The sequence below is a fragment of the Oryctolagus cuniculus genome, chromosome 3, assembly GCF_964237555.1.
Source record: "Oryctolagus cuniculus chromosome 3, mOryCun1.1, whole genome shotgun sequence".
In the NCBI taxonomy this organism is placed as follows: domain Eukaryota; kingdom Metazoa; phylum Chordata; class Mammalia; order Lagomorpha; family Leporidae; genus Oryctolagus; species Oryctolagus cuniculus.
The window spans coordinates 76,252,608-76,540,965 of record NC_091434.1 but is presented as its reverse complement, the minus strand read 5'-3'; the positions used below and the strand labels follow the sequence as shown (position 1 = coordinate 76,540,965).

The 288,358-nt window shown below is 38.3% G+C and overlaps 2 protein-coding genes and 1 non-coding gene across 10 annotated transcripts; all 3 read right to left on the bottom strand.

Moving 5' to 3' along the window:
* Positions 1 to 3,083: 3,083 nt before the first annotated feature.
* Positions 3,084 to 62,770, bottom strand: SLC38A11 (solute carrier family 38 member 11). 4 transcript variants are annotated; one of them, XR_517064.4, is made up of 14 exons: positions 62,215 to 62,770; positions 61,614 to 61,728; positions 59,416 to 59,490; positions 55,802 to 55,936; positions 54,819 to 54,884; positions 50,401 to 50,507; positions 47,589 to 47,668; positions 22,213 to 22,283; positions 21,436 to 21,597; positions 20,524 to 20,571; positions 18,438 to 18,550; positions 15,444 to 15,575; positions 14,772 to 14,880; positions 3,551 to 3,677 (listed from the first exon to the last, which is right to left on the bottom strand). XR_517064.4 is itself a non-coding variant. In XM_008258684.4 (14 exons), exons 1-13 carry the CDS (start codon positions 62,251 to 62,253, stop codon positions 14,839 to 14,841), a joined length of 1,185 nt encoding a protein of 394 aa, XP_008256906.2. In that variant the 5' UTR covers positions 62,254 to 62,770; the 3' UTR covers positions 3,551 to 3,677; positions 14,804 to 14,838. The 4 variants fall into 4 exon arrangements, 3 of the variants coding, with proteins under 3 accessions (XP_008256903.2, XP_008256904.2, XP_008256906.2); XM_008258684.4 differs by having other exon boundaries at positions 14,804 to 14,880; XM_008258681.4 differs by lacking the exon at positions 14,772 to 14,880 and having other exon boundaries at positions 3,084 to 3,677; positions 62,215 to 62,763.
* Positions 27,343 to 27,473, bottom strand: LOC127491906 (small nucleolar RNA SNORA16B/SNORA16A family). Its single transcript, XR_007920834.2, has one exon. It is a non-coding gene; the product is annotated as a small nucleolar RNA SNORA16B/SNORA16A family (small nucleolar RNA).
* A 106,659-nt stretch (positions 62,771 to 169,429) lies between the features above and the next one.
* SCN3A (sodium voltage-gated channel alpha subunit 3) lies at positions 169,430 to 287,125 on the bottom strand. 5 transcript variants are annotated; one of them, XM_070070740.1, is made up of 28 exons: positions 286,852 to 287,125; positions 269,293 to 269,490; positions 257,536 to 257,849; positions 249,135 to 249,253; positions 247,081 to 247,170; positions 242,841 to 242,969; positions 242,078 to 242,169; positions 240,984 to 241,256; positions 240,711 to 240,774; positions 239,385 to 239,526; positions 238,373 to 238,579; positions 231,463 to 231,753; positions 227,805 to 228,152; positions 226,653 to 226,785; positions 225,302 to 225,540; positions 213,742 to 213,915; positions 212,425 to 212,781; positions 210,225 to 210,695; positions 198,339 to 198,459; positions 196,925 to 197,079; positions 196,013 to 196,186; positions 184,446 to 184,568; positions 181,294 to 181,566; positions 180,489 to 180,542; positions 179,526 to 179,663; positions 178,408 to 178,512; positions 173,533 to 173,803; positions 169,430 to 172,652 (listed from the first exon to the last, which is right to left on the bottom strand). In XM_070070740.1, exons 3-28 carry the CDS (start codon positions 257,797 to 257,799, stop codon positions 171,457 to 171,459), a joined length of 6,003 nt encoding a protein of 2,000 aa, XP_069926841.1. In that variant the 5' UTR covers positions 257,800 to 257,849; positions 269,293 to 269,490; positions 286,852 to 287,125; the 3' UTR covers positions 169,430 to 171,456. The 5 variants fall into 5 exon arrangements, with proteins under 5 accessions (XP_069926841.1, XP_051704517.1, XP_051704519.1 ...); XM_051848557.2 differs by lacking the exon at positions 242,078 to 242,169 and adding an exon at positions 242,263 to 242,354 and having other exon boundaries at positions 247,081 to 247,171; positions 249,136 to 249,253; positions 286,852 to 287,091; XM_051848559.2 differs by having other exon boundaries at positions 227,856 to 228,152; positions 247,081 to 247,171; positions 249,136 to 249,253; positions 286,852 to 287,091.
* Positions 287,126 to 288,358: the final 1,233 nt, after the last annotated feature.

The following is a 288,358-nucleotide window of genomic DNA, read 5'->3' as shown; positions in this document are numbered from 1 at the left end:
TCACTGTTCCAAAGGGTGACCACTCATTTTTCTGTTTAGCTCTGTCATCATGATGTCTCTGGTCCACTCTGCATATACTGGAAAATCCGTTATACGCTTTTCATAGTAAGTATAAATTCTTGAAATATGTTAATCCAACTGCTGTAACTAATTATTATGCTGGCAAAGTCAATAAAACATTTATGAATACCCTCTCCCTCAAGGTCACAAGCTGGCTCATGCTTGAGCTACCTTAGGTAAACATGGCAACACGTGGACAAGGAGTGCCATTCCTTGTTAAGAAACTTCCTAACAACTGCTTTTCTGGGCAGGGAGGCAGCAGATAAACCAGAGGGACATCTGTGCCTGTCCAATATATCTTTAATTAAGTAGGTGTGTAGAGTGTGAGACGAGCAGAGGATTAGTTGGAACTGTCTTAGCTACATAACCTGGATTCAGACTCCTTTTAGGAAAGACAAGAGGCAGTAATTGTTGCTTAGCATCATTGTAAACAGTCCAGGCAAGGCAGTGAATCTTTGCTGATATTTGAAGATATTGCAATTTAGGGTTGAGATTAAAGATTCTAAGTGAAGTAGACAAGGGCCCAATTCCTGAATTACACAGAGATACATCCAATTTATATTCTTAAAGAAATATATTTGGCCAGCGCTGTGATGTAGTGGGTTAAGCCACCGCTTGCAGAGCCAGCATCCCATATGGATGCCAATCCGAGTCCCAGTTGTTCACTTCCTATCCAGCTCTCTGCTAATGTGGCTAAGAAAGCAGTAGAAGATGGTCTAAGTGCCTGGGCCCGTGCACTCATGTTGGGGACCAGAAGTTCTTGGCTCTTGGCTTCAGCCTGGCCCAGCCCTGATTATTGGAGCCATCTGGGGAGTGAACCAGTGTATAGAAGGCTTTTCTCTCTCTCTCTCTCTCTCTCTCTCTCTCTCTCTCTATCTCTATCTCTCCCCTAACGCTGCCTTTCAAAAACATAAATCTTAAAAAAAGAAATATATTACCAGATATTTGCATTTATATATAAAGATACTTTTGCTCCCTCACCAACTTTTTTTTTTAAATTTAGAGGACTTAATAAATTTAAATGTAGTAACATCTTCAAAAACTGCTTCTAAATCTTTAAGTTACTTTGTTGGGAGCAACACGTATCAGGGAAGGAGTGAGTTTCAGTGGAAATCTTAAACTGAGGCAGAAAACAGGAGAGGGCGGGTGGTTATTTCTGTTTCATATGGTGGCAAATAAAGAAATAGGTAAGTATTCTTGCAAAACATATGTAAGTTCATGGGATTTATTCAACTACAATTTTGAAGATGTTGGTAATTAATGCAGTCAACAATTGGTTAAAGGCTAGCATGTCTGAAACAACACTAAAAGGACAAGGCAGTAGCTGATTAGGCCTAAATTACATCATCCTTGAAGTACTATGCACTCTTGGAAATCTCATCTCTCGTGACTTTATCTAGTAACTATGTAGGTCACTGTTTCTCAGGCTTGAGTAATGCGGGAATGGACATTTTCTTAATATGGAATGAAAATATTCTTCTTTTAATTTTACCTAATCATGTGCCAGTCTAAAAATAGGCTTAATTGTTTAGCCCTATGAGTCTTAATCAACTATAAAAAAATTTGCAAGTTAAATAAAGAAAAGCTATGCAATCAACAAAACTTAAATTAATTTAGTGCCTTGAATGATGTTTTATGGAAACAAAAGTCACCACTCAAGCCTGGAACATGGCTCTGCCTGCTAAGACGCATGCAGGTTTGTGTGTGTTCAGCAGGCCTTGCTGTGTGAGTCATGCAATGACTCAGCTCTCATCACTTCTTTCAAAGTACTGTGAAACTATCCTTTATATGCATTTCCAGTGGGATTTGTTTTCCTGTGATTTGCACAAACATATCATGTATGTATTCACTCTGCTTGTGATAGTTCCTCATTATTCAGCAACAATTAATACAGTACTGTGGATGATTAATCTGAACTACAAATAAAATGGTGAGAAATAAACCCATGGGAGATATTTGATACAAGGAAGCCATCTAGACAGTTCCAAATTTTCTTTCATCGCTTTTTTAAAGACTGTCATGGACACAAAGACCTGAAATCCTCATTAAAAACAGAGGGCATTTGTGGTGGACACAGCTGTGCTTCCCAGCCCCCCTGCAAGGAAGCATGTGTAGCCCCACCTCTCAGTGAACAGTCTCAACTCACAGTTCCTCTAGGGCTTGCTTAGTTGCAAGGAGCTGCCCATTTTAAGAGCTTATCCTTGCCCAGGTGCCCACATTCAGTGGCTGATTGCAGCAGCAGTATTAAAACCTGGTTCTCTCAATAAGCACAACTCTGATGTACCCAAAGTGCTCCAGACTCCCTGCATGGGCTGCAGACTGAGACCTCATCTCAGTTGCTTACATTGCAACTCAACCCCTCCCTCCTGGGCCTCTTTCCCTCCTTCTCTTCCTAATAAATATCCTGCATGACAAACTCTGAGAGTTTGCCTCCAAAGAACCCAGTCAACAAGAACTTCCAACAATCCCTCTGAGGACCCCCAGGGGAAAGAGAATGCCTCTCTGTGGCCCTGATCCTCCTTGAAGCTTCTATATTCACAAAAGTTCACTTCTGACTGTAAATTCCTGCCAACACTTCAAATTCAACAGGTCCAAATCTGACGCATAACCGATCTCTTAGGCTCATGTCTGAAAACAATTTGTGTGTTTTTTTTTCCCTGTGTTATCTTTTATTTAACGGCGCTACCCATTACAGTCCCATGGTGTGCAGAGCTGGGAGGCAATTCTGATTCCTCACACACCTTGCTCTGTGCAGCTAGTCTATTATTCATACTTCTTAACTTGGAGGAGACTGCTCATTTCTCCAGGGATCTACTTCCTGCTGAACAAGGAACCTTATGGAAATTATAATAGACAGCTTCTCTTCGCTCTTGGGATATCTATTCTTTTTAATAGCTTTAGTTTCCCTTCCATTCAATTCTAAGAAATAAAAGGCGAAAAAATAAAAAAAAAAAAACCCTAAATGACACATACACAAAATCACAAGTCACTGTCACCTACTTATTTTGAAACACAATAGGCTGGTTCATATATTAAATAAAAGTGATGCTTTGAGGGGATAGTAGCAGATGCTAAAAGCTAAGCTCTTGCCTCTTCAATTAGCTTTAGTGTAGAACAGTCCTTAGAACAAAACATTTATTTTGTCCTAGTTTAATAGGAATACATTCAATTGCATTTTTCTCTTTACCTTTTATATTGCACTAAAGAATAAAGAAACCAAGTCTTGATATATGCCAAAGTGATAATTTTATAATATAAATAAAAACATATGAATATTATGATAGTTTAGAAGTCTGTGAAAAATGTTTTTTAAAGCAGTCAACTCACTGAAAGATACTGATATTTAAAACTGGAAGCCGTGTTGTCAGTTGCAAATGAGAATCTGAGAGATTTGTGAGGGAGAAATTGTCAGGAAAGCAGTAGAACATTTCATGCCCGTGGGTGCAGTCTTGCGAATTTGTGACAGCCATTGTGAATCCGAAAACCATGACCACAGCACCAAGGGGAAGCATGACACAGGCCATAATCTTATCGGAGTGTGTCCTTGGTTCTTCAGACAGCTTCAGATAACAGGCTGATGGAATGATAAAAATTAGGGGAGCTGCACAGAGCACACCCTGTATGTTGGAAACAAGAAACAAGGTCATATTACTGGGTGGAAGCATTCTTTGGACAGTTTTACAAACATTTACAAAATATTTTTTATTGCATATGTTACAAATCTGATAGGTCCCATTCAAACACAGGACATAAAAGAATTCCAAGAAAGTCTTAGAAATAGGCTTTCCTTCACCAATAGACTATTTTCAAATGATGAGTTAAACAGTATAAATGTATATCAGACTTAAGAAAAGGATAATTACAAAATAATATTAAAAATAGAGCAGCAAGATTGACTTCTGGCAAACTACTGAAATTTCCCATATTTTTAGTTACATCTTTTACCTTATATTCTTCATGTAAAATTACTGTGTAGCTACTATGTCCTTCAACCCCCGAGTGGTCTCATTTGCCATTTGTGTACAGTGGAGACTTTTGGAATATTGTATAAGGAATATTGTTTTTCCTCTTTACCTGAGCTTGCATGGAAGGAATGTCTGTCTGTGAGAAAGGAAAACTATAACCCTAAGGGCACTTCACATGAAATAGTATTTCTAAATCCTCTTTCAAGTAAAACTAAACACAATAATTGCCCTAGAAAATTAACAGCAGAGCTAAGGGATTGTAACTTTTCCATCCTCCCCCACATTAGCCAGGGATAAATCCAGCCTAAGGGGGAATGTCAAATTGAAAATAATGGGTAGTAGAATTATCTATAACGAAAATACAATAGTTACTGGCTTCAAAAGAAAAGAGAACTTGCCCTTGAATAGGCCTAATTTGCACTAGAAACTTTGTAAGTGATGCATGAAAAGTGGATGCACTCTAAGTAACACATTTTTCTAATTATGTTAAATTTTAATTATATTGAAAATGAAACAAGATAAAGCATAGTAATAAAATAATTTAAAATTTTGACATTCTCTTAATAAAATGTATTAAAATAAATTGTGTATATTAAAAGTTTATGTCATGATACTACAGTATACAAATACAGTAAAACAGTCACAACAATGAACTAAATATGTCATTTCACAGTTACTTTTTTAATAAGAGCAGTGAAAATCTACTTACTTAACAGAAACCCCAGATACAATTGTATTAGTATTAGACTAATGCCATGTAGTCCTCATGTTGTGCATCAGAGCTCTGGACCTGTTCATCCTGCATATCTGCTCTCTGTAGTTGTGATTTTCATTTGTCTGTTTCCTCCCGACCCCACTTCATCTTCCCATTGCTCTGAAAGCTGGAATCTCAGTTTTAGTTATTTTGGAAATTTGATTTTTAAAATAGATTCCGCATATAAGACCATACAACATAATTTTTCTGTGTTTGGCTTATTTCACTTAGATTAATGTCCTCCATATCCATCCATGTTGGAGCAAATGGCAAGATCTTCTATTATAAGGCTGAATAATATTCTATTACATTTGAGGGTACTTTAAAAATGGAATGAAATTGAATGAACATGTTCATATTTTTGAAATGTATATGTATATATATGTATATGCATATATGTACATATATATGTATATGTATACATATATATGGATATATGGATATTTTCTTTATCCACTTGTCTGTCAATGAGCACTTCAGTTGTTTCCATGTCTTGGCTATTGTGAATAATGCTGTAATGAACATGAGAGTGAAGATATTTTTACAACATGGTGATTTCGTTTCCTTTGGGTATATACCCAGGATAGGGATTTCTGGGTCATCTGGTAGTTTTACTTTAATTTTATTAGGACTCTCCATATGGTTTGCCATAATGCTTGTACCCATTTGCATTCCCACCAGCAGTGTCTTTGGGTTCCCTTTTTTCCAGATTCTCGTCAACATTTGTCACCTCTCATTTTTTTATAATAGCCAGGAATAGATATGAAATGATGTTTCCTAATGATGATGATTAGTGATATGGAGAATCTTCCCAAATATATCCCTGCTGGCCACTTTTATGTATTCTTTGAACAACTGTATGTTCAGGTCCACAGCCCATTTTTTTAAAAAATATTTATTTATTTGAAAGGCAGAGTTAGAAAGAAAGAGGGAGAGACAAGGAGAGATTTTCATCACTTGTTCACTCCCCAAGTGGCTGCAATGGCCTGGGTTTGGCCAGGCCAAAGCCAGGAGGTAGGAATTTCATCTAGGTTTCTCACATAGGTTCAGGGTTTCAAACGCATTTGGGCCATCTGCTGCTGCTTTTTTAGGAGCATTAGCAGGGTGCTGGATTGGAAGTGGAGCAGCTGGGATTCAAACCAATGCCCATGTGGGATGCCAGCATTGCAGTTGAGAGCTTAACCTACTATGCCATAACGCTGGTCCCCACAGCCCATTTCAAAATTGGGTTACTTTTCTGCAATTGAGTTGTAACAGTTCTTTATAAATTTTGGATATTAAGTCATAGTCAGATGTGTGATTCACAAATCTTTTTTTGTAGTAGGTAGGTTGCCTTTTCATTTTGTTGATTGTTTCCTTGACTGTGCAGAGGGGTTTTCATTTATAGTCCAATTTATTAATATTTGCGTTTGTAGCCTGAGATTTTGGTGTGATATAAAAAAATTGCCAAGGCTTTATCAAGGAAATTTACCTTTATATTCTTTTCTAGGAGTTTCATGGTTTCAGATCTTACATTTAGATCATTTATCTATTTTGAAACTTTTTTTTGAGCATGGTGTAACAAAAGGGTTCCATTTCATTATTTTCAATGTGGAAACACATACTTTCCAGCAATATTTACTAAAATTTCTATCCTTTTGTGTCCTTTTAGTTGACCCTATGTGCTTGGGACTTATTTCTGCACTCTGCACTGTGTTTCATTAGTTTATGCTTCTTTTATGCCTGTACTGTGCTATTTTGATTACTATAGCTTTGTAATATAATTTTAAAGCAGGAAGTGTGATGCCTCCAACTTTGTTTTGTTTCTCAGTATTCACTTGGATTTTCACTTTTTTTGGTTCCATACCAATTTTAGGATTCTTTTTCATATTTCTGTGAAGACTGTGACTGAAATTTTGATAGGGATTGGGTTGAATCTGTGTTTGCTTTAGATAGTGTGGCCATCTTCACAATATTAAGCCTTCTGATCTGCAAACACAGGATATCTTTCCATTTGTGTCTTCAATTTTATTCCTCAGTGTTTCATAATTTTAAGTGAACAGAACTTTCAGTTCATTGGTTACATTTATATCTAAGTATTTTATTTTCTTATGCTATTGTTAATGGGATTGTTTTCTTGATTTACTTTTCAGCTAGCTTGATATTTATTCATGGAAATTCTATAGGATTTTGTATGTTGATTTTGACACATTACTGAATTCATTTATTCAAGCAGTGTCCTTTTTTGCAGAATCTTGGGGGTTATCTACATGTAGGATTATTTCATTTGCCAGTAGAGAGAATTCTACTTCTTCCTTTCTGATTTAGATGCTTCGCTTCGCTTCGCTTCTCTTCTCTTCTCTTCTTTTTTTCTTTCCTCCCTTCTCTCTCTCTCTCTCTCTCTCTCTCTCATTCACACACACACACACACACACATCAAGTTACTTTAGCTAGCAATTCTAGTACTCTGTTGAATAGAAGTGGCTGTAGTGGAGTGGCTTTGGTGGGTATCACTACCTTGTATTTTATCTCAGTGGAAAGCTTTCAGTTGTCCGCTGATTATGATGTTAGCTATGTATTTTTTATGAATGTTGAGGAACATCCTTCTGTGAAAAAAATGTAAGTTTTTTTGTTTTTGTTTTCCTATTTGAGAAGCAGAAAGAGAGAGAGAGGACTCTTATCTACTGGTTCACTTCTCAGATGCCCACATCTTCCCCTGGCTGGGGTAGAAACCAAGAACCAGGAACCAAATCCAAGTTTCCCATGTGGGTAGCAGGAACGCAGTTAGTTGAGCCGTCACTGCTGCCTCCCAGGGTCTGCATTAGCAAGGAAGTAGAGGACCCAAATACTTCGATTTAGGATGAAGATGTCTTACCTGGAGTCTCAACTGCCAGGCTAAATATCCACTCCATTAACTGTTTTCATTAAGAAAGAATGCTGAACTTTGATATATGTTTTCTGGATTAATTGAGATGACCATGTGCTCTTTATCTTGTACTCCGTTAATGTGATGTATCACAAGTTTTATGCTCTTAAACCATATACAAAAGCTTTTTAAACATAGAGTTAGAGGGCATTTGGCACAGCAGTTAAGATGTGAGTTGGGACATCCACATCCCATATCAGGGTGCCTAGGTTTCAGTCCTAACTCATCTCCATTGCAGCTGACTTTTCCTCTTTTCCTCCCTCCCTTCCTCCCTCCCTCCCTCCCTCCCTCCCTCCCTCCCTCCCTCCCTCCCTCCCTCCCTCCCTCCCTCCCTTCCTTCCTTCCTTCCTTCCTTCCTTCCTTCCTTCCTTCCTTCTTCAGGTTCATTCCTCAAATGGCCATAACAACCAGAACTGGCCTAGGTTGAAGCCAGGAGCCTGGAACTCCATCCTGAGTGGCAGAGGCCCAAGTGCTTGGAAGTCTTCTGTTGCCTTTCCAGGTGCATTAGCAGGAAGCTGGATCAGAAGCAGAGCAGCCAGGACTCAAACTTATATATGGGATACCGGCATTGCAGGTAAAACCACTGCATCAGAATGCCAGCCCCTGCTGCCTTCTGTTAACATGCACCCTGGGAGGCAGCAGGTGATGGTTCAAGTAACTGGGTCTCTGCCCCCAGTTTGGTAGATCAAGACTGAGTTCCTGACTTCTAGCTTGATCCTGGCCTATCCTTAGCTGTTGTGGGCATTTAGAGAGTGAACCAGCTGTTGGGAGATTCACCTCTCTTTTTCTCACACACTCTCTCTCTGCCTTTCAAATAAACAAAAACTTAAAAAATAAACATAATCATTAGTAATTGTGACATAGGTTTATAACTAAATGCAAGTTTTCCATAAAATATGCTTTCTATGCTTTAAAGCTATTATTATGTGAATTTTTAAATGTACATGAAAGCAGAAATAACTGTATAATGAAATCCTACATGCTGATCTCCTATGGCTTAGAAATTTTTTGACACATTACTTTGGTAGATTTTCCCTGGGAAAAATTATAGACAACTGAATTTGTATTACATAAGATAAAAGATTATGCTTGTAAAATAATTATTTTTTTCTTTTTCTTTTCTTTTTTTTTTTTTTTGACAGGCAGAGTGGACAGTGAGAGAGAGAGAGAGAGACAAAGGTCTTCCTTTTCCGTTGGTTCACCCCCCAGTGGCCGCTGCGGCCACGCACTGCGGTGATCCGAAGCCAGGAGCCAGGTGCTTCACCTGGTCTCCCACGCGGGTGCAGGGCCCAAGGACTTGGGCCATCCTCCACTGCCCTCCCAGGCCACAGCAGAGAGCTGGACTGGAAGAGGGGCAACTGGGACAGAATCCGGCGCCCCAACCATGACTAGAACCCAGGATGCCAGCACTGCAGGCGGAGGATTAGCCTATTGAGCTGCGGAGCCAGCAAATAATCATTTTTTTCAATATTACTATTTAATAAATTTCAAGTACCATCTCCATAACCAAAATATTACAACTAAATTCCCATAATATAACTTCTTCATGTTTTAAAAAAGTAAAAAATCCATAGAAATGGCAATTAAGGGTCACCTACTCTGAAATCAGATGACCAGGTGCTATCCAAAAGTTTGGGGAAGAATGGTAGGGAACACACTGAGTGGTAAGATTTTCCACAGTAAGAAATATAAGAAAGAGAAAATTCTAAGACAAACCAGAATATATTGCCAGTCATAGCACCTGAATACAAATGAATACCTATAAAAGTACACACAAACAAGAAAATATTACTTACCATATAGCTGAAACTGAATGTATTATGGATAAGACTCTATTAGACTCTCTCATGATACTTGGAATTAACAATGTATTTTATGTTACAGAAAATACTGTAGAACTCAGTCCATGTTTATAAGAAAAAAATAATCCTCTGATTGCTTTGAAATAAGAATTTATGAAAAAAAAAACAAAAAAGGAATTCAGAGACAAATATATATATTTGTTTGAGCTTGTACTTTCTTCTCTGTGCAGGAATAAATATATGAGGCTCATTCATCTGGAGCTGCAGAATGTGAAGGTGCTGTCGGGATGACAGCTGCTGGGCAGTGCGAAGCAATGGGTGTTCTCTTTATGTTCTAATTCTTGAGCTGAGACACTAGCAGTGAGAATAACAGCATAGCTGACAGCTGTACTGGAAGCGGTCTCGTCGATTATCTTGTCTAGATAGAGGATACTTTCTTGATGTTTGAAAGCTCTGCTTTATCTGCAGCTGTTGCTAGGACTCAAGAGCATCAGCAAAAGGACAGTGATGTTTCATCTGATGTATTCTCTATAAATGTGTGCAGCTTTTTTTTTTTTTTTTTGACAGGCAGAGTGGACAGTGAGAGAAAGAGACAGAGAGAAAGGTCTTCCTTTGCCGTTGGTTCACCCTCCAATGGCCGCCGCGGCTGGTGCGCTGCGGCCGGCGCACCGCGCTGATCCGATGGCAGGAGCCAGGAGCCAGGTGCTCTTCCTGGTCTCCCATGGGGTGCAGGGCCCAAGCACTTGGGCCATCCTCCACTGCACTCCCTGGCCACAGCAGAGAGCTGGCCTGGAAGAGGGGCAACTGGGACAGAATCCGGCGCCCCGACCTGGACTAGAACCCGGTGTGCCGGTGCCGCTAGGCGGAGGATTAGCCTAGTGAGCCGCGGCGCCGGCTGTGCAGCTTATTTGATCTACCTAATGTAGACCTGCTTGAGGGCAAACCGCTGGTTTTGAAGTAATTTTTGAAATTGCTTGACGGGACACGAAACTGTAACTACTTGTTAAGGAAACAATAAAAGAAGCTTCCTTTATAAAGGCAGGACAGCACTACCCATTGACAACAACAGTTTTGGTGCCAGGGTGTTTTGCTGCTTGCAGTATGGGAAGAATAGAGGGTGTTGAAGATTTGAATAGAAATCTTTTAAATTATCCAAGGAAGTTGAAAACTAGCAAAATAATGCTTATATATCCTTTAAACTTTTACTCCATAAACAACTTGGATTAATAAAAATTATTCCTATCCCTTAAATGAAACTCTCCCTAGCTCATTACGTCTCTGTCTACTTGGACTATGGAGCGCTCAAGTCCTTGCTTCCTGTCACCCACCCTGGGGACCTGAAAGCAGTTCCTAGCTCCAGGCTTCAGCCTGGCTCAGTCCAGTCTGTTGAGGGTGGTGAACCATCTGAGGAGTGAACCAATGGAGTGAAGATCTCTCTGTGTCTCTGTCTCTGTCTCTCTCTCTGCCTGTCAAATAAACAAACTTTAAAAATAAAATTGAGGGTGTATTTACTTTGGGAAAATATTGCATTGTTGTCTACTGACATGAAACCACAAATAAATAAGGAAGCAAAGTTCTAAATGGGTTTTGTTTCTATTGAATTGCTACTATAGCACTAAATAATTTATCCTATATTATTTAATTATACAAAATAACATAATTTCCTTAATTTTCCAAGATCTGACTCTAATACACATCCATTGTTCTACTTAGTTATGATTCAGAAGCTATAACAAAAGAGTTCCTAAACTAATAATATGATGAAATATAACAAATGAAAACTGTTAACTGAATTCCTAAAGTACTATAATTATTGACTAAGATAAAAGCTATTAACTAAAAATTATTAAGAAAAAAAGCCTTTAGTTCAAATTTATCTTCTGGTATTTATTTTAATCCATTATTAAAGTTTATTAGTAAATATTGTGGGTTACTCTTCGCCCTACTCATAAAGCCAATCATAGATTTTAACATAAAACATTGGCAGACAAATGAGCATAATTATTTTACATAATTTAATACTTAGGAAATCTAAGACTAATGCAGTGTTTAAAAATGTAGGCAACTGCAGGGCCAGTACTGTGGCATAGTGGGTAAAGCTGCTGCCTGCAGTGCCGGCATCCCCTATGCGTGCAAGTTCAAGTCCCTGCTGCTCCACTTCCGATCCAGCTCTCTGCTATGACTTGGGAAAGCAGTGGAAGATGACCCAAGTCCTTGAGCCCCTCACCTGTGTGCAAGACCTGGAAGAAGCTCCTGGCTCCTTGCTCCTTGCTCCTGGCTTTGGATAGCCCAGCTCTGGCCATTGTGACCTTTTGGGGAGTAAACCAGTGGATGGAAGACTTCTCTTTCCCTATCTTCCTCTGCCTATCTATAACCCTGTCTTTCAAATAAATAGATAAATATGTTTTCTGAAAAAATGTAGACAATTGGGTTTAAGTCTCCATATTGAAATCTTGATTCTGCCATTTACATCTAATGTGTCCTCAGACTATTTAATTGCTCTATGCTTATTTCTCTATAAAGTTAATACAGATCAAGGAAGATAATGCATACAAAACACAGTTGGCACAGTGTAAGAAACACTTGTTAACTCACATTAGGGCCATTAAGTGAACCATAGCATGCAATAGTTACTGTTAATGTATTGCAGGTTCCAGGATAAGTTATTGACAGAAATGACACTTGATTCTGGTGTATTGAGTATGGTTAAGTATCTACACAAAGTGAAGTGAAGAATGACCTGACCATGCTACTATATGCCCCAAGCAACATTTGTTGATGGGAAAAACACATATTCTTAGGTGGTCTGGCAGAAAATGTAAATTCTGGATTTCATTAATTCCTACAGTATGCTTTAAAACTAGTGTGATTGTCTTGGATAAATTAGATCAACAATAAAATTTAGCACTCTTCTTTGTTTTTATGTATGTCTATATAAGCAAGTTCTTAAAAATCCAAGGATCTATAATCACACTTTGCTTTTTAAAAATATTGCACATCTGAGCCGGCGCCGCGGCTCACTAGGCTAATCCTCCGCCTTGCGGCGCTGGCACACCGGGTTCTAGTCCTGGTCGGGGCACCGGATTCTGTCCCGGTTGCCCCTCTTCCAGGCCAGCCCTCTGCTGTGGCCAGGGAATGCAGTGGAGGATGGCCCAAGTCCTTGGGCCCTGCACCCCATGGGAGACCAGGAGAAGCACCTGGCTCCTGCCATCAGATCAGCGTGGTGCGCTGGCCGCAGCGTGCCGGCCGCAGCGGCCATTGGAGGGTGAACCAACGGCAAAAGGAAGACCTTTCTCTCTCTCTCTCTCTCACTGTCCACTCTGCCTGTCAAAAAAATAAAAAGTAAAAAAAAAAAATATTGCACATCTGGCCCAGATCTTGCCTTTATAATAACTACTCACAGATTTTTTTCTCTGACTACTGTATAATACCAAGATTATGTCTTAACCACAAACAATTTTAATGTAAGTACAGCAGAGAATATTTCATATGATTAAGTATTTATAATTTTTCTGTGTATGCATCAAAGAGATTAGCAGTTAAATTTATGGAAAATAATGGTTAAATTTACAAAAATATATCATATGACATATATGTGTATGCTTACTTAACTGAAATTATGTTAGTCTACTAAGACATAATAAATGCTCAGGCAATTGATAATTCTATTTTTCCTTTTAACAGAATCCTACAACATTAAAAAACAAACAAGCAAATAAATAAACTTGTGACCTAAAAAGAGAAATTTCATAAGAAGAAACACATTGAGAGTCAATATGTTGATCAACTTCGCAGCATAGCTGACAGATTACTACTAGCCATGCAATAAATTGAGCCATTTGTTCTTGGTCCTGTCAAAACACCATGGAGGATAGAGATGGTGATTAAATATTCCTATCTGCAAAGAGCTTACAATTTGGTAAGGTCAGTTTGTGAACAGTTCAAACAGCACATGATGTGAGATAATAAATAAGTCAAAGTGCATTAAAGTAGCAGCAATCAATTTATACAAATCAAAGTTGGTAGAGGAAATGACTCTGGACTGACCTACTAGCGTTGGACTATGCAAAGAGAAGTAGGTAGAAGTTACCTTTGACATTTGTCTGCCTCTCCTGTGAGCTTGCTTTCTACTATTTGTGGAAAAGACATTTCCCCAGCCCACTGAGATTTTGGAAAGCAGCCCATTCCTCATTTACCATTTATTCCCAGTAGTATGTTCCTGACTAGATCTCCAACTGCTTTTGTCTGCAACTTCAGATCAGAAGGGTATCTGCAATTGATAATGACTAAGGCACTGGCAATAATACTTTCAGCTATGATTCAACACTCAGTGGAATAAGTAAATGATGACTTTGGGTACTATCTGTAAAAATTCTTTCCTGTCTGTAGTATAAGAGTCAGAAATGATAAATGGTGTGTGATTCTAATTGGAAATTCTATAACGATTGTAGAAGGGCAAAATTAATGACTTTACTGTGATAAATCCACTACCATTTCTATCTCACCAAATGGCATCATCATCCTAGTTTGACAAACAGAATGAAGGAGTCATTAATGTGTCCCTCTAACTCTTTGTCCTTCCAATTGAATGTTACCAATTGTCATTTTTTTCTTAACATATCATTTGGAAGTCCATCTACTTTCCTCTGTCTCCTTCATTGCCTACTGGTAGTTGAACTTAAAGTTCATTTGCAAAAAAAGCACAGATCTTTAATATTTCTTTTGATCATTATATTTCTATTGTGCACACATAGTGATTATTCAGTAAATATATAATCAACGAATGTATGAAGACTTTGAAGTCTTTTTAAGATCTGGACAGTATCAAAGGGAAAATAATCATCAGAGGAAAGAAAAGCAGATAAAAGATACAAGAAACAATTGATAGGAATTATTCACAGGCCCCCCCGCCCAAAAAAAAAAAAAAAAAAAACTGACTTGACCTGAAGGTACACTTAAACAAGTAAATGGGAAATAACTTTCCATAGAAGGCATGGGGTCAGATTATAAATGCAAGAGCATTTATAGTTGCTCTGGCAGGAAACTGGATTCTTTTGAACAGGGTGCTGACAAATTGAATGCAGAACAGAAATATTTGCTAAATAAAGCAAAAGATCCTGGATTAATTCATCTATGTGATGATAAGGACCCAAATTGTGGTAGTAGTAGCAGAAACTACAAAAGAAAGGTCTAGCAGGGGTACAGAACTTTTTTCTTCCAAGGGCCATTTGTACATTTATAACATCATTCACAGGCCATACAAAACTATGAACTTAAAAGCTAACCTGCTATAGATGTACTGAATTTTAAGTTGTACCTCCAGTTGCCTTGGCAGGGTCAGACCAAATGATTCTATAGGCCATAGATGGCCCATGGTCCAGACATTCCCCATCGCTAAGAGAAAGAAATATTGTTAAAGAAGAGACTGGGCTATGGTAAGTGAATGTGTAATAGCTATATAATGCTTTCCTTCCATTTTTGATGACTCAGCAAAGAAAACTCCAGTTATATTCGATTTGTAATTATTTCTTAAAATATCTATTATAGCAATGAGATATGCAAGTGTTCTAACCAAGGTTTCTCAACCTCAGCACTATTGACACTGTAGTTCAGATACTACTTTATTGTGCAGGGACTATCCTGTGCACTGTGGGATATTTGGTAGTAGCCTTGGCTTCTACACACAGGAGGCAAATAGAACTACCTACTTGGTTGAAACAACCCAAAAAGTCTTCAGACATTGCTGAACTCCCCTGGGGGAGGAAGAATAAAACTGTCTCCATTTGAGAACCACTGCTTTAAAACTACAAAAGCCTACAAAGGGCATAGCATCAACACTAAATATTTACCATTATATGAATATTTTTACTCTACTTCAGAAAGTTGTACTTTTGTAATGCACAATTTTTAAAGGGATTTTCAGAATTGAGGGAGTAAATCTTTAAATATATACTTACATTGAGTTCTAAAACGATTCCAAGGCAGTCAATCAGCAATGACACCAGCATGGCTACCATAATGATGACCACTGTTACAGCAATGTGGAAAGCTGATGAGAGAGTCCCACCAAAAAACACATTGGCAATTACCTGCCAAAACAAAAGATTATTTTGAGAGGGGCTCTCAGAGACATGCAGGAGTTACTGAGAAAGTATTTCATAATAGCGTTTAGGATTGTGTGAAATACTACCAAAAAGACTATTACTCAAATCTCATCACTATGAATGTTCTTTTTCCTAAGTATTTACAATAGATACACATATCAACAGACAGATATGCTTTGCTGAGTTATCAGATACCTTGGATCATGTTACATTCTGACTGTATGGCATCCCAGGTCTGAATGCATACATTTCTCAAGTATTAGAAAGCTCTCGGGAAGTCACCACAGCCTTTTTCTTTGCACCCAACAAACTGCAGATGCTATTAAAATTATTTGAAAGGCTTTTAGGGAAGCAGTTACCACCTTTCTTTTAATCATACTAGATGTGTAATATCCTTTACTAACACAAAATTAATTCTATACAAACAAAATCCATTTTTTTACCATTTAAATACATTTTTTTCTTGTGTTTCTGCAATAAAAATGCAGGAAGGTTTATCACCATTTGCCATTAGTACTCAGATCAGGAAATCACTGAACAGTTAACTGTTTCATGTATCTCACACTGTGATATGATTTGCAAATAGAAAATGTCTAGGAGGAGAAGATTTCTATTCTCAGGAATTGACACCCTAATCAGAGAAACACAATCAACTCAAAGAGACAGAGATCAGCTTATGACAGGACAAAAAGGGACCAGATAGAATGTAGAACTAGAAGGATCTTTAATTATTTAGGTCTGCCTCCCTTACAGTAATCTTCTTTACAGCATTCCTGAAATGCGTTTGACCAATCTTGCCTTGGGGTGGGACTTAAAAAACAGATAAGATCTGGATCAGAATTACAGCATGAGGCAATAGTGGGAAAAAGAACTAAGAAGGAAAAACAGGAATGGTATCTATGGAAGGAAAAGGAGACAGTCTGGATAGTGTGGTAACGTTATGTGAAAGAGCAGTCAGGCAGGAGCTAGAAATAGTAGGATTGGGATAGATGCTGGGACATGCTAAAGAAGCTAGCTTTCTAAGCTGTGTTACCCAGGTAGACAACACTCCCCATATATCAGATACTGCTATGATCCACTAACAATTTAATGAGGATACTAATAATGGTAAGTAATTATAACTTATTTAAAATTATTTCTAATAGATATCTCCAATAGGTATGATTATGAGAGCGAAAAGTCACTTCATGAAGCAGGCTAGTGAGGGATATTTGTTAGTGGTAGATAGCCTTTCGACACCCTTGTATGTGACTCGCTACTTTATCTTTGAATAGAAACAGTATTGACTAGTTTATGTCAACTGCATATTTGTGTGTGTGTATGTATGTGTGTGTAGAAAGAAGAAAAAGAGCAGAGAAGTGAATGGGTGAGGCAGATACAACACTGCTCCACTCAGTATTGCTACCGTGGTAGAGCTCTTGATGAGTTCCGTCTTCCTGTAGCGGCAGACACAAAGGAAACTCTAGTTCCAAGTACTGCAGACAGAAGTTGGCGCAGGTGAAGTGACTCAGATGGCCCATAGGCAATGTACCAGAAACCACATGAGAATGCACCATCTGTTCTTGCTGATCTAGAGATCCGTTTTGAACCTAAAGTACTAGGCAGGAGTTAAAACCATTTCCTGCCTCTGAAGGATTCTTAAATTAAAAAAAAAATAATCTTCCTACAACACTCTTAGTTCAGTCTACATCTCCCTACAGTCAGGGCAAAGTCTTGTACATCCGTTAAGCCAGTGGCTCTCATACGTTTGTGAGCCAGCAGAAGTGCTGATTGTAAAGGACTCACATGGATCTGAACATCTCCCTGTGCAGTTCCTTTTCCCCCATGCTGGCAGAGGGTAAGCATGGGCCTGCCTTGAAGAGCCCACGGTTTCCCACTGCATTTCAAGCTCACTAGATGTTTCACTTCACACATTAGCCTCATTCACTTGGTGCACTGTGTAAACAGCCCGAGGAATAGATCCTGAGACTAAGCCCTTTTCAGCATGTTTCCTGAAAGAACCACTGTGAAGCAGGATCCTGTTTTACTGCTAACTGGTATGGAGGATTTTCAGCTGATGGTATAAGAGAATCTTGACAAGCCATGTTATCCAATTTTATACAGAAAGAAGGTGACTCACTTTCAGCTAATCTTTCTCCACAAATCCAGCTGGACTATATAACACAATTTGAAACTGACCTTATAAAGAAAATATATCTACACATATAATAAACTATAGATTTATATCATTATTTGTATTATTTTTATATACAAGTATTAATGTAATTTTAAAATATATTTATGTAAATTAGATAAATGAAATAGAGAAATGAATAAATTATATAAATGAAATATATATAAATTATATAAATGAAATAGAACAAAAATAAAGGTGTAAATTTTATTTTGATTCTTGATGGAATACAACATATTTTCACTTTAAAAAAATAAAAAAAATCAATTATAGTCTGATCTTTAATGAATATTGACTTACAAAACAGCAAAAAGGCAATTTTTCAAAACAGATCTTAAGCCCAGATTCTTAATTTCTTTTTAAGAATATTTAAAATATTCAGCATTCTTAGTTTGGCTCTGTTGATGGCTTACATTCACTCAGGAATGCAGTTGTATAAATATGTGTGCTTATGCTAGTATAAGCCACAAAATATAATTTCCAAATCCAACTTTTGAGAAATAATCTTGTAACATGAATATAAACTCATCTTTAAACTGACATTTTATAGTTAAAAGGAAAATTTCATCAACTGTATTACTTTTAATGTATTTGCACACTTGCAGAATTCAATTTTTGTAAATCTTGCTATGTTAAACTTAGTAGAGCAAATACTTACGTAAAGTATGGCTTACCTCTCTAGTCACAAAGCATTCGATTGGGTATGTCAAAATGACAGTGACACCATAACAAAACCTTCCAAATGTTACCAGGTCATCACTTCTGCAATAATTTTCAAATAAGTCTCCTAGAGAACAACATAAAATAAATTTCTTTACTAGATATTGGATGCTTGGGATACCTGTCTAATTATTGAGCTGTTATATATTTATCATACAAGGGAAGCACCACAAACTTCCTTTCATGTAATTTAGAAAACAGATACCAGATTCAAATATAAATTCTTATATTCAATAACTATGTAGCTATTCACTGGTACTAAAACTAATGCATGTTCCACTTGAAGATAAATTCATAATTAATCATTTTTTATGTTTTCATTGTTTGTGCTTGGTAGGTTTGTTTCAAATTTGTGCCAGCTTCTGAAAAATACTGCACCCACTATCTTCTTACATCAGAATCAACTCCTTACGTTATTGTATACTGGCTGTGTAAATTTGCTTCTGGTCTTTGTTTCTGTGACTTCATTAGTAGAAAAAAAAAGTCTGTTAAAATAAACAGATTTCCTTTTGAAATACTATTCTTAGATCAAGAACAATCTGGAAAGGAAGAGTTGACCAGTACATCTGGGAGCTAGATTTCCTGTATATCATGCTATAGGGGCTAATTCATGGACCACACCAAGGAATTCTAAACATACGTTGTCTTTCATGTCATCTGGGCGTGCAAGTGTAGAGGCACTGTTTGAGAACTGTGAATATTCTGCTAATTCCCAGAAAGAATGTTAACCAATTAAATAATGGACTATGTAAATTGGACAATTCTTATCTAGATATTGTATTTTCTGATGTCTATGAAAAAACACAGGAATCTAATGAGGGCACAGAGTTCAAATAAGTAAAAACACCATGGATGAAACAGTATCTGAGCCTGTTTATTTCCTGAATATAACATGCTTAAATTTTAAAACTGCAGTCACTGTTTTTCAATAAAACTGAATAGAAAATTAGATCAAAGGCACACTACTACAGTTTATGAAGAAAGAAACAAAACAATATCTTTGTACTTTTCTTCATTAAAAAGTTAAATAGTCATTTCCCTTCCTCCAATCAATGAGAACAAATTTACACTACATTTTTGGCATGAAGAGATTAAACTTCAAAGCAGTAGAGGCAGAGAGCTGCCTCAAAGTTGGTTGGAAAGCTTCTATCCTGAGAGAAAAAAAGGACAGAAGAGCCCCATTCATGAACCTCCGCTAAAATGAACCTTGCATATTTTCAAAAATCACTGGCATTGTGTAGAAGAATCTAGAATTCCTACTGCCTTGTAAACTGGAATTTACTGTAACAGAAGAAAACAAACGCCTGGCTTGCACAACCAGGATCAGATCTGCGTAACGAGAAATGACCTGCAGACACAATGTCAGCTTATTCCATCTTGAATCTGAGTGTTTATTAGGAATGATGAACGAGGGAAAAACACCACCATGAAACACCTACCTGTCGGCTTCGCTATATAAAGCTTTAATTATATCTGAGCAATTACCACTGATAGAAACACCAAGAAGGTGCAACAGGCAAAAAGCATGGTTTATATCTACAGAAAAAGCATTTAAAACCATGATCTTCACGGACTAGATCCTGTAGGACATTCATCTTGGCAAGCTATGTTGCAATAGTGACACGTGGCAAAGTTTTCAAACACAATTCTTATCGTACCACTCAGGGTCACTTTGTTACTGTCCTCTCACGGCACATAGTTGTATTATCTTTTTGACTGCCGTGGGTTTATGTTAACCATTATTTTGTGAAGTCATCTTTCTTCATTTTTGCAGAAATAGCTGGCTACAATCACAATGAGCTGTAAACTACTCAAAACAAGGCAGGCATCCTCCCAAGAGCACCCCAGTGTCACAGAAAACTAAGCCAAGAGGAGCTGAAGGCTAAGCGATGGCTTTCCGTGGACTGTGGTTAAACAAATAGAAAAAGCAGGACCAGGAGGGAAAGGAAATTTGTTTTCTAATTTGTTGCCAGCCAGCGTGGGCCAGTTACTTTACCTCTTCAAGTTTTGAACAGGCGGAAAACTAGTTATTCCACTTACTTTCAGAGGGTTGTTTGAAGGTCAAGTAGGGTACTAGGTTTGCAAACCCTGTGAAATATATGAATCATAGCATTTACACAGCTGTCAGACTACCCTGACTATGACCCTATACAGATGACTGAATGCAATGTTAAAGGAAGTAGAAGAGGGGACTCCCGGTCCCTGAACCCAGGAGGGTACAAGGAAAGATGTTACGTTTGAGGGAGAGACCCATAGGGCTGGTTTTGCGGGACAGATGTTTTGTGATTGAGGCAAGAATGAGGCAGGTAAGTGGAAATGAAATGATTTACAAGTAACAGGCTGGAAATCAGAAGAAAGGTATGGCCTAGAATCAAAATAATGAAAGCGTCCAGATAATTTGCTGAGAACATGGGCAGGCAACTTGTCTGAGCTAATTATCCAGGTGGGCTGGGGAGTTAGAGTCTCCAGAGATAAAAGAAAGAAAAAAATAGTTTTAATGGAGAGAAAGAATAATAATGATAATGTAGTAGGGGTCTTTCCTGTAAGGGCAGAAAGTTAGAGAAAAAAAAGTACAACCTGTACTCTGAGTGACTCAGAGCCTCTTGGGAGAATCAGAACCAAGCAGGTTGTTAGCCTCGAAGATGGGGAGGCGATTGGCACCTTTGAAAGTGAAGCTGAATGGAAGAAAAGGGAGCAAAGCTAGAATTTGCATGCTCAGATGTGGAAGCATAGGAGAGAATATGGACCATGTAACTGATGTTAGCAGTTTAAGATGGAAAAAATGAGTGCACACAGCAGAAAGGCAGGAGCGTAGAGGAGAGAATGGGTGGGCATGTGATCCTTTGAAATAAAATACTGGGCACACTTGTAGCAAAAATTAGCAGAATACTGAATATACTTGTACCAATTAGCATGAACACCAAAATATGATGCGATTGAGTCCCCCATTACCTTGAGTGAAGCCAGTAAATGTCAAGTATCCACATGTAGCAAAGAGCATACAGATAAATACAGAAACCAAGACAGACACATGGATGATGCGGGACCACTTAGCTACTGTGGGTTCTTCCAAAGAACCATAGACTAAGAAACAGTTATGATGGCAAATAAATGCTGTAAGAACAAAAAAAAAAAGAGGAGCAAACAATCATTGTTAAAGCAAGTACCGACATTTTCTTTTATAGTCCTGAAAATTAAGTATGCTACTTTAGAATGTCAATGAACTTGAGTTTGAACATATTAATTTACTAATGTATCAGAAAACATTTTTTCTAGAAGTTTTAGGGATGAGAACATTAATCATATCTTTATGTCACTCTTGATATAAGTCAGATCTATCCAATCTTCTCTCGCAATTTCTTCTTCCGAATGACACTTCCCATCATAAGGGAAATAAAAGCAACACCATAACTTTTGGTGCACAACTTCTTTTGCCATCTGAGACACAGAGTAGCTTTAGACATCTGGTCAATCCATAATACTTTGTGCGCAAGGCTTTTAAAAAGACTAAAACACTTGCAAGGCTTCCAAGTTAAGAAATAAGATGCATGTAATGAGTTCTCTACATGAGAAACAGATTTCTCCAAATCAAAGCAAATTTCAGTGATGAGTGAGAAAACTTTTGAGCCTAATTTTATACTGTACAGACTAGTTCATATGCTGCTAATAGAAAGTCTAAAACTTAGGACATCTGCTACCCAACCATAAATTTTCAAACTCTGTACTCACCAAAAGACATAACCCCAATGGCTTGAATGGCATTGGGCTTTGCAAACACCCAGGCATCTTCTGTTTTGGGTCTAGAAGAGAATTCATTTATTTGATAAATTATTAAACAAATATAAGCAAAACAGAATATGACATAGCATTACAAATATAAATTGAGTACCTTTAAGCTAGGAATTAATAAGGGTCCCCTTAATCTTATTTAATCATAAAACTACTTCCTGAGAAAATATATGCTATTCCTTAACCCCAGTCCTCTGAAATGCATATCTAATACTTATTCAGGTTCTAATTTTGCATATGTAAAATAGCCATTGACTATGCAATTTTGTGAACTTATTTATTTGCTAATTAATTTCACAGGAAACATTTATTACCTATTCACCAGGTGAGGTACTCAATGGAGGTGCAACAACTAATAATGCCCAAATGCTGCCCATTACTCCCCTCGTCCGTGTTTTTCCACATTCAACCTTCCCGAGGAAAGTTTAGTTGGCACTGCAGTTCACCTGGCGGAGGAAGACGTGAACTCACGTGGAAGAGGTCCTGACTATGTTGTGGGAACTCTGTTGCATCACCTCACTCAATTTTCACAACATCTAAGTGTTATCACCATTTAATGCATGAGGAAAGCCCAACTCTGAGTAATAATATAATGTACTAAGCCTCCACTGATAAAGTTGAGATTTATCATCTTGGTCTTTTCATTCCAATAACCTTTCCATGCTTGACTGTCATTGGCCTCGAATTCCCATATGGTACACACTTCTCAGAGTTTTGGAAAATACACACTTTAATTGGCTTTAAAGAATCCAATCCTAATAAAATTAAAATATTCAGTATTGGCAGGGATTAGAATACCCCCCTAACACACCCATGAGTAAGGATGAACAGCACAGGCTCCAAGATCAGGTAGCCTGTCTTTTTTTCTGGCCTCTTGTCAGTTACATGATCTTAGGCAATTTATTTGCCCTGAGTTTCAACTTCTACATCTAAAAATGAAGATAATAGTAGAATCTAATCCACTGAGTTATTATGCAGATTAAATAAGAAAAATATGTAAACTTTCTGGAAGAGAGTCTATCACAGAGCACATGTTCAATAAACAGCTTTTATTTTAGCAGTATTATTAATCTTATTATTATAATCTGCTGTTATTTAATAAAAGGAAGCAAAAGGTTTAGAAGTATTTTCAACAGCCGTATAAAAGAAAGGCATGAGTGAATACAGAAAGAATGCATGAAGACAGAAGAAGGAGCAGTAGGGTCTTAGAAAAGCATGAGCATATTGCCATGTTCTAAATAGAAGGGATGGGGGGGGGGGTTTGGAAGATGAAAACCAATCCATTTCATCATGTTTGTTTCTCAGCCTCTTTGTAAAAAATATATGTATCCCCACAAACACATAGAGCCATTACGTCATCTTTCTTTCCATATATGAAATGAACAGTTACAGACACAAAGGAACTTTACAGACAGGCTGGCCTGCAAGGAAGGCCTCTTGTGTGATTTATTCCTATTCCCAGGGTTTTGAGTGGGAACTGCTGCCACCTGCTGCCTCCACTACTCTTACTGCAGTTGATGTTAAAAGCTACAACAAACCTTTTTTATTCCAATGGGAATGTGAAAACATACATATTTTGTCTATGATCCCTAGAAAATTATTTAGATCAAGCAGCACTGGCAGTTGGGGAAACTTGAAGACTGCCTTCCTTTCTAATGTGTTTTAAATTATATGCGTTTTTGCACATGAGAAATACTCATTTCTTCCCCTCAGTTCAGATTGTGACAGTGTCTTACTTTTTAAATCATTTCTCAATTATTAAATGTTAGGATTTTTATTTTATTTTTCTTCTTCTATATGAGTTGTTCTCTGGTCCACATGGTTTCTCGAGTGTATTCCTGGAGTGTGAAAAAATACCTAGAGATGATTTTGGATTTTCTCTGTTCATCTTAATGATTGTAATTTTATAAGGTAGAAAACACCAGAAAAGATGGTAAACATAGGAAACACATGTGTCCAATTCTACAGAAAGCGAAGGGAAGAGATACTGAAACTTATTTTCTTTTTGTAAAATAGCCTAGGAAGAACTTCCAGAAAAGACCCGTTCCACAGAGAAAAAAAAGAAAATTTGGTGGTGTATTTTGAGATTACTGAAACCTTGACAATGAACTTGCATGATAAAAAATGAAGATACAGACCCTTCTGACGTTAGACAATAAGTGTGCAAATATAAAATGAAACACTATCAACTGCAGCGAAGTAATTTAAAAGATGGAAAGTCATGACCAAAGGATATTTCCAATAAATGCTAAAGTTGTTTAATGACAAAATCTATTAATATTGACATAATTTAACACATTAACAGGTTAGTGGAGAAAAATGCTTGACTATTATAAAAGATTGGAAACTACATGATAAACATACTAAGCAAGCTACTCATAAAAGGGAATTGCCCTACCCTGAAAAGGAATATCTATTAGAACCTACAGAAAATGACATATTAATGAGTGAAGTTGGAAACACTATAATTAAAGGCTGAAATCAGGTAAAGATGTTCTATACTTCTGTTTCCAAAGTATAAAAGAAGGGTACTTCAAAAATTTTGTGGAAAAATGAGTTAAAAGATGTTAATCTCGGTCCAAAAAGTGTTGAATATCTGCACATTTTTTTTCATAATACATACTTTCCTGAACTTTTTGAAAATCCCCTGCATGAAGGGATTTCAATTTTTTTCACAACAAATTTAATTCTAATTTTTCAGGAACTTTGAGGTACTCACATATCTTTGACATTCTTATTTAATTCAATAAAGCATATAAGATGTATTATCACTAGAAAGAGCTAAATTATTTGTATACAATTCAGTACAAAGATAATTCAGACAAACCTATTGATAAGTTTGTGGAAATAGTAAGTACATTCATCCAGTTAGCTTACTGGACACAAGTTTGATACCCAATAAATTAAAGGGATTTACTTACACAAGTGACAGGCAATTAAAATGTTTTTAAAATGGCATGAAGACAAAAACACTAAATATCATAAAAGATATATATGATCTTAATGTTGTCATATTATTAAAAGACACAAAGGGAGAGACATTCCCTGTCTATACACATGAATGAGAAGATTCTATATTATGTAATGTCTGCTATCCCCACTTAAAATTTAAATTCAAAGCATAAAATATTATATTTGACGAGGAATGATCTGAAACATTCAAGAAAAGAAAACCATAAAGGTAAAAATTGATAAATTATAAAAAACAATGAAAGGTAAATAGAAAATATCTATATAATAAAATCAAAATCAAAAATAAGATAGAATTGGGATATGAGATTGAGCATGCATATAATCAACAAAGGGTTATTATCATTATTATCCAGTGAATATTAAATGATCTTGCACAATAAGAAAAATAAAATTTAATGAACAATAGAAAATGGATGACAACAATAGATAGAAGAGGAATAGCTAATCAATAAGTACCAAACTACTCATGCTTTTTAGTAATTTGAGAGATTTAAACGAAATGAAAAACACAAAATTATTTCACACTTAATTCAACAAAATCAATAAAGATAAATTGCTAGAAAAGGACAATAGGAAATCATTCACAGGGGAATTATAGGTAGTAAAACACTTTGGAGAAGAATTTGATAGTAACTAGTAAAGATCAAGTTCAATAGGCTTGTTAGCAAATGAGTACATCTGTAGATACTTAGGCTAGAGAAATGCACATGGTAGAATGTATCTAAGGTATTCACTACTGCATTGTTTATATTAATCATATGTTGAAAACAACCTCATTGTCAGGCCACAGAGTTGATACATAAATCAAAAGGAAAAATATGCTATAATAATACAGTTGTAAGCCATAGAACAATTAACTGTTAAATATTAATGTGTTAGAATAAAAATACATGAATAAAATACTGATGGAGAACAGCAAGTTACAGAAGAAAATAACTTTTTTGACATAGCAATAATTTACAACAGTTTATAAACATTGCTCAATACTACATTTTGCTGTCAACACAAAAATGCTTAGTAAAAGTATAAAAGCGTGAACAGGATGATTCAAGCTGACTTAAACATAATAATTTCCTTTGGGATAATAAAAATAAAACAATTTTTGAATATTATAGTTATTAATCAAATTGGAAGTAAACATAAAAAATTTTCAAAAAAATGAAGTCAAATTTTCTTCTTTGTGATTTTTATATAATTATGCAATGTTTTCTATATAAAACCTCTCTCATATCTGAGCTTAATTTTTAGCCTTGAATTTTCCTAAAGTCTACAACTGAAACTGGATATTTCTTGCTTTCTAATCACTTAATTTATTCAGTTTTTAATAAATATTTGTTGTCCACAATGTAACTCACCGTAATATTCACTGAACATACAGCATAGAAAAAGACAGAGGTCAACGATGTTAATGTATATTCCATATCATAATCTAGAACAGCCTATGTAACAGTATTCCTGTGACAGAAATGTTCTTTATCTATGCTGTTCCATTTGACTGCCACTAGCCAGTTGATGACTGCTGAGCATTTGAAATCATGACTAGTGTGACTGAGGAATTAATTTCTAATTTTGTCCAATTTTAATTTAAACAATCAACAGTGGCTAGTATTGGGTAAAACTGATATAAGAAGAAGTATGTAGGTAATTCTTGTTTCAGGAAAGCCTAATTATCTTCTACTGGCTTAAAAGTGTTTAAGAAATTGACTAAAGAGGTTTCATATTTCCTATAGCGCAGTTTATACTGTAAGTTTCAGCTTACTATTTACCACTTGGACTTTCTTATTTATTATTTCTTTTTTACTTTTCTAAGATTAGAACACAACTGTCCACAGCTGTTCCCTTTATCTGGTCTGCCTAGCTTTTGGTCCTGACCCTAATGCCTCAGCATTCCAAGGCTGTGACCTAAAAAATTGCCTTGGTCTATGCCACAGTACAGATGGTCCCAGGACAAATGTCCACTCCTCTACCACCTCCCCCCACACAGCTGCTCCCTGACTGGGCAGCTATTCTCCAAAGCCTATTCTGATCATACCCCGGCGTTTCTGGCAGCCTGTGGAATCACACTGATTTTAACTGCAGTCTCCAGCTGTACCTGAGGACTGTCTTTTCCTGACATGTTGCAGATCAGTTATAGCAGAAAGGCAGCCATCAAGGAAAATCGTCACTCTCGGCTCCCTTTTGACCAGAGCTGCTATGTGGAAGTGGCTGCAGCTTTGATAAGGGCCACCACACCTTGAACTTTCAAAAGAAACAGCCAAATACAAATTACTTCCCAATTTTTTGTTTTAGATCTCCTGTTGAAGTCTTTTTTCCTGAAGAACTGAAACTAATAGCATCTATTGGCATGTGTGTCTGGAGGGTGTACTTGGGAGCTATGCACCTGATTTTAGCCCACTGAAATCAGTCTCGTCTCTTCTGTGAGTACTGATGTCACGTGCTGATGAACAGAGCACCTACTTAGCCCCATTTCTCCTCCACTCTCTTCTTTCATTCAACGTATTTGCTAATAACGATTAACATCATCAACAAGTGACAAGTAGAACAATAACGGAATTAATTTTTTAATATCAAGGACAATCCATCTCATGATTATGAAATCCCATATGGAATATAGCATGCTAGAATGGAGAGAAGAATATGGGCTTGGCATCAGATAGACTTGGATTTAAACCTTAACTTTATGATTTACTAGCTGGATGACTTTGACAGATTAATCAATGATACCAGCCCTTTTGTCTTCTGTAGACCAGAGACAACATTTATAATTCTGTTTTACATATCTGTCACAGATGAAAAGGTATATAGTGGATAGACAAAATAGATGAGACCTCCTTCCAGTCTTTCTCCATTTCCCATGTTATCATAAAAGTAACAAGACATGTTTTAATCTGGTGTGAGGATCTACAAGGTCACAAAATGAAAACTTCATGTTATTCATAATATTTTTCTGAGGAATAAAGGGCCATGAACAAGGCAAGATAATATATCTAAAGTAAATAAATGAAAGAATCTGCGCAGGTGGTAGAGTAGAATGCACTAGGAATTTGTCTTCCCACCTAGACAACAATTGTATTGGCAGAAATCTGTCTGATGTAACTATATATCACTCTGAAGCCTACTGAAGGTTGCAACTCCCAGAGAAAGAAATAGATGGTAAACTGATGTTAATTTTTGTCTGTTTCAGCTCTTGGTGCAGTTCTGCAGCCTGGCCCACCACCCCCACCACATGGCAGATAACCATGCACGTGTTTCAGGAGGAGCATAGATAGCACTTGTGAGAGCCAGGTTGGGTGAAAAGTGTCATGTTCTCCAGCTCTCAGAGACCTATGCTCATGTTGCTGCTTCTGATCCCACAGTTGCAGACATCAAGGTGAGCACCAGTATTTGTTGTACCACCCTCCGTTGCTATAACCTGCTATCCTTCTGACTTCAAAGGGATTTAAAAAGCCAGCAATGCTCCCTTCTGGTCATATTTCTCTTTTTCCCTTTTGAGAGACAGAATTAAAGACTATGAATTCAGGGTAGGACATTGTGGCTCAGTGGCTTAAGCAGCCTTTTTCAGATAACCACATCCCATAACAGAGTGCCTGGGATGGAGTCTTGCCTCTGCTTCTAATCGAGTTACTTGCTAATACATACCCTGGAAATTAATAGATGATGTACTAAGTGCTTGGTCTCTTGCAACTCAAATAGAAGACAAGGATGGAGTTCCAGGCTTCTGGCTTCAGCCTGGTCCAACACTGGCTATTGTGGGTATTTGGGGAGTGGGGAGTGATCTAGTGGATGGAAGATGGATGGCTCTCTCTCTCTCTCTCTCTTTCTCTCTCTCTCTTCCACTTTGCCTTTCAAATAAATAAATAAATAAAAATAAAAACTTTAAAAAAGAATATGGCATTCAAACATTAACTGTATATGTAAGAAAATTTAGAAAGTCATCATATATGTCCATAGAGAAGGATGAGGTCAGAAAACTCCTAAAGAGACCCTAAGTTTACCTCTTGGGCTGATCCTTGACACAGAGACTGCCTACTACAATATAAATAAATAAATAAGCAAAAGCAATAATAAGAAGCAATCCCCAGAAAATAGTGATAAATTGATTTCCAGCATTACTACATTATTAGATTCAAATATCGAGTCTTCAAGAGAAAAACAAAATAATACAGCATACAAAGAACAAGACAGTATGGCCCATTCAAAAGGAAAAATAAATCAACCATCCTTGAAAAAGCTCTGATGGCAGGCAAAGACTTTTAAAGCAACATGGAAAGAAAATTTAGGAACAAATTACACTTAAAGTAATATCAAAGGATTTTAAGATAACTATCTTAAAGATGCTTGATGAACTGAAGGAAGATATGGAGAAAGTCAAGAAAATGATATATGAACAAAATGGAAATACCAGTGAAGGAGTAAAAATAAAAACCTAAAAAGAAATTCTATATAATAGAAATGACTGATGTCAGAAAAAACATTGAAGAAAAGTGAACAGTCAAAGAGATCCATGAAACACCATCGAGTGGACCAACAAATGCATCATGGGAGTCCCAGAGAAGAGAGACAGAACAAAAAGGGACAGGGAGAAAGTCTAAAGACATAACAGCTGATAACTTCCCAAATTTGATAAAAGACAGGAATGTAAATTTCCAAGAAACTAAAAAAACTCCCAGTAAGAACTCAAAGACACCTATTTCAAGAAACATTATAATTGAATTGTTAAAAGCCAAGAACAATGAAATGATCTTCATAGTAGCAAAAGAGAACTGACTGATCCAACATAATGGACCTTCAGTAAGATTGACAGATTTCTCATCAGAAACACAGGAGGCCAGAAATTGTTGTGCTGATATGCTCCATCTACTAGCTCACTCCGTAAATGACCACGACAATCAGGATGGGAGCCCAGAAACAATTTGGTTTCCCATGTGAGTGGCAGAGAGCCAAATAAGGACATGAGCATCACCTGCTGCTTCCCAGGGTTACAATAGCAGAAAGCTGGAATTGGAAGCAAAGCTGGGACTTGAACCCAGACACTTGAATATGGAATGCAGGAATCCCAAGCACTATCATAACCACTGCACCAAACACTTACTCATATGAATGTTTTTAATACTACTGAATTGTACATTTAAAGCTGATTGATATAGTCTATTTAATGTTAGGTATATTTTACCACAATGAAAATGAAAAAGGAATGAATGACTAATTTTGATAACAGACATACAGGCAACTTAGTTGATAAAGATGAAAAAGAAGAAATTGTTTATTTCTGCTTTTTATATTCACAGCAAATCTTTGGCATTTAACTTTCTACAAAACTAAGTCTGCCAATTTGGTGTAACTTTCAGCACAATAAAACCATTTTACAGGGTGAGTGCTTAGCCAAGCTGATGCTGGTTAGTGTCGCTCCCCCTCTTCATGGAGGAACGACACCAAACCCTGCCTAGGCTTCATATCCGAGTCACGGCACCATTATGTTGCTCCCCCTCTTCGTGGAGGAACGACACAGGACCCTGCGCTGTTCTTTCGTCTGCTCGGCCCTCCCCGGGTTTGCTGCTGGTTCTTCCCGGGTTGGCTACTATCCCTTCCACCTCCGTGGAAGGGCAGTTCCCCCTGGCCGCATTCCCCACTTCCGCAGGGGAGCGGCACACCGCCGGCCGGCTTTCTCGGGGGCTGCACGGGTTCCCTTAGATGTTCCCCATAGATGTTCCTGGTGCATGCCGTCTCTCTCCTCCTTTATAGTCCTCCTCCGCCAATCCTAACTCGGCTGCCCACACGCCGAGTACGCTGCTCTCCAATCAGGAGCAAGTCCTACAGTTTATTAGCTGAACTGGAGGCAGCTGTGCGGAAGCTGTTTACTTCTCTCCCAGCACCATATTGTGGGAGAGCAGATGCATAGAATAAGTCTTAATTTCAGTAACTTAGTCCAGTCCGGATTGCTCCCCACAGATCCCCCTTTCTTTTTATTTTTTGGCGTTGATACGCGCCTGTCTTCGGTGTCCCGCGGCACACACTCTGCTCTACTTGCTAGAGTTGCCACAGGCTCTTACAAGTCCTATCAATCAGGAAAACCGAATCCGGGTCCTCTCTTCGCCATTGTGAGGAGGTTTTTAGGCGCTGATGCGTGCCTGTGTTCGGTGCCCTGCAGCGCATGCTCTGCTCTGCCCGCAGGGGCTTACAAAACCTATCAGGCAAACCGAATCCAAGCCTTCTCATTGCCTTTTTGTGGGGAGGCCTTACTGATGTTAATTCGTGCCTGTCTTCGGTGACCTGCGGCGCATAAGCTGCTAGCCGCCCAGGTGCTCATCGCCTCACTTAATCAGGCAGACCGAATCCAAGCTCTCACATTGCAGTGTTGTAGGGAGGCCTTTCTATTTTTCTATTTCTCTATCTCCGGGCATTCCTATTTCTCCCATTTTACTTCTATCTTCCAGCATTCCTATTTCTCTTTTACTTCCAAACTTCTGTTTCTCTTATCCCTGCGGCTTTCCGGCACCTCGCCCCGCCGGCGGGTTCCCGGCTCTGCGCCGCTTCAGCCCGCGCGCCTCTCTCATCTGCTCAGCTTCCCGGCTTTGCGCGGCTCGGCTTCGCGCGCTCCGCGGTCTCCACGCTTAACCCTTTCGCGTCTGAACCACAGCCTCGCGCCAGCCCCGTTCCCTATCTATTCACGCCCCGTGCTCTCTGCACGCGGCGGCTTCCGCGAGTAACACAGCGTAGCTTACGTGTCCGCCACTAGCATTCAATCTAAGTTCCCCGGGCTAGCCTGGCGAATTCAACCCAGCGTACGTCTCCGCCCCACGGTTTGGCTTCCCGTCCTTTGCTCCCCGGGCTAATCAGACGGATCCCAATCTGGCTTACGTTTCAGCTTCTGGTTTTAACTTTTCGCCCCCTATTCCCGGGCTAACTTGAGAATCCCAAAGTGGCTTCCGTTTCCGCCTCGGCCTGCCCCCCGCGGCTTCAATTTCCCTAACACTTTTCTCTACCCGGTATGTTTCCCCAAGCTTTCCTCCAACGATATTCCTCCCTCATTTCTCCTGGCCTCTCCCCACAGTCCGCATCCGAGTCTGTTTGTTCTAGCTTTCACTTTCGCTTTTGACCTTAGAGATTTCTCCCAGCTTCCCCCCGTAGTCCGTATCTGATTAGTCTATGCCTGGGCTTTCAATAGCTTCTTCCGGCACCTTTTTCGTCCGGCTTTTCCCTAGGCTGTTTGCTAGTCTCTCTCTCCGATATTTTCCACTTCTTCCCGTTTCTTCCCTCCTAAGTTTCCTGTCCGTCCTAGGTTTCCTATCCGAGTCAGGTTTCCTATCCGAGTCACGGCACCATTATGTCGCTCCCCCTCTTCATGGAGGAACGACACCAAACCCTGCCTAGGCTTCATATCCGAGTCACGGCACCATTATGTCGCTCCCCCTCTTCGTGGAGGAACGACACAGGACCCTGCGCTGTTCTTTCGTCTGCTCGGCCCTCCCCGGGTTTGCTGCTGGTTCTTCCCGGGTTGGCTACTATCCCTTCCACCTCCGTGGAAGGGCAGTTCCCCCTGGCCGCATTCCCCACTTCCGCAGGGGAGCGGCACACCGCCGGCCGGCTTTCTCGGGGGCTGCACGGGTTCCCTTAGATGTTCCCCATAGATGTTCCTGGTGCATGCCGTCTCTCTCCTCCTTTATAGTCCTCCTCCGCCAATCCTAACTCGGCTGCCCACACGCCGAGTACGCTGCTCTCCAATCAGGAGCAAGTCCTACAGTTTATTAGCTGAACTGGAGGCAGCTGTGCGGAAGCTGTTTACTTCTCTCCCAGCGCCATATTGTGGGAGAGCAGATGCATAGAATAAGTCTTAATTTCAGTAACTTAGTCCAGTCCGGATTGCTCCCCACAGTTAGTATGTCCCAAATCAGAGTGTCTGGGTTAATTCCCAGTGGTAGCTCTGGATTCCAGCTTCTTAGTGATGCAGAATCTTTGAGCAGTGGTGGCTCAGGTGGTTGGATCCCTGCCATCCAAATGGGAGGACTTCATCCCAGACCCACCCATTATGGGCATTTAGGGAGTGAACAAGCAAACAGGAGCTCAATCTGTGGGCCTGTCTCTGCACTGCAAATAAATAAATGAAATCATTTTTATACAATCTCAAGAAATTTGAATTTGCTCACCTCACTGCAGGGTTTATGTTTTTGCCTAGTCATCAGACTCTGTAACTGAGCTGTAGCTCTGTGTTGATGCCCTAAGTGTTGCCATTGTTGTGTGATTACCAAGGCAAGATAATTAACATAGTTTTCTTCTTCTTTTTTTTCCTTAGAAAAATAAAGCTCTCATTAAACCATGAGATATTTGACATCTCAAATGGAGGGAGAAGCAAATTACTTGGTTATTGAATTGCCAGACAACACCCTAGACAAATCACTTGAAAGAAAAAAAAATTAACCTTTTACATTTAAATTTCTACCTACACACACACATTCACTACTGAAGGATCATTCTTGTTTGTTACAGAAATTTCCAATGATAGAAGAGGCTTTATTCAGTTAGTATATAAAGGATAAAATGTCTTCATTTTGTATTTAACTACCAGGAAAGATTGTTAAAGAATATTTTATCACCGACATAAGATGCTAAGTGTACTGACATTTAGGTTCCTTTCTTGAGCGCTTAGAAACACCTTCTTATAAAGAGCCAGAAGTTTCCTACTTGAGCAGGAAAGAGTTTCACTTTCAGACATTACTTGTAAGTGCTGCATTTTCTTTTTGTAAGGCTAAGCAACCTCACTTGTATAAAATCTTGAGGCTGTTGTGTGTGTGTGTGAGAGTGTGCGTGTGATTAATATTCTTTGGAAGCAATGGAAAATTGATCTCTCATAATTTTTACCAGAGTGAATTTTCATTGATTACACAATCAGGGACAAATACTCAACTGTCAACTTTGGGTGCTAAGAAAAGTAAGGTCAGCAAAACAAGAAGAAATGTTATTTTAGCTATTTCCTTCTGCAGACATCCCATCTGAAAGTGCTCAGTTAGGTACTAGTACAGATATATCTGATCTTCCTCTTTTTTCTGAATTTCTGGCACCACTATAAAATAGTAGTGGTTGTGATCTAACAGAGAAAGAACTAGGCAAATCAGGAACTCGATAATTTTTAAGAAGGAATTATCTAAACATCTATACTTCATAACATAGTATAAGCCACCCACATAAAAATTCAATGACTTCCCTAATGAGGAAAATATATTTTAAATAAAATGCTCTAATTTGTCATTAAACTCTCACGCAAATAATAAGCAAAAGTTAAATGTGGGCATTCAGCTAAACATGGCCATCTATAGGCTACATACATTCATCTCTCTCTGCTGAGACCCCATTAAAATACTTAGGGGAACTCAAGAGAAAGGAAATCCACGAGGGAGAAGGCAATGGCAAGAGACATCAGTGAAGAAGACATTCTGTGAAAAGCACAGCAGACGCCTCCCCTCCCAGGGTAGACGTTACAACCATGTGGAGGCAGCTCATGATGAGAAAGAGCTGATCCACTTTGCAAAATCCCCTGTGTGTGCAGGACTCAGAGACACCAGAAAGCTACTGAATGAAGGTGTTCCAGCCAAAGGAGAGAGTGCGAATTAGGCACAGTTGGCACACCTGCATTTCATATGGGAACACCTGTGTTCGAATCCTAACACTGCTTCCAATTTCAGCTTCCTGCTACTTGTGCACCCTAGGAGGCAGCAGAGATGGCTCAATGGTTGGATCCCTGCCAGTCATAGGAGAGACCACAATTAAGTACCAGGCTCCTAGCTTCAGTCTGGCTCAGCCTCTCCTGTTGTGAGCATTTGGGGAATGAATCAGTGGATGAGATGTCTGTCCAACTCTGTCTCTGACACTGTGTGTTTTCTGCTTCTCAAATAAATAAAATAAAAAAAATTTAGAATGGAGAAATTTAAGAAAAATGAAAACTCTGTGATCCTGGGTAAAGTATTGGACATGAGAATGAGGTAAGAGAAGTCCTAGGATGACGGTGGTAGAGCAGGAAGTTCTAGGACGATGGTGGAAGAGCAAACTAAGAAATCAATCAAAAGGCTCAGGAGGAGGTCTGTAGCAAAAATGATAAAATTGATTCATCATTCTATACATTTGAGTGTTTGAAAGAGGAGTAACAAACACGATCAAATTAAAGAGCACATCCAGAATGAACAACTACAAGCATGTTACCTAGAAATAAAGATGTGAATGTCAAAATATAAGGTTAAAGATTGAAATTGAGAAGGATTTTGGTAGGACACTGCTCTATTTATTAGAAGGTATTTTAATATTTAATTTCATAAAATTATTTGGAAGTATTATCTTGACAAAACACATTGAATAAATGCAAATAAAAGCAATATTGAAAAGAAGTAGTATTTTTTGTGATACCTAACAAAGCTTCAGAAAGATCAGGGCACCATAATTAAGGTTACTATAAAATTCAGATCATTTTTAGCAACAGTGGTTTAGTGTTTTGAAATATTTTAATGCTACCAAAAAAAGAGAACAGATTTGTAGACACTGCAGCCTTAGCAAAATACTAGCAAATACTTTCAAAATGACAACTGTTTTGTTTTCATTATCCTGATAAATCCAAATAGATGCTCATTCATAAACTTTTAATAAAATTTTGTTGGGGAGGAGCCAGAGGCAGGGAGGTTTGGGGAAATTAATTAATTTTGTAAAACTGTCTCAGTTTAGGTCTTAGATTCAGGTATTTCATTCCTCCTATATTCACAACAGCCAAGTGCCAAGAGAAAGTAGTAGGAACTAAGCCGTATCAAATGTACCTCTGGTCTTCACAGATGTGAAAATAAAGATCCAGGTGATTACTTCTGAATCTAGCAACACTGGACCTCTGAATCAGGAAGATCAGACATCATCATGCCTCTCCAGGTACCTCTCCAAACTCTGTTGAGCTAAACACAGGCACCTTCAAAACAAGCCAAGCCAGGCAGAGCTTACATTTTTGTTTTGCGAGTCTTACATATTAATCTCTGAGACCAGACACATCTGGGATTAAGTGCTCTGGATGGCACATCAAAGCTCCTCATTTCCGGTCACACAATGCACCAGCTATTAATGACAGGCAGATCTGATCACGTCCCCTCTGCGCCCCAGGATCTGCTGACATCTCTCTGCCACTTCCTCCTCCTCCAGCTTAGCTGTATTCAACTCTGTTCTTTGGACAGTTGTGTCTTAAATGAATACATAAAGTTGCTCAGAAAAATTCTTCTTGGGAATCACTCTATCAAAACTAATCTATTTTTTAAAACACAGAGTTTTGTTTCTAAAAGCTAATTCTGATTTTAAATTAGCATAAAACTTATGCTGATTTTTTTTACCAATTTACAATTATTTATATGAATCATGTAAAAAGCTAGCACAACTTAACACCATAAAATACTGCAAGTACTTCTCTTTTGCCGCTTGGAACACCAAACTTTTTGTTCTTCCTTTCATGTCCTTTTTTCACTGCTGTCTTCAATTCCTCTCTCAACTCTTTAACAACTGGTGTTAACCATACTTTTGTTGGAGTGAACATGCACAAAATGTGTGGGAGCAGGCAGGATCTCACCTTTGTATTACAATGAATTTGTCAGAATTATGGGTGTTATGGCAGGTGTATTGGCTAAAGTTAAAAACATAGTTTGGGATGCCCATATCCCATACTTGAGTGTGTGGGTATAAGTCTTGCTGTACTCCAAATTTCAGCTACCTGCTAATGTGCACACTGTGGGGCATCATTAATGGTTCAAGTGACTTGGTTCCTGGCACCCACAGAGGAGACATGAATTGAGTTCCCAGCTCTAGGCTTCAGCTAGACCCAGCCCTAGTTGTTGCAGATATTTGAGGCATGCACCAATGGGTGCAAGATCTCTGTCGGTTTGTGTTTTTCTCTCTCAAATAAAAATAACCAAATAATAATTATGGAAATTTTCAGATTCTCTGTTGTGTTTTCCATCAAAACAGAATTAAGATACAATATGGGTTTATATTGAGCATAAATGAAATTTCAGATGTGGTTTCCAGATAATTATTTTCTACTGGAGTTCTATGTGGTTGCACTTGTCTTCGCCTTATCTACTGTTGCTATACTAACTTATCCATACACACAACTGTGCCCAAAAGCTGGAGTTGCATTTCCAAATCTCTGGGTGACTATTTTTCTCTCACTCTCCCTGAAGGTCTATATAAAATCAACATATCAAAATATTTAAATCTTACTATGGTTTTCCACATCTGCTTATTTGCCTATCCTGGTAAATAACTTTAATGGAGGCAAGGCCCTTCTCTCTAATTAAATAGCACTCTGTTCTACTTCTGTTGTTCTATTGATGTTAACTCTTATTTGCCCTGTCTTACCTTCAATAAGCTGGAAGAGAGCTGCATAAAGGCATGTGCTATTGGTCTTTATGGCCCCAGAACCTAGAAGAGCAACTGACCCTGTAGGCATTTAATGAATGCTAATTATTCGGACATACTCTTTCATTTTTGCCCTTTGGAAGTGAATTCTAGGCTGTCTGGGAGTCTAGTTATCCAAGCTGAAAGCCTTGCCATCATCATCTGTCACCTGAGAGACTCCTACTCCCACAGTGCCTCATTCAAGTCACCAAATTCTTTGGATTTATCGAGTTAAAATGACTTCAATTTTCCCTTTTCTTCATTTCTACCAGTCTTGTCCTTATACCATTCCAGTTATTTTTTGCCTCGATGCTTGCTCTAGATAAATTCCTTCCAGGTCTTTGCATCCCTATCTGTTCTCACCTCTGCTGCTCGAGTAGTCAAATTAAAATTGAGATTTGGGGGCCACTGTTGTTGCTCAGCAGATTAGGCCACCAGTTGTTAACACTGGTGTCCCATATCAGAGTGCCAGTTCAAGTCCCTGCTGCTCTGCCTCTGATCCAGTTCCCTGAACATGCCTGGGAAAGGGGTAGAAGATGGGCCCCTGCCACCTATGTGGAAGACCCTGGTGGGGTTCCTGCGTCCTGGATTTGGCCTGGCCTGGCCCTGGCCTTTGCCATTTGGAGAGTGAACCAGTATATGAACCATTGGAGAGTGAACTTTCTATCTCTCCCTCTCCGTCATTCTGCCTTTGAAATAAATAAAATAAATCTTTGAAAAATAAAAAAATACTTAAAACAGAGGCTTGATCTGGCAGCTCTTCTGCTTAAGGCCATTCAATCTTGCATGTCTGAAGAACAATCTCAAGTTACTTACCACTTCACATAAATGTTGACTTTCATTTTAGTCTCTGCCAAATGCTCCTATAATATTGTATCCAAACTTCCAGCTGAAAATCACCAAAACTCTAGCTCCTTCCCAAATACAGAAGCTATAAAGCTGGTGGTGATGGGGATGTGGGAGTTAGTGGGTGCTGTGGCCTGAATGCTTGTATCTCCTCCAAAATTCATAATGAAACTTAATCTCCAGTGCAACCGGATTAAGAGGTGGTGCCTTTAGCAGGTGATGAGGCCACGAGGCAGAGCTCTCATGCATGGGAGTACTCCCCTACGAAGGGTCTGGAGGGAGTGTGTTTGACTCCTTTTTGCCCTTCAACCCCCTCCATGTGAGGATACTGCATTGGCCCTTCCAGAGGAGGCAGAATTCAAGGCACCACTGTGGAAGCAGAGAGCAGCCCTCACCAGACGCCAAATGCCAGGACCTTGTTCTTGAGCTTCCCTACCTCCAGAACTGTGAGAAATAAATTTCTGTTTCTTATAAATTACACAGCTTGCAGCATTTTTTATAGTGGTAAAACACTCATCAGTGAGTATGGACAGTACTGTCTTCAGCAGTTTCTCAAAATAGGTAATATGAGATAGGATAGCTGTTACAACTATGATAAAAGTATATTTGAAGAGTACCATGAAAGCAAGGTAGAGTTTTTGAGAACATTATCAAGGGAAGAACTTTCCTTTTATATGCTAGCTCCCCCCATCAATGGCATTGCATCCCTCCTCTTCAAGTTCTTCCTAATGCTAGAACCTTGAACTCTGCCTTTGTAGTCACCACCTGTCTGGGCCTCACACATTTCTGCCAACAGTACCTTCCAGCCTTTTCTATCACCACCCTTCCTTTTTGACCCAACTAATGACTGTGCATTTTTTTCAAGCAGCAAATCATTGTATTATTCTGAAATATTACCTGCCTACACAGTCTGGGCTAGGGTTGGTTAATGTGTTCCATGGCACTTGCCCATTATTCTATTATATGTTGTATTAAGACCTTATTTCACATGTCTACTCCACAAACACGAGGGATCTGAGGTCAGGAACTGTGCCTTCTTCATCTTTGCAGAGCCGACACTTAAAGAGTGCTGGCGTCAGTTAGACATTTAGTAAATGTTTACTGGCTCAAAGAACAGGCTATGCTACTTATGCTTACTGGTTGTGAATGTGCACCTAGAGCAGTCTGGCTTCTGACTGGAATAAGAGAGAGATGGCAAACCTCAGGAAGGCAACTGTTTGTAAAGCGAAGTGATGATGGGTAAAATGAGTACTTAACATTTCCCAGCTCCATTAATGCAACGAAGACAATCCTCTCAGAGCATGTATTGTCTTGCAGATGGTTTTCCCATTTCATGTCGTCTCTACTCAAACAACAGTCCCATGGGTTGTTTCAAGCTGGCAAACTCTGGCGAAACATACCATAAGCTCTGCAGTCATGTGATGTTTTAATAAATGAGTTAGCAAAGTTTGTTCCCTTGGAAATAGCCTTAATGAAAGTTTCTTTGACAATGACTATTTTTGTATAAAATTTTCATTGTCTCAAGGCAATTTTTGTTGTCTCATTACTTCAAAATTTTGGCCAGACAATCCCCAAGTTAAATAAACTAACACCAAATGGCACATGGATTCATACATGTATTCCACTCCAGAATGCTTTCATACCCATAACCATATTCTGATCCTCTTGTTTAAAGAGGAAAGAATATACCATCTCCTCTATAAGGATCAGCCTTAAGTATACTCTAAATTCCCCTTTTCACAATATTATGGAGAACACTTGGTTCCAGCTTCTGACTAGGTCTACAACATAATCAATATTTCTCATGGAAGAAGTATTTTTAGAGCTCTTACTCTCTCAGATCGCTATTTTGTCATATTATTTTGATTCAATGATGTCTTTTCACAGAGGAGGAATAAAAGATAATGATTTGTCAAATTCGCTTTCCTATTATTCACTTACAGTTTATTCTCTCCAATTTGGCTTTCAGCACTACCATTTAATTGCAACTCCCATCACCTGATACGGACATTTGCAGTTTGTAAGCTACTACTTCTCTTGGCTTCAGCACTACCCTCTTCCCTACCCTCAGCTCAGGTGCTTTAGTTGGGTTGACCCTTTCCATAGCTTCAAGGGTGATCACGTAGCCTGAAGACAAGAAAATGAACATAAGCCTTGATGATACAGGGTCTAGGATCCTCATGGATTCTTACTACAGCCAATCAAAACCTCTATCTTGGCACAGTGAGGAGAAAGCCTTTCAGAAACTAGAGCCAAAACAGAAAAGGAGCCAAGAGATGAAAGAAGAAAAGAAGAGCTGTCTAATTACATCAATTCAACTCCTAAATCCAGCCACACTTCAAAATGGAAATAATCTTGAACTTTACAGTTGAGTCAGTAAATTCTCTTTTGCTTCAATCAGTGCAGTTTTGTGGTTGCTATCATTTGTGACAAAAAAAGCAATAATTTATATATAATCAAAAAATTCAGTGGCTTATATTTGTCAGTTTAATCATTCCTTTCCTCAAATATGAACTCTTTGCCTTTACCATTTTTTTCCTGATCCCTTCTTGATCCTCTCTTGTCCTTCTTTACATGTAGCATTAAATTGTAGAATTTCAGGGTTAGAATGGATAAGTGATAAGAGCCTTAATATGTATTGAGATTCTTGGGGAAGGCACATTGTACATGCATAAATGCATGTTGAAAGAACACCATACTGTTGACGAATGTGCTGCAAAAGAGATGACTGTGAAGGGGGAAAGAGCTGTAAATTTGGACTTCACGTTATTGTTTTTATTCTGAAGGTTAACACATGAATTTTAATGAGATACTGAATAAAGGTTTTCATAGAGATAAAATCTCTGATTCAAGTTAGGGAAAAAAATTGGAAAACGGAAGAACTGTGTTATTGCATTTTTATTCTTGCACACTTTCTGGAAAGCAATTAAATTGCCTTGCTACCTCAGTTTTTAGAAAGCAAAAGGTTAGAAAATACAATAAAACTGAATGCAATTTCCAAAAGGACTGAGAGTCACTGGACTGTGAGATATTTGAAATCATATCAAAAAGCAGAATGTATGGCCCTATGACTTATGAAAAGGAAATTGAATTGTGCTTTATTTTTAAAACACAACCACTAAAAAGGTGTTTCCATAGTAACAAGGTCAATACCAGTAGCCATTACAGCCCTTCCTCTTTTCTGACAGTGAGTTTAAAGATCTTTTTCAAATACCACTTTAAAAGCCTTGTGAAAAAAAATCATAGCTTTTCTGATCATTTATTTGAACCAGAAATGAAGAAAATCACACATGAAGTATTGAATTTCTCATGTTTTATGGATTATAATCATTTGTGGTTGCTGTATTTTCAGAAAGAAGACTGACTAGCTACTATGCCAACCCCTGAGCATTGGACTTGATTAGCCTGGTTGTAATTCAGTACAAACAGAAGTTGTCTGCAGTATTCAAACAGAAATAAAAGGTGGCATAATATTAGAAAAACATACTTCTTTAACATCCAAATATTGGAAGAGTTAAGTAAATAATCTTTTATTAGCAAAATCTCAAAGGCTCAGGTAAAATATTTTATCATCACTAGAGGAAGGTCAGGCAGGTATAAAAGCAACACTTTGTTTACAACAGAAATAAATAGCACTTGGGCCATAAAATCAGTTAATGCAGTTCCACCAGGAAGCTGGACTCCCCTTTCTCTTTCCTTTGTACCAAGACACACACCCTATATGATAGTCATCGGTAAGTTTTATCTCTTCTATTAAACTCTGAGCCCCTGGAGCACAGAGATGTTTTATTTCTCTTTGTATTCATGATAGTGGCGTAGCATGTAGAGCCACACCTGTGACTCCAGTATCCCATTCTGGTGCTGGTTCTTATCCTGGCAGCTCCACTTCTGACCAATCTCCCTGCTAAAGGTTTAGAAAAAGCAGCAGAAGATTTCTCAAGTGTTTGGGCCCCTGCCACCCAAGTGAGAGACCCAGATGAAGCTCCTGGCTTTGGCCTGGCTCAACCCTGAGTGATATGGCCATCTGGGAAATGAACTAGCAGATGGAAGATATCTCTTGGTTTATTGCTCTCTTTATCTTTCAAATAAATAAATAAATCTCAAAAAATTGTTTTTTTCTGATACACAAAATATTAGCAAAAACTGTTTCTTGGTTTGATATAATTATTATTTTTTTGTCACTGTTAATTCAGCTTTTGAAAACCAGAACTGAATACAGTACCAACACAACAGACATTCAATAAATACCACTAGAATTGAATAGATGTTTTTGCGCTTTTATGTGTTTCTCCCGGGACTCTAAGTTCTTTGACCATTTTATCATTCTGGAAAAATTCCAATTCATCTTTCAAACTACCCAGATCATAGTTTTCCCTCAAGGAAGCCCTTGCTGATCTGGACAGACGGTTGAGCACTCTTTTCTTTGGCATTGCCTCTGTTCTCCTCTCAAGCTTCTACTTGGCAGTTATCACAGCGCACTGTCATTTATTTTTCAAAAGATTTTTTGAGACATAATTGGCATACAAAAAATTGCCCACATGCGATAGAACATCTTGATGAATTTGGACATACGCATATACCCTTCATACTATCACCACACCTGGCAAACCATCATATATTATCATACTTAATAGTCACAACACAATTCTATGAGATAAGGTTGTTACCAAGAACCTTAGCACATAAAAACAACTTGTCCACAGCCATATTCTTGCTAAAAGTAGTGTTAGGATTTTAAACTGCTGGTGGGATTTCACAACTACATTGAATTCCAAATATTTTTTTCTGTACTATAGACTTACTTTTCATAACCCTTTTCTATCTCTGTTATTTTTACCCATTAGCACTAAAATCATCTATACGTGCCAATGGTTGTATAATTCTTTACATGTAGCTTCTCTGTTTCATTTTCACTCCTTTCTAAAATAATTTTTTACATTTTGTGTCCCGGCTGTTCCACTGCCGATCTAGTGGCCTGAAAATGGCCCGGGAAAAGTAGTGGAAAATAGTCCAAGTGTTTGGGCCCCTGCCACCCACATGGGATAGCCAGAAGAAGTTCCTGGCTCCTGGCTTCAGCCTGGCCACCCACAAGCATTGCAGTCATTTGTGGAATGAACCAGCAGATGGAAGATCTCTCTGTGTCTCTCCCTCTTTCTCTGTAACTCTATCCTTCAAATAAATAAGTAAATCTTAAAAATTTAACTGACAAAATGGAGGAATCTGGAACACATCATGCTGAGTGAAATAAGCCAGTCCCAAAGGGACAAATACCATATGTTCTCCCTGATCGGTGACAACTGACTGAACACCAAAAAGGAAACCTGTTGAAGTGAAATGGACACTATGAGAAACGGTGACTTGATCAGCATAGCCCTGACTGTTAATGAACAACTTAATACATTATCCCTCTTAGTATTTCTTTTTGTCTGTTCTACTTAATATGACTGGGTTAATTCTGTAATTAATACACAGTTATTCTTAAGTGTTGAAATTTAACTGAAATGTGATCCCTGTAAAACATAAGAGTGGGAATAAGAGAGGGAAGAGATGTACAATTTGGGACATGCTCAAGCTGACTTGCCCCAAATGGTAGAGTTAGAAACATACCAGGGGACTCCAATTTAATCCCATCAAGGTGGCATGTACCAATGCCATCTCACTAGTCCAAGTGATCAATTTCAGTTCACAATTGATCATAATGAAAGGACTAAGAGTCAAAGGGATCGCATAAACAAGTCTAGTACCTGCTAATACTAACTGATAGAATAAATAAAGGGGAGAGTGATCCAACATGGGAAGCGAGATACACAGCAGACTCATAGAATGGCAGATGTCCTAAACAGCACTCTGGCCTCAGAATCAGCCCTAAAGGCATTCGGATCTGGCTGAAAAGCCCATGAGAGTATTTCAGGCATGGAAAGCCAAGACACTCTGGAAAACAAACAAACAAACAAACAAACCACCTAAATGAAAGATCTCTGTGAGTGAGATCCCAGTGGAAAGAACAGGTCTTCAAAGAAGGAGGTACCTTTCTCTGAAGGGAGGAGAGAACCTCCACTTTGACTATGACCTTGTCTAAGCAAGATAAGAGTCGGAGAACTCAAAAGGCTTCCATAGCCTTGGAAACTCATGACTGGAGCATAGGGAGATTACTGATGCCATAAATAGGAGTGTCAGTTTGTAAAGTCAACAACAGGAGTCACAGTGTGTCGTTTCCTGTCTTCGTGGAGGAACGACACAGGACCCTGTGCAGTTGTTTCGTCTGCTCGGCCCTCCCTGGGTTTGCTGCTGCTTCTTCCCGGGTTGGCTACCAACCCTTCCACCTCCGTGGAAGGGTGGTTCCCCCTGCCACTTTCCCCACTTCCGCGGGGGAGCGGTACACCGCCGGCCGGCTCTCTCGGGGGCTGCTCAGGTGTTCCTTCAGATAGATGTTCCCTGGTGCATGTTGTCTCTCTCCTCCTTTATAGTCCTCTTCCACCAATCCCAACTCTGCTACTACCCACATGCCAAGTACGCTGCTCTCCTCCAATCAGGAGCAGGATCAGCTCCTGCAGGTCATCACTCAAGTTGGCGAGAGGCAGCTGCGTAGAAGTTGTTACTCCCTTCTCAGCGCCATATTGTGGGAGAGCAGATGCATAGAATAAGTCTTAATTCCAGTAACAGTCTAGTCCGAGTTGCTCCCCACAACTGTGCATTTACTCCTCATGTAGGATCTCTGTCCTTAATGTGCTGTACATTGAGATTTAATGCTATAACGAGTACTCAAACAGTATATTTCACTTTGTGTTTCTATGGGGGTGCAAACTGTTGAAATCTTTACTTAATGTATACTAAACTGAACTTCTGTAAAAAAAAAAAAAAAAAAGAAATTATCAATTCCCAACTTGACTCTCACTGGGATTAAACATGACAATAGGTCTGATCTGGTTTCATCATCATTTAAAAAATCATCTATTATTTTTCACTTTATGTTTCTGTGTGGGAGCAAACTGTTGAAATCTTTATTTAATGTATGCTAAACTTATCTTCTGTATATAAAGAGAATCGAAAATGAATCTTGATGTGAATGGAAGGGGAGAGGGAGTAGGAAAGGGGAGGGTTGCGGGTGGGAGGGACGTTATGGGGGGAAGCCATTGTAATCCATAAGCTGTACTTTGGAAATTTATATTCATTAAATAAAAGTTAAAAAAAATTTAACTGACATAGAAAATAATACATATATATGTGGTGCTAACGTGACATTTCAATACATATACACATTCTGCAGTATGCGATCGTAATCCCCTTTTCCATATGATCATGAACAACCTGCAGAAGGTACTGTTTTATGCCTCTCCTTCCCATTTTTTCTCAGGATGCAGCACGATACCTGGACATTGTAGGCACACAATAAATGTCTACTAACTGAAAGAACAAATGGACATGTTGAAGTGACGCAGGTGCATTTCAAAGCCAGTAATGATATGGACTGAATTGTTTTCCCTCTAATTTCATATGGTGAAGCCCTCACTCTCACAATGATCATATTGGGAGGTGAGGTCTTTGGGAGATAATTAGAGTTGAATGAGATCCAAGGGGTGATGTCCTTGTGATGGCATCAGTGCCCTTAAATGAAGAGACACTAAGGAGCTTGTGTTCTCTCTTTGCCACATGAGGGCACAGTAGGAACACTGAAAGCTGTCCCCAAAAAGAACACAACCATGCTGGCACCCTGATCGCTGACTCCCAGTCTCCCGAACTATGAGCACAGAAACTTCTGTCGTTTAATCCACTCAGTTTATGATCTTTTATAATGGCAACCTGACCTGACTAATGCAACCATGAATCAAGATTGAGTTATTTTAAGAGAAAAAATTATTATAAACATTGTAGATAGTTATGCTTTTACTTAAATCCTCTAAAAATAGCTGTTTGCTTCTTCAAGGAAAAGACATCACATGCAATTAGACTAGGAATTTCATACTTCCAAATAAAACTGGAGAATGCTTATATATTTTTTTTCTATCTTCCTGGTGAACTAAGAAGTTTACCATAAGCTGCAACAGTAGAAAATGAAGTAATATTGCAGAGCAGTCACCATTCAACAAGAAAACATAAATTACCCCGAAGACTACATTAACAACTAGAGCCAGTCACTAGGGCTCCTTTTTGTTTTCATTCACAGGCAGCATTCATTGAAGACCTAGTATTACTTGTTTGTGCTAATGACAAATTAATTTTATTTGATCTAGTTTAGTATTGAGAAAATACTTAAAATGTCATTAAGCTCACTAATGTACTATTTATTTATTCAGCAAATATTTATTTTGCATTGCAGAAATATAATTCTGCATTTAAAGCTGTGGCTGATATGACTGCAATATTTTCTTGGGACTATTAGTGTAAGTTACCCAGCACTTACATGGTGAATTTATTCAATAAACAAAGCATAAACAGTGTGTAGTTTACATCAGCAGTACATACAGTTGTAAATTTCAAGGAGGAATTGTATTTTCAAAATTTGGGGAACCAATACCAAGTTGTCAACATTTTACTTGTCCAAATAATAACAGAAATAAATAAATATCACAATTAATTATGAGCACTAGCTAACACATGATGGATTATTTAAACACAAGAAAGTTTAATATGGGGTAGTTTTCAATGTGACAGCATTTAGTTTAAAAAAGAAAAATACCATATTCGTTGTCCTCTTTTCCGCCAAAATTGGTGAAACTTTATAAAAAATAATTCCATCTTTGGGGTACATATCTCTACTATGTTCCTGTTTCTCTCTATTCAAAATCCTTTGCTTATTCTAATTCTTAGGGCTGCTTACTAAAAAATATAATCAAATCAGCATTTCAGTATGGTCTTATCAGCTTTGCAGGCTCTGACTGAAGACTACTTATCTACAATCGTCTGCGTTTATTTTCACTCATTTTGTCAAATACTAAAGATAAACGGTGTTTCTGAACTACTACTCTTCATTTTAACCTTTATACTATGCCATATAAATACTTCTGAGAAGGCTGTAAATCAAAGATTGACAAATGTGACAACAAAAGCTACATGTGTAAAGTTTAAAAACAGCATCAGCAGAAACTTACATGTGTGGACCCAATGAAACGACCCTTGTCATCACTATTCCAACAATCAACGTTGTTAAAACTGTAGAAATAAAGGAGATCTGCAAAAGAATATGTAAAAATATTATCAATTTCAGAGCAATGATTTTATTTAAAATACTAGGACGTTTTCCTTTTTACTTGGGTAAACTTATGCATAGATTTCCTTTAGCCAATTCTTCAGTTGTTTGTCCTTAATAGATTAGTGTTGATGATCTCAGGCATGTAACTTCTTATCAGATCATAGTCTGGTTCCCTTCTTCTCCCCAATAGGTGAGCAAATGTCAAATATGACAACTGGAATCCTGAAACATGGCTTTAAACATTTTTAGTGGCTCTCTTCATAGAATACAAAACTAAGACTTTCAGTTTACAAAACTAAAAGTGAAATTGAGTTTTCTTTTTCCTTCAGGCCCTGTTTTAGTGTTAACCTGCATTATTTTTGCTGTCTACAACCGCTGCTGCTGCTCCCGTCTTTAGCTTACCCTCTCCCTTGCAACACAACACATTTCTGTCCCCCCACACACTTCTGGGGGGTGTGTGCCTCTGCTTTTCCTCTTGCTCTCTAGCTCCATTAGTCTGATTTATTTTTCTACTTGGTTTTGTCCTTTGGACTGTGTAGGTTTGTTTTGCTTTTCCTTTTTCTTCTGTCACTATCAACTGGTTAAAATATAAACCAAGAATATGTGCTCTGTGCACTGATCATATTAGTCACTGTTTGTATGCTTAATTTTCTAATGGATAAGTACATTTTAGATTTTTTCCTCTGATAAGACAAAAAACAATATAAAATTATAGTATTACAGCATGTGATTATCATCAGCACTGTTTTCTAGGTTGTTAATTTTTAACCAAAAAGAAGTTTTTACTATGATTTCATAGAATTTCTAAGGAACAGAAACATTAAATAGCATGCCTAAGGCCACACAGCTCCAGAGCAACAGAGACGGAACCCACACCTAAGCAGCTTGACTTCAGGTCAAGGTTCCCAATTATTCTGCTGGCTTGTTGGGAGACTTCTTTAGGCATCTGAGTATGACATTTTCAAGGGCTTCTTTGTAAAAATATATATTAAGATTAGTGGATTTTGCTTCATAAATACCTCATTTCTGTTCTCAGAACTTACAAGTGACATATATGTCGACATTTAATATGCAAATTAAAAACAGTTCAGTCATTCAGATAATTCACAAAATGTTCCTTTTAATATACTCCTCTTGGTCATCTCGGGATGACTGTTAGGGATGGAAGGTTGTAGAATATTGTCTCTGTTGGGAGTTCTACCTGGAAGAAGGGACTTCAGAACTGGATAAACACAGCAAACATCACAGAGAAAAGAAAAATTCATCTTGTTGCAACTTTCAAAATAGAATATTGAAGTAGAAGATAAGAAACTTTAGAATTTTTTCATCAGAATGCTTGGCATCCTGTAGACACAGCACCAATAATGATTTGGGTAAAAAACAAGTATCCCTTGAGAGAAAGGGAATAAAATACAGGCATATAAAGGTTATTTTATGCAAGTGAATTTATGAGTTGAATAATTCTTTGGTTCATTTCTTCTTCTTTCTTTTTTTTTTTTTTTTTTTTGACAGGCAGAGTGGACAGTGAGAAGAGAGACAGAGAGAAAGGTCTTCCTTTGCCGATGGTTCACCCTCCAATGGCTGCCGCGGCCGGCGCACCACGCTGATCCGATGGCAGGAACCAGGTGCTTCTCCTGGTCTCCCATGGGGTGCAGGGCCCAAGCACCTGGGCCATCCTCCACTGCACTCCCTGGCCACAGCAGAGAGCTGGCCTGGAAGAGGGGCAACCGGGACAGAATCCGGCGCCCCGACCGGGACTAGAACCCGGTGTGCCGGCGCCGCAAGGCGGAGGATTAGCCTAGTGAGCCAAGGTGCCGGCCCTTTGGTTCCTTTCATTATGAAGAATTCATTATTTACCTTTAGTAGTAAGAATCAGGTACTGAACAAACTCTAAACAATTTATGTCAATACCCTGACCTTTAACATGATTGAGGTAAAAACTGATCCAGTAGCCATTCCAACTGACAAATAAAAAATATTTAAGCTTTGAAATGATTCATCCTTAGCTAATTTTAAATTGTTTAAACTATCTGCAAAAATAATGTTTTCCCAATAACTTAGATTTGCTTTCAGTTTAAATATTTATATATTTTAAATTTAAGTTGTGCTGTTTGACATCAGTAAGGGTATCCACCTTAAAAAGTAAAAAAAAAAGGAAGGACATGTTGGGGCCGGTGCTGTGGTGCGGTGGGTTGACACCCTGGCCTGAAGTGCAGGCATCCCATATGGCCACGGGTTCGAGACCTGGCTGCTCCACTTCTGATTCAGCTCTGCTCTATGGCCTGGGAAAGCAGTGGAAGATGGCCCAAGTCCCTGGGCCCCTGCACCTGCGTGGGAGACTTGGAAGAAGCTCCTCGTTCCTGGCTCCGGATCGGCACAGCTCCAGTCACTGAGGCCAGTTGGGGAGTGAACCATCAGATGGAGGACCTCTCTCTCTGTCTCTCCCTGCCTCTCCTCTCTCTGTGTAACTCTGACTTTCAAATAAATAAATTGAAAAAAAAAAAAGAACATGTGTAGTTTACATTTATTAACTATTTAACTATCAGCTCCTCCAAACAAGCTAATGATTTAATCAGTTTACTCTGGCATAATGATAAGTAAACTAAAGAAGAATGCTCTTGTTAAGAACTTTGCCAAATATATGGAAGATCAACAAAATTAATACACATAGTAACATGCATTTCTATCCCTATTTAAAAGTGTAAACTTACCTTTCCAAGTTTTGCTATATCTCGGTACAAGGACAAAGGCAGAATAAACATAACTGTGGAAAGTGTAATAATGAAGTGGCGACCAATAAACCAGCTTTGAGGATCAACTAAAACAAAGTAAATGTCATTAAGTGCTTATAGGTATAAGTAATATATAGTGACACAACTACATATTCAAGCATTTATTTGAATAATATAAATATTACCTAGATGACAATGATTTTGAGTTAAACTACATAAAACCATGAAAAAATATAAATTAATCACAAAAATGTAACAAAAAAGTAACTTATGGGTGCACTTCTACTTCGAATGCTATTGTGATATTTTACAGTCACACTGTTGTAATGGTCCATGTGATATTACGATAAGTATATCTTAGTTTTCAACCACAGTTTCTACCTTGTAACTGCCTTCCCAAGCTGGCTCATAGCTGCTCTAATCTTCCCCTTCCTCTAAGTGACCATAACAAAATTCTCTGACCTACCTTATCTGACCTTTCTCATTACAGAGCGGGCCTGCCTCATTCCCTGGAGAAAGGAAAGCCGCACGGAGAGGCTATGAAGAAACTGAATAGACAGGCCATGATGGGCTTGCCCGCTCACTCTATTATCAATTATACCTATGCAATGAAGTCTCCATAAAAAAAAAAAAAAAAAAAAAAAAAAAAGTGAGAGGGAGGATTAGGGAAATGGTTGACCAATGAATGTTAAGTTACAGTTAGGCAGGAGAAAAAAAAGTTCTGGTATTTTATTGCACAGTAGGGTAGACACATAATGCTAATATATTGCATACTTTTCTTAAAAATTGATTGTAGAATAGATTTTTTTTTTTTGACAGGCCGAGTTAGTGAGAGAGAGAGACAGAGAGAAAGGTCTTCCCTCCGTTGGTTCACCCCCCAAACGGCCGCTACGGCCAGCGTGCCGCGCCGATCTGAAGCCAGGAGCCAGGTGCTTCCTCCTGGTCTCCCATGCGGGTGCAGGGCCCAAGCACTTGGGCCACAGCAGAGAGCTGGACTGGAAGAGGAGCAACTGGGACAGAACTGGCGCCCCAACCGGGACTAGAACATGGAGTGCCGGTGCTGCAGGTGGAGGATTAGCCCAGTGAGCCAGGCGCTGGCCTGCAGAATAGATTTTGAATGCTTTCTTCATAAAGAAATGATAAATGCTTTTGGAGATAGACATGTTCACCGTGACTGAAGTTTATACAACATACACACATATCTAAGCATCGCATAGCACCTTATTGATATATACATTTTTATGTATCAGCTAAAAATTAAAATTTTAAAAATATCCAAAAGGATAGAGTTCAGAGAGCTTCTGACTAGCTGAGTACGATTTTCCTGGAGGGTGACGTGCCCAGACACGACATGGAAGCCCTGTGCCCCTCCTCTCTTCACTATGCTTCGTAATGCCTCTTGCGATAAACTCACATGAGTAACAAGAGTTTCCCTGAGTTCTGTGAGCTGCTCAAGGAAATGAATGTAACTCAGGCAGGGATGTTTGGGAACCATGATTTATAGGTGGGGTCCAAAGCACAGATGACGTGATTTGGGGCTTTTGACAGGCATCTGAAGTGAGAGTGGAGGGGGAAGGTTTGGGGCTCAATCCCTTGACCTGTGTTACCTGCGGCTTTCTACAGGCAGATGATGTCAGAATTGAATTAGACTAGAGGACACCCAGTTGGTGTACCCTGCAGATCTCATGTTTGCTTGCTGGGGAAGACAGATCCCTGTGTGGATGATGGAGTGGGAGCAGAGGAAACACAGTATGTTTTCCAAACACACAGCCTCCTAATCGGTTGCTCTACTTCTGCCTTCCTCTGTTCCCTTAAAATACAATCTGAACCCAGACATGGCAGAGATCTTTATCAAAGGTAAAAAAACTTATCACTCCCTGTCCATCCCCTGCACCCCTGAAATGGCAAATCCTTTTATGCAGAAGTAAGCTACACAAGGACAGAGCATTTTCTGAGATTTTTTTAACTTCTGTGTTTGAAGAGACTTGAACAACAACACTTTAACAAATTTCCAAAGTCAATTTAGATAAAAATACTTCATATATTTCTACCCTCTTGTCAAGAAGGAAGTGTTTTCCTTGTAGGAAAGTAGGCAGAATCAACTTTTTTTGATAGGGCAGAAGTGACAGAGAGGCTGCCCCAAATGGTATACATTACAGATTCTTGGCTATCATAATGAGTAAATACAAACAATAAATAAGTGACAAAATAGAAACCTACTTCAGAAAGTTCATGGAAAATCAGAACTAAAGATGTTTATTTAGAGGCAGGAAAAATTGAAAGGGTGTGAATCTATGGTTTGATAACAAAGTCGCCTTGATTTCAGGTTCCACTGTGAAAAGTACAGATGCAATTTCTAGCCTTCAGTCTCATTTTGTTTTGTTTGGAATGTCTCTGAAATGAGAGTTTCAAACACTGAGAGGAAAGGTATTGTTGCATCAACATTCTCAACTGTGACGGCAACTACAGAGTTAGGTCACAAGGAGATGGAGATTATCTACTTGGACAAGAAGCTCTTCAAAGCAAAATGGAGGGGCAGTGTTATGATGCCGTGATTTAAGCTGCCACATGGGACATAACAGATTGCCTGGTTTGAGTCCTGGATGCTCTGCACGATGTTCCCACGAGTGCAAAGGGGATCCTACTGACAGAGACAGTGGGTGACAGTGGGAGATGGTCCAAGTGTTTGGGTTCCTGTTACCCACATGGGAAACTTGGATGGAGTTTCTGGCTCCTGGCTTGGCCTGCCCTTACATTGGCTATCGCCAATGGCATTTGGGAGAGTGAACAAGTTGATGAAAAATTCTCTCTCTCTCTCTCCATTTCCCTCTGTCATTCTGCCTTTAAAAGAGTTTCAAAATCTTTTTTAAAAAAGCAAAATGATGCACAATCTCTGAAGTCTTCTAATAGCTACGATACAGGGAAAGCTGAACAGGAGTGAGGGTGCAGTGCATCTGAAAACAGCAACTTGAGAATGTTTATAGCAGCTTTTGTCCCTCAACTGGAATACAGATACACTGTTGTACATCCACAAGATGTGAAACTTCTCAGCAATAAAAAAAGAGCAAACTCTGAATACACCCACAGACACCAATGAGTCTCAAATACATCTGCTAAGTGAAAGAAGCCAGATTCAAAAAGCTACACACTATATGATGCCACTTACACAGCATTCTGGAAATAGCACGACTATAAGGGAAGAAATCAGATTAGTGGTTCCCACAGGCTGTAGATGAGGGAGGGTTTGACTACAAAGGGAAATGGGGAAAATTTGAGGGAATAATGGGATTGTTCTGTATTTTGATTGTGGCTGTGGTTATACTACTACATGCATTTTTAAAACTCATAGGATACATATTTGAAAAGATAACTTTTACCGTGTTAAATGATACCACAATAAAGTAACACAGAAAGTAGTTTGCTTATGTAAGAAATGATGTAGTATAAATAGTACATGAAAAAAAAATGTGACTACAGAGAGCTAGTGATATGAACCATAGGGAATTTGAAACAAAATTGCTATGTGTTTGAAGAGTATTAACATTTTTTTCAACAGCTGAGCTATAGTTAATTCATATATAAAAGTAGATAATTACTTTGTATTGAGGTATTGCAAGAGATGTGAAGCAACCCAATTCTTTTACTTTAAAATATTCTTTATTTGTAAATTATTATGAACCACATTTGTTATAGATAACCAAGGGCTAGTGTTGTGGTGCAGCAGGTTAAGCTGCAGTTTGGGACACCAGCATCCCATATTAGAGTGCTGGTTCAAATGATCCAGCTTCCTGCTAATGTGCCTGGGAAGGCAGAGGAAGATGGCCCAAGTGCCTGGGCCCCTGCTGCTCATGTGGTTTAGCCCCAGTCATTGCACCCATTTGCAACAAGTGGATGGAAGGGCTCTCTCTCTTTCTCTTTCTCTGATTCTCTCTCTCTCTCTGTCACTCTATCTTTCAAATAATTAAATAAGCAGTTTTAAAAACTATAATTATATAAAATAAATATATTTAGGGACCAGTGCTGTGTAGTGGGTAAAGCCACCATCTGCAGTGCTAGCATCCCATATGGGCTCCGGTTCAAGTCTAGTTGCTCCACTTCCCATCCAGTTCTGTGCTATGGCCTGGGAAAGCAGTGGAAAATGGCCCTAGTGCTGGGTCCCTGCACCCGCATGGGAGACCCGAAGAAGCTCCACTCTCCTGGCTTTGGATCGATCTACATCCAGCCATTGCGGCCAATTGGGGATTGAACCATCGGATGGTAGACCTCTCTCTCTCTCTCTCTCTCTCTGACTCTCCTTCTCTCTCTGTGTATTTCTGACTTTCAAATAAATAAATAAATCTTTAAAACATATATATATATATATATATTTAATTACTCAAAATTTCTATTTGACTTACCTCCTGGGATTCTTTGAAAAACTTTGCCCAAAGTATCTCCAGCTATTATGTTGTAGCTTATCATTGCTAAAAACATAATTAAAATAGTAGTTACATCAAACCATTACATTTCATCCTGAATATTCTCAAAGCAATGTTATTATTTCCCAAATATTAATATAATCATACTATTTCAAATATACATTATGATTACCAATATGAATAGCCTTAAAATAACTAGACAACAGATTATGATATAGTATCAATTTATATTATAATATTTCAACACTACAAATGATTTTATTCCACAAAATTTTGAATAGTGAGTTTGGGTAAGCATTTAAAACATAATTGATTTTGTTGGTAAAGTTCAGCTTCCAGTCACTTTTTCAGGAACACATGTAGTGCTTTTTAAAAAAACATTATTTATTTATTTGAAAAAATTACAGAGAGAGAGAGAGAAAGACAGAGAGAGGGAGATCTTCCATCTGTTGGTTCACTCCTGAAATGGCCACAGAGGCCAGGTGGGTCAGGCTGAAGCCAGGAGCCAGGAGCTTCATCCAGGTCTCCCATGTGGGTGCAAGGCCCAAGAACTTGGGCCATCTGCTGCTGCTTTTCCAGGATCATTAGCAAGAAGCTGGATCAGAAGTAGGGGATGCTGGCACTGCAGGTGGAGGCTTAACCTTCTACAGCACAGCATTGGCCCCCTTTCATATACTTTTAATCCCAGCTCATTCTATTTTCTTTCTTTCTTTTTTTTACCAAATAAACACCAAAACTAACCCAATGAAAATCACTTTCATTTTTATTTCAAAAAATACTTAGAAAATAAAATCAAAGGTAAAGAAAAGTAGGAAGAAAAAGTTTTTAAAGAAGCAAACATTTGACTTGAAAAATGTTTCAACTGCTGATAGCCTTTCATGACCAATGACTATTACAACTATTTCATTCACAAATGACTAGGTTTATGAGTATAACTGCTGGATGCATCTTTAAGAACTTACCAATGAAAGGATACATAAACTGCAGGGCAGAGAGGAGGAGATATCCTGGAAAGCCAAAGGTCTTGTTAACCAAAGACTGGTAGCTGTCTGTTCCAGAGAGGGTGCCCCCTTTTATCAACAGAACGAGGGAAAAGTCTGTGGCAAGCAAAACAATTAAGCAGATGTCAGATGTCACGTTTGATTTAATTACTATTCAGAAAAAAGGGAGATTTAAAGAGCTAAATTTAATTATTATGTTTACCACAATGCCTGGCATGCTATAGAGGCCAAAGAGACCAGAACTTGTGATTTAACTTATTTTTTACTATGGTTGTGGAAAAATGTATTTGGAATCAGATAATAATAACTATGAAACACCCACAAATGTTTTCAGAATGTTCCAAATGCACTTCCAAATGCACTACACAAATTAACTCTTGGCAACAACCCTAGATGGGTACTATTATCACCCCCATTTAATAGATAAGAAAAGTGAGGCACAAATGACAAAATAAATTGCTGATCTCCACAGAGTTAGTAACAGAAGTATCAGGTTCCCAGAAGAGCTCCCCAGAATCCATGCACTCGATCAAAATTCTGCTTTTGTTGCAAGCAACTGCAGACCTTGGGTAAGTCATTTTAACCTAATGAGTTGTTAATTTCCTCTAAATAAAAGTAGAACCCGAATACCTACCTCATGGGTCAGTAGGACATAGTGCTATGGCTACACTATGCTCAGTGCCTAGCCAACCTGAGGAAATGGTCATGGTTGTCATTACATGAGAGCTTTCCTGTTTGCTTCAGCAGCCTTGTCTAATTTCCCTCTTTCTACTGATGATTATCAACCCAATACTGGAGTTGGCCTCAATCCCTTGCATATTTTCCTTTTGCATTTCTAAATTTCCATCTGCTTAGAGTACTGTTGCATTTTCTCTGCTAACTCACATTTTTTTTCCATCTGATAAACACTCAGTAGGGACATCTCCTCCTCCCCCAGAATGTTCCTTTTCTTTTGAGGCTGGGTTCATTGCTGTGTGACCATAATCATGCACAAATTCTTATATGGTACTTTCCATGAGGTATTACAATTACATGCTTTTTATCTGTCTGACACATTACATTATGAGTTTCAGAAAGGCACAGATAACATTCTTTGGTCCAGTAGGCCAATGTTTGGCACAAATTGAGGGGACCTCAAAATATTCAAGAAAATGAGATTTAAAGATGTTTATGTTTGTGCAAAACTTTTGAAATACATGAATTATTTTTTTAAATATGCATTTCCATGAGCTCTCTGAAGACTCTTGCTATGTATTTGTTGAATGAATCCATGTCAACATCACATTGCTAGATGTCATCTTAAATGATCTAATAGACTTTTAGAAATAATCTCCAAGGAAAAAAAGATGCTGCATTCTATTTTCTTTGCTTAAAACTCTCAGAAGAGTTGGAGAGTTGAATGTTGCAGGCGAGGATGAACAGGACTTCACGAGACAGGCAAAAGGATCGTGAGGCAGAAGAACCGCCATTGGAAACTCAGCCTCTTTGTGGGGAATGAAACAGTTCAGAGTGGCCAAACTCGGTCTTCATGAAAGGATTGGTGATGGGGTGTGAAAGATGTGAGCAACTGGGAATGAGACTAAAATGCAGAAGATGGCCAAACTATGAAGGAATTTGGATGCAATGATTTTGTTGTAGTTGTTGCCTTCATTATAGAGTGTTGGGCTGTTTTGATTGGAGGAGTCACAGGATAACAACTCTTACAGAAGCATGACAGACTGATAAGAAAATACATAGATGCTGGTGGCAGGACAGCTAAGTTGTAACTTCTTGACTAAGGAAGAGGACCACAGAGGTGTGAGCGAGAGGAGGCAACCAGTTCCACGGGTGTTGGGAACTGTTTATTTGTATTTTGTAATAATTCCAAATGTATTGCACTTAATAATTTGATATTAATTTAGTCAATACTAATTATGAATGTTTTCATCTGGTTAAGAAATATGGGTCTCAAATATCAATCACTATAATCTTTTTATCTTCCCTTAAATATACTGTAGTAAATTATAAAATAATCTGTGAATCAAATGATGTTCTTTAACAGGGGAGTTTTCTTTTAAATCCTCATATATACTTGGACAAAATTATTTTAATCATTAATACAAAAATCATAAAGCAAATTTAAAAATTATTTGTTGCAAATATTTATAAATCTTTCTCATTCTTAAACATTTCACAAACATGAAAACAGCACTTTTAAAACAAAACTATCTGTTGAAATGAACATATCTCATAAGAGGTCTTACAAAGATAAAAGAGGGGCCAGCATTGCAGCACAGATGGTTAAGCCACTGCTTGAGACACCCACATCCCATATCAGAGTGTCAATTCAGGTCTCCATTACTCTGATCCACCTCCTTACCAATGCACTGGGGAAGGCAGCAGATGATGGTCCAAATGTTTGTATCCTTGCCACCAATATGGGGGACCAAGATGGAGTTCCTAGCTCCTGGCTTCAGCCTGGAGCTATTCGGGGCTATTTGGAGAGTGAACCAGCTGATGGGAGGACTCATTTTCTCTTTCTCTGTCACTCTGCCTTTCATATAAATAAATAAATAAATAAATTTTTTTTAAAGTGCAAAAGAAGGGGCCAGCACTGTGGCAGAGTACAGCCGCCAACTGCAGTGCTGGCATCCCATATGGGTGCCAGTTCCAGTCCCAGCTGCTCCTCTTTCGATCCAGCTCTCTGCTATGGCTTGGAAAAGCAGTGGAATATGGTCCAAGTCCTTGAACCAGGGGAGGGAGCATCCTAACTCACTGATCCCTCCTGAGGAGGGACAGCTGTTGTGTTTTGTGCTGGGCTGTACAGGCATCTATGTGATCACAGACAGTGGTCACCACAGCAGCAACACTGTAGGTGGTGTCTACTTATGATCACTGCCTATTCTTTGGTGATCCCAAGGTAGAAGAAAGATGCTGCATTAGGCATAAGGTGAACTGATAGGATAACAGCGCAAGGATGAGGATGGCAGGAAAAGAAATCACTGTGAGATTAAAAAGCCGCATTTAGATAAAGGAGTGACAAAACATGGGCATAAGTGAACATGTGCCATGAAAAGTGGGGAGCAGAAGAGAAGCCATGAAATACAAGCACCTTATGGCGGCATAGAAAGACAATGGTAGGCTGGGAGTGTGGGCAGGCAGGGGGCCAGGTTGGGAGGGGTGAAACCTGCTGGGTGAGCAGCAGGATTTCAGCTCCACCTGCACAAACACGGCTGAAAATTTGCTCATTCACATGCACCTGCTCACGAAGCCCTGCCACCTGTACTATCACAGCACAATCTTCATTTAGCCTTAATCAACCCTTGCTGTGACTCTCCCATCTACCACTTTCTGCATAAAGCATAAAGGCGCATGAAAAGGATTTAGTTTTGGTAACATATGATGCTCTTCAACTTTTCTAATCTGTTTAAAGGATTAGTAAAACAAGTAAATCTCCTTGACATAAATGCTTAAATTCTTTAGGTTTCTTTGATGCACTTTTTAATTAACTTGGAAATTCTATTGCGGAGTGTGTGTATGTAAGTAGTCATGATACAATTGAAATCACAGAAATAAGTAATCATATAGTATTTTACCTGTAACATATGAAACCCAGAGTAAAAGCAGTATTCCCAAAGGAAACCCAGCCTGCTTCATTGAATAAGGCAGTCCTGGAAAAAAAAAAAAAAAACACACATAAAATTCCCCATTCCTCACATTAGTAACAAATCAAAATACAGTAATTCTTCCCAAGTTATGTATGTAACAGGTTATGTAAATTACATATTTACATGGCAGAGTTACAAGCAACACATAGCACAATGTTAAAAGGTTAGCATATTGATATGTATTTCAGCATATAAAGTTATTCATGCAGTGACTCGTCAGGAGAGCAAGTTGAGGGTGTGATGGAATGAGAATTAGAAAGCAGCAAATGAAAAATAGACACCAGTTCACAGAAATGTTTCCTTCTGGGTGAAGGTGCCATGTGCTCTAGAACGTATAGAGAGCAGATGTGTCCCCGCTCTTCCTTATGTGCTGACAGAAAAGCAGAGGAGAAATTCAGGAGCAGAGAAGGGTCCTGGGAATTGGCTCTAGAACACTGCCAGGTGGAGCTGAGCATAGTCTGACGTCTTTGCCTCCACTTGCTGCCTTTTTTTTTTTTTTTTTTTTTTTGACAGGTAGAGTTATAGACAGAGAGACAGAGAGAAAGGTCTTCCGTTTGTTGGTTCACCCACTAAATGGCCGCTACGGCCGGCGCCGCGCTGATCCGAAACCAGAAGCCAGGTGCCTCTTCCTGATCTCCCATGCGGGTGTAAGGCCCAAGCACTTGGGCCATCCTCCACTGCCCTCCTGGGCCACAGCAGAGCTGGACTGGAAGAGGAGCAACTGGGACTAGAATCCAGCGTCCATATGGGATGCTGGCGTCACAGGCGGAGGATTAACCAAATGAGGCATGGCACCAGCCCCAACTTTTTTTTTTTTTAAGATTTTATTTATTTATTTGATAGGTAGAGTTACAGACCCTGAGAGGGAGAGACAGAAAGAAAGGTCTTCCTTCCATCAGTTCACCCCCGAAATGACCGCAATGGCCAGAACTGAGCTGATCTGAAGCCAGGAGCTTCTTTTGGTCTCCTATGCGGGTGCAGGGGACCATCTTCTACTGCTTTCCCAGGCCATAGCGGAGAACTGGATCAGAAGAGGAGCAGCTGGGACTAGAACCAGCACCCATATGGGATGCCAGCCCCGCAGGCAGAGGATCAGCCTACTGCAACAAGGCCCCGCACCTCCCCCTCTCCCTCGCTTCTACTTCACCTCAAGACCCATCATTTTATTCATCATTGAAAACTAAGGTCTACATATGGAAAAACTCAAAATCCAGCAGTACATCAGCTGGTGAAAGTGAACTCAGCAGTCCATTTTCCAGTGGGTGATGACTGAGACTAAAATGTCAAGACTTTGTAATAAAATGTTATTTCTCAATGAGTCTTGTAGTTTGCAGGATTTTGCTTTGTCCCTGCCTTTTTAAAAAGTGAATGTTCTCAAATAGTAAAAAACAAAACAAAACAAAACAAAACAAAAAAACTGAAACATACTTGGTTTTATTACTGTCATGCAATGCACTTTTAATTCTTTTTTTTTCAGAATTTTTCCATTGTTTCTAATACATAGGAAAAATTCGAGCTGTTCATTTCTTTTTCCTTCTGAATGTTCAGCTCCTTTGTTTAAGCAATAATGTGTATTTTCAATCACATCAGTGTTACTGAATCAATGATATTTAAATTTACGGTGTCACAGTAAGTTTGTAGTAAATAATTCAGCATTGTAGGAATAGGGAAGGAAATGCTGTATGCACTTAATTTTTCACAAGACTGATAAATTTTTGCATTCAACTTTTGTACCTGCAATATTTACAAATATCTGGAGGTCTGATACTTCCATAAGGCCCTATTAATGTATTTCAAGTAACGGTGGATACTTTGGCAAAAAGAAAAACACAAAATTAAGTAACTATCAATTGACACACAGCCTAAAAACCTCAGCATCTCCCAGGTGCAGCTCCACCTTAATCTCTCTATGCGATGAATGCCCAGCTGTGCCGTGTGAGGCACAACCCCCTCTTCACCATAATAGGCAGAGGTATGCTACAACTAGAGGGGAAATGAAAGCCGCTCAGGGAGAAAGTTACCAACATTCTCACTACCATTTTTTTTTCCTTAAACATAATGAATGCAAGCTGCACATTTATTCTAAATTTGGAGTATTCACTTTAAATTAAAAACAAAACACTCACCTATTATACCGGATCCTATAATGGAGTTGACAACATTGAAAACAGCAGCAGACTGGTAGGTTTTGCCTTTGTTCTCCTGATTGGAAACCAGGGTTTCTCTATCATCTACATCTCCCTAGTTTAATAGATGAAATGGAGATTGAACAGACATTACTCAATCAAAAGTTAGAAAATGTCAGACAAATATGCAACACCGGATACCAACACGCTATTTGCAGTAATAAGTATTCTCAATAAGGGTAATAAAATTAGGAGGAGGAAAATAGCAAAGAACAGCAGTAACAGCTCTTCGTTCAACAGAACTTTCGAAGCAAACTCTGTCCTAGAATGGCCACATTACACTCGCTCAAATACTGCATGGAGCCCCAGACACAGGATCTGTTAGGGAAGTCGACGATGTGATTTAGTGAAATTAAAGAAGTTATAGTGAAAAGTGCCTGCCAATTAAAAAAAAAAAAAATCAAAGCAAAACTTTCTTCCCTCCCGGAGAACCTTCCGCGGTGCTAAACCCAGACGCCACGTGAAGACAGCTGAGCTCTTCGCTAAGGGGAAGAAAACCTGAGAGGAACGGGCCTCAGAGACGGCCCCCGTGGCGTTTTACCTGCGGCAGGATGACGGGCTGCAGCCCCTGGTAGCCCATGGCTGCGTGTCGGTCCAGGGCAGGTGGAAGTTTCTGGGGCTGCGCGCCCCGCTCTGCCTGGGCAGCCTCCGCCACCCCCTCGCCCGCGCTGGACGCCAGCGGCCAGAGAGCTGGCGGGACCGATTCCTCCCGCAGCCCCCCGACCCCTCCCTGGGCTGCACAGGCTGCAGCCCGGGGATCACTGAGCTGTCGAAGCCCAGGGCTCCTGCCCACCCGAGTTTGCCCAGCGAGATGCACTCTCCTCCGGATGCCGACCTGGGCAGCCCTCCCTCTCCTTCCCCGGCTTTTTTGCCCCCGCCCCCACTTCCCTTCCCCCAGAACAGGGAGAGCGATGGTTTCCGAAGCTGCCAAGTACAACTTGTTCCATCCACAGTGCGCTGTCCAAGCTGTTCAAAGTTACGAGGGCCTCGCCGCAGCGCATTGCTAAGCTGGCTGCTCTTTGCCCGGGTCAGAGCCCAAGGAAGAACGCGGTAGCCCCTCCGCGCATCTGCCCTAATAGCGCATCTTTCCTCTTATACTTTTGCTATGGCAGAGATGACCAGCGAGAAGTTAGGGCTTTTCTGTTAAACGGAATTTGGAGGAGTCGTAAGAAAATAAACAGAATAAGACCCTCAAATAATCTCCCTGGGATTTTAGCAAATTTGGTTACGGAGCATGCTCCGGTCAAAGTTTCGTGGTAACGTTTCAGAATTGGATTGTTGGATTCGGGTCATCAGTGTTGAAAGGAAGACAGATGCGAGGGGCTGGGAAATGGAAAGCCCCGAAGTATGCGAAGACTGTGAAACAGCCATCCGCTCCCTTTCTTAGATTGCGGTCATGAAAACTGAGGCCCAGGGTGAATGCAGAGAGAAAGTAACAGGTGAAATAGTTTCAGGGTCAGTGAGAGTGGTGGAGTGACCGCGGTACTTACCCGCTGATCAATACGTTCTTTTTCATTGGCATTTCTTTTAAAACATGGAAAAACTGGAGAGTTATAAAATAATTACCGCATAACGCTCTACTATCAAATTAATGTTAACCTTTTGTTGTATTTTCTTTAAATTGTGAAAATTGGGGCTGGTACTGTGGCGCAGCGGGTTAATGCCCTGGCCTGAGGTGCCAGCATCCCATATGGGCAATGGTTTGAGACCTGGCTGCTCCACTTCCAATCCAGCTCTCTGCTATAGCCCGTGAAAGCAGTAGAAGATGGCCCAAGTCCTTGGGCCCCTGCACCTGCGTCCTTGGGCCCCTGCACCTGCGTGGGAGACCCGAAAGAAGCTCCTGGCTTCTGGCTCTGGATCGGCGCAGCTTGGGCCGTTGCGGCCATCTGGGGAGTGAACCAGCGGATGGAAGACTCTCTCTCTACTTCTCTCTGTAACTCTGTCTTTCAAATAAAAAATAAATATTTAAAAAATAAATAAATTGTGAAAATTAATATTTAATTTCATAATAGAAACTCTATTTCTCTGCCGTGTTCCTTCCCCCCTCCTATCACCTCTGGAGTCACTCAATTCATGAACTTAGGGTGTATGATGTAGAGAACAGGGTATTTCATGTTCACCAACAATGTATATTATGAAGAAAGTATGCCTAGGTTTCAAAAATTGTTTGCACCAAGATAAGCTTATCTTTTAATGCCATTTCCCCATGAACGTTTAAAAAAAAAAACACCCTTTTTATTTATTTGTAAGGCAGAGACAGGTAGACAGAGAGGGACAAAGACAGCTCCCATCCACCAGCTGGGATTGGTTGGGGACAGAGCTGGGAGCTGGGGACTCAATGTATGTCCTCTACTTGGACAGAAGGAGCCAGCCCAATTACTTGAGCCATTACCAGTGCCTCCCAGGGTCCGTTTAACAGGAAACTGGAATCAGGAGCTGGAACTCACATCCAGGAGCTCCAATAAGGGCCATGGGTGACCTATCTGGAGTCACAACTGCTCGGCTGAACTCCCTCCCAACCATGAACTGATTGAAGCATGCTTATATAACAATGTGATCTTGTTTTCAAGATTTACAAAGATGATTCCATGTTGTACATTTTATTTTCCCACTAACATTTTTGGTTATTCATTACACACTGTTATCAAGATGCATGATTATATGCAGATACAGTTCATTAATTTTATCTGCCTCACAATTCAGTTAGCTACCCACTCACTAAAAGACATTAAAATATAAAACTAAAAGACATTATATTCTTCTACTAGCACTGTTGGGTGGTTGGTTGTGAGCAACCTCAATGCCACTAAATATTACTAAATTGCTCTACAAATTGACAGTACTAGTTACACTGGCACCAGCAGTGACAGAATTCCTGTTTTCTTTATTGTCAACAACACCAGGATTTAGTTTCCTTTTTAAAATTTTGTTGTTCTTGTGGGTTTAAATGTGTACGATTATAATACAAATTTGCCTTTTCCTAATTTATATTGATGCGAACATCTTGTATATATTAATTAAATATTTGCGCTGTATTTTTTGGGAATTGGATTTTACAGCCTTTACACTTTTTTTTTTTTTTTTTACTTTTTGTGTCAATTATTAGTCCTTGTTGAAAAATTTATAAATTAGGGCCGGCGCTGAGGCTCACTAGGCTAATCCTCTGCCTGCAGCGCCGGCACCCCGGGTTCTAGTCCTGGTTGGGGCATGGGATTCTGTCCCGGTTGCTCCTCTTCCAGTCCAACTCTCTTCTGTGGCCCAGGAGTGCAGTGGAGGATGGCCCAGGTCCTTGGGCCCTGCACCCGCATGGGAGACCAGGAGGAAGCACCTGGCTCCTGGCTTCAGATCAGCGCAGCGCACCGGCCGCAATGCGCCGGCTATAGCGGCCATTGAAGGGTGAACCAACGGAAAAAGGAAGACCTTCCTCTCTGTCTTTCTCTCTCACTAACTCTGCCTGTAAAAAAAATTAATAAATTACTTGTATATTTGGGGAATCTACCCTATATGAGTCAAATTTTTTTATACACATCTTCTAACTTCTTGTGAATCGTGGAGCTCCTTTTTTTATTTATTTTTTTATTTAGTAAATATAAATTTCCAAAGTACAGTTTATGGATTACAATGGCTTCCCCCCCCATAACTTCCCTCCCACTCGCACCCCTCCCATCTCCCGCTCTCTCTCCCATTCCATTCACATCAAGATTCATTTTCAATTATCTTTATATACAGAAGATCAATTTAGTATATATTAAGTAAAGATTTCATCAGTTTGCACCCACACAGAAACACAAAGTGTAAAATACTGTTTCAGTACTAGTTATAGCATTACTTCACATTGGACAACACATTAAGGACAGATCCCACATGAGAAGTAAATACACAATGACTCCTGTTGTTGACTTAACAATTTGACACTCTTGTTTATGGCGTCAGTAATCTCCCTAGGCTCTAGTCATGGATTGCCAAGGCTATGGAAGCCTTTTGAGTTCGCCGACTTTGATCTTATTCCGACAGGGTCATAGTCACAAAGTGGAAGTTCTCTCCTCCCTTCTTTGATGGCCCCGTTCTTTCGTGGAGCTCCTTTTTAATGCTATGTCATTCAGAACCTTGAATCAGAAAAGTAGAAATAAAATTTTCATTATTTTCAGGGACTGGCGTTGTGGCATAACTGGTAAATCCACCACGTGTGATGCCTGCATTCCATATGGAGGCTGGTCCAAGTCCTGGCTGCTCTACTTCCCCTCCAGCTCTCTGCAGATGGCCTGGGAAAGCAGTAGAAAGTGGCCCAAGTGTTTGGGCCTCCGTGACCCATGTGGGAGACCCGGAAGAAGCTCCTGGCTCCTGGCTTTGGCCTGATCCTGGCCTGGCCATTGCAGCCACTTGGGAGTGAACCAGAGGACTGAAGACCTCTCTTTCCCTCTCTGTCTCTCCCTCTCTCTCTCTGTCTGTCTCTCTCTCTCTCTGTGTAGCTCTGGATTTAAATAAATAAATCTTTAAAAAAATCACTTTCATTATTTCAGATGATAAAATAGTTTAACAAGGAAATCCAAAAGAATAAAAGAGAAAATAATACAAGATATAATATAAAGTTTAGGAATCTGACTATATTTATAAGATCTGAATAAAATGCATTAATTTCTTTGCAGCAACAACAAACAACTAGATATTACAGTTTAATATAGTAATGTCAGAAAATATTAAATACTTGTGAATAAATTCAACCAAATATAAAAATGCATATCTCTTCTGAGAAAATTATGACCATCAAGAGACTTTAAATACTATCTAAGTAAATGGTGGAGATATACCATATTTATGAAGAAGAGAAATAAATGTTCTAAAGATCTCCATTCTGCCCAGGTTAATCTATTGAGTAGATACAATTACCTTCACCTATTGACCCCAATACATTGGGATTGTGTTTTGACAAAACTTGTGAAACTTCCCTTTATAGATGACAAAAAAGGAAAGTGAAAAGGGGACAGATTTATGTTATTATATTTCTACTCTCATGGTAACTTTAACATTTCTTTCTATATATTATGTGTATGTATAGATGTTGTTTTATTTTGATGTGTGTAGTTTGTGGTGATTTTAAAATATGTCCACAAATTCTTAGATACTCCTTTTAAGAGGTGAGGTTTAATTTTCCTTCCCGTGAGTGTGGGCTACACTTAGTGATTGTCTTCTAATGAATAGCACATTATGGAACAGTAATGTCTGATAATAAGCCATATGGATCATTGTGGTTTCTGCCTTCCTTTCAAATCACTGACTCTGGAAGGAGCCAGCTGCCATGTAGTGGCCAAATTCAACCTCCTCATGCAGAGGCCGGCATGGTGATGTGCCAAGGCCTCCTGATAATGCCATGTGAGTGAGATGACTGCAGCCCTGCCAGCACCCTAATGGCAGCCTCCTGAGAGATCCTGAGGTTCAGCCACCCACCCAAATTGCTCCTGAATTCTTGATACACCAGAAATGTGAGATAATAAATGTTGACTATTTTTTCTAAGACACTAAGTTGAAGTTAGTTGTTACACAGTGAAAGCTACCTAAGATAGGATCTTATGTACACATTTTTAATGCTTTTTTTTATAGCTACTTTTTGTGGTAATTTAAGGACATTTTTCCCACTGTAAAAAATAATTGTAGGGGCCGGTGCTGTGGCATAGTGGGCTAAGCCTCTTCTTGTGGCGCCAGCTTCCTATATGGGCACTTGTTCATGTCCTGGCTGCTCCTCTTCCAATCCAGCTCTCTGCTTATGGCCTGGAAAAGCAGTAGAAGATGGCCCAAGTCCTTTGGCCCCTGTACCATGTGGGAGACCTGGATGAGGCTCCTGGCTCCTGACTACAGCCTGGCCTAGCCTCAGCCATTGCAGTCATTTGGGGAGTGAACCAGTAGATGGAAGACCTTTCTCTCTCTCTTTCCCCCTCTCTGTCTGTTAACTCTACCTCTCAAATAAATAAATAAAATCTTAAAATAATACACCATTTTAAAAAATTGTTATTTAATATAACTTCAGAAGTACAATATTCTCAATGAAAAAGCTCAAAGAAGAAAGAAACACATGGAATCACTACCAACCCTCCCATGCAGGGCTAAACACAGTTAACATCTTAGAACCCTACAGTTTAGTCAGATTATACAGTGTTTTGTTTGTTGGGTAAGTGCATATTTACATGAACAAAAACAATTTTATTGAGTCTGTCTTAGACTCAGACAGGGGCCCCAGGAACCAGGGGCCAGTAATATAGAGAGCTTTAATCTGAGCTTTTTATAGGACTGTACAATTATGTAGATAACATACCATACATGTAGGAATATTACTTTTAGTCACTAGGGGGTTATGGTTTGGGGTAGTGGACTTCGAAGAGCATTTAGCTCTCTTAGAAATAATCAGAGGCTCTCTCCTGGCAGACATCTGAATTTAGGAAGTTCTTCCTTTCTAACATATTTTATGTTCAAGTTGGGATGAGAACAGAGATAGAAACTTTCAACCCACGTCCCTGAGAGTCCCTTATTCCTCCGTCTTGGGAAGCAGTCTTTAGAGGGAGCCACTGGTGATTTTTATTTAAAAAAGAAATAGGTGCTTTATATTCTCCACAGTGCCGAGGTGTTGGTTTAGTTGTCATAACAAATAGATCAGTAATATGCAGTCTTACACATGATAGACCTTTGTTTCTTTTTAAGGCTTTATTTGTAAAATCACTTTTTGGGATTGACTTATATGAACCATATGTTGTTCCTCAATTCATATTTTATTCTCTTGGTGCCATAATTATTATTTTGATGTTTTCTTCTTGTAATTATTTGTAGAGTCACCACAGTGACATTTCTGGTTAGAAGTCAGGGTGAATGCGGCACTGAGGCACGAGCTAAAAATTGACTGGCATAAATCTAAACTCTGTTTTACCTTAGGTAGTCTTTGTTTCTGCTTCATTTTCCCCTGCAATAATGAGTAACATCTTTTTCATTCTCAAAAGCATCCCTGTTTTAATGATAGGTTATAATATTATGCAATAAAGAGACCTATTAGATAAAACCATCACCTAATATAGGGCATACTACCTCACAGTTTTCTCTCATGGTATCCAAGCAAAAAATGATGATAGATCTAAAAATCCTGTGGTTTTTGGTTAATTATTTAGTTAGTATAGCAGATTTTGAGTTTAGGCTCTGGAGTCAGAAAAAGAAATCAAAGCTCAAATCCCTATTTCCTCACATTCTGAAGTGTTAGTGGTTAAGACTTTAACAAACCTTTTTGGGGAACACAGCTCAACTCAATACACTATTTTAAAATGATTTAGTTAGCTTTTGGCACTAATGAGCTCTCAATAAATGTTTGATAATGCTATACCCAAACAGAAAAGAATACTTTGTCAGGCCAAAATTGCATATGGTAGAGGGACTTTTGGTTACTGTAGCAGAGACTGATTTTTGTGCTATTTTCCCTTGTCCCACCATGAGACTGCTTTTGTCTAGACCTTGGCCACCTAGAAAGATGACTGAAATTCACATTCTCACATGCAAACCGGTAATGATCATGTTGCTAAGTTGGCCCATTAGGATCCAGATGTACTGTGTGCTCTTAACGCAAAGGATAGCAGTACTCTTACCTCTGTTTCACTTCTTCTGACTGGGTGAAGTGCAGAGACCTGATGGCTTAAGCTGGAGCTTTATCCTGAATCACTGGAAACTTCATCTTGAAGATGGCTGAGTGACAAGAGACGGGTGTGAGTCCTTGGCAGAGAGGCTGGGTCTGGGTGGTTCATGGAAATATAAGAAGGAAGTACATTTCAATCTTGCTTAAACTACTATTATTTTGGAATTCTCTGTAATTCACACAGAAATTTAACCCTTAATCATCACCTTCTCTGGTGCCAAGATGCTGATTCTAATACTCAAGTAGGAGTCACCCACTCTGGATATTTCCCCATAACAGCAACTGAAGAAATTCACTGACTGCATTCCTCATGGAAGTAGCAGGTAGGTTCATTGTATTTTATTAGACTTCATATTAGTAAAGATACATGATTTACCACCATATGCATATATAGTACATTGTAAGTCCTTGAGGTTTGGTCTTTTCAGTCTTGCCTCACATATGAACTAGTCAGAAATCCTGCTAGCTTAGCTACCAGAACACCCTCTCTGTCAGTATGGCATGGGCCCTCCTCTGTGTGTCTTGTCCTTAAATTTTAAGTGTTTGGTCAGCACGGCTCAGCCCAGGTCTGTCTTCTTAGTCTTTGGTTGTTCACCGAGGACAGGTCCAGCAGAGCAGCAGCTCTGACTTGGTCTTGGTGTGAACTCTCAGCATCTTTCTCTCCACTGCCTGTACTCTCAGCATATGTGAAAATGTGATTTTAAAGTCTGTGTGGAAAGAAGTTTTCCATGCATAATCCAAACTGAAATCTGATCCTTCTTGCTTTCAGCTCATAATATGCTCTTTGTAAGTTCATGAGCTGTTTTCTAGGCTGCAGGGCTGGAGGTGTGTGCTGGTTATGGCTTAGTCATTTTGTGCCCAGTATAATTTGAATAAAGAGATACAAGAAAATAGATAAGCAAACAGATTTATTTTCCAATATTGCCAAGTTTTATTAATCATTAGTAGACATGCTTAAGACACACCTTCAATTGTAGAGTTGAAGAATTGAAATTATGTACTTGTTAACATTTCTTAGCCAAAGTGAACTACGAAAGTTACACTAGAATAAATAAGAGCTCATTTATCCGTTTTGATCTTTTTACTCCTCTGTTTCAATAAATTTCCATTTGCAATGTTTCAGCTTTAGTTAGTATCAGTTTAGTTAGTCTAGGGTAAATGATACTACATACCCATAATATGATCTGGCTAGGGCATCAATCTTGTTTAAAAAGTACTATTGACAATATCAGCCAGAGAAATTGAAAACTGGAGCAGATAGTGGAGTGAAATCTTGGCTGTGGAAGTATTAGAGGAATTGTGACTGTGTACCCTTTTCCACTGGGCAATGCCTTCTTGTACATGATTTTCCAGAAATACTTTAGAAACCCTCCCTGTCTCAAAGAATGGCAAGGGGGCTAAAATTAGGAAGTGGGAGGAAGGGGGCCAACAAGGATTTTATGACTAGAGCCATAAGATTGTCCATAGTATAGAAATATGAGCCTAAAAAATTCCCCAAATCTCTGAATTTGTTATATTTTTCTGGTCTTGGGTCATTTTGTTTGCTCCTTCAGTACAATATTCAACCCTTTACTGTGTGTTTTAGATTAAGTGCAGTTGTGTCTGTGGGAATGGGAAGCTCCGTGCGGGGATGGGCTGCATTATGTTATTATGTTATAGTTGACAATGATGTTTCATCTGAATCTGGCATCATAATTCATAGAATTACTACTCTTCATTAAAAGTGTACCAAATGGAAGATACAATATCAATAAGTATTTACAACTAAAAAGCTTTATTGGGACAAGAAGTTTCATGTGAATAGCAAGAAGAGCCATCAAGAGGACATACAAAAATGGAATTATAGTGCCCATTTGCCTCTAGGGACTGAGAAACAGAGGAAGGCCTGAATCATTTCCATTTATTATTATAGCCAGAGCACTAAAAAATAAATTTTAGAAAAGGGTGGCATACTATTTTGATACATTTAAGATATTCTTATTTCACAAATCAATGTTTTGTTTTTAACCCCCAAATACAGAGCAATGTGATTCTGTTATTTATACAATAAGGAGAGGATGTGTTAAAATGTATTTGCTTCTAATGCATAAAAATGATGTAGCACTGGGGCCAGCATTGTGGCATACACATAAAGATTCTGCCAGTGATGCCCACATCCTGTGTGGGTGCCAGTTCATGTCCCTACTGCTCTGCTTCTGATGCAACTCCCTGCTAATGGCCTTGGAAAAGCAGGGGAAAATAGTCCAAGCGCTTGGCCCCTGACACTCACGTGGGAGATCTAGATGAAGCTCCTGGCTTCTGGCGTTGCTGTGGCCTGGTCTGGCCATTTTGGCCGACTGGAGAGTGAACCAGTAGATGGAAGATCTCTCTCTCTGTGTGTCTCTCTCTCTTTTTGTAACTCTGATTTTCAAATTAATTTTTTTTTTCTTTTTTGACAGGCAGAGTGGACAGTGAGAGAGACAGAGAAAAAGGTCTTCCTTTGCCATTGGTTCACCCTCCAATGGCCGCCGTGGCCTGTGCGCTGCGGCCAGCGCACCGCACTGATCCGAAGGAGGAGCCAGGTGCTTATCCTGGTCTCCCATGGGGTGCAGGGCCCAAGTACTTGGGCCATCCTCCACTGCACTCCCGGGCCACAGCAGAGAGCTGGCCTGGAAGAGGGGCAAACAGGACAGAATCCGGTGCCCTGACAGGGACTAGAACCTGGTGTGCCGGTGACGCAAGGCGGAGGATTAGCCTGTTGAGCTGCGGCGCTGGCCCAAATAAATGAATCTTTTTAAAAAATGAGATAGCATCAGAGTAGCATGTGAGCTTAAACTTGATTATGATTTATGTATCTTAATTTTACCTCATTTATATAGCTGTATATGTAATTTCCTTTAGAGTTAAGGGTTGTTCAAGTGTTGCATTTCAAGTAAAATGACCCTTATTGAGTGACTGTGACAGGTACTATCATAGAAATGTTTAAGAGAAAAATACTAAAAAGACTCTAAGGACACTCAGACTAAAGTTGAAATTATCTGCTCATGTTTCAAGAGAATTCTCACTCATCTTGTAGAAAAAGAGGAAAGAACATACCAGACACCCTTAATCAACCTGACTAGCATAACAGATCTGGAAGCTTATGATATTGACTACAAAAACAGCATGGGATCCATTGGATATATTTAATTTTTTCATTTTTGATCATTGATAGCTACTAGTAAAGATTTTGTGTATGGCTATCTAGAAGTTCTGAAAATAAGATATGTTAGCTCTGCACTTTGGAGCCAACCTTCACTAAAGGAAGACTAACTTGATTAGAAAGCATTAAGTGATAGATCATACGAGTGAAATAGGTATATTTACTAGAGAAATATTGATCATAAGAAACTGAGGTGGATGGTCAGATATATTGAATTCAATATAGGAATTGTAAAATTTAGCCTCGCAAAGATGGAGTTTAACTTGCAAATATAATACTGATTCTGGATCTGAAAAACCTACTACTGGGGCAGTTGCTTGGCACAGTAGTTAAGCACCACTTGGGATTCCCACTATTGGCACTATGCTCTGGCTCCAGATTCCAACTTCTTGCTGATGCAGACCATTGGAGGCAGCAGCCAGTGATGGCTCAAATATTTGGGTTTCTGCCGTCAATGTGGTAGAGCTGGGTTGAGTTCCTGGCTCCAAGCTTTAGACTGGCTCAGTCCTGACCATTGTAGGCATTTGAGGATTGAACCAGGAGATGGGAGACTCACCCTCAATTCAGTCTCCCTGTTTCATAAATAAAAAAACCAGCTACTATATTTAAACCCAAGGTAGAAAAGTGTGGGTTACCTGAAACTTATTTTAAAAGGTTAATACCTTTATTAACAAGTTTTAATTGATTCAACTATGTAACTAATCTGAGAAAAAAGTCTAACACAGTCAGGCAAAAATTGCACAGAACTCGGAATGTGATGATCCAAGCCAATTGTGTTGATTACATTATGCAGGGCCTTTTGTTTTCAGCTTTGGAAGCCATAATTTAATAATGTTACAGATAAACTGGGACATTTTTAATGGAGCATTATCACAGTGATAAAAAAGATGCCATACCTCATAACACTTTAAGTAGGTGTAGAATGTAAGACAACGGAAAGAGGGGTTACTCGGTATAAGGAATGGGTTTATAACTTAGTTACTTACAGATGTACTGGGATTACTTGAGTGGTCAATTCCTACTGTAGACACAGAAACCTAGGCATGGCCACAGGACAAGGATATTTTATTAAAGAATATTGTAGAGTATCACAAATTGCTACCCATATACCAAAATAAGATCCAATGCCCTACAGGATACTAAGGGTGCTAAAGGTTCCGCTTTGCTTTCAGGTAACAGAAACTTCCTGAGCTTTCTTAAAAATAAACAGTTTCAGGGTTAGACGAGTTTATGTGTTGAATCTAGAACTAGAAAGCTTGCGCAGTTTCTAGGTAGCCCTAGAGGCGTCCTCTCTCACTGCATAATGATTTTTTTTTCTCATGAAATCTTGATATTTCTCTGAAGGTCTACTTTATTATTTTCTTGCAGCTGAATAGCTGGTCATGCAATTCTCCCAGACAAATTCCGGAGAAAGTGAATTTCACAGGCTTAAATAGCTAAATACACTGACTTCATTGAACCAGCCTTTTGAATCACACTTCCTCTTAAGAGGCTGCCAGCTATTAAAAAGAGAAATTTAAGCACATTATAATTTCAAAGAGTTTGGGCAGATAGTGATTTATGAATCTGAAGATACAGACTACATTTTATTGGTTAAAGTGAAACAATGGCCTTAAAAATCCCTAGTTATAAGTTTGTTGGCATTTTCTTACTGGTGAAGCTTAACTTTCCATTTTTCTAGTCTACTTGGGTTTTGATTTGCCTCAGTAGGCAATCAGGGTACTAAGAGCTGCCTTAGTCTAACTGCCTCCTAATTAGAGATTTTAGCACGGTCGTGGATGAGTACTTCAAGGCTAGTTACCAATCCCTCATGAAGTCGGTGGCCAGACCATTGGACCAGTGAAAAACCACTTGCAACGGGGATGAAGAAAACAGCTTATGTTAAAAGTAGGCCAGGAAACCTGCACCCTAACTGGTATAAACAAGAAGTCTAAATGGCTTAGTTTCCTATCTACTTTGTCATTCCTCCATTCCATCATATAATTTGATTTGACCTTGGTCACCAAAATAAGATAAGGGAAATATTATATGGGAAATAAGGCAGAAACATGTATTATTTGCGTAAATAAAGTATTAAATTGGAAGAAATATTTGGAACTAGATAAAGACAAGTTCTAATTATTTTTATTATTATTCCTCATTATTTTTGAGCATATAATATTGTATTTTATTACAAACTTTTCTTCTGTTAACCATGAAAACACCATGGATATATTACTAGACATGAGATAGGAAAGTGCTCAATTTGAAAATATACAATAAAAAAGATATGAAGTATCATGAGTGTTTCATGAATTAAAAATACCGGGTTGGAACAAGTGGCTTAATTCTTAGTGGCTGGTTTCTCTATACTGAAAACCATGTGGGAAAATGAAATGGAATTGCGAATGAGAAAAGATACTTTCCTCTTTTATTCTTTTGGTATTTCTATTTTTTAAGGTATTTTGTTTTTCATTTCAGTTCATTTTTACTTTAATTTTCTCTTCCTTAGCTGTGTTCCTTTCTAACAACAATCACACAGCTAATCTCTACCAATATGAGTCTCTAATGTTTTCTAAAAAATGTCAGTGTGACCAAAGGGAGCACTTGCCACGGAACCAGTCAGGAACTCAGCCTAATTTCAGAGAGACATTTTACAACAGTATGAGCAAGAATGATAGGAATCCATTTAGATTTGTTGTAAATACTACTACCTTCTTCAACTCAAAGTCCAAAAGGACCTCTTAATTCTTTTATGATAAGCAACCACTAACATCTTCCTTGTGTGACGTGTTATGATATGAATCAAAGGTAGCAACTTAATTTCCATGATTTCAATGAAAAGAAAAATACTCAGGGCCAGGGAAACATGATCGTGACTAGTTCAGGGATTCACAATGCTTTGTAAGATCCCATGCTCTGGTCCCTCCAGAAGCAAGAATTCCTGGTCCTAGCATCAACACTGTGGTGAACTCAGATCTGGGCAGTTGCACAGTATCCCTAGAGAGTTGTATTTGGGGTCCAGAGGATGGTGCAAACATTTAAAAAGATTTTTATCATGTCCCCAGCCAGCCAAATGGTAGGGACTCAAAGAACCTAGGAATTCCTTTCTCTTTTTTACTTTTCTTCTTTTTAATCTTTGCCTCTACCAATTTCCTCAGTCTCTCCTTCCTTCCTCTTTCTTCCCAGAGACGAGGCTCCATTTTGCACTGATCAAATGTTCTCTGTGTCCTGTCAGGAGAATTAAGTCCTTCTCATTGTGCACAGTAGAACAAGAAAGCACTAACTCTTCCTAATACTATTAACCACTACTTACAGCCAACCGTGTACACACTTTTTACTTGCTCTTCTTAAGCCTCTTTCCTCACCATTTAAATTTTTAACACCTACCCTTATCTACACACAGACTTGGAGATGGAAAACAGCATTTGCATTCTTGCAGTCACTCTGGGAAGATTCCAGTTACAACTGACTGATGGATAGGGTGGAAGCTTCAACGTGTTTTAGGAAATCTGACTGGATCTGGAGAGGAGTTGTGTAGGGGAAGTTGATGGTGTTACCTGTTTGTCCAGAAGTTGCATTGGCATAGCAGATATTCTGTAATTAAAACACAACTTTATTTTCCTCTCTACCGTCTCCTCTTAAAGTATATTCAATGAGAGCATGTTCCCCTGCCCCGAATGACATTTCCAACACCCCTTGTGACAACTTGGGGATTAGACTTGCAGGGTCTCAGGTCAGTAATTTAAGCTTTCCAGGGAAGCTGGTGGAAACCTGTGTCAGCTCTTGTTGGCTTCCTCTCTCCTTCACCCCTCTGTTCCCCTCATTTTCCCCAGACTCAGATTTTTGGCAGCTCTGGCATTGGAGAGTCTGGGACAGTTTTCTCTTTCAAGTTCATATGTGACTGGTATACGTTGCTGCGAACAAGCTTCTTCTGCAAACAGAAATTTCTCCTTCCCTTCAGAGTTTTTTCCCATGGATTCTGAAAAACCCTCTGACATCACTGTGGTCCAAATTCCAGAACCCATCATTTTACCCCAACAGTTGTTTAATCCCCCAGAAGCTCCTGGAAAGCTGGCAATGCACATTGGAAGTGTGCTTTTTGTGAACTTTGGAAAAGGTGTACGTGCTTACAATCATCTTGTCAATTGAAATAGGGACTATTCTCATCTCCTAAGGAGTTCCCTTCTGTACTTTTCAGTAAATTCTTTTCTAACTACTTAGCCTAGGAGATCACTAATCTGCTTTCTGTCATTTCAAATTACATTTTTACTGTTGGGAATTTTCACACACAAGAAATCATGTAGTAAATACTTTTATGTAGTTTCATTAATTAAAGATGATGATTTCGAGGTTCATCCACGTCAATGAGTAGATCATTAGTACATTAATTTTCATTGTGGAATAGTGTTTCATTAAATTGCTATACTATTTGCATTACAATTTATTATATATTTGAGCTATTTCCAGTTATGATGAATAAAGCAGCTATGAACATTGATGCAAAAGTTTTTGTGTGGACAATTGTTTTCTCTTGATAAATCATTGTATTATTGAGTAATATGGCAAATGAGTGATTATATTTATAAATTGCTGCACCATATCACTCTCCCACCAGCAACACATGAGCATTCCTGTTGTTTCACATCCTTCTGGGCATTTGATGTAGACAGCTTTAAACTAACAGAAAATCTAGTGGATGCATAATTAGATCTCATTTTTATCTTACTTTTCATTTCATTGATAACTTAAAGATTGTCACTGATCTTATTTTATTAAGTGTCTTTTTAAATAATTTGCTCCTAGTCAGCATATAGAAGCCTCTCAATAAATCACTTGTTGAACTTATAGAAATTGAATACAGAAAATGCAGCTCATCAAAGGATTTGATTAGAGTTTAAATTACTTCCTTGCATTTATGAGGTACTGAGTAACTTCTCAAAGGACAGAGCCAAAGCTAATTCTCACGAATCGAAAAAAAAAATGTACATTCTCCCCCATCCACCAATATGGCCCAAGTCATTGACTCAACACATAGGTCGTTAGCAGAACAAAGATTTGAAACTACATTCTGTTATTTTCAATTTACCACATTGAAATCATAGAATTTTATATACCATCTTATTGAATTTTTATTTTATTCAATTAGTTTTGCCACAACGTTCTTTTCCTGTTTATCATTACAATCTTAATCTCTATGTGAAAAGCCTAACTATTCCCTGAGATTTGTTTCTATTCATGAAAAGGTCTTCCAATTTCCAGGTACCCAACTTACAAATGGACCTTTAAACAACTGTTTGTTTTGGGTAACCTGTGAACTAGGTAGCATCTCTGTTTCTTATTATTTGTATAAGCAATCAAGGGTTAGCTATTTCAGAGGTGTATTGCCTTGAACAAGAAGTGCTCTTTGTGAATTTAATTATGAATTAAATTTATAATTTAATTCTCAGTCCTATAATTGCATTGAGCTGTGACTCACATGAGTCATCTGTGTGCAACTAGCTGATAGGCTGAGACACTTCACTGCTCAAACCAGGGCCTCAGTGCCGTTTAAATGCTTTGTTAAGGTCAAGCAGCTTATTGAAACAATTCAATAAAGATCTCTGGTTTCTACACAGGAAAGCGCAGATAAAAAGTTGCCCGAAGCAAATTCTGTTTAGGCAAGAAAATAAGGAAATAGAGCATTATAATATGGCCCAGATATCAAAAACTGGCAATTCCCATAAGTATCATTGATTTGGCCACTTTGATATTGTTTTTTAACCAAAAAGGCTTCCTTCCCTTTCTTTAAAGAAGAAAAACAAAAAAGGGAGAGAATGTCTTTCTTAGCCCTTGAGGTATATTTTAATTATTATCCATTTCTAACATGGCACATTATCCTGACAACTCATTTTTAAGTCTGATTTTTTCTTTTTCTTAAGTATTCATTTCCGATGTGCTACTTTTTCATTGAATTATAGTGTATAATGAGAAGAGGACTCTCAAATCACTGGATAGCATATTTGATAATCAGTTTATTTTGTAGACAATGTTCATTATTCCTCCAAGTTGCTTTATTTTGGTACTTTAATCACCATTCTTAAAATCTGCCTTGAAATTTAGAGATAAAAGTAAAGTCTAAATTCAGTATCCTTAGTCCTCAAAACAGCTGTGCAACAAGATGGAAGACTAGGACTTTACATGGGTGAGTCCTCAGATACCATCTCGTACTTTCAGTGAAAAAAAAATCTAAACATGTTCCTGTTTCTCCCTCTATTTAGGAGGGGGTTTGTTGAAGAGAAAGGGAGGTAAAGATTCATTTAGCAGGTTCTGGATTTCTCGTAGGCACTTCACCTGTGCTACTGTATTGTTGTATTACTGCCGCTTCCAACTGTGTGGGTTGTCATTTGTTGAATGTAACTGAATGGCCTCATTTATTAACAACAACCCAAAGAGGTAGTTAATACTATCCATATTTAGAGATGTTGAAGAAAAAACTCTTAAGTTGAAGTAGATAAACTGTCCAAGATTGGAATTATTTAATTATTATATTATATTATATTATTTTTATATATATTATATAATATATATAATATATATAATATATATATTATATATAAAATATATATATTTTATATATATTTTATTATTATATTATTTAACAAGGTTTGGGAAATTCTGAAGTTCATGCTTTGTCCATTATCAAAGATTTACTCAGTATTTCAGGAAAGGAGACATTTAACAATTGGGAAATTCACAAGAATTTATGATTTAATATTTATGAAGCCCTCTGAAAATCCTTAAGTATAAATAATATAAATGTATCTTCCCAAGGCTTTTAACAAAGATTTATTATTTACTCGAAAGGCAGAGTTACAGACAGAGAGGAGAGATCTTTCTCGGCTGTTTCACTGCCCAAGTGGCTGCAATGGCCAGGGCTGAGCCAGGCTGAAATCAGGAGCCAGGAATTTCATTCAGGTTTCCCACATGGGTGGCAGGGGCCCCAGCACTTGGGCTATCCTCTGTTGTCTCTCCCAGGCCATTATCAGGGAGCTTGATCTGAAGTGTAGCAGACTGGGCACAAACCCAGAGTCCATATGGAATGCCGGCATCCCAGGTGGGAGCTTTACCTTCTGTGCCATAACACGGGCCCTTATATGTTTTTCTAAAGGTATACTCTTAAAGTATCTGCCTAGTTATAATTAGCTAAAATTAGAATGTGGGGCTGGCTTTGTGGTGCGGTGGTTTGGGCCGCTGCCTGTACATCCTTATCAAAGCACTGGAGTATCTGCTGCTTTCCCTCTGATCCAGCTCACTGCTAATGCACTTGAGAAGGCATCAGAGACGGCCCAAGCACTTGGGCCCCTGACATCCACATGGGAGATCTGGATGGAATTCTGAGCTCCTGGCTTTGGCTTCGTCCAGCCCAGCTATCGTGAGCACTGGGAGGTGAACCTCAAGCTGATGTTCTCTCCCACCCCCTTCTCTCTTCTTATAACTGCCTTTCAAAAAAAAATCTTTAAAAACAATTAGGATGTTGAAACTTATTTGGCTTAAGTTGATCATGATTTATATTTAGTTATATAGTAAGGACAGAGTTTTTAAAATGTTTATCAAATGTATGTATGAAAATTAAAATCACAACCTGGTTGAATTTTTCCACTAGTGATGAAAAAGGTATCATCAATTTATACATAATCTATAAATCTAAAATGCATACAGGCAGATAGTAATCCTTAATTTACAGAGATTTGAGTATTTTATTTTGAGGTATATGTAATTATTTTGCATCTGGAGAAAGTCAGAAAACATGTTAGAAACTCAAATAGGAATTCCCTCCAAATGTGAACATCTTGTTTCTTTGAAGGTGTTGCTATGCTTTCTAAGTATTTTAAGATTTTAAAGAGATTTTAACCTTGGTTTGTATCACATTCATGAGTGAGTAAATTCTGTAATATAGAATATAAAATAGCCTGAGAAGGATAGGGAAAACTCTATAATCCTCTTACGGATATACTGCAGAGCTTTCAATGTGTTAATAAAATAATTATATGGAATCCACTTTAAATCCTTTTGAAACAAGGTGGATGAGGGATATAAATAAATAATCCAGGTAACAAGATATTATGAACTTTAAGCAAAAGGAGTGACACAGATTTGATTCTTTTCTTAGGTCTAGAGGGACTGGAATAATCTTATCCACACAAAAAAATTCAAAGTATTTGAAAAACTTGGCTATAATTACATATTTCATGGTGGTAACTCTTAGAAGAAAGCTCAGCTAATTCATTCTTTAGTCACATGTTATCCATTAGCTTAGTGTTTATGGATTCCTTAAGATTAGGTCTAATGAAGTTTATCTTCATCTGATTTACAAAGAAAGAGAGTTAATGCTTTCTTGAAAACAATTTTCCCTTCCTTTCAGATACTATATTCATGTGTTCATATAATATATTTTTATCTTTGCAATTGCTTAAAACACTTACAGATAAATAAAGATTATCAGCATAGCTCTATAAAGAACTATGAAAATGCCTTGCTTTTACAAAACCAACTACAAATATTATGCAGCTTATGGTATCTGTTTTAAATAATGAACCCAAGTATTCATTTAAATTGAGAGTTTTGTGTTACTTGTTTCAGTAATGAAGTATCATGCAGCACACATTCCCCTGGGGTGTGATGGGATGGATAATGGAATTACACACCTGTGTTTGTTACAGATACATTCTCAATCTTCTGGTAACAAACCATTCCCAAATTTCAGTGTTTGGATAACCAATGTTTATTTCTCGCTAATATTCAATAGCTTATACTTGCTCACACAGCCTACCATGTGTAGTCTGGAGACCTCTACTTATGGAGGCCACTTAGGAACTCATCTGACAAGGCAATCAACACCTAGGAAATTGTCAGTCACTTTACTGGAAGCAAAAGAGAGAACTCTGCTAGTTTTAATGCTCCAGTCCAGAAGTGACTTGTCACTTCTACTCATCACTTATTCTACTCATCACTCATCACTTCTCATCACACAATTTTTATTCCATTTTATTTACTCTCAATTTCTTTTGGAAATATTTTTATTTATTTGAAAATCAGAGTTACAGAGAGAGACAGAGAGAGAGGGAGAGGGAGAGGGAGATAGAGAGACAGAGAGAGACAGAGAGAGAGACAGAGAGAAATCTTCCATCTGCTGGTTTACTCCCCAGATGGCCACAACAGCCAGGGGGTAGGCCAAGCTGAAGCCAGGAGCCAGGGACTTCTTCCAGGTCTCCCATGTGGGTGCAGGAACCCAAGGACTTGGGCCAGCTTTCACTGCTTTTCCAGGCCATTATCCAAGAGCTGGATTGGAAGTGGAACAGCCTGGACTCAAACTGGTATCCATATTGGATGCCGGCATCACAGATGGCAGCTTCATCATCTACCCACACTGCCGGCCCTTCACTTACTTATTAGATATTCAATAACGCAATAATATTTGGTACAAGTTTTTCTCTTTTATAATGATTTATTTGAAAGTTAGAAATGGGGGTGGGGTGAGAGAGAGAGAGAGAGAGAGATATCTTCCAACTGCTGGCTCACCTACCAAATGGCCAAAACGGCCTGGGCTTTGCCAGGCTAAGGCTAGGAGCCCAGAACCTCATTCAATGATCTCCCACATGGGTGTCAGGGGCCCAAGTACTTGGACTGTCTTCCACTGCTTTCCCAGGCACTTTAGCATGGGATTTGATTGGAAGTAGAGCATCTGGGACTCAAATTGGTGCTCATATGGGTTGCTGGCATTGCAGGCAGTGGTTCAACTCACTGTGCCACAATACTGACCCTGATTCAAGTTTTTCTTGAAAAAGATTACCTTGACAAGGGCTAATTTCTCTTTTTTTTTCTCCAGCTTTTTATTTGAAAAATTTCAATCTTTCAGAGGCTTTGAACAAACAGTATGAAACAGTATGATAAATCCACATGTTTTTTACTTAGAATCACCATTCTCAAGATCTTTCTACATTTCCCTCTCTTTTATTCTTTTATATACACATGCATGTATACATATACATATATGTAAGTATGTGTATTAATATATACATACATATGTATGCAAAGCATCCTGAAAGTTTATGGAAAAGTGTGTATTATGACAAAATTAGGCATAGATTTAAAAAATGTTTTGAACAAAAATAACTAATTTGGTTTTTCATGAACTTCCGAGGTTCACTCATATATGGATTCAAATATACACACATAGACATTAATTCTATTTTATTGCTAAAATTGTTTGAGAAAAAGTTCAGATATCATAGCCCTTTTGCCCTAGATTCTTAATTTTTTTTTATTTATTTGATAGATAGACTTAGACAGTGAGAGAGAGACAGAAAGGTTTCCTTCCATTGGGTCGCCCCCCAAATGGATGCTATGGCCGGCGCTGTGCTGATCCGAAGCCAGGAGCCAGGTGTTTCCTTCTGGTCTCCCATGCGGGTGCAGGTGCCCAAGCACTTGGGCTATCCTCCACTGCCTTCCCGGGCCACAGCAGAGAGCTGGACTGGAAGAGGAGCAACTGGGAATAGGACCTGGTGCCCAGATGGGATGCCGGCACCGCAGGCGGAGGATTAACCAAATGAGCCACGGTGCCAGCCCCAGCCCTAGATTCTTCATTATGCCCCTTGTGAGTAAATGGATATTTCCCTATAGAAACATAATTATCACATTAAACATTTGCAATGATAAAACTAAACATCTAATATGACTTTTTTTTTTTTTTTTTGACAGGCAGAGTGCACAGTGGGAGAGACAGACAGAGAGAAAGGTCTTCCTTTGCCATTGGTTCACCCTCCAATGGCCGCCGTGGCTGGCGCGCTGCGGCCAGCGCACCGCGCTGATCTGAAGCCAGGAGCCAGGTACTTCTCCTGGTCTCCCATGGGGTGCAGGGCCCAAGGACTTGGGCCATCCTCCACTGCACTCCCTGGCCACAGCAGAGAGCTGGCCTGGAAGAGGGGTGACTGGGACAGAATCCGCTGCCCCGACTGGGACTAGAACCCGGTGTGCCGGCGCCGCAAGGTGGGGGATTAGCCTAGTGAGCCGCGGCGCCGGCCTAATATATGACTTATTAAAAAAATCGCAGAAGCTCCATAACCACCTGCCCTGGCCATACCTAATCCAGGCGATAATCAAGTGTTGTGTTTAGTTATAGCAGAGACTGTGCTCCAGGAAGCTGGGTCTGCTTCTTTCAAATCAGGGAATAACCTTGGGCTACCAGACCTTGGCCTTGGCAGGTCATGCCCTTGTCCCAGGACACCTATGCGTGGTAGGTGCCCTGGCTTGACCTCTTTTTCTTTTCTACCTGCCTTCTGCACTCCCTGACCTGGTTATCCTGAGAACACTTGAAAGAAAATAGCTCAGGGAATTTTCTTCCCTTGATAGGCCTTCAGAAAAACCAGTCTAAGCCAGTTGTTAAACCTCTTTGGTGTCTTTTAAATGACTATAATTTCCCTGGTGCAAATAAACATGTATTCTTTCACAGTGTTCTCAATTTGGGGTTTTCTGATTTTTTCTTTCTGATTACATTTAGAGAAATATTTTGGGCAAAAATACTACCTAGGTGATTTATCTTTCTAATACAATTTTTTAAAAAAAATTTAAAATCTCATACTGCCTTTCTTCTAATAAATGTCATAATCTTTTGATCACCAACCAAAGGGAATATAAAGATCCTTTTAAAAATCAAAGTTATCCTCTTTTACGCATGTTTTTAATTTCCTCTCTTCATTTCACCTGGTTTACTTATTGCTAACAGGGTAATAAAATTATTTGCTTATTCATATGTCAACAAGATAACCCTGATGCATCTGAAGTTGTTTTAACTTATTCTTCTTCTACACTAACACTCACATTGAGGTTGATTCTGATTTTTTCTTCTGCTTAATTCCATTTTGTACACATCACTGACATAAATCTATAAACATAAATTGTTGAAAACAGACATTTCAACTATGCTTTAATTTTATTTCAATCACCTAGACAAATATTCCCAAATTCTATAAAGTAAATTAGTGTTTTTCTTGGATTCTTTTAGAAGTTTCAGTCCTTTGACACAGGAATAGCCACAGCTGCTGCTCCTTTCTCTTCTTCCTCCCCCTCCTCTTCCTCTTCTTCATTCTCACACATGCTTCATCTTTTTCCATCCACCCTAAAAGTTGCAGCCAGTGGTTGGGTGGCTAATCACCAATCTGAGGGCTGGAGCTTCTTTCCTGGTCTGTGGCAAGCTTCCTGAAAAGCATCCAATAACTCTTGGCTTCATCCAATACCTCAGCTCTTCATTGGGTTAGCCTTTCTGTCTGTTTTAGGTTCTCTTCCCTTTAGATAATATGAACCGGAGTTCCTTTGGCTTTCTTCATATATTACTACATTAAATTCGAAGTGCGTTGTTTGTAATGGACACAGAGCCTGAACTAATTTTCAACTTCAAGTGATGTGGGCATTTCATTAATTCAGCTTAAATTACATCTACCACCAAAATGAACTTTTTAGCATGAGTATTACAGTTGGACCAAAGACAAGAAATGGCTTTTCAGTTTGCATTCTCGCTGGTCCTTTCCTCCCTCCCCCTCTTCCTCTCTCCCTTCTTCCCAGGATGAGCTTTAGAAGGAGCTGTAGGAGCAAACAGGAGTTCCCAGCAGGCTTGTCTCCTGTTTCTACAGCACTGCTAAGGGCAGTGGTAGTCATCGGCCCCCAGCTGCCTATCCTGCTATTTAAATATCCGTCTTTAGATTTATTTATTTTTTCTACATTTCCTTTTTCACTACCTAGTCATGGCTATGGAGGAAACACTCTAGGCAACACCTCCCACACACAACCACATAAATATTTATCAGCTTTTTTATTTGTATCTATCTGTCCTGCACAACATGTACAGTTTTCATTGCTGACAGCCTTGTTTATTATTTCAAATGAAATTTCTGTTTATCTGTGTTTTGAATGGGAGAGAACTTAAGCCATCACTGGCCAGTGAGAATGTTTGCCTCCTTTTCAAGCATTAAAGATGTATGGTTTTGACATTCTCCTTTAACTTGCACAGTAACTCATATTTAATTGGAAATTATTTCAAGCTAACTTATTTCAGTTGATGGGATATGTTCTCTCCATTTGTATTAGTTCAGTAGATACTATACTGAGTATTTTCTATTTAGCAGGCATTGTATCCAGTACTGGGGATGATTATGAAACTGACCCAGCTCCAAGGAACTTCACAATGAAGCTTAAATAACAGAAAATCTCAAAACAAACAGTAGATTCTAATCAAAGTATACAGTGAGCCAAGGCCTCAGAGCTTGCTCTGTGTGTGCCTGCAGATGAACTATTCAGTCCCTCCTGAATCTAGTTCCTTTCTGTGAAATGAAAGATGAATTAAATGATGTAGTTAAACACTATAACATCATTTTAGTATTGGCTGTGCTTGTCCTTAAACCTGTTTGCCCTTGGATCTATCCCCTGCTCTCTCCTGTTGTGCTCTGCTCTGTTCTAGGGAAAAGCAGGTGACCCTTGCCAGCTGAACTTTCTAGTTTCCAGACGACTTTGGACTGGGTTCAGTGAAAGGGAGGCAAGATTATATCCACGGCTGGAGATTAGGGGCAACACAGGAGTGGGCTTGAGGGAGGGAAAATCAAGACACTCCTTCATCTCCCCAGAAGAGAGCAGCTTGCTTCTGTAGTGGTCCTCTCTTCTGTGACTCCAGCCCTCTTTCTCGCATCAGAGTTCCCGTTCTAGAGGATGATCACATATTTTCCTTTTGTCTCTCCAGCCTAAGGATGGTGAAGACTTCCCTGCTGTTTCCAGGGTTCTTTTACCTCTGTTTAACTCGCAGTCAGCATTAAACAGAGTATAATGTCAAATAGTTACCTTCAATATGATTCATACGATTCTCCCGGATTTCAGGTAATGCAACACACATCTCTCTCTTCCCACAATTTACTTGTCATAGACTGAATAAAGATCTCTAAATAGGTCTCCACTGTATTTCCTGAAACCTGTGAATATTCCCTTATATGGCAAAGGGGACCATGCAGATACAATCAATTAAGGGTCTTGAGATGCGGAAACCATCCTCTGAATTACTCAAATGGACCCTGAATGCAGTTGCAAGTGTCCTCAAAGAGGGAGTCAGGAAGAAATTTTCACACTGACATACAGAGAGCACTGTGACCATGGAGGCAGAGACTGAAGTGATGAAGCCACAATCCTAGGGGATGGTGGCAGCCACCCAGAATCAGAAGCAGCAAGGAACAGATTCTCCCTTACAGCCCTGCTGTGTCGCGCCCCCTCTTCGTGGAGGAACGACACAGGACCCTGCGCTGTTCTTTTGTCTGCTCGGCCCTCCCCGGGTTTGCTGCTGGTTCTTCCCGGGTTGGCTACCGACCCTTCCACCTCCGTGGAAGGGCGGTTCCCCCTGCCACATTCCCCACTTCCACGGGGGAGCGGCACACCACCAGCCGGCTCTCTCGGGGGCTGCACAGGTGTTCCTTCAGATGTTCCCCTTAGATGTTCCTGGTGCATGCCGTCTCTCTCCTCCTTTATAGTCCTCCTCCGCCAATCCCAACTCGGCTGCCCACACGCCGAGTACGCTGCTCTCCTCCAATCAGGAGCAGGATCAGCTCCTGGAGGTCAGCACTCAAGTTGGCAAGAGGCAGCTGCATAGAAGCTGTTTTCTCCTCTCCCAGCGCCATATTGTGGGAGAGCAGATGCATAGAATAAGTCTTAATTCCAGTAACTCAGTCCAGTCCGGGTTGCTCCCCACAGATCCCCCTTTCTTTTTATTTTTTGGCGTTGATATGTGCCTGTCTTCGGTGTCCCGCGGCACACACTCTGCTCTGCTTGCTAGAGTTGCCCACAGGTGCTTACAAGTCCTATCAATCAGGCAAACCGAATCCGGGTCCTCTCTTCGCCATGTTGTGAGGAGGTTTTTAGGCGCTGATGCGTGCCTGTGTTCGGTGCCCTGCAGTGCATGCTCTACTCTGCTAGAACTGCCTGCAGGTGCTTACAAGTCCTATCAGGCAAACCGAATCCAAGCCCTCTCATTGCCGTCTTGTGGGGAGACTTATTGATGTTAATTTGTGCCTGTCTTGGGTGACCTGCAGCGCATAAGCTGCTAGCCGCCTGCAGGTGCTCACCACCTCCCTAATCAGGCAGACCGAATCCAAGCTCTCTGATTGCCGTGCTGTGGGGAGGCCTTACTTTTCTCTATTTCTCTATCTCCGGGCATTCCTATCTCTACCATTTTACTTCTATCTGCCAGCATTCCTATTTCTCTCATTTTACTTCTAAACTTCTGTTTCTCTTATCCCTGCGGCTTCCCAGCGCCCGCCCCGAGGCTGCTTCTCGGCGGCTTCCCGGCTCTGAGCCGCTTCAGCCCGCGCCTCTCTCATCTGCGCGGCTTCCCGGCTTTGCGTGGCTTCGCGCGCTCCGTGGTCTCCACGCCCTTCGCATCCACACCACGGCCTCGCGCCAGCCCCGTGTTCCCTATCTATTCACGCCCCGTGCTCTCTCTGCACACGGCGGCTTCCGCGAGTCACACAGCCCCAGCTCACGTTTCCGCCACTAGTATTCAATCTAAGTTCCCCGGGCTAACCTGGCGAATTCAACCTAGCTCACGCGTCTGCGCCTTTCGGTCTGGCTTCCCGTCCTTTGCTCCCCGGGCTAATCTGACGGATTCCAACCTGGCGGCCCACGTCTCTGCCTCTGGTTCCAGATTTTCGCCTTTTGCCCCCCGGGCTGACTTAAAGAATTCCAAACTGGCTTACATTTCCGCCTCGGCCTGCACTCGCGGCTTCATCCTCCCTAACATTTTTCTCTACCCGGTATATTTCCCTAAGTTTTCTTCCAACGATATTCCTCCCTCATTTCTCCTGGCTTCTCCCCACAGTCCGTATCTGAGTCTGTTTGTTCTAACTTTCACTTTCGCTTTCGAACTTAGAGATTTCTCCCGGCTTCCCCCCGTAGTCCGTATCCGAGTCTATGCCTAGGCTTTCAATAGCTTCTTCCGGCACCTTTTTCGTCCAGCTTTTCCCTAGGCTCTTTGCTAGTCTCTCTCTCTCCGGTATTTTCCACTTCTTCCCGTTTCTTCCCTCCTAAGTTTCCTATCCGACCTAGGTTTCCTATCCAAGTCACGGCACCATTATGTCGCTCCCCCTCTTCGTGGAGGAACGACACAGGACCCTGCGCTGTTCTTTCGTCTGCTCGGCCCTCCCCGGGTTTGCTGCTGGTTCTTCCCGGGTTGGCTACTGTCCCTTCCACCTCCGTGGAAGGGCGATTCCCCCTGCCACATTCCCCACTTCCGCGGGGGAGCGGCACACCGCCGGCCGGCTCTCTCGGGGGCTGCACAGGTGTTCCTTCAGATGTTCCCCTTAGATGTTCCTGGTGCATGCCGTCTCTCTCCTCCTTTATAGTCCTCCTCCGCCAATCCCAACTCGGCTGCCCACACGCCGAGTACGCTGCTCTCCTCCAATCAGGAGCAGGATCAGCTCCTGGAGGTCAGCACTCAAGTTGGCAAGAGGCAGCTGCATAGAAGCTGTTTTCTCCTCTCCCAGCGCCATATTGTGGGAGAGCAGATGCATAGAATAAGTCTTAATTCCAGTAACTCAGTCCAGTCCGGGTTGCCCCCCACACTGCTGAAACCTTCATTTTAGTCCAAAGAGATTGATTTCAGATTGTGGCCTCCAAACACGGTCAATAAAGTTGATTGTTGTCCTTTTAACCCGTCAAACATGCTCTTTCAGTCATACAAGAAAACATATAGGCTGATGTGTTCAGTGACTCTCAAGCTGGTTCCTCCCTCCGGGACTTCTGCTGTATGAGCAATAGTGCCATTGTTTTCCTTGTCAGCTCATCTGCATCAACTTCCCCCTTTCTATTTCTGCATACAAATTTTTGATGGCAGGCATGTGTGTGGCAAGGGCCAGGGGGAACAGAGCATATTTTCATCCTATTTCTTTCTTTTTCAATGAATAAATTAAATTAAAAAAATCTCTGCAAGAAATTCTTACCTACCATTTTAAAGTAAACCCCCCCCCAAGTTAGGATTATTGTACTCTCAGTGATAAAACTGCTAGAAATAAAAATGCCTTGGTAGTCCAAAGGTAATGGAGAGAAGAGAGGTTGAAGAGAAGTGCAATGCCTAAACCAAGTGTATAAAACACAGTTTTTACATTTATATTGCATTCTCTAATCAAAACTTTAGGTTACTAATAACATCATTATGATTTAACTCATGCTGTTTGTGGGGAAATGAGCTATCTGATAGATACAGAGGCTACAATAAAGTCATTTGTCCTTAGAACCAAGGAGTACACAGAATAATGAAGTTCATGAACAGTTTCTCCCTCCTTTATTTACATGGCCCATAACTTTAAACAGATTGATCCTGGCAGCTACATTTAAAAAAAGAGGATCCTGGGGCCGGTGTTGTGGTGTAGTGGGTAAAGCCGCAGCCTGCAGTGCTAGCATCCCATATGGGCACTGGTTCTGGTCCTGGCTACTCCTCTTCCGATCCAGCTCTCCTGCTATGGCCTAGGATAGCAGTAGAAGATGGCCCAAGTCCTTGGGCCCCTGCACCCACATGGGTGACCTGGAAGAAGCTCCTGGCTCCTGGCTTCGGGTTGGCACAGCTCTGGCCACTGTGGCCATCTGGGGAGTGAACCAGCAGATGGAAGACCTCTCTCTCTCTCTCTCTCTCTCTCTCTCTCTCTCTGCCTTCCTTCATTCACTCACCATATTAAATTCCATTGCAATCCATCTATGTTGTTGCAGGTATCTATCAGTAGTTCATTTCTTTACCTTGATGAGTAAGATTCCAAAGTACAGATGTACCACAATTCATTTAAGTGTCTTAACTTTTCCTTTTAGTTCTGGGACAGTTTGTCAAAGTTATTTATTTATTTGAAAGATTTATTTTATTTATTTGAGAGAGAGAGAGAGAGAGAGAGAGACATATCTTCCATCTGTTGGATCACTTTCCAGATGGCTGCAAAAGCCAGAGCTGGGCCAGATGTGGAGCTTCATCCAGGTCTCCCAAGTGGGTGCTGGATTGAAAGTGGAGCAGCCAGGACTTGAACCAGTGCCAATATGGGATGCTGGCTTTGCAAGTGGTGCCTTAACCCACTGTATCACAGGCTGACACTTCAAATTTATTTTATTTTTTAGGCCTTCTTTATTTTCTCCCCAAATGAAGTCAATTTACTGTTCATTATTTGCATTGGCTTTGTCAATTTGAGACACACATTATTTTTTGCCTTAGGAAATAACCTTAATGATTCTGATTTTTCTCAGATTTAGTGATTCTCCAATCTTGTTCATAGTATGATTATAATTAAGATATTGTTAGTGAAATAAAATTATATTTTTAAAGTGTTTTCATGTTTTCTGGAGCCAATATAGTGGAATGGCTCAAAGTAGATTCTGACTCAAACTGTTTTGCAAAACTCCCTAAGGCCTGGTTAAATCTGGAACACATTTTGATCAGCACTGGCTTTGGTGGATTCATGAGACTGAGGCTCATGGGACAAAAGATATCTATTCAGTGAGTTGAGTAAATATGAACACCAGGTGGGTATGTGGTCACCAGGTGGGTTATTCAGCATTCTGTTGCTTGGCTTTTGTTATCTGCAGGTGTCGTCAGCCATCCTTCAATTTGTAGTACATAGAATTGTACTGTCATCTTCCACTGCAATGATTCTATTTGGAATAAGAATTGGATCCATTCATGGTGGATGGGGTTGTTTGGGAGGATGAATATTTTGTATTACTATGAGAAAGAATTTTATTGGGAAGAAAAGACATGCACTTGTCCCAGAATAATTTATATAGTACAAAAGTAAGTTTTTTCTTCACATATTTTATCATGGTAAAATATACATAAAATTTATTATGTTAATCTTTTCAAAGTATGCACCTTTATGGTATTAAATGCATTCATATTGTTGTACAACTATCCCCACCATCAATTTCTAGGATTCCTCTCCTTTCAAACCTGATACTCTACTTTTTTCCCAGCCCTGGCAACCAGCATTCTACTCTGTCTCAATGATTATGACTACTCTAGGTAACTCATGTAAATGGAATCATACAGTATTTGTCTTTTTGTGACTAGTTATTTTACTTTCATGGATCTTTTGTTGACTTTATCTGCTCCCTGCCCCCAATTTAGACTTTTTTAGTGCCTGGACTTCTCTTCAAGTTAAACCACCATGTCTAGGAATGGACTTTAGTTATGAACTGTGCATCCTGTGTAGTTCTGTGCTGATGTGTTGCTATTTCAATACTGACTAGGTGAAATTGGGGAAAGAAATGAGCTGAATATGCATCTGCTCCAGGCAAGGATATGACCCCAGTTGAAAGTTATTGTTGATATCCTACAGTAGAAAAGAGAGACTGATAGTTTTGCTATTGAATGTATCTTAGTCTTCAGGGGACCATCTGGATTGATTAAGGAAACCTGTGAGAGGTGTTGTCATCATGGAGGATTTTAATCTTTATTATTAACAATACAAATGAAGAAAATTTATTTGAGGATACTATTGAATGATTTTTCCTTATGGAGACACATTGTCTCTATTCAATATCCTTCTGTTTTTTGTTTGTTTTTTAAGTGGTAGAAGACATTTTCTCCCATTGTTTAAGCCTAGGAAAGTGACAGAGGAGAGAGACAACATGGGTTCCTGTGACCTCTGTGGGGTATATAGGAGAAGTGAAACCATACGTCTCCTAGAAGATATGCAGACTAAAAAGGAAAGAGATAGAGTGAAACTTCCAAAAAATATATTTAGAAGGAAAGGGGGACTTTGTTAACATCATTTATTTATGAAAAAATGACTTAGATGAAGATGGAGAAAAGGTTGCTAGACTTGGGGATTAGGTTATTTGCAGCAATCTTCATGAAGAAGATTCAAAACGGATGTACAAGTGAAAACTAGAGATTGAGGACATCTGTGGATGTTGAGAATGGACAGGTGAGATGTCAGTATCTGCAAAGTTTGTGCGTGATGAGGTCAGTGGAAAGAGGTGATAATTTCACATGGTCTTGAGGAACCATCTTAAGTTTCCTGGTGAAGACTTGAACATGTCTGTAGGAATACATTAAGAATAGGAAAAAGAAAAAAGGAAAAATACATTAGAACTTTATCTGAGTGGGAAGCAAATTCTGGATTCACTAAATATGTTTGGTTTATGTATTATATGACATTATGCTGTTTTCTCTTTTTCATCTTCTTACACAAGATAAATTCATTAATCTTATGATTTATTTGTCGTGGAAATGAAGTTGTACATTTGTTCATGTCGGAATAAGAACAAAACAAAGTTTACCTGAGAGAAATGTGTTGGAGTGGGCCACATTTCACCAGAGGTCCAGCCCTAACAGCTGTCTTTATATTCCTGATAAGTCTTGGATAAATAAATGTTGTCTGAAACTAAAATTTGATCCCTGTGCAGTTCATATTCCTGCAAATTAGACATATTTGCTTTATATAGAATTCTATTTCATATAGGATTTGTAAATAGAGTCATCACTTGGTTTTTAAGATATCCTATCCTAGATGAACATTTGTGCAGAGCATTTAAAATGGATAGTTTAAAATAACCTCTCTTTAGTCTTCAAATACACACACTGATTTGTCATATATAAAAGGAAATTCTCCTTAATTATCTTGCTTATAATTAATTTTAAGTGTGTTGGTTTTTAAAAAATTTATTTATTTATTTGAAAGGCACCGAGGCAGACAGAAAGATATTCCATCTGTTGGTTCACTTACAAATGCCTGCAACAGCCTGAGTTGGGCCAGGCTGAAGACAGAAGCCTGGAACTCAATCCTAGTTTCTCATGGGAGTGGCAAAGTCTCAAGTATTTGAACCATCATCTGCAATGTCCCAGGCTGCTTCATTAGCAGAAAACTGGAAATGGAAGAGGAGTTGGGTCTCAAACCCAGCCACTCATGATATGGGATGCAGGTGTCTCATCTTAACCATCGCACCAAATACCTGCTCTGGGAGTGTTGTGTTTTCATTTATACCACAACTGATGGTGACGACGAAGTCCTAGGTAGGTATGGAATGTCAGTCCAGATGCCATAGGAGGTGCCAAAATTTGGGATTACGCTTTGTCTCTCTGGGCCAGATCCGTTTTATTTTAATGATAGAAAAAACTGAAGTACTCGAAGATAGAGACTACAAATTGTTTCAATTTCCCAATGCAATATCAGGCCACACTCAGATATTTCATGCACTGCTCTTGCCTCCTCTCTGGAGATGGGAGTCCTGGATTACGGCATTAGTCTTAGATGAGTGGCTCAGTCCGTTCCACGTCTTGGGGCAGGTGACAGAGTGCGTCTACTTCCTTCAGCTAGGTTTCTGCAGGAAGACCAAGCAGCTCTTCTAAAAGGGGGAAGGAGTCTGAACATTCTTACTATGTTTCCCAGGACATAAATTGTGCGTAAAGGTAGTGTCCAATCATAAGTGTTTTACTTAATTTGGGTTAGAAGCATATTTTCAGTGTAACACAAACCTCAAAAATTTAATACAATGATGTGTAAGTTACGAAGAGCTTTTCACAGGGAGGTGGCCAACTTCACAAGACTGTTGTGGTAATATGCGTAATGTGTCTGCCCGTGAAAACTTGCTTAAGAAAAATACCTGTCAATACCTGTGGTTGATTCCATCTGCACCTATGAAGTCAGGTTGTACATGCTGCTGTTGGATGATCTCTGAGAAGGTGAAAAGATTTCCTGAGAGGTCATTATAGCATTTGAATTTAAAAACAACTACAAACATTTCCCAGGGTGAATAATTTATGGAAGTTAAAAAAAGGTGAGTGCAATAAAAGCTTATGCTTTGCAGTTTAATACAATGATTAATGCTGTAGTCTAAATGTGTCCTCTTCAAAATTCAAGTATAACCAATGTGATCATATTAAGAGGTGAGACTTTTAAGTCGTGATCAGGCTTTTTAAGATCCCCCTTCACTAACGAGATTACGGCCTAAGTCCTATTATTTTCCAAATCATCTGAAACCCAAATCCTGTGTGCTGCCTTCATCTTAACTATTCTTGAGTAAAAGGAACCATGCCAAATTTTCATCAGTTTTGCACATGGGCCGCTAGAGGGCACCATTTTACTTCTTGCACTATTTAACGCCAGGCAACCTACAAAAGGCTGAGCTGTCCCCAAAGGGATTTGTGGGATGGAAAATCTGCAATGAAACCCACCCATCTCTGGTTGGTCTTTAAAGAGAAGAACAAATTATTATATGTAACTGCCTTACCGTTCTTGAGACACAGGACCAAATAACTTGGCCCAGCTGTTAAGCTTTCATGCCTGAGAAATTATCGGGAAGTTCAAAGTTTTAAATTCTTAAAAACAAAATTGTTAGTAAATATTTATTTTTATTTAAAAGGCATTTATGGATTTATTTTGAGAATCATGGAGGCAGAGAGAGGGGGCGGGAGAGACAGACATACAGAGAGGGCTCCCATCCACTGGTTCATGCCTCAAATGCCTGCAGTAGCTAAGGCTGGGCATGGACTGCAGCCAGGAGCTAAGAATTCAGTCCAGGTATCCTCAGTAAGTGGCAGGGAACCAATTATGTGAACCATTACCATTGCCTCCCAGGGACTATGCCAGCAGAAAGCTGGAGTCAGAAGCTGTAGCTAGGAATCAATCCCAGGCACCCAGATGTAGGGCTTAAGTGTCTCGCCTACTAGGTTAAATGCCAGCTCCAAGACTATTGAAATTTATTTATTTATTTGATGGAGAGAGGAGGAGAGGGGAGGAGAGAAAGCCAGGGCAAGAGACAGCACACTCTCATTGACTGGTTCACTCCCCAGATGCTGGCAGAGACTAGGGGGCTGAAGCTGGAAGTCAAAACTCAATACAGGTCTCCCACACAGGTGGCCGGAACCCCATTTCTTGAGCCATTGCCTGTTGCCTCCCAGAGTGTGCATTAGCATGAAGCAGGAGTCAGGAGCAGAGCCAGGTACTGAACCCATGTTCTCCCTTATGGGACACAGGTATACTAACTAATATCTTAGACACTAACCAGTGCCTTCCCATCCCAATCCCCTGCCCCAAGATTTGATTTTTAAGCATATTTTAAAAAAGATTTATTTATTTGAAAGGCAGAGTAACAGAGGCAGGGAAATATACACCCCTCCATGCCCCATACACACAGTCTGATGATTCACTCCCCAAATGGTCACAATGGCCTGAGCTGGTACAGGCCAAAGCCAGGAGCCCAGAACTCTATCCAGATATCCCACATGGGTAACAAGGGTGCAAGTATCGGGCTGTCATCTGCAGCTTTCCCAGGTGCTTTAGCAGGGAACTGGATGGGATGCAGAGCCGCTGGGACTAGAACTGGTGCTTACATACAGGATACCAGTGTGGCTGGTGGTGGCTTAACCCACTGTGCCACAATGCTTGGCTTCGGTAAGTACATTTTTAGTGAACTTCCATCTGCGTGTTTATCCTGTGGGATAAAATGTTCCTATTTAAGCAACCTGCGTACAGAAATGTGTCCTTATCACAAAACGTATTGGTGGTGACACCAGCACAGGCTCTGTCTTCCTTTCCCCATGGCCAACCTGTGGAACCCACCTGCATCACCCTTCTCATGTCTGTCCTTTCTGCAGGTGCATGTCTGCTTTCTGATATCATTGATTTTTTTGCTCTTCATTTAGTACAGTTACACATCTGTTTGCCTAACATATTTATTTACTCAATTAGTCTGTGAGTTCTTTGAGGATGGGGACTATGTTTTACATTTCTCTTTCATTTCCTTTCAGTCTCTATGCTTCTCAAAAACAAACAACAAAAGCCCTACTTTCTCTGGCTGGAGAATTTTTCCTATGCTCACCAGGTTGAGTTTACAACCAAATCAAATGATGTGTCATTTGCAAGACAGAAGCCATTTCTGACTACCTAATATACAGAATGAACAACCTTTAGCCCATTGTTCAGTTTCATAGCACCCTGTTCATAGTTTGTGGTCATGTGTGGAACTGTTCGATTAATGTCTGTTTCATCCATAGATCATGAACTCCGTGAGAGCAAGAACTGAACCTGACTTTTAGTACACCCAGCATTGTGGGGAGTACTTTGGAGGTAGAAGACATTCAGTAAACATTTGAGCAGTGAATGTATATACTGTTTGTTCTCTAGATATATGAAAATAATTTATTATGCAAATCAGTTTAACTCTGATGTTACGCTTTATGTCAAATAAATATTATGATGTCAGATTCATTGGCAGTTAAGTTCTAAGTAACAGCTAACACCTTTTTTGCAAAACAGCTTATTAGTAGGAAATTGAGTATAGAAAAATTTTAGCATAAGATTTTTAGGTAAAACATTAGAATCCTTTCCAAAGCAATGTGTCAGCATATTCAGGCAGGATTGACCTTTCTTAATTCCAAGAGATGTTTAAACTTGCATGGCTGTTATCTGTTTTGACTGGACTGCTGACTGAGGGCTGATTGTTCAGTACCTGTATCATGCCAACTGTTAAATAATTTCACCACATAATATTCTTTTTAAAATTATTTTTTAGCTAGTTTCCCCCTCCAAAGAAACCTTTTATTTAAGGAATACAGACTTCATGTATTTCATAAGCACAACTTTAGGAATTTAGTGTTTCTTATCAGCCCTTAAGGCATTCTGGTCTGGCTGAAAAGCACACAAGAGCATTTCAGGCATGGAAAGCCAAGACACTAAGGCAAAAAAAATCCTATATAATATTCATACTTTTAATTTCTCATTGATATTTTGACAACAGAGATAGCTTTGTCTATCCAAACAGGTGTTGATTTTTAAATTAGTTTTTAAATCGAGACATTCTATGTTAGCCAAAATTTCTTTAGAAGAGAGAACATATGTGGGTATATGTGTTTGTAAACCACACAAATGAAAAGACAAATAATAAGCAATATAAATGATTGGGCTCATAAAGGGTTTCCTGTCGAGTTATCTGCAACTTAATTTCAGAATTTGATTTTATATTTTTCTTGGAAGAGTGCACATTTGAGAGTCAGAAATTCTGATTTTGAGCCATTGCTGCATAACCTTGGGCATCTAATTTTGAGCTTAATTTGTCCATTTGTAAAATAAGGTGGGTAATAAGAGGTCTGTAAAGTCTATTCCAGTCATACAGTTTCATGATTCTGCAGTGTGTGTTCCTTTCAAGAAGTGAACATTGCAGAGATAAATGCAGAGACCACCAGTGTCCCCTCACTCTAATGCTCTCACTCTCCTGAGGTCACCAACTTAATAGTCACATAGGCTGCATGGTCCTCTCTCATTCTTGCTGGCAATCGTAAACATATCTGAACATATAAATCTATTTGTTTATTTGCCTGAAAAAAAAAAGAAATCAAAAAGACGTTATTTAGTGTAGTTCCTTGCTTACAGACATCTAAATGCCTTCAGTTTGAGGGGGTGGGCATTATGGCGCAGCAGGTTTAGCTGCTTCTTGGGATGCCTGGGAACAACTCCTGTCTCCACCTCTGATCCAGCTTCCTGCTAAAGTGCAGCTTTGGAGAAGGCAGATGGTGGCGTCAGTATTTGGGTCCCTGCTGCACACATGGGAGACCTGATGGAGTTCCTGACTCATAGTTTTCTCCTGACCCAACCATGGGTTTTCTGGGCATCCGGGGAGTGGACCAGCAGATGGAAGATATTCTTTCTGTCTCTCTTTGTCCTTCTCTGTCTTTCAAATGAGTAAATAAAACTTTTTTTTTTAAAGTACTGTTTTTATTTTTAACACAAGAAACAGTACTTCTGTAAACATTCTTTTAGAAATACCATGATATATTGATGCTTGTTTTCTGTTCTGTCAGATACAGTTAAAAATAGGGTTTCTGGGTTGAATTGTGCTGATTTTTAATTTTAGTGAAAATGTTTGGGGTAATTAAGACTCCCAGCATTGGGGGCCGGCGCTGTGGCTCACTTGGTTAATCCTTCGCCTGCGGTACTGGCATCCCATATGGGCTCCGGGTTTTAGTCCCAGTTGCTCCTGTTCCAGTCCAGCTCTCTGCTGTGGCCCAGGAGGGCAGTGGAGGATGGCCCAGATGCTTGGGCCCCTGCACCCACATGGGAGGCCGGGAGGAAACACCTGGTTCCTGGCTTCGGATCAGCGTAGCTCCGGCCATAGTGGCCATTTAGTGGGTGAACCAACGGAAGAAAGACCTTTCTCTATGTCTTTCTCTCTCACTGTCTATCTGTCAAATAAAAAAAAAAAAAAAAGACTCCCAGCATCAATGTAAAATTGCACTGACTTTCGTATATTCTTGCTGACACTGTTATTTATTTATTTATGTTAAAAACTGAAGGCTGAAAAATGATGCCATTTTTGCTTAACTTGAATTTTCTTGACTCTGTTGACATGTACTATCAAAAATGATTCTACTGTCCGTTTTCCAAATGACTGGCCCACACAATTCTACCAGGGCTTGGTAACTCACAGCTTCCACCTTGTTCATTTTAGAAAGTCTTTTTTTTTAAAGATTTATTTATTTATTTGCAAGTCAGAGTTATACAGAAAGAGGAGAGGCAGAGAGAGAGAGAGAGAGAGAGAGAGAGAGAGAGAGAGAAAGAGAGAGAGGTCTTCTATCCGATGGTTTACTCCCCAACTGGCCACAATGGCTGGAGCTGTGCTGATCCGAAGCCAGGAGCCAGGAGCTTCTCCAGGTCTCCCACGTGGGTGCAGGGACCCAAGACTTGGGCCATCTTGCACTGCTTTTCCAGGCCATAGCAGAGAGCTGGATTAGAAGAGGAGCAGCTGGGTCTTGAACTGGCACCCATATGGGATGCTGGCACTTCAGGCCAGAGTGTTAGCCCACTGTGCCACAGCACCAGGCCCCATTTTAGAAATTCTTGCCATTTTTAAAAAAATCCTAGTCATTTTTGAAATCCTCTTAAGGGCCAGCTTTGTGGTGCAGTGGGTTAAAGCCCTGGCCTGACGCGCCAGCATCCCATATGGGTGTTGGTTCTAGTCCTGGCTACTCCTCTTCCAATCCCACTCTCTTGCTATGGCCTGGGATAGCAGTAGAAGATGGCCCAAGTCCTTGGGCCCCTGCACCCACATGGGAGACCTGGAAGAAACTCCTGGCTCCTGTCTTCTGATTGGCGCAGCTCCAGCCATTGTGGCCATCTGGGGAGTGAACCAGCAGATGGAAGACCTCTCTCTCTGTCTCTACCTCTCTCTGTAACTCTGTCTTTCAAATAAATAAAATAAATCTTTAAAAAAAATCCTCTTGACTGTTACATGTACTGAAAATGTCTCTGTCTTCTTGTTCATCATTCACATAATCGAATGTGCTTGTTATTGTCATTTAATAAGTGGGGTTTTCTCCTGCCTTGCTTAAGATCTTCATCAAAAGCTTTCTTCTAGGATTTCTATTGCTTAATGTTAACATTTTTGATCCATTTGGAATTTAAGTAATGTGAAGTGTGAAGTAAAAATCTACATTTACATTTTTACATCTTGGTTTTTTACTGAGTAGTACTGAGTTGAAAGCCCATTTTGTCATGTATAAAGTTCTCGTGTGTATTTGAATGTATTTCAAGATTCTCTGTTCTGCTCTCTAGATATGTTTACTTTTGTTTCAATACTATACTCTTTTGATTATAGGAGCTTTAGCAAGTTTGAATGTGTGTGGCATTACATTAAATGTGTATGTTGATGTAGTGTGGTTATGATATGGATATATATATATACATATATATATGTATGTTTTCTCATCCAGTATCCTTTTATACTTTCTATTTAATGATAAATTACTGTTTTTTTTTCCATATACCCCTGCAGCTTCCTAGGAATTTCAAGCTTTGTTGTCATGGGAATGTTTTGATTTTATTTCTATTTCAACAGTATTGATTATGAAAGATTGACACATTAATGTTGGCATATTTATCTTGTATGCAGCCCTGAGGAAATTTTATTAATTTTAATTAGTTTTTAATAGAGCTTTTTTTGAGTTCGCTAGATATGTAATAGTTTCATCTGCAAATACAGATGATCTTATTTCTTCTTTTCCAACATTCAAAACAAATATGTGGTATTTCCATTGCTATAAACTCCAAGGAATGTTGATTAATCATGGTCCTAATGAGAACCCAAGTATTGTCCTCAATTTTAATTAAAATGGTTTCAATATTTTACATTTCTATGTTTTCTTGCATATACTTTAGCATACTTAATTTTCTCCTAATCATAATTCACATTGAATTCTTCACACTGGAATAACTGCTGAATTTTTCCTGTTGGCTTTTGGATGTTTGATTCATATGACCTTTTGCTTATGTTTATTTATGTGTTGTTATACAATCCAATAATCAATAACACTTTCATTTTTAATTCCTTTGTTATTTACTATATTATTCTTAATGTGATTTATCATATCTTTATAAAACAATGGGGGAATTTTCTTTTTCCTGTAATATGGAATTTTTTTTTTTGACAGGCAGAGTTAGACAGTGAGAGAGAGAGAGACAGAGAGAAAGGTCTTCCTTCCATTGGTTCACCCCTAAATGGCCGCTACAGTCAGCGCGCTGCACCGATCTGAAGCCAGGAGCCAGGTGCTTCTTCCTGGTCTCCCATGCAGGTGCAGGGCCAAGTTCCCTGGGCAATCCTCCACTGCCTTCCTACGCCACAGCAGAGAGCTGGACTGGAAGAGGAGCAACAGGGACAGAACCTGGTGCCCCAATCAGGACTAGATCCTGGGGTACTGGTGCTGCAGGTGGGGGATTAGCCAAGTGAGCCTCAGCAGTTGCTTTAAGATTTTTATAATGTCATTTATTTGAATATGATTGATTTAGTGTGCTAAAATATTTGGAGGGAGATCATATTTGTTAGCACAAATTTTTTCATATTTCATTTCTGCTCTAGAAGACATGTAGGGCAGAATTGAAAGACAGCATGTTTATTTCCACTAAGGAAACCTCCTGAAAGTCTATATACCAGGTGATTTCCACAAAGCAATTTCACTGGACAAATGAATAAGAATAACCTAAACAAAGACAATTCATACCACTATATGTTCTTTACTGAAACAAAATCTTTTTTTTTTTTTTTTTTGACAGGCAGAGTGGACAGTGAGAGAGAGAGACAGAGAGAAAGGTCTTCCTTTGCCGTTGGTTCACCCTCCAATGGCCGCCGTGGCTGGCGCACCACGCTGATCCGATGGCAGGAGCCAGGTGCTTTTCCTGGTCTCCCATGGGGTGCAGGGCCCAAGCACCTGGGCCATCCTCCACTGCACTCCCAGGCCACAGCAGAGAGCTGGCCTGGAAGAGGGGCAACCGGGACAGAACCGGTGCCCTGACTGGGACTAGAACCTGATGTGCCGGTGCCGCAGGTGGAGGATTAGCCTAGTGAGCCATGGCACCGGCTGAGGTTTTAATGTTATTTAATTAATTGTTTTGCATAATGTGAGAACAAGGTAACAAGTGTTTAACTGTGCTTTTTAAAAAAACATTTCCTGGTAGTCTGTTATTCTGTAAGAAGTCTGCAGTCCTCATAACAAGTATTTGAAGTAATCATTGCCATCTGTAATCTCCTACCACCAAGACTTCTGTAATGCAAGAGCATTCAGATTATCCAAAAAGTGGTCAAGTTCTGAGCAATTGGCATAAGGGAGACTGAGATATTTTTTGAAGTTTTCATAGCTGCTCTGCACTAATATTTCCAGAAGGAACATGCACACATATACTTGTGAGAAAAGATTATGAGCAAGGGACAAAAAGTTTGTGCATTTCAGCTCATCAGGGAGAAGATTGTCCTATTTTTTTAGATATGTAATGAAACTAATCATTAGGAGAATTGCAGGCCACCAGGTTCCCTGACTGCTTTCCATGTTCTTATTTTTGTTTGAATTTTTAAAGCTAGAAATATTTTTTTTTTTTTATTTTTGACAGGCGGAATGGACAGTGAGAGAGAGAGACAGAGAGAGAAAGGTCTTCCTTTGCCGTTGGTTCACCCTCCAATGGCCGCCGCTGCAGCCGGCGCACCGCGCTGATCCGATGGCAGGAGCCAGGAGCCAGGTGCTTTTCCTGGTCTCCCATGGGGTGCAGGGCCCAAGCACCTGGGCCATCCTCCACTGCACTCCCTGGCCATAGCAGAGAGCTGGCCTGGAAGAGGGGCAACCGGGACAGAATCCGGCACCCCGACCGGGACTAGAACCCGGTGTGCCGGCGCCGCAAGGTGGAGGATTAGCCTATTGAGCCACGGCGCCGGCCTTAGAACTATTTTCAATAAAACAGAAATATATAGAAGTGTGTTTTTATAGATTATGAACTTAGAATGTGAATAAAAATGTTGCAAAGATGAGAGGCATAAGGTGAGTGTGGGAGTGACAGTCGAGCTTCAGAGAAAAAGACCAAAAATTTTTTAAGTGAGGTCAAGAAATAAAAGTAAAATAATATGTAATTAGTGAAAATTAATTTAATTAATATCAGGTTGCATGTTTTCCCAATCTTTGAGAGACATTTTTAAAAATGTTAAAAATTAAGTTTTCTGTTACTATTTGGTTTGTAATTAGATGTTTGATTCTTCAACATGTCAGCAAATCGATTTTTTGGAAAGTTGAGAGTCAACTAAGAGATTACTGAAATAAGCTACATTTTCATAGTTTGGCTATTCTTTCATCAAGAATGTAGTTTCTATTTCTATTTCACTATTTATAAGTTGTTTACATTACTTATATGATATTCCTATATTATTAACTAATGGACAATATTCTATATCAATGATTGCTAGCTTTTTAGGACTTGAGTATTTGAGATGCATTCACATTTCTGTAATTCCATCATGGTGCTTATGGAATTCCAGCTATATTCAGTAAGAAATTCCACAAACTATATAAACCAACATACTTAGCTACATACATGCTAATAAGCTGAGATTCTTCTGAAGGCTTTTTGCTTGCATCAGGACATGGAGGCATTGGTGTTTAAAGAGAAACACAAAAAATTCTACAAATAGGAAAAGGTTGAGGCTTGTTAATGTGGAAACCAGATCTAGTTGCTTATAAAAGGAAAGTATGTAGGAAGAGCCTATAATTTTCACTACTATTTTTGGGCTTGGAGAAATGCCCAGGTTAGTGACAAAGGGAACTTTGGGGGAAGACTCTAAATCTACCACATTGTAAGAGAGAAAATGGAAAATGAGATGGATGGCTCCATTAAAAACATAAACCATATAGAATCTTGGAGAGTTCAAGGAATAATAGCAGGATTTCTATTGATTTTTTTTTCAAATTGAAATATACTGTGATTTAACCATTTAAATTATTTTGAAAACAAACAGCAATGCAGCTGTATGCCATTAACTACAATCAAACTCATTATGAATCTGCTTTCTGGCCTGTTTCCACAAACCCCAATGAGCCAATTTTGAAACCTCTTTGTCCCCCTCTGATCTTCATCATTTTAAAACAAGATTTATTTGAAAGGCGGAGTTACAGAGAAAGAAGGAAAGACAAGCAAAAGATTTTTATTTGCTGGTTGACTCTGCCAGGTAGGCCAGGCCAAAGCCAGGAGTCTGGAATTCCACCCATGTCTCCTGGATGCAGTTCTAGGTTGGCCTTCCATGTGGGTGGCAGGGGCCCAAGCACTTGGGCCATCATCTGCTACTTTCCTAGGTGCATTAGCAGGGAGCTGGATTGGAGGTGGAGCAGCTGGGACACTAATCAGTACTCATTTGAGATGCAGGTATTGCAGGTGGCTTAACCTGCCGAGCCACAAGAGCAGCCCTACTGATCTTCACTGTTTCTTGAAGCACAATTTCTCTTGCATCTCTCCTTAGTTTTTTTTTTTTTTTTCAGATGCTATTTTCATGACACCGAGGGTACTGCTTCTCATAGTTTAATGTGCACACAAATTCCTGAAGATCTAGTTGAAATGTAGACTCTGTGTACATAGGTCTAGGGTGAGACCTGAGAACCTGAATGGAATGAGTCCCAAGGTGTGAATGAAAGCCAATGCTGTGGTTCTGTGGCCATCCTTTGAGTAGTAAGGGTCTCGAGGACACTGCCACAGCCTCTTGAATGATTTTATACCACTTGATTGACCTTTCTTGCTTTACTAAACATCTTAATTTTCTGGAAGAAATTCAGAGATCTATCTAATCTATTTAAAGTCAAAATATAGTCATTTGCTGCCCTTCATAATTCTGAAATTATATTCCAACCTTATTTTCTGCTACTCCCTTTAAGAATTTTGTGCCTTAAATCAGTATGCAGGGACAAATGTGTAGCCTAGTGGTTGGGATGCTGTTTGAGATGCTTGTGTCATATATCAGAATACCCAAGTTCTATGCTCCCACACCAGCTTCCTGATGATGTGTGCCATGGGAGGCAATGGTGACAGCTTAAGTGGTTAGCTTCCTGCCACTCACTTTGGAAATCTGGATTGAATTGCCGGCTTCTGGTTTTGCTCAGCCCAGTCCTGGCCTCTGTGTTTGTTTGGGGAGTAGACCATGGGATAGGAGCTCTCTTTGTCTTTCTGCCTGCCTGTCTCCCTTTCTGCCTCTCAAATAAATAAGTAAATAATTTTTTTAGAAAAAGCCTGATATTGGTGGCAACTAAATGGTGCTTTTAGGATTTTTTATCAAAGAATAGATTCCATCTATTCACTTAACTTTCTAGAAGACATTATTTGAAGTGAAATAAGGTAGACACAGACAAACAAATAATGCATATTCTCATTCACATGAGGAAGCTTGAAGTGTTGATCACATAGCAGTATAGAGTGGCATAGAGGCCACCAGAGGCTAAGATCAGTGGGGAGAAGGGGAGACAAAAAAAGATTGAACATGTACAGACACAACAGACGTTAAAAATTGTACATATGTATGGAGTGCCACGTGATGTTTCAGTGCGTGCATACATTGTGTCATAGCTAATTGGGCTAAATATGGCTATTTAATGAGAAATACAAGTGCTTACAAATTCTGGTAATGATGTAGATAAAGGAGAATCCTTGCATATTGTTGGTGTGGATGGAACTTAGTACAGCCATTGTGGAAAACAGTATGGGGGTTCCTCACAAAGCTATCAAGAGTACTACCATACCATCCAACAGTCCTACTAACTGGTATGTATCTGAGGGAATTGATGACTGTCAAACAGACATCTGCACACTCATTTTTATTACAGTACTGTTCACAATAGAGAAGAAATGGCAACAACCTAAGTGTCCATCAACTGATGAATAGATAAAGAAAATGAAAAGGGGCTGGGACAAGTAGTGATAGAGGAAGGAGAGATAGGAAGAGTTTGGAAACATAGATAGGGAGATTAAATTTTAGTGTTATATACTATAGTAGTGTTACTATCATTCACAATACTTTATTGCACATTTCAAAATAGTTAAAGAGAGAATTTGGAATGTTTCTAACACAAAGATATGATAAATGAGGTGACAATTTGTTAATTATGATAATTTGATAACTGCACATTTTGTGTTTCGAAATATCACATTGTCCTCAATGAATATGTACAATTATTATATATCAAGCAAAATAAAATCTAGTATTTGTTGATTGTGAAAACAGCCAAAATTCCACTTTCCAGTTTTTATTTAAATAGAAAAATACAAAGACATTAGCCTTATCTATAGTTAACCTACTAAGCAATAGAACTACAGAACTTGTAACTACTGCCTCATTATAACTTATTATCTGTGAATTAACTTTTCCCCATTCCTCTCCAGCCTCTGGTAGCCACCATAATACTTTTAAAGCCTTTAATATTGTTTTTTAGACTCCACATGTGAGTAAGATCATGCAGTACTCGTCTTTCTGTGCATGTCTTATTTCATTTAACAAATGACCTCCAGTTTCCATCCATGTTGTTACAAATGACAAGATTTCATCCATTTATATCTGAGGAATACTCCACTGTGTGTATGTACCAAATTTTCTTTATCCCTTCATCAGTGGACGGACACTTAGCTTGTTCCTACTTCTTGACTATTGTGAGTGCTGCGATGAATATGAGAGTGCAGACGTTTCTTTGACATAGTGATTTAATTTCCTTTGGATATCTATCCTGTGGTGGAATTGCTGGATCATAAGGTACTGGTCTTCTTAGATTTTTTAAGTACCTCCATTTTGTTTTCCATGATGACTATACTAATTTACATTGCTGCCAATAGTGTGCAATGGTCCCTTTTTCTCCACATCATTACTAGCATTTGTAATCATTTCTATTTCTGACAATAGCCATGGTTACCATGACTGGAAATTACATAATGCAAACATGTGTCGAAACTTCATATAGTATCCCATAAGTATAATTTTATATGTCTTAAATTTTTTAATAAAATTATTTGAGAAGAGATAAAATGATGTCCTTATGTTACCATGTGGCCTTCAGTAAGTAATCCCATTTTTTTCTTTTGTGGTTCCATTTTGTTAATTGTATTATTTTGTCAGGATGCATATGCCAGTTATATATCACTTCTTCAACTTTATCTTGATTTTTATGCTAGTCTTGGATATACAGTTACATATACCCAAATGACTCCAAACATCCTTGGAAAATGTGATTAAAAGATAAGTTTATTTTGGTAAAAAAAAAAATTGAACTCTTTCCTGTAGTAGATCCTACTGGAGGTCTTGAGTCTCTGAGTTGATGTATGTGTAAACTTATTTGCTGTCACCTTGACTGTCTGTTTGCAGGGGTCAGAGACTGGGGGGATTTACAGAGACTCTTGGTTTGAGAATATCCTATCCTGTTGTACAGAGAAGTAGTTTCTTTAACAGATGGAAACTTTTAGAAAGGGAAGTTGGTGTATCTTCTATTTTTGCCCTTTTCTGGTCTCGGTATTTTCTTTAATTTCCAACACTTACCCTCCTCTCCTCTTACTACTAAGCCTTTAGGTGATACCCCTACACCCAGGCCCAGCTGCCTGTACCCCAGAGGCCATACCTTCCCAAGGATGCTATCTCTGAATTGCACACATTTCTGTTCCTGCCTGCCACTTCTACAGGAGTCAGCACTCCGATGCATTCTTTTCTCAGTATTTATCCATAAGGAGAACTCACTCATTCTGTGAGGGATTTTGTATCTCAGGTTCTGCAGCTGCAGAGTCCCATGGCCTTCCCCTTGTTTTGGTTCTGGTTTTGGGCTCCATAACTTTAGATGTTCATTTTCTCATTACAGGTAAATTGCATTTTCTCACATCATCTGTCCCCAATCACACTTTGGGCGTGAAGTGTGGGTGGTTTCCTCTGCCGCCTTTTTGGATGTGTGTGGATTTTGGAAAAGATGAGCAGCAAAATTAATTGAGGCAGTCACCATCACCCTGTGGAAACTCAAAGGGCAACTCAAATTACTTTTTATTTTAGTAGTTTGAGCCCAATTATACTGTAGCAACTTTGAAGACACACCTAATACAGTGTCAGGTTTATAGCAAATGATAATAAATCATCCATCAAATGGAGAAATTGTTAGAAAATATAGTACTCCCCTCTTATCCTTGGCCTCTGTATTTTCTTTAATTTCCAACACTTACCCTTCTCTCTTACTACTAAGCCTTCAGCTGATACCCACAAGTATCTACAAGATTTCCAAGGGATGCCTGAACTCTCTATATACTATGTTTTTCCCAAACTTGTGATAATTTATAAAGTAGGTGCAGTAAGGATTAACAACAACATTAATAAAGTGTAACAATAATAGTCTAATAAAGGTTAGGTGGATGGGGTCACTCTCAAAATGTCTTATTGTATGGCACTCATCCTTCTTGTAGTGGAATCATGCAATGCTTGTGGGATGACGGGAAGTGAGGGGAATGATGTAGGCCTTGTGACATGAAATGTTAGGATCCTAAATAAGGTTTGCTTGCACACAGACACTGTAATACCATTCAGTCAGTCTGCTAACCTATGTGGTCCCTGAGTGACTAAAAGGAGAGGAGCATAGACAGCATGGATCTGCAGGAGAGAAGGATGCTTCACATCCTGGGAGGGAATTAGCAGGAGTGTGTGAGAGTCCATTGCGCTACTCAGAGCAGTACACAATTTCAAACTTATGATTGCTTATTCCTGGAATTTTTAATTTAATGTTTTAGAACTGATGTTTACTATGAGTAATTGAAACAATGGAAAATGAAACCATGGAAGGGAGAGGAGGTTTCTGTGTTATAATTCACTTTACTTTAGCAAAAGAGATTATGTAAGAACTATTCTAATGTTTAGGATAGAATAGTTATACGTTTTTCTTGTCTGAATTTTCTTAGTTGCCTGACTCACTGGCTGAATTGTTGGCAGCCCACTAGTGATACAATATTATGGAAGCTAAATGACAAATTGTTTCACTCATTTGGATACAGTCTGAGAGATAGAAGGAAGCTCACATGCAGAGAGAAAACAAGATAGTAAGGTCAATTTTTTCCTAGCAATGTAAGAAGTGCGATGAAGTTTTTAGGTAAAGAGAAGAATAATCTATGTAGTTGTATTTTCTTTGATTTAAAATTTCATATAGATGAAGCTCTCTACTTCTAGTTACTTGGCAGGATGTTATGTAACAACAACAACAACAACAACAACAACAACAAAGCAAAAAGTAAACTTGAAAAATCCATGAAATCCTGCCAAGGATTTTGATCAAGGAATGTTGGCAGACTGAAGGAAATGTCTTATGAAGTAAACATTGCCAAGCAATTTTGATGTTTATAGAAGGCGGTTTTCTTAAACTTAATCATGTAGGTCTGTGATGACAGAAAAGCAAAATAACTCAGATCAGATGAGTCAGTGCCAGTTTTTGAGGTTAGGACTGGCAGTATCTCCTGTCTTTCTCTAGAGGTGACTTTTCTGTGGTCTAAACCTGTTCCATATTTGTGCTGTCCAACAGTAGCTACCAGCCATGGTGGCAAATAGAGGAACTCAATTTTAAACCTGCTTGTTTTAACTAATTATTGAATTATATAGCCACATGTGATTCATGACTATTATATTGGAAGCTTTAAGTGACCAGAGAGACAACCATGGATTGAGACTTGAAGGTAACTGGTTAGAGGGAGAGAAAAGAATAGAACAGTAAAGAAATGGGAAATCCATTTGTGAAAGGGAGAGGGTAACTTTTTTTTTTTTTTTTTGGTGGGAAAGGAAAGAATATCTCCTTTTTACTCTTGGGTAAGCCCACAACTCTACGTATTCGTTTTGAGGATCTTCAGTCACTGCCTCTGCTGTTTTGTATTGAACTATAATATACACATCTATATTTATCTCCATTAATGCCTGATTATTATTTCATATTAGTGAAATCAGTATATAGGATATCACCATGTGAATGGAGCACTTTGGATACTAAGTTCAGCAATACATACATATTCATCTCAATTATGTCTTCCTATATTTGTCCATACACGCACTAGTCCTGCTGTTAAAACAAGAGCTATGTTCACATTAGTTAACCAGATCTTTGGTTTATTGGTTGCTTGGTTGGCTATGGTTTTGGCTAGGATTCAGGACATAAACTGCCTGGGTTTTACTCCTAGACCTTCCACTGATTAGGTAATATAACTCTTCAATATGGATTTAATCTTTGTATCAGTTTCCAACTGAGGTTGTTATAAGATTGAAATTAACTCACATATGTGAAATATATACAACAGTGCTTTACATTATTTATTGGTCACATGATATGAAATTTAAAAAAAGACATATGTGCTACAAGTATTATTGCCATTTTCTCATTCATCAGCACAAATTTATACATCTGTCACATGGCAGACATTGAAAACACCCATGAGGGGGCTAACCAGGTAGATGCCGGTTTGGTAAGCTTTGTATCTGGTAGTCTGTAGCTCCAAAGTGTCAGGATGGTTGCATAAGCTCTGTTGTTGTCTACCACCAGGGCAGGAAAGAGAAGAAATGCTGAGGCTTTCACTTACCGAGATCACTTTGAATAACTGCAGATACAAAAAACATGTCTGACTTTGCCATTAAATAACTTCCAATTTAGCAATCCGGAGACAGATCTGTTTGCAAATGTGAATAGGTACCCAGGTTAGGCTGGTGGAATACTCAATATTCTGTTGCTAAGGATCTAAGCCTATTCATGGTATCTTATTTTTAGAATGTAGAAGAATGAATCAGAGGCCTATGATTAATTATTAATGATTGTGAAATAACACTGTTGGATGACAGAAAGTAGAAAGTTTTAATAGCAGCTGCTCTGAGAGTTTCTTTTAACAAACACATAAGAGGATTTTTGAAGTTATATTTTACCTCTTGGGAACATTACTTGTTTTGAAAAAAAATTTTTTCCCTAAATGTCTGTGGTTTAGTCATATCTTAAAAAGAAAACAACATGGCAAAGAGAAACTTTGAAAGGACTGGATATAGTTCATTGGTTATCATCATGAAAACTGAAATTCTAAAACTTGTGAATGTTCGACAACCTGTCAGATTAAACAAAAACATTTATAAAATTTGGATTTTAGTGTCTGTAATAATTGGTGATATGTATTACTTAATAGGTCCAGACTCTGTTCTCCATGAATTAGATAGATGAGTTTTGTTGTTATTGTCAGAGGGAAAGAGAGAATAGGAATCACAGATTTTGTGACTCAAGACATTCCTATGTCATGGTTTCTTTTGTTTCTTTACAATATCTTTCATTTTCACTGCCCTTAACATTTTGGGTACAGAATATTTTATTCACCTCCTATCTGGTCAAGCTGCAACTGGACTTCTCCCCTACTTCATACCATTTAGCAAAGTTTGGTGAGTTAGGCACCACTGAGAACTACTTCAACCATGTCACTTCTGCACTTAAGCCTCTCCATTTACTGCAGAGAAGTAGACTGAGGATGAGGTGAGGTTCTGGCTAATAAATTAGAATCAGATCAAGTGGGAGGAATTCAGAGATAAAGATGGGTTGCCACTATCAAGGAACTTGAATCATCTAGAGGATATTTGATACATTTTTCTAAGCATTTTTGTTAGGCTAATGTCCCAGATAAATCTACATTATTTTCACCCCAAAACTAGTATAATTTTATCACCCTCAAAATACTCTATGTGGGGCCGGTGCTTGCTTCTATCTTGCGGCCATTTAAGCAGTGAACCAGCGGATGGAAGACCTCTCTCTCTCTCTCTGTAACTCTGCCTTTCAAATAAATAATTTTTTTATAAAATACGCTATATGTCATCATTTCAACAATACATACTCACTTGGAAAAGGTTATTTGGAGAAACATTGTACCTTTTAATAAAAAATTGTCACTCCATAAAAAAATACAACTGTATTCAGCATTAATTTTCAAAACACTTATTGGTACATGACTTACTTGCATGACTAGACATGGAAAACATGTCAAACTTCCTTTAGTCCCCAAGTGTTTGTACAGTTGAGAACATTTGCTTTCCATTTTCATTTCATCATAGCAATACTAAGTATTGTCAAATGTGAGCTAATATACCCACTACATGGGTGAGGTTACCAAGAATAGTTGTGCAAAGGAAGTGGGAGTAAAAAACAGATAAGAATAATCTGTTGATTTATTTAAAAATCAGGAAATGCAAAATGTTTGATTTTATATTATTGAATATATGTAAACAGTGAGTCTAGGCACTTCCTTCTAAAGGTTTAACTGTAGAGGGAAAAGAAGGCTGGGCAATAACAGAAGGCAATGTTTTAAGATGGGAGAGACTTGAGAATAGTCCATAACCAGGGAGGTAGTGTCAGTCACAATAGAGGACAGAGAAAAGACATAAAACATATGGTTCTTGATCAGATGAGAAAGGAGAGCTCTGAGAACACATAGAGGTTGGTCTTTTATTGAAGGAGGATGAGTTCTGCATTGCCTAAAATTAGGAGGCCACTCTCATTTTGTGAAACAGGGGATTTCATTCCTAAACCCATGAATCAGAAACAAAAGGCCTTCAAAGAATTTGTTAAGCACTTAACACTGCAAGAATGAGTATGTGTGTGTGCATGTGCACACATGCATGCAGACACATATTCTCTTGGATATAAGGTCAATAAGTGTTATCAAAGATCAACAAGATCTGTAAAGAGAACTGCTACCCTTCTTGAAGCCAACTTAAGAGAGCAAAATGTGAGGTATTTGGAGTTATTTTCCCTTTTTATTCCAACTACATTCTCCTAGTTATATCATGATCAAATATTTTCTGCTTTTAACTGCTTCAGATTTTTGTCCTCTGAAACAGGGCTAATGATTATTTCTTTATGTCCCATTTCATTCAGGAGACAGAGTAAATACCTCAACCTCACATATCTTATGCCTGAGTGCCCCATTAACTGCACCTGCCTGTAAGTTGAAGTGCTAGGTTAATTGTAAGGATAGGTAGTCCATACATCTCAGCCTCTGGGGCAGAAGGTTGAAGGCTGGAGAATTAATTGTTTCTGGGGTTGAAGGCAATGGATAGAAGGAAGCCCCTGGCCCAAGGCCTCACATAGGATGGTCTGAAAGCTGACTGTATCTGCATACTTGCTCTTCCACCTGCCTGGTTCACCATCTCATGCTCTTTGAGTCTTTGCTCAAATGTCACTCTTTGATGAGGCCTTCTCTCATCAGTTTCTTTTAAATAGTAATCTGTCTCCTCTGCTTTGACTTTGATGTTGGCAGAATCACCATTAGACAAACTGTGCACTTCATTGATTTGCTTCATTTTCAGCCTCTCCTTACTAAAACATGGGCCCTAAGAGAGCAGAAAATATTTGTTGAGAACATTTCCATATCCTCAATGCCTGTATCAGAAAAGTCTAATGACCATAGGTGCTCAACATATATACATATTGAAAGCATGAAGAAGGGTGTAACTCAATTTGAAAAAAAAAAATCCTGAACTATGAATTTAAAATGGAACCCAGGGGAAGGTCATTTGGCCTAGTGGTTTGGACAGCTCCATCCTGTATTGGAGTGCCTGGGTTCAAGCCCAGTCCCAGCTTCTGACTTCACCATTCCTGGTAGTGCAGACTTGGGGGGCGGGGGGGATGTGACACAGGTAGTTGCATGCCTGCCATCCATATATGAGACCCAGGTTGAGTTCCAGGCCCAGCCCGAGCCGTTGCAAGTATCCTTTTTTTCTCAATATGTGCTGTTTCTCCAATAACTTTTCTTTTCTCTCACCACTTCAATTACTATTTCTATAGCCATCAGTGCCAAAATTATACATCTAGCCAGGCCACTTTGAGCTCTAGACATGAAATCCGTTTGCTTAAGCAATAAATCTACTTCAACACCTCATAGGAATTTAAATGCAACATGTTCAAAAGTGAACTCGTGGTCTTTTCCTCAAAATTCTTTCCTCCCAAGTATTTAAATAAGCCAAGCCACCATCTGCTCATTTTTTTGTTTTGTTTTTTTCTTGTGAGAAATCTTGGAAATCACCAAACTTTCTTAACACTTTCCTCCCTAACACTCAAAGAATCACTGAGTGAAGCTGATTTTGTTTCCTAAATATCTTAAGTCTGTCCCCTTACTTTCATGTCTGATGCCGTCACATTATTCCAAGAAACTTTCTGTTCTCATGTAAACCTTTTGGAACTGTTTCCTCAGGATCTGCTAACTAAACATTCTTTCTCCTTCCCATAGCCTGTTTTCCACATGGTAGCTACAGCATTTCCTTAAGAGTCCATGGCAACCACCAGCAAGTCATATAGGTTGGATTTCATGTTATTCTGTTGTTACTCTCTATCCTGTCTCCAGTTTCCAACATGGGTGAGATAAAGTAATCATCGTTTTCTGGAGATGCCCAAGACAGGAATGCAATGCACATTGAGGAAATTTCAGAAATTCTGGTCTTGGGAGGTAGATCAGAACTTCATTACCCATACTGTTCTCCAATAGAATTTCCTTAAATGGTACTAGCAAGACAAAGAGATTCTCCATAGTGCTGATACTGTCTTGAAAATCCCATCCACAGGACTCAACTCAGCATCATCCCTACATATATATTTTTTTAGATTCATTTTTTTCATTTTAAAGGGAGAGAGAGAGAGAGAGAGAGAGAGAGAGAGAGAGAATATGTTCAATTTTCTTCACTCTTCTGGTCACTTCCAAAATGCTTGCAAAAGCCAGGGCAGGGTTAGGCTGCAGCCAGGAGTGGGGAACTCCACTCAATATTTAACAGAATGGATAACTACAATTAGATGGCATCAGGCTCAAGCTAGGGCTCAGACCTGATTTGGAGGAATCTAGATGTCTCTTCAGGACTCCCACAACTCACAGACTACTGTTCTTGTTAGTCCATCCAGATCACTTCATTACCTTCAACATAATAACGTACCATGTTTCATGGGAGTGAAAAAGTTTGGATTACACATACTAAGTTGTGGAGAGTCTTACTACATTTTACAAACTCAAACCAGAGTATTTCACTTCTCTGATTAAAGCACTCCCACAGTTTTCTTTGCTCTTAGGATAAAATCTGTAATCATGTGGTCCCTAAAATCCAACTGCAATCTCAAATACCTATGGAAACGGGCAGTTGTCATGAATGCGTCCTCCACCTGACTATGGCATATGATTAGGTCTGGGACATCTGCATCTGTACTTCCTAGGAAAGTACATTCATACTCATTTAAAAATGAAAGAGAACCAGTAACAAATAGGCCAACAGGTGAAGAGACTTTGACCAGATCTGCACTCTGGCCACTTCTTCATCACCTTATATCTCTTTCTCCCCTACCAATGTTGTAATTTTATGAAAATTATCAATGCCTCCCTATCACAGAATTTAAGAACAGATGAATCTCTCTGCCTAGGATATTTCCACTTTCCCTGATTTCTTATAACAGGTTAGTTTGAAAGTCAGTTCTTCACAGAAGCCTGTAACTTTTGTCCTCCTACATGGATTACATTCCATTTCCCTATTGCAGAACACTTATCATTTTAGCCTTTGTTCAAAATTATGATTTGCCTAATATATACATTTTCCTCTCCTTCTTTGCAGTCATTGAATCATCATCCTATGGATATTTATTAAGCATCTACTTTTCGACAGGAGCCTCCTCTGATGTATCATAAGCCCACAGCAGGGATCTTGGTGTTTAGTAGTTGGAAAATGAATGTGGAAGAAAGAGTAGGAGAGGTCAAAAGATAAATTTTGGATGTTATGCATGAAAAAATGATGGACGACCCAAGAGCATAGAAAAACCAGCATAGAAGTAGGTTTTGGGGGAGGATGAAATAGTCTCTTTGAGATTGTGGTGAGTCATTCAAGATTAATGCCTGGCTGAAAGAGAATCTGGGGAGCCATTTGAGAATCACCATGTGTGATGATAAAGTTATGAGTCTACTCATACTCTAAGGAATGGAATAGAACAGAAAGAGAAAACACTGGCATATTTGAAGATGACTCTAGAAAAGTTAGCTCAAAAAGAAATTTTACATTTTATATGGGATACAACTTGACCAAAATTGCTTAATTTTAAGGGAGTATTATATTTTAATTTAAGGGAATATTAATTTTTAAATGGGTATATTTGGCTTCAATAAACCAGGAAGGCTAGAGGAAGTCCCTGATGTACATCATTACTCTAGGAAAGGACGGTGCAACCCTTCTCAGGTGAGGAGTGGGGGTGGGGGAGACTTAGTTCTTGGCTGAGCAATAATCGTTCCACAATGGTGCAAGTTGGAGCCTTAATTAGCCAATTAAACCTCACTTCCTCATCCTTCCTATTTCTAAATATATATTTTGAGCTCTCATTTGATGTTGGAAAAATTCTCCTGCCTTTGAAACAAAGCCTGAAAATATTATTCAATAGAAATCCATCTGCACAGCGATTGAGTCACAACAAATCCCAGATTCCTGGAATCTGAGAAGGGCTTGTACTTGTCACGTCATCTCTCCCCCTTCGCAGTTCTACGCTGGAGATGCTGTGGGTTGTTTTGTGCAGACATCATTTTCTGTGAGGCTATACTCCGTGTTCCCACATGAGGGTAGCAGAGAGGTAGAGTAGAAGGCCCTGAATAGTGTATCAGAGGCTCCTGAAACTCTAATTTTGGGCGTAGTGTTTTCAGAAACATCTTTTCAAAAATTAAATCACATGTTTTATCTTTTTTAAACAACCTCAGTCTATTGATTTGCCTGCTCTTCTTCTTTAAAAGAAAATCAAACCTGCATCTAAGAATAGATAACGTGTGAATACCAGCTTTCACAAGAGTTGGATCTGGTGTAATCATAAAACATTTTCTACTTTTTCTTGGTAGTTTCAACTTGAAAAAAGACTTTATTTAGCATTTACTCTATTATATTGTCTTGTATCCTTAAGGATAATTATTTTCAGCCTAGTCCAAGCCCTGATGCCCTGTTTTGATACATATGGAAAGACATTTGGATTAAATGTAATTTGAATAAAAGATGAGTGAAATTCCAATAGTTTTTATTATGTTTATGTACTGTCTTTAGCTGTATCTTAGATTGAAAAAGAAGTTGTTTAATAGATTTAAACACCAAGATAAGCAATTATTGCTATTGAATTACAAGGAAAGAGAGACATGTTCTCCAGTGTGGTGACAGTGCCTTTGTTCTCTCTGCCCTGGGTTGTCTTTTCCACACCCCCATGGCAGCTCACTTTCCAGCCACACCCACCCTTTCCCTGATGCACTGCAGCAGGCTCCTCTAGTCTCACCACCAGGCAACCTTCCCTCCCGCTTCTCAATTTTCCATAGCCATTCTGTGCCTCTACTCACTCTGATTGTGCACTATAGGCTTCTATGGGAACTCTGTCTCATTCTTAATTTATCTCTAGCATCAAGTAGTATGTATTTAGAAAGGACCCAATTTAAAAAAAAAAGAAAAAAAAACTGGTATGTTTATCAAGGTAGTGAAAGTGGCAGTGAGATCTGAGAATCATTCAAACGGTGAAGTTTAACAGAGGATTTGTCACCTTCCTGTTTTCGGATCAGGGTAGGAGTTTGATATTTGAAGCTAGACATAGAATGATGGAGATCAATTCTCATTTGACAGTCTTAGGGAAGACCAGATAAACCTTAGGTTTGTAGCTCCTCAGGTAGTCAGTCCTATGATTCTATTATGATGAAAGTCAGGAGCTTAAAAGAAATAGAAGCCTATTTGAGAAGATGCTTTGTGTAGTGCTGAGCATGGAGGGGGCATCCTGTATCTGTTGGGAAACAAAAGAAGCTTAACCTTCCTAGTGATCTTAGCAAAACTCTACAGCTTTCTGGTTGTTAAGGTGATTCTCTCAAGGGCATTTGTCTGTGCTGGAGGTCAGTGCAGCTTGCAGCAGGGTGGGGAGAGAGGAGGAGCTCTTTCTAGAGAGGACTCAGCCCAGCTTGCCTTCTTAGCATCTTGTTGCTAGGCAATGGCTCCTCCAGTGAAAGCTCATCTCCCTCTTTAAAAATGGAGTGAGGTCTTGTTGAGGGGAATGCCGTTTGTGTAAATTGGGCCATATGCAAACAATATTTTGCTCTACTCTTAAAAATTGCCTTATCCTATAAGGGAGACAAATAATTCCTTCTTAAAACACTGTCACTTAGCAACGAGAAGCTATAACTCCTCTCTCTTTTCTGCAAAGCAATATACTCCCTTTTTAATCTTATTGATTTATTTTTACCTTTCCACCCATATGCCTTTGCAAATTGATTTAATGAGATTCAGCAGGGCATTGTTTGTGATAGTATTTCCCTAGACTGCTGAATTAATTTCCATTTGAAAAATTACTTTGAGTCTGCAGCGTCTATCCAGTACCTTGTCTGCTGCACTTAGTACATATTACATAATGATAAAATATAATGGGTTTTCAATTTCAAGGGCTAATATTTAAAGAATATAGTTATTTTCTAAACAGAGTGTGGACAAGTTGTGCTATCTGTGCATTTCTGAAAACTCTATGTGTGGCTTACTAGACTAAAATTTCAACAATCATTATAGAATAATTATCTCTTACAGCTGAAAAATATCCTTAGACTCTAAGAGATTTTAAGCTTATTTATTTTTGAAAGGCAAAGTGATAGAAAGAGAGAGATGAGGAGAAGAGGAGAGAGAGTTAGAGAGAGAGAGAGAGAGAGAGAGAGAGATTGATTTTCCATGAGTTGATTCATTCTCCAAATGCCAAACAATAGGGTTCAACCAGCTTAAAGCCAGGAGTCAATCACTTAACCCTACATGAATGGCAGGGGTCCCAGTACTTGAGCTATCACCTGCTGCCTCCTGGGGTAAGAATTAACAAGAAATTGGGTAGGAAGTAGGAGTGAGACTGGAACCCTGAAATGGGATGTGGGTGTCTCAAATCCCAATTTAACTCACTGTGCCACAATGCTGGCCCCACATAAGAAACTTTTGTATTAAAATTTTAAATTGTTGGTCACTTTCTAGTTCCTACTTTGCAATTTGGTTTTATTTTTTCATCTTGTAAGAGTGTCACAGACTTTGGGGAGCACGTGACAAATAGTTATCAAAGTCAGATTTTGATCTATCTGTTTTTTAAGTCTGGAAGATTTAAATGTTTAAATAATTAGAAAAATGTGCTTATTTTACTAAGGAGTTTTAAAATTCTCTTGTACTTATTGTATAATTTAAATAGTAGGTCCTTGTGTTCATTATGAAGTTCTATTTTTTTCTAATTAGATATAGGCGATCTGACAAAGGATTGTCCCCAACACCAATAATTCTGATTATTAAGTTCACAAACTTTTGAATCCTTGAGTGGGTTTGGTGAGGTTGAAAGGAATTCCTAAGCCACTTAAATTTTTAATTTTTCTTTCTTCCTTCTTTCTTTTTCCAATCATCGAACTTGCATTTGTTGCACCATGAGGGTGAGGAGGGACACAGAATGGCTATGGAAAATCGAGAAGCATTTGTTGATTTTAATCTTTTTTAGCTAGCATATTCTGACAGTGACGGAACTCCAGTTTTGAACCAGCTTGAGCCAGAAAGTTTGTCCATGTAGAGCTGAATGTCTAAAACCACTAGGATGCTTCTTTCCCTCCCTCCTTCAGGTTTTCCCTTCATGTGTCAGCCTCTTAAACTGCCTTTATCTGTGTCTATACCCAGGGCTTCCTGGATCCTGTCTTGCTAGCATAGACAGAAAGGAAAGGCTCTTAATTTACCAATATATGTACTCTAGGAACAAAATGGACAGTTAACTTCAGTCACATACTCACTGGAGAATCTAAACTGGTGGTCATGAGAGCAGAGAAATGAATGAAAATGGCAGTTCGAAATGACTGAAAGAGTGAGGGAGTGAGAGTGGTAGTGCTGCTGGCTGCAGAGGGGGGATAGTAAGCAAATAAAAAGAAAAAGCACTACTACTCCATCACTTGCCGAGTACTCTGAGAAAAAGTTAGATGCATTCTTTTCACATAGAGAACACACCCTCCAATGGAAACAGCAGATTTATAAACTGTTAACTCTAATACAGTGTTATTTGTGCAGCAAATAATGTTTGCACATGGCTCTCTGGGACCTTAAAGAAAGATAAGCCAACTTTCCTAGGAATATGGAGGTAAGACATTAGAGGAAATGTACATAAAGGGAAGTCAAATGGTGTTGCCAAGAAAATGTATATAGTGACAAATACATTTTCATTGCATCTTGAATGATATGCAGGATTATGCCAGGTCAACAAAAGAAGCAGTTTATTAGGGAAATGGGACAGCAGAGACAAAAAGAACAGGGTGTGTTTTGAAATGTTATGGGTTTGATATGGATTAAGTAAAAGGTAAATCCTTGGACTTGCAAGGAAACATCCACAAAAATAAGCAAGATTAGTGTCATTAAGGACCTCTGGGACTGTGATGAGGAGTTTCAGTTTATCTCATATGCTAAAAGAAGTCCTGACAGATTTTAAGTTGAATATAAAAAAATCTGGTTGGCTATTGTGTGGATAAGTAAACTTTATTGTGTATCACTATTCATATGAAATGGAAAATTCCTTGAAATTTCTGGCACAAACTTGCATTTTATACCTGCCTGGGGATCACTGGAAGTATATTATGTTATTGAATTTTCATTCCATTTACTCATTAGAAAGATTAAAGCTGTACTGACCACAGTTTATCTATGTGCCTTTGTTATTCTTTTTTTAATCTCATTTACATGTCAATCAATTAGATTAAGAGAAGAGAGAATTAAAGCCTTTTTCACAGACTTCTTTTGATTGATGTCATTTTCCTGGTTGAGGTACTGAAAATTCAGTTAATGGAAGCTTCATGATCAAGAAATGAAAAGTTGAGAAAAATGCTATCTAGTCTCAGCCAGGAGGGCATCACACAAGGATTCACAAGGAAGCAAAGGCGTTTAAATAATATGCCCTGATATTCAAATTTAGGTGTCTGAATGTGATTTCCATAAGGGGAAGATTCATCAGAAGATAATTACAACAGTAGTGTTCTAGGTGCTGTTGACTGAGAAAAAGACACAATAATACTTCAGAGGAAGCGTTTAGGCTGAATTGTTGAGAATGTCAAGGAAATTAGAGTAGTTCATAGCATAGCATTTCCAGTTATGGTTAGCCTTTAAATTGAATTTGTTTCAGAATCCACAAGTATAATATGCAAATTTTTTATTTGTAATAGCAGAGATGGAAATGTCATGTTAGATCATCTCCTGCCAATGCAAAATAACCCCTGAAGTCTACTTATGGTGACTCTGTCTGTGCTGGTTTATTATGGTTAGCTCAAATTTAGTAGTGTTGGGGAACCATCCTTTAATGTAGAAGGCAGCTATTTTGATTGGACTGTCCTACTAAAAACATCAGCAGAGTGAAATGTCATTATTATGATTTTCAGATAACCCAATTACAATGGGGTGATTCAGCAAGGGTGTTAAAATCAACAGCAAGCTGGCTATGTCAGATAAACTGCTTGAACAACCCTCAAAGTGCTTCATGAATCTTTGATGCTATTTAGGGTAATATGTAAATTATTTAGCTCAGCATGTTCAGAGACTATGCAGCAACACCAAAGCTCAAATGCAATGTGAGTTATTCTATTGAACTTCAAAGACTAATAAAAAATCATGGACAAAATTAAATGAGAAATACTTTATATACTTACTACCAAGAATTTCTTTAAAATATTAGCTGTTTGAACTGTTGAGTTTTTTGTGCATTCTTATTTTAAAGATCTCTAGATAGTGCTCACAGGAGCCCCTCTTGAATTCTCAGTACCTTTGAAGGTACAGGTACAGGGGAATTCTCACAATGCATCCACAATGTGAAACTGACATTTAACCTCATGCCAACATCTGGGAGGAATTTTCAGGAACTATAAGAACCATGGAAAGGGATTTTGCAAGTGCAGAAAATAAGTTTCTAATCTTATGCTATTTTATTTTTTTTAATTTACCTGAAAGGAATAGAAAAACAATATTTTTTTCTCCTTCAAGTCTCCCTGTCACTCTTTCCCTCCATACACACACAGCCCATTGAGGCTGGACCCACAAGAAAATGAGACAAAACTAAATTGCCATTTTAATGTCTTTTTCTCAATCACAGCCCACCTTCCCTTCACAACACACATTGGAAAGGTAGTCGAGATAGAAAGGGTGTATCAGGCAGAAGGAGAGTGATGAAGTATTTCCTCGCTTAACATGTTGCAGCTTGTATTTACATGTCAAGATGGAACCCCTTGGTACCACTGAAAACTATGACCTGTGCATGGCCCATGGCCACTGTATCAGCCTTTCTGTGGCTTGTAAAGTTCCTGACTCCACTGTGAAAAGAACCAGAGTCTAGGGACTGGAAGTTAGAAGGTCTCTCTTCAGTGCAGGGGTGTTGAGGTAGATTCATTCTGAGAGGAGAAGCGTGGTGGGGGCAAGAGGCGTGGGGTCACCACACAGACACTGAGAGTCGGGTGAATGCAGGCCAGAGGTGATCAGCTCATAGACTCATTTTTTTCAGTTGGTATAGCAGCTTATATAGCCGAGGCAGCCAATCCGGTCAAGGGGCAGTTTATGCCCTAACCATCACAGCCTGTTGCCAGGTAGGCTGCATTGCCAGGTGGGTTCTGAAGCCATTCCTGAGTAACTGACACGTGCTTGCCAGCGGCCATCCTGGCATGGCCTTCTCATTCCACCACACAGAGAAATCTCAATCTCAATAGATCAAAAGCTGTTGTGCTTCGAGACTGGGACTCAGAATATATTGAATATATTGATTAGGCCCAGCATTGTGGCACAGGGGTTTAAGTTGCTTCCTGTGATGGCAGCATCCCCTATGGGCACTAGACTGAGTCCTGGCTCCTCTTCAGATCCAGCTGCTTTCTAATATGCCTGGGAAAGCAACGGAGGATTTCCCAAGTGCTTGGCTTCCCTGCCACCCATGTGAGAGGCGTGGAAGAAATTCTTGGCTCCTGGTGTTAGCCTGGCCCAACCTCAGTTGCTGAAGCCATTTGCAGACTGAACCAGCAGATGGAAGACTCCCTCTCTCTCTCTCCTCTCCCCCTGTTTCTGTAATTCTGTCTTCCAAATAAATAAGTATATACATCTTTAAAAATAATATATTTATTTTCCATAGAATTGTAAATCAGAGATTGTGTCAGGACAAGGGAAGAAAAAAGTTAATTTTCTTATTTGCTGTCACTAAATGTTTACTATCAGTAAGTGTTGAGAATTGGGTATGCATGATTTATTCAGTGTTGAATAATTGAAAAGAAAAATATCCTCTATGAAGACTATGAAAAATCACCTGGGAAAGAGAGCTGTTGTGGTGGAAGCAACCCCAAGAAATAGATTTTAGAAAAAGAATAGGCTTTGGGGCTGGTGCTGTGGCATGGCGGGTAAAGCCACTGTCTGTTATGCCCATTTGAGTGCTAGTTTGAGTCCTGGCAGCTCCACTTCCAATCAAGCTCTCTGCTATGGCCTGGGAAAGCAGAAGATGTCCCAAGACCTTGGGTCCCTGAATCTGCATGGGAGACCCAGAAGAAGCTCCTGGCTCCTGGCTTCAGACCAGCTCAGCTCTGGCCATTGTGGCCATTTGGAGAGTGAACCAGAAGACGGAACAGTTATCTCTCCTCCTCTCTTTCTCTCTCTCTGCCTTTGCCTTCTGTAATTCTGCTTTTCAAATAAATATATGAATAAATCTTTTTAAAAAATAAGTAATAGACTTCTTGGTATGATGTCACAAGACTTTTTTTTTCCTAAGGCTGAGATACAATAGGATAAAATTAAAAGGGAAATTCATGGATGAAAAATGGATTATATGGAGCTAAAAATTCAATACTGAATTAAAATTCACATGGGAAACAGTTAAAAAAAGTTTTGACACTGCAGAAAATCAAATCAGTAATGTAAACGATGCTTAGTTCTCAGAATGCAGAAAAAAATGCACAATAATAAAAAGGATGGGGAAGAAGATCACAGATACGAGATGCCAAAAACGGAAAGCCGATTTCAAAATCACAGTCTGAATAAGGGACTAGAATAATTGTCTCAGAAGCACCGTGCAAAGATACAATGAATGAAAAATTTCATGGATTGATAATGCTGGTTGAAAGGGCATTCTACATTCCAGGCAAAATTTAACACAAAGAAACTAGGAGTGTCTTGGGCATTCTTTTTAAAACAATTCCATCACGTGGGACTACATTTCATTGAAGTCGTAAAATGCAGTTTATTTGGACCAGAATAAAAATTGTGATAACATCTGAAGGCTCCTCTGCTATGTATATTTAAGAAGATACTGAAACAATCAACCTGTTCTAATTTTCTATGAAATGTGGAAGGAAGGATCATATCCCAAGGATTTTACATAAAATCAAGGCTGTCTGTTATGAATTAAGGCAGGAAAAATGATTTTTCACATAAGTCCCTTCTCAGAAAATATATCATCCACATACTTTGAAAAGTAACATGAAAATATAATCAGGAAATCCAAAAAACAAATCAAAATCAGAAATTCAAAAATAATATTATAATGTAAAAAGGTCCTTAACTTTCTTAAGAAAAGATTTATTTATTTTATTTGAAATTCAGAATTACACAGAGAGAGGAGGAAAAGCAGAGAGAGAGAGAGAGACAGACAGAGAGAAGTCTTCTATCTGCTGGTTCACTCCCCAGCTGTCTGCAAAGGCTGGAGCTGCACCGAACTGAAGCCAGGAGTCAGGATCTTCTTCCAGGTCAGCCATGCAAGTGCAGGGGCCCAAGGACTTGGGCCACCTTCTACTGCTTTCCCAGGCCATAGCAGAGAGCTGGATGGGAAGTGGAGCAGCCGGGACTCGAACTGGCGGCCATATGGGATGCCGGCACTGCAGGCAGTGGCTTTACCCGCTGTACGCCACAGCACCAACACTGGTCCTTAACTTTTGCGGACTCCAAATTCAGAGATTCCATTGAATTTTATTTTATTTTATTTTTCTTTTTTTGACAGGCAGAGTGGACAGTGAAAGAGAGAGAGACAGAGAGAAAGGTCTTCCTTTGCCATTGGTTCACCCTCCAATGGCCGCTACGGCTGGTGCGCTGCGGCCGGCGCATCGTGCTGATTCGATGACAGGAGCCAGGTACTTATCCTGGTCTCCCATGGGGTGCAGGGCCCAAGCACTTGGGCCATCCTCTACTGCACTCCCTGGCCACAGCAGAGAGCTGGCCTGGAAGAGGGGCAACTGGGACAGAATCCGGCACCCCGACCGGGACTAGAACCTGGTGTGCGGGTGCCGAAAGGCAGAGGATTAGCCTAGTGAGCCATGGCGCCGGCCGCTTTCCATTGAATTTTTCACATTCATCAACATCTAGTTCAGAAGGTTTCTCTTAACAACAAAGACTATCTTGATTAAACCTGAGTGCTAAATATTTGTTTCTGTGGAAAATCATTTAATCTATTATCATGTTAGTCTTTTTATATGTAAAGTGGATGTAATGATAGTGCTTATTTTATAGAATTATAAGAACTACATAAATCAAAAGACATTGATGTAGCTATTATTTCCTGATTTAAAATATTTATTATTATTATACATTTTATATGTATAAGCTACAACAACGAATAAACAACCAAATCTTCTGTGACAGAAAGAGAGTATATGCTATGGTTTGAATATGGTTTGAGTGCCTTCAAGTTTTCCTGTGTTGAAATGTGAGCCCCACTGTGAGGTACTATGAGAAGGGGAATTTAATCCAACTGCGGGGCTTCAGGCAAGGCCTTTGGGAAATGGTTAGGATTAGATTAAGGTCACTAGAGTAGAGCCCCTGGATGCAATTCTGATGGCTTATTAAGAAGAGGGAGATAGACCAGCAGACACACATGGGCTCCCTATCTCTTGCTTTGTGATGCCATGCATGTACCCAGGACTCTGCCAGCAAGAAGGTCGTTACCAGATATGAGTTCTCCAACCCTCAGGACCAGCAGCTAAAATAAACCCCTTTTCTCTTCTCTTCTCTTCTCTTCTCTTCTCTTCTCTTCTCTTCTCTTCTCTTCTCTTCTCTTCTCTTCTCTTCTCTTCTCTTCTCTTCTCCTCTCCTCTCCTCTCCTCTCCTCTCCTCTCCTCTCCTCTCCTCTCCTCTCCTCTCCTCTCCTCTCTTCTCTTCTCTTCTCTGTTCTTCTTTTCTTCTTCTTCTTCTTTTTTTTTTTTTTTTTTTTTTTTTTTTAAGATTTTATCTATTTATTTGAGAGGTAGAGTTACAGACAGTGAGAGGGAAAGACAGAGAGAAAAGTCTTCCATCTGCTGGTTCACTCCCCAATTGGCCGCAGTGGCCGGAGCTGCGCAGATCCAAAGCCAGGAGCCAGGAGCTTCTTCCAGGTCTCCCACGTGTGTGCAGGGGCCCAAGCACCTGGGCCATCTTCTACTGCTTTCCCAGGCCACAGCAGAGAGCTGAATTGGAAGAGGAGCAGCTGGGACACAAACCGGCGCCCATATGAGATGCTGGCGCTGCAGCAGAGGATTAACCTAACTGTGTCACAGTGCCGGCCCATAAACCCTTTTTCTACATAAGTAGCCTACTCAAATATTTCATAACAGTCTTTCTAGTCTGTACTAATACAGAATAGTACAATGTTTAAGACCTTTCTCTGTCAATTTTTTGTAATGTGATTTTGAATGATATTGGATCTCTCTGAACCTCAATTTTTTAATCAGCAAAACTGGAGAAACAAAAATAATGTTGAGGGGCCGGCGCTGTGGTGCAGTGGGTTAAAGTCCTGGCCTGAAGTGCCGGCATCCCATATGGGCGCCAATTCTAGTCCCAGCAGCTCCTCTTCTGATCCAGTTCTCTGCTGTGGCCTGGGAAAGCAGGAGAAGATGGCCCAAGTCCTTGGGCCCCTGCACACATGTGGGAGACCCAAAAGAAGCTCCTGGCTCTTGGCTTCAGATCGGCGCAGCTCCAGCCATTGTGGCCATATGGGGAGTGAACCAGTGGATGCAAGACCTCTCTCTGTCTCTACCTCTCTCTGTAACTCTTTTAAATAAATAAAATAAATCTTTAAAAAAAAATAATATTGAAGTAAAAAAAGTGTAGGGTGATCATCTAGTCCTAGTTTTCCCTGGATATTTCTGGTTTTTGCCCTGAAAGTTTTGTGATCCAAGAACCCCTTTGTCTCAAATAAACTGGGACCATTGGTCATTGTATCCTCATAATTTAACAGTGGTCTCACATTTACCTAGCATATGACCTTAAAATGTAAGTGTTCAATAAATGCTGTTTGCTATTTATTTTCTTTTTAAATAGTATGCCTTTAAAACCCAGTGTGTATCTTATGCCTACAGCATCTCTCAATTTAGACTACTACATTGCTGGTGTTCAGTAGTCACAGATGGCTCATGCCTACCATGTTGAACAATGCAGTTCTAGACTGATGCTGGAATAAATTGAAAAATAGGTACCTCCCCCAAATTGTTATTTTCTTTCTTCCAAGAAAATACTGATTATTATTTCATATTTCTTATTTCACATACTTAGAATTTCCAAAAGCATGCCTTCTTCTGAAAAGTCAAACATTGTAGTCAGGTGATAAAATAAATTGATGTAAGTTTTTCTCATGTTTGAGATTAGCAACAACACTTAACAAAAAACTTGATATATACATAAAAACTAGGTCACAATGCATAGGAGTAAGAAAGCCTGAAGTTTATTCATTGCTTGATCATTTGTTTTAAAATGGTTCAAAAAAAAGTATAGCCACAAATTATCCTGGCATAATTGAATCTCTGATTGGTTCCCCCCCACCCCCATTTTTTTTCTTTTTGGTCTGAAAAGAATGTGCTTCCAAGAGATTGTTTAACAAAATATGAAATACAAAGCCATGGTAGCTGAAGTTTAATGCTTCCATATTTCAATGTCTACCCCCTCTCCCAGAGTATCCATAGGTCATAAAAGATACTTACTTTATGCTAATTTTGATTTATAAGCTCTACATAGATTATATGGTGAATAAAAATGTAATTAAGTAATAAAGGCAACTGAGCAATTGGGTTTTGCTTTTGTTGAGTACTGAGTCCTGTGTAGAAAACAAAAGGATAGCTTATTTTCCCCTTTTAAACTTCCTACAGCCTCAGGAAAATTAGCTCAAACTAGACTCAATTTTTTTAGACTAACTCTTGTTGAATACCAATGCTATATGACAATCCAACTTCCTCTTTGATTGTTTCTGATTGTTTTAGGTAAAAGCTAAAGGAAGCAGGGTGGCAAGTGACGTCTCAAATGCCAACCCTAATTGATTATTAGCGGCTGTAAGAAAGGCTCTGCTAAGGAGAACTGTATGGTTTGATGCAGTTCTCTGTGAAAAATCAACTGAAGATGTCAGCCCAGCTGTGGGAAGTGAGAGCACCTATGCAGTCCTGACCTCTCATTAGCAGCAAGTGTCAAAAGGGTGACAGAGGTGCAACTGGCACTTGGGCAGACTGTCTGGAGCTGCAAACAGCATCTCATGAAAAACCAGGTCAGTCACATGAGAAGCCCAAAAAAACTTGGCTGCTGGAAGTCTCCAAGAGGAGGCAGAATCCTCGCCCATGTGCTCACTGGTGCCTTTCTCAGGGAAGCAGCCCGCCTCAGCACTCTAACTGGTAGTGCATTCATTTATGTTGTAACCAGCCACGCCAGCAGAGTGTGGAATGAGGATACTAAAGGTTATTTTTAAAAAGTGGAACTCTCTGAAACTATCATAGGCATGTGTTATCCAAAAAGTTTAATCAATACAATCACGCACTACCTAATAACCTTTCAGTCAGCAATGCAGTGTATAAACAAACAAGAGTGGGCTCCTTAAGATTGTAATGGGGCTGAAAAATTCTTGTCCGCTAGTGATGTCGAAGTCATCATAGTGAAATAGATTACTCATGTGTTTATGGTGATGCTGGTGTACAAAGCCTACTGCACTGCTTGTAAATGCACAATGCCTATGATGATGTACACTAAGTGTGTGGCAGGCTATGCCATTTAGGTTTGTGTCCATATACTTCACAATGCTCACACCATGGCAGAAGTGCCTAAGGACATGTTTCTCAAAATATATCCCCATCATTAAGCAACACATAACTATGTTTTCCTGGGAGCAGACTACCTTCAAAATGTGCGATGATAGACTGTAAGAAGTAGAGTGATTTCACCTGATCCAACCTCGTAATTTAACAAATAGGCAGCCAAAGAAAAAAGAGCGAAATCCATGATCTGAGAGTTTCAGTGTCTTGGAATTGTGCTCAAACTAAGGCCTCCTAATTCTAACAGGTATTTGATTCCTGTAAGAGAAAAATAATTGAATATCATAAACTAACTAGAACCTGGTAGAGGTTACTTATTTCACTTTACTTCCTACAGGTAGCATTTTCCAAAGGTTATTTTGGGAAGATAATTTTTTATGGTCTCTAAAAAGCCCTAGGACATTACATTGTTTCTGTCATTTAAATGTAAAAGAGAATAATTTTGTCTCTTACCTGATTTCCATTTAATGTCTTTCCTTCTGCCCCCCTTTTAAAGGAGATACATTAACATTTTCAAATATATCATCTTTTTTGAAATATAAATGACTTCAATAATGTTTTAGGTAAGAAAAATCCATGACTAGTAAAAATGGCCTATTTTTAATGTATAATCTAACACTTCTTTTATTCTGTTGTAATTAGTCATAATTATATGTAAAATTTAAATTTTTTGGAAAGTGCTCTAAATTGTTTTGGTTTCAGCTGAAAGATAGTATCTTTATCCTTTCACTAAACATTTATTTTTTATTTTTTTATTTTTTATTTTTTTAACTTTTATTTAATGAATATAAATTTCCAAAGTACAGCTTATGGATTACAGTGGCTCCCCGCCCCCATAACTTCCCTCCCACCCACAACCCTCCCCTTTCTTGTTCCTTCTCCCCTTCCATTAACATCGAGATTAATTTTCATTTCTCTTATATACAGAAGATCAGTTTAGTATATATTAAGTAAAGATTTCAACAGTTTGCACCCACATAGAAACATAAAGTGAAAAATACTGTTTGAGTACTAGTTATAGCATTAAATCACAATGTATGGCACATTAAGCACCGAGATCCTACATGAGGAGTAAGTGCACAGTGACTCCTATTGTTGACTTTACAAATTGACACTCTTGTTTATGGCATCAGTAATCTCCCTGGGCTCTAGTCATGAGTTGCCAAGGCTATGGAAGCCTTTTGAGTTCACCGACTCTTATCATGTTTAGACAAGGTTTAGACAAGGTCATAGTCAAAGTGGAAGTTCTGTCCTCCCTTCAGAGAAAGGTACCTCCTTCTTTGATGGCCTGTTCTTTCCACTGGGATCTCACTCACAGAGATCTTTCATTTAGGTCATTTTTTTTTTAGGCTTTCCATGCCTAAAATGCTCTCATGGGCTCTAGAGCCAGATCCACATGCCTTCAGGGCTGATTCTGAGGCCAGAGTGCTGTTCAGGACATCTGCCATTCTATGAGTCTGCTGTGTATCTCACTTCCCATGTTGGATCATTCTCTCCCTTTTTTGTTCTATCAGTTAGTATTAGCAGACACTAGTCTTGTTCACTAAACATTTTTGAATACTTACCAAATGAACTAGGTACATAAAGGACTGGACATGAAATGCTTCTAAAATAGTCATAATATGGGAGATAGAAATGAACAAATAGAACTAAAATGGTGCATTTCATATGGATAACATGAATGTGATTCATGTTAACATGAATAACAGAAAATGTGGTCCAGATAGATCTCATGGATGAGATGAGTCTTGAAGTTGGTAGAGAATTCCCAAGGAAGACAAGACAAGGCAGAGAAAGGGCATAAGCAAAAGCAAGGGGGTATAGTGTCATGTGTCATTTTTAAGGAATGGTGAGTAGCCTGGCATGACTAAAATGCAGAGTATATGGGATGGAGTGGCAGAGATTGATCCTAGAGATGTGTATTATTTACTGGAACTGTATCTTTAAGGGTTGGGTAGTTATGAAAGATTTTCAATCGAGCAATTCCTACAATCAGTATTTTTTTTTTTTAGTACTGTGTTTACTACGTTACCACTAGTGGCTACACAGAAGATGATTCAGGAAGACACATTGCAGGCTGCAGGACACTGAAGATGGAAAGTAGAAGGAATAAGACGATTCTAGGTGCTCTTCTATTTGCTTTGCCCTGTCTTGATTTCTTCCTACTGGCTCACTTTACCTGCATGTCATCTCAATTCCTTAACACAATTTATAAGACTTGTCGAGATCTGGCCTCTGCCTGCCCTATCAACCTGGACCAACTCCACCCTTCCCATCCCTCATGGAGCTCCCGCATGGCATTCTTCCTTCTACTGTACTTATGCTGCAAACTCCTTCCTCCTCAGGCTTTGCACACACCAAGGATCTCCTGACTGGACTGTTTTTCCTCCCCATATACATGGTCAACTAATTGGTTTTTCAAGTTTCACCTTTGATTAATTTCCATGAGGAATTCCTCCCCTGTTTCTTCTTCTCTCAAAACACTCTTGCATATACTTGGCATATACTTGCTTGCACACACAAGTGTATGCCACCCTCCGTCTTTTTTATGGTCCTTCACCATTCTCTGCTTTGCTGTGAGGCCCTATAAAAGAAAAGGAAACTCTAGCCTAGAGGTTTAAAATCAATGCCTGTGCAATTGTTTGCTTATTGTCACACTCCTTCACCAGAAAAGGCTCTGGTCTGACCACATATTGTTTGTTGCACCTGGGAAAGCAGGCCACCCTACCTTTCAAATAAATAAAATAAATCTTATGAGGAAAAAAAACAACCCCCAAAAGAAATAATACCAAACAAAATAGGTGATATTTGAGCTTTCATAATGTAAGATATTATTCTAAGATATGTAACTGTAAAACTCACTGAACATTCATAACTTGTTTTCAAAGGTGAGTTTTGCTATTATTCCAATATGGAGAGGCCAGTGGAGCAGAAGATAACTGCCACTGACAAACATCTTGTTACTAACAGTCCCCAAGAGAAGGGGGCTTGGTTCACCACCACACGGGACCACACTGGGCAGCACCCAGTGTCATTTGGGAGGCAGATGGAGATGCAGAGAAAACATGGACAACAGCTTTTTCTATGGTTCTGATGGGTAAGGCAGGGTAAGCAAGGTGAGCTAATTTAAGATTAAATAAGTATGAATAATTTTAGTGTTCTGGGATAGAGAGGTGGTCCCTGGTGGTCTGGTACCTGTCCCTGGGGTGATTTAGGGCAACAGAATAGTGTGCCAGAGAGCAGGAGCTTGATAAAAGGAGGGGAATGTGAGTAGGGACTCGAGAGAAGCTTGTTTGCATCCCCAAAATGTGCTCACAGCAAACTGTTGGCTATTCCTGGGAATTAGCTCCTTCATGGGAGGGAATCCCTTCTCAGGTACGGAAAGATCAAGATGTCAAACATCACCAAGTACCGAAAATAAAGAGATACACTATTAATATATGACCACATGATAACAGTTATTCTTATTCAAACTTTCAATGAGCATGGAAGCAGTGGCAAGCTAACTTTTCAAAAACTACGTAAGTATAAATGGTCAAGTCAGGATTCAAACAGATAATATGGATTCAGAGGCTCAGTTCCTGTCATTTTATTTGTCATAGCCACAGTAGGTAAATATCAAATACGACAAAAATCCAGATAATACAAGTACGTGCAGAACAAACAAACAAGAGCTGAACTGATAAAACCACAAGAATAAATGTATTTAATTAAGTCATTAAAATCTTGGTGAGAAGTGAGCCGGCGCCGTGGCTCAATAGGCTAATCCTCCACCTTGCGGCGCCGGCACACCAGGTTCTAGTCCCGGTTGGGGCGCCGGATTCTGTCCCGGTTGCCCCTCTTCCAGGCCAGCTCTCTGCTGTGGCCCGGGAGTGCAGTGGAGGATGGCCCAGGTGCTTGGGCCCTGCACCCCATGGGAGACCAGGAAAAGCACCTGGCTCTTGGCTCCTGCCAGGATCAGCGCGGTGCGCCGGCTGCAGCGGCGGCCATTGGAGGGTGAACCAACGGCAAAGGAAGACCTTTCTCTCTGTCTCTCTCTCTCTCACTGTCCACTCTGCCTGTCAAAAAAAAAAAAAAAAAAAAAAAAAAATCTTGGTGAGAAGTGAATAGGCTGTTAGATAAAAGAACTTTTCCTTTCTTATTTTATAAGAAATGTTCATAAATGATTTTTTAAGGATAAGAACAAAGATACCTTTTAAACAATAAAGGCTATTTATATTTACATCTGAATAATCCATTGTGACTTTATTTATTTATTTATTTATTTTTGCGTGAATTTTCCATATTAGGTACTGGGCATGCAAGGCAAAGACTTTCTTCTTTTACATCTCAGCATCCTTGATATCTGTTGGATATCTCAGATAGCTGATATCTCTTTACTCGGCATTCTAACAAAAGGTGCAAATACTGAAACTCTGGAGGTAGAATAGTTGGGTGGGTAGATGATGGCGTAATGATACATATGCAGACAGGCACATGTTATATGCAGCATTTTGAGGATGATGCCTGGCCTATGTTGTTCTGAATCCCATACTTGAACCTCAAGTTTCTTCCTTACATAACAGCTCAGAAAGAACTATCAGGGGTGACATAGGCACAGAGGCCAAGACTAGCTCCTGATTGCACTTTGCTTATTTAGCAGCCCAGCATATTCCCTAGATCATTGCTCCCATGGTCTTTATTCATTAGTCATAAAAGTGGGGGCTAATGGTTAGATGGCCCAGCTGTGCTGAGGCCAAGCTCAAAGATGTTGGGAAAAAAATGACAAGAGATAGTTAAATATTTAAAGGTAATAAAAAGAACAAAGATGATTATTGTAATAAAATGCCATTAAATTTCCTTTTCATCAGATCAGCATATTTCTGTGTAACATTGGTGGTTCATTTTCCATCCTTGATCTGTAGGATGAGATTTGTTTCTCATGGGAGAACACTTCACAAGGCATACCAAAGTTAATTGCGTTTAGCTACTTTAGATTGTGAAAGGAATGTACACTGAATATTAGATTGTTCATACCACAGTCTTGCAGAAACTGAAAAGCAAAAGGCCTTATTCCCACATGTTTATTTAAATTTTAATTGCATTTTGAAGAAACCCAGAGCTTGTAGCCAAGATTTGCAGAATCTAGGTCATCAAACTAGCGTATAAATTCTACCTCTAAGATTACACAATAGTGGTTTAGAAGAATGATTCAAATGACTCTTTTCCTATTGTTTAGCAAGTCAATAAAATATTTCAGAGAATTATTATTTTAGGTAAGAAGATAGATTAATTCTGGTCATCACATTCTTTGGATTATTTCTTTTTGGTGCCTGCTAGAGTGCAGGTGACTTAAAAAATCATGTTTCATTAATAATTGCTAGAACTATTAATTGAAAATGTAGATGTAAGATTCATTTCCTTTATAGTGTGCTGCAGAAACTTCAAACTTCTGGCTGCATATCAAGCCAATCTAGGTTTTTAAATGTTTATTTATTTTCACTTACTTGAAAGGTAGAGAGAAAGGGAGAGATTTTCAGTTATCTAGCTCACTCCCAGATGCTCACTATATCAGTGCACTGCCAACCAAAGATAGGAGCTTGGAACTCTCCAGTTTCCCGTATGGGTCGCAGGGGTCCCAGCACTTGAGCCATCATCCACCTTGACAGGAATCTGGATCAGAAGCAGAGGAACCAGAACGCCAGCTGGCACTCTGATTTAGGATCCAGGCATGTCCTGTGGCAGCTTAACCCTGCCCCCAGTTCAGCTTTGATTAACCATCCTTTTTATCTCATAAACATCTGTGGAGAGAGAAGAGAATAAAATCAAAGAAGTTTATTTTCGAATCTATGTTAGAATGAACTATACATGACTTATTATGTTAATTACTTATTTGTTTCTAATGTTTCTTTTGCTTCTCTCACTCATATGTAAGAATCAAAGGAAAGGCAGAAGGGTGTGAATTTTCCTGAGTTTCTTGTTAATGGACAACATCATTTTTAGCTTTTGGTTAGGCAAACTTGCACTTTTATTTCTTATTTATGTTACTTAGCCATTTATACCTCTTTTTCAGAATTTCAGTTAGCAGGACACAATAGATTGCTAGATGCATTTTTTACCAGGACATTCAGAAATAGTTCTAGGTTGCACTAGAAATTAATTCAAAAATAGTTTACTGAGTATCTACTATGTGACAACCAGGTATCAACATGACAATTACCAATATGAATGACACATGGGGAAAAATTGAGACAGTAATTTTATTTTTAGTTACTGGATTTTATAAATGTGAACTATAAACATGTTGATGATAAAGGGGTCAGTTCTTCAAGAAGACATAGCAATCCTTAGAACAGAACATTTGAAAAATAGTGAGGCAAAAACCAATATAACTGGATATCCACATGCCAAAATAAAATAATCAAATGCAGATCTTACATTCTTCATAAAAATTAACTCAAAAGGGATCATAAGCTTAAACTTATAACACAAAACTACAACTGCTAGAATATAACATAAAGAAAATCTAACTGAATTTGGATACAGCAATGGCATTTTAGATATAGTACCAATGGAAGAAATAATCAATAAACTGAATTTCATTAAAATTAAAAACTCATGCTTTGTGAAAGACAATGTCAAGAGAATGAGAAGACAAGCCACAAAGTGGGAGAAAATATTGGCAAAACACACTTCTAATAGAGGACTATTATCCAAAATAAAGAACTCTTAAACCTCAACAATAAGAAAGTAAACAAGCTGATAATAAAAAATAGGCAAAAGTTCTAAATAGCCATTTCTTCAAAGATCTACAGAAAGCAAGTGAGCATATTAAAGGTGTTCAACAGCATATGTCCTTAGGAAACTGCAAATTAAAGCAGGGAGATACCACTACATACCTATTACAACGACCTGAATCCAAAACACCGACTCCAATGTTGATGAGGATGTGGAGCAATAGAAATTCTCAGTCATTACTGTGGGAATACAACAGGGTGCAAACACATAGGAAATTGTTCAGGAGTTTTCTGTAAAACTAAATTTTTTTAAACAATGTGTTTAGTAATTGTACTCCTTTATACTTACTCAAAATGTTTGAAAACATATTCTTACACGAAAACCTGCTAACGGATGTTTAGAGCAGCTTTGTTTACTATTGCCAAAACTTACAACCAACCATGAGGTCTTCCATATATGAGTGAATAAGTAAGCTATGATATTTCCAGACAAAGAAATGTCGATCAACACTAAAAAGAAGTGAACTATCAGGTCATAAAAAGGCATGGGAAAAACCTAAAGTACATGTTACTAAGTGAAAGAAGCCAAGCTGAGAAGGCTACAGATTGTGTGATTTCAAATCTATAGCATTCTAGAAAATGCAAAACTATAGAGACAGCGAGAGCATCAATGGTTGCCAAGGCTCAGGTAGGTGGGAGGGATGAATGGGCAGAGCACAGAGGATTTTCCTGATGGTGAAGCCATGCTGGTAGACACACATCATTACACATTTGGAAAAACCCACAGAATGTCCACAGCAAGTGTGAAACCTAACATGAACTGTGGGCTCAGGGTGTGTTCTGGGTGATAATGAGGTCTCAAGGGAGTCTCATCAGTGGTAACAAATACACCCCCTCTGGTGGAGAGTGTTGACTCTGAGCCAGACTGCGTCAGAGGAGGTACACGGGATCTCTCTCTGTTCTCTGCTCATTTTTGTCCTGAACATAAAATTGCTTAAAAATAAAATGCACAAAATGCGTTCATTATAAGTGCATTATTCTTTTTGATTTTCCAGTAACAAGTTGATCCTCTTAATGTAAACAAAAATTATTCGACAGAATGCCCTATAGCCCCTCAGAGAAGAAATACATGATTCAAGTAGTTTTTGAATTAGTAGGCACATATGTATTTATATTAATATAAATATGTATACACTTGAAGTGTTAATTTTATCTCCCCCAATTCACATACAACTAGAGATTCTGTCTATTTGCCATGGCAACACTATCTTGATGAAATGTGGGCTCCTTATCAAATTGAGTCATGTTTCTGGTAGTGACAATGTGACTGTCTTCCCAGAGCATTGCAGCAACTGATTCTGGTGCTAGGAAAAGAGGGAATGTTTCATGAGTGTGTGGGTTGTAAACAGAACAAAGGGGTTATCTGCAATTCAGACTAAAAATAAATTGCAGAGTTAGCAATAGCATTCTCACTAAGGCCCTGCTCCAGAAAGGCTTCGGATAAAAATCTGGGTTTGAAATTTTCCTATAGGAGAATCCAAGCAGAGCACAGCATTGCACGTTTTCTAATATCTTTCTCTAATTACTCAAGGTTCTCCCCCACCCCAATAGAGCCTACAACAAGCAGATTTAATCTTCCCTCTCATATAAGATTGTGAAAATTTCCAAAGGATGTTTTTACAGAGTATTAAGTGTCTGAACCCAGATGGCCAAATCCACTGTGCGGCCTGGGCGTAATAGTAACACCCTCAGCACCCTTAGATGTCAACCCAAGAGACATTGCTGTAAAGGTGAAGTAGGGAGTTACTGTTTTGTTTTCTTGCTTAGTGAAAATAGCATAGTCAAAAGCAAAAGTTCTGTGCTAGCATCTGATGACTATTCCATGACTCACAGTATGTATTTTGTGTGTAAACATAAATCATGAAGTCTTTGTATATGCTTAGTATAAAGAGGTTGTCATTTACCCAAAAAAAGTATTGTTCAATGCAGCAACACTACCGGTGTGACTCCAAAAGGAAAATAGCAGGTCCTTTTACCTTGGATACACTGATGATTTCTCTTCGATGCCATCTGTGGATGATTTTTGATAGGGCTCTTCTTGATTCTGGGCCTATTTCTTTGCTTTCTGGGCCATGGGATCATATATCTCAGAGTAAATGTGTAAGCAGGCAATGTTTGCTAAAATGCCATGTAAATAGACATTTTATTTTAGATCAGTGCCTCTCAACTATTTTGATAATAAGACCCCTTTTTATATACTTACCAATTATTCAGAACCCTAAGGTGTTTTTTGCTTATGAGGGCTGTTTGTTGATGAAGTTTTTTTAAAGTGCTGTTTACTATATTAAAAATTAAAACTAGACGTAGATGTTTGGCTTAGTGGTTAAGATGCCAGTTAAGCTGTCCACGTTCCATACTGGAGTGCCTGGGCTCTGTCCCTACCTGCGATTATGACTTCAGCTTCCTCCTAACACAGACTCAGGGAGGCAGCATTGATAGCTAAGTGACCTGGTTACTGCAGTTCACGTGAGAGGGGATGAGTTTCCAGCTTTCAGATTTGCCATGACCCAGCCAGATGTTGTGGGTATTTGAGGAGTGAACCAGCAGAGGAGAGTTTCTCTCTCTCTCTCTTCCTTAAAAGTTGAAACTAAGACATTTGAAAATGTATACTTATTAATGACGATAAGTGGACAAACCGAATGGAGATCCAAGCTCTTGGCTTCAGTCTAGCATAGGTCAGGCTGTTGCAAGCATTTGGGAAGTGAACCAGTGAATTTAGGATTTCTCTCTTTCTGCCACTGGCCTTTCAACTAAAAAGTAAATCCCTTTAAAAATATTCTGATAAGATTTGCATTATATTTGTAGGTTTATTTGACAAAGGCTAATGTTTTTATGTCATCAAGTCCTTCTGTAAAAGTCATTTTTGAGAACACTTTATAATTTCACTTTCAGCACACATAAGAGTATTTTGCAAACCTTTTTTATACAGATTATGAGCTCTACTTTATTTAAGTGTTCATGGAATGATGTTAATGTTAGGTCCAGTTGAACAAATATTGAGTGCCTACCATATGCAAGACTTCTTCACTAGGAATGAAATCACACCTTGTCTTCTGTTTGCAGTATGTGAACTTTATGTTTAAAAAGGAATTCTTATATTTAAATCTTTTTCTGTTGTTAGTTTATCATTGTATACTGTAACCCAGTTAATTTTGCATTCAGTTTTTAAAATGAAGATATAACTTACTTGAGTCCCATTTTTGAAAATAAAATTCTGCTAAAATTATTTAACTAATTATGGTGGAAATTAATTTTCAAGATTCAGATGTATAAAAGTTTATTTAACTTTTCAGCCTCATTTTTAATCAGTTGATGTTAACGAGATACATTTGTTGCTGAAAATATTTTTTGCATTTCAGCACATTGAGTTAAAATAAAGTTATTACTACTTATTCAGAAAAAAAAAAAAAGTCATTTTTACCACAGTACTTATTAATTTGATTGAAAGTAAAATCTAATGTTTATCTTAAAAAAGAAAATTGGCCTGATAGCAATAAAGCAGTTTCAAAAAGAAGAAATATTTTGACAATTTTCAGGTAATTGTGGACATTTTTATTTGCTCTGATCCGAAGCCAGGAGCCAGGAGCTTCTTCCAGGTCTCCCATGTGAGTGCAGGGGCCGAAGGGCTTGGACCATCTTCCACTGCTTTCCCAGGCCACAGCAGCTGGATTGGAAGTGGAGCAGCCGGGTGTCGAATCGACGCCCATGTGGGATGCCGGCGCTTCAGGCCAAGGTGTTAATCCGCTGTGCCACAGTGCCGGCCCCAGTATTAGTTTCTTAAAAATTGCCATGTGAAATCTAAAACTGCATCAGTCAACTTTTTTATATTCTGCTATGCTGGTCTATTGATTGATTTTGCACTTTGGGTGGTTCTCTTTTTTTTAAATTTATTTTTTTATTTTTTGACAGGCAGAGTGGACAGTGAGAGAGACAGAGAGAAAGGTTCAGCCTCCAATGGCTGCCACGGCCGGCGCATCGTGCTGATCCGAAGCCAGGAGCCAGGTACTTATCCTGGTCTCCCATGGGGTGCAGGGCCCAAGTACTTGGGCCAACCTCCACTGCACTCCCTGGCCACAGCAGAGAGCTGGCCTGGAAGAGGGGCAACCGGGACAGAATCCTGCGCCCCGACCGGGACTAGAACCCGGTGTGCCAGCACCGCAAGGTGGAGGATTAGCCTAGTGATCCGCGGCGCCGGCCAACTTTGGGTGGTTCTTGACTCCTGCATGATGCTTTACTAGCATGGATTGGTAACTGGAAAATATAGCTTCACTGATATATGCAGACCTTGCAAATGTTACCACAATTCAATATGCAACATCAAAATTACAGTTGTTGGTATCATTAATAAACTCATCAGAAAAAATATGTAAGTATTGGGAAGCTGTAAAGCCCATGGCAGCCGACCCAAGTTTTGAAAATTTTTATTTTTGCTCAAAAACTCAAATTTTTATAATTGGCAAAAATAAGTATTAGTAGTTTTTCTTGAAGTGACAGACTTATTTTGTTCATTTTCAAGGAAATACCTTTCAAATTCCTAGGTCTGAATAACTATAGTTTGTTCTTTAAAGTAAAAATGATCTTCCATGAAAAAATGTGCCAGTCCCTCTTGTAGTAAGTTTTTTATGTACTCCTCATTTTGTCACGAAATTCTAAACATGTGCACTCAATGGTCAAGAGTTTATAAAATCAACAAGTTTTACTGCTTTATCTATCAGAGTTTTACATAATAATTTTACAAAAAGTAAGTGTGGCAGTGGGAATATAATGCGTATTCATACAGCTTGGCATTACTGTCTTGAATCAGGCTAAAGCGTCAGCAATTTCACTTGCCAAGGCTTCCACACCATCATTGTAAATGTCAACATAGTCATACTGGCAAATAACAACTTAGTGTCACTACCAAAATAGTTTTGACCTTGTGGAACCCCTGGAAAGGACTCACAGATCTTCAGGGATCTGTGATTCAAAATTTCAGAACTGCTGCTTTATTCATAGTCATCACATTTGTAATCAAAAAATTAAAGTTTCACCTGCTGGGCAACAAAATATCTCGAAAAGCAGCAGTTTCTACAGCAATGTATGACAACCTCACATATTTCCGTGAGATGATTCAGTTCAGAAGGAAGGCTTGCAGTTGAGGTTTTCAATGCAGTGGCAGTCAGCAGTGCAGGCCAGAGTCATTTCATGGCTTCCTTGCTCTTGCATCTCATCTCTACCTGCCGTGGTAGGACTGGGGAGGCTGAGAGGTATTTGGAAGCCTCTTTGTTCCAGTGCGGACTTTCCACCTGCATAGCGTGGGGTTCCTCACAGCATGGCTGTCTCTGAATGGTCAGTTTTCGCATGTTGAAGCTGGCTTTCCTGAGAGTGGTCCAGAAGAGTGGAAATGACAGTCCGGTTCAGAAATTGACAAACCATTCCTTCTTTCGTAATCTATTGGCCAAAGCAGTCACAGAAGCGCTAGGATTCAAGGGAAGACAATATAGTTCTCAATGGGTGGAAGCAAGGGAATCTGTGACAACCTTTAATCTGTCCCAAATAATGTGATCTTGGAAAACTCACTCCTCAGACATTCCCAAATCTTACAAACTCATTTCTCTTGTTTTCAAAATTGGGATCCTAATAGGGCATACATTATAGGGCCTCCCTGAAGAGTCAATGATACAGTTATACAACCCATATCATTGTGCCTCCTAAACAGCAGAATTCATTAGATGTGAAATACTACAGACATTCTTATTTTCAGTATCATTATTTTACAGTGTGCAAAGTTTCCCTTTGGTTTAAATTCTGTTTTTCCCTTTAGAATTTTACTAGTTTCAGATTCTTAGAATTAAATATTTTATCCCTTTGCTTAACTATCATTTTTGAAATACCAGTTATTTCCATGGAGACACAGAAGAGCAAGTTGCAATGCTGGAAAACAAGCTTCTTTCCAGGCTATACCTCACCGTACCTGGTGAACTTGCATTGATATTTAAGAGTATGTGGGTCTCCATCCAGAAATTGCTCCAGCTGGAGAATGTGATCCCTGGATCAGGTACTAATTCATAGATGTGGATGTTTTAGATTTGCAGTGGTGGCTAAAGCTGTGCATGACGACTTTTGCCCTTGTGGGACAACCCTCCTAAGAATACTGTTATCATTATTTTTCAAATCCTAAATTCTCCTTTACTCAATAGTAAAGTTTTGATAGTGTGATGCCAACATGGCAAAACTTAACAGTCACTTTCTGTGCTTTAACTCTTGCTATGGAGTTTTAAAATCAAATATGAGATCAATAAGTCACACTCTGTATGTAAATGACAGATCAGAAATGATGAACTACCTTTCCCTTACTGACAAACGCAGGAAACAACCCACTGAATCTCCACACTCCTGAATAAGCCACTCTTTTCACTTTATTTTTTATTTTTTTAAAAAAAGCAAGATCGTGATTCTTTTTTTTTTTAAGAATTATTTATTTATTTGAAAGGCAGAGTTACGAGAGACAGAGGCAGAGAAAGAGCGAGCGAGAGGTCTTGCATCTAACGATTCACTCCCCAAATGGCTGCAACCGCTGGAACTGAGTCAATCTGAAGCCAGGAGCTTCTTCCGGGTTTCCCACGTGGATGCAAGAGCCCAAGCACCAGGGCCATTTTCTGCTGCTTTCCCAGGCCATAGCAGAGAGCTGGATCAGAAGAGGAGCAGCCAGGAATCAAACCAGAGCCCACAGGGGACACAGGCACTGCAGGTGGCAGCTTCACCTGCTACCACACAGCACCAGCCCCTCTTTTCACTTTAGTTAAGCGCCTTCGAGCACATCATCTCTCAGTAAATTTGTATCCTTTTTTTTTTTTTTCACAAAACGACAAAAGCAGGACAGTGAACCCTAACAAAATTTTCAAAGCTAGATTTTTCAACTAGAATATAAGCAATTAAATCTGTGTTGAATAAACACATAAAAGTAATAGCTTCCTTAAAACTTTTTCCTTAGCTATAGTCAATGGTAGAGAGGAATCTGGTTTAGCAAGCCACAATCCCTCCAGGCATCACTCAACACTTACTTCTAAGGCTAAAAATCTCTGACTTCTTGCCAATGGGCAAAGCAGCCTCGAGCATCTACTGCAAAATTCCCTTTCAACGAATAGAATTTTACTGGAAATATCATTTGTATGTGTTAGGTGCAATATTTTAGTTTCATATTTTATTTATATAGTGAAGAAAAACATAATTGTTCAAGAAAACTCCATCAGTGAAGTCACCTCTTAAAAATGTTTCCAGATTATATCATATTAATTTCCTTCCTAACAGTCTTATAGTTATAATACTGCTCTTCACTCTTGAAAGGTATTTAATAAGTCTTCTATTTCAATGACAAACTTTTCATGTGTACAATTAGCCAGAAACCATCTGGAGGGGGTACCCTACTTCTGTCTTACCCTCCTGGCTGCTCAAGTGTCTCACTGAGAGATAGATCACACTCAAGAAGCTGTTATAGGATAACAGGTGTAACGAATTTGAGCAGATGAAAAGAGTTTTCTTAGAAGATTGCTTCTGCTTCCCTAGTAGCTTGCGGTGCACTTAACTACCTTCTAAAAATAACGTTTGGTCTCCATTTAAAATACAACACACTATAGATGACTTCATCTTCGAAGTCGGAGGACTGCCAATATTTGACTTCAGTACTTACTATAATGCTACAGTGTGGTGCTAGGAAAAGGATAAACAACTAAAATTGTGTTTTAAACATCATCAGTTAACAAGATCTCCTCAAATGTAAACTCTTCTTTAAAAAAAAAAAACATTTATTTTTATTTATTTGAAAGGCAGAGTTACAGAGAGGCAGAGGCAGAGAGAGAGAGAGAGAGGTCTTCTATCTGCTGGTTTACCCCCCAGATGACCCTCAATGGTTGGAGCTGTGTGGATCCAAAGCCAGGAGGCAGGAGCTTCATGCGTGTCTCCCACGTGGGCACAGGGGCCCAAGTACTTGGGCCATCCTCTGCTTGTTTCCCAGGCACATTAGCAGGGACATGGATAAGAAGTGGAGCAGCCACGATGCTAACCAGTGCCCTTGTTGGATGCTGGCACTGCAGGCAGTGGCTTTACCCATTATGCCACAGCACAGGCCCCCCAAAGTAAACTCCTATCTTGGCTTCTCATTCCTGCTGAGATTGGATCCTGTAGTCCTTTGCATTCATTCATTTGATTGTTCATTTAGTCAGTTGAGTAAGTCACAAAATATGACCTCTTCTTTGTCAAGGCTCTATGCCAGACCTGGTGGCCTTAGGTAGTTGGTTCTCTCAAGTTTTTTATTTTCTAATCCCCTAACACCCTGAAATTTCATAACTTTATCACAGAGCGTTGGCATTAATTGTTTGCTTCTCACTGTTAGTTGGTAAGCTCCAGGAGAGAAGAGAGAATGGATATTCTTGGTTGGTGTCATTTTCTCAACATTTAGCACAGTGCCAGCCACAACAGGTACTCAATAAATGGGCTATCTGTGAGTCAATAGGTTATTTTGCTTGTATTTTTATTTGACCTCTCTATTGTCTTTATCTATAGACTTTGTTTTATTTTTCAGTGCATGAATTTAATTATTTCTTCAGTGTGTGTGTCAGTGCTACCTGACCCTAATTGGGTAAGACATTGTCTATTTAATCAATCTTTTTCCATGTCCAGAACAGAATAGTTCATGTGACCAAGCCTTTAAACTCAGAATAAATTGTCGTGAAATTAAATTATTTTAAGCTCAAGGGCAGGAACTGTAGAGTCCCTTTTTAAATTCTCTAACACCTTCTGATTTTCTACACAGAAAGATATTCAATAAATATTAAGTTGTCTAAAATGTGACTCCAGAGGAAACATTGACTAACTACACCAGTGGGATAGCTAAGGGTTCTGGTAGCTTTGAAGAGAAATTCTACAAAACAAGACTTGAATTTAAGCAGGTTTTGGCACCAGCTAAATCTGAATTTTAATGTTGGCTCTGACTCTTTTTGGTGCTGAGCCTCAGTTTCTCCACATTTAAGATAAGGTTAACAAAACTTATCTCTGGATCTTATGAAGGATAGAAAGGATAAATTTTATAAATCTCAACAGCATGGCACAGTGGGTTGTAATAGTTGTTGCAATAATTTTTCTTCTTACCGCATGATGTTAAGCTAAAAGTACATGGCATCTTTATTTTCTTTTACAAAAAAAGATGTTTCTAGAATGCAAAAGCCTCTTGGTCTTTATAATTCTGGAAAAATAGGAGTTCATGCAGTAATTAAATGAACTTTATGTTGTGGCTTCCAGACATGGAGAAATTTGGAGCCTGACCCAGAGTGTCAGGATGATGCAACTCTGCCTATTGCTTGCTTCCAACTGTCTAAATACCGAGAAGTTTGTTTCCACAATGAGTTGCAGAAAGCACTGTCTGAATTAAGGAGGGTTAATTACTTTAAACCAGACCACAGGATACATCATTTTATTTTCTAGGAAATGATTGCTCTTAGAATATGCTTTTCAAAGCACAATATCTAAAGTTGAGAATGAGGTCTTTTAGCAGTTCTTTTTTTTTTTAAAAGATTTATTTATTTGATAGGCAGAATTAGAGAGAGATAGAGGGAGAGAGAGATGGAGGGAGCAGGGGGAAAGGAGAGAGAGACACACACACAAACACACACACACCCACACACCCACACAGAGAGAGAGAGAGAGACAGAGAGAGAGAGATCTTCCATCTACTGATTTCATTCCCCACCTGACCACCATGGTCCAGCCTGGCCAAAGCCAGGAGCTAGCAGTTTCTTCTGGGACTCCTGCTTGGGCCATATTCTGCTGTTTTCTCAGGTGCATGAGCAGGATCCGAAGTGGAGCAGCTGGGTCTCAAACCGGCCCTGATATGGGATAAAGGCATTGCATGCCACCGCTTAACCTGTTGCAGTACACCACCAGTCCTGAGAATGAGATATTTTAAAGTACATATTTTTGTTTGTTAAAAAAAAAGTAATAAAATCATGTTATTTGGAGACTACATACAGTTGGAAATGAGTTCTCCTAAAAATCTGGTTTTTGAATTCCATCACCACATCCCCATGCAAATGAAGGAATTTTAACTCAAAATAATTTAGCACATGGCACACACAACAAATGTAAGTTAACTCCAGTGTTCAAATTTCTATGCCAGTTTCTATTTTAGAGTTACTTAAAAATTATACCTGGAAGAATTGATTAAGTTGTATTTGATTAAGTTGTATTTCCTGTATGTTAACTACAAATTACGAAAGCACTTCTATTTAAAGTTGGATTACCTACCTGAGTAAAATTTGAAAATAAGAGAGGAAAAACTACACACACACACACACATGCCTACCAATGTCGGGAGAGGACAAATTTATTCATTTTAGTCACAGACACAACTGACAATTACAGTTCTTTGCTGGAGCAAGGATGGCCCACAAGGGTGACAGCAGCTGACAGTCAATCTAAATGTCTCTTTGCGGGTGATAAGCCCTGGAATTGGATTGCAGAAAGCCAATTGTTCATCATTCCTTTTACTAAGTTTCCCTAGCAGAGACATTAGTCTGTTTCCCCTGGGAGGAGCAAGAAGGTGATCAGAGGCTAGAAATGTTCTTTCCATACTTCTCCCTCTAGAGAACAAGAATAAATTGGAAATTTCCTCTACGAAAGCATGAGGAGCTTCTGTGTGTGTGTGTGATATTGCCTGCCATGACTGTGTAATAAATAATTTTTTGTTTAATCATTTTTATCCATATGTATCATATATGTATATACGCATATATTTATATACACACACATACACAATTGCATGAGGGTAGCCACAAGGTTCATGAAAAAAAAAAATAAGTTCATTTTGGTGTAAAATATTTTTTGGAGAGAAGGATAATGATCTTTCATCCATTAGTTAACTTCCTAAATGCTGGCAAAAACCAGGGTTGGGCCAGGCCAAAACCAGGAGCCAGGAAGTCCATCCAGGTCCCCCATGTGGGTGGCAGGGATCCAAGTGCTTGAGTTATCACCTGCTGCTGTCCAGGATGCACATTAGCAGGAAGGCAGAAGGAAAGCAGAAGAGTCAGGACTTGAAGTAGGCACTCCAGAATGGAGTATGAATATGGGCATCCCAAGCAGTGTCCTAATCACTGCACCAAACATCCGCTCCCCGTTAGCGACTTTAGTGTGTAAATAATTATTTCAGAAATCTACCAACAACAGATGCTGGTGAGGATGTGGGGAAAAAGGGACACTAACCCACTGTTGGTGGGAATGCAAACTGGTCAAGCCACTATGGAAGTCAGTCTGGAGATCCCTCAGAAACCTGAAGATAACCCTACCGTCGACCCAGCCATCCCACTCCTTGGAATTTACCCAAAGGAATTTAAATTGGCAAACAAAAAAGCGGTCTGCACCCTAATGTTTATTGCAGCTCAATTCACAATAGCTAAGACCTGGAACCAACCTAAATGCCCATCAACGGTAGACTGGATAAAGAAATTATGGGATATGTACTCTTTAGAATACTATACCGCAGTAAGAAACAATGAAATCCAGTCATTTGCAACAAAATGGAGGAATCTGGAACACATCATGCTGAGTGAAATAAGCCAGTCCCAAAGGGACAAATACCATATGTTCTCCCTGATCGGTGACAACTGACTGAACACCAAAAAGGAAACCTGTTGAAGTGGAATGGACACTATGGGAAACGGTGACTTGATCAGCATAGCCCTGACTGTTAATGAACAACTTAATACATTATCCCTCTTAGTAAAAAAAACAAAACAAAACAAAACAAAACAAAACAATATATGAACCAAGATATTGCAATACTTACGTATTAGTACTAAAACATATACCCAAGAATATACTTGTGTTAAATTCCTTTTGGAATAGTTTTTCAAGGGAAGTAGCCTGTACCAACTAAATAATACAAATAGCTTACAAGTAAATTTGTTGTTATTTTATTAACTTTATTAACTTTGTTCATTTACATACTTTTTCCTATTTGCATTTTCTATTGAAGGGTACAGGATGTCAACATAAGTTGAAAATGTTACCACAGATTTTCTAGACAAAGTAGCTGTGCTTTGAATTTAATAAGACTATTGAATAGAGGAAAAATGCTGTTTATATTCTTCCAAATGAATTATAAAGATTACAATTTAATATTGATTAACGTTTTCACTTTTAATTACTGTTCAAATTCTAGCTAAATTAATTTTCTGTTTTATAATACAAATAGAGCTTGTTATAAAATAGAAGTTCTCTATATATACTAATAGATGGTTTATTTCTGTTTGTGTGTGTTTGAACCATTCTTAATTTTAAGAAATTTGTTAGCTTGTGCTTAACTTTCTGTACAGAAATACAGGTATTTAAAGACTGAAAGATTAAAGTAACTACCCTGGTATATAACTTTCTTTAAAAATTTAAACAGTCTTGTTATGGTGGTAATTGTTTATTCTTATTTCTAGTAACATTTGCTATTATATGAAAAGATTTAATTATATTGGAGTAGTGGTAGTTTTGTCTTTATTGGACTTCAAAAGAAACAAATGACTTATCTAAAAACAGCTCTTCAATCTATTTCAATTTTACCTAAGCAAATAAGTGATTAAAGAGTTTCCTTATTGATAGACTATTATTGCGTCGGTGTGTGTGTGTGTGTGTGTGTCTGTGTGTGTAGGGGATTTGCTTCATTCCTTTTCTTTTCTCCCTTTCAGTGTGCTAGGTCATTGATTGGACTCCCCTGCAAGCTACAAAGGAGCTCGCCATTGTGTCAGACTTGCTCCTAAGCAGCCCTGCTGTTTCTGCTCAGAGTACAGGCGGCTCCCAGCCTCCCCGTGTCTCCATGACAACACTCTGTCCTCTGGGAAGCTGCTGAGAGGCAAAGACCTTCTGCAAGCCGGGTGAGGAGCCATTTTTGCGCAAAATCTCACCTCATTTTCCCTCGTTCCAATGCGTTTTGCTAAATTATGTCTCTATAACCATGTGTTTCTACGTAATGTTGTCACCTAAAAGCCACACAACCCAGAATCTTATTTCATAAACAAAAAAGCCATAGCATGAGGATTTTTCTAGCATCTGGTGTATAGTTTTGCTCCCCTCCCCCATTTTGTATGAACTTTGTCTCTAGTGCTCCAATTTCATGAAATGATTCGGATATTGATGATCGTTGGAGAGCCAGTCACTCACTTATATTTGTGATACACTATGAATATTTGGAAGGAAAAGGTTTCTTCTTTTGCTTGTGCTTAAATATGCTAGTGTAATTTAAGATTGAAGTATTAAATATTTTGCTATCAGGCAAAATACATGTATGCTATATATATTATAAAAACCTGAATTTACCAAGCTAACCCTTTAGTGGATGAGTACTTGACATATAATTGCCACAAATTCCAGCAATATTTTACACATACCTTTTGTTTTAAACAAACTCTATTCCTAGGAGGTAAGAATTTTTAAATGTTGTGCGGTGGCTAGACCTAGTAATGAAGTGAGCATCGCCAGTTATCTTCTCTTGGTTCTTTAAACCTTCTCTTAGAGCCCTCTCCACTAGTTTCATGGCTTCCACTGGCATCCTGAGTCAAATGAATTACAATTTGTTTCATGGATGACTTGGGTCCTGCCTCAGCCTTGGTGGTGACTTTCCATAGATTGAATTTAGACAAGCTGGAACTACATTTCCTAGAATTTGTCTATGGTATTGGCTGAACTTTGTCTCCCAGGCCAAAAGGAAATTATTTTTTATTGTTTTGTTTTGTGTTTACTCTCTGAACCAGGCTCATGACCCTAGACAGTGTGTTAAATTGCCCCTGCGAGCACATGGCAGGCAGGCCTGGGGGGCCTTTCAGTTCTCTAGTTCCTGCATATCTGCACCTTCTCTGAGTCCTGGACCAGGCCAGTGTTCCAGGTTGCTGGACAATCCTAGACAGGAGACTGGAGCTTCTTCTGAGTCTGTCAGGTGGGTGCAGGGGCCCAAGCACTTGTGTCATTTTCCACTGCTTTCCCAGGCCATGGCAAAGAGCTGGATCAGAAGTGGAGTAAGCAGGACTCAAACAGGCATCCATATAGGATGCCAATACTACAGGTGGTGGCTTTTCCTGCTATGCCATAGTGCCAGCCCCATTGCTGAAGATTTTTGCATCTATGTTCATCAGGAATATTGGTCTGTAGTTATTTTTGCTTTGTTTTATGTTTTTCACATTTAGATATTAAGGTGATGATGGCGTCATAGAAGGAGTTTGGGAGGACTCCCTCCCCTTAAATCATTTTGTATAACTTCAGAAAAATTGGAATTATTTCTTTTTTAAATGTCTGATAGAATTCAGCAGTGAACCATCCAGTCCTGGGAGGGTCTTTATTTCTTTTTTTTTTTGGTTATATTTGAAAAAGCACTGGGGCTAGATTTATTTATTTATTTATTTTTCCCCAAAGAAAGTTTTTATTTAAGGAATACAAACTTCATGCATTTCGTAAGTATAACTTCAGGAATATAGTGATTCTTCCCACCATACCTACCCTCCCACCCATACTCCCACGCTTCCTCCTCCCTTTCCCATTTCCAGTCCCACTCTCCACTAATATCCATTTTTAATTAACTTTATATACAGAAGACCAACTCTATACTAAGGAAAGAGTTCAACAATTCGCACACACACACACACAAACAAAAGCTGTTCCTCAACAGTAGAGAGAAAGGCTTTTCAAAACCATTGCATTTTGAACTTAATTTCACTTCTTTTTCTTTTTTAGAAACTTAATTAACTTTAAAGAAGCATCCAAGAATGATCCATCTTTTGTGAGCACTTAGATATAACCATGAGACATAAGAATATCCTCCATCTAATACATTAAAAGAAAGTCCTTGATAACAAGTTTTATCATTAATTAAGGAAGCACCTAAGAAAATAAGCAATGGAGTTGGACATTTAGGCATAACTAAACTTATGAGAATAAGAATATCCTCCACTTAATACATTAAAATGAAATAAATCTTTGAGAACAAGTTTTACTGTTTAATATCATAATGCAACTCTTTGAGGACAGAAGTCCTGCATGGGAAGTTAGTACATAGTGACTCCTGTCATTAAGTTAACAATTGACACTCTTATGTATGACATCAGTAATCACTGGAGGCTCTTGACATGAGCTTCCTAGGCTATGGAAGCCTTTTGAATCCACAAAGTCCATCATATTTAGGCAAGGACATAAGCAAAGTGGAAGTTCTCTCCTCCATTCAGAGAAAAGTACCTCCTTCTTTGATGAACACTTCTTTCCCCTGAGGTTTTACCCACTGAGGTCCTTCATTTAGGACATTTTTTGCCAGAGTGTTTTGGCTTTCCATACATGAAATGCTCTCATGGGCTTTTTAGCCAGACGAGAATTCCTTAAGGGCTGATTCTGAGATAAGAGAGCTACTTAAAGTGATTGTCATTCTATGAGTCTGCTGTGTGGACTGCTTCCCATGTCATAGCATTTGATCATTTTTAATTCTATCTATTATCATTACCAAAAACTTAATCCTATCAATATGATCACTTTAACATTTAATCCTATGTATATGAAGACTTTAATAGTTAATCCTATCCATATGATCACTTTAACACTTAAGATGGCATTTTTACCACCCAGTTTAAGGGGATTTGGGATCCCTGGCACATGTTTAAACTGTACCCTTAGAAGTAAGTCCATAGGAATGTATGTAGAACTATACAGCTTTATAGTTACAAACGTCATACACTTCATAATTACAACTTTAGGAACATGTGATTCGTTCCACCATGCCATTCCTCCTATCCATACTCCCACCCCTCTTCTTCCCCCATTATTCCCACCCTTGTTTTTACTAAGATCTATTTTCAATTGACTTTATGCACATATGATTAGCTCTATGTTAAGTAAAGAGTTCAACAAATAGTAAAAAAAACTGTTATTCAACAATCAAGAAAAGGGTTGTTCAAGTCATTGCTTCTCAAAGTATCAATTTCACTCTACAGGTTGCATTTTAGATGCTGTATTAGTTATCACAGATAAGGGAGAACATATGGTATTTGTCCTTTTGGGTCTGGATTGACAGTTTTTTTCTCTTAAGACTTGTAATATATCTCACCATTCTCTCATAGCCTGTAGCATTTTTTTTTATTAGAAATCTGATGTGAGTCTAATTGGAGATCCTGTGAAAGTAATCTGGCATTTCTTTCATGTACATTTTGGAATCTTCTCTTTATGTTTTACTGTGGAGAGTTTGACACAATGTGTCATGGTGAAGATCTTTCTAGTCGTGTCTATTAGTTCTGTGTGCTTCCTGTACTTGGATGCCCCTCTGTTTCTCCAAATTAGGGAAGTTTTCTGTTATTATTCCATTAAAAAGGCCCTTTCATCCTCTCTCTTTCCATGCCTTCTGGAACTCCTAGAACCTGTATGTTGTGTCATTTTATAGTATTCTATAGATTCTTCTTCTTGTTTCTGCTCTGATTATAAAATTTCCTATGATTTGTCTTCTAAATTGAATATTCTTTCTTCGGCTTCACTGAGTCTGTTGTTAAGGCTTTCCAATGCATTGCTTGTTTGTTCTATTGAATTCTTTATTTCTAAGATTTTGTTTTGATTTCTCTTTAAGATCTCAATTTTGTCGAAGAAATTTTCTTTCATGTCATGTACGGATTTCATTAGTTCATGCATTTGCTTCTGATTACTTCTAAGTAATCCTACAATCAATTTCTTGAATTTCATTTCTGGCATTTCTTCATCTTTACAATCTAGTACTGAAGTGTTGTGTTCTTTTGCAGGCATCATGTTGTCTTCCTTTTTCTTGTTTCTTGAATTGCTGCATTTATTATCTGGCATTTGTAGAGGTATTTGTTGGTTTCTTCTTTCTTTTTTAGCTGTGATGGCTTTTATCTTTGTACTATGCCTCTGTGATTAGTGGAGTGTCTTTTTCAGTGAATCCCTAAAGGCCTGTGGTGGGTGTGTCCAGGGAGCTCTGTTCAGTGCTCTAGAGTGAAGGGAATGTCCAAGGTGACACCCAGATTGGGTGTGGTAAATTACCTTTTTTTTTTTTTTAATCAGAAGTGTGGTTTGATCTGCTCTGTTGACATAGATTCAGCTCACCTCCTCTCCTCAAAGGAGACAAGTGCCTGGGCACTAGCCCCAGTGAATATAATATTCAACAGTGTTGCCCCAAGACCTATAAAAAGGATTTGTGCAGTCTGTGTTGTAAGCACATATTCTACAGCAATGTCCCTCAGTAGGGAACTAGAGAGCCCTGAGTGTGTGTGGAGCATCCCACAGTGATTACTTAAATTCCCAGCCAACACCCTGAGCCCTCCCATGCAGTCTCAGTGTTTTCACAATCCCAACACACATGACCCCCACAGTCATGAACACCCAGGTCCCTTTCCATTCTCCCTGCCAAACTCAGCTGTCTCTGCTCAGCTGTTTGTTGGGTGTGTTCACCAGCTGGTACAGCTGTTATATATGTCCAAAATGGCAACCACTTTTTTTTCAGCTTGTTACAGGATCCTGTTGCAGGGTGATTGGAGAGAGAGAAACATGTACCCCACCCCTTTTTTTCTCCTCTAGTCTGGGAGGTATACTATCCATCACAGGGCACCAAGCCAGATTCCCTCCAGGCTTTTCCTGCAGCTTTATTGCCACTGGCTTGTGCTGCTGCAGACTGGTCTCACCTCACTCTTCAAAGCTGGTGCAGAGGTTCTCTGTTGCTGGGGTCCCAAGTTGTGTGTGTTCACACCCTCCACATAGGTTCACAGTGTCCCTCTAATTTTTGTGGAGTTTTTCTCTGCTGTTTTCTCTCTAAGTCTTCCATGAGACTGCACTCGCTCTACTTTTTAAAAACTATCTTCTCCTGGACTAGAACAGTAAGCTCCTTCCCTGCTTCACCATCTTAACACAATTAGGTATTTCTGATTTGATCTCCATCTTAGTTATTTGTCTGTTTAGGTTTTCTGTGTCTTCATGATTCAATTTTGGTAGACTGTATGTGTTCAGGAATCTATTCATTTCTTCTAGATTTTCTTATTTATTGTAATACAGCTCTTTGTAGTAATTCCTGATGATTCTTTTTATTTCTGTGGTATCTGTTGTTAGACTTCTTATTTCATCTCTGATTTGGGTCTTCTTCTTTTTTTTTTTTTTGGTTTGTTGGGCCAATGGTATATCAATTTTGCTTATTTTACAAAAACCAGCTCTTTGAAGCAGGGAACTCACTGATAGTCCAGGAAAAGATAGTTTAATAAAAGTGGAGATAGTGTAGTCTCAGGGAAGAGTTAGGGAAAAAAATGGCAGAGGAAATTTTCCAGAATTAGAGGGACATTGTGGATCTACGTGGAGGGCATAGGTGCCCACGGCTCAGGACCTCAGCTGCAAGAGAGTCTCCACACTAGCACTGGAAAGAAAGGTGAGACAAAACTGCAGAAGCCCGAGACATGATGGAAAAGTGGCAGGGAGAGCCTAGAGGGAATGAGGTTTGAAGCCCCATGGGGGAAAGTACACTAGCCTAGCTAGAGGAGAGAAAAAATAAAAGGGACAGTACAGATACAATTCTCTCTCTCCACACACCTTACAGAGGCATGTGAGACAATAGAGCAGGTGCCATTTTGAACATAAGTAACAGCTGTGCCAGCTCAGGGCCGCGCCCACCCTCAATCAAGCAGAAAAATCTAACTCTGTTGGGGAGTAATAACAGGAGACTAAGATCTAGTGAATGCGTGGAGCTTATGAACCAGGACTGTGAAAAAAAAAAAAAACAAACCTGAGGATGTGTGGGAGAACTCACAGTGTGGCTGAGACGTGAGTCGTCTCAGTGAGAGATGCCACAGCTTGGGCAGCCTTGGCTACCCAGTGAGAGACATTGCAGGGGAATCTGAGCTTACACTGAGGAATGCACAGATTCTTTGTGTGGTCCCTGTGACAGAGCAGACAAATGTTATACCCACTGGGTCTAGCGCTCAGGCACTGATTGCCATTGAGGAGAAGTGCTCAGCTGAGCAGAATTACTTCCCTTCTAAATAAAAAAGAGAGAGAGAGAGAGAGAGAAAGAGAAGATTTACCATGTGAAAACCTGGGTGTGTCACCTTTGGCACACCCTTAACCCTGAAGAACTGAATAGAGCTCTCTGGCCACACCCACCACAAGCCTCTAGAGATTCATCAAAAGCAGACAGTCCACTTTAATCTAGAGTCATATTATAACAAGAAAAGCTGCCACAGAGGAAAAAAGAAAAAGAAGAAGAAACCAAAGAATATCTCCACAATGCCAAACAACAAAGGAAACAGAGAAAACAAGAACAAGGAAGTCAACGTGATGCTCCCAAAAGAACATGACACTCCAATACAAGATTATGAAGATGATGAGATAGAAGAAATGCAAGAAATGGAACTCAAAAATTTATTATAAGAATATTTAGAAGTAATCAAAAACAAATGCATGAACTACTGAAATCCATGCAGAACATGACAGAAAATCTCTCTAATGAAGATGAAATCTTAAGGAGGAATCAAAATGAAATGAGGAATTTAGTAGAACATGAAATTGAGATATTGAAAAGAAATCAAAATAAAATGAAGAATTCAATAGAACAAATAAAAAACACATTTGAGAGCCTTAAAAACAGAATCAGTGAGGCAGAAGAGAGAATACCAGACTTAGAAGAAAGAGCACAGAAAGTATACAGTCAAACAAAAGAAAAGAAGAGGTAATTAGAAATCTAAAAAACATTGTCGGGAATCTACAGGATACTATTAAAAAACCCAACATTCGAGTTCTAGGAGTTCCTGAAGGCATGGGGAGAGAGAAAGGATTAGAAGGCCTTTTTAGTGAGATACTAGCAGAAAATTTCCCAGGTTCAGAGAAAGAAAGAGACATCCAAGTGCAGGAAGCACACAGAACTACCAATAAACATGACCAGAAGAGATACTCACCACGACACATTTTAATCAAACTCACCACAGTAAACATAAAGAAAAGATTCTAAAATATGCAAGAGAGAAATGCCAGATTACTCTAAGAGGATCTCTAGCCCAAGTACTAAAAGAAAAAAAAAAACTGCCACCCTGGAATATTATATCCTGCAAAGCTCTCATTTGTGAATGAAGGTGAAATAAAGACCTTTCATAGCAAACAGAAATTGAAAGAATTTGTCACCACTCATCCAGCCCTGCAAAAGTTGCTTAAAGATGTATTACACACAGAAACACAGAAACACGGCCATCAATATGAAAGAAGGTAAAGGAAGAAAATCTCTCAGTAAAAGATCTCAGGAAGTTCAAAGTATATATAATAAATATCTTTGGAAAAATGGCAGAGCAAAGTCACTACTTATCAATGATCACATTGAATTTAAATGGCCTCAACTCTCCAGTTAAAAAAAACAGACAGGCTGAATGGATTAAAAAACAAAACCCATTTATTTGCTGCTTACAAAACATATCTTTCCAACAAAGGTACATGCAGACTGAAAGTGAAAGGCTGGAAAAAGATATTCGATGCCAACAGAAACAAAAAAAAAAAGAGCTGGCATAGCCATGTTAATATCAGACAAAATAAACTTTAACACAAAAACTGTTAAGGAGACAAAGAAGGGCACTATATAATGATTAAGGGATCAATTCAACAGGAAGATGTAACTATTATAAACATTTATGCTCCTAATTACAGGGCACCAGGTTTTTTAAAAGATATGTTAAGGAACTTAAAGGGAGACTTAGACTCCAATACAACAGTATTGGGGGACTTCAATACTCCACTCTCAGAAACAGACAGATCATCCGGACAGAAGATCAACAAGGAAACAGCAGATTTAATAGACACTATAGCCCAGATGGATCTAACAGATATCTACAGAACTTTTCATCCTACACTTAAAGACTACATATTCTTCTCAGCAGGACATGGAACCTACTCTAGGATTGACCACATACTAGGCCATAAAGCAAGTCTCAGCAAATTCAAAAGAATCAAAATCATACCATGCATCTTCTCAGACAACAATGAAATGAAGTTGGAAATTAGCAACTCAGGAATCCCTAGAGCATATGCAAACACATGGAGACTAAACAACATGCTCCTGAATGAACAGTGGGTCATAGAAGAAATCAAAAGAGAAATCAAAAACTTTCTGGAAGCAAATGAAGATATAACCACAACATATCAAAACTTATGGGACGCAGCAAAAACAGTGTTAAGGGGAAAATTTATAGCAATGGGTGCCTACATCAAGAAATTGCAAAGGCATGAAACAAAAGAGCTATCAATGCACATCAAGGATCTAGGAAAAACTGCAGCAAACCAGACCCAACACTAGTAGAAGAAGAGAAAAAATTAAAATAAAAAAAATCAATAGAATTGAATCAAAAAAAATTACCAAAGAATTTGCAAAACGAAGAGATAGTTTTTTGAAACAATAAATAAAATTGACACACTAATGGCTCAACCAACTAAAAAAGGGAGAGAAAGGACCTAAATCAATAAAATCAGAGATGAAAAAGGGAATGTAACAACAGACACCACAGAAATAAAGAGTCATCAGAAACTACTACAAAGAGTTGTATGCCAGCAAACAGGGAAATCTGCCAGAAATGGATAGATTCCTAGACACATACAACCTACCTAAATTGAACCATGAAGACATAGACAACCTAAACAGACCCATAACCAAGTCAATAATAATAAAGGCACTCCCAACAAAGGAAAGCCAGGTCAGGATGGATTCACTGCTGAATTCTATCAGACATTAAAGAAGAATTAATTCCAATTCTTCTCAAACTATTCAGAAAAATTGAAAGAGAGGGAATCATCCCAAATTCTTTCTATGAAGCCACCATCACCTTAATTCCTAAACCTGAAAAAGATGCAGCACTGAAAGAAAATTACAGACCAGTTTCCCTGATGAACATAGATGCAAAGATCCTCAATAAAATTCTGGCCAATAGAATGCAACAACACTTCAGAAAGATCATCCACCCAGACCAAGTGGGAATTATCCCTGGTATGCAGGATGGTTCAGCGTTCTGCAAATCAATCAATGTGATACACCACATTAACAAACTGCAGGAGAAAAACCATATGATTATCTCATTAGATGCAGAGAAAGTATTTGATAAAATTCAACACCCTTTCATGATGAAAACTCTAAGCAAATTGGGTATAGAAGGAACATTCCTCAATACAATCAAAGCAATTTATGAAAAACCCATGGCCAGCATCCTATTGAATGGGGAAAAGTTGGAAGCATTTTCACCGAGATCTGGTACCAGAAAGGGATGCCCACTCTCACCATTGCTATTAAATATAGTACTGGAAGTTTTAGCCAGAGCCGTTAGGCAACAGAAAGAAATTAAAGGGATACAAATTGGGAAGGAAGAACTCAAACTATCCCTCTTTGCAGATAATATGATTCTTTATTTAGGGGATACAAAGAACTCTACTAAGAGACTATTGGAACTCAGAGAAGAGTTCAGCAAAGTAGCAGGATTTAAAATCGATGCACAAAAATCAACAGCCTTTGTATACACAGGCAATGCCACGGCTGAGGAAGAACTTCTAAGATCAATCCCATTCACAATAGCTACAAAAACAATCAAATACCTTGGAATAAACTTAACCAAGGACGTCAACGATCTCTATGATGAGAATTATAAAATCTTAAAGAAAGAAATAGAAGAGGATACCAAAAAATGGAAAAATCTTCCGTGCTCATGGATTGGAAGAATCAATATCATCAAAATGTCCATTCTCCCAAAAGCAATTTATAGATTCAATGCGAGACCAATCAAAATATCCAAGACATTCTTCTCAGATCTGGAAAAAATGATGCTGAAATTCATATGGAAGCACAGGAGACTTCGAATAGCTAAAGCAATCTTGTACAATCAAAACAAAACCAGAGGCATCACAATACCAGATTTCAGGACATACTTAAAGGGCAGTTATAATCAAAACAGCATAGTCCTGGTACAGAAACAGATGGATAGACGAATGGAACATAACAGAAACACCAGAGATCAATCCAAATATCTATAGCCAACTTATATTTGATCAAAGATCTAAAACCAATTCCTGGAGCAAAGATAGTCTATTCAATAAAGGGTGCTGGGAAAATTGGATTTCCATATGCAGAAGCATGAAGCAAGGCCCCTACCTTACACCTTACACAAGAATCCACTCAATATGGTTAAATATTTAAATCTACAGCTCAACACAATCAAACTATTAGAGAATATCAGAGAAACCCTACAAGATCTAGGCACAGGCAAAGACTTCTTTGAAAAGACCCCAGAGGCACAGGCAGTTAAAGCCAAAATTAACAATTGGGATTACATCAAACTGAGAAGTTTCTGTACTGCAAAAGAAATAGTCAGGAAAGTCAAGATGCAACAGACAGAATGGAAAAAAAATTTGCAAATTGTGCAACCAATAAAGGTTTAATAACCAGAATCTACAAAGAGATCAAGAAACTCCACAACAACAAAACAAAGAACCCACTTAAGAGATGGGCCAAGGACCTAAATAGATGTTTTTCAAAAGAGGAAATCCAAACGGCCAACAGATACATGAAAAAATGTTCAGGATCACTAGCCATCAGAGAAATGCAAATCAAAGCTGCAATGAGTTTTCAACTCACCCCGGTTAGAATGACTTATATACAGAAATCTACCAACAACAGATGCTGGCGAGGATGTGGGGAAAAAGGCTCATTAATCCACTGTTGATTGGAATGCAAACTGGTAAAGCCGCTATGGAAGATATTTTGAAGATTCCTCAGAAACCTGAATATAGCCCTAGCACATGACCCAGTCATCCCACTCCTTGGAATTTACCCAAATGTAATTACATTGGCAAATGAAAGAGCTGTCTGTACCTCAATGTTTATTGCAGCTCAATTCACAGTAGCTCAGACATGGAATCAACCTAAATGTCCATCAACGGAAGACTGGATAAAGAAATTATGGAATAGGTACTCTATAGAATACTCTACAGCACTAAAAAAAAAATGAAATCCGTACATTTGCAACACAATGGAGGAATCTGGAAAACACATACTGAGTGAAATAAGCCAGTCCCAAAGGAACAAATATCATATGTTCTCCCTGATTGGTGACAACTAACTGAGCACCTAAAAGGAAACCTGTAGAAGTGAAATGGTCATTATGAGAATGACTTGATCAGCCCTTGTCTTGAATGTCGAGGAACAACTTACTATTTTATTCCTTTTAGTATTTTTTTAACTTATATTTAATGACTATAAATTTCCAAAGTACAGCTTATGGATTACAATGGCTCCCCCCCCCCATAACTTCCCTCCCACCCGCAACCCTCCCCTTTCCCTCTCCCTCCCCACTTCCATTCACATCAAGATTCATTTTCAATTCTCTTTATATACAGAATTGAAAATACCATTGGTTGAACTCTTTAATTAACACAGAATTATTCTTAGGCATTTAAATTTAACTGAAAAATGATCCCTGCTAAATATAAGAGTGGGAATAAGAGAGGGAGGAGATGTACAGTTCAGTACATGCTCACTCATACTTACCCTTAATGGTAGAGCTAGAAACGTGCCAGAGGATTCCAATTCAATCCCATCAAGGTGGCATGTACTAATGCCATCTTACTAGTCTAAGCGATCAGTTTCAGTTCATAATTGATCATAGTGATAGGCCTAAGAGTCAAAGGGATCACATAAACAGGATTAGTGTCTGCTAATACTAACTGATAGAATTAAAAAGGAGAGAACAATCCAACATGGGAAGCAAGATACACAGCAGAGTCATAGAATGACAGATGTCCTAAACAGCACTCTGGCCTCAGAATCAACCCTTAAGGTATTAGAATTTGGCTAAAAAGCCCATGAGAGTTTCTCAGGCATGGAAAGCCAAAAACACTGTGGCAACAAAAATGACCTAAATGAAAGATCTCTGCGAGTGAGATCCCAGTGGAAAGAACAGGCCATCAAGAAGGAGGTACCTTTCTCTGAAGGGAGGAGAGAACTTCCACTTTGACTATGGCCTTGTCTAAATAAGATCAGAGTTGGCAAACTCAAGAGGCTTCCCTAACCTTGGCAGCTCATGACAAGAGCCTTGGGTGATTATTGACGTCTTAAATAAGAGTGTCAATTGTTAAATAAACAACAGGAGTCACTGTGCACTTATTCCTCATGTAGGATCTCTGTACTTAATATTTTGTACTGTGTGAATTAACAGTAAAACTACTGCTCAAATAGTACTCAATACTTTGTGTGACTGTGTGGGTGCAGTCTGTTGAAATCTTTACTTTACTTAGTATATACCAAGTTGATCTGTATATAAAGATAATTGAAAATGAATCTTGATGAAGAATGGGAAAGGAGAGAGAGTGAGAGAAGGGATGGTTGTGAGTGAGAGGGAGGTTATGGGGGAAAATCTGCTATAATTGAAAATTATATTTATTAAATAAAAGTTGTAAAAAAGACAAAAAACAGCTCTTCATTTCACTGACAGTTTGTATTTTTTTGTTTCAATTTTATTTATTTCTGCTCTAAGCTTAGCTATTTTTCCTCCTATTAATTTAGTGTTTGTTGTTGTTTTTCCAGGTCCTTGAGATGCATTACTAGGTCATTTATTTGGTACCTTTTCAATTTTTGCATGCAGGCAGTAATTGTTATAAACTTCCCTCTTAACACTGCTTTTGCTGTATCCCATAAGTTTTGATATGATGCATTGCTATCTTTGTTCATTTCTAGAATTTTCTTGATTTCTCTTTTGATTTCTTCTATGACCCCCTGTTCATTCAGGAGCATGTTTTTCATGTTTTCATATGTTCTTGAGTTTCCTGAGTTGTTGATTACCAGCTTCATTCTATTGTGTTCAGAGAAGATTCATGATAGGATTTCAATTTTTTTTTAATTTGCTGAAACTTGCTTTATGGCCTAGATGTGATCTATGCTTGAGAAAGTTCCATGCACTCATGAGAATGATGTGTATTCTGCAACTACAGAATACAATGTTCTATGGCTATCGATTAGGCCCATTTGGTCCATAGTCTTGATTAGCTCTGTTTTTTCTTTGTTGATTTTTTGTCTAGTTGATCTGTCTACTAATGAAAGTGTGGTATTGAAGTCCCCAATTACTATTGTATTGGAGTCTATGTCTCCCTTTAGATCTATTAATAGTTTTTTAAATAACCTGGTTCCCTGAAATTGGGTGCAACTACATTTATTATAGTCATATTTTCTTGTTGAATTGATCCCTTAATCATTACATGGTACCCTTCTTTGTCTCTTTTAACAGTTTTTGTGTTAATGTCTGTTATTAGATATTAGGGTGGCTATACCTGCCCTTTTTTGCTTTCTGTTTGCTATCTTTTTGCATCCTTTCACTTTCAGTCTTCATGTATCTTTATTGATGAGGTGTGTTTCCTGTAGGCAGTCAATAGCTTGGTCTTATTTTGTTAACCCATTCAGCCAGTCTATAACTTTTAACTGGATAGTTTAGGCCATTTACATTCAAGGTTACTATTAATAAGTAATGACTTGGCCTGCCATTTTTCCATAAATATTCCTATTTTTTACTTCAGATTCCCTTTGTACTTTTACTGGGAGATTTTCTGCCTTCACATTCTTTCATTTTCATGTACTTGAAAGACAGAGGGACAGAGGGATGGGGGAGATACAAAGGGATGCCTTTCATCTGTTGGCTCACTTTCCAAATGCCATCAGCATCCAGGTGTACCAAATAAGGCTCAGGGTGTTAAGCACTTGAGCAATTTATTTGCTTCCTCCCAGGATTCATTAGCATAAGCTGGATAGGAACGGACATGAGAGGACTGGAATTGACAATCTGATATGGGATGTGGTTTTCCTAAGCAGTGGTCTAATCCCCTGTGTCACAACACCTGTAGAGATGCATTTTTAAACCTCTAAATATATCCCAGAAAGTTAGATTCTAAATTAATTGCATTAAAATCAGAGAATGTTGTGTGACACATATGGTACTACTTCTTTGGATTTTTTGACACTTGTTTCCCTACCTCTTGATGCATTTTAAAAACCAAGACAAATGTTTTTTAAAACCAAGACAAATGTATTTTAAAAAATGGGAACCTTTAACTGTTGCAGGATTCTTTACTTGTCCAACAGGTGAAGCTACTAATAATGGTGTTCAAATCTTAATATCTTTTAAGGTTTTGCTGTCTGAGTTGTCAATTATTCAGGAAAGCATGCTAAAATCTTTCATTAAGTATTAGGTTTGTTTGTTTCTTGCTATAGTTCACCTGACTTGTCCTGTATATATTTTAAGTATATTTAATTTGCACAATTATTTTTAAATGGTCATGTCCAACACATATGGTCTTACAACATGAATTTACAAGTAGGCATTCTGTTATTATTTATCTATCTATTTATTTATTTTATATTTATTACCTTTATTTTTATTTTTATGTTTATTTTAAAGGGTTAGATAGCAAGACATCAACCTTCTAACTGGTCAGAGTAAATGTTCTAAGATATTTCATAATTACTGACACTTATAAATATCACCAATGCCATGATATTAAGTTCTATTCTGTTCTCATAGTGCAGCATTTTAATAGAATATAGTGTGATTTTTCCTCTGGAGTTGATAAACAGTCATCCTGAGTACCATGCAGTAGAATAGAGTCGGTAAGAGATTGTTTCTGGAATAAGCTTCCCTGGATTATTATCACTATGTGATTTTTCTTAGAAATGAATCCTTGAGCATTCCCCTGGGTCTCAATTTCTTTCTAGTGCATATCTTCTATGGATAATATGAGTATTATCAAACAAATCATTTGAAGACTGATTGAAAAATAGTAAGTACTCATTACATAATGGCCACTTTACTGTCTACCAGATTAGATTACACTTTTTATTTTTCTTTCCTTTCCTTCTTGTGTTTTTGAATTTGAGGATATCAAGTTAATCCACTCTTGATCTCTATAAGTTTTAACTCCTTTTCTTGTCTTTCAATGCACACCCTTGAAATTTCAGTAGCATCTGTAGGAAAGTTTAAAGTTAATATTTTTATCATCTTTCTGAAAAATACAAAAGATCTTAGAACTTTTGAATTGCACCAATTAACTATCTCAGCTCAAAAATAAAACATCCGGCAGTATCTTGTGCATTTCACAGGTGAGTAATAATTGTCATTGCTTTTTTTGCATCACTGTTAATATTATTCTGTTAATCACTGGTTGACAGAGATTTTTCCTCAACCTTACTTTTGGCATCTTAGAACTTCCTGATAAAGTAAGTTTTCTTTTTCTTCATCTATCTGTTTTCAGACATTTCTTTTGTGAGAGTATACTGGGGAAAAAGTATCTCTTTATTTTTATTTATCTGAAAATATTTTTTGTTTCTCCCTTATTCTTAAATAAATATTTTTGGGCATAAAATGTTAGTTCATTTTCTGGCAATGTTTTTGTTTTGGCTGTTATAGTTTAATCATTTGTTTTGTTTATATTTTCTATTTATTTTCATGATTTGTTTCTTGACAATTGTTATTATAAATTTTAAGAAGATGTGCCTGGTTATGTCTTTCTTTTACTTATCTTGATTGGGGTTTTTCGTGATTCCTGAATGTTATTTTTATCTGTTATAAATAATGGACAGTTCTTAGCCTCTATATATTTATATATTGAATTCCTCTTATATTTTAATTCTTCATTTAGGACTAAGTTATGGTACACATACTCATTTCTCAAGATTTTACTCCTTTTTCATAGCATTGCCTGTGCTATTTTGTTTTTGGATTTTTTCCAGAGCTTCCAATTCATTATTTATCCTGTCAGTAAAGTCTTCCATTTGTTTTAATTTCAATTATTAAGTTCTTTATTTTTAGGACTGACATTCTGCTCCAAATATGCCTCATCATTATTTATATTATAAGCCCCTTTTTATTTCCTTAATGTCTTTAAACATTCTTGTATTCTATGTTATTTGCGAGTGTATTCTCCCCCTCCCTAGTGAATTCCAGTTTGTTTTCTTATTTTCTTGTCATTTTTCATGATGTTAAGTTCACATTCTTGTCCTTTGTGAAAATCTTGAGGACTGGCTTGACCTATGGCTTTCAGAAAAGACCTCCATGTGTTTCAGGGACCACCAACCACCTGAGTATTTTAAATGGAATTTTTGGTTTGCAATGTTTTGTACTAGACTGATAGCATGACTTCAGCCAGAAGTCCATGTGCAATAAGGAGATATGACTGAATCTTGGAAAATTTTTTTTTCACAAAGCCCAAACTAAGTTGACAGAAAAGTTTGTGCCAATATTCTTATCTACATTTGCAATTTTGATTTTTAAAAATGTTTTAATTCAAGGTGTACTGTTCTGTGGCTCCTGAATTTATGCAGGATCTCTGACCTATATGTGGGTCCAAACCTTTGTCTTCTCTTCCCTTTGTGCATGCAATGGAAAGCAAGCCACTGGCTCCACTGGATCCCCAGGGAGCAGCCTCTGATTTCAGTGCTGGCTTGCCTTTCTCCATCAGCCTCAGGAAAATCTCTTGCTTTCTTCTCAGTTTAATCATTGTTAAAAATGACCTTTTAAAACCTTTCATTCTCTTATTTTGGTATTTTATGATAGCAGAGTTTTAGGGTAGTTGTTACATTGTATGCCAAAGATACATATTCATCAAGCTAAATTCTAAAGTTTTCAGTAGATTACCAGTGTGCCTGTGAATTAAAATGAAGAATATTTTCTGATTAAGGCAGCTAAATGAAACCTGACCATGCAAGCTATTTCTAATATAGGACAATTGAATAAATCTGTTCTTTCATTGGTAGAAATAATATAATGATGCTTCTGTTGCATCAAATAGTACAATAATATAAAAATAGTTTGTTAGGTAATACACATTACTTGCAAACCACAATGATAAGATATACAGTAATTGCAAAATATTTACTTATCTTTTAACTGATTGCAAATGCAAGTTATCTGGGTTAAGACGTTAAGAAATTTTAGAGCCATTCCCAATAAGCACAGGAAATATTACTGGTATTTTTATTTGATGTGTAAATATTTTAATGTGCTTCTTTAAGAATTCATTCTGGGGCCGGCACTGTGGCACAGTGGGTTAAAGCCTTGGCCTGAAGCGCCAGCATCCCATATGGGCACCGGTTCTAGTCCCGACTGCTCCACTTCCAATCCAGCTCTCTGCTGTGGCCTGGGAAAGCAGTAGAAGATGGCCAAGTCTTTGGGCCCCTGCACCTGTGTGGGAGACTCGGAAGAAGCTCCTGGCTTCAGATCGGCGCAGTTCTGGCCGTTGCGGCCATCTGGGGAGTAAACCAGCGGATGGAAGACCTCTCTCTCTCTGCCTCTCTCTCTGTAACTCTGTCTTTCAAATAAATAAAATAAATCTTTTTTAAAAAAGAATTAATTCTAATAGCAGTATATTTGAATACTGACAGTCATATTATCTTCTAGTCATTGCTGATAAAGGAAAGAGGATAAAGAGAACTAATGTCCACATCTTGGATGTACTACAACTAGAAGAGATAAGTGAATAAAGGGGTTTATTGTAACAGTATGATAACAGCACCATATATGCATATCAGTAACAGTGAGAAGGGATGTTTTATATCTGGAGAGATCTAGGGAAGCATCCTGAGAGGTGATGACATTGGAGTCAGTTTTTGAAAGATGAGCAATTGTTTGCCAGGTAAAAGAGAGAGAGAACAATATCCCAGACACAAATACTGCATGCGAAAGGAGGGATGTCAAAATACTGTGTAATTGGCGATTATGTGACTGGACTATGTGACTTGAGTGTGAAGGCTTGAGTTGTGAAGTGGTGATAAGAGAAAATAACGTCGGTTTTATGTGATGCAAATTATGCAAAGTATTTCTGATTACATAATATGAAGGGAAATCATGAGAGGCTGGCAGGTTTGGGAGCTTTCATACTTGTACATTACTATGTCAAACAGCAGAATCCTGGAGGGCAGAAAGATTCTGTAAAGAGGCAAGATGATAAATAGCAAAAACGAAAGGCCCCATACATATCAGTAATAACACAAGGTCGAATGCATCAAAACATTAATTCTTTAATCTGTAGCAGAGTGTAATGCTCTAGGTGTTATTTTAAGAGTATATTTTTATTTTTTGTATTAGAAACTGTACTCCAGGGAATATAAGATTTTTTTTTTTTTTTTTTTTTGACAGGCAGAGTGGACATTGAGAAAGAGACAGAGAGAAAGGTCTTCCTTTGCCATTGGTTCACCCTCCAATGGCCGCCGTGGCTGGCGCGCTGCAGCCGGCGCACCACGCTGATCCGACAGCAGGAGCCAGGTACTTATCCTGGGCTCCCATGGGGTGCAGAGCCCAAGTACTTGGACCATCCTCCACTGCACTCCCTGGCCACAGCAGAGAGCTGGCCTGGAAGAGGGGCAACCGAGACAGAATCTGGCACCCCGAGTGGGACTAGAACCCGGGTGCCGGCGCCGCAAGGCGGAGGATTAGCCTAGTGAGCCGCGGTGCCAGCCAGGGAATACATGATTTAAGACTAACTTCTTGAAGTGTTGTGGAAAATAATATTAATGATGAAGTATACTTGTGATTTGAAACAATTTTAAGAATTACTAGTGAATTATTGACCTTAATATATTTTATAATATATTAGACATTGTCTTTTAGATATCTGTATCATTGTAAAGAAGAGATAATAGTCATCTTTTCAATTATTTAAATCATCCTTCAAATGCATTATAAAAACTTGGAGGGTTTTTTTTTTTAATTGGACTAAAGTTCAGAAAAATGTTGTATTTCTATTTAATATTATCTGAGCAATGTTTTTAAAGGTATATTATTGATATGTGTATTTCTCATTAAGCATTCCTCATGGAGAGGAAATTACTCAGTTTTAGGCAATTTGATTTTCAACATAACATTTTGGAAATAAAGGTATACTAAATAAAACCCCTCCACCTCTATTTTAACATCTGCAAATAATAGAGGAGGAATTTCAGGGCCAATCTTTTATGTCCCTGAATTAACAGATAACTGCATGCCAAACCTGAAACTGAAAAGCAAATATCAAAACTTTGGGCCAATTTCTTTGTATTATTGTTTTTCTGGTTCAAAAATGTTGAACATGACCTTTCTTTTTTTTTTTTTCTTTTTTTTTTTTTTAATTTTTGACAGGAAGAGTGGACAGTGAGAGAGAGAGACAGAGAGGGAAAGGTCTTCCTTTGCCGTTGGTTCACCCTCCAATGGCCGCCACTGCAGCCGGCGCACCGCGCTGATCCGATGGCAGGAGCCAGGATCCAGGTGCTTTTCCTGGTCTCCCATGGGGTGCAGGGCCCAAGCACCTGGGCCATCCTCCACTGTACTCCCGGGCCACAGCAGAGAGCTGGCCTGGAAGAGGGGCAACCGGGACAGAATCCGGCGCCCCAACCGGGACTAGAACCCGGTGTGCCGGCGCCGCAAGGTGGAGGATTAGCCTATTGAGCCACGGCGCCGGCTTGAACATGACCTTTCTTATAACTGAGTTATTAGACATGCAAAAACATAGCTTTTATGTTATTTTATCATATCCTAGCTATTTGAAAATTAATAAAACGCGTGTTTAGCTATTATCTTTTGGATAAAATATTTGAAATCCAGAATATTCATTTTATTTCTCCCAAATGGCTTTTCTTTACAAAAAAAATGCACTTGCTTTCATTTGTTGGAGAATTTTAGATTCATTAATTTCACAATATTTTTTCTTCGGTCAACTTGATTGATTCTATCATTTTTTTTTAAAGCAGAACTCTATCAGTAGTCTAATAATAGAAACTTTTTTTTCTTTGGAAGTAGTTATTTTAATAATCTTTCAAATTACATAACCAACTCTCTATTCTGAACAGTATTTTCAGACTATCTTTTAGCTATATAGTTATATTTTGAAAAGCATCCTGTCTATTCAGCTAAATACTCTAATGACTATTTTGGAAGATGATCATTTAGAGATAATGCATACCAATTAATGGATTAATACATATCAATTAGTGGATTGGTTGGCTAATGATTGTATAATGGGATTCCTTAAAAGCCCAAGGATTTTCCAAAGCAATTCTGAAAGTATCAGTGGGATCTTTAAATTGATTTGAGCAAAAAAAGAAGTGAGTGAATTCCAATTAGCCATGTTATGTAATTTAGATCCAAATTATCTTTTAAAATTCATATTCATATTTAAATCCAAGTTCTATTTTAAAATATGCACTACAATTAGGAGTTTTTCATTTAGAATAAAGGTTTTGTTTTGACCTGGCATATATCCAAGGGACTCTTAAAATAAAATTAATCTTAAATTTCAATAACTATCATTAATAATTTATCTATAAATTATATATATTTATATTAATTGTATATTTATAATAAATAAATTTATGTGTGGGATTATGTATATAATTTATGTATAATTAAGAGTTCATAGAGTGAATTTAAGAAAAATAATATACAATTTGTTAGCTATCAATAAATTAGATGATGTCACCAATTACATTGAGATTAGATAATAGCCAAAGGAATTAATTGGAATTGACAGTAATTATAGGTACCTACCACTGTTACAAACCTGAAAGTTGTTTTATACAGGCTTGACCTTTTGCGCACATGAAAGTTCACAAAAACTGCTTTTAATATACCATTATTCTGTAGTTCTGCTTGGTGGATCATGCAGTAGGTTGCTATAAAATTCATGTGAACTTTCATGAATCCAAATGTCAGGTCAAGTACAGTCATAAATATATATGTATATATTAAAATATTATGTATTAAACTGCCAATAGCAACAATAAAAACAGAGGCCAAGAAATGGAATACAGTAAAAAATGAAGTATTTATTCTTTTGGCTCAATAATGACGTAGCTCACCATTCTTTTTAATAATAGCAATTCCCTGCATGCAGTTCATCAGTACACTACAGTAAATAGTTTTGTAAAAGGAATTAACATTAAACTTTTGGTTTGTGCAAAAAACAAAAATTTATATCATTAGGTAATTGCACAACTTTGCCACTTTATTCGTGGCTAAAAAGGACATAGTCCGTGTTATATCTGTAATAGCTTTTGTGGCGCAGGAATTAAAAAAATAAGACTAGTCTGCATACAGAAATACTACAAAAGTTGTTAAAAAAACAAAGTTCCATGAATAAAGGGTTATATTGAGACAACTATAATTGGTAGAAAATGATCTAGATTTGAGTTTTTGACCAATGTATCTCCTATTGGAATGGTAGAAAATATATTATAACAAAGAAATCCACAAAACCCATTGCCTAACTTTTATTTTAGGAAATTATCCATTGAAAATTCTTATGGATGCAAAAGTTTTGAATTGTGATTAAAAGTAAAAAGCAAAAGCATAAAGTAAAATAAATTGCCATGTCATCAACCTGAAAATAATTTTCTTATGTACAAAATGCTGACAAATAAAATTCATAATATTTTTACATTATTTATATTTAAACAAGCATTGGACGTGTTTGGAGCAAGATATGACGTATAGGTTTTGACAATAGGCAGTGTGTAGTGTGTTTCCTTGTAATCAAGAGAGACACCATGTGACACTCAAGTCGAGTTAAAAATGCAAAAGTAAAGGTATTTTTAAGTAACTTCAAACTATTCTGCTTGACATACAGACAGACAGCTAGTTGAAGTCATTTTACCACCAAGCTGTGACTTCTAACCAAGACTTGTGAGAAACGGATTGAGTAAAATAGAGCAGCATAGGCAATATTGACATGCATTAGTGATAGCTTTTAAACTCTTTATGTTTAATGAATGGTACAGGATACATTCCTGTTGAAAGTTCGCAAAAGACACATACACTGTGGTACATATTTGATTTAATAGAAGTCGTTTATCAGGCTATATATATGTGTATATATATATATTTGCCCAAACATGCACCACAGGGGAAAATAACTATTTACACAACAGAGGGAATTTAATTGACATAAACTGTCAGCTTTGCTGAGAGCAGAAGATGGCAAAGCAATACTGCAGCACAAAGTGGAACAACTTTTCTAAAGCAACACTTTAGATATACTTTTCTAGAACAGGTTTAATAGATTACATTTTTTGGAAATCATTTAACCAAAATTAAATATAGAGCTCTGGAACTTAGAATAACATTTGCACTTGCTGAAACAGAATACTTTGCATAAAAATAATCCTTTAAATATTAGAGGAGACTTTACAGGCACATAACTGTTCCGATATAAACAAACAAAACAGACTAAAACACTTTTAAAATTAAAGCTGTCTAGAAAATGGAAGTACTTGAAACTGTTGGTAGTTTTTTTTTATTTTTCTGGTTTTGAGTAAGAATTTAGTTTTTCAGGCAAAACATTTCTGTCATTATTTGAGACTTGTGGAGTAGGGCTCTTATATACTTTTTCCTCAACGTAAACCTCATTTACAAAAATAGTGACATAGTATTATGAATAAACTATGAATCAGGAACCAGGGAAATCCACTAAAACATATTCTGTAAAAATATGGCAGATATGGAAGTTAAAAATAGAGTAGATGCAAGTACTGTACTAAAGGTGTTTGGTGTAGTTACAATGATCACTTTGCACAACTATCCCTATAGTCTAGGTAGCCATTGGGTTCTCCTCAGCAGTGTCAGCTGGTAATGAAAACAGCAGCCTCTTATCAATGTTGATACCCTGCTGCACAGAGTCGCGGTGACAGAGAGGCCACTGTTTCGTATAGGCACTGACCTTGAGTATTTGTTAAAACAGTCAGTTTGGCATGGACCTCCTGTGAGGGCCCAGTTGACACATACACTTTACCTTCATAGGCTGTAAACAATTGGTCACAAAGAGAATTTTTAGTTTCTTTTTACTTTTGATTTTCTCTAACCTCTTTTCCTTTGCTTTCTTTTTCTGTTTTGTCTTTCTCAAACTTTTCTTTGTCTGGTTTTGTGACACTATCATAAGAAGGAGGAGAGGTGGTAGAGGAACTCCCATCTGTTTTTTCTGGGGTGGAGTTCCCATTTAATTTGTCAATAATCATGTCTTCCTTTATGGGTAAGTCAATCCTCCCTTTGATTGCCTCTTTGTCATATTTACTTGATATCTTCTTTAACCTTTGCTTTAAGAGATAGCATCTGTAATTACGCTGAATGATAGCAGCAGATACCTCCTCTTGTTTGCGCTTCAAAGTGGTGGTAATGGGCTCATAAGAGACTTTGGAGGGGTTTGATGCCATGAACCGGTCCTCCATCTGTATTCTAAGAGCATCCATCTCTCCACTCTCACCCAGAACACGCTTTGTGAAAGCAAACAAAATGTCAAGGCAGTGGATCCGGTCACCACTGACCATGGGCAGGTCCATGGCAATAAGCTGTACTTTGTTTGGTTTTGCTATGAGAAGAGGTGGGTCCAGGGCAGCGGCAAAATCAGAGAGCTTGGAGAACTCTATGAACTGGGTTGCATCGGGGTCGAACTTCTCCCAAACCTCGTAGAACATCTCGAAGTCATCCTCGCTCAGGGGCTCTGCACTTTCCTCCGTAGCAACACTGAAGTTCTCCAGGATGACAGCGATGTACATGTTCACTACCACCAGGAAGGATATGATGATGTAACTGACGAAAAAGAAAATCCCAACAGATGGATTCCCGCAGTCTCCCTTAACTGAGCTTCCAGGATGAATTGTATCGGGGTCACAGTCGGGTGGTGCACTATTGAGAATAGGTGCTAGCAATCCATCCCACCCAGCAGAGGTGGTAATCTGGAACAGGCAGATCATGCTGTTGCCAAAGGTCTCAAAGTTGAACATGTCATCAATTCCAGCTTCCTTTTTAACATAGGCAAAGTTAGACATCCCAAAAATGGCGTAGATGAACATGACCAGGAAGAGCAGGAGGCCGATGTTAAACAATGCAGGAAGGGACATCATCAAAGCAAAGAGCAATGTGCGGATCCCCTTTGCTCCTTTGATCAGACGAAGGATTCGGCCAATCCTGGCGAGGCGGATCACACGGAACAGGGTAGGGGACACAAAATATTTTTCTATCAGCTCAGCAAGAAACATACCTGTAGAAAAATACAGAACACAGTTAAAGCAGTGAGTATCTTACACTTTGCATGGTCTCTGAAAACAACAGATAGGCTATCAAAGCAAAAATTTGGAAATATTTGGATTTATCTTCTAATATTAGCAATTAAATATAACATTGTATTTAATGACTCTATAATGTCACAAAGTTACATGGATTTTCATAAAATCTACTGTAATCTCAGATGGCAGCATGTAATTTAATATTATATACACCTAATTACTATGAATACTTATTTTCATACATGAAATACTTCCAACTACAAATAAAGTTGATTTCTGAAATATTTGAATATAATGCTTTCTATTTTGAATAATAGCATCTTGCAGTTAGAGGAAAATGGAAAATACTTGATATGAAGACAATGCTGAAGTTTCTCAATCTGAAATTCCATAATATCCTATCTCCTCTTCTCTGCTATTAAATCTTAATGCTTCTTTTGAGACTTATCTCAGATGTCATCACATTGTGTTAACTCTTCTAAGCACGGTTCCTCTGTGATCAGCTCCTCTTCAGTGCTTCTTACAGTATTAGTTTTATCTGATAAAAATGATTTTTAAAGCTATCTGCCTCATTCCTCAGCCTGTGCCTTTGTTTATCACTAGGGGGTATCTGATGAGTTTTGTTTCCTATCATCTTCATTCATTCCTCAAGTCCAGTATTTCTTACCTAGTTTCTAATTAGTTCACTTTGTAAATAAGCCTACATTTCATAGTTTTATTTAAATATGTTACTGTTGAACTTTAAGTGAGCACACAGAATTGTTCTCATCTCTAATATCCATTTTCAACAGGTGACAGACCTCTGAGGATTCATCTGCCTACAAGTGCATCTGTCTGTGATTAAAGCATTCTTACCTACAATGGAAAGAATCACAACCACAAAATCAAAGATGTTCCAGCCTATGGTGAAGTAGTAGTATCTGAGGGAGACAAGTTTCAGTACAAATTCTCCAGTAAAGAGGACAATGAAAACGAGGTTGATCCGGGACAAAACTAGGGTCATATATTTGCTCTGGTCATCAGTTTCCACCATCATGGTGACCATATTGAGACAGATGAGGATCATGATGCTGATATCAAAGACTTGTCTGGTTACAAAATCAAAGACCATTCCCTGGAGTTTGTTCTAGAAGTAGAGAAAAGAGATAAAGGTACATATGTATTTGGTCTGTGTGAATGAATGTGTGTGTGTGTTTGTGTGTAGAATAATCCAGTAAAATTTCAGTAAAAATCCTTCTATGTGTGACCAGTAAGTGTGCACTTTTCTCACATTACCTTACCCAATTTTGTGTACTCCATCTCTTCACATTAAAAAAGCACTAATAGAAGAAAAATCATGACAAGAACAAATCATATTTGGTTTATTTACATTTCATGGGAAACCAAAGTTGAGTCCTGATGGTTGATGTACAATGTAATACTTTATCCATTTTAGTATTTTTTTTTTGTTCTAGTACCATTGGTTGAACTCTGTAATTAACACTCAATTGTTCTTAGGTGTTTAAATTTTAACTGAAAAGTGATCCCTGTTAGGAATTTGGAAAACATTATGTTGAGTGAAATAAGCCAATCCCAAAGGGACAAATACCACTTGTTCTCCTTGATAGGTGACAACTAACTGAGCACCAAAAAGGAAACCTGTTAAAGTGAAATGAACACTATGAAACGGTGACTTGATCAGCCCTCACTCTGACTGTTGATGAGCAGCTTAATATGTTATCCCTCTTAGTAGTTTTTTTGTTTGTTCTACTTAATACTTTTGGTTGAATACTGTAATCAATACACAATTCTTCTTAAGTGCTGAAACTTAACTGAAAAGTGTTCGCTGTTAAATGTAAGAGTGGGAATAAAAGAGGGAAGAGATGTGCAATTCAGGACATGCTCAAGCTGACTTGCCTCAAACGGTGGAGTTAGAAACATACCAGGGGATTCCAATTCAATCCCATCAAGGTGGCATGTACCAATGCCATCTCACTAGTCCCAGTGATCAATTTCTGTTCACAATTGATCATAATGATAGGACTAAGAACCAAAGGGATCACATAAACAAGACTAGTGTCTGCAAATACTAGCTGATAGAATCAAAAAGGGAGAGAATGATCCAACATGGGAAGCGAGATACTCAGCAGACCCATAGAATGGCAAATGTCCTAACAGCACTCTGGCCTCATAATCAACCCTTAAGGCATGCGGATCCGGCTGAAATGCCCATGAGAGTATTTCAGGCATGGAAAGCCAAGATACTCTGGGGGGGGGGAAAAAAAAACCTAAATGAAATATCTCCACGAGTGAGATCCCAGTGGAAAGAATGGGTCATCAAAGAAGGAGGTACCATTCTCTGAAGGGAGGAGAGAACTTCCACTTTGACCATGGCCTTGTCTAAATATGATCAGAGTCAGTGAACTCAGGGGGCTTCCATAGCCTTGGCAGCTCATGACAAGAGCCTAGGGTGATTACTGATGCCATAAACAAGAGTGTCAATTTGTTAAGTCAACAACAGGAGTCACTGTGCACTTACTCCTCATGTAGGATCTGTGTCCTTAGTGTGCTGTACATTGAGATTTAATGCTATAACTAGTACTCAAACAGTATTTTTCACTTTATGTTTTTGTGTGGGAGCAAACTGTTGAAATCTTTACTTAATGTATGCTAAACTGATCTTCTGTATATAACGAGAACAGAAAATGAATGTTGATGTGAATTGAATGGGAGAGGGAGTGGATAAGGGGAGGGTTGCGGGTTGGAGGGACGTTATGGGGGGGAAGCCATTGTAATCCATATTCTGCACTTTGGAAATTTATATTCATTAAATAACAGTTAAAAATGTGAATTGCAGCACAATTCAAAATAGCCAAGACCTGGAACCAACATAAATGCCCATCAACGGTAGACTGGATAAAGAAATTATGGGATATGTACTCTTTAGAATACTATACCGCAGTAAGAAACAATGAAATCCAGTCATTTGCAACAAAATGGAGGAATCTGGAACACATCATGCTGAGTGAAATAAGCCAGTCCCAAAGGGACAAATACCATATGTTCTCCCTCATTGGTGACAACTGACTGAACACCAAAAAGGAAACCTGTTGAAGTGAAATCGACGCTATGAGAAACGGTGACTTGATCAGCATAGCCCTGACTGTTAATGAACAACTTAATACATTATCCCTCTTAGTAGTTTTTTTTTTTTGTCTGTTCTACTTAATATGACTGGTTTAATTCTGTAATTAATACACAGTTATTCTTAAGTGTTGAAACTTAACTGAAATGTGATCCCTGTTAAACATAAGAGTGGGAATAAGAGAGGGAAGAGATGTACAATTTGGGACATGCTCAAGCTGACTTGCCCCAAATGGTAGAGTTAGAAACATACCAGGGGACTCCAATTTAATCCCATCAAGGTGGCATGTACCAATGCCATCTCACTAGTCCGAGTGATCAATTTCAGTTCACAATTGATCATAATGAAAGGACTAAGAGTCAAAGGGATCGCATAAACAAGTCTAGTACCTGCTAATACTAACCGACAGAATAAATAAAGGGGAGAGTGATCCAACATGGGAAGCGAGATACTCAGCAGACTCATAGAATGGCGGATGTCCTAAACAGCACTCTGGCCTCAGAATCAGCCCTAAAGGCATTCCGATCTGGCTGAAAAGGCCATGAGAGTATTTCAGGCATGGAAAGCCAAGACACTCTGGCAAGAAAAAAAAAAAAAAAAACAACTAAATGAAAGATCTCTGTGAGTGAGATCCCAGTGGAAAGAACAGGTCTTCAAAGAAGGAGGTACCTTTCTCTGAAGGGAAGAGAGAACCTCCACTTTGACTATGACCTTGTCTAAACAAGATAAGATTTGGAGAACTCAAGGGGCTTCCATAGCCTTGGAAACTCATGACTGGTGCATAGGGAGATTACTGATGCCATAAACAGGAGTGTCAATTTGTAAAGTCAACAACAGGAGTCACTGTGCACTTACTCCTCATGTAGGATCTCTCTCCTTAGTGTGCTGTACATTGAGACTTAATGCTATAACGAGTACACAAACAGTATATTTCACTTTATGTTTCTGTGTGGGAGCAAACTGTTGAAATCTTTACTTAATGTGTACTAAACTGATCTGTAAAAAAAAAAAAAGAAGAAGAAATTATCAATTCCCAACTTGACTCTTACTGGGATTAAACACGACAATAGGTTTGATCTGATTTCATCATCATTTAAAAAATCATCTATTGTTTTTCACTTTATGTTTCTGTGTGGGAGCAAACTGTTGAAATCTTTACTTAATGTATGCTAAACTGATCTTCTGTATATAAAGAGAATCGAAAATGAATCCTCATGTGAATGGAAGGGGAGAGGGTGTGGGAAAGGGGAGGGTTGTGGGTGGGAGGGACATTATGGGGGGGAAGCCATTGTAATCCATAAGCCTACTTTGGAAATTTATATTCATTAAATAAAAAAAAGAAAGAAAAAAATATAAACATAAATTGGAGAAAATTGGCTGACAGTATGTATAGTTTGCTTTTAATAACTATGATGATTTTTATATAAATGAAAATTAATAAGGAAGATTTACAACATAAGTTAATGTACATAGACTTTTAGATAGATGAATATAACATTTATAAATATTTTAGAAACTTTGGTTTATAATTATTTCATTTATTCAAAACGTATCAATCATTTTTGTATTCCAAGGTATGTCTGTGTGCTTGCTTGTTAAATTATTTACCTTTCTCTTCATCTGTCCTTCTTTAAGCTTCCACAAAAATATATGACCTTTAAACAATTTTTCCTTTGTTTTATTAACAACCATATCAGGAATCATACGCTTTCAGATTCCTATGTTAATGTAACTATAAAATTTTGTTTTATTAGGGAAATTAATTTGTAGTAATTTAAAAATAAAGCATGCAATAACATTTCACAGCTTACCAGAAACCAATCATGAGCTGACCATGTTCCCATGTTTAAATGACCTTCAGGGAAGCAGATTCATTGTCTTCTGTGCATAGCACCCTACTCCTTTCCTTCCCCTCCAACTCGCAACTCCAACTACACTTAAAGGGATGGCAAAGGGAAGTCCTTTAAAGGATTCATAAGACTTATCAAGACCCAGTTCTGGCAATTATAGGGTTTATGACCCAGGGCATGAGGCTTCTCTGGGCATGTCACCTATGCTTCACTTATCTTAGACAATGGGTGAGTTAAGTGTGCAGCTTTGTGAATATAAGCAAGCTCTAGTGTGCCATTCTACTATTTTGAATCCCCACTGATTAAGCATTCTGAACGAGATTTTGTATTTTTCATGTATTTGGTGAAATAGTAAACAATTTTTGTGACACTCATTTCCATTCTAAACAGTCTAGGAGTATATTCTAGTCTTGAGAGTGGTGAAAATAGAGAATATAGAGAAGGCTATGGAGCACAAGCTTGAGAAGGTTGGGGAGGCTGGAAATCTTTACCTACTTAGAGGTACAGGACAGTACCATACACTCAGTTTGGCTGAGCAGGAACCAGTGTTCTGTTGGCAGTAAAGAGCAATATCTACTTTTAAAGAACTTGGTCATTATTATTGAGTGTAGCAGTTGTGAACTGTCCTACACAATAAGAACTTAAAATGTAAGACTAGATATTCATGAAATCACATAATAACTCATATGTAGAGCATTGCTCAGTGTGATCATATGAAAATATGGCTTTGGAATATTAAATATGAAAAGTTCTTACTGCTGGCCGAGGTATGGGTTTCTGAGGCTTCTTGGAACCAAGTTTCTTCATTGCATTGTAATATTTTTTCTGTTCTTCTGTCATAAAGATGTCTTGACCTCCAAAGTAAAGATATAGTATAAAACTGGTTACAATCCCAATATGTGTTAAGATAGCGCTTTTACAAAAAAACTTGAGTCTTTCCTTTAATCTTTTCTCAATTTTTAAATGCATGATTTCCTGTTTTATATAGATTTATTTTGCTTTTCCCACTTATGTGACAATATTACATCAAAATCTATAAGCATGTAACACTCTGCTTAACCAAGAATTCTAATTTGACTATACTGTGTTTGTAAGGAGGTTCAAGGGTCCCAAATATATTTTTTGTGAAACAAAATATGTTTTCTTAGCCCACTTAACTCTTGACAGATCTACACATTTCTTCAAACATTTTTGAGCAAGAAAATATATTTAACGTATGACACAGTTTCTTGCTGCTTAGAGAGGAAGGACACTGACGCCACAAGTAGAAAGTACATGGTGATATGCCAGAAGGGAAAATGGGCTGCAGAGGCAACAATAAATGTAGAGACTCACAGACAGGCTTTACTTAGGAGGTTGCCATTCAACCTGGCATTAAAGGATGATTAGGATATGTTAGGCAAAGCATCCAGGAAAAGAAAATATCACGTGTAAAGTTATACAGATACAAACGCAAGGCTTGTACAGCAAGGGCAGATCACCATGCAGCTGAGTGCATAGCTCATGCCAGTGGTGATGGTGAGTGAGTGGGTAGGTGGTGTAGGGAAACAGATATGAGAAGGAGGATGGGTCAAGATGCAGCTGGGAAACTAGTGGCGGTGACTGCTGAAAGGTTCTGTAAGCCAGGTTCAAACACTGGAGACCCAGCGGGTGTCCTGAAGCCCTGGCACATTTTGGCATTAGAGAGTTACCACAGCAGCTCTGCAGGGGATGAGCCTGAAGAGCAGCTACTAGCTAGAGGCTGGAAACCACTGTAGCTGAACAGACTGTGTAGCCAGCTGAAAATGACAAAAGCACAGTGACTGACTGTCGGGAGTATTTGATCATCTACAGAACCTTGTAATGGAGAAAGGTGAAGGTTGAGGAATACTTATCTTCTTTTTCTGCTGATTGAAGTTATCTATGATGACACCAATGAATAGATTCAGAGTGAAGAATGACCCAAAGATGATAAAGATGACAAAGTATAAATACATATACAGATTTTCTTCATATACAGGCTGAAGTTTAACCTAAATCATATTGAAAATATTAAATAACATTTTAAAACCACAATGAATAAACTAGATTAATAATGTGATGAGTACTATTACTTCATATGCAGCTAAATTGTCTTGCCTTGAAGTATTGCCCTACAAAAGCAATTCTTTTTCAAGCTAGTGCGACGCAGTGTGATGAAAGTGTGCAACTATTGTGATTCTTCTTGGATCTATTTTCCCATTGTGGCTTACCTGAATGTATTATTTAGTGTAAATAATAATTATATAAACATCTTTTTGACCCTACTACTAATCTTATAATACATTTTGCAATATTTAAATATGGTTTTGGATATAATGGCTTTTAGAAATTTTAAGAGCAGAACATTGACTTCTAAGAGGAAAGTTCAGCATACACTGTTACATTCTAAGAGATTCTTTTTATTTCTATTTTCTAAACAGTTTCCTTGAAACTTGTTTACTTTTCTGTAGCATGATATGCTTGGAAGCTGCCACACAAACTTTGGTAACCATACTCTCCAGGGAGGGGAAAACAAGTTATTCCCCACTAAATACCTTTTTCACTGTGAACAGTCTCATTAACTGGAGCAATCTGATGTCTCATGATTCACATAGTTAGTAAGCTTTCATGTAAATACATGTGACATATTAGACATACATTAACCAGAATATCATCTACATTGAAGCATGCTGGTTTAATGATCATCTCTGTATGCAATGGTAAAGGCTCTGATTTCATCTAAAGTAAATCCTAATATATAAATTTTTTCAGTTAAATTATCACCAGTGTTCACCATGGAAAATATAGTAGAAATAAACAGTAACAGTGATACGTACATCTCGGGAATCAACAGCTGCATACATAATATCCATCCAGCCTTTAAAAGTGGCCTGTAAGAAACAGAAATTTGAATTTTGCATAAAATATCCATCCGAGAATGTGGCTTTTATAAAATGAAAATATGACAGCATTATAATGAATAATTTTCATATAAAGTTATGAAATGTTCTATTAAGATATTGAAATAAATTGAATAAAATTAAATTTAGATAATAAAACATTTGTTATTTAGAACTCAAGAACTATTTTCTTTCTTTTAGAAAATATTCTATTTTTTTCTACACTAAAATTCAATGAGACTTAATTCATGTAAATCCCTTCTCAATCTGAAGTCCCTTTCATTCCAAAAGGTAAACTCTGTGATTCAAACTTATAGGTGTGTTCACACTTGAAATCCACCTCCATAAAATTTGTATTTCCTCACAGACTAGAATCACACTTCTTTGATCTTCATACAATAAACTATCTGGCAAATAACTGATGCATTTAAATGTGCATTATTATTTTAAAGCTTCTTTAGCAATGATCACTTATAGTAACTAAAAGTGATCATAGTGCTCAATAATAAAACAAGGAAAAATGGAAACAGAAATATAAAACCACATTAAAACATACAGAGAGCTCATTATTGGGGGAATATAAAGCAAATGTAGTATCTTTACAATCAAGTCAAACTAAACTATAGGTGTCATCATCAACTACTTTTCTACTGTCAAACACTAGTCATTCAAAGAACAGAGGAAATAATCTTACTTGAAACATTTTGAATATGAATTCAAAACTGATACTGTAGACACTTACCACTTGAAGCAATGCAAGATAACCAGCGCCAACATTATCAAAATTTACTTTCACGTTTTTCCAGCGAGCTTGATTGCCAAGAGCCTGACAATCACTCCAATTGTTGACTTCTTTGACATCAAACCTGTTGCCCGTTGTCATGTTGACACAGTGATAGAACTTGCCAGCAAACAGATTCACACCCATGATGCTAAAGATCAGCCAGAAGATGAGGCAAACCAGCAGCACGTTCATGATAGAGGGGATTGCTCCCACCAGAGCATTCACAACCACCTAGAGGAGGCAATGGGGACCAGGCAGCTTAAAAAGTGCTAAGATGGAAACCATCGATTCATTTGGTATTAAAATGCACTTGGAAAGAGTTAAATAAAAATCCAGATGAACTTCTAAGTTGTTTCTTCTAACATTTTCTAGTATATATTTGATGAGGAAAAACAATGACACATCTAAAGATATGGGAGTTAAGAAAAGCAAAATAGATCCAAGTGTGAAAACAAATAAACAAAACCTGATACAGTAAGACGGAGTCAGAAAATGTTTCCATTGTGGGGGAAGAAAAAGAAAAAAAAAAGCATTAAATGCAACAGAAGAAATGATCGCCTTTCAGCAATTTATATTTTAAATATTTATTTACTTGAAAGAGAGAGTTAAAGAGAGAGAAGGAGAGTCAGGGAGAAATCTTTCATCTGCTCATTTACTCCCCAAATGGCCACAATGGCCTGGGCCAGCCAGGCTGGATCCAAAAACCAGGAACTTCATCTGGGTCTCCCACACGGCTGGCAGGAGCCCAAGTACTTGGGCACCATCTATTGCTTTCCCAGGCACCTTAGCAGGGAGCTGGATGGGAAATGGAGCAACTGGGTCATGAAGGGACATTGTCACAGGTGGCAGCTTAACCAGCCATAATGCCGGCTGACAGGCCATACATTTTAATTTTCAAGAATGTTAACAAGTGGATGGCAACTTGAAAGGTGAGCAAGCTCTTTACAAATAAATAGAGTATTACCAGTATCTTAAATCTATATCCTCAGATCAAGTTAAGTTTTTATGATGATGAAGAATAAGATTAGGAATTCATCAAGTCCTTTTTTCTTGTTACAGGCAAATTCCAATTTAACAAGACCATACTGAATCAGGAAAAGAGTTAGGATGAGGTTTGAACACAAACAGTTTGAGCATTTGCTCATTATTGTTACTCCACAATCTCTCAAAAATTTACTTTGGGACAATTGCTACTTTACCAAACAAGGCGGACCAATTCTGTGATGGGCAGATCCAATCACCTTTCATCCTAATAAATTCCAAAAATATTATGATGTATTTTGAAATATCTACAGAGGTTGACAGTTAATATACTTCATATTTGATTATTTTGTTAGGCATTCATATTAAGTGGCACTACTGTTTTATTTTAAAAATGCCTTAAACATTAGTTTAGACATCAAAGAATTTTAAACTGACATCAAGTCTGCACTCCACAGCTTTAAAAAATTTCCCGTGTTATTAAATTCTATTTCTTTTATAAATTATATATATTTGCCAGTTTTTTTTTAAATTTGTGTAAAATAAACTCCATGACTCCACAAATTATCCTATGCTGAAATAAGATGACATGACACTTTTATAGAATTTACCACTGCTATGTTAATTTTCCCATGTGACTGAATTAAAAATGCTTAACTTAGAATGTTTTTCATATTTGAACAAATTTGTAAGTTTTAATTTTTTTTAAATTGCTCTCTCTCTGAAGAAATGAACTATTAATATGAAACCATGAAACTTGGTGAGGGCTTAAGTAACATCAGTCATGGAAAAGATTGGTTTGATAAAAACCTGGAATTATTTAACAATCTCTATGATTTTTTTCTTATAACTTTATCAGTAGCAATGAAATGCAGTTACAATGTGAAGACCAAGTCTTTCTCAGCTTACAATGCTGCTGGAGTCTGGTGAGTGCTTTTGTTCTCACTGATGAGTCAGTTTTGAAGTCAAGATTGAAGCTTTTTTATTGCCCCAAACAAACCACCTCCTAATATAAAAAGCCCTGTGGACTAGAGGGAATTCAATATCAGTGTGCATTTTCAAGCCAGATTAAACAAAGCTGGCCTTTGTGCTAAACACTATTGAGAAGGGTGTGGGAAGTGGGTGTGTATCTATATAGCTGTTATTTTATGTTTACACGCATAATATACTTACTAAGTAAGAGAGCTGGAGAGGAAAAACTAAGTGCTATGGAAAAAGTGAACCTCATTCTGAAAGCTCATTTAAAAGGGAGATCCATAAAACAATCCCCAGGGGTGGCCTCAAATACTTAGGTAATTATCCTAACACTTTTGTTGCTTTGAATGCATAGATTTTCTTAAGAGACTGCAATTTAACATTGATTTCCTGGATAACAATAATTTGTATTACTGAGGAAATTCAAAAAGTAAAGCACACAAAATCATTTTGCTTTTTTATTCATTAACATTAATTTAAAAATAAATTTATTTTTATTATTTATTTGAGAGAAAGAGGGAGAGAGAGCACTCCCATCCTCTGGTTCATTCTCCAAATCTCGGAGACAGCCAGGGTTTGGCTGAAACTAGGAGCAGGAAACTCAACTCAGGTTTCCCATGGGAGTTTCAGGGACAGAACTGTTTGGACCATCGCCACTACCACCCAGGGTCTGCATTAACGGGAAGTTGGAGTCAAAAATCAGAGCCAACTGTGGGACTTAGACTCTCTGATGTGGGATGCAGGTGACTTATTCATGTCTTAATTACTAGGCCTACCTCTTGGATGAATCAAACTATGTATAGAGAGGATGAAGAATCTCCTCCTAGGACATATGTGAGTAGTCAAAGTGTGTAATCAATGGGAAAAAAAAAAAAAAGAACACCAAAAATCCAGGCAGCACACAGCTTTGTGGATGATGTAGAAACATCTATGTACCACAGAAGACCTGAATTCTAATCTTAGCTCTGCCACAATTTCCAAGAGCCTATTCAATAAATTTCAGCTTCTCCAGGAGACCAGGCTTAGTGATTTCCAAGATTCCTGCTCTGAAATTCTGTGATTCTTTGAGACAGAAAAGTGTGGCACTCCTCTATATCTAAAACAATCTCTGCATGCAATTTTGGCATAAATCATTGCAGATCTATTAATCTTACCCTCATGCCTTCAAACCGGGATAAGGCTCTTAGAGGTCTTAAAGCTCTTAGTGTTCGCAGGGATCTTATGGCACCAAGTTCTGAATAGCCAAGAGCATTTGCTACCAAACTCACCAAAGAAACCTATAAAAGCGGAAAAAAAGCATTAGTACACTAAGCTGTTGCCTAAAGACATGACGTGGCATCTCTTCTTTAATGTGGAGATGGTAAATGTCTGAAAATAGTTTGGCAGCATGTATCTTCCAACTAATGGGGTTGTTTTACATTGCCAGCTTCATTTTCTTTTCTTACTGGTGGGACTAGAATGAATACTACTTGTTTTTTATAAATTTGCAAACCCTTCCAGCTGGATATTTCACACCATGAACCCCATTTCAACCTGTGTGGATACTACATATGGTTTAGTTCAAAAGCTAGATCTCTGTTTAATAATATTGATCAGAAATCATGTTTTGCTCCTGAATTCATGTAGCATCTTGGGTATGCATTGTGGAAGCATTTACTTTGTAACAGAGTTGATACTGGTTAGGTATCTTCCCTTTCAGGTCAAAACAGTTCTTTTTTTTTTTAATTGGCTGGGATGAAACATTCTTCACTTAACATAGGCTGGGAATACTCTATTCAGTATGCATTGGATACAATAGATAAAGGGAAAATTTTACCTGAAAAACTTTTCTTCATACTACACAAGATTTATAATACTGTACCTTTCATTTACAGGGATCATATACCTTTCTGATATTTATACTTATGATAAATTTTACTGAAATACATGAAAAGTGAAAGAATACAGCTCTTTTTCCTCCATTGGACATATATCATTTGCTTTAATTTTCTTTCAATATAATAACATCCAATATGTATACGTCCCAAGAAGCAGATATTATTATTGTCTTTTTATTGATGAGGAAGTTGAGTGTCTTTCACATACACACACACACACACACACACAGAGTGAGAGATGGAGTGGGGGAGGGAAAGAGAGAGAGACAGAGAGGGAGAGAGAGAGAGAAAGGAGACAAGAAAGAGAGCTGCTGATAAAGATGGAGTTGGAGACTTGAACTCAAATGATCTGACCATAAAAAGCAATATCATAACCTTTGCATGCATTATAAAATTTTTTACTTCATGTGAACTATAGAACACAAAAATGATTTGAATGACCACTTAGTCAGTTCTTGTATGGAATATATTTAACTAGTGATTTCCTTTATGCATGGGATAAGATTTATTCATTATACCTACTGGATGGTTTATGGGCCTTATGGCTTAATTTGTGTGTGTGTGTGAAAGAGGCTAATGAAAAAGGATCTGTTCTCAGTGAACCCTCCAAACAATCTTGTAAAGTAAGATGAAATCCATGATCTTCCCAAAAACACAAGATTTTAAAGGCGACATCAAAACTAGAAGGTTTTAAAGGCAAATGGAGCACTGTACCCTCATTGTTTAATTTAGGCTACATCTCACAGAACTGAATCAAATAATAAATGACTTGAGTGTTAAAACTTGATTAGTGGCAGGATAATTTATTGAGCTATTCATTTCTGTCTTGGCTTTGCTGCTATAGAAGACTGAAAAGATTAGAAAGGTTGTTAGAGAACATACAGTCTTCCATCATCTGGGCTTCTTTGTTCCACGAGGCATTATGAGTTTCTTAATGTTTCTGGGCTGACTCTCTGAAGACTTCCCTTCTCCCACCGAAATCCTTTATTAGACACGTAGGCTTTCAAAGGGAAGTGCATGAGATTTCTCAAGACTCTTATGTAAGGAAACTCATGCTTTGAAAGGAAAAGAAAGGTAACACCCAGAACCAGTGCTGGAAGGATAGAAGTCATGGATTGAAAGGCTGGGAGGCCCCATTGCATAAAACCATCTTACACAGGGCTGAAACTGACGACTGCTAGAAAGGTTGGGCATCAGCGAATCTGCACCTCTACTGATGGACTTCGTGGTGCATAGACCAAAGTGCCCGTGCTGCAGCCATGACATTGAGGATCAAAGAAACCTACCAACATAGTCCTTGACTGCATATATCTCAGAGTTCCTTGAAGTTCCAACAAAACTGCCTCACGTTGGAATTCCTGAAGGCCTTGAATAGGGAACTGCAGAATATTTTTTTAGGAAACTATAGATTTTTAGAATTTTGAGAATATTAACTGTATATTGTTTTCATCAATATATTTATAGTTTGAAGCTAATTTCCTGTATTAGTAGGTGCTTTACAATTTACAAAGATCATTTTCATTCTGTGTGTATCTTAAATAGCCCAGTAATTACTCCAAGAAAAGGCAGCAACAGACAAACATAACATTGGAATCTAAGTCTTCTGTTTTCAAGAGTAGTGCTTTCACCTTGGGCGAATTTGTGCCCAATTTTGGGCCGGTGTTGTGGCATAATTGGTTAAGCTGCCACCTGCAACACTGGCATCCCATATGGGTGCTGGTTCAAGTCCCAGATGCTTTGCTTCTGATCCAACTCCTTGCTAACGTGCTTGAGAAAGCACAGAAGACGGTCCAAGTCCTGGGGCCCCTGCACCCTTGTGGGAGACCTGGATGAAGCTCCTGTCTCCTGGCTTCAGCCTGGCCCAGCTCCAACCATTGCAACCATTTGGGGAGTGAACCAGTGAATGGAAGTTCTCTATGAATCTCCTTCTCTCTTGGTACTTCTGCCTTTCAAATAAATAGAATAAAATTTAAAAGGACAGTGTAATCCTCACCTCCTTCATGCTAAACAAAGAAGATACTCCTGCTAAAATGTGCAAAGTATTAACAGATACTCATTTCCCCAAACTCAATATTTAGTGTGAATTGACATGAATGTGGGTAACCACACCACACTGTATAGCAACTATATGAAGATGTATATGCTAGAGGTTTCCATGGTGGTTTACTTGTTATCCACACCTTTCCACATCTCTACAGCAGCTGAGATTAGGAAGCAAAGAATAATGCAGTAGGTGGCCGACGGTTCTGAAAACCCTGGACTTTCTGTGACTGGTTACTGCAGTAAGCAGTGGGAGGTACCTTCCCTTAAAATTGGCAGAAGATAATTTTCAGTTCAAAGTTAATTGTTAGAAGATAAAAATCATTTATCACCTCCATATATTCTGAAGATATATTTCAATCTAAAAGCTTACATAATTGGGGCTGAGGCTGTGGTATAATAGGCTATATATATATATATATATATAATTGAGAGGCAGACAGAAATACAGACAGACAAGACAGATCTCCCACCTGTTGGCTAACCCCCCAAATGCTTACAAGAGCCAAGACTGGGCTGGGGCTGAAGTCAGGATCCAGGAACTCATCTCAGATCTCCTAAATGAGTGGCAGGGAACCTATTATTTGTACCGTCACTTGATGTATCCCAGAATCTACATTAGCATGTAGCTGGAGTCAGGAACCAGATCTGGGAGTTGAACCCTGCACTGTAATGTGGGAGGCAGGCGTTTTAACTGTCAGACTAAATGCTCACTTCAAGTATTGTTTTTGATAACCTTGACGTGGGAAGGTCTTCATAGGCATGAGAAAACCAAGAATGGAGACAAAAACTGATAGATTTGGGGACATCAATCTTCTATATGCCAAAAAAGCCCAAAAGCCAAATAGAAAAAATATTTATATCCCATGTGACAAAACATTATATTTCCTTAATATAGAAACAGCTCTCACAAATCAGTAGGTAAAAGATCATTAACCAAATAGAACATACTAATTTTTCCAAACTTTCATTTTATTCTGCTTGAATTGAACAATGTATTTTTTATGCTACCTACTGAAATTCTATTAGAAGGAATGCAAAGGAATACAGGAAGAGTAAATGGGAAAATAGACAAAAAGGAGATGAGTTTTTAAAAATTCTGGACCATAGAAAGCCCAGGAATAATTGCTTTCGCACAGAGAAAAAGCAGCAGAAACCAAGTGTGTACAGAGCAAGTCAGATGATTTCACTGAATGCTTGAAAGGCTCTGGGCTTAGAGGCACCAAGTACCTTGAAAACACAGGGTAGTGGGTAGGACTGTAACAAGAATGGAAATTCTGTACACAGGAAACCTGGGCACTCTTGAGTTCCTTCACTCACCCTTCTCCAGCTCTGCAGGAGAGCAGAATAAATACATATTCACAGATTAGATTTTACTTGAAAGAGTAAAATCTACACCAGCTTCAAAGGGCAGAACATTGAAACATCAACCCATATGTGGTTGGATTTTCAGTCAGACCGCAAAAGCCTCATCAAAATATTGTGCAATTGAGGTTTTCCCACTAATAGTACCAAAATGTTTAAATAGCTTTTGTATTAACAGTGTTTGGAAATTTAGATTTCTAGATACACAACTCCCTACTTTACCTGAGAGGGGCCTTATGTCACACACACTACGTAGCACCTAGAAAAGACGTGAGCAAAGTTGCCATGGCAGATGTGAAGACTGGAGAGAGTGAAGACTGGAGTCTGGGATAGTTGAGATGGAGGAACTTGGATGCATGAGGTGCATGAGAGTAATGGAGTAAAGGTTGCCAGTAGCTAGGAGAAATAATGAGTGGTTCCCAGGCAAAATCAGTCAGAAATGAGGTTCATATTTTTAGAAGGGGATTTTGTAACTCTCTGCTCTTTGCCTTAGACATGCTTTCTATCATAGGCCCTCACAGTTTATCAATTGGTCCTTGATTTTGTATATAATTTAAAAATTCATAATGCCTACAATCTATAAAAGAAAACATCTTGATCATTGTGGTATTGTTTGTATAAGAAAAAGATCTAAGCATTCATCTCAGGGGAATTAATAAGTGAAATTTGGTGAGTGCTTTATTGGGAACTACTATTTGGCCCTTGGAAGCCATGGGTTCCATAGGAATATATCTTCAGTTTTAATTATTTTTTAAAGATATAATTTCCTCCATATTTATATAATGAATGTGTGTTGTATTGTTACTTGACAGCTAAGTAACTATTCTGTGCCTCAATTTCTTCATATAAAACATTGGGATAATAATAGTACATGCCTCACAGTTTATAATAGTGATTAAATGAATTAAGACACATCAAAGTCCTAGAACAATCCATGGCTTGATAAAGGATAGCTGTAGTTAGTACTGGAAATGATAACCCTTATCTGTGCTTCCTGTCACCATTTAGAATGCTGGCTGATGAGTTATGTACCACTGGAAGGCCTTAACAAAAAAAAAAAAAAAAAAAAAAAAGGGTCATCTGGATCTTTGAAAGGTGGTATTTGATGAGGCCATGACTGGAGGTTACTGCTTGGTGCTCACAGTGGTGTTGATGTGGTGTTGAAGAGGAAGAAATCAGACCGCCAACTCATTTATTACTTGGCAACATAGAGGAGAATTTGCTGACTGGTTATAAGGAATGTAAGAGAGAGGCTGAAGATGACATTAACTTGGCTGCACAGATTTCACCATAAGACTGAATAGGAAATTTAGGAACAAATATACTATAAAAGGGGAATGATAATGATGGTATAGAGAATTAGAAACTAAAAGTCTCCATGTAGAAGAATGTTACATGGAAATTTACGGTTAAGTAAATAATCAGAATAATTTTTGTAAACACAGTTTGAGAAATTTTTTCTTATTAGGAAATTAATAATACTAAAAATGAATTCAGTTCTTCCAAAAATCAGACAAAGTGAATTATTTCTCAGAGATGAAATTTTTGCAAGAATCTATAAGGACTTATAAGGTATCATGCTTTTTTTCAAATAATTTTAATAAATATTTATAGATTATGTATATCTATAGCAGCATCTACAGCACAGTTTTTACACATACACAACAGTAGTATAGTACATTTTGTTTTTTATATGAAGATAATATCTTTTTAACCTTCAGATAAGAAGAAAAGAATTACATAGAATCAGATAAAGTGATCCATCTAGTTTAATGTTCTGGTAGATGGAGGCATGGGTTAAGTTGTTCTCTACGATTTGAACAACAGTTGTTAACACCTGCTGTCTCTATTTCTTCATCTCCCTGTTCTCCTCAGTCTTTCCCAACAATACTTGTTCCCATCACTTCCATTAGACATCTCTCATCCACAACACCCATGACTTCCATTTTACTTTGCTTGTCACTTGACCCTGCGATCTTGAACAAAATTGGTCATTCCTCATTTGTAAAGAAATAACTATCTTCTCTGGACTTCCTTAATGCCATGTGTATTGTTTCCTTTTAACTACCACTTGTGGACCAGCGCTGCGGCTCAATAGGCTAATCCTCCACCTAGCGGCGCCAGCACACCAGGTTCTAGTCCTGGTCGGGGCGCAGGATTCTGTCCCGGTTGCCCCTCTTCCAGGCCAGCTCTCTGCTATGGCCTGGGAGTGCAGTGGAAGATGGCCCAAGTGCTTGGGCCCTGCACCCCATGGGAGACCAGGAGAAGCACCTGGCTCCTGCCTTCAGATCAGCACGGTGTGCCAGCCGCGGCAGCAATTAGAGGGTGAACCAACGGCAAAGAAAGACCTTTCTCTCTGTCTCTCTCTCAGTGTCCACTCTGCCTGTTGAAAAGAAAAAAAAAAACAACTACCACTTGTTAGTCAAATTCACTGACTCCCTCTCCATTGTCCAACATCCAAATGTTAAAACGTACCCACAGTTATGTTCTGGACTCCTTTGTTAATCTGTATTCTCTGTCTAGATGAGTTAAAACATGTTCATAGCTTCAAATGCTATCTATATCTTAATGGTCCCACATTCCTACTTTAGGCCTTTTTCCCTCTCCTGAGCTTTAGTCTTCTATAGAAGTAAACATTTCCTCTTGATTGTGTAACAGGAATCTCAAACCTACTGCATCTTTCTTGCACCCACCCTCTGCCTACCTTGCCAAACCTGTTATCTAATATCTCCCACCCCAGTCAATATTTCCACCTTATACTATTTGTTCAAGGTGAAATAATATTAACTTGTGGAATCCTCCCTTCTCCTCTAGCCATGCATCGAATCTATCAGTAAGTCTTTTTAAGTTAGTCTAAAACAGAATGTCTCTTGCCTGGATTATTAAAACAACTTTCTAATTAGTCTCCCTGCTTCTGTTCTTTTGTCTTCCTTTTTCCATTAGCTCATGTTAAAATAGTAGACCAGATCCCTGCTTATCCTGCCCCAAGAGCTTCCCATTGTAATAATGATTCATGTGTAATAAATTACCTAGTATATGCAATACACAATTCCTTACAATAAGATAAGAACTTCTTGCCATGGCCTAGGTACCCTTCTTTTATTTTCTACTTTTATTTAATAAATATAAATTTCCAAAGTCCAACTTTTGGATTATAGCAGCTTTTCCCCCTATAACCTCCCTCCCACCCGCAACCATTCCATCTCCCACTCCCTCTTCCATCCCATTCTTCATAGATTCATTTTCAATTATCTTTATATACAGAAGGTCAACTTAGTATATACTAAGTAAAGATTTCAACAGACTGCACCCACACAGACACACAAAGTACAGAGTACTTTTTGAGTAGTAGTTTTACTGTTAATTCACATATTACAACACATTAAGGACAAAGATCCTACATGGGAATTAAGTTCACAGTAACTCCTGTTGTTGATTTAACAACTGATACTCTTATTTATGACGTCAGTAATAAGGCTTTTGTCATGAGCTGCCAAGGCTGTGGAAGCCTCTTGAGTTCACAAACTTCGATCTTATTTAGACAAGGCCATAGTCAAAGTGGAAGTTCTCTCCTCCCTTCAGAGAAAGGTAGGTACCCTTCTGAACTCAATTTGAATCACTCTCAGTTGTGTTTCACCCCACACAAGCACACCAGTTTTATTGCTGCTTCTTGAATCTCCTCCACTCATTTCTACTCCAAGGCTTCCAGACTGTTCTCTGTTCCTTCATATTTCTGAGTGACAGTCTCCTCATTTCATTCACCCTGAGACACTTTCCAGAACATTAGTGTACACACTCTCCTATTCCCCACCTGAAGCCATTTTCTATCCTATTATCTTCTATGATTTCATAGCTGTCATCACTTTTTGCCTGTATCTTATTTTAGCCGATAAAGGGCTTGCTTTGCCTGTACATATCTCCTTTATCTGCAATAGCATACAGCCCTTAAATGAATCAGTGATTAATTTTAGGAGATTAGAAAGTTAGCTCACTGTAATATAGCTTTGATTTTAGATAGGAAATTGAAGAAATTACATTTTTTTACAGATATATATATCTCAAGATCTATTTTTAAAGTTACATTTCAAAGCAATGTTATTTTCTATTTTTTAGATTTCTGAGTCTATTTAGTTTTGTTACAGAAACACACCCTATGGGTCTGAGGTCCTTCAAAGTATGTTTACTTGTACTTTCAAAAATTGCTTTAACTTTTTGTTTATTTGGCTTGGTGGATTCAGTGGTCTGAGAACAAGTTGTTTCTAGAGTTATATTAATTTATGTGTTTACCTCTTGCTTTGAAAAAAGAAAGTCGACTCATTTAAGATAAAATAACTTACATAGACATAGATGGCTTAAACAGGTCCAATCTGCTGATTTTGGTTCATTCAGTGGGAAATAACTTTTGAGACACCAGTCTTTCATTCATTCATTTAAACATTATTCAATAGATACTCACATGTTATGTTAGGTGTCTAAGGATACAAACATGATATAATCCCTTTAATCTTAAGAGATTTTTGCATTATAATCATATTTTCTATGTGGGAAAGTATATTAAAATACATTTGCAATGTAGTAAATATAAGTCAACATCTGGAGAAGTTCTATCACATTTTTGATTTTTTTATTTTGTTTACGTAATACAACTTCATGGATTTAATATATGCAAATTTGGGAATATCTATCACATTTTCAAATGATCTTTATACATGATGAAAATTTTTTCAACCAGAGGGGATTTTTGAATATAGTTAGTGTTTCATCATTTAAATAAAAAATGGAGATTATAAATGCTGTATCCAAAAGCCACACACACACACACACACAAATACAGTCAAATATGTATATTTGATTGCACCTCAAAAAGTGTGTAGGAAAATAAAAATAGAAGACAAATTTATTGGAGCTAGCATTGTGGTGCAGCGGGTTCAATTGCTGCTTGGATAGCTGGCGATGCATACTGAAGTGCCAGTTCAAACTCCGGCTGCTCTGCTTCTGATGCAGCTTCCTCCTGATGTGCCTGGGCAAGCAGCAGCAGATAGCTTAAATGCTTGGATTCCTGAAAGGGGTTCCAGGTGCCTGACATCAGCCTGACCTAACTTTGGCTACTGTGGACATTTGGGGAGTGAATCAGCAGATGAAGATAACTCTCTCTTTTCTCTTTGCTTTTCAAATAAATAAATAATATTTCAAAAAGATAATTTTATTTTAATACACAAAGTTGTTAAATCCATGCATAATTTTTTTCAAGATATGCATTTTTCATCCATGAACTTTCTGGAGTCTCCATCTCTATGTCTGTGTGTGGGGGGGTGGTGAAACTTTAAAAAAATCACAGAAAAATGAAATTTAAAAATAAGCTTGTTTTTGGTATAAATTTTTAAATCTACATATAAGTTCTTTTTCATAATATGTATTTTTATGAATTCTTTGTAGACCCTGATATATTTGTCCAATATTCCTAATGCATTTACAATGGATCATTTAAGCAGCAGATCTGTGGAGGGGTGCAGTAGTACTGAACTTAGAATCAGGAAGTTTGAGCACTAGTGTCAGTGTTATTATTAAGTAGTTGCACTATCCCAGGACAATTATTTAAACTGAGGCTTCCATTTCCTCATGTCTAGCATACAGTCTAGATATTCCTTATGAGACATTCCAGCTGCAGAATATGAGCATATTGAACTTCCTTTTGTGGTTAGTGTTTTAGGATAAAATTGAGAATTCTCTCTATTATTCATGAAAGGCCAGTCATGGAAACTGGAAGTCATTTCTGATCTATTAAAAGCAACTTGGCAGCAGATTTCAAATCAACCCAAAGGGTTAAACACATTTTGGTTATCTAATTATAAATACTTGCAGGAAGGAAGAAAGGGAGTAGAATTCAGACAGATTCAGGCTGGTCAAAATGATAAAAAGAATGATTGCAGATATAGAACAACCATTGATTCATATTGGCAAATGTTAGAGCTAAAAATAAAGTGCTTTATGATTGCTAGGAAACAGCTAGAGATAGTGCCTAAAGCACCTTGTTTTGTTGGTAGGCTGTGAAGCCTTGTGCAATAGACTATAACAGACTACAAAGAACCAGTTCACTGTCATTCGGCACTAACACTTCTCCGTCACTTGTAATTTAAAAAGTAGGGCACAAACCAGATAGATTCCATAAATGGTAATGTTCCTAGGACCACTCAACTCAACTAATCAGAGACCTACACCTAAATCTTTACATGGTAAATATCTGATTAGCTACTGAAATGTCTAACTATGATTTAACATGCATTTTTTGTCTCCATGGGTATGTGGATAATGAATACTGCCATTAAGTTAATTTAACATTATTTAGTCATCTGCATTCTACAAGGGCTTCGAGTACAATTCTCATAATTTCTAGTCTCAATTTTGTCTGATTTTTTGCTCCTGAGGATTTCCTTTAATGAAACTGCCCATTAACTAGTGCTGAGGCCTGCCAATCACCAAGTTGTTCAGCTACTCCTTACTTCAAGGTCCTCAGTTTTCAGAAGAGCTGTCTGCCTATAATATAGCTATGTCCACAATTTTAGGACATCCTCGACACTGGTTGTAAGCTTTTCCTCATTGTATTTATTGTGGTTTTTCGTTTTCAATTTTTTATTCAAGTTTTTATTTAGTTGTTTTTATTTATTTGAAGGGCAGAGAGATGGAGAGAGGAATCTTCCATCACTGGTTCACTCTCTAAATACCTGAAATAGCTAGGGCTGTGCTAGGCCAAAGCCTGGAACCTGGAACTCAGCCTGGGTGTTCTATGTGGCAGGGATGCAAGTACTTCAGCAGTCACCTGGTATGATTCAGGATGCACATTAGCAGGGATCTGGAATCAGAAATAGAGCCAGGATTCAAACCTGTGATGGAGGATATGGGCATCCCAAGTGGTGTCTTTTTTATTTTTTTTAAGATTTATTTATTTGAAAGGTAGAATTACAGAGAGAGTGAGATATACTCAGAGAAATCCCCCATCTGCTGGTTCATTCCCTAAATGGCCACAATGGTTGGGCCAGGCCAAAGTCAGGATCCAGGAGAGTACTCCGGGTCTCCCATGTTGGTGCAGGGGCCCAAAGACCTGGGCTATCTTCTGTCTTCTTTCCCAGTTGCACCAGCAAGGAGCTGGATCAGAAGGGGAGCAGTCAGGGCTTGAATTGGCACCCATATGGGATTCCAGCACCGCAGGCAGCAGCTTAAACTGGTTCCATCACAATGATGCTTCCCCACCAAGCATTGTCTTAACTTCTAAGCCAAATGTCCACTTTTATTGTGTGTGTGTGTGTTAAAATAACTGTGTAATTGTGTCAGCATTAATAAAGCTATGTTTCAAAGTCAAGGTTTTAATCACAGAAAATATATGAAGGGTCAAGTTTACCTCTTTCAAAAACAGTTTCTTAAGATTCATTCAAGATACTTACATCAACGATCAAGAAATCCAGCCAGCACCAGGCATTAGTGAAATAGGTTTGAAATCCATAAGCTACCCATTTGAGAAGCATTTCCAAAATGAATATGTAAGTAAAGACCTTGTCAGCATATTCTAGCATGGTTTTGATAGTCTTTCGCTGTTCAATATATATATCTTCAAAAGCCTGTATCAAGAATAGATTATTTTACTGGAATGGTTTGCCTCCCATAAATATTTGAAAAGATAGCTTAGTATAAGAAGTAAATGACTTGGTAAGTATTAGCTAATATCTTCTAAGTATCAAACATCAGGAGGTATCTAGACCAAAACAAACTGGGAACATGATGACAGGGAAATGTGTCTTTATTCATTCAGTAAATTCTGTCTTCCTTAGTTCTCACTTTTAAGTCTCTGTCTCAATTACTGCTGCAAAGACATGGTTTTAATGATGTATTATAAACTGAGAAAATAACTAAATGTTCTGTGAATGAGGGAGAGTTGGCTTATTCCATTATTACTTTGTATGATTTCCTGAATGATCTGGCTTATTTTGAAAAAAATAAGTTGATTATACATGAAGAAAACAAAATGCACTTTCAGTCTATAAATGTTAATGTGATTATTAGGGAAAACTGGATAATGTTTGACAGGGAAGGTAACATAGTTACAAAATGTCTCTGGTTGTCTCAGTGAGGAAAACATCTGTTAAATAAACACCAAATGAGAAATTCCATCTGTCTGTTTCATGGTCTTGATTTATTTTGTACCAGATTCTGCAAAGTTAATTCCTGGGTGCCATGCTCTGCAAGGCACAGATATACCTCCTGTTTTGTTTTCTAAACTTAGTGTATGCTTCTGGGAGTTTTTGGAGACTGAGCTGTTCAACTAGAAACTGATTCTTGCTAATATGCATTTCACTCACCAAAGCACCACTGCTGAGAAGGATCATGAAGACAATGAAAGTCTCAAACCAGTTGTGTTCAACAATACTGTAGCAAGTTTTCCGAAGATTCCACCAGATCTTCCCCTTCCCTTCTTCTGTACTTACTTGACAGAATGGAAACTTTTTAATACATCCTGAAAGACAACATTAAAGATTATCCCTTAGAAAGATGTATTTTAATCTTAAACAAGAGGAATAAAAGATAAACTTTCTTGCCCCCTCTTGTCTCCAGTCTTGGTTCATCATTTTATAAGCTAGCTGGGTACTTCATTCGGTAGTTATCTTCAGTATTCATCCTGTATAGTGGATACTTCTCAGACTTATATATTCAGAAAACTACTTAGAATTCAAGGAACTACTTTTATTTTAATCATATTTACTTGAGTAAAAATGTTTTCATTCTTTGATACCAGTCAGGATCTCTTTGTCTCAAAAACACTGACAGAAGTAGGGTCCAGGTGCATCTTTCAAGTTGAGAAGAAAGTACCTGGTCCAAATTGTCGATTCATATTTTTATATTATCCTTGATTGTTTTATCATGTTCTTTTCATGCACAGAAAATCCTGTTGTCTTCTCAGGTATTAGCCACTATCAGCTTTTCCAAGCTAATTCATTTTCAGTCTTGATTCTCTTCTTACCCATATGACCCATCGGTCATTATCTCATTTCTTTTTCCCCTCTACCCCCAGCCTTCATGGTATTTCTAATGTCCATGTATTCTTCTGCTCTCACTCTCTGAACTACTACTCATCAGTTCAAATCCAATCATACTGAATCAATAAATCTTTCTTTCTTGATTTGTGTGCCAAACACTGTGCTGTGAAAACAACTAAGGTGTTCCCTGCCAGCCTGGGCTCTCCAATGCAGCTAGGTCTCACAATAGCTCTGACCACAGCTCAGAGTGATGGCATGGGCTGGGATATAATGACTGAAGCATCTGTAAATCAGCACACCACTGACAATGCAGAGATTGAGTTATCAAAGGCATAACATTCCTGAATCTGTAATCTGCAATCTGTAATCCTGTAAGAACAGCTTTCTGGGATTCTGGAGGGTGAGAGAAAAAGACATTTCACATCATCCTATTTGGCCAGCCATAGTCATTGTTATAACATAATCCAGAAATATAAATAAATTCTTTGGAAGAAAAGCAGAAAACAATGTAAATATTCCTTTACCATTTCTTTTAACTATTTTCTTCAAATGAGTAGTGAAGGTACTTCAAATATTTGTGGAAAATGTATACTACGAAAAAAACTGCATAGATTTCAAATTTTTGCACCAAAATAAACATCTTTTTATTCCATTTTCCATGAATTTTCTGAAACACCCTTGTCTATTCAGCCGTGAAAAACAGGAGTGATTGTGTTGAATCATATTTGATTTTGTTTACCTTCAGTAAAACAAGCCTCTGGTTTAAGGTCTTCCTCAGGTTCAATTTCAGCTTGTTCACCTTCCCGGGGTGGAGCAACATCAACTGTGCTTCCTTCAGATGAGCTGGTTGCATTTAATTTCTAGGAACAGAATCCCATTTAAAAGATATGATTTTCACCCCTTTTGTTCAACTAATTGGAAACATCCTCTTAGACTGTGAAAAACTGGTAGTGATAACATTTGATTCCATTGATATTGTTGATAATTATGTACTAGTAATTTAACATAATTAAAGTTCTGCTATTCAAAACAAAATGACAACTACTCAGATAAAAAAGGTTAGACAGCATTTGACATGGCTAACTTGGAAAGGACAGATTATACTGATTAGCTTGTGTTGTGATCTCCATTTGTATATGAATGCCATAGGAAAAATAATCAAACACATTATGATGCAGGCCAAACCAAAAATAGTTTGGTAAAAGTTTGGTATGCTGACACCTCCTAATGATTATATCAATTAAAATGCATTGAATAAAATAGTCATTTCCTCTTTTCCAGATGGAAATTTTCAGAGGGCAAAGAACATTACCAGTTGTTTCTAAGTACTGTCCATGTTTCTGTAATTTTAGAAAGGAAGAGCAGCAAATTAACATTAGTCACAGTCATTATATTTCAACTTTGAGCTATATTTTTCTCTGGCTTATATAACTTTCTCCTGACTTTACTGGGAAAAATGATGGATCTCTCATCTTTCTCTCTCTCTCTCATCTCTATCCCTCTCTCTCTCTCTCTCTCTCTTGAACTGCATAAATGAATTCAATACTTGCCAAAGAATTCTAAATGAAATGGAAATTTCTTCACAAATGGCATTCTCCAGAACCTGAATAGACTTTCATTAGGAGCACATTCTAAGTTCAACATGTGATCAGGCGGGGACTTTTCCTTTAAATCAATCACTGTGACATGCCATATGGCTAGCAGAGCTACTTTCATGTTACAAGAATAAATATCTAATAAGTTCTGTGCAATTACTTGGAAAGAGATTATGAATGTTCAATGTGTATGAAACTGATGTGATGACAAAACATACAGCACAACTTCGATAATGTAAAGCTTTTAAGATGAAAGAACAGCACATGGACATGTTATTGGTTTCAGAGTCCCCGTTAACTTTAATAGCTAACTCTTAGGGTCACTCTGCCCTAGCCTTCTGAAAGAGTTAATGTGTTATTAAAAGAAAAGACAACAATTCTGTAAATGCAGATCACACTTAGGGAAACTGACTCAAGATTCCTAATTTACATAAGTAGTAATACAAATCTAATTTAATATTTTAGATTGTGGATTTAGTCAAGAGTGGTAGCCAAATTGTACTTTCTATGTATTTCTTGGAAGGGGGCATTCACCATGTTCAAGTATATATGCTATGAAATGACTCCAAGTCAAAATATAATTCTGTGATATAGTACGTCCTAGACTGGAGCTTACAAAAGAGAGAAACTAGCCACCATTTTTGGATGATGGTCCTTAGGATCATTATGGTACAAGATCTTTTATCATTACATTCTTCTATATTTTGAAGAGGAGGAGAGTACAGATGTATTTTGTTCATGAAGAGTTTTCTGCTTCTGATAACCATGAAATCTTTATTCTTTCAAGAAAGGCCAGGAAAGCTTTGCTATGAAGAACTGTAGCAGGTTCTGAAAATAGTGGGAGTGAGCATTCAGCCAATTGGTTAATATGCATGATTCCACATGGGAGTATCTGGGTTCTATTCCCAGTACTGGCTCCTGCCTCCATCTTTCTCCTTATGCAGACCCTGGGAGGCAGTAATACTGGCTGAAGTAATCGGGTTCCTGCCACCCATGTGGAAGACCTGGACTGAGCTCTCATCTCCCGCTTCCCAGCTGCACCGGGCATTTGACGAGGGAATCAATGAATGATAACTCCCTCTATGTGTCCCTCTCTCTGCCTCTCAGATTAATTAACTGGGACCCGTGCTGTTTACAGCAGGTTAAGCTGCTGCTTAGGGCACTGGCATCCAATAATGGAGCACGGATTCAAGCCTTGGCTGCTCTGTTTTTGATCCAGCTTGCTGTTAATGCTCCTGGGAAGGCAACTGAAGATGGCCTTGGTGCTTGGGTCCCTGCCACCCATGTGGGAGATCCAGCTGGAGTTCTGGGTTCCTGGATTCATCTGGTCCAGCCCCATCTGCTATGGCCATTGATGGAATGAATTGGCAGATGCAAGATTTCTCCTTTTCTGCCAAGCTGCCTTTATTAATAAAAATATTAAAAATAAATAACAATTCATTAATTTGGAACCCCCTCCCATTCCATTATTTTTCAAAGATACTGTAAAAAGAAAGAAAATAATTGGCAACTATTTTCTCTGAACAGCTAACACCTTCCTTCCAATTTCACTGGTAGTTTACAGGTTAGGCTGGTATTTGATGAGTGACAGCAATAATATCCATGGCAGACACGACAAGAAATCAAATTATTTTGAAGTTAATTACAAATAGCTTCATGTCTCTTCTTTTCGGGTAATTAATTTCAATAATTTTTCTGAGCCTAGTCATGGTCCACCTTCTCCATGAAGCCTTTGTTCCTTGCATGATTTCTTCATGCTAAATTTTATAGAACATTTAATCCTTTACACTTGTTTTCTTTGACCGAATACTCCCATAAATACATATATATATTTGTAAATGTACACACAAATATACCAAGTACACAATATACACATACATATATACATATATATACCAAAAGATCCAATATATCACAAAGCATAGGCTATATTCTAATAGTGATGTTGAGCTCATGAAACATGAATAAATGAATGATTGCATTTTATGTTACTTTCATGGAGAGAATTAAATGTAATGTTTAGACAATTTCCTATCTTCATATTTATATAAAACACAGTCATGGCCTTGATAGAAGTCTAAATAATTATGCTAGAAAATATAATTGAATTATTTAATTAATAACATTTTAGTGATAAAAACATATTTCTAAAATGTTTCTCTAAAGTACTGTAGGTGTTAATGAAATATGAGGAAAGTAAATAATAAGTATATACACTTATACACATATACTTGCTCACTTGAAAACTTCAGAAAATATACTCACCCTTCATTTCTTATTTTAGCACTGTTAAAATAATTGTGAATTATTTAATTTTTCATATTATAATTATCTCCCCCATATTTTAAGGTATCATATATTATACAAATACAAATACTTATTTGAAACAACACTTCAGAGCACAAATAATTATAACCACTAGCCTGAATATCAATTGCATCAACTGTTTACCAAGTAAGGATTTCTGGATGTTATATTTGTTACTGGTATGATATTCAGATTATAAACACTTGTGAATTGGTTAACATGCTTGCATATTAATGATCTCAATATTTGAAGTACTCCTGTATACTCTGCATTCGTTCATCTTATGATACAGAGAGACATGTTAGTGTACCTCTATCTGTCTGGCATTATGAAACACAGCCTATCTTAGGAAAGAATCCTGTCCCTGTTCTGCTCTTCTCCCAGAAGCAGAACACATTTACGTGAAGAATTCCTTCACTCTTAACCAGAGTCTTTCTAAGTGTAGGGATCAGATTTTTAACATAGGCTCTGAAGAGCTCCTCAGAAGAGGACTTGTGGGCACTGTTTATAAGCCCCAGATGGCCCTCATAAACCAAAGCTCAGATGACGGTAGGCTAATATTCGCTTTACTTCCTTCCCTGTGAAAGTCAACATAAGATCAACTCTCCGGAGTTACAGAATTAGGCTTACTTACATTTTATTCTTAATAGTCAGAAATGACACTACAAAAACCCAGGCCACATTTATCACAGGAAAGTACAGTATATGCTTCCTTGCACAAAGTTATAAAAATATTGTATCAACTTCATAAAATTTCATGTTATTAACTTATATACATTAATAAATTAAAGCTCGAATTGAGTTCTTATTAAATTATACAAACTTACCAATTTATGATATATTATTGTCTGATACATTTTAGTTACTGGATGCATAAAGATATTCACTGCTATATTTTTAAATCACTAATTTGTACCCTAGAAAACTAATCATCTTAAATTTTATACATTTATATAATGTTAATAAATGAAACATTTGCCATTCATATTCTACTAGTCGGTAGTTTGTGATATATGTAGTCATAGCTATTTCAAAATAACTTGCAAATTGATTTTAAAGCATGTAACTAATTTAAAAGCAAGTGATTGAAGAAAAATACAAAGAATAACTTACTTTGTTTATATTGCCATAGCTGTGATACTACAATGATATAAAAAAACAAAGCAAAGAAACCTGAAATGAAATTTATCAATATTAAGGAACTTAATGATCATACTAAATAACTAAAATTAATACTTGTTTTGAAGTAGGTCAAAAAAACACAATTGGAAATACAGACACACAATATAAAGCTTCCATATAAAGCCACATAACATAGTACAAGTTCAAACTTGTTTTCTTGTACTATTTTCTCCCTACCCCTTCAATATGGCACTTAAAAGTTAGATTCTTCCATCCCTTGTAGAAAGTACTGAGTCTACAGAAGGATGATGACTTATGCTCTACAAATGCACGCTGGAAAGCAGGTTGTAAGATGCAACATTCTCCAGGCCTAATTCAGCCACAGAAAACATGCCTGGCTGTAGCAAAAGCCCGGCGCAATGCTGTGGAAGCTGCACATTAGTCCAAGCACCATGTCCTCAAGACATGGTACCTGAACGTGAAATGTTCAAGAGGCATCACTATAAATACCCCTTAGAGGAATGGGTTCATTCAAGATCCAAAGGACAGAATTAACACCCCAATAGGCCATGAGAGCATTCCCCGCCCCACCAATAACATGACCTTATATAGAAATTCCCCCTTGTGATGAATATCGCTTTGATTTTTATCCAATTAAGTAATGAAATTTAACTCAGAGATAGAAGAGAATGTTCGCAACTGGCCTACTTCCACTGAAATGCGCTCACATTTCACATATTTTCAGTCAGCTGTCAAATGTTCGACTCTCACAAACTGCTGTATGATTAAATAGACAAAATAAAAGATTCAGCCATTACAGATTGCCTTTAAAATCTAACTGTTGCTCTCAGATAGTCTGGATTTTTGTTTTGCTGATAGAAGAGGAAACATTTTTGATGACTCATCCTACCAGGGCCTTAGTCTGATTTTTTGGATATGCATATTCATATCTTGACTCATAATATTTCAATTGAAGAACAGGCAGTCACAAAGTGAGGCCATTAATTACTTGTACAAGGCAAGGAGAGCAAGACTAAAACCCATAGCTCCTTTTTTTCTGAACATTCATACGATGGCTAAAAATATGAATCCCCAGCCTCTGGTTTTGCTTTGACATGTATTAGGTATGCAATACCCCTAGTGCTCCCTTTATTTTAAAATAGCCTCAATAAGAACATGATATGTAAAACAAAAATAATTACGTGGTAGTTGAATAGTAGGGTTGAAGAGTATCATCAAGGGAAAAGCAAAAGGCAATTTATAAGAGACGCAAAAATTCCCATCTGAACTGATCTGTGCCTCATAAAAAGTCTCCTCAAGCTCAATTTCACAACCTTTCAGCATCACAGAGAAATTTAAATCTGTAGTGATTCTCATTGCTGTCCAGATTCTAAAAACACAGCACAGCACTTTTCCTAGAAGGGCACATGCTCAGACCCGAGTCAAGCATCTACTTTCAAAGATTCCAGAAAGCCTTTGCAAAGGAAGCCACCCTGGGATAAACATGGTATAAAACGTAACCTTCCAGTACCAAGTAATTCTTTTCTGCTAGTGAAGAAAAAATAAGCCAGATTTTCTTCAATGACTAACATTTTGCTTTCCTCCCAAAACAATGCAAGAAAAAATTGCATAAATCAACTAGGACTGCATTTTCCCCATTTTTCCAACAGTTTTATTTCTGAATTTGTTATACCGTATGGCTGATACTCAATTATACCGAGAAAAGAACACACTGTGAAAATTAACCCTATAGGTAACCCTAAACTCTAATTCGATATCTTTTGTCACCAATATCCTTGGAAACTGCCAATATGATTGTACTTTTCACTTTTTCTTCATCATTTCCTTCGCAGAACACAAACATTGGCTGAGAAATCAATAAGCAGTGATACCAACAGGATAAAGTAGAGTCAAAGAATAAACTAAAGGCTCAGTTAATCCTCAAGGCTACAGTCATCTTGGGAGAAACACTCTTCTCTTCCTAAAACTAGAAGTAGTAAGTAACTAAAAGTGTTCCTTTTCTAAGTCTCTTGTTTTGCTTGCTTAGTTTTGGGTAGAACATTTAGGAAGAAATTAATGTAATTCAGGGAAATTCTAAATCAAAAGTGGGCACCCTGGACCAATTACTCAATGATCAAGATGCCATGAATTTTTCATCCACATCGTGTTTCTCTTCTTTTACTTTACAGTGATCACTTCGATTTTGCAGACCCTTGAGTTAACAACTTCCCTAATCCACATGACAACACAAGATATGTGGCACCAAAATGCATATACAGACTACGGCCCTTCAGCTCCAAAAACTCATAATCATCCTAGACTTTTTTTTTTTTTTACAGAGCCTTTCCCCAGGAACATGAAAGCAAACACACCATCCAGAGCACACAGATTAGACAGATTGACAAGTAGATTCCAGGATCTGAATATAATGATCTGAAAGTGGCAGTACTATCAGAGGAAAAAAAACCTGTGAGGCTCATTGTGGTAATATAATCTACTTATAAGGGCTGAATCATCAACAAGGAGGTTGTGGTCTTGTTAATGAAATAAAAGCAGAGAAATAAAAAAAATGCATGCTCTCTTAAGTCCTTGTCTATATCGAACCTTAAACATTCCTATCATGTTTTAAAACAGGTATCATAAATCCTGTAGAGCATGCAGTATTGCTTTTAAAAGTCTAAACGTCTAAACTAGAAAATTCACTAGCAGAATTAAATACTGGGACTGCCCGTCTCGCCTGACCATGCTGTGATGTGTCACGATTCAGCAGAGAGCAGCTGGGCGAGACTAGCACTTCCTTGCCATGGCAGGGGAAGGATCATAGCTGAGTAGCATGCAGGCCAGTCAAAGTTCACTTAGAAAGTGATTGCACATGGAAAGCTCGCTTGGGTAACCTGGGTAAAAGTGGTGGCACAAGCCTCTGTCTGGTTAAAAAACACCAGAGCTGCGTTCTTGATGGCTCCAGCTTGATTTTACCCCTGTGAGAAGTAAGAATGATAAGCAGTGAAGGTCACGGTAGGATATTGATAGATTGTGTTTGGAATTCAACTTCAAATATGATCGTTAAAGCATTCATTCTATATCCTTCACTCAGGAAGACATACCAGTACTCTTTTAAAGATTAAATTATGAAAAAAATCCATAGTTACATGAAAGTTTGAAGAAATCATGATTACATGAACTTTAAAAATATAAAAATACAAGTCCACATTTAAAGCCTGTTGCAAAATTTTTATAGTTTCAATGTTTTCCAAGATAAAAATAATTGCTATTTTAAAATGCAAGCCTTTAGTTCTCTTACAGTTTTTCATTGAAAAGCTTATGCTTATTTGCATATTTGCCTGTTTCTTTTAGAGCAATGTATTTATACAAATATAATATGCACAAAATAACACAATTCATCTTTCTGTCTCTAACAATCTTCTAGAGTTCATTTCTCCCTTACTGCACCAGCCAGTCATACTTCATTATGAAAATAGAAGGAATAGACTAGGTACGGTTTTTAAATAAGACGTAAGTTAATGAATAATTCATCATCTCCTCCTAAAGCAGAAATTTTGTACAGTTTTTAAGCAAGAAATGAGTAAATCTAGTGTATTTAACCTATGTGGATTGCTTACTTATTAGCAAAGAAATAGGTGTTCTGCACCCTCCAAAGCACAGCTCAATATTCTTTTGCAACTTTTGGTGAAAAAACACAAAACTAAGAAGTATGAATGAAACTGCTACCATATGGCTATGTTGATTTTAATGTGCATTTATGTGTGCGCACATGTGTAATAGCTTTTAAAAAAAGAATAACCAAGCACATCTGAAATGTGACCAGTGTTTAATATCAGCAGTTTTCAAAAATTTCATATCAAAACTGCTTTGCGTTTCCTAAGTCTGCTCTATGATGTTAGACATGAAAACTTTTGCTTTTTTTTTTATAAAATCATACTTTTTATCTTGTTGTGAGCATATATGAGAATTGTCCTATTACTTTTTGGAATTGGCTAGTAGTAATTTTATCAAATCACCCACATAAAATTTATTACTGAAGTTAATATTACCGTTGAAGATAATTTGAAATAATTTGAAATGTTTTCCTAGCTTTATAAAGACATAATTTTACATTAATTTGATGATTTTTCCAGTGACATATCTGTACATTTTAAACAACTGCATCATATTCTGGAATTGGATTCCAGGTATTCACAGTTAGCTTGAAAGAGGATAGAATACTTTTGAATATATAGGCAATAAAGTTAGAGAGCTACGTCCTGTATCAGAGAGCCTAGGTTCAACTCAGCTCTACTTCTGAGTCCACCTTCCTACTCATGTGCACCCTGAGAGGCAGCAGTGATCATTCCTGTTGGGTCTCTGGCGGCCGTTTGGGAGGCCTGGATTGAATTCCCATCTGCCAACTTTGGCCTGGCCCAGCCTATATCTCATTAATCCAAATTTAGGATATTTCAGCCATTAAAAAGATGTGACAATGATGTGACTATGATGTAGTATTCTTCTAGGCAGTCATTTGAGATATCTGTGGCTATTTAAAAGTTCTGTAAGTATTTTGGAAACAAACTAGTTGAAGAAAAATGAGACATTAACTTTCTGTAAAACTAATAATATAAGTCTCCCAAAAGTGTCTCTACCTCTCAGAATTTCCCACCTTTTCCTGACCTTAGCTATACTTGCTATTTTGTCTTAAGTCTTCTCATATTTTCACTTTATAATTACTTCCTTGGTGAGCTCCTCTTTTTTTTTTTTTTTTTTTTTTTTTTTTTAAGAGAATCTGCATTATCAAGTCTAGTTTTGACCCTGACCTCTTATCAAGGCTCTGGTTCCCAACACTGTCGCTTATAATTCAGTATTTCCATTTAAATTCTTCCCACATAAATCTGCTAACCATTTTAGAAAGACCATCTCAGTAAGTCACATTACCTTTTTTCAAACTTCTCAGATACTTTGCTAGGATTATCAAATTTCCAGTTACTCTCAGCTCCTTTTACATATTGCTCTGGCCTGAAATTTCATCACCTAATTGGTATCAAATGATTATTACTACATTTACCACAATAATTTCACATATCTCACTTGAAACTGTTGTGATGTTTAATATCAAATAAATGTCCCTAAAATATAGCTTTCATTGCTTACCCCTGCCTCAGAGTAGACAGTAGCTCGATACTGACTATGGCACTAATTCCAAACTCTGATTCAAAACTTGTTAATCCTTTGGCAGGTGTTTAGCATAGCTGTAAAACACAGCTTGGAGATGCCCCCATCCCATATCAACGTGCTAAATTTGAGTATGGTGACTCCACTGACTCCACTGACTCCACTGACTCCACCTTCCTGCTGGTGTACACCTTTGGAAGCACCAATGATGATAACTGGATCCCTGCCACCCACATGTGAGACCCAGGTTATGTCCCTGGTTCCTAGCTTTGGTTTGGCCCAGCCCCAGCTGTTGTGAGTATATGGGGAGTGAACCAGCGGTTGAAAGATCTCTGCCCACCTGTCTCTCTGCCTTTAAAATAAACAAAATTAATAAATAAAAATTAAAAATAAACTTTACAATCTGAAATTATCTTGCCCACCCAAATATAGTCTCCATTAACTTCTAAACCAATATTTCATTTCTGCTGATTGCTTCACTTCACCTGAATACTGACTTCACTCTCAATGCTGGTTTTCCTTCAGTGGGTTTCAGCTTTTTGCTTTCTGTTCATCCATATTTTATCCAAACACTGAGATACACTTCACTTTCATCCGCCCTCTTTAGCAACTACTCTTTCTGTTTTCACACCTACAGACTTATCTGCTGTCCTGGAGGATTAAACTTTTTAACAGATCTTTAGTGGTTTTGTGAGTTAGTGTTGTCTTTTTCTAACATGTTGAGATTTCCCTGAATGGGAATCATGGTGCACAGTGCTTTCTAAACTCCGCCTATTCCCTCACATTCATAAGAATGCCAAGTTCACAAAATGTGCTTAATAAACTCTTGTTAAATAAGTGATGTTTCCCCGTAAGTAAATCAATGTCAGGTGATGAAAAATACTTAGAATTGAATTCTTAGTTTACCAGAATGAGCAAAATAAATTAGGATTGAAATCACTAAGCAGCTTTTGAGTGGGCTTCAGAATAAATGTTACTGTTTCATTTTGTATGTATTCCTTTTCAAAATATTTTCAAATTTGTATTAGAATATATTTCAGCCGGCGCCACGGCTCACTAGGCTAATCCTCTGCCTTGCGGTGCTGGCACACCGGGTTCTAGTCTCGGTCAGGGTGCCGGATTCTGTCCCGGTTGCCCCTCTTCCAGGCCAGCTCTCTGCTGTGGCCAGGGAGTGCAGTGGAGGATGGCCCAAGTGCTTGGGCCCTGCACCCCATGGGAGACCAGGATAAGTACCTGGCTCCTGCCATCAAATCAGCGTGGTGCGCCGGTCGCAGCGCGCTGGCCGCGGCAGCCATTGGAGGGTGAACCATCGGCAAAGGAAAACCTTTCTCTCTGTCTCTCTCTCTCACTGTCCACTCTGCCTTTCAAAAAACAAACAAACAAACAAAAACAGAATATAGTTCAGCAGCTCAAAAATGCCTGAAAAAAAAATCAGGAAGCTGTGAGTTGTAACATTGTCATCTACTTATTATTAAAAGGATTTCAGACTGAATTCTGTTGGTATATGCACTAAAAAAAAAGTTCCAAAATATGCTCACAAAATCAGACATCATTGGTCTGATTCTCATGGTATCAACATCATAGCCTCAAGCTAAAGCGTCTGTCGCAACTCCACATCTGCAAGACTTATGACCCACTGGTATAGTAGAAGCCCATAAATAAATTGTAGCAAAATATTTTCATCTTATTCTCAAACACAGAAATGAGGAATTAGTGTCCTGAAACTACTATTAAAGATACTGTGAATTCTTACCCTGCAGTAGAAACAATTTCTTTTCTTCCTCTTTCTTTCCTTATTTTCAAAAAACTAATTTTATGACAGTCAGAGTAGGTTTCTTACCTGCACTTTAAACACAATACTTTTCAAAGTAACTTTTCAAGGTAGTTCTTCGTATTTCCAAGTTTATATGGAAGATTTTATAGATTTATTCAACCTTTATTGGGAAAATTACCTCCAGTCCTACCTGGACCTTCTTAATATATATAACACTTCCAAAAATTAAACATTCTACCACAATGAATAAATCTTTCAGACATGAAAAATATTCACAAACTATTCACATTAAAAAATTTCATTGCAGAACGTAAGTGAAGTAAAGAGACAAGACTTTGGCAATTATCACTAAAATAGTTTTCACTGATTTTTCTACAGAACATAATGTAGTATAGAGTAAAATGTGTTAAATAATACCTCTTCTTTTGGAGGCTAATTCTTAAAACAGATTTCAGTTACAAGAAAATGAACATACTGATTATTAAGAATGATTATTTCCTGTGGACACCTGAATATCTATAACTAGACATTCCAGTTTCTCATGATTTTCCACTGTCACCATGTGGCTTGCAATACCACTTTGTAAAAAAGCACATAAACAGCAAAATACTGCGAGACCATAGTGTGTGCTTCTCACACTAAAAAAACTTAAAAGTTTTCTTACCTCTTTGCTTTCTTCTAGTTCTGACTCACTGCTGAACTCTTCAGTATTTAAGTTTTCAAAGTCAGATTCTCCAACAGCAATTGGCACTGTTACAGTGAGGCTGGGGTTGTTTATGAATGACATGTAATCATTTTCATCGATTACATACTTCTCAACACTACTTCCAGTGCCTACACCACTGGTGGTTCCATTTCCATCTTTAAGATAATTAAGCTCTTTGCTTATTTCAATTCCAGTATTATTGGAAATGCAGCTCTCTATTTTGTTGCCTTCATGGATTTCTAGAACCTTTGACTTCCTAAAAAAGGCTTTTCGGAAACACTCCTGTATCTTATCTTTCACATAATCAATTCCCTTTTGCATTCTTCCTACTGCAATCTGGAGATTGTTCATTTCATTATCATCATCAGTAGCAGCAAGATTATCTGAACTAAACGAACTCAACAATAAGGCCAGGAAGAGATTCAAAACCTAAAACAAATAAACAAATCTGTATCAGTACTGAAGTAGGCATAAAAATAATAGCATACACAGGGACTTCATTGATCTTTGCTAAAATTATTTCAACAAAAGCTCCTTGAATGCTTACTGTATTCCAAACAACATGTTTAAACCACATACTAGTTAGAGAAGCTAATAATCTTCTAAGATGCTCTGAGGACAAAATGTTAAAAACAAGCAACTTTTATTTCCTACTAAAATGGCAACTAGAAATCAAAGTTTCCAAGAGTTAAATTGTGTCTCTTCAGGCTTACAAGTGAAGACAAACTCCTTCATTTATACTTTTTGCTGCTGAGGGAAAAAAAGGCACATTCATCTTTCTTATACTTCATTATACAGTTTGTATTTCATGTTTGTAAATAATGAATTCAGTTATTTAAAAGCCTACAGATAAGTGCAAAAAGCAATTACACTTGAAATACAATCTCCTTCCATGTAACAGTAGAAATTTCTAAATACAAATTATGTAAGGTTTAACACATTTCCCATCAAATATACTGTGAAATTTATGTGTTCAAAAAGCTCAACAGATGGAAGAGAATCTAAAATTATACCAAGGTTTAGGCTAGACCCATATAATGTAAATTACTTTTTCCTTTTTTTAATGAAGAAAATATGAGGTAATCTTAAATCTCAGCAAACTAATGGGATACATGGGTAAATTACCCAATCAAGTGATAAACTAATTCAGGAACAATTCATCACTTCTGGTGGAAAAAGGAAATGTATTTATTGAAATATTTTTAGCTTGAAATGTGGCTCTTGAGTTTCCATGTATGTTACAGAATAGGAAAACAAATACAAAGCAAGAACCCCGTTTGTCCCTTATTTCTGTATTGGAGCTTGTTCAGAATCTAGATCTCCCTTAATTTACTATTCTGAGAAAAAATTACATGTTTACATGGATCCCACTGGCATTCCTTTCTCCAATCACATTTAAAATGTCCTTTTCAGAGGGAAGGCCCAATATGACTGCATAAACACTTTGCCCACACATGACTGAGAAATTTAAGCATTAAAACACATAAATATACAAACTGTGTTTTTACATTAGTACTTTTAAGTCACAGGTAAAAGTAAGTCTTTTCAATCTTGCCAGTGCCACACTTCTGAATAATGCAAATTCAATCATTTATTTCCTTTACTAAAGCAAGTTTATGCAAGAATATATTTAGTTTCCTTTTAGGATGCTTGTATAATTGTAGTTCACAATAAAAATACAAAAATACTCTATTTCATTGAAACATCAAAATTTGATATGGGTGAGAAAGTAAATACTATAAACTATGAATATGTGAAAAGCAATTTCAATATAGAATAGTTGTATTTTTAGAATCAGTAGAGAGCATTATCTTATCAAAATTAAGTTGAGATAAAGTTAGTCTTGCTGATAAAAATATATTGTATTTGGAGAAGAATAAAAAAGGAAAAACCAATTTTTATGCCATGCAAATTTTCACAGATATACCTTATACAATTCTCATATCAACCATACAATTTCAGTTTTGTTATTGAAAGATCACTGACTGGAAGCCTGAATATCTGTGAAGTTAAGCAACTTGATCAAACTCAGAATGCTAATAAGGAGATTTGACTTTGGGCCACTTAATATAAAACCAGACGTATGTTTACTGCTCAAGAAGACTTTTTTGCCATCTAATATTATTCTCATTTGATAGCATTTACAGTACATACGTACCACAAGGTTTCCGATGACCATGACCAGCATGAAAACGATAAGGCACATGGTTTGACCAGCGACCTCCATACAGTCCCACATGGTCTCTATCCACTCTCCACATAGGACGCGGAACACGATCAGGAAGGAGTGGAAGAAGTCATTCATGTGCCAGCGTGGAAGTTTGCAGTCACTGGAAATCTTGCAGACACATTCCTTGTAGCTCTTACCAAACAGCTGCATGCCGACGACGGCAAAAATGAAGACAATGATGGCCAACACCAAGGTGAGGTTACCCAGTGCCCCCACGGAATTGCCAATGATCTTAATTAGCATATTTAGTGTGGGCCAGGACTTTGCCAACTTGAAAACTCGGAGCTATAATCAAGTGAAAATATTTTCTTAGTAGCAATCATAATATAATTTTGGAAGTTAGACATTATTTTGTGAGTACCCCATATTGTTAGACCCACAACTTATGAGTGCAAAAACTAAAAAACATACTGAATTAACTCACTTTCAAATCCAGAAATAAACAGTGTTACTAATACTGAAACTGTAAATCAAATGACAATATCATATGAATGCAAAAATAAAAAAGATACAACATATCTAAAGCAAGAAATAAAACATTTTGATTTATAAAAAGAGACACCTCAAACACAAGTTAATATTTTGATTAGAGACATTTTTAAGTTTGGCAAAGTGTGTCTTCTTCAGACTATTTTAGAGAGTAAAATGAAATGTTAAAAGAACGATTTATAAATTTTAATGGAACGTTATGATAAAAGTGAAATAACTAATTTGGCAAAAAACATAGAAAGCTTTCCTGCAATTGAAAAACATTTACTTAATGTCCAACAGAATTATAAATATTTTTCAATAAAATTTTTTGTTATAATTAAAAGACCTGTTATACTATTGCTTAATACGCAAGTGGCATCAAATATTTTCCTACATATTGTTTTAAAACAGGTCCTATTAATTTATCAATCAAGCAGGATTGATAAAATCCCACAATTAATTGGAATCTAATGTTTTTGTTTGCAATTATTTACAAATTATAATAATGCAAAAACTTCAAGAGCTTAATCTACAATTTTAGAAAATGCATTTTGTTTTGGACTATGCCCTATGTATCTATTCATTATGAAATGTTAAAATAATTTTTATCATTCTTAGAAAATAGTTTACATGTTTTCTTAGAATATCACCTACTGATATAAATTTAAAATATTATAAAAGTACTGGATAGTCATATAAGTACAAATTTATTCCATTTCAAAATAAATATTACACCCACAAGAGACAGGATATAAGCATAGTGTATTCAGATACCAGTCTGAATGATCGCAGTACAGACAATCCCTCCACATTGGCAAGACCAAGTTCCATTAAACTGAGACTGACAATGATTCCATCAAAGATATTCCAGCCCTCTTGAAAATAATAATAGGGATCCATGGCAATGATCTTGAGAACCATTTCTGCTGTGAAGATCCCAGTGAAAACCTGAAATAAAATACAGATCAGCACTTCAACAACACTGAAAAACCGATTCTGCAAGAATTTTTAAAGAACACTAAACAGAAGTAAAAATATAAGTACCTAACCTTTAAATTTAACTGATCAATTCAAGCTTAGTACTTTTCCCTCCAAGGAAATGTTATAAGAGTATTTGCCTTATTTAATCAATTTTCTGGATTTCTAGGCAGAAATCTGATTGTAAAACATTCACAGCCCACACTTTAAAATCTGATACTGAATAACAACTGCTATTTTATTGCCCTTCCAGGTATGCTATTCTTCTACCATAAACACAATCAAATGCAGTTTGGGTGTATTATTACATCAAGAATGAATTATTCATTCAAGAATGAATCTACCTATTACCAGAAGTTTCTAAAAATTATTCATTTTGTTTTTGAACTGGAGAGTTTTCTGTTAAAGGATGCTATTTTATTTTTTGTAATTTTATAAATGTTCTTGAAACAAGAGTGAGTTGGATGCTAATGTTTTCTAATAATGAAATTTGAATGAATGCTCAGAATTAAGGTTAATGGATTAATAGAGAAAGGAATTGCAAGTTTAATTGAAACCAGCAGGAGAGACTTTTCAGCATGAATTTACCCTTAATTAAGATTAATAAATTATCTGAGTGACTATATATATATTTACTTCATAGCAAAAAGAAAAATAATGAAACACACACAAAATTTGCTTTTCAACTTGAATACAGAGGCTAAACCATACAGTAACAGGAAGAGTTATAAAACTCTCACAAAATGTCTTTTAAAGCATTTCTCTTAATTCACTATAGGTAATAGCTGCAGTTCATGACTGTAAGTCAAGCTTACCATTTACCAAGGTAAATTGGCCTTTACCTTGAAGGAACTCTGTCAAAATAACAATTTTAAAATTATTTGCTTTCCTTTAATTAAAAGAAACCTCAATCCATTTTACTAATGTATAAATAAGACTAACATCTCATTTTCCCAATCACAGAAAGATCCCAGAGAAAATAGCTTAATTGCAGTTATTCATGCACTCATTGAGGTAGAAATAATATGCACTTTAAGGAAGCATATAGAATGAAAATACAGACATATGGTGGACTACACACTGAAAAATAATTGCTTTCATCTAATAGAATGACACCATGGGATTTTTTTAAAAAGTAGTTAGTTTCCCTGGTGAATGCAAAATAAGTTCTAAGTTAGGCAAATTTTATTTCTTACCTAAAACTTTCAGAAGTTACTACTATTTGAAATAGGCACCATGAGATAGAAAGATATTAGGTAATGTGAGCTAGAAACATCCAAATGATCTACAAATAGCTTTTCCTACATTTTCTGTAGGAAAATAAGGCGATGTTTTCAACCCTTTTGAAATAAATAGGCCTCCTGTATTTAAAAATGTATGGTACCCACATGGGAGACTTGGACTGCATCCTCAGCTCTTAGGTTTGGCCCCAGCTAGCACTGGATGTTGTGGGCATTTGGGAAGTGAACAACCGGCTAGGGAAGCAGGCTTTATCTCTCTCCCTTTCTCAAGTAAATAAATAAAAAGAAAGACAAAACAATTTCAGAAAAACACAGGACATCTTAGAGAAACTCAGCAGAGATTTAAGGTCTCTCTCTCTCTTTTTTTTTTTTTTGTTTTGTTTTGTTTTGTTTTGACAGGCAGAGTGGACAGTGAGAGAGAGAGAGACAGAGAGAAAGGTCTTCCTTTTCTGTTGGTTCACCCTCCAATGGCCGCCGCAGCCGGCGCGCTGCGGCCGGCTCATCATGCTGATCTGAAGCCAGGAGCCAGGTGCTTCTCCTGGTCTCCCATGGGGTGTAGGGCCCAAGGACTTGGGCCATCCTCCACTGCACTCCTGGGCCACAGCAGAGAGCTGGACTGGAAGAGGGGCAACCGGGACAGAATCTGGCGCCCCAACAGGAGCCGCAGGCGGAGGATTAGCCTTAAGGTCTTAAGAAGGATTAGACCTTAAGGTCTCTTGATACTCAGATTTAATCAAACCAACCAACCAACAGGGAAGGAATATAATTTTATGTACTGTAGAAACAGAATACAAAAGGGACACACTGATTTATGGTAAGATTGAAAATGACACAACTATTTACATTCTTTTGTTACCAATTCAAGCTCATCCTGTTCTCATCTATTAAGTGAATATGTAATCACCCAATTACCAATAAACCAGTCCACAGAAATTGTTATTTTAATGATAAAACTAAAAACTCCATATAAATATAACATACAACCAGCTACAATGTATAAAACAGCTAATTACCCAAAAGAAATTCTCCCTCTCCATACATATACAATTTATATGCATGTATTATTTTTCATCTATAGAAATATTTATTATAAGGGTTGTTATGGGTATCCAATAGTATGTGAAAAGTTGCTTTGTAATCCATGCAATGCTTTATAGACATGATGCTATTATCAATTATAATACAGAAGTTTCAGCCAATAGAGATAGGTTAGGTATTCTCCTATTCCTGTCGACACATTATCTACACTCTCTATCACAATGAGCCTTGTTTCCCACACAGTGACCTGAACTTGCTGATCGTTCTATCACAAACGATCCATCCATCTCTCCTCCTATCTGCCTACCTCATTATTGTCCTACCAAAGTCATAGGTCTGAGAACTATAATCAAGTCTGATGGAGTCATTGTTTACACATTTGTTGAGAAAAGAGACTCAAGGATATGACTGACATTTTCAGAAACACCTAGAGATTCAGCATGAACACTTGGACTAGGACCAGATTTGGTGTTTTCATCTAGTGCTCTGCTGCTTAATCATCCTATACTCCCAAGCTCTTTTATCCTGTAGAACCATTCCCAATGGCTTCAACATTGGAATTCTATGAAAACCTCAATTTCCTGATGTTTTCTGACAAATTTCCAAAATCTTTCTTCACCTGTTCAATTTCCCTAACTGTCCAATATCCTGGGAAAAATACAAGAGCTAGAGCAAAAATATTTTCATCAATATTTCAAAGAAAGGTCTAAGAGGTTAACTGCATATATTTAAGAGGAAGGAAACTGTTTATTGAGCACATGCTAGATGCTGGGCACAGTGTAATGTGTTTTTGTATTATCTCATTTGACCTTCACAACCATTCTGGGAGATGAGTATTATTATACTCACTTCAATAATAGAAAACAGATTTGGACTGTTTATTGTACTTTTCCAGAACCTATATTATTAGTACTGGCAACTGATGTTAAACCAGGTTATTTACTTTAAAAAAAAAAAAATGCCACCTGAAACAGCACTTTTGAGTGGAAACAATCAGTGGGTGATTTTATTAGGTGACTATTTATAAACAATATTGGGGATACAACCATAAAGTGAGACATGTCCTCTGCCATCATGGAATTTATGATAGATTTAAAAACCAAGGTTCATACATTAGGAAAACATTCAATATTCAACTATGATTCACAGACACATTAGGGAATTAAGACAAAGCTGTTCAACACAGGCTGAGTGTCATGTTACAGGAGATGAGATTAGAGTTGTACTTGAAGAATATGAAGAATCGAGATGAACTGAGTCCGAGTTTTCTAGATGGGAATGAAAAGAACAGTGAACATGGAAATAGCTTCCTATATATATAAATACATAAACATTTGTATGGTATGGTGACAAGACTGTTCTGATGAGGTTGATAATGACAATGGGTTTTTATATTTGTGTATAAGAAATAAGGTAAGTAAAAATGACTACAATATCTCTGTTTTTGAAGCTAGAAGGCCACTACTAGACATAACATGGAATCGCAGAGAGATTAATGGGAACTTCCATAAACTGTGGGAAAGATGAGCTCCCCGCTGTGCACATATTATATTTAAAGTAATCCTTGAGCAATGATCTGTATTGGTGGGAGAGAAAGTACTGGGACACAACTTACAGCACTAGAGTACGTAATTCTTAGAGTTGCTAAGTATATGAAATCATTCAGTGAAAAGCAGCCTTAAGACATAAAAGAAGTTCAAAGAGAGGAGGCAGAGTTATTGGAAAGATCAAAGGATCAATTAGGAGAAAAGAAGTCACATGACAGGTTTCAAAGATTAAGACTATTGTGGGTATTCTACCAAGTTCAATAAGGCAGAGAAGTTGAGGTCATTTATTTGGGTGTATGTGGGGAGCAGCTCGGACTAGACTAAGTTACTGGAATTAAGACTTATTCTATGCATCTGCTCTCCTCTGTGGGGAGCAGCTCGGACTAGACTAAGTTACTGGAATTAAGACTTATTCTATGCATCTGCTCTCCTACAATATGGCGCTGGGAGAGGAGAAAACAGCTTCTACCCAGCTGCCTCCAGTTCAACCAATAAACTGTAGGACTTGCTCCTGATTGGAGAGCAGCGTACTCGGCGTGTGGGCAGCCGAGTTAGGATTGGCGGAGGAGGACTATAAAGGAGGAGAGAGACGGCATGCACCAGGAACATCTAAGGGGAACATCTGAAGGAACACCTGTGCAGCCCCCCAGAGAGCCGGCCGGCGGTGTGCCGCTCCCCTGCGGAAGTGGGGAATGTGGCCAGGGGGAACTGCCCTTCCACGGAGGTGGAAGGGATAGTAGCCAACCCGGGAAGAACCAGCAGCAAACCCGGGGAGGGCCGAGCAGACGAAAGAACAGCGCAGGGTTTAGTGTCGTTCCTCCACGAAGAGGGGGAGCGACATAATGGTGCCGTGACTCGGATATGAAACCTAGGACGGATAGGAAACCTAGGACGGATAGGAAACCTAGGAGGGAAGAAACGGGAAGAAGTGGAAAATTACCGGAGAGAGAGACTAGCGAAGAGCCTAGGGGAAAGCCGGACGAGAAAGGTGCCGGAAGAAGCTATTGAAAGCCTAGGCATAGACTTGGATATGGACTGTGGGAAAGAAGTTAGGATTGAAAGCGAAAGTGAAAGCTTTCATAGACTCGGATGCGGACTATGGCGGGGAAGCTAGGAGACTGAAAGCGAAAGTGAAACCTGGAAGAGGCTTGGACTCGGATACGGACTGTGGGGAGAAGCCAGGAGAAATGAGAGGAATATTGTTGGAAGAAAACTTAGGGAAACACACCGGGTAGAGAAAAATGTTAGGGAGGATGAAGCCGCGAGTGCAGGCCAAGCCATCTTGGAATTCTTCAAGTCACCCCGGGGAGCAAGAGGCGAAGATCTGGAACCAGAGGCAGAGACGTGGGCCGCCAGGATTCGCCAGGTTAGTCCGGGGAACTTGGACTGAATGCCGGTGGTGGCGGAAACATTCGCGAAAGCCGCCGCGTGCAGAGAGAGCACGGGGCGTTGGCGCGAGGCCGTGGTGCGGGCGCGAAGTGCGTGGAGACCGCGGAGCGTGCGCGCAGAGCCGGGAACCCGCCGGCGGGGCGAGGCGCCGGGAAGCCGCGCAGAGCCGTGAAGCTGCCGCGGGGCGAGGCGCCAGGAAGCCGCGCAGATCGGAGAAGCGCGGGCTGAAGCGGCTCAGCCGGGAAGCCGCCGAGAAGCAGCCTCGGGGCGGGCAGCGGGAAGCTGCGGGGATAAGAGAAACAGAAGTTTAGAAGTAAAAGAGAAATAGGAATGCTGGAAGATAGAAGTAAAATGGGAGAAATAGGAATGCCCGGAGATAGAGAAATAGAGAAATAGAAAGGCCTCCCTACAACACTGCAATGTGAGAGCTTGGATTCGGTCTGCCTGATTAAGTGAGGCGATGAGCACATGGGCGGCTAGCAGCTTATGCGCCGCAGGTCACCGAAGACAGGCACGAATTAACATCAGTAAGGCTTCCCCACAATACCGCAATTAGAAGGCTTGGATTCGGTCTGCCTGATTAAGGCGGTAAGCGCCAGCAAGCAGCTCGACCAGAGTATGAGCTGCAGGTCACCGAAGATAGGCACGAACCAACACTAATAAGTCTCCCCCACAATACGGCAATGAGAAGGCTTGGATTCGGTTTGCCTGATAGGTCTTGTAAGTCCCCTGCAGGCAGAGCAGAGCATGCGCTGCAGGGCACCGAACACAGGCACGCATCAGCGCCTAAAAACCTCCTCACAACATGGCGAAGAGAGGACCCGGATTCGGTTTTCCTGATTGATAGGACTTGTAAGAGCCTGTGGGCAACTCTAGCAGCAGAGCAGAGTGTGTGCTGCGGGACACCGAAGACAGGCGCGTATCAACGCCAAAAAAATAAAAAGAAAGGGGGATCTGTGGGGAGCAGCTCGGACTAGACTAAGTTACTGGAATTAAGACTTATTCTATGCATCTGCTCTCCTCTGTGGGGAGCAGCTCGGACTAGACTAAGTTACTGGAATTAAGACTTATTCTATGCATCTGCTCTCCTACAATATGGCGCTGGGAGAGGAGAAAACAGCTTCTACCCAGCTGCCTCCAGTTCAACCAATAAACTGTAGGACTTGCTCCTGATTGGAGGAGAGCAGCGTACTCGGCGTGTGGGCAGCCGAGTTGGGATTGGCGGAGAAGGACTATAAAGGAGGAGAGAGACGGCATGCACCAGGAACATCTATGGGGAACATCTAAGGGAACCCGTGCAGCCCCCCAGAGAGCCGGCCGGCGGTGTGCCGCTCCCCTGCGGAAGTGGGGAATGCGGCCAGGGGGAACTGCCCTTCCACGGAGGTGGAAGGGACGGTAGCCAACCCGGGAAGAACCAGCAGCAAACCCGGGAAGGGCCGAGCAGACGAAAGAACAGTGCAGGGTCCTGTGTTGCTCCTCCACGAAGAGGGGGAGCGACATAATGGTGCCGTGACTCGGATAGGAAACCTAACTCGGATAGGAAACCTGACTTGGATAGGAAACCTAGGACGGATAGGAAACTTAGGAGGGAAGAAACGGGAAGAACTGGGAAATTACCGGAGAGAGAGACTAGCAAACAGCCTAGGGAAAAGCCGGACGAAAAGGGTGCCGGAAGAAGCTAGTGAAAGCCTAGGCATAGACTCAGATACGGACTACGGGGGGAAGCTGGGAGAAATCTCTAAGGTCGAAAGCGAAAGTGAAAGCTAGAACAAACAGACTCGGACGCGGACTGTGGGGAGAGGCCAGGAGAAATGAGGGAGGAATATCGTTGGAGGAAAGCTTGGGGAAACATACCGGGTAGAGAAAAATGTTAGGGAAATTGAAGCCGCGGGGGGCAGGCCGAGGCGGAAACGGAAGCCACTTTGGGGTTCTCAAGTTAGCCCGGGAATAGGGGGCGAAAAGTTGAAACCAGAAGCTGAGACGTAAGCCAGATTGGGATCCGTCTGATTAGCCCGGGGAGCAAAGGACGGGAAGCCAAATCGTGGGGCGGAGACGTACGCTGGGTTGAATTCGCCAGGCTAGCCCGGGGAACTTAGATTGAATCCTAGTGGCGGAGACGCAAGCTACGCTGTGTTACTCGCGGAAGCCGCCGCGTGCAGAGAGAGCACGGGGCGTGAATAGATAGGGAACGCTGGCGTAGGCCGTGGTTCAGACGCGAAAGGGTTAAGCGTGGAGACCGCGGAGCGCGCGAACCCGAGCCGCGCAAAGCCGGGAAGCTGCGCAGATGAGAGAGGCGCGCGGGCTGAAGCGGCGCAGAGCCGGGAACCCGCCGGCGGGGCGAGGTGCCGGAAAGCCGCAGGGATAAGAGAAACAGAAGTTTAGAAGCAAAGTGAGAGAAATAGGAATGCTGGAAGATAGAAGTGAAATGGGAGAGGTAGGAATGCCCGGAGATAGAGAAATAGAGAAAAATAAGGCCTCCCCTCAACATGCCAATTAGAAGGCTTGGATTCGGTCTGCCCGATTAGTGAGGCGATGAGCACCTGGGCGGCTAGCCGCAGGTCATCGAAGACAAGCACGAATTAACATCAGTAAAGCTTCCCCACAATGCAACAATTAGGAGGCTTGGATTCGGTCTGCCTGATTTAAGGCGGTAAGCGCCAGCAAAGCTCGACCAGAGTATGAGCTGCAGGTCACCGAAGATAGGCACGAACCAACACTAATAAGTCTCCCCCACAATACGGCAATGAGAAGGCTTGGATTCGGTTTGCCTGATAGGTTTTGTAAACACCTGCAGGCAGTTCTAGCAGAGTAGAGCATGCGCTGCAGGGCACCGAACACAGGCACGCATCAGCGCCTAAAAACCTCCTCACAATGGCGAAGAGAGGACCCGGATTCGGTTTTCCTGATTGATAGGACTTGTAAGAGCCTGTGGCAACGCTAGCAAGTAGAGCAGAGTGTGTGCCGTGGGACACCGAAGACAGGCGCGTATCAACGCCAAAAAATAAAAAGAAAGGGGGATCTGTGGGGAGCAATCCGGACTAGACTAAGTTACTCGAATTAAGACTTATTCTATGCATCTGCTCTCCCACAATGTGGCGTTGGGAGAGAAGTAAACAGCTTCCGCACAGCTGCCTCCAGTTCAACTGATAGACTGTAGGACTTGCTCCTGATTGGAGGAGAGCAGCGTACTCGGCGTGTGGGCAGCCGAGTTGGGATTGGCGGAGAAGGACTATAAAGGAGGAGAGAGACGGCATGCACCAGGAACATCTATGGGGAACATCTAAGGGAACCCGTGCAGCCCCCCAGAGAGCCGGCCGGCGGTGTGCCGCTCCCCTGCGGAAGTGGGGAATGCGGCCAGGGGGAACTGCCCTTCCACGGAGGTGGAAGGGACGGTAGCCAACCCGGGAAGAACCAGCAGCAAACCCGGGAAGGGCCGAGCAGACGAAAGAACAGTGCAGGGTCCTGTGTTGCTCCTCCACGAAGAGGGGGAGCGACAGGTGTATATTTATGCAATTATCTTCCAAGTATTCCCCTTTCCTCTTCCATAGAGAATTGCTCCTACACCTTCATGGTATCTCAGGATTTCAATGCTTTCATATGATTCTCACCCCTGCTAAGGCTGATTGAAGCAGAGGTGAGCATCTACCCACACTATGCCAAACAAAATCCTATTGTGAGTCTTTGAATGAAACTCAAAAACAGATCTAGCTTTTTTGTTTGTTTTTGGTACAGAGGTTATAAGATTTTAAATCAATGATCTATGGCTAAATGTTTCTTGACCTAGAGACAAAGGCATGGTGAATGTTTGGTCTACGTCTAAGCTTTTGATTGAGAGCTGTTCCTGAAGACCAGTTGCAGCATTACTTTTTCCATGGTTTAGTAGTTCACCTTGCCTTTGCATTTCAAGAGTCAGGCTGCCCTGACCCCCAAGCTTATTGGAGTTACTGAAAAAGAAGGTCTAGATCAATAACCTATGTAAATTATCAGGTTGATAACCCTTGGAGTGGAATCAGAGAGAAGAAAGCAACTAACATTTTTATGGGTGAGGCACTTCACTCACAATCAAGTGAGGAAGGTATTCCACTCATTAGAGATATGAGACTCAAAGAAGTTAAATAACTTGGAAAAGCCACATAGTTAAAAACTTTTGGACCATGGTCTTTAGAGGTTCCATTTTCATTAATGACTGTTGAGAAGATGAATTTGTAAAGGTGAAGTTAGCACGTTCCCATGCCTGAATGCCCTTGTCCCCTTATCTGGGTGTCTCTATGGTAACTGGTGTCATGGTAACCAACAGGTCCACCTGCTTGGCTGGCTGCCTATAGCCGTCTTATACAATTGTTTGGCTCTGGGGTATTATTGTCTGTAAGCACATATAAGCAATTGGGGGCACGGTAAGTTGCAGCAACTGGTGGATGCTTTTGGATGTATAGTGGACCGACAGATGCAGCTGTTATGTGGATGTGTGTAGGTGTCTCTGTATGTCTATCCAACTGCTGCCACAGACACAAAGGCATATCTCTCTTGTGGCTCCGCCACCATCAGGGGTTAGCAGCTGTTTCTTGTGCATTTCTCACTGTCATTGTGAGTAAAATAGATATATACCCACAACGGCTCTGAGTTTTTCTCTGACGTGTTGGAATCTGGATCTGCTTGTCCTGGGCCCTAAACCCTGGACATACAATGACACTGTTTAAAAAATGGAGATTCCTAAATGCAAAACTTTTATGAATAATAAATTTCATGCTTGAGGCAAGAGATAGTGTTTCTAAAAACACATTTGGGGGTCTGCATTGTGGCATAGCTTGTTAAGCCACCACCAGCAGTGCCAGCATCCTATAAGGGTGCCTGCTGCAGCTGCCAGCAACTCCACTTCCAATCCACCTCCCTGTTAATGTGCCTGGGAAAGCAGCAGAGGAAAAGCAGCCCAAAATGAATTGGGCTCCTGTATCCATGTGGGAGACCAAGAGGAAGTCTTGGCTCCTGGCCTTGGTCTGGCTCAGCCCTGGACATTGCAGCCATTCAGGGAGTGAACCCCGAACTCCTTTCTCTGTCTCTCCCTCCCTCTCTCACTTTCTTTCTCGCTCTCTCTCTCTCTAACTCTGCCTTCAAATAAATAAAATAAATCTTTCAAAGAAAAAGAAAAAAAAAAAACTAAAACACATTTGACAATCACAAAGTTCCTGAACCTAAAACTCCCAATTAGATTCTTTTAATAAGAGAACACTATGATCACTTTTAAAAACTAATAAGACAAACGGCATCCATTTTTACAATCATGAGAACAAAGATGTACTCCAGGCGTAAGACTATAATATGAACTCATTTATCCAATATACTCTTATTTGAAACATTTCTATGTGTCAGATACTAAGGTTATATTGGAGCAAAACAGACATAATCACTAAGACTCTATCATTGTCTTTTAAAAGATGCACTCATTAATGACTAAAATTAATGTGCTGAATTATATGCAATAGTAATTGTCATAAGGAAAGGCTATGTGGTATTATGAAGGTTAATCTAAGGAAAATTGACCCTAGCCTGGAGGTTACTACAGACTTCCCTTTTCATCGATTTCAACATTTCTGTATAGATTAAGGAGGAAATGTACATAAGCACAGACAAACACAGATGCATGCTCAAGTCATTCAAACCAAAAGCAGGGCTAAATTACAATGTATTTTTATCAACACTTTTTTTTTCTCTTTAGGGATATCACTGAAGAATTTTATTAGGCAATTCAGCTTGAGCAATTATTCCAATCTTCCCCTCCATTTTTACAGAAATAATTCCTTGGGCCATCCCTCCAACAAAAATGGCTTCCTCAGAGGCTATGTAAAACTTGTGGAATCATTTTTAGATTCCATGGTTTCTCTGGACCTACATTTCTAGCAAGAATGACTGTAATGTTTACGACTGGTAAGACATGGTTATTGATCAGCACAGGTGCTGGCCTACACAATAAGCACTGGGTTTTAGACAGTGTCTCTGAGATTTCCTGGAAATGCCCCTTTAGATATTTTCCTATGACTAAAGAGGATGTAATTTTTTAGTTTAACACAGCAAACAAATTTTTCTCTTTGGTCTGTCTCTTCCCATCCCTGCCAAAGGAAATAAGTAAGCCTCCAATGAACTTACCAGGTTTCCCACAGCCAGCACACTACTGAATTGATCCGTCATGGGGTAATGTTCCATGGCCATGAAGAGGGTATTTAAGACGATGCAAATAGTGATGGCAAGATCAACAAAGGGATCCATAACAATTAAATTCACAAGACGCTTTACTTTTAACCATGCTTCACAGCAGTCCCAGATTAAGAACACATTGGCAAATCTATACCAGCATGGTGGACATTTCTGTCTAGATTCTTCAAGTTCTAGCAAGACGATAAAGTGAGAGAATAGCAAATAATATCAAAATGAATTATTATTGCTAGGGGATTACACATTATTTGATAAAAGTAATGCTTAGACTTGAGGTTAGAAAGTTCATATTTACCTAACAAACTTGAGAAGGTAATTCCATTAAATATTTTCATCAAATGCTCATTAAAATATTATACAGATGAACTTTGTCTAAATAAATAGACATTTTGAACTGAATCTTTTGCTTCAAAATAACTGAGTAATAACTGATTAAAATACTGTGTTCTCTTTATCTAAACACTATTTTTAAACAAGCTTTGTAAAAATTTTAAATTTATTAAGCAATAATTTTTTTTTGACAGGCAGAGTTAGACAGTGAGAGAGAGAGAGACGGAGAGAAAGGTCTTCCTTCTGCTGGTTCACCCCCCAAAAGGCTGCTACTGCCGGCGCTGTGCTGATCCGAAGCCAGTAGCCAGGGGCTTCCTCTTGGTCTCCCATGCGGGTGCAGGAGCCAAGCACTTGGGCCATCCTCCACTGCCTTCCCGGGGCACTGCAGAGAGCTGGACTGGAAGAGGAGCAACCAGGACAGAATCCGGCGCCCTAACCGGAACTAGACCCAGGGTACCGGCGCCGCAGGTGGAGGATTACCCAAGTGAGCCATGGCGCCAGCCTAGCAAGAATATTTTTTGAAAAATATCTTTTAAAGAACACTGTCTAAAGCTATGACCATTATTAAGATGTGTGACTCATCCTCTCCTTTGATGGTCTCCACATCAACACTGATCTGGACCATAATGAGAATGGCCTTAAACGCAGACTCAAATCTACTTCTGTGATCTACTCATGTCTTTTAAGAATTTTAGCCTCATGTATTAATAATTTACTGTTGGCTTTAGTGGTATAATACCACTCTACAGACAGGATACAGAATCCAGTGAAAAAGAATAAGTCTGATATTAGTTTTTATAATAATTGTGATCAAAATGTACTTAAATTATCACCTAATTATGTCTATCATACAGTTTTGATCCTGATAGATATAAACCCCTCTACGCAAAGAAGGAATAGTTGCATAAAGCACCCAGTCCACAGAATACTGACTCTCCCATGGTCTGCATCTTACCCTCCATTGTGTTGGTCAGGATGCTGGCGATGCTCATGGCTCTTTGCCTTCCAGAGGAATCCTCTAGCATCTCCATCGAAATCTGGTAAGAACTTAGCCTTCGCTTTCTCACATCTGTTTCAGTGGTGGTGCCCTGCAAATCAAATACTGATGGCTCAAACCACCCTTTTCAATGAATGATACAATGTCACATAGCATTTCTTTGGAAAATCATGCTACATGCAATTTTTCTGGGTAACAATTTACATGTAATAACAAATACTGACTTTAAGGTTGTCATCTTTTTGTTAAATGGTCATATGTGTTACCCTGTAACAAGAATTCACTGGCTGGATACAGTCATGTAAGGCAATTATGTTACAGAAATATTTTAATTAAACTGTCAAAATTTTCAGGGAAGATTTTACATGCATGCTAATTTATTATTTAATTCAAATATAACTTATATTTTCAGCTTATATCAATAACTAATAACCAAGATCAATCTTCCCCCAAAGTAAATGTGATGATTATATAGTTTCAAGGGTGAATTATTTTCTTTGAGGCTATATTTACAGTATTGACATATATGGGCCAATTTTTTCCATGCACAAACACAGATGTACAATGAAATGTGTGTGCTTTCCTGAGATTTTAAAATTATTTCCATATGCCATCCTATAACAAATCAGCGCATTATATTCTTGAGTCATTTTCTAATATCAACAGAGTACAGTAGAGTCAATCATAACACTGACAGTTGTTTGAAAATTAATCATTATAAACATGTTGGTCATATGATATTTGATTTTTAGAATATGAAATTCAGGACTATGAATAGATAATTATATAATTCTGGGTGACTATACATCTATAACCAAGATTTGATTGTCAAAAGACTCATTATTTTGTGTCTGTATGTCTCCTGAATATGCAGATATGTGTTTCATCCCAGACTCCAAAATTGGACTCTTTTAACTCAAAGCATTTGAAAGCATCTAGTCCTATAAAATTCTATTGGTTCCAAGATTCTATTATTTATTGTTAGATTGGTCCTGTATTATTTTTAAGAACTTTGGAAAGAAGAAGGGTGCAACAGGGCTAAACTGCCCAGGCTTTGATTATTTCAAACTGGTATATAATGTCAGTAGTAGCTAGCTTATCTATTATCACCTCTGGCTGAAGTTGTCCAGTAGGTGACGTTAGAGCTGACGGTCCACCCACCAAGGAAACCACACCATTGCAATCCACAGTGCTGTGCATCTTCCCATTTGCTGGAAGCCCTGGCACCATCCTGGATGACATACTGGCCTGACTAACGTTACTGTTGCGTCGCTCTCCATGTCTGTGTGGCACAAACAGTGAGTCTCTCCTGCTCTCGCTGTCTTCAAAGGTGCTGTGCTCATCATCAGCAAAGTCATTTTCAGATCCCACATCCTTTGCCCGACCTCTGAAGCTGAAAATGCTCGTTTTGCTGTTGCGTCTTGGGGAAAACAAGGATCCACGGATACTCAACAGAGACTGAGGGAAAGCAAGGCAGAAAAGAGCCAGAGTGAGGAGAGGAGGGGACACAATTATTTAATCAACTCAGTGTCGCAGAAATGGTTTGCTTTGAGGTTAAAATCATGTTGCTTTTAAATGTAGGCAATCAAGTTTATGGAGAACAATGGATATTTTTATTGAGTACTATAATGCAAATTAAAGAGTGTTCTGACAAAAAATCCTGATATGTAATCTAGAGAGTGTCGGAGTATCTGGCCACTTCATTTAATTGTCACTCTGGAATTGTGGGTGGTCTGCAATATCACAATGCTTTAGGTGAAGACCGGAGGCTGCAGACGATAAAAGATTCTTCTTGGTTGGAGTGGATGCTGAACAAATAGCAGGTGGCTTCCACCTCTCAATGATAAGATCTGAAAAGCATGCACTTTGGAGGTTTGGGTTTAGGTGAAAATACTGGCTCACATTTAAACTATTCATATCAAATAGTTTACTTCTGTAAAATTATAGTATTTTTAGCAAAAACTGTCTCTGCTGTCTCCTTTTGGACTGCAAAATAAGATTACCTTTTCTTTGAACCTGTTTGTCTCTATCTTTATGGAAATAAAAATCACAAAACTTACCTATGATTCTGTCTTCCAAATTTTCTAACATTTTCTCAAATGGCAAAAAATGATATACTTTATTTGAGAGATTATATATCATAGCAAAAACAACATAGAGGATTTCTAAACTATGCCATAAATTACTATTCTTATTTAAAATTTGAAAGTAGCTTAAAAAGAAAGATATATAACATGACTTTTCCAAAGAGGTTGATGTAGAAAATAGCTTATTCTTCTGATTTCACTGTAATAATATTAAGAAGAACAAGGTGACTCACAACTGTTTTTCTTATTACAGATATTCACATATAAATCAAGTAAACTATTTTCTAGTACCAGGAAATGGATATTTAGCCTGAAGCTTTCTTTGATTTCTGAATGGATTTTAAACTAGAAGCATCAAATAATTTGGTGCCTAGTTTACGCTTGGAATAGTTTTCAAAATCATCCCTATTCAGTCTGTAGGATGCTTTTTTTACTCCCCTGATCATATACTCATTAACATTTACCCTTGCTCCCTCTGTTTGGTCCCTTATTTACTTTCTTACCTCTCATAGCCATGGTAATGCAAACACATGATCAAGAGATTAGGTCCAATGAAAACATTGGTTCACCTTCATTTATAAAGAATGCTAATGATTTTTACCTCTTCAGACTCAATTTAAATGATTAATATAAAATTGGCTATATTCAGAGCTAGTGTTCTGAAACTTCAGAGATTTCTATGGATCGCTGTAAGTGTTAAAGATATCCAGTTTAAGTACTATCTTTTGGAAATTATGATTCAGTTGGTAGATGTTACGTTTTGAACGTGTGTCCCAAAATTCTTGTATTGGAACATTGTGCTGGGGATGAGGCCTTACTGGGATCTGTTTTCATCATGCAGGCAGGGCCCTCATGAATGAATTAGTTTGTCTTGTGAGAAAGTTTCAACTGTTGCTGGATTTTGGGCCACTATTCTTTCTGCTGCATGTGTCCCCTTGGCCTTGCAATTTCTGCCACAAGTTGAAGCAGCACAAAGCCCTCACCAGAGGCCAAGCAGTGCCATGCCCCTAAACTCCTCGTCCTCCTTGCAGGGTTGAAATATTTGCTCCTACGGTCTTAGCAGTTTAGTCCCACAACTTTTATGTTAAAGGCATTAAGAGGGCAGAATGTTAATCCACTGTTAATCTAATTATGGGTTTTAGATATGAAGTCTTTGGGTGAGTGATTAGATTGGATTAAGTTACTAAAGTGGAATCCCCGATATTGAATCTTGGTGGTTTTATAAGAGGAGAGATAGAGATGGATATAGCTAGACATACATACGCTCTGTTTCTTGTTGTGTGATTGCCTTTGCCACCGTAGGACACTAGCAGCAAGAAAATGATTACCAAGGGTAAGTCAGATGGGCATCATCTGCTTTTGGATTGTGAACCTTCAGGACTACAAGGTAAAATAAATTCCTTTCCTTAAAAAGTCTCAGGTACTGTGTTATAGCAACAGAACACTAAGACAGTAAAACATAGGATTCAGTAATTCCAGGGGTTTAAAATGCAGGCTTCACTCTATACTCAGGGAAGCCGAAACTTGGATTTTTATATTAATCCCCACGGTGGTTTGAAATAGTCATCCTGATACACCTATATTCTGGAATTATCTCCAGAAATTGACAGTCAGCTCAGATGACATTAGTTGGAAGCATAAGGTATAGGTTTACATCCATAAAGTACCCACTCTGTGCCTTTAGTTTGCATAATTTCATGCCAAGATATTTCCAAAGGCATTCCAGATCTTCGAGTTTATTTGAAACTTCTATTCACTCTTCAGAAAGTATAATAATGGGTGTGAGCACTGCTTTCAAGCAACAGAGACCAAAAAGGAAGATGACAAAAATAGTGTACAGAGAAAATAAACCAAAAATAATACTAGAAGATGCAGCAGAGGGAAGGGAATACCCACAGCTGTGACAATCCTTTCTTTAGGGAAAACAAATTTTTATGTTTTAGAACTGAAAGGTCATCTTTCTTTGCTTTAGGTATGCTAAAGCATAAATTCCAGGTATTTTTTTAAACTTGTACAAGAAGAAAAATACGGGCTCCCCTTCCACCAATTTTCAGTAACAAAAGGGGAAACTAGAAGATGCTAAGTCTGAATGACACAACTCTGCGTGTTGTAGGTCCTGGGCCACAATGGATTGGGAATGTCAAGATGCAAGAAGATGCAGGGATGTCACGATGTTCTAAGTGAACGCATATAGAGATTGTCTCCCATTTGCCACTTAAAGAACATTTAGGCTATCTCACAATGTCCCCACACAACATAATGGAGACTCACTGCAGCACATTTTTCATGTCAAGGGATAAAGGCAAAAATCCAAAAGGCATTTCTTTTCAAAAATCCAAGGATATATCACAACCCAACCTCAGCTGATAAAAAGAGAAGCTAGCACATAAAGAAGCTAGGTGTAACTGAGGCATCAAAACGTAAAAGATAAATAAGAGATTCCAAAATTGTCTCACTAAACAGTTTGACAGGCAGGCGACAATTCAAAATTTAAACATTATTATTGGCTGATTAAAAAATTTTTAAAGACAATTTAAGAATTTAAATAACTATATATTAAATGCTAGTTTCCTGTTCTCCACATAAACCATATATTATAAAAATATACCAAAACAAAACATAGCAATTACAAGACAAGAGCAATGATAAGAACAACCAGAACTCTTGTTAGAAAGCCACACCTGATGGGGGGAACAGAATTTCTTGTCACCAGTCAGTCGGTTCCCATCCATAGAGAAAAGGAAGCTTCTTCTTTTGACGCTGTCTTCAGATTCAGATTTGGGAAACCTGTCTTCCTCTCCCTTGCTGTTCCCCTCAAAGTGCTCCCTCTGTCTTCTTTTCTTCCTCCGGTTCCTCCACTCCTTAGCACTTTTGGAGCTCAACTTGGATGCCTCTGAGGAGCTTTCCAAGAGCTCTCCCAGGCCGCCTATTCCACTGAAATCTCTTGAGGCTGCTGAGGCTGCTGCTACCGCCTGTTGTAACACAAAACCAGTCACTCTTTAGAACACACAACCCAGAAACCCTTCACTGCGGCACAGAGGCGCCATTTTAGACTGTGAAATAAGAGAGGAAACCATGTCTTCTGACCCTCTTATCTTGTCCTGCCACAACAGTTTACTTAATAATGACCCTTACATTTTGAATAATACAATGTAATATGCTAGTCTATGCATTAAGGCAAGAAAATTCTGATTTGGCATGTATCCTTGATTGTCTTTTCTTTCTTCTTAAAAAAATAAAAACAAAAACCTCAGCTCAGCTTAAACTTCAGTTTAGGAGACAACTGCTCTCATGACAGTGTCTTCTAGATTTTAAAAGCAGATGGTTCTCTTAGAGGTGGTTGCTCATCTGACTGCTCTTCCAGGTTCATCCACAGAATTGTTCCTCCCATGTACCTCTGGGAAGCGCTGAGTGCTACATTTTCCATCTAAAATCAGGACCAACGACCCTTTTGTATCTCTCTTGAGAGCTCTGCATATTTAAGGAGTCGGCTTTTCTATCTCCAAGCGGAAGTAGTGGAATGTATTGGCTGGTTTATTCTCCTTCATTTGAATTACATTCAGGACCACAGTTCTTACCTTTTGGGCCATGCTAACCCTAAAGAATTTATTATGGGGCACTTACAGTTTGTAAACTTTTATGTTTATAAAATGCTTATAAATAACAGCAACTTATTTATGTAGCAATGAAATACACACCTGACATAATCATTCATGGGGTAATGAGAATTTATTATTTTCTTTCCATATTTCAGTGCTAACTATTCTTAAGCATGCTGGATTTCTGTGCCTACTGTGAAGCATAGCAAATGTTCTGTGTTTTCATTTAGATGAACAGCACTGTTAGACTGTAAATGATTTAACCAGAACTTACAAAGGATATGAAACAACAACAGCATGGTACATATCAAAGCCGAGCTGTCATTAAATATATTCCTGGTCATAAATATAATCATAGAAGTGGAAATACTTAAATTATGAGAATATTGGTTAAACTTTTCATATATTTCATTACTAAATGCAAACAACTCTAAGTTACATATTATTTTTTCTATCTTTCCTCCAGACTGCGAGCTTGACTGTTGTCTGGGTTTGTGCAGTACCTGGCAGGACACCTGAAAGAAAAAGGATTCTATTAACATTTGGTGAATCAATACTTAAAAGGGCATCTTTTCGTCAGTTCTCTAAGTTACTAACGTAAGGGAGAGGCAAAAACAGCAGGTGCCTATCCTGCGTTTCTAAGCTCTCATAAAGGACTGTGTCAGATGGTCTATGTAACCTTGCAGGAAGGAAGGAAGATAAAGCGTATTTAAATGCTTGGACAACACTTTGTGCTCTCTGTCTTTCCCATCCTGAGAAGAAATCCTCCTAAGTAGATTCCATTTTTGAACCTTATCTCAACTAAAATACTAGTTTTCAGAAGGTTTTAAAACTAAAGGTGCTGAGCTACAAAATCTCTTGAATTAACATGACCTCAGAAAGGTAAATGGAGTACTAAATACAGTACTTAATTCATATGTTAGTTAAGCGATGCAAAGGTGTAACACTGATATTTATTTATATTGAATACTATATTCTTTATGGAAGCACAATTCTAAGGTTTGATATAAGACAACACCCAGCCTTTAAATAAACCACTAATTCAGAATTAGGATATTTATAAAATTACAGAGAGCCAGATTTTTCTATTGAATGCTTATCCATCAATACCATTTTTTATATCACACATGATGAGAGATGAGAAATGTTGAGGATACTTTGTAGATATGACTACACAAGTATATGGATGTTAAAGTATACAAGTATACATTATACAAGTATAATAAAGTGAACAAATAAAGTGAAAACAATTTTCAATAGCTAATGGTAATTACATGATGTTTGATACAGGGATACATTTTGATGCACTCGTTGTTGAAGGAATGAACACACAAGCACTCTCTTTTATTTGAATAAAATCCTTAATTCTTCTTTGACTACGTATAGACAACATGGCAAAACACACAGTGCAAACCACTGATTGACATGTTTGTCTCCAGAAACAAAGGAAGTGGTGGTAATACTCCCTTACCACAATCCCCAGACTTTCATCCATTTAAATCACTTCCGGAATTTGTTTTGTATACGACATTATTTTCCTACCTATCCTGGGTAACAGTTCAAATAAGTCGGAACCAAAACAGATTTCTAAGGCAATGAAGGTAACCTCAACACACCACATTTTCTGTGTCACTCATCAACTCAGATCTGTCACTTGTTCCAATTCCAGTGATTTGCCAGTTGCCTCCCAGGCAGATGTTTCCTGTCTTCTCTCATGTCTGCATACCTGTTTATACCCTGCTCTGTGACACTGCCAATGTCCTGCTTACTTCGGATGACAATGGCACTTTACAACTGACTTGCTGAGTTTCTCTTGTAACAAACAACAGATTCATGCTCCATATTTACACAGGGAACACCATTTCCTTACAACATTTCCATGTGACTCTACATAGGCTCTAAAACTCACTCAATTTCTGACTCTAGTAGTATAATTCTTGTCATTAATTCATTTTAAATATAAACTCCAGCAAAAATCCCATCAAAGCCTACAACATTAATTATACCTGTTTTGATTCTACCCCTAATTATTTTAGACCTCTTTAAATGCCACTATTTCTAATTTGTCCTAAAGCTTGCTCCTATTTTTCCCCTATTGGATCAATATAGACTACTAGGGGATGTGTTAAACTGAATATTATTATCCATTTAAGAATTACAAATTATAACGCAAACAAATGATGATGACCTAGGACTGAACATTTATTTTCTTGTCTTTCCCATAGATGAAAGCCTAAAATGTTTATCTCCTAGCAACTGAGAGTGGAATGGTAGCTCCCTACCATAGGCTGTAAAGAGTAGGAGGGAGTGTAGAATGGGGAAAGTTGGTCAATGGGTATTAAGTTATAGTTAGAGGGGCCAGCGCTGTGGCACAGTGGGTTAACGCCCTGGCCTTAAGCACCGGCATCTCATATGGGTGCCAGTTTGAGACCTGGCTGCTCCACTTCCAATACAGCTCTCTGTTCTGGCCTGGGAAGGCAGTAGAAGATGGCCCAAGTCCTTAGGCCCCTGCATCGGCGTGGGAGACCAGAAGAAGCTCCTGGCTCCTGGCTTCAGATCGGTGCAGCTCCGGCCCATTGCGGCCAGCCAATTGGGGAGTGAGCCATTGGATGGAAGACCTCTCTCTCTCTCTCTGCCTCTCCTCTTTCTGTGTAACTCTGACTTTCAAATAAATAAATCTTTAAAAAAAAAGTTACAGTTAGAAAGGGAAAACAAGTTCTGGTGTACCCCATCTCCTAAAGTTGCACTTGATTTATAGGAAAAATTGAGCTGTATATGTGAGTTTTTTCATACCTACACAATGACTAGTACTAGGAAGACCCTCAAAAGATATTACATAAAAATGGAGTTAATAGTAGGTTTCATGAAATTATCGCCTAGATAGTAACTTTTGAAGTCACAGGGAATTAGCAAGACTTAAGCGACATTGTAGCACAAATAACCTTACAGAGTTATTCTCTCTCTGTCTCTCTACCCACCTTCCCCCATCGGTCTCCCTTCCCTGCTTCAGTGTTGACTATTTACCTGGTTGGCAATAAGAAATGAAAATCAATTTGGTACCATGCTATCTCAAACAATAATAAAATAATTTTACTGAGGTAAATATAAATTTTGCAGGTATGAAACAAAAGCTGAGTCAAATCATGATGTTTTAGCCATGAATCTGATAGCTGCCTATTAAATGAATAGATTTTTAGCTGACCTAATCATAATGTAGATAAAGCTCAAAAAATTTTTTTATTAGACATAGTAAATTCTTACTTCTAAGTTCAAAATATTTATACTCTTTTAACTGATGTCATGCCAGAATTTATTCTAGTGACTGTATTTGAGATTAAACATATTCTTACACTATGTTATTTGTCATATAGACATTACTTTGCCAAATTATAAAATATCTTAATAACCTGAGGCTTTAAAATATAATCATGCAATTTATAAATATTATTTCTATCTATTTCTTTAAGGCCAGAAAGTCCCTGCACTGTAAAATAACTACTTGATTCCATTATCTTGCAAAGGGGTCTTAATTTTTAGTGATATGAAACAAAACTCTTAAATAACAGAAATATTCTAGAATTTTCTGGTAAAAACAAGGAATGTTTTATAAGATTTTCAAGCATCAGTAGATTTGCTTATAGTTTTCCTTATAAACCCAATAAAGTATAATCGCATTACAGCTTGGCATGCAATAGTAAGATGGAAACAGCAAAATGAGCATGCGCAGCAAATTTTGTCTACAGTTGAGCTTGGTAACTAAGCAACATTGCTATATGCCTATTTCTCTAAAAGAGGCTAAAAAGAAAGACACTGATGCTATATGTTACGTATCTTCAAAGTCACTCAAAATTGTTAAAACTTTAAAATCCAACCTACAAATTCCAAGTATATATTGTCATTCAAACAATCCAAAAACATTTTTTGAAAAAGTCAATATATTAAGCAATTATTTGTACTTCTGTTTCTGGCCAAGGTAGACTAACAGGGACTGGAAGTGCTCACTCACTCTCATTCTCTCTCTCTCTCTCTATCTCTCTATCTCTATCTCTATCTCTATCTCTATCTCTCTCTTTCTCCCTTGTTCAAACAATAAAACGGAGAGAATACATGCAATACTGGCTTTGAAGACACTCGGCATTTGGTCAGGACATTGTCAGATACTAGGAATTAGCAGAGAAAAGAAAGCAAGGTCCCTGATTTTGTTAGTTTACGCCTTAAACTGCTTGTCTGGGGGATAGACAAGGAGTATCTCTGTACACTCCAACAGAAGAAGAAATGCAGCTGAGAGTACAGGAGGGAAACCCAGGCGGCAGTTGTGCATGTGACAGGGTACCACAGGACAGACCGCTGACCAGAGAGCGAATGTTGCAGATTTTGTCAGGTTCCCCTCCAGCACTGAGAAAAATATTCATCACTGTGTGTGTAGGGGAAGTGCCTGAGGCTGAGACTTGGAGGGAATACCACCCAAACATTGTGCCAGAATAGTGCCCATTCCTGCCAGCTATGCTAGGGTACATTTCATCTGAAATGGGGGCATCTGAGTAGAGGATTTCGAAGGATCTTCATTTCTTAAGTAGGGAATACTCAGCCTTAGACTAAATGCTACTCTGATCCTACCTAACAAGTCTTCAAAGATTGGAAGATACAAAAATATCAAATTCTTCTTAGATGAAGTCGCATTTTTATGGGAATACAAAACTTTCCAGCATCAAACAATGTAAAATTGATAGTGTCTGGAATTCAATTCAAGAATGTCAGGAAGGCAGAAAAGCAGGACTGTATGATAAAGAGTAAAGTTAATAAAGATTATAAACTTGGAGATATAGCAAAGGAAACTATTCAAGCTAAAATCAATAAGCTGATTCTGTAATTCATATGAATTACAAATGCTTTAGAAACACTAAAACAGCTTTGAAAAAGGAAACAAAGTTGGAGAACAACCATATTATGACTTCAAGAATTATTATAAAGCATAAGTAGTTAAGAAACTTGTAGTATTGTTGTAAAGAAAATTAACATAATAGAGCTGAGGAACCGACTCACTTATATGTGGCCCACTGATTTTTGACAAAGGTTTGTAGGCAATTTAGTAGAGAAAGTATATTTTGTTCAAGAAATAGTGTCCAAATAATTGCATATTTGCATTAAAAAATCTCTACACAAAACTCACATCTTATGCAAAAAATAACTACAAATTGTTAATGGACCTGACTGTCAAAAATGAAGCTATATGCTTTTAGAAAAATAGGAGAAATATATATCTGGCGTTGGTTTGGCAAAAATTTCTTAGATGTGACACCAAAATCATAATTTTTTTAAAAGCTGAAGAAGTCTTGATAAACAGCAAATTATTAAATTAAAAATTTCTGCTTTAAGAAATATTCTTAGGGAAATGAAAAGACAAGTTATATACTGGGAGATAATGTTTGCCAACAATATGTATGATAAAAGGTTTATACCCAGACTATATAAAGGGCACTCAGAATTCAACAATAAGATACAAATTGCCTAACTTAAAATGGTATTTATTAGAATGGCTAAAATCAAAGGCCTGTCATATCAAATATTATATTGGTTTTCCAAATTAAATTAAAAATGAAACTCCTTTCTCAGTTTACGCTAGGTTAATTGCAGATTAACCTACTCCTAATGTATAGTTTACATGCAACTTAATTTCTTTAAAGTGTATGAAATGTCTTCAAAAGGAAGGTCATGGAAATAAGTTACATGAAAAAACTTACGCATGAATTTCAAAATTTTTCTCACTAAAGTAAGTTTATCTTTTAATCCCACACTCCCTAAGCTAATGTTCAAAGTGCTCTTTGACTCTTCAGAAACAATTTCAAGTTTGAACAGTTCTTACATTTTTAGTGGGAATTCCTTTATACAAAATTAAATCCCAGGTCCAATTTTATCTTTATGAGATGATAACATTCTTACCTAGAAAATGAAAATTAACAGTAACAAAGCTTTGCTTATTATCACTCGGTACCTGAGCTTCTTCTTGTTGCTTTTTAAGCTGTTCAAGCATCTGCTGAAATTCAGCTTCTTTCTGCTCTGCCTCTTCCAGTGTTGCCTGATTCTGCTCCTCATAGGCCATGGCTACCACAGCCAGGATCAGATTCACCAAATAAAAAGAGCCCAGAAAAATGACTAGAACAAAAAATATCATGTATGTTTTTCCAGCAGCACGTAGTGTCTAGGGGAAAAAAGGATAATTTCATTAGTTTTTAGTATAATGTTCTCAAGTAAAGATTTGTTCACCACAGTCATGAGACAAAATTTATTTTGGCCAAGATTCTTGTTTTGGTGTTAAAAATGCATAGGTACACAAACATGCACAAAATGAGATTATCTGAAGCTTGATTGCAATGTTATTTGGTATAAATACAATTTTAGTAAACACTGGATATATACTTAGCTCCACAAAAATGCTCTTATTGGGGTTCACAATGCAGGACAACATTACAGGCAAAAACTGTGTTGTGAGTGGGGCTCTAGTTCTACAGCAGTCTACCCGAAACACTGTCTACAATGACATCTTTTTTCTCTCATTTTCTAGCCTCTGTTGGCTGTGGCTTCCATTTGAAATCTCTGTATAGTTGATTTTTCTTTTCACAAGTTGTTTATAATCTCTATAACTAAATTATGAAGTCCTCAAAGTCATGAACATTCCTTGCTCGCTCCATAGGTCCTGGCACAATATCTTTCATATAAGAAGTGCTCTCTTCCTCTCTTTGTATGTGTGTGTGTGTGTGTGTGTGTATACATATGTGGAAAGCTTCAAGAAGGTCATGGAAATTTTACATTATCTTATAATTCCATTTTCCATGATTATTTGGAGTCTCTTCATATACTGATATAAGGAGCAACTTGGATTCAAGGCACATTTGCTTTATACCAAACTCGTCTGTATTCCACAGCGTTACAAACGAGTATCCATACTTGTCATTTCATATGTTTTCATAAAAAACAGATCTTAGGCATGTTAATTTGGGCCTTACCAACTGATAAAGGTTTTCCCAATAGTCCTGAGTCATGAGTCGAAACAGAGACAAAAAAGCCCAGCTGAAGGTGTCAAAGCTTGTGTAACCATAGTTGGGGTTTCGACCAGCTTTCACACAGATGTATCCTTCTGGACACTGGCTACAGAGATAGAAATGAAGGAAGGGTCAACACAGAAAATACAACAATTTCAATCAATTTTGACTTATAGGGATTTCAAAGCCCTGAGTCATAGTCTGTAATAAATTTTCTTGCCTTCATTTTTGGAACACTGATTGCTCACAGTGGAACTTCAATGAAATCTATTGGCTTGTAGGGGTGACTAAGATGCCACACTGGAATCTGCATCCCACATCCCACACCAGAATGCATAAATTCCATACCTGGTTCTGCCTCCTGACTACAGCTTCCCACCAGGGCAGACCTTGGGAAACAGTGGTAAAGGCCCAAGTAATTGGCTTCCTGCTCTATACTTTGGAGATAAGGAAAAATATCCATCTATATGACTGGTGTATATTTTCCATTAACATCCTTAGGTTTCAATATCATACAGGTTCTCTATTTTACTAGGAAGTCTTAAAATATGTTTAAGTTCTATGGCATAAAACTCTCTATTGCTATCCCTTGACTTTTAAAACTTTTCTGTCTACTATGGTTTTCATGTAATTTAAAATTCTGTTTGGAATATATATTGTAAGTCACAGACGAGTAGGATGATGAACATTACAGTTCTCATTGAGGAGTGTGAGTGAAAAGAACTATTAACTAGACACACTCAGTCCTGGACACGCCTTTGGCATACATGAGCTCCTTCACTTAGCACACAGGGATTCATGTTATTTTAAGGATACCTAAATCTTTCAGAGCAGTTCACCAGATGGGCTTTCACTCTGAAGACCACGTTATTCTCTGGATCTTTTCCAGACAAAAGACACATCCATGTTATATTTTGAATCTTTTCCTTCCACAACAATACTCATTCCATCAGTGCATGCCAATACCAGTAAAAATAAGCCCATATTGTTTCCTTTACTGCATTTCTTCTACAACTCTAATAGGTTAACAGAAAAGGTAGACTATGGACCTTCACATATTGGGGCATTAATTTAGGTATTTCTTAATTGTGAAATTCTGGGGAAAAGGAACAATTCACCCAAAGGGATAATTTTAATCATTGAGTTTAGGACCAGTGGCAATTTTGTAAGATTAACAAGGAACATATTAGGTAGGCAATACCACTGTTTGCTTCACACATGTAAGGCTGTCCTTGTTTGTTTTGTCATACATACTTATTTTTCCTACATATTAAAATATGTGTACCTTACCCTGCATCAGAGCCATTTCCACAGAGTAAAGGATCATTTTGTCCATCCAAAACATAAAAGTGACCTGTTAACATAAAAAAATAGACTATTTAATTTAATGTTAACCCATTCACATTAGGAATAAATGAGTGTTTGATTATCTCTAATGGTTTTCAAAGTAGACAGCAATCAAGTGTATTTACTAAAGTGCCCTCACACCTGACGTTTCAACTATTTATTGTTGAAAACTCATTCAGAATGCTAAGATCAACATAATGTGGCAATAGTTCTTACTGTCATCTCCAATGTAATCCTTCCAGTCAAATGTGTTTGTTGTTACATTAACAAATGTCCCATTTGAATCCATTGTGCTGTTAAAGTAGGAAGTGGTATTGGTTTCAAAAGCAGAATCGCTTGGGGGCCATTGCAAACATTTATTCCTCAGGTTTCCCATAAACAGCTGCAGCCCAATTAGAGCAAACACGCTCAGGCAGAACACAGTCAGGATCATGACATCCGAGAGCTTCTTCACCGACTGGATCAGGGCCCCCACGATGGTCTTCAGGCCTGAGGAAAGAAAACTGTAGGTTAACTGGGGAAGAGCACACGATTTCTTCTTAAGAGACACGCTCATTATTTGGCTTCCCCCAAAATGATCACTTGGCTATCCATCTACTAAAGCTTCATGGATTGCCAGAAGGTTTGGGAAATAGAGGAAGAAGAGATTTTATATTTGCACTGCATGCTTTCTGGAGGTTCAATATGAAAGTATCGATAGCTAGGCAGGAAGTTTTTGCTTGCATGATTTTATGTACTGCCATGAACATGTTGAGACAAATTTGCAGTTATTTTTTTATTTCAGATTTTGTTTCATGAGGCTGCTTCCTTCCAATCTATTTGTTACACTAGCCTCCAAGTTACAGGGATATAGAGGAGAAAATAATTTTAATAAAAATGCCATGCCAAATGCATGCTGTTTAATAATCTTTTCTCCCTTAAAACAGGAGTTTTATTTTTAAAATAGGTCTACAGCGAATGATAAAATCCAAAATAGTAAAGTCACAGTAGCAAAGCTCTATCAGGACGCAAAATAAAAAAGAAAAACATTTATATAATAACTGCAAAGGATGTAGAAGAGAAAGAAAGAGAACAAAACAGCAAAACTAGTGTCTCATGCAAGTTTCTGTTAAACTCAAAGGCTGACTTTATAAATAAAATATAATTTCTAAAGTTTTAGGGACTGAGCTAACATTGAAACATCATTTGACATTGTTGAATGTGATGAACACAAATAATAAGCAACAAGGCCAATGCTCAAGATTTTCAATCTCAAGATTACTGTAGTAACTATGTCTAAAGTCAGCCTCGGTGTTTAACCCAGCTCTCACCTGGAATGACTGAAATTGTTTTCAGTGCTCGGAGAACTCTGAATGTTCTCAACGCTGAGACATTGCCCAGGTCCACAAACTCTGTCACATATCTGTAATAGGGGAGTTCACACACAAACACAATAACACACAAGAAAAGTTGGAGATATAAGGGGCCTACCGCCTTAACACCAGTTTCTTCTTACCTGGAATTACAGAAATAGTTTTCAGAGCTCTCAAGACCCTGAAAGTTCGTAGGGCTGAAACATTGCCTAGGCTTACAAATTCTGTTACATACCTGTAGAATTAAATCAGAGTTACTGATAGCTTCCACAAAGTTTACTGTAAATAAAGAATTTATGCTGGATTTGGCATATAGAGCCCCTTGGGTTTAACAAATTGCTTTAGGCCTCAGGGCTACATATGCTGTCAGTTGCTTTCAAGGAATAAAATTGTGTTGCTTTATTTTAGTGTAATCTTCACTAAGATGAATACATTTATTTGAAAAACTCATCAAAGTATAGTATTGCTTTTAGATTGTAGTCAATGAATAATTTAATTTTGATGAAAGAGAAAGACTAGATGACATTAAAGTAATTCCATTTCTTGTCATTTATAAGACATATTTACTTGTATACATATTCTCAAAATATATGAGGCTTATAGTTAATTTGACTAACAAGAAAATTAAAATTTTATGTATTTAAAATATGTCACAATAACCTGGTTCATGCTGAGACTATTTTTACTTCTTTAAACTTATCAAATTTTCAAAATTACTCACGCCATCACAATGACACTGAAATCCAGCCAGTTCCATGGATCACGAAGAAATGTAAAATCTTCTAAGCAAAAACCTCTTGCTAGGATTTTTATAAGGGACTCAAAGGTATAGATTCCAGTGAACGTGTACCTAGGAAGAGCATCCAAGCCAAAATCAACTATTTCATTTGCATTGTTGGATGTTTTCAAGTATGGCAAATTCTATCCTTTTGTGGTTTTTCAATACAGTGAAATCTTGTTTCTTATTTCTGCTTATTAGAGGATCCATTAGTTTAATTAATCTTATAAGCCTAAATAAACTGATGAGGAAATACATTCTTCAAGAATCTGATCTTGTTAAAATATTTCTTTTTAAATAATTGGTTTCACCTAGTAGACTCATATTTTTATGAGTATGTTAGTTTCATATATTTTACAATTAATATCAGTCTTGATGTTCTAGAGTGGCTCTGTCACATACAAATATAATCTAAGCCACACATGTAATACTCACATTCCTAATAGCCAAATATAAAAGAAGGAACAAATGAGCATAATTTTCATATTACATTTTATTTAAAGCAATATATCAAAATACTATCATTTCAACAATTAAGATGAGCCAAATTTCACGTTTCACTAGACACTTGTGACTTGGAATGCTTCATTGGACAATATGCTCTAAATGCAACAAAACTTGGATTTACCTATTTGTAACTAAATATTCACCAAATTTTTTTTGTTGACAGGAAGAGTGGACAGTGAGAGAGAGAGAGACAGAGAGAAAGGTCTTCTTTTTACAGTTGGTTCACCCTCCAATAGTCGCTGTGGCTGGCACGCTGTGGCGGCGCACCACGTTGATCCAAAGCCAGGAGCCAGGTGCTTCTCCTGGTCTCCCATGCGGGTGCAGGACCCAAGCACTTGGGCCATCCTCCACTGCACTCCCGGGCCACAGCAGAGAGCTGGACTGGAAGAGGGGCAACCGGGACAGAATCCAGCACCCCAACTGGGACTAGAACCTGGTGTGCCGGCGCCACAGGTAGAGGATTAGCCTATTGAGCCATGGCACCGGACATTCATCAAAATTTCTTAATGATCAGACTCATTTTAAGATTTTTTAATGTGTCATATGGAACATACACTTCACTTTTTTTAGCCTTGAGAATCAGGTATACAGTTATAAAGCTAATTCATTCATTCTCTCTCTCTCTCTCTCTCTCTCTCTCTCTCTCTCTCTCCTCCATTTCTTTTTTCTAGCTCTCCAAGAAATGTTTCAGTTTCCTAGCATTTTATGTGCTGGTTTACAGAATTGAAGGATAAATGAAATTCTTGATTCTAACCCTACAGCCATTACTATCTTTATACAATTAGACCAAATCACAAATTCAAAGTTTAGTCTCCAAAATGGTTAAATGGCATTTCTATTTGTTGTTTAATATAGTATGGTCCTACCCCTATTTACTTTGAATGCTGACAATATAAATTACTTCTGTTCTTCCAAAAATAGTTCAGAATACTTGTTTCCAACATTGTGCTCTTTAAAAGTGCTATTCTTCAGAGTGCTTCACCCAGGCCAGAAAACTGATTTACTCTTACTAAAATCTATCATATTTTCTAATGTACCAGTAGTTTATCTGTAAAAATGTTAAGGCAGTTATTTTTGAAATGTTTTCTATGGAAATTTCTCTTATACAAGACTACTTCAAAACAAACAGGAAAATGTAAGCATGAATCTTCAGATCTAATTTCCTTAGGTACTTTCTCTCCTCTTTTTCTGCTCCAACAACTCAACTGATTTCACATGGAATAAGAATAATTGTTATCTTACTATGAAGTAGATGACTACTATGAAGAGCTACATTTTCCAATACCAAGTTTAAGTTTGCTGGTGATTACTTTTGGATCTTTGTGCATTACACAGAGTTGCTATGACGTTTCTGTCTGGAGACATGGCTAGCCTTTCAAAAGATCTTAGAGACACCTCACATGTGTGTTCTGTTTATCATATCAACAGTTAGTGCCTTATGGTTACCATACCATGGTAAGTCTACGTTGTCTCTAAGTAAGATTTGTGTCTCTATGTATATTCCTGGTTTTGGACGATTTGTTGGGGGATTATTCAGAGTATAAAGTAAGCATTGGTAGCTGTCCAGGCAGGAGAGTCCTAGAGCTTAACAGATTGGACAGGTCAATGGGAAACAGGAGAGCTTAATCTTTCTTGGCTCTGTCCCACTAGGCTCCTGATTATGCTGTCACTTCTGTCTATGTCGCAGTCTTCTTCCTGTAATTATGATGTCTGTAGAAGTGCCTTGCCTTACATAATACTCCCGTTACTCTGTAATGTGGTCCTCAGGCTATTCTGTGTATGCCACATATTTGTACAGGGACTGTTACTGATGTCAATGATTGCATCTTTTAACTGAGTTATTTTTCTCTCTTCATGGGACACTGGCCTTTTTGGCAGCAATCACTACTGTTTTGCTTGTTTTCATGTTGTCAGGTTACTACAGATAATTGATGATGAAAACCTGTGCAAAATTCCCCAACTGAAAGATGCAAGTCAAAGACTTTTGTAAAGCTAAGATTATTCTCATAATGCACTTTGAAAAGAGAGGCTTAAATGTTCAATGACTTCCTTTACCTAACTTTTTAATAATGCTTTACAGATAAATGAAACTCATATGTTTAAATGCTCCAATAATTTATGCTACAGAAACACATAAAATAGTTTTATATAGGCGTGCCAATTTTGTTAACTCAAAAACTGCAAATGGTAACAGAGTTCTGTAAAATGGCTTGTCTCAACACAAGAACTGAATTCTATGCTACAGTGATTTCTAGACAATATTTTCTAGCTACTGTTTTAAAATCCTTTAACATGTTAAATCACTGACAGCTTAGAATGTTGCAATAAATCCTCACAGAAATCTATATAAATGGAAATAATAAGTGGAAGTATTTGGGGTTGCTGGTGTTGTAGTGCAGCGGGTTAAGCCACCACCTACAATTTTGGCATCCCACATGGGCACTGGTTCAAGACCAGGCTGCTCGACTTCTGACTTCTGATCTGGCTCCCTGCTATTTTGCCTAGGAAAGTTGAGGAAGATGGGCCTCTGCACCCATATGGGAGACCTGGATGAAGCTCCTGGCTCCTGGCTTCAGCCTAGTCCAGCCCAGGCAGGCTGTTGCGAACATTTGGGGAGTGAACCAGAGGATAGAAGGTCTCTCTCTCTCTCTCTCTACCTCTCTATCTTTCCCCCTCTCCATAACTCTGCCTATGAAATAAATGAATTAATAAATAAATCTGTTAAATATGCATATATATGAATTGAAAAAACACATTATTTTTTTTTTCACTTAACAAATATCTGATTACTTTATTATACTATACACAAATAACCAATATGACCTAAACATCTTTTGGTTCACTACAAAGTATGTTTATTTGACGCAAGTGACTCCATATGTGACTGACAAATAAGGGAATGATGTTGCTGTGATGTAGAAATTGTATTTCTTGCATAAATTTCCCCTAGCATATGATATTTTGAAATGTGGGGCATTTTTTCTCACACTGAAATTGAAAATCTTCTGCAATGTAGTTAAAAAAAGACCTAAATGCAAAATATTAACAAAAGTTTCTTCTTTCAGTGCAAGTATGGACTGGTTTAATGTGTCAAACGCTATGGTTTTAAAGAAGATGTTTCATTTCTTTTCCAAGATACATCTGCAGTACTTTAATTCACATGCTGTGTCTAAATTATCTACATGTATAAATATAACTTAGATATCTTAAACATCTCTTACCTCAGTACCTAAATATAAAAATACATAACCAACATGCCTACATAATAATACAGAGCTAATAAACTAAATGGTTTTTTACCAGAATGTGATAACAATATACTAAAACAGAAAATTTGAATCCATCAAATTACTCAAAGAATTGTACTTTATCTAAAATTGCTTGATTGAGCCTTATCTCTCAGACTAAATGATTAAGTTATTTTACCAACCATCATGTAGATATTAGTTTATTACCTAGCTTAAACAGATAATATCATACATTTGTTGGAATAAATACATACCTTAGTGATGAAAAACTTTCCCAAAGATCTCCTTAATCTTTTTGAAAATTATGGAAAGAACTTTTTACTTACAAAGAAGTATTTAGCCTGACTTCAAAAAGTAGAAACCATAAGTCAGACCATAATCACAAGGAAATGACAGGAAATTCACCTCAAGAAGTTATTCCTACTTACTCTACATTCTTCGTCCAGTCTGGAGGGTTACTCAAGGTCATAAATACACAGTTGGTCAAGATAGTGCACATGATAAGCATGCTGAATAAAGTAAATTATAGTTAAGGAATAAATGTTAGCATGGTATTTATGGTCACTTACACAAAATCCAATGCAAACAATCAACACAAGTTAACTATAAAATTACTCTTACTTATTCATTTTAAAACGGTGGTGATCATAGAATCTTGAAAGCCTTTCATACAGTGCAGGTGTACTCCTCCTCTTTTATTTCACATAATACACTCACAAAAACTAACTTAACAGAATGAGATCTGTATTTGAAGCAAATGGGAATTGTTCTGCATTCCAATCAGCTGTGCAAAATTTTACCACAAGGGGAACTCACCGTTCTCTAGCAAGCTTGTATGACATAAGTGTGGAAGCTGTACTTCAGATATAATTTAAAATATGACTTAGAAAAGGTTAATGAATGCAATATAAAATGCCTGAGATTGTTGATCCTGTTATATTCAAAGATTACATTAGTTGAGAATTCTACTGTAAATAGATACTCTAGTAGCCTGAGAATCCTGCAGCTCATTCCTTTGAAATTTACAACATAATAAAAGGAGATGGAATTTTTTTCTGACAAGATAATAGCATTTTCTTACTTTTTATTTTCATTTTAGACTCTAGGGGAACCCAATAGACCACCTGGCCATCCTCCTGTATCTAGTCCATATCATACCTGAATAGATGAGCACTATTATGAAGCTCTCCTGAGAGGTAGGTGCAATGATTTCTCTGGGGATCTCAATTCAGACTTCATCATAAGAAAATTTATGATTATTTTGAGGTAAGTATTTTAGTTTAAAGTATAAATAAGGGTGGGCATTGTGGCACACGGGATTAAGCTGTCACTTGGGACACCCACAACCCATATCAGTTTGAGTCATGGCTACTTGGCTTCTGATTCAGCTTCCTGCTAATACACCTGGGAAGCAGTGGATCATGGATAAAGTACCTGAGTTCCTGCCATCCATGTTAGGGACCCAGATGGATTTTCTCACTTCAGACTTCAGCCTGGCACAGTCCAACTGTTGCAGACCTTTGGAGGAGTGAACCAGCATATGGAAAATCTCTCTCTCTCTCTCTCTCTCTTTCTCTCTCTCTCTCTCTCCACACACACACACACACACACACACACACACGTTTGCTTTTACAAAACATAAATCTTAAAAAAAGAATACTTTCTAAAATCAAGCCGTGGAATGGGATAATTCAAATGTGCTTCAAAATGACATCATTCCCATTTGCCCCAACTCTAGATTAGCCAGTTTTTTAGCTAATGAATAAGCCAGCTTTGAGTTAGCTGATACAAAATACCCATGCTGGAACACTGTCTCAGTAAATTACCTTTCTATTATATCATTACTTAAAAATTTTCTTGAAATCCATTTAGTTCAGAGTTTTGACTTATACTTTTTGGCACTCTTGTAAATAGTTTTATATTTAATGACTTTTTGATACATGTTATCAACCAGGTACATAGACAGGTAGAAGGAGTTTGACAAATAGTTGTTGAATGAAGTAAGGAAAAGGAAAGGTGAAGGAACAAGAGAAAATAGGAATAAAGGGACAAATAGAAGAAAAGATAGATTCAGGTCAGAACCAATGAAGGCACAAAAGGTTGACCATTTGACAATACAAATAGTAATACGGATCAGCAGAGACTTTCTTCCTTTAGCAATGGTTATACCTGATCCCCTCAAGGTTAATGAAAGTGGCAATGAGATTTGTTCTTGTTCCTACATCATTATTATGGTTGCATATTTACTTTTAGAACTACAAAAGTCATGCAGCATAACCTTGTTATAAATAGCAGAAAATCAATGAGAACAACCAAATTAAACTAATAATGTTGCTATTAATCTGAAATAAAATTTGCATATTAAAATCAGAAAGATATTTCTAAGATAAAGACATAAGAAAGATTTTTAAGATAAAATATCAGAAAATATTTTTAAAAATCATTAGAAGTAATATTTAGACAATTCACATTAAAAGGATATGAATGTACCAAAATCTTAATAGCAATTTTCCTAACAGGATTTAGCGGAGTTAAAATATACAAGGCAGAGGTGGCACTGAACCGGAAAATTGCCTTCCCTTTATTCAATACTATAAAAGTCTGAAAAAGAAAATAAGAGAAAGCATTTACTAAATTGGACATGTGACTTATTTGAAGAGTTTGTATACATGAAGAACTTTTTTGCCTGATTTGTTTAGACGCATTTGTATTAACAAGTTAGGTTTTTCACCCCTAAATGTGCAGTAATGTGTGTGATTTGCTATTACCTCTTCTGTTTTTTAAGGCTCCAACTTGCTAACCCAAACAGGTAGTCCTACACAAAATTTTTTGACTAAATTACAAGATAGATTTACAAATTATAATTTTATTTAAAGTTTATCATCCATCTGTTAATTTTGGTAACTTTTGAGATTACTCTGTACATATTGCTATTAAATATCTTATAAATATTTACATTATATAAAATATTTTAACTCCAAAATTTATGGTGGTGCTATATTGTCCTGAAAGTAGATCTCTTGAGTTTAACTGTTGAAACAAGCGAATAACCTGGTTTTGCTGATTCTGTGTCTCTGCTCTGAATGGCTCAGCTTCTCTGTTCATACCAAGGAGGAACAGCTGCACTGACAATGAGCCTGAAATACACCCTCTCAAAAGGCATTCCACAGTGAAAATCCTGTGCTCTGAATTCCATCATTCTGCAACCATGAACTTAGCATTTAAGATATGCCACCAGGTGATTACCTACCATGTTACCTGTGAATCATCTTTAAAATTTTTAAATGTTTTACAAATACATAAAAATTGTGCATACTTATGGGATACTATGTGATATTTTGATACATGTATATACTGTGTAATGTTCAAATCAGGATAAATATCTTTGTCTCTTCAAACATTTTTCATTATAATGAAAGCATTCAAAGTCCTTTCTTCTAATTTTTTGAAGAAAATGCTCAATACATTATGATTGTTTTTTAGTCAGCACTAGAAATTCTTTCTCCTATCCAACTATTAGTATGCATTAATCAAACTCTGTCACCCCTCCCCACCATATTCCTTAGTCTCTCGTAATCACTATTTCACTCTCAATTTTTTTCTCTTTTAGATTCCACATACAATTGAAGTCATATGCTACTTTTTCTGTGCCTGGTTTATTTCACTTTTCATAATTACTTCTAGTTTCATCCATTTGTGAAAATGAAATGAAATCGGCCGGTTGAATAGATATCTGCACTCCCACGTTTATGGTAGCACTATTCACAATAGTACAGAAATAGAAACAAACTAAGTGTCCATCAACTTTTGAATGGATAAAGATAATACATGTACATGATGGAATACTATTCAGCCATAAAAAGGACGAAATCTTGTTATTAATGAGAGTATAAATGGAACAGGTTCATGTTTTATTTTTTCCCATCAGAGTCATTTCTGCTTCCTGCCATTTCAAACCACTTGTCAGTTTTACTCATAAAATGACAAAATCTACCTTTGATTCTGAAAATGAGTGCCATACAACCCAAAAAGAGGAGGCACCTGAGAGGTTGTCTAATGTGTCTAATGCAAATTCCCTCCCATTTCGGGAAAACAGTTCCATAATTCCCCTAACAATAAGATACTACCTACAATCACATGTGATTATGTCAGGATTTCTTAGAATGACTGAGAATTAGAATGCCTGGGAAACATTTTATTTTTTATTAAAAGGTGTTGAACATGCATTGCATACAAGTTTTGTTTTTTTAATTACCAATATTTAGGTCCTGTTTCAGGACAACTGAATCAGACTTTCTGGGAGGCAGATACAGCCTTGAGTATTTTTTTAATGACCTTAGATGACTCTAAAATTCAGAGAGGATTGACAATGCATGTGCCCTGCGAATGTTCCCAGCTGTCAAAATTCCATCCTCCATCATGTTTTTCCAGATAAATCACGCTGCCTTCTGATCATTCCCTAATTGCTTCCCTTTACCAGTAAGTCTTAGTACATTAATTTGTACTCTTTTCCATGTTGCTTGTAATTATAGTCAAGTAGCAATTTACATGTAGTATTCATTCCAATGAGAACTAGGTTGGAAGTTGTTATGAACCATTGAGAATAAACAGCCTGTAATCTACCTTTTTACCATTTTTTTCAAGTATTTCATAGTGTGGCTTGCAAATAATACCCTGTTTTCATTAAATATGTGTTTATCTTTGAGACACCATTTACCTTTGGAACACCTATTCTATATATCCATTTACTTAATCATATGTTTTTACCCCTTAAGTAAGGGCTATATCCCCTTTATTCAGGGTCACTCACAACAAGCTCTCTTTGAATAGACAGAAATATTTAGATTGTGAACATAAAGGACAGGGAAAACAATTTCTCTGTACTTGCCCTTTTGTATTTAAGGCCATGGAGTGCAGCATTACTTAGCTAAACATTTTCCATAAATGGTGTTATATAAATTTGAACAATTCTATGAATAGGGAGAGTAAACTACACCTTACTAGGACTATCTACTAGGGACAGTGGACCTTGGGAAGACTGCCTTTGAAGCACAGAAACATTAAGATATTGTCTTGAATACCCAGGATAGATCATTTGGTATTATAATTAAGCAATTAAGATCCATTTGATTATGGTATATATACTCTATGGAATACTACACAACAGTAAAAAATGAAATCTGGTCATTTTCAACAAAATGGATGAATCTGGAAATGATCATACTTAGTGAAATAAGCCAGTCTCAAAGGGACAAATACCATATGTTCTCCCTGATCTGTGATAACTAACAGAGCACCTAAAAGGAATCCTCTAGAAGTGAAATTGACACTATGAGAAGCAATAACTTAAACAACCCTTGTCTTGACTGCCAAGGAACAGTTTTTTGCTTATTTTTATTTTTTTCTCTCTTAATACTATCGGTTAAACTCTTTACTTAACATAGAATTAATCATATGTGTATAAAGTCAATTGAAAACTAGATCCCAGTAAAAATGAGTGGGAATAAGAAAGGGAGAAGCTGTATACTTCTGCATACATTCCCACAGACTTACTTCTAAAGGTAAAGCTAAAAACTTGCCATGGGACTCCGAATCCCATCAGGCTGGGTGGTAATAATGCCATCTTAAGTGTTAAAGTGATCACATTAACTATTTAATTGATCATATAGATAGTATTAAGTGTTAAAAGGCTCATATAAAAAAGATTAAGTATCTGGTAATAACAATAGATAGAATGCTCCAACATGGGAAGCAGTCCACACAGCAGACTCAGAGAATGACAGATGCTCTAATCAGCACTCTGACCTCGGAATCGGCCCTCAAGGCATTCTGGACTGGCTGAAAAGCCCATGAGAGCATTTCAGGCATGGAAAGCCAAGACACTGTGGCAACAACAACAACAAAAGTGTCCTACATGAAGGATCTCTGTGAGTGAGACCCAGGGGAAAAATGGGGTCATCAAAGAAGGGTGTACTTTTCTCTGAAGGGAGGAGGGAACTTCCACTTTGCTTATGGCCTTGTCTAAATACTGATGGAGATCATGGACTCAGAAGGCTTCCACAGCCTTGGCAGCTCATTTCAAGAGCCTCAAGTGATCAATGATATCATACATAAGAGTGTTAATTGTTAACTTAACAACAGGAGTACTTACTCCCCATGCAGGACCTCTGTCCTTAATGAGTTGTACCATGAGAATTAACTGTAAAAGTTGTTCTCCAACAGTTCTTTACATTTTATTTGTGTACAAATTGTTGAAATCTTTACTTAGTATAGAGTTGGTCTTCTATGTATAAAGTTAACTAGAAATGAATCTTAATGAAGAATGGGATGGGAGAGGGAGGAGGAGGTGGGATAGGAGTGATGGGGGGAGGGCAGGTATGGGAGAAAGAACCACTATATTCCTAAAGTTGTACTTATGAAATTTGCACTCCTTAATATAAAAGGTTTCTAAAAAAAGATCCACTTGGGTATTTGACAACAACAGTGTCATGTCAAAGTTCACCATAATTTAAGATGCTCTTGCCCAGGCTTTTTGTAACCAATTTCCCTGCTAAAACAATTTCCACTGGTGACATTAGGAGAGGATTTTATTTTGAAGCATGTACAAATGTAGAGGGAATGGGAATGAACATCCCCTTTTAACATGCAGGTACCCTTTCCTTTGCTCCTCCTGCCAGAGCTGCCTTTGCAGTGCCAGTGAAATTAAAGCTGACACATCAGAGCTTCTTCATTGAATTTATCAGACTGGGGACCGAGCAGGCTTTAAAAACACAATCCCAGGTTATTCCTGGAATTCAACATCTGACACGAAGAAAACCTTTGCGTTTTGAGAAGTGAAGAATAAAATACTAGTGTCCTATGTAGTGAAGGAATTACAAGAAAGAAGTTTGATCTATTGAGAGATGGCTATACCTAAACTGAAAATTACTGGAGAAAATGACACACATTTGGGAGGATAAATAGCACCAACTCTAAAGTCAGGTTTCCAAGTAATGACAAGGAATAATGTGAATTTAAAAATTAGCTAGAAGTATGTTAAACTGGTTATTTTCCTCTCTAATGTTACTTGCTTGTTTTTCCAGGTAAATGCACATCTTATAAGTTCGCTTAAGTTCTGTACTTTGGAGCAGTAATAAGCCTTACAGCTCTGTGAGCAGAACCACATCAATCAAAGAATCAAATAAAAAAAGATTTAACCTATTTTCAAAAATTGCATTTTTTTTTGACAGGCAGAGTTAGATAGTGAGACAGAGAGACAGAGAGAAAGGTCTTCCTTCCATTGATTCACCCCCTAAATGGCCACTACGGCCAGCGCAGTGTGCCGATCTGAAGCCAAGAACCAGGTGCTTCCTCCTGGTCTCCCATGTAGGTGCAGGGCCCAAGCACTTGGGCCATCCTCCACTGCCTTCCTGGGCCACAGCAGAGAGCTGGACTGGAAGAGGAGCAACTGGGACAGAATCCGGCACCCCAACCAGGACTAGAACCCTGGATACCGGAGCCCAGGTGGAGGATTAGCCAAGTGAGCCGCAGCGCTGGCCCAAAGATTGTATTTTATTACATGAATACACACTGTACAGTTTCACTTAGTCATTAAAAGCTCTGCTGCTGAAGTACAAATGCCTGGGTTCAGATTCTGGATCCACCACTCATGTAGTGTGACATGACACAAGTTACCCAGCTTCTCTGGCTTACCTTTCCCATCTTTTAGCAAACTGAGGCTAACAACAGTACCTGACTCATGGGTTCACTGAGTATTAAATGAGACAAAGCACTCAAGCAGTGTCAGACACCATAAGAGCACAACAAATTTCAGCTATTCCTATCATTGTCATTATTCTTGAGCTATTACCCTAATCAACTTACATGTCAATTAAATACATTGTGATGTGACTCGATTGATTAAGTTAGGCATTTAAATGTGTCATTATTTAAGTGCAGCAAAGAGCTGTGTAATGCTTTACAGTTAAAATGCCTTCAATTAATGTATTTCACATAATAGTTTCAAATTCTGAAACTTCTTCCATTAACTCCTTGTATACCAATTATATGCACTTTTTCTTTCACAGCACTTCAATATTCATCTTTATAGATACTTGATAAAGGAAAGCAGTACAGCCAATGTTAAAGAGGTTGGCTAGACATCTCCCGAGATGGGTCACAGCCACCACAAATAAATCAGGGTCCAAGTCTGGCTTTCAGTCGTGGAGGCAATAAAAACAGACTGTGTTGGCACACAGAGAACAATTCTGCTTCCTAGTGGCAGACTCACATTAACCAAACTGGAAAGCATGACACACAAAATCAAAATACCACTCTATTTACAATGAGATATATTACTTTCACATGGACTGAAATAATTACAATGGCATAAGAAGAACATTTTTTCCCTTTAAGCAAATCTTCTGAAAACAAATCACAGTCAGAAGATTCCTTGCTGAGCAAGGAGCCTAAACCAGCTGACTGAATCAAAAAATGCAGAATTGTATACAGAACTTAACTGTTAGGTAGCCCAGTGTAGCCTTTTCACAATGAAGTGGGCTTGATATGGGGAAGACGATGCTTTCAGTGCTACCCCAAAGATCTGTCTCTCTTGGAAAATACTAATGTTTGTTTCTACTATTCTCCTTTTTCCTCTCTTAGCAGTACTAAACTGACCAACTTCCTTTCTTAACAGTACTTCTTCTCTTTAAATATAAAATATTTCTTATCATATCAGAGTAAATAATGCCCCTGTCTCTTGAAGATACTTTTCTGAATATTTATTTTATAATTAGAAGAGAATTTGTTTTCAATTTCTTGGGAGAAGTCTCATTGTCACCAATGTGTGTAATAATACAGTAAATTTCAAAAGTTATTCTATGGTAAAACACTCAGATAAATTATTTTAGTAATATGTGAATAACTAACTTTCAAAAATTATCTATTTTATGGTAAAGCAATAAGATAAATTATTAACAAGTTAATATGTATTGAATGCCACATATCATGAAAATAATTAAAAAGAAAAAAAGAAGAAATTGTTTAATGATTTTAATTTGCTTTTATGACTTCAAGTAAAACATTCTAAAGTTTTCTATTCAGTACAGCTCACGTACTAGAAAGATGGCTATCACTGAAAGTTTGTAAAAAATCCAGGATCTCTGGCAGCAAGCTGACTTATGGAATCAGAACCTTCATCTTGGTAAGATCCTCAGGTGATATGTAAGTACATGCAAGTGTGAGAAGCATTCCTTCAGATCGGCAGGGCTCCTTCCACACTAATGGAAGTCATTTCCATTGGTCTCACTGATCTGAGAGAGTTGAGCTGTATGCTGATTATACAGTGTGATTTCTTCAGCCATTGCAATTATAAAACATAAGTGTAGCTATCAGATGTCAACATACCAAACTAGGAAGGGTAGAGTCTATCATTCATTTAAAAATGTTTCCTATAGGGCCAGCGCCATGGCTCACTTGGTTAATCCTCTGCCTGTGGCGCTGGAATCCCATATGGGCTCTGGGTTCTAGTCCTGGTTGCTCCTCTTCCAGTCCAGCTCTCTGCTTTGGCCCGAGAAGGCAATGGAGGATGGCCCAAGCGCTTGGGCCCCTGCACCCACATGGGCAACTAGGGAGAAGCACCTGGCTCCTGGCTTCGGATCGGTGTAGCTCTGGCCATAGCAGCCATTTGGGGGGTGAACCAATGGAAGGAAGACCTTTCTTTCTGTCTCTCTCTCTCACTGTCTAACTCTATCTGTCAAATAAAAATATATGTATATATATTCCCTATAAAATATTACCTAGCTGGTTTAACTACAGAAATGAGTTTTAATTCTGATAAAATTATGGTGTTATTTTAGCATAAGAAAGACACAATCATAACTTGATTTAAATCAAGTATAGATGGAGAAAACTTGGAAGCTTTTTCCCATCTTCTAATCTTCTTTAATCATTTGTTTCCTCAGATTGAAGTTTTAAATATGTGTAGTTGTTTCCAAATCTAGCTTGACATAAACTAAGTAGTTAGGAGAAGTTCCTAATCATATTTCAGGACAGTATACAAGAAAACAAATGTAAATTGGAGTGACCATGCTTCTCTAAGTAGTATCTGCCCACAGAAGCATGATAAGTAGATTATGCCCTCTGGAATACAAATTACTGTGAAGAAATTTCAAACCAAACAAGAACTAAAAAATAAGAAGAGTATCTTCTGCTCGTAACTTCTTTTAGGCATAGTTATAATTCTATTGTCTATCATGTACTTAAATAAGTCAGCAATAAAAGACACTTAGCTTTGCTAATGCCAATTTTAATTCTATCTCAACTACTGTGAAATTGTAAAACTCTTCTATCTACTCATATCCTTACTATAGACAAATTTTCATTTCTTATAGATGGTTCTTTTATTTTACCATGCTTAAAAACAGATGGAAGGCCGGCGCCGCGGCTCAATAGGCTAATCCTCCGCCTGCAGCGCCGGCACACCGGGTTCTAGTCCCGGATGGGGCGCCGGATTCTGTCCCGGTTGCCCCTCTTCCAGGCCAGCTCTCTGCTGTGGCCAGGGAGTGCAGTGGAGGATGGCCCAAGTGCTTGGGCCCTGCACCCCATGGGAGACCAGGAGAAGCACCTGGCTCCTGCCATCGGATCAGCGTGGTGCGCCGGCTGTGGCGGCCATTGGAGGGTGAACCAACGGCAAAGGAAGACCTGTCTCTCTCTCTCTCACTGTCCACTCTGCCTATCAAAAAACAAAACAGAACAAATAGAAAAACAGATGGAAGTAAAGAAAATTATGAAATTTTAACAGGAAAAAATGTGGCACAGTATACATATATGTATATACAATTCACAAAGAAGTACATTAAATTTGTTTATAAAGAACTTATTGGAAATATGAAGTCAACACTTACTTTCTTGTTGATATAGTAGGAGTCCAGGTCCTCCAGGGGCTCCGACACCATCTCTGGAGGAATGTCTCCATAAATAAATGGAAGGTTCTTTCCAGCTTCCAAGTCACTATTTGGCTTTGGTTTGTTCTCATCATCATTGTCTTGCTCTTTTTTGGGCTTCTTGGCTTTCTCTTCTGCAGCACGCTTTTCGATAGCAGCAAGGGATTCTCTAGTAAAAAGGCGGAAGCTTTCAGGTCCTGGGGGTACCAACAGTGTCTGTGCCATCTTTTCATCCTGCACATTTAATTACGTTTAGCTTCTTGCATAAGAATTGCCTGCATAAAATAACAGACAAATGAGAATTAGGAAACAAAGGAATTAGAAAAGTCAAGCAAAATGTTATTTTTAAAAAGATTTATTTGAAAGTCAGAATTAGAGAGAGAGAGAGAGAGAGAGCAAGAGAGCGAGAGAGTCCATCCACTGAATCACTCCCCAAGTGGTCACAACCTCCAGCTCTGGGCTGGGCCAAAGCCGGGAGCCAGAAGCTTCATCCAGGTTTCCCACATGGGTGGCAGGGGCTCAGTCACTTGGGCCATCTTTCACTGCTTTCCTTAGGCCATTAGCAGAGAGTTGAATAAGAAGTGAAGCAGATGGGACTTGAAACAGGGATGTCAGCATCGCTGGCAGCAGCTTTACCTGCTATGTCACAATGTTGGCCCCCAAAAATATTACTTAACTTTCAAAAATACTTATTTATACTTGTAATCATGTAGCCATGCTTTCCATAGTTTGTGCTACAAATGAGAACATCATTAGTCACATCTTCAATAAGCCAACTTTATAAATTTATCAAAAATCTACTCTGGATGTCAATCAGCTAAATATAGCCTTCCACAATGTAAATATACTTCAGAACATCATATTGTACATGGTACATATACAACTTTATTTCTTAACTTAAAACATAAAATAAAAACAATAAAAAGTCTTTTCTGAGACTTTTGAGTCTCCAGAAAAATATATCCATCTTTGATAGGATTCTCCTTTATTTTACCAAGCAGAACTGCTTCCTTTCAGCTTTTTACTTTGTCTCCTTCTAAGACAAGGCATAATATGTTTATTTCCTTCTGCTGTTTACTGTCCTTCAATTATTGAAAGACGACTTTTATCTTCTTTCTGAAGCATCCAGGTTCTGTAGTGGTTAAAAGACTGAACTGTGGGGTGACTTCCACCGTTCTGAACCCTGGCTCTGCCACTTACGGTTTGTTTGGTCTGGGAGAACATAACCCCTCATTGCTTCATTCTTCATCTATAAAATTCAGATAATAGGAGGATTAACTTTTGATTTATTTTAAGGAATAAATGGGCTAATACGTGTTAAAATCAAGAATAGCACTGGAATTAGTAGTAAAGACAATGTAAGTGTCAAGTATTGTAATAGAATTATCTTCATTTCCTTCAGCCTTTCTCCCCAGTTATGGACTCAACTTTCCTTAGAATTCTAATCAGTTCTCTATAAACTCTTCAGTGTAGTTCTGGTGCTTGATTGACTAGAACCACAGCTGACCACAGTTCATCTATGCATTGGGATGTGGAGAGCACATGGACCCACTCACACCTGCCCATCACCTAGCTGGGACAGGAAAGGCGTGAAGGCAGAATAGTAAACTGGTCTTACTCAATTCTTCAAAAAGAGAAAGAAAGAATCTGTCCTAAATATGAAGGAATGGTTAAAAAAATACAGGAATTCAGCTACATGAATTTTGAAACTTAAGTAGCAATTATCTTATTTTTGCATTATTGCAAAATTCACATTTATAAAATCAACATTGAAAAAAGAAAGAATGGGCCAGCGCCGCGGCTCACTAGGCTAATCCTCCGCCTAGCGGCGCCGGCACACCGGGTTCTAGTTCTGGTGGGGGCGCCGGATTCTGTCCCGGTTGCCCCTCTTCCAGGCCAGCTCTCTGCTGTGGCCAGGGAGTGCAGTGGAGGATGGCCCAGGTGCTTGGGCCCTGCACCCCATGGGAGACCAGGAAAAGCACCTGGCTCCTGGCTCCTGCCATCGGATCAGCGCGGTGCGCCGGCCGCAGCGCGCCGGCCGCGGCGGCCATTGGAGGGTGAACCAATGGCAAAGGAAGACCTTTCTCTCTGTCTCTCTCTCTCACTGTCCACTCTGCCTGTCAAAAAAAAAAAAAAAAAAAAGAAAAAAGAAAAAAAAGAAAAGAAAAAAGAAAGAATGACAACAAAAAAGTAAAATGAGTGCATTAGTCACATTGTAGACAAATGTACAACTATGGAATCAAAGCCATCAGTGACATCTCCTCCTCCATCAACCATCATTCGTACTGCCCCTGCATTTGTTCCAGTTTCCACAGTGGTTTATCCCTAAATGGCCTTGGAAAGCGTGGAAGTGCGCTGCCTGGATATGCCGAGCTTACAGAAAGTGAGAAACTCTGGAACTTTTAGTAATATACAAAAAACAACACAGGTCCTTATCTGTTTTTTAAATTTACAGCTGAGTGATAAGTTTCCAGATTTGTTCCAAAGGCACAAATGTGTTTTTGATAATGGCCATGTCTTTTCTTTGAATTGGTGTTTATAATATAACATTGCCATTATAATTTTTGCTATCATGAATATATATTCTCAATAAGTTATAAAATATCAGAACTATCAACAAGTTATCATGTTTTCCCTACTAATTCTGAAAAAAGGGACTGTTTTGTGGAATTGTTTTCCTCCAGAAAGTGGTACATGATTCAGGCTGTTTGGATATCATTCTATTTTGTTCAAAAATCACTTAATCCTTTGTTTCATGCCTACTAAATTCACAAAATAGTACAAATGTTTTCAGCCATCTTATGTTCACTTTAATAGCCACAAGTCCATGTAGCCATGTGGAATAATAACACCTTTCATATTTGAGTGCAAGATGCATTTGAGCATTTTCTGCAAGTTTAAATATCCAGAGATGTGTAATCCAACTATGTCACATCACCTGTCATGAACTGAATGGCAATGGTTCTCCCCCAAGTGCCAAGTGAAAATGAAACATAGTGACAAATGGATCTTAAGGAAATTCTGTGAAACATGGTTGTTTTTTTTAGAAGGGGGAATAAAGGGTTGCTTTGGTGGATAAACCTTAAGTTTCCCACATTTTTATGCCTTCACTGATACTGAAATGAAATATGGTCTGATACTAGAACTGAAGGTCTAGGTTATAACTAGGTCCATTCTTATAATTTTCCTTTTCTTTTCAATCTTCCTCAACTCAAGTTTCATCAAAGTACTTTGCCACAGAGAAATGATTAGCCATACTTATAATTCACTTAAATATAGTCTAATTCTTAGGCTTACAAAATAAAATCAGAACATCTCACGAGGAATTATCTAAATAATCTTTATAGATTATTCTATTTTTTCTCTGAGGTGACATGGAACAGGGTGCTATCACCAAATAATGAATATTTATTAGCAAATTCATCATTCTTTTCATTCTTATTCACTTATCAAGGGATGGAATAAAGAATTTAAATTTTGGTCAAAAGGAATTTTTTAAAAGTTCTTTAAATATTAGCACCCTTGGGTGCTGGTTTGAGCCCTGTATGCTCCACTTCTGATCCAGCTCCCTGCCCATGGCCTGGAAAAGGCAGCAGAAGATGGCCCAAGTGTTTGTGCTCCTGCGCCCATGTGCAAGACCAGAATGAAGCTCCTGGCTCCTGGTTTTGGCCTGGCCCAGAGCTGACAATTTTGGCCACTTGGGGACTGAATCAGAGGATGGAAGATACATCTTTGTCTGTCCCCCCTCTCTGTAATGATGACGTTCAAAATAAATACATAGGTATTTAAGAAAAAAAAAATCCTCACGCTCTTGTCTAAACACTGAGAGGACAAGCTGATTCCAGGCTTTCTGTTTCTCCCTACACAGAGAGTTAGGGTTTGCCCAATATTTGGATAGGCTGGGACATTAAACAATTCAGTGAGCAGAGTCTCTTGTGACCCCAGCTACTTGTTGTTTAGAAACATCTCATAGCTCTTTGACAATTCTCTTGATTTTTCCCCTCTTCTTTCTTATTCTTTGTGAGCTTATTATGCAGAGCTGTTATATAACTTTATATTCATATGAGAGCAGGCTTTAAAAATTAATTCTTACTGATGCCTTGGTGTGGAATATGTATTATTAATGAATATATGTGCATTAAAATTTATTGAAATACATCAAATTTAATATGCCAAATTTTCTACAGATCTATCTTTGCAAGGACAAAAAAGATAAGATAAATAGCTGGGGAGATGATCTCTTTGATTCAGCATCAAAGAGCTGCTGGGAATGTTTGTGTATGAGTAGAGAAAATGCATTCTTCTGTTAATAAATAAAGATTGCAGTTCAATCTCTACTATTATAGGAATGGGTAACCAAAGTTCTGACTTGGAATGAGACTAGGGATCATTTGTCCAGGAAATATTTATTGCAGGATTATTGTGTATCAACCTTCTGCTTAGACGAGACAAGGATGGTCCCTTTCTTCAAGGAGTTGGCAGTGCAATGGGACAGACATATTTACATAAGAAATTATAATGTGATTGCATACAGTTGATTATTATCTGAAATTCACAAAGGAGATCAAGTTATTCTGCCAGGGAAATGAGGGAGAGGTATGGTAAGAACATTTCCCTGAGGAGGAAATATTGGTAAAGATTTCACAGATGAGTTGGGATTTCACAGGGGGTTGTTGGTTGTCATTGTTTCGATAAGATTGTTAGGTAACAGGGATCACTTTTCAGTTAAATTTAAACACCTAAGAATAATTGTGCGTTAATTAAAGAGTTCAACCAATGGTATTAAGTAGAACAAAAAAAAATACTAAAAGGGATAAAGTATTAAGTTGTTTATCCACAGTCAGGACAAGGGCTGATGAAGTCACTGTTTCTCTTTTTTTTTTGACAGGCAGAGTTAGACTGTGAGAGAGAGAGACAGAGAGAAAGGTCTTCCTTCTGCCGGTTCACCCCAAAGTGACCGCTACGGCTGGCGCGCCGTGCTGATCCAAAGCCAGGAGCCAGGTGCTTCCTCCCGGTCTCTCATGTAGGTGCAGGGCCCAAGCACTTGGGCCATCCTCCACTGCCCTCCTGGGCCACAGCAGAGAGCTGGCCTGGAAGAGGAGCAACCGGGACAGAATCCGGCGCCCCGACCGGGGCTAGAACCCAGGGTGCAAGGCCACAGGTGGAGGATTAGCGTAGTGAGCCGTGGCGCCAGCCAAGTTACTGTTTCTCATAGTGTCCATTTAATGAAAGATATGGAGAGTTTGGGAGGAGTTGAGCACATTAAGAAGTTCATCATGGCTAGCCACCAACCTGCCCAAAAGACAGTGGTGTAAGATAAGCCTGGAAAATTAGGCAGGATAGACCATCAACTACCTTGTGCAACACACTAAGGTAAGCCCGGCCTGAGGACTGACATGATCAATTTGAAGGTTAGAAAGCTGGTGGCAGTATGGATTGGATAGGCAGAGATGGACTCCATAGCAATACTTTGAAATGTTTTGGTTTCAGGATCCCTTTATACTGTGAAGTTACTGAGAAATCCATGGTGTTTTAGGTTATGGGGAAACTATGTTTCCATACTTACCATATTAAAAAATTAAAATACAAAGTGTAATGATTTTTTGTTAACCATTATAGTCATTACATGTTTATATAAACAACAGATTTTTAATTTAAATTAACTATTATATCCCAAGTGAAAATAATTCATTTGTTTTAAATGTAGACAAATCTCTTTACTGTGTGGCTTAAGAGAACACTGCTTGATTCTCATAATTATGTCTCTACCCAATCTCATTTCTTGGGGTTTTTTGATTGTATTTTCAAGTTTTTAAAACATAAAAACACAGAGAAAGAGAATAAGTTGGATAGAAAGAGATCTCCCATCCAATGGTTCACTACCCCAAATTCCTGCAACAACTGGGGCTGGCCCAAGACAAAGCCGGCAGCAAGGAACAGAATCTGGGTTCTCCATGGTGTTAGCAATTATCAAAGTGATTTAGCCATCCATCACCTGCTGCCTACTGGAGTATACATTAGCAGGGAGCTGTGATCAGAAGCAGAGCCAGGACTCAAACTCAGGCTTTGCAATATGGAAGACAGACATTTTAAGTGGCATCTTAACTCTGACTACAATATTTTCTTTTGATTGAAATATACGAAGAAAATCATCATATATGTGTGTAGTTTGAAAACCAATTAGCTGTATTTCCAGGTAATTGAGACTATTCTTAAAAATGACATAAAAATTCTACAAATGATAGTTTTTAGATTAATTTCAGTGTGGAATCTGAGACCACATGAATGCCCTTTGAATGGATCTTATAACTAATCACACATGATTTTGTACCATCACACATGGATTGTCTGGAAAATATCAGCACATTGTTATGCTTATCTTCTGAATTTTGACAAATTTCATTATGTAACACCTTAAAATCCCATTTGTTAATCTCACCAGTAGTGTCATGTGAAAAGCAACCATGCACTGGGAAGCTGTCAAGCTTCCAGTGGCAGGTAAAAGTTTTCCAAAATTCCAATTTCCACTTGAAAGCTCCAATTTTAACACTGACAACAAATGCTGTCATTTGCTTTTCCTGCAGTGACAGGCTTTTTCTTTGTTCAATTTTGATAAAAAAAAAAAGTGCCAAATACCTATCTGAATCACCATAGTTTGTTGGCTGTTCTTTCAAGTGAAAACGGTGTTCCATGAAAAAAATTGATTTATTCAGCTTCTGACTCAAATAATCAATCACACAAGCACTTTTCCTAGATACAAGCACTCTGCTTCAGGATGTAGCAGAAATACATTCAGTATTTTTTCCATTTCACTGGACAGAATATTAAAAATACATGTTCTTTAGGGTTGAGATTTAACAAAGTTAACATGTACTGCCTCCTCAGAGAATTCTCATATTAACTGGCACTGTTTTGTTTTGTTTTGTTTTGTTTTGTTTTTTAATAAGGATGAGAAGAAAACAAGGGCAACTCCTACTGTTTGATGCTATGATCTTGACTCCTGCTAAGGTTTTAGCACTTTTAGTGCCATGACTTTTACACTCTCAGAGCAAATGCCTAAACAGTGAAAAATGCAAAAGGCATCCTAGAAAAACATTTCAGACTTCATAACCATCCTCTCAAAACGACTTCAGGCACCCCTGGTCATCTAAAATCTACACTTTAAGAGCAAGTGCCCTGGGGGCTGGCACTGTGGCACAGCAGGTTAACGCCCTGACCTGAAGCAGCGGCATCTCATATGGGCGCCGGTTCTAGTCCCGGCTGCTCTTCTTCTCATCCAGCTCTCTGCTATGGCCTGAGAAAACAGTAGATGATGGCCCAAGTCCTTGGGCCCCTGCACCCGCATGGGAGACCTGGAAGAAGCTCCTGGCTCCTGGTTTCGGTTCGGCACAGCTCCAGCCATTGCAGCCATCTGGAGAGTGAACCATCAGACAGAAGACCTCTTTCTCTCTCTCTCTCTCCCTCTCTCTCTCTCTCTCTCTCTCTGCCTCTCCTCTCTCTGTGTAACTCTGACTTTCAAATAAATAAATACATCTCTAAAAAAGAAAAAAAGAGCAAGTGCCCTAGAAGAAAACAGCTGATTGAAAGCAGAGAATATCTGACTACATCCTACAATGCATGACCTTGGCGGTTGGACTATGACTCAAATTGTGGCTCTGTTAAGTTCTAGTAGGTTTTTGTTTTCTTTATAATGGTCAAGTTCTGTGTGGAGATAATCATAGCAATGATGGTAGAGACTTCACAGACTTACTGAGAAATTTAAATGAGGAAATGTACCTAAGGGGCAACACAGGCAACAATAAATGAGCGAGCAGAACTGCAGCCAGAAGCAAGTGTTTAAGTCACAGAGAGAAAAATCAATGAGATTTTGTGCCTGACTTCATATGAGGAGTGAGTAAGAGTTTCAGAGTTCATTCTTAGGTTTCTGGCTTAAGCTACACGTTGACTTTAACCCGACAGAGAAGTGGAGAAAAGTCCCTTAATAAAGTCTATTTGAGACCTGTCTAGTATGAGATGCCAATGGGACATCTGAGTTTGTTGTTAAAATAGGGGTCTGAGACTGTGAGGGATGGGGCAATGTTGGTTAAGGACTCATTGGCTTAAGCTGAAGCTGAGAATTTGTATGGCATTTCCTGATGGTGAGAGCAGTGTAAAGATGAAGAGGCAGCCATCACGTGACTGTCAATCTTTAAGGATGGGAAACAGGGGGAATGCTCGACAATGACATCAAAATGACTACCTAGATGCCAAAAGAGGAATTTCCAAGATGCTAGCTAGAAGACATTTATTGACTTTGACAATTAGTCCCATACTCTGCCAATAGAATAAATTAAGAAGAGATGCAAAGAAGCTAAGTAATCTCCAGTGAGGTAGTCTTCTCAGAATCACAAATTTTTGCTCTTGGGCAAAACATTTTCCACATACTCAATGCTTCACTGGTTTTCTGTATTATACTTTGTATCTCTGTCTTGAATCTTATTATCTTGTAATTTATTTTGAAGATCTAAATTGTGTAAAAATAACTTAGAAAAGATTTGTATTGCTCCATTCAGTGTCCCAGGCTCACATATCAATGTGAGATCATAGAAACATAAGCTGATGAAAGTGTGTGATGCTAACCAATACAATGAGTCCAAAATTAATATTTATTAATGACTCAGAATCTCAGGAAAATGGCATAGTTGACATTTTGAATATGCTGTAGCATTACCGAGGAACATATTTTTCCATTAGTCACATGGCCCATGAGTTCTAATCTTGCCCAGTTTCTAGAATAGCAGTTTGGTGAACTGTGCTGTTCTATCAGCAGCTGGCATTAGTGCTCTCTCACTTTATTCTATCACCTCTCTTCCTCTCCCTCTCCCCTGCTTAGGATTTTTTTAATTATGTTGCAGACAAAATCGATGAGTTCTCATCTGTTCTTTTGGAAACAAAATTACTTCAGAAGCCTGTAAATTTACCACTTTCAAGGCTGGAAATTTCTCTGTGTCACACAACTTGAGATATCAGGGGGAAAATCCACAATTCACTTTCATGTCCTTGATGCCAACAGTGATTTGTTGGGAAAGGCTGGGTCTAATTCCAAGGCAAAGATCCTGTGTTTTCTTAGCATCAATAAGAGATTGCTATAGGAGGGAGTAATCTAAAACATAAGATTAGGACCGCTTATCTTCCTGTTGGAGAAAATTATCCTTTTCCAAGTGAATTTTCCTTTAGGGCTAATGACTGTCTAGTATTTGCCACATTTCCTCATTTGGCATATGTGAGAACAGCATAATATTTTATCAAAATCATACAGAGAACATCCAGGACATTATAAAGATAAAAGAAGCACACAATTCAACATACTCCAAAGTAGTGTCAAAAGTGTTTTTCATATCTAAAGCATTTTGAAATAATACCTGATTGCTGTGCTTTGCTAACCAGCTGGTTTTTAGGATTAAGCAAAACTAATAAAGATCCATTTGATGATTAGTATGTCTCTGCTACCATGATGTAATTTATGCATTTTAGCTCACTTATTCACCATCATAATTCTATGGGGTTGGTACTATTATTATTCTCATTTTATGTGTCAAGAAACTTGGGTGGTAAGTTAGATAATTTGTCTACATTTTACAAAAGTAATAAGGCACAGAGCCAGGAATTAAACCTAGATAGTTCAAGAAAAAAAAAGTCCCTGGATTCCTAAGCTTATGAGATCAAAAGAGTCTTAGTTCATGTTTTCTGAAATGAAAATAGGGTAATTCAGGTACTTTATCGATAATTCATATTGCATAAAGCCCTATAATAAGAGTAGGGTGGTATAACCTTAGGAATATAGTGAGAAATATAGTAAAAGAAGTCTCACCTTTATTACAATGTCAAAGATAAAGCAAACAAGAATGAGTTAGTAGCAAACATAAAACCTATACCCAGTGTGTGTGTGTGTGTGTGTGTGTGTGTGTATTTTAAGCACTCTGGGGTGATTTAAGAGCCTATTATGGGGCTGGCGCCGCGGCTCACTAGGCTAATCCTCCGCCTAGCGGCGCCGGCACACCGGGTTCTAGTCCCGGTCGGGGCGCCGGATTCTGTCCCGGTTGCCCCTCCTCCAGGCCAGCTCTCTGCTGTGGCCAGGGAGTGCAGTGGAGGATGGCCCAGGTGCTTGGGCCCTGCACCCCATGGGAGACCAGGAAAAGCACCTGGCTCCTGGCTCCTGCCATCGGATCAGCGCGGTGCTCCGGCCGCGGTGCTCCGGCCGCAGCGCGCCGGCCGCGGCGGCCATTGGAGGGTGAACCAATGGCAAAGGAAGACCTTTCTCTCTGTCTCTCTCTCTCACTGTCCACTCTGCCTGTTAAAAAAAAAAAAAAAAAAGAGCGTATTATGTATCATTTGCTCTTGGCATATTCTCAAGGAACTGAGCATTACTATTGGAATAAGCCAATCAAGAAAATACTCTAGCAAAGACATCACTGTGGATTTTCTTTACCACTGGCCCCTTCCTATTTGCCAAGATTGGCAACACATGAATATTATTTATTTTCCACTTGTTTAAGAATAATGCTTGCTGCCTTTCTCTACCAGTACTCATGTCATGTAATGCCTTTGGGAAAAAATAGCCAACTAAGAAAACACAAGCACATCTCTGTCTTCAGAACAATTATCATGGAAACAGCTGCTTTCAGGGACTGATTATCTTCTGTGACTTTGTCCTTATCAGTCTGCTATAAGCTCTAAGAAAAAACTAATAACAACAATTAAACAACACAACAGTGGACAAAGCAGCATCACTGATTTTATTAGCTCCTGAATTTCTCTGCTGTATGTGTACAAACTGAAGTAAATCGTGTCTTTGAGTCCCCAGCATCCATTCCACTCAAGATACCACCTCCAAGCCCATTGCCAATCACTGCGCAAGGAACAGATATCTGATACATTTCTGGCCAATGAAAGGTGAGAGCAAGTGTTGCAAGTACCTTTTGAAATAGGTTTCTTCACTCCTTTGGAGGAGTCAAAGGAGGAGACAACATCTTCTGTCCTCTGGACCTTTCTACCTTGGGAGATGTTTATGTGGCACTACTTTGCCAACCCACAAACAGAAGAGATGCCATTCTGAAGGCAAAGCTGACACACTGAGAGTGGTGGATCACAGAGACAAATTTACCCCTGGGCCCTTGATGGATCGCACAGCTCTTGGACCCAAACAACCTCTGCACTGCTTGTTACGTTCAATAAACATCTTTCTTGACCATTATAATTTTAGACAGCTTTTCTAGTTAGTTGCAGCTGATACACCGAATAAATAAGCACTCCTCAGTTCAAAACTGTGGCCAGTGCAGAAGCCAGCTCACAACCCAATAATAACCACATATTTGGACATGCTTTGCTCCATTCAAATAGGTGAGCTATGGATCCGATTACCAAATAAATATTATAAAACACAAAGTAAATACAGTCATAGGTAACTTACTAAATACACAGGATGGATGGCAGTCTTTAAAAAAGCTGGGTTAATCTCTCTTTCTTACATCAATAGCATTTGGAGCCACTCCACTCCCTGAGGTCGTCTCTGCTTTGTCTCTACCTACATGTTTGCCCTTTGGAGGAATACACTGGTACGGGGAGAGGGAAATCACTCAGCTTTCTTTTTCTCCCAACACAGCTGTCCTTGCTAGTTAGTTGAGATTTTAGTTTGCTTTTCACAAACACAAATGTATAACCAAAGAGTAGTTTATGTACCTTAGATAATCACAACACCTTTTTCCGGAAAAGTGCCAGGCCCCTTCTTGAGAATTCTCTCATTTGTCCTTATAATAGCCCTAGAAGAGACTCTGTAGGTTTTTTCCAGTAAGCCACTCAACATGGATCCTTGACAGAAATCGCATCACTGACAAGCTCTGTGTGTGGGACTTGACTTCAGCTTTCTTGCTCCATGATCTGTGCAGAAAGAAAACACAGGTAAAGTTGGCCCAATATCTTCTGACTTGGAATACAGTGGGTGTTTGGGCTCTGGATCTGGGTTTTAGTACTTTGTTTACTGATAGCTCTAGACTAAGAAAGCAGAGTTGGTGCAAAGCAGGGTATTTGACCCTTATAATAACTATGTCCCTGCATGCTGTGGGAAGGCTGGGTCCAGGAACCACTACCGAGGTCCTAGGGTAAGGATGGGGGCTCTCCCTACTTCTTTAGCAGCCTTGATTCAGTTACTTTCTGAAGGCATGCTGGAACTCTGGAGTTCTGCACCTCCGACCCCCTTGCCTCTCCCCTCTTTAATTCTTGCCCTTTGATTTTATTCCATAGATACCTCAGACACAAAGACTAGTGGAACATGTGGTCTGCGTTGGTGTGGTGGGTCATTATTCTACTTCCTTTTCTAGATACTTTTCCTCTCCAGTGAAAATCTGAATTGATTGGTTTGTTAACATAAGGGGAAATAAATCTTATTCAATGACTTCCAAGAGTACATTTAGTCAGGCTAAGGTGAAGCTAGCGTGATAAAGCAAGATATAATATTAACTGCTATCACAACCTGACCTCATGCTCTTTTCAGCTATAAGACTAGCAATGGCTTAGCACAATTCAGTCAAGATGATTTTTTCAAAACACAATATATGTAATTGATATTTAAAACTTAAATTGACTTACACAATGCTTAAAAGCCAAACTGATCATCGTTTCTCACCAACAACTTTCCATTTGCCATTTATGATGATAAAACCAATGAAATCTGACTTTCTGTATTTTCTTCATAGTCTACCAATACACACATTGTACCTGTAATAAAACCTGCCCATGGCTCTCAGTGACTTACAGTCATGTTAGCAAAGTGGGCCAGTGTTTTCCTGATGTGGTTTCTGCCTCTCCTCTCTTACTCCTTGCACCTTGGTAAAACAGATATGACTCTGGCAATCACCAGCTATTGACATTGAACATTGTACTTAAATAGCCCATTTTTTTTTGTTTCCATTATGTTGATGGAGATTATACTCAATAAGATAGGGGACTTGGGGAATTAAATTTGATTTTACATGTTTGTGTGTGTATACTTGTGCATATATTTCTGAGGATACTTCAAAAAGTGTGTGGAAAAGTGAAATTAAAAGATGCTCATTGTGGGGAAAATTTTTGAGCTCCATGCATAATATTTTGTAGTATGTATTTCCTGTGAGATTTCTGAAGGTCTTAGCATGCATGATTTCAAAATTTTTTTGCACCAAAAAAAATTTACCTTGAATACCATTTCCATGAACTTTTTGAAACACTCTTATATATACATAAAAACATATATGCAGAGTTACTCATAAGTAGCTTGTCTAAAATAATTTTTCCAGGAAAGCTGGAATCATAGTACTCATTATTTTTTTGTAAAATGACAAAAATACTAATATTTATCAGACAGCCCCATGCATCAGAAATTGAGCATTAGATTGTTCAATAAATTAATAGTTGCTGAAAAAAATGTTAGTTTCCTCTACTTCACAGCCACAGGTTTAACAAATATTACTTCCCTTTTTATTCACAGCACATGAGCAACTAGATTTAAGTACTTTGGCCTCCAGACTGGCATATAACTGGCATGAAAAGTAACCAAAACCTCAAATTTGATGTATTTCTGACATATATGAAGGGAGTTTGATAGAGGTACAGGAGGGAGTGAGATGAGGAGGGCAGATGTGGAAGAAAGAATAGAAAGTAAAGGATGCGAGGAGAGTGGCATTGGAGAAACCATCCTGGAAGTTCCTGATTGGCATGAGTTCTCTCTCCTCTCCCTAGACTTGTGAAAAACCACTGACATAAAAATCGGAGAAAATCAGTCACATCAATCAAATGAGAGGGACATCATTCAACACTAAGCACCTACTGGAAATAGCAGTGACTTCTGCAAATGGCCTCACACTCCAATTAAAACTTTTGCATTTTTTCATAATAAAATATCTATTTCACATCTTTGAAAAAGTAGGCCGAACTTTGGAGGATAACATAATGTAACACTGAACTTTTAAAAAGCATTTCTGAACTTCAGCAGAACTTGGGCTGCTAGTTAGAGATACAGGTTTCTGAATTCATCTCAGAATATTCTAAAAGAGTGAGGTCTGAGGCAATGTTCAGGAACCACCACTGTAAGAGGCTCCTCAAGCTAGGGATCATGTGGTCGGTAAGTATAATTTGAGAAAGAATACCCCAAAAAGGAGGAGCCAAGATTATTAAGAACATAAGGTGAATGCTTGTACAATCAAGACTAGAACTTAGCTTTCATGTACCCAGAAGCTGAGGGGGGGAATGGGAGCACATTGAATCACATGGGTTTTATTCTGCTGCAGAAAATATCAAAATCAAAACAATTCCTAAAGGTTGTGCAAAAAAGCAAAACTTTCTCCAAAAACTAAACTAAAGGAAGAAGGTTTGCTTAGAACATGGCTGAAGGAAGACTAGGGAACATTTCTAACAGATCTTTAATGTAACTTTTCAAAGATCATAAAAGGTTAAATCAGGTGAGCTTTTTACAAATGGTTAAAATTAGTAAAACTCAGTGAGTTTCCTTTAAAAGATAAGATGGTTTAGAAGAGTTGATTTCTTGGGGTCGGTGCTGTGGTGTAGCAGGTAAAGCCGCAGCCTGCAATGCCAGCATCCCATATGGGCACCGGTTCGAGTCCTGGCTGCTCCACTTCCGATCCAGCTCTCTGCTATGGCCTGGGAAAGCAGTAGAAGATGGCCCAAGTCCTTGGACTCCTACACCCATGTGGGAGACCTGGAAGAAGCTCCTGGCTCCTGGCTTTGGATCGGTGTGGCTCCGGCCATTAAGGCCATCTGGGTGTGAACCAATGAATGGAAGACCTCTCTCTCTCTCTCTCTCTCTCTCTCTCTCTCTGCATCTCCATCTCTCTCTGTGTAACTCTGACTTTCAAATAAACAAATAAATGTTGATTTCTTATGATTTAACATTTGTGTTGAACTTGGAGATCTTCTCAAAATAGTTTGGCTGCCTTTGAAATTCTCTTAATAGAATTTCAGCATTTTAGAAATTTAGGGGAAATTTTTCATTTCACAAAGAAGGAAGTAGAAACGCAACAGTATGATAGTAGTTTTACCCCACAAAGGGCAGTGTCACCAGCTGCAGAAGTGTAGACAAGCTGCTTTAATTTTATTTTTCATAAATTTTATTTTTAAAATTAAAATTTCTTCATTTTCCTTATTAAAAATGTCATTAATGAGGCTATGAACATCAACAATTACATTTTATAGAGGTAGCTTACTTATTTATCTTCTCTTTCATGGCATTATCTGGAATTTTTTTAGTTTAAAAGAGTGATAGAGAGAGACAGAGATAGAAAGCCACAGACAGAGACAGAACAAGAGAACAGAGACTGATCTTCTATCTGCTAGCTTACTTCCTAAATGCCTGCAACAGCCATGGCTGGACCTGTCCGAAGCCAGAAGCCAGGAACCATATCCACATCCTCAGTGTGGGTTTCAGGGGCCCAGCTACGTGAGTCATCATTTGCTGCTTCCCAGGCACATTAGCTGGAAGTTGAATCAGAAGCAAAGGCCAGACTTGAACCCAGACACCATACTATGGCAAGAGTGCATCCCAAGTGCAAATTTAACATTGTGGGCTACAATGCCTGCCTCATCCTGACAGCTTATTTATGTTTTAAGATCTTTCAGCCCCCGTTGCTTTAATTTTTTCTACTACAGCTCCATTGTTTTAGCATCATTTTGTGTCTTCAGCTTATCCTTTAATTATTTTGGGCCATAAATGCAACTTTTAGTCCTTTAATCCATCTTATCCGTTTTTACACTGACAACATGATATACTCACTTCAGCATTTTTCCAGAACCATTTCTGTCACGCTTCCAGCTGTAAAACTCTGCCTACTCAGCGCATCGGCAAGGACAGAAGCAGATCCAAAGCTGCTCACTGAGAAAATCACGGGCTTTCCCAGCATGTGCCTGGCAGTGCTCCCTCTGAAGAAGGAGCAGCCTCCCTCTGCAGGGGAATCCTGTTTGCCTCCTCAGTTTCTGTAACAGGGCAACCTGCTCACTTGGTTTTAGACTTGTCATCCTTAGCCAGGATGTGACTTCAAATCATCATTTTGACATGAATTACTGGAACTCTGTCGAGGAGGCAAGCCCTATACCCACACCTTGAGGTGCCCCAGAGAGTCTCCTAGCAGCACATGGGAACACCCGCACGGTCCAGGCAAACCTCAAGTCTGAGATTTCTGTCTGTCTTTACTGTAAAAATGCTGAGCCCAGGAGGCTCAGAGCTAAGTGTACATTCTAAAAAGAGGAAGGGGTATCTGATATATCTTCTCCATTTTCCTTGTCTTTATTTTTACAATGATTTATCAAAAAATAAAATGCCATTTGACATCAGTTTTTAAAAAGAGGTGGGGTATATTAAATAAAAATCAAATCCCTCTAAGTTTATTGTTTAAAAGATTTAGTGATACTTAAGCATGATTCTATGCTTCCTGTAAGTGAACCACTTTTCTCCAGGACTAAACATAATTGTATAATGAAAATAAATGGCAAACATTGAAGTTGGAAACACAGTTTCCTCATTTTCCAGCAAAGAAAAGAGGGGATAATTAACTTGTGCAACAGCACATGACTAGTTGGCTGGCGCCGCAGCTCACTTGGCTAATCCTCTGCCTGTGGCGCCAGCACCCTGGGTTCTAGTCCCATTTGGGGTGCCGGATTCTGTCCCGGTTGCTCCTCTTCCAGGCCAGTTCTTTGCTGTGGCCCGGAAAGGCAGTGGAGGATGGCCCAAGTGCTTGGGCCCTGCACCCGCATAGGAGACCAGGAGGAAGCACCTGGCTCCAGGCTTCGGATGGGTGCAGTGTGCCGGCCATAGCGGCCATTTTGGGGGTGAACCAACGGAAAAGGAAGACCTTTCTCTCTGTCTCTCTCTCTCTCACTGTTTAACTCTGCCTGTCAAAAAGAAAAAAAAAAAAAAAAGACACATGACTAGTAAATGTTCCTACTGAATACAATGACTTGCTTCTTTGGGAAGAGCAATCAAATAACATTTTACCTATATACTTCTCTAGCTTCATCCTATATGCTTTTCTTTAGTCAAACTGGTCTATTTGCCATTTCCTGAAAGTCTCCAGTCTCTGGTATCTGGCATTAAAGAGTGTTCTCTAAGCCTAAAATAACATTCACCACAAGTCATTGCCTATTAAATCCTTTGCATACTCCAAGGCTCATCATACCCCAATTTCAAGTCAGAAGTGATTTTTTTTTAATTCCTCTGAACTCCTGGAACACACACATGTTGTCTTTAAAATTCATACAGTCATTATAATAATCTCTCTTCTGTTGTTATTGAAGAGGTGTCTTATTGCTTCTATTTTTATTCTTAAGTTACTTGAGGTTAAGGACTTATTGACTGCCTACCACATTAGGAAGGAAATTATTAAATATCTGTTGAACACAGTTACCCAAAAGAAATGTTCCATCGAATATGATATCTACTACGTTAAGAATAGAGCACTTAAAAAGTGATTAGATGCCAAACTCACTGGGATTAAACATGACAATAGGTCTGCTCTGATTTCATCATCATTTAAAAAAATCATCTATTATTTTTCACTTTATGTTTCTGTGTGGGAGCAAACTGTTGAAATCCATACTTAATGTATACTAAGCTGATCTTCTGTATATTAAGATAATCGAAAATGAATCATGATGTGAATGGAAGGGGAGAGGGAGTGGGAAAGGGGAGGGTTGTGGGTGGGAGGGACGGTATGGGGGGGAAGCCATTGTAATCCATAAGTCGTACTTTGGAAAATTATATGCATTAAATAAGAGTTTAAAAAAAATAAAAAAAAAATAAAAAAAAAAGAAATGTTATAAAAAAAAAAAGAAATCATAAAAACTTGTGAATTAAATATGCTTGAAAATTTGTACACTGCATTTAAAGCAGCTGCTCCTAAAGAAAGATCAATTAAACAGCATTTTTTAAAATTTAAAAAAAAAAAAGAAATAATATTTTGAATATATTAGTTTATATACAATATCTCTTTAATGAAATTAATTTAACTTTTTATTTTAATGCTGGCATCTAGAAAAATTTAAAATATGTTTCCTTTTATATTTCTATCAGAAGGTTCTTGTCTCTTATATACCTTTCTGTTTTATATCACCCTTTTACAAATGATCAAATCCATAAAGAAGTGTTTGAATTAATGGGGGCCGATTTCCTATTTTTAGATTCTCTAGAAAGGGGAACAGGGTATCTCTGGATCAATAGTTCTTCTATTTTTACCTAGTCAGATGGTTGCTTTTGCCCTTAACTCAGGATCTGGAGCCAAGAAACAGTATAGTGAAAAAGCTAATTTGTTCTTACGCAAATATTGTGTGTGTGCACAAGGTGCAGCAAAACCCACATTTACATCTGACTGTAAGAGAATTACAGAAAGATTTCTATTTTAAACAGAAAGCAAATTGCACTCTTGCCAACTCTTGATCTGTATTCCCATCTTCACATCAGCCCCAACAGAGGGCCCTTTGAGCTGCCCTCAACCACATTTCTCCTGCTGCTGGCTGGTGCTGTGTGCTTCAGGCAGTTTCTTTCCAGGCAAACACAGACTGTTTACTGACTGTAATCAAAATGACAGCACACTGTTTTCACAACTGAGTGTTGAGAGTCGATTGCCTTTTTCACTTGGCAACCCGAGGGAAATTTAGAACTAAGATCTTAAGGTACAACTTCTATCACTTCAAGATGGTGGTCTACATGTTATCTGCACTCTGTTGAGGTTTCGAATACAGAGGTCCGGGATTTAGCTAGCCTGCAGCAGGAGGGATTTAATCATTGCCTTCAGATCAGGACATGTGGCAAACTCCACTGGAACACAGCATGATTTAGGAGGTTGTGAATTTTGGCTGCCATGTGATTTTTCATTTTTCACCCAACCACACGAGGAGGCCTTTTCTAATAAGCATGCTTTGTGAAAACCTGGTTATGATGCTAGCGAATCACGTCATCCACAGACACAGGGCATTGTAATAGAAAAACATGCCTGCTCTATCTTGTTTGGAAACAAGAGCTAATGAGACAGGAAGTAAGAGAGAGGAGAACAAGGAGCGGAAGATGGGTTGTGATTCAGGCATCCTGTATTCTAGTCTCTGCTATCCCTTGCTGTGATACAGTGAGCACTCAAGATCTCAGGTATTGAGTGTCTCATCTATAAAAATGAAGGGAGAGGAGGGAAAGGGAGTAGTTAATTTTAAGTGCTTTTCTTTTCTTTTTTTGACAGGCAGAGTGGACAGTGAGAAGGAGAGAGAGAGAGAAAGGTCTTCCTTTGCCATTGGTTCACCCTCCAATGGCCGCCACGGCCGGCGCGCTGCGGCCAGTGCACCTTGCTGATCCGCAGGCAGGAGCCAGGTACTTCTCCTGGTCTCCCATGGGGTGCAGGGCCCAAGCACTTGGACCATCCTCCACTGCACTCCCTGGCCACAGCAGAGAGCTGGCCTGGAAGAGGGGCAACCAGGACAGAATCCGGCACCCCGACCGGGACTAGAACCTGGTGTGCCGGCGCCGCAAGGCGGAAGATTAGCCTAGTGAGCCGCGGCGCCGGCCAAGTGCTTTTCTTAATCTCTAATACTATACAGGTGGGCATTTGGCCTAGCAGTTAAGGTACCAGTAAAGTCAACCATCTCCCACATAATCGGGCCTAGGTTCAACTTCTGGCTCCTGCTCTTGAATCCAGCTTCTTGCCTGGGAGGCAGCAGTAACTGCTGCCCAAGTAACTGGTTTCCTGCCACCCACATGGGAGACCTGGGTTGAGTTCCCAGCTCCTGACTCCAGCCAGGGCTCTGGCCAGTGAAAGCCTCTGGTAAGTAAACCAGTTAATAGAAGGCTTTCTCTCTCTCTCTCTCTCTCTCTCTCTCTCTGTCTCTCTCCCTTTCTCTATTTCCCCTTTACTCCCCACTTTGGGGGTCCAGAATAAGTGTGCTTCATATATTTACCTTCTGAGACAAAAAAGGATCTTAGGGTAAAACAATATTCTATACTTTGAACAAGGGTCATCAAATTCTGTACTAATCATGTTACTGAGGTAGGTGCTATGCCTATTAGAAATATCTATTTCTAGGCCAGCGCCGTGGCTCAATAGGCTAATCCTCTGCCTGCGGCGCCGGCACACCGGGTTCTAGTCCCGGTCGGGGCGCCGGATTCTGTCCCGGTTGCCCCTCTTCCAGGCCAGCTCTCTGCTGTGGCCAGGGAGTGCAGTGGAGGATGGCCCAGGTGCTTGGGCCCTGCACCCCATGGGAGACCAGGAGAAGCACCTGGCTCCTGCCATCGGATCAGCGTGATGCGCTGGCCACAGTGCGCCAGTCGCATCGGCCACTGAGGGGTGAACCAACAGAAAAAGAAGACCTTTCTCTCTGTTTCTCTCTCTCACTGTCCACTCTGTCTGTCAAAAAAAAAAAAAAAAAAAAAAAGAAGTATCTATTTTTAGAAAGCTCTGGTGAACTAAATATTTGCATAGATCCTCTTCAGCTAAAGTTTAAACTGTTTTTTGATGAATAAGTAATATGTATGCCTTGAGTAGAACATAATTTGAAGGTTGGTTGTTGAAAGGAACTATTCACTGAAATCTTTATAACTCTGGATATTCAACTCTGTGCATTTGATTTCTTCATAAAATAATAATATGAGAAATCTACTCATCTGAGAAACTACCTAGAAGTTGAAGATTTAAAAAAAAAAATCCTACAAGCATTTAAGCCTAGTTTTTATTGAAAGACAATTGGTGACTTGGTTAAATCCCACCAAATTAAGGCATTTTAAATAAATACAATGTGAAAAAATGTCTTTTTTTGGATTTGAATTCAAGACACAGAGAATGTGTATTTTTCCCTTAGCTACTAGGTATATCACTGGCACGAAAATAGAGCAAGGGACTCTTTGCTCTGCCCTGGTTTAGGTGTGGATGATGCCACTCACTGCAGTGGGGACACACAGCAGCAGAAGGTCTCTGCAAGAAAAGGCAGGAAGGATGCTATACAGTACTCGATTTCTTTGAAGCAGAAGAGAGCCAAAATGCTACAGGTAAGAGAAAATTACCTGTGATGCAAAATTTTATTTTAAACAGGAAATACAGCTACCAAACTGCTAACTGGGGCTGAGAAGACTGGTAGGGGCTGTCTGCCTTTGTCTTTCCTGGGACACAAAATTTAGTAAGTAAGAAATTGGCTATGGGAGGGCAGCAAGGGAGGGGAAAGCTAGGAGGTGTGGAAAGAAGAAAATGCCAGGGGAGACTGATGGCCCACCATAGTGGGGGCTGCCACCTGCACTGTCTCTTCAAGGCTATAGATGATTCAGGATCTTGGGAAAATTGCTTATGCCAAACTGGACACTGAAATCACTCATACTTCAAACTCCCTCCCTTTTGAAAAATTAATATAGAAATTTCAGGTTTACAGAAAAATTGATTGGAAGGTACAAATAGTTCTCATATAGAGTTGCCCCTTTTTGTGTCTTAAATATTTAGTCTTCAAGATTTTTATGCAGAAATAAATTGAGAGAATCAATAGAAGATATTTTATTATGCATAAAGCTCCCTAAATTTAGCTTTCCTGTAGGATATGGCTTATTTAAAAAATGTATATTATTTCTTGATTAAGTTGATCTCATAGAGTGTTGTCACCACTATAGGGCATTTAATGGGACATTTAAAAGAAACGTGCCTTCCCATGATTCAGGGTCATTTTTAGTTACAAAGCAAAATTAGGTCTTCTGGATGTATAAGAGACAGCACACAATTGTTTTGCTGGTGTATTTAACTCTTTGGTATTAATTTGCATAGAGATCTGCATCATGATTTGCATGTGCTCTGCCACTTTTCATTTACTCCTAAGCTTTACCCCTTTCTTTTCAAAGTATACTAAATGATTTTGAACAAGAAGCTGAAATGTTTGACCCAAGAGAGTCATTAGTTTTTATAGTTGTCACTACGTTTGCAGAGGGAATGTTATAGCAATAACCTATATGATCCACTCACCAGACTGAGTCATTTAAGTTTTTTCTTCAAAAAGCTTTCCTTTCTTGGTTCAGGCTATTATTATTATGATTAGTTTACTGATTTATTATTTGTATATTTGTTGTAGACGATCCAAGCATTTTGTGTATAAAGGTATGGGGTAATTTTTTTAAGTAAATGATTCAATCCTTGTGTGAGAACCCAAGCACTACGTAAGAGGCATTCATCATAAACTTGATCTCAAACATGATATTTCTTCTCTTTTCTAAAAAGTCACCATCCACCTGCTTCAAAATATAGATAGTCTGTATTGGAGATTAAATGAAGTTCTTCTGTATGATGAAAATTTTACAGAACAGGATGAGAAAATATAAGAAGTGGTGAAGAAAGAAAGCTAAGCATGAATATTAAATGATGATCTTCCAGAGGAAACAGTTTAGGATATAATCTGCTCTGAGGGACATACAGACTGTTTTATGAATGGCTACCACTGTCTCCTCCCAGTTGTGAAACGGACCCCAAAAAAACCAACATGGAAAAACAGCTGGGTTGTTACCCTAGAAAACGTCTCTTTAAAGAGTTGAAAAAACTGATTCACTTCAGCAATGGAATCCCTGTTAAGAAATGCAATTAATTATTAATTCCACTTAGCTATTAGATTAAGTCACTCCCTTTTCAGAAATACCATGTTTTGAAAATACATTTTAAGTGCATTTTGGTTTTACAAACTTTGTTGATTTATAGAATCTGCCTTTTTTCTAAATCTGTCAAAATTGCACTTTCAAAAAATTGGAAATCAATGTGTTTTATTTCTAGCTCGATGACTTGGACATTCATTAGGCCTGGACATTTCAACAGGCCCTCTCTTATTTGATTATTTAAGGCTCAGTTCTCAAGACAGCGATTTCTAAGGCACAGAATAAAAAAGGTAGATCTCCAGTTGAAAAAATGAAGTTTACTGATGATAACTTCCAAGTGTGCACAATTGTTCAGATGTTTAACATGCAAAATAGACCATAAAACCAGCTGGTCAACTTTCAGAGTTAAAGATAAGGAAACTATTTATATAGAAAAATGCTTAAAACATACAGAATAAATGCCATCCTGTTCCACCAAGACAGAAGTGGACACAAATTTCTCCTATTATTTTCTTAAGTATTTGCTATGTCATTACATATCACAGGCTGACTCATTAGCATTTTGAAATTATTTTGAAAGTCATCTGTCAGCTATTTTTCACTTCTCCAGGCAAGTTTTCATTAGCTCCTCTTCTTTTCATTTGCCTTCCTCTAGCCAACTTGTTGCAAACCTGCCTCCATATTTGAACTATTCTTGCAGAGCTTCCAAAAATTATTCCAAAGCTTTAAAACAATATGCCCACCCTCAGCCATGAGAGAATGTAACTGAGATGGCCTAACACAGAACCCAGTACTGCACTTTTTCAAGCTCCCCAGGTCCACGGCTGTGAGCCATTTTGTGAATGAGCTCATGATCTACCTCTTTGTATTTTCTCTGACGTTTGTGTATCTCTTTCCTTTTAGCTGTTTTTCTCCTGTAGTTTTTCTTAGTAAGGTTTTACAAATCTAGTTTTTTTTTTTTCCTTTCTCATTTTGCTTTTCCTTCTTGATTCTCTGCTTACTGGTCAAGAAGTTCTCATTACATGTGTTTGATTTACATTCTCACCCAATACCATCCAGATTTTATGGCAAGGAGAGAGAACACAACATACTTTGGCCTGTGTAAGTACATAAAGATTGATGACAGAACCTTCTGCCATTGGATAAAGCCAATATTAATCAAGAATTTATTTTAACTATAATCAATATCAGCAAGGGTTAAAGACAAGAACTTTTAGAACTTTGGGACCATAAATAGGACTCAAGAACATGTGAAGATCTTGTTCTTCAATTTCACAGCTAAAGGATATATTTATCCTCAATTTTAAACTTTAAAGAAAAATTTCAATAGTTGCAGAACAGAGCAAAAGTGAGAATTTTACATACAGTCCCAACAAGATGTCAACAGCAAGGGAAGCATTAGTAACAATAGGAAAAAGAAGGAAAAGCACCCATGATGCTAATTAAAGTGCCAGTGCCATGGTAGTGTAGATGTCAGCAGGAAAAGCAGACACCTGAGAGATGACACATGGTCTAATCAAGGATTTGAAATTCGCAAGATGGAGAAATGGCAATGGGTCGAACTCAATCGTGGATATGAAACCCAAGGAAAGGCACTCCCTCTTCATGAGGATTACAGTTTCCTGGCTGGGCAGGCAAAAGGGAAGCAGAAGAGAAACTAGTTATCCCCTGGCCAGATCATGCCTGTAGTTGTGTCCTGTTGGATTTATCCTGCACTGTAATTAATACTGACATGATTTTAGAAGAGGGAGATTTCTGTTAAGAATCTATTTGATCCAACAACCTCAGCCATGCAAAGGAGTGTCCCCTTCTTTAACAGGATCAACATGCAACATCACTTCACACTAATATGAGTTCCATGAAAACACCTGAAGCATCAATGGTGAGGTAGAAGAAAAATAACTTACAAGGAGAAGAATGAATGCCACAAGCAGAAATACAAAGGAGACCGAGAACTACCAGGTGACCAGCTCTCCAATGGAGGCTTACACTCAAAAATTCTGTCCAATTAAACTTTATGCCAACATAGGCTGAGTTCATGTCTAGAATGATAATGTCACTTCTTGGTAATTAGAAGTGAGATCACGTGAATTACTCCAGTTCAAACTCCTGAGAAAGGACAAAATGTTCTGTACAACCCAAATAAGAATGAAGTATATTCTGAATACCAGGAGATTAAAATTCCCAAAAGGGAGCTTCTTGGCAGAAAATGGCCAAAGTTATTTAAAGAGTGACTTCCCATCTTTGAATTCAGCCGTTGAATAAAACAATGTTAAACCACTCTTTAATAATTTAGGGACCATCATTTCTCTTCCTTTGCTCCAGCACAGAGCTTAATCATGTGAAGCGCTCCCTGTATGCAGAATCCTAAAGGAAGACAGCCTATTTCAGTTATTACAGAAATAACTCCAGGCTTTTGAAACGTTTCTCTGAACTAAAACAATCCCTGAAAATTCACTTATGCTACCACTGTCCCGTGTATGTTTATATACTCTGTATTTTACTAGTGTAAATCTGTATGTAAGTTACAGTTGTTCTTTATTCATAAATTGTGGGAAAAAATTCTCTAAAATTATTCCCATGACCATATCATTTAAAGTTCTGAGAAGAAATAGAGTATTAAAAAAAGCTATCAATAGCTAGGGCACATTTAAACTTGTGGTATCTATTCAGATAATTTAAATAATTCTTCAATGGCTAATTGTTTGCTTGGATGTAGACGCAAGGTTCATATACAAGTGCCTATCAGGCAGTTTAGAACAAAATATGCCCTTTCTTATCAAGACAGCAAGAGTTTATTTATTGTATTATTTAGTAATTAAAGATAAAAACTATTTTGTTCTGAAATTGGTGTTTATATATATATTATATCCTATGAAAATGTGTAACCAAAGAATTGAAAAATATTGTCATGTAAAGTTGAATTACAAAAGTGTCTTCCTAATCAGACAAATGTATAAACTTACACAATATGACATTTTCATTCTCAAATTTTATAACCAACTCAAAAATCTGCCTCAAGAAATAGTAATTCAGATGTCAAATTGTACATTGATCTGCCATAAAAATTGCTTATGGGGCAAAATTCAAGTGGAACTAAATGTTTATTCAAAATTCAAATTGATCAAAATTTAAAAACATAAAAGCACAGGAAAGAACTGTTATTATCTTGAATCATAATTCCAGAGTACATGAGTAGTTAATCCTCACAGTTTTGGAAAACTGATAAAACATCCATCACTATTAAGATGAGAATGAACACTATATTTTTAGAAGACAAATGAAACATTAATTCCCAACCATCACTGAATCACCATCTTTCTATATAGAAAGAAAAGAGAAAAAAGTCATCTGCACAGTTCCTCCCATAGTCACATGTCCTTTCCTTCATCAAAAAAAAATGTCAACACTTAGGCTTATGGATACTTTCGATCACTTCAAACCCAGGCATAAGGACTTGTAGAGCTGGGAGTGACCTAATGCCAAGGGAAGTGACTAACAACAACTTCCCCACCAGCACTGGCTAATCGAGAAAGCGTCCCCTCCTCCCCTCCCCAAGCTCTCAGTCATCTCAGAACTGTCTAATCATGATTCCATTAAGTCATCTTGGCTACCATGAAGATGAAGCTGACAGCACAGTTACTTGAGTCAGTTAAAAGAGGCCCAGGGTGGTTGAAGGGAAGGATTAGTAGGCCTGGGGTGCTGAAAGGTCATCGGAGTCCTAGCTCCTGATGGTCCCAGTAGCACACAGCTGTCAGGAGCAGGAAGCTGCACTTAGAGAAAACCTTTGGAGGGCAGCAGGGAGTTTGCAGTACAGCAACAATTTCATCAGGCACAATTTGCCTTTCCGCCTTTTGTGGAATCACTCACTAACAGGACTTAAACAGTAGAGTTTTTACTTTATCACATAACCAAGACATTCCTGGGCTTTGGGCTCTAACCTGGTGGTCATAGAAGTTATTTGGCATTTAACTGTGCTTTTCCATGAAACCTAGATTTCCTTTGTGAATCATCCCTGAGGTCTTCTGTGTAACAGGTAAATCTTACTAAGCCAAAGTGAAATAAAGCTCCTTGCTTCTATTTTGTTAAAAAAAAATAAAATGAGTTTGAAATGGAATCGATGATCACATCACTGGGCAAAAATACTGTCTTCTGGAAGTTATGAGAGTTCTGTGAACTCTCCAGGAAATGCCCAGGATGTGGCTTCTAACTGGTATTACTATAGTTGCATTTTGTTGTCATTTCAGCAAGGACACTCCTCTCTGGGATCAGAACCATTCACTCTTCAGCTACAGGTTTTCTTGGCAGTTTTATTTTATCCTTCCTGTTGTATGGAAAGTGTTTTACAACTGGCAATAATAATAACAATGATATCTGTTCCCTTTGGTGGTTATTTGGGGACCTCGGACCGGGGAAGAAGGAAAAGATGGATAAATATGTTCAGGATCTTTGCTAAGCACTGAATGGACATCATTTTATTTACAAAATCCTGTAGGAGGCATTACTATTCCTATTTCATAAATGATGTACTAGAGGCTCAGAAGGTTTAAATCATTTGTCAAGTAACCACTTCTCCATTTTGTCCCTTGCTGGTTTCCACCACAGAAGGCACTAGCTAAAGACCTTTACAATATCCCTATTTGCCTGCTTGTATCCCCATATCCAGTGCATCATTAATCATTATATATAATTTTGTGAGAGTTAAAGATACATTAAACTATAGTTAAGCTGAGAAATCAACTGGAGAAAAATCAAGATCAATTAGAATCCTGGGCTTCTTAAAATGAAAAACATACTTGTGTATCTTTGACTCTAATTCCCACTTTTTACAAAGAATTAAAATTCACTTCAGTGATAGCTGGTGTTTTTTATGAGGCAACACATCTCATTAGTAGCAGAACTTGAACTAGATCCCAAGACTTCCAGCTTGAGCTCAATAGATGTAACTCTACTACATAAAAAAATCAGTTTTATTCTTGACCTTACAAATGAAGCTAGCATCAGATCCCTTCAAGAAATAAGATACTCAAATCTGTTTGATACACCATTTAAACAAAGCAAGTTTATTTCTAAAAAATTTTCGAAGAGAACATCTTGTGAAGTGAAGACCTCTGCCTTCCTGTGTAGATGAGCAACTAAGATCATTACAGCTATCATGGCCCCTCCCTCCAATACAGAAACATAAAACTAACATTCAGGGCCAAAACACAAGCATCCATTCATGAATGTATACTGCTTCCATCAACCGGTTCTGGTGTTTACACAGAACAAAGTTACTCACATTCAGTCACCTGTACAGAAGCCAGGCGTGTGCAGTGCTCTCAAGTCAATTAACATCCGTTTCTGGGAACCCTTTCAAAAGAAACAGTTTCCTTTATATCCTATAGGAGGCTTTCCTATGAGGCCACCACTATTTTGAAATGTTTTTAGGAGGAGTATTACAGTTTCTTATTGTAAATCTTGAAAATGAAATATCAATATTTTTATGTCATTAGAAATGACAGTGCGGATGCCTCTCAGATTTGATTTTTGAAGCCCTTTTGGCCAGTCCTGGCTGCAAACCTGAGTTGAAAGCAAAGGTCTTTATTATATATACAGCACACGTTCGTCAGACTGAATGTGATGCAGGGTTTCTATGCAAATTCCTGCAAGCACTTATACCCTTACCTTTGTCATCATAAGCTGCATTACACTACCTGTTGTGTATGTACAAAAAGCTATGATTTTTCTAACTTGTATTTTAATTATTACTATAGATTTCCTGTCAAAAATTTCTTATTCTAAGCATGTGATTGCTAAGGGAAAAAATTATGTGTATGCTACAAAATATTTGAAAGACAACTATAGAAATTTAGATAATACATGAAATGAATTATTGGGGTTATTTTGTTCCTGATAATTAATAATTATAGTAATGATGATAATAACCTCTATTAAATCTACATAGAAAATATATGCAGGAATCAGCTTATGGGACAATTCATCAAGAAGATAAAATACTCTTTAAATCAATACATTGAAGATAAAAATTTAATATGAGATGAATATATTAAAAAGAAGTAGCACATTATAGAGCATATAAGGATCATTTATATTAGAAAGTTAAATTTCTTTGAATGGTTAGCGTTGGTGATTTTTTTCCCTCTATGAAAAGATTTTTAGGGAAAAATTATATTGTATTTCCAATAGCTAAACACCTCTATATTGTTATGACTCCCAATATTCATGGCCTCTCCAAAGCTCTTAAATGAAAGACCACAGCACAGAAAAGATAGTTCCAATCTCACTACACATTTATGCCAAAAATTACTGGAAACACTGGACATTTAAATAGATAATATACAAGACATGGAATTCATTAGGCTAGCTTCAAATATAATAAAAATATTATCTCTGAAAAGAACGGATCATAGCATCCGCATGTTTCACAAACACAAGATCATTAGTGCCTCCTCTGTACTCTAAGTCACCATTTCTAGACAGAGGCTCAATTTCCTTTGAAAGATAAAGAAATAGTGAGCAGTTTACACATCAAATGATGCCTTCCGTTCCTGTAATTTACATTCAAACAACATTAGGCTAAAAACAATAGCATGAAAAGGATTTTAAAATGTCCCGGCAGCTGGAGTCTATGGTACAAATAATGAAATGTTTTGTCAGCTTACCTGATAAGGCAGAGCCTTACGAATCACAGCATAACAAAGCCCTGCATCCAAGATGGTCAGAGTACAATGTGCCTTCCCCTGCAGTTCAGATTTTTGGCTAGAGAGGTTTACATATTAATTACAATTTTTTTCTTGTTTTGTCTGTGGACCAGAAAACAAAGAGACCTTTCCAGAATCCTCTCTGCTTATGCCTCCGCTTCCTGTTCTGAGATTCACTCTATGGTACCCAACATATATCAGAAAACAGCTTTCAGGAGGAAAAAAAAAAAAAAAAAAGTCTGGCGGCACTCAACGTAGTACCGCGCCACCTACTGGCAGACAGACAAAATGGACCAACAGGAAAAACATTCGCCTTTACCCAGTCACAGGGAAGAAGGTTAAACCTGTGTGGAACCATGGTTAATCATGAAAGTACTCTGAGAGGGAGAAAGGTGCTGGGGTATGATTTCCCGAGATACTAAACAGAGGCAGCCTACCTGCTACAGAAGTATATGCACAAAGGGAGCCTTCGGCACACTTAGTCATTGGTATCTCATTAAGATTTTTTCTACAATTTATAAATTTGCAGTAGTTTCACCAGTAAACTACTAAAACTTTAAAAAAAACTATTAATTATTTTCAAAAAATTAGCATTTTAGATTATCTTATGCCTTGCCCGTGGAGTTTTGTAAAATGTCTCTTGTGACTTGTTCTCATCTGAAAATATTTTCTCCTCGTGGGCTGTTTTGTCAAAGCAACTAAGATTGTACTCTATGGAGAACCATGTAGTGCAGGCTCACTGATGGACATTCTGTGTGGCTTCCCGGTAAAACATCTGAAAAAAATAACGTGTGGATGTGGAAAAATATTCTATGCTGTACTGAAACCAGGATAATTTAGATCTTTAAATTTTAAATTTTAAATGGCGTTTGTGTATAACATGTGGAACAGTTGAAATTCATCTTACAGGAGACAATTCAAGTCAATGGTTGTATATTATGTGTATAAATCTTTAAAATACTTCAAAATGTATTGTTTGTAAGGATATCAAAGCATACAATATACAGCAAAATAAAAATAACTATTAAAAGATTTCTCAAAGTGCTATTTTTGTTACTTTTAGACTGCTCATATTTACTTTAGAGAAAATAACTAATTTTATTAGTTTATCAAGAGTTAAATATGTTCATATTTATGAAGCAGCTGTATGATGGACAGTATGACGTCAAGCATTGTTAGCTCCGAAGGCAAAGATAGAAACAAACATGTCTGTCATTAAGAAGTTTTTTACAAAAAAGATAAATATCACTGATACAATATTTTCAATTCATGTGTTTAAGCAATATCATTTGCTTAGTTTTTAATTACAGCCCTCACTTTGTCTGATGGCAGAAAATAAATCTAATTCAATTCAAGTAAGCTGAATCACTTGAGACCTTTCTCAAGGACTGCAGGTTTATGATAAACCAGTGCATAATGTTCTTCTTCCAGCTCTGCTTCTCGTGGAGACAATCTAGGTTCAGGAATA

Coding starts and splice junctions, on each gene's coding strand:
- SCN3A (XM_070070740.1), bottom strand. CDS start 257,799: ATGGCACAGACACTGTTGGTACCCCCAGGACCTGAAAGCTTCCGCCTT. Junction 239,527..240,710: donor GGAAATGGCTCTGATGCAGG/GTAAGGTACACA, acceptor CTATCTCTGTAG/CCAGTGTCCAGAAGGATACA. Junction 196,187..196,924: donor TTCTCAGCAGTGGTGCTTTG/GTGAGTGAAATG, acceptor TTCTTGATACAG/GCTTTTGAAGATATATATAT.
- SLC38A11 (XM_008258681.4), bottom strand. CDS start 62,253: ATGGGCTACCAGGGGCTGCAGCCCGTCATCCTGCCGCAG. Junction 59,491..61,613: donor TATAGGATCCGGTATAATAG/GTGAGTGTTTTG, acceptor TTTTTTTTCCAG/GACTGCCTTATTCAATGAAG. Junction 47,669..50,400: donor ATATAGCAAAACTTGGAAAG/GTAAGTTTACAC, acceptor ATTCTTTTGCAG/ATCTCCTTTATTTCTACAGT.